A 221,070-nucleotide genomic window follows, 5' to 3' on the forward strand; every position below is an offset into this window, starting at 1 on the left:
AGTACTTTTGTGGCCTCCTACTGCAATATTCATGCAGCTGTCCGCGGCCCGAACATGTTGCATTTCTTCTCTCTCGGAGTTGCTTTCAAGTCAAGCGTGAGAAATTGTGCATAAATTGCCTTCTAATCCGACCGGCGCACGCGTCCACGCTGAAGCCGGAGTGCCTCAGAGCGCCGGGAGGATGGTGTTGATTTCCGTTACGAGACTGTGGCAGCTCCCGGCACATGATCAATAAGAATAAATCAGCGTGCGTCTTTATTTGACAGAAGATTGTTGTACATTTATAAGCCTCTTTATGAGATAAGATCACTCTTGGGTTTGCATCATACACACACTATCACACTAGCATGCACAATCAGCTCTCGACAACAGTGTTGCTTCCCCTCAGGAGGGCTGGTCCCCCCATAAACAGCTTTATCCTTATTGGCAGTCAAATGATTAAAGGGAGGAATAATAATAACCGGCCTGTCAGTCTGCGGTGTATTACTATTGTGTTAAAGTAATGGAGAGCAGAAATATCCAAGTTTATAGGTAAAGGGGCGGTAAGCATGGACGGACTCTTAAATTAGCTAATAGCATATTGCAAAAGTGACACATAGGCCTAATCATCACAGTACCTTCATTTACTACTGAAGTGGTGTTTTGTTTCATTCGCGCATTTTTATACATCTTTAAAGCAGTACTACGTAACTCATGCCCTTGGGGGCCATTAAGCACCACTGCAGGTGTCATAGCATATTGCGTTTTTTTACTCATTAATTGTCCGTGAGAGTAAATACTACGCTGACAGAAAGGACATAATGGAGATCATTGTTTTCACTCAAACCTGGATATGAATACTGCTTAAGTGGTGCTAGCCCACAGTTAGTGTGTATTGGTGTTCTGACCCGGAGGCAGGAAAGTTGCAATTGTGGTTTTCTGGCCAGAGACACCAGGGGGAGATGAGATTCAGACATGATTTACAACCAGTTTAGACCCATTTCAGAATTTTTAAGCCCTGGTTTAGTCTTGATATCATCTTGATCAAGGCCAGGTGGTACTTGGATGGTCAAGTATTCTATAAAGTGCTACTTGAGATGAGTTTGAGAACCACAAACAACATCTTTAAATGGATGGAAGTAAGAGAGAGCTCACTTTAATGCCAAATCTAAACAACCAGTAAGTAATTCATATTATTTATCCAGCTAACAATGGTACATTTTTAAAGTAAATTCATTCCTGATTTCCAAGAGTGATTGATCAACAATATGCATTTATATTTTTTGTTTATGCCAACAACAATTCCCTAAGAAAGAACTATCGATCTCATATTCCCCAGGATCCAAGGCGCTGTAGGACTCAGAAGTGTGGTTCTAATGCAGTTTGAATGCTATATTAGTACCAGTCATTAATACTAGCTCATAATTGCTGCACGATACATTTCCCAGTCTTTATTCAGCCCGGTTAATAATAGCACTCGCTGCTGTAACATAGTTTTTATGATATTGGATGAATAAAATACGCTACGTTATGTTATACAGTGCTATCCATATCCGTCAAACGATAGGCCCATTGATTGGTCGTATCCTTCCTCTTCACACATGCATGAAAGACATCGTGGTGCAGCCTAGCAATTCTGTAATGTTCTGCTAATTACGTTTGACTAATTATCATTCTTTTATGTGGCCGTATAAGCTGGGAGTTTCCCCCTTATTACAATATAGCTCCTCGCCGCGCTTCATTAATCCTGATTGGATACTAAGGCCTCCTATTTCTGTTTATTTTCTAATTAAATATTAGCTTTAACCGTTTTGAGGTTGGGGGGTTGGCGATAATTAAACTATTACACCCCCCACCCATTGACCGCTGCAGAATGTAATCAAGTGCGACTGGGGCTTTAATTAGTCGCTTGGACATTAGGTTTTTTTTTCAGGTTCGGGAAACTCGGCAGGATGCTTTCAACACTAAGCACATTGAGCGGGCTCAAATTACATCCGCCTCTAAGTAGCAGATTGATTGGGGAAGGGGAGGCTGTCTTGAAGAGCAAAGTGTTTTTGAATAGAGCTACCACGCATAGCTCCTCCGCTGTCCCGTTATAGGACGCATAAAGAGAGCTCTGAAGGAATGAAGTGTGGACAATGAGGAAAACAGCGGGGATAAATTAGCAGCACACGTGTAGCGGAGAGGACGGTGGGAAAGATAGGATGTCTCAATGCGTGTGAGTGTGTGCGAGGTGGGTATGGGGAGGTGGAGGTGCGACGCGCTCTTTCTCCACAGATGATGGATAGCAACAGTGGGGAGAACAAAACCAAGCATTCCTCATGCTGTCACCACAATGAAACAGGGACATAACAGGATTTGGTCACAATGCGAGTGGAGCACTTCAGAGAGATGCCAGGCCATCATGCCACTTCTGCTGGAAGTCAAAGACTCCATCCATCACGGAGAACATCCCCTTAGCATTTGACTGGGGCCGACGCTCATGTCTTCCCTGGGACTCCCCAACCCAACGCACTGCTCTGAATGATGAATTCATTGCATTGGCCATTGTTGTGTTGTTATTTCTCTGAGGTGTGGGACACAGAAAGGCTGCACACAATTTGATCTAATGTATTCAATCTGGACAATGTGGCCCAGAGTAGTATATAGAAACATTATTCAATGGACTCCAGAGGAATGACTCAGAACGTGTTATATTCTATAGCACAAATAATATACAGTATACTGCAAAGCACGAAAAGCACATTTTTATACTTGTACAACACAAGCATCTTTACCCATTCATAATTAATTGTATACAATGCATAATCTAATCATATTTCAATTATGTTTTCAGTAATTTAAGCAAAATACACTATTAAAGTATTTGAATAATAAGGCTGTTTAGTGCATGGTGTTTACACAGGCTCTCTCCTACAGTCTTAAGCAGTAGAGAGCAAGGGGAGGGGGTGCAGTGCAGTCTCAGGTAAAAGATCAGCTGTATCGGAGGCGGTGGGCTGTGCTCTTGTCTGTAACATGAAGCCCCCAGACAAACCCCGCGCCAGTGGGAGGACAGCCTTTACAATCAGGCCCGTGAATGGCGGGCTCTCGGTGATAAACATGATTGTGTAATGCCCCTGTTTGTGATAATAGGAATCTCGCGCCGTGAGGAGGGGCGGAGGTATGTGTGAGGGGGCAGACGAAAATTAACGATTGGAGGAGGGGAACGCTGAAGGGGGGAGTCGCATTCTCAAAATTAAAAGTTGTAGCCTATTAGTCTGCGTTTGGTAGCCGAGCGCGCGCCCATGCCTAGCCCCGGCCGCTAATAGGAAAAGATGTGTGGAAGTGTATGATTTATGGTTGCACGCCGGCAGGGGTGGAATAATTTGGTGCAGAACGGGTACTTACTGAACGGCAACAACTCGGCTACTTATCCGTACTTTCTGGTGATAAATTAGCTCTTGTTTAAAGTAGCTGGAGACCCATTTTTCATTTTGATTACTACACTTGATATCTCTTTCTTTCCTACTCTCTCTTTGTCAGCACTGGTTCTTAGCATTTTTTGTGTATGCTTTTGTATGTGCTTTGCAGGTCCTTAACCCCTCGAAGGCTGGACATACAGTAGTTTTAGAAGCTATCTATGTTCCTCTTATTCCTATGTTATAAAGTCTTATACTGAACAGTTCAAATTATGTTTTGATTCTACAAGAAATGTACACTCAGGCTTATATAGTGGAGGATGATTTTGTTTTCTAAACTTTTAAACATACAATTTTTTTAATCATTGTAGGAATTGTTTAGAAGTGTGCACATACAATATTAAGGATTAAGACGAGACACGGCAGGTGAAAACATAGATTTTTTCCCCCCCAATTTTTAGCAACTTGTCTTCCTGAATTTCTTAGTTTTAATGTCAGAGTAATGAAATATTGACATGTTTTGTATCCACGTGTAGCATGAATAGGATGCTGTACTCTAAAAATGGTTCTGGGAGACAAAAAATTACATAAAACTTGCGATATGTTTTTTCTCATATTATGTCAGTAATCAGCAAAAAGTTTCAAATTGATATCTCTAAATGTCATTGTTTCCGCCTATCTTTCTCCTAAACGAAGTCCGTAACGTTTCTGCAGGGAAGTTTCAGTAACTGCGCATCATCACCTACATGATCGAGCTGTTAATTGCATGAAAAGCCTGTACACTAGGAGGGACAGAGCTTGCTCTCGTTGACCGTGAGCTGTCCGGCTGCCAGTTGGGCGCGGGGCTCCTGTCAATCAGCGGGCGACCCCTGACGGGACCTTCCCCTGCGCAGACAAGGTTCCCATTGATCCCACCCATCGCCCCACTGACAGGAAGCAGCCTCGGCGAGGGAAATAAGCAGGTGAAATATTAAGTTATCAGTCCTGCTGCCGATCGATAATGGGCCAGGTCCCGTGTGGTGAGACCCCCATTGCCCGCAGTGGCCGTGGGGTAATGTGATTGAGGTCTGTGGATCACCCAAAAGGCGCGCAGCCACGGCCTACACCCTCCAACACCAGAGGCTGACACCCTGGCCAAGAGTTGAAGTGCTGCCTGGCATGGAGTCCTGATGTCCGCTGTTTGGCACCGGGGCAGTGCCAGGGCTGGACACGCTACAGACAGCATAAATAAAACATATGAGAGCTGTAATGAGAACAGAGCAGCAGGGCCGAGCGCGCCAGGGACATTGTGCATTGATATACACTAATAGTCAGATGGGAGAGGAGTCTGTCAGCGCAAAAACTGAACAGCGTCCACTTTTCCCACACAATGTATTGGCATTTTCAAATATCAGGGTAGTTGTTGTGTATGTTTTGGTAAAGTCATCTTTAGTCAAAATATTTACAAAGCTAGCATCTGCTTTTCTATTGTTTCTACACTACTATTAACTTACACTGACTGCTCACATTATGCAAGCTGGCCGAAAGATGCAATTTGAGCATTAAAACTGAAATAGTAGTAGTTTTGATTGATAAAGGAGAATTGGATTGTTGACTTTTGTACAGACAACCCTATAAGCTGTAAAGATTCAGTATTAAGTATTTGGCTCTCAAACTTCTCCAACTCCAGGGAGCAGTGTAAATGTATTTCACCTTCTCATTTGGTCAGTTGTTAAAATACAGTACAAAGGTAAATCCCAAGTTATTTTATATCAAAACTGTATATTTCCTCGCCCTGCTGTGATAAATGATTATTATCTTTAAAGCCCATTTAAATGAGTTGATCCCAGGGCTCTCCGGTCCATAGTGCTGAGTTGGTGAGTGTCTGGCCTCAGGGTTGTCCAGCTTGGCAGGTGTCAGCAGTTATCTTAAGCTCCACAGACAGAGTGAGGAGGTGGAGCTCCTGTCAGCCTGGTGTTAGACCTGGGGGGGGCCGGGGTATAGGCCAGTGGGGCAGTTCCTCCTTCTCTCCCACACTCCCCCTGCGCTCTCCCTGTGCACCGCTGCAGCTGACTGACAGCTATCTTCCAGCTGCGGGACATGTGCCCCAGCAACCCGCCGCTGATAAAATGTTAATGTAATTAACAGATAATGGCTGTTGTTTTTAGCTGTCAATACTCGGACCGGGAAGGGATAAAGGATTGGAGGCACGCAAAGTCACATTCAGATATCTGCCAGCCATTGTAGAATTTAATTATTTCAACAACACTCCCCCCCCTCCTGTCCTCAGCTGCTAACCAGCGACAAGCCCCACACATCTGATGGCCCTCGTGTGGTATTGACAGTGTGTTCTGGTTGCTTATAGGCCACTGTTAGAGCTACATACGGAACTTTTTCATATTCATCCCAGTCTTCCTGCTCTCTGCTTTGAGATCATAAATCATGTGACTGAGGCGGGCAGCCACGGGGCTCCTCTCACCTCGGACAGCGCGTCGGACACAGACGCACCCAGCCAGCCGACCGGCCAAGACAAATGTATTTATATTTGTAACCAAAAAAACTCAACGCCTATCAGGGCACGGCCAGCTTTGCTCTGGACATCTACTGCCCGACTATTCTGGTATTTTAATAAGTATCAGGTCCAAACAAGATTAGGTGCTTCCAGTTTACAAAATGTCAGTGAAGGCAGCGCTATCACTCATAATAAATGGGCTTATGCAAAGAGTGGGGTTTTGTCATGCATAAGAGCTTGTTTGGTGCGCACCACGGTGATGCTGTATGCTGATATGCAATTATTCTAAAGAGTATCAAAGTTCAGGTGTGATTCCACCATCTTGTTGTAGCGGTGGGGGATGCTGCGGGCAGCTGCAGATTACCACAGGAATATTCCATGAATAAAGAGGGAGAAACTTGGGATGATAAGGAGAGCCTGAGCGTATGATAAAATGCATACCATAATGGATGATTCATATTTTGTTTTTGGTCCGGCTCTATAGCTGATGAGAGAGATTATTCCAGAGTGTGCAGTGCTGTTAGCTGAATTTACTCTAGGAACTTTTCGTTAGTCCATCTTTAGTGGGTGTGCTCCTGTGCCCCAATTAACCCAGTTTGTATCTGCTAATGATACCTAATTATCATTGGTTTAACAAGATTGTTCTCATTGCCATAATGAGAAAAACTCCTTCAAATGTTGTGCCATGTACAAGTGGCTTTGTGCTGTTATTAGCAGAGCGTTTATGCAATCACATCTAATTGAAGTGTTAATTAAATCAGATGTTGCTAAACAAAGATGCTGTGGAGAAGGAGTTGTGCAATAACCTAACACGCCCTTCACTGCCTCCCATTACTGTAACTAGGCGCCCTTCAGACAGCGTAAACACTCACCCCATTCACCACATCCAGCAAACAAGGACAGCCAATCACACGGCTCTGTCGCAACCAGGCCCCGCCTCCAAGGCTCCAGTGTTGATGGCCAGGCACAAGGTGGTCAGAGGCTGCTGACACATGACCTTGGTGACCAGTCAATATCCGCCGTGACCTCAGATGAGAGGTGCAAAAGAGGAAAACAAGGAGATCTGATCAGCTGACACAACAAAGAGAAACTTCATTGGCTCCTTTCAGATATTTAGCAGTTAATATTTCAGTATTCTCTCAAGAGTCAAGACTCCAAATATTGAGCTGATAAAGTTTCACAAACCCGGTTAGCCATTTTGATTAATCTATTCTCGATTAACAGTTATAGCAAACATGTGAAATATAAGCCGAGGTCCAGTTTTTCCTATAAAAAATGAAATTCTTTCTTGGGCTAAAGCTGCTGATAACTCTTGACACACTTATTTTGTGCAGCTTAAATCTTCCCCCAGAGTCTGGTGATGTCTGCTTCCATTGGAATAATTGCTGAAGTCAGAGTGGAAGTCAGCACATTATGGCTTATGAATTTAGATTATATATTATCCTATTGTAGATGTCCTGAGCATCTTAAAGCATTACTAATAGTCACTGATATAGTCGTTTCTATTTTTCTAACTCTGAATGAGAAATGAGGGATGGGCAGAAAAAAGTCTCAACCAAAAGACATTGTTTGGTGGCAGCTCGTTGAAAGAGGAAGTTTCAGATCTCACGTTGCACAAATTCAAAGAAATCAACAATATTAAGTAATGTCTACCATGTTATTTATATAATTAAATCAACACTTCTAATGCTTCATATTTTAAAAGCTTTATCAGAATCTATTATCAGAATATAGGCCTTGCCAGCTGCACAAGTAACAACAGCAGTCTTAAGTGTACCTGTGATTTTGTTACCACATTCAGCAAATGTCAATTGATTCAACGTCATTTCGATGGGACATTGTATATTGAGACATTATGAAAAGCAGAGAGTGATTCTATGTATGAGCGATATCCGTTGCGCAGTTTGCATACTCATTCACCTTCCTCGCGCTCGCTAAAGTGATCTATTCCTCAGCTGTGTCTTTACGCGCTTCTCCTCTCCATCTCATTTCGTACCCCTGCCATTACGTTTCTCCCCCTTCTGTGTCGCCCTGCTCCTGAACGGGACCCACTGGCCCTGATTAATCTGCTGCGTTTGACTTAATGAGGGGTCATTCACATATCTGATCACAATGGCTACAGGAGTCAATGATAGATGGCCACTTGGCAGAAATACTGAGGGGCTAAGAAAAAGGTGCCGGCGCTTTATTAGACATTCCCTCTTAGCAAAGGAGTGTGTTAGCTTTACACCTGGGGTGTCCAAACTTTCCCCATTGACGGCCTCATATTGAAGTGTTTATACACTGCCTGACCAAAAATTGACCAACAGCATTTAACTAACTGATCTGGGGCCGCTGCAGTTGGTCAGCTCTGGGTTCAGCAACACTAAGTGCCCAAACCATCTGACGACCTGAACATCCTGAATAACCAGGTTATTCAATCAATGGATTTCTTCTTCCCTGACAGGACATATTCCAAGATGACAATGCCAGGATTCATCAGGCACACATTGTGAAAGAGTGATTCAGGGAGCATTAGCATCATTTTCACACATGATTGGCCGCCAGAGTCCAGATCTTAATCCCAGTGAGAATATTTGGGATGTGCTGGAGAAGGCTTTACGCAGTGGTCACATTCTCCCATCATCAATACGAGATCTTGGTGAAAAATAAATGATCATTTGACATTGCAAAGGCATTGCACAGCCACAGCGTGCTGCAAAGCTAAAAGTTGTCCAACCAAACATCAGAGCATGTGACTTTTAGAGTTGAATGTTTTGGTCTGGCAGTGTAGCATGAGGGGCTACAGATCAGTGGTCAATGCAGTCAAACATTCAACATCGGTGCATTTAGTTCAGATTTTAACCATGCCCCACAGCAGTGGTTTGAGTCGCTCAGCACCCCCTAACCAAAAGATGTTCTCTGCATAGTAACCCCTACATCAAGGATCTTGCCAATATTATTACAAAGTGACCAACAATACTAGGATTATTCAGTATTTTATAGTGTGTTGTGTTCCAAATTAAGCAAAATTACTCTCAAAATCAAACCATTTACTGAAAAACATTTACATTTACATTTTCTATTCAGTTTCACTTTCTTTTTTAATCTGAAAAATGTGTGCTAATTCAATTCAAGAAGCCTGGGGGACACCAACTTTTGTCCTCAGGGCCACATGTGACCCCCAGGCCACAGTTTGGGCACCACTGTTTTATAGTGAGCGCAATACAAGTAGTTAAGGTAAAAGCGTTTACTCACTACATATATTTCTATAGGTACAAATGGGCGTTATCATATTCTGTCAACCCAAGTAGGACACACATGTAAAAAAAAACAAAGCTGTTCATAAACAATAAGCTTAATGAAATGTATTAACGTTGGTTGGTAATCGATGCCACAACACCCCTCCTAAATTATTCCAGTGTCATTTATGACACCTTAGCATTTTGGGGATTACTTGGATTAAATGTTTTGTCATCAACTTTAGAAAAGCTATTTACTGAAAAAAATGGTGACAGGTTCAATACTTACCATTCTGAACTGCTCTTCTTTTCATTCCTCTGATGTTATAGTCGACTCCTCTAGACAGTAGTTGTGCTATTTGGATTCTTTGCACAACACTGAAAAGTTGGATAAGGTGAAACATTTGTGCGTGTCAAGACCAGGAGCATGATAGGTCATTCAACAATACATGAAATAGTCGGTTACTCACATGCACGCGCGCTGGAATAACCCTTTCAGTTTAAGAGATTATGAATTGATTTCTTCCGCCCTATAAAGTCCATGTCTTCCTCCACTTGACCTTTCGTGGTGAATTGACTCCTAAGTGTTTGGCTCTGGCCTTTTCAGCTCGGCGGGTGTCCTCCGTCTGTGCTGTGGCCTGGATGGCAGAAAGCAGAGGGCTGTCAGGACATCGCGCACCAAACACACAGGGAGCAAGTGGTCTCCAGTCACCAGACAAGGCCCATGATTTTCTCCAAACAGATTAGTTATTAGGAAAACACTGGCCTTGCATGTGTCTTTTCAACTAATTTACATACTGTAGTTTCAAAGAAGTTGGTTATGTTGGTTTGGTTTCTCTACATTTGCAGTTCTATCTAATAAAATCCTGTTTTGTAAAGTTGATTAGATTTTTTTCAAATATTATAAATGTTAATGAGACTAATGTGAGACTTTCGAGTGCAAATGTAGTTATATATCTTTACTTATTACATGTTTGAACACAAAAAACAGTGTCGGATGAGCAGTGACACTGCTTAAAGTAGTTGACCTATGACTACCACACTGTCACAGCTTCCTCCTCTGTGAAAGCCCATTATGCAGAGTGGACATGCTGCCGTTGAGTGTTTTTTGCTCATGCCCGCTCCGGCCGGTCAGTGACACAGGGGTGTGAGGTGTCTGAACCAGCATCTGTTGTGTTGGAGAGCAGCACAGCACTCGTCCTGTCCTCTCCGCCCGGCCTGACTATCCGCTGTCTGTCACGCCGGGCGCCCTGTGAAGTTAATTGTGAACTGGAGTGGCGCGTTGGGGCTCTCACGCTAAGCAGCCCCTAATGACAAGCGGAGAGACAGCTACACATGTTCCGGGCTCTCCCTCCGGAGGTGGCTACAGATAGCGGCCTGTCACAAAGCTGTCAGCGCCGCAGTATCCCAGGTGCTCGGCTGACAATCTCCGCGGGCCGCTCTGTCAGACGCGCTGCCAAGCCTGCAGCCAGCTAACATTCATTTAGGCTTCGTCTGACGCAGCTCCACTTGGCCACTTCATTAGAAGCAGCGCACAAAATAACACACTCAGACTAAATCACTGCTTCAATCAGTGCTGTGAAGATGCATTACTCAGGACTGGTTAACCCTTTGAGCACTGAGCACAGCCAACTGCTTTTCCGACAAGAAGGATGTGTGAAACATGTGGTGATTTTGTTATTCAGATTTTTGATTTCGTAAGTTCAGCTACCCATGTTCATCATTTTAGCTAGCCCCAGGTCCACAAACCAATCCGATTGCAGCAGATTGCAGATTATGAGTTTCATTATAACTTTTGTTTTTAAAGGCAATGTTGTTGCTGGAACTGGCACAGACTCAGGATTATTTGGCCCTAGAAATGAGATACATACCATTGATTGTTGCATTTTGTCATACTTGCAAACAGTTTTACCTGCCTCTTGCTCCTCGTCTCCACTGCAGCCTGGTGTGAGATGTGCGTTTGTGTTCCGGGAGGCTTCTCCTGATGGTGTAATGGAGCTCGGCACAGACGTGGGAAACACATGTGCTAATACCTTCTCATAGGAGCCCAAATGAGCCATTACAAGAGTTAATCTGACAGGCACAGTGCATACAGCTACTCCATCTGCCAGGCCCAGCGCGAAGAACCGGGTTCCTCCTGAGTGCAGAGGGATGGGCCAAATGGAAGAATGGAGCAAAACCCGGATTGGGGTCGAACCGGCAACCAAGGCAACGAGGGGCTGAGATGCTGAGTGAGGGTCACCTGGTGAAACAGGGAGAGAAACTTTGATCCTCAAAACCATGGCTGGTACAAACATCAGCAACACTGCGAAGGGAAAGAATGACGTAATAGTTTGTGAAAAAAAACTGTGGTGAATGAATAGACACACACAAAGAGCTGTCATTACAAAACTGGCAGAAAAGGATTCCTTGTAAATATGAAGGATGCTGTATCTGCTCAAAGTAAGAATTTGTTTTGGCTGAATGTTCACACAAGGTTTTTGATAATAATTTTAACCCTACGGACTTCGCAGATGATAATTTACCTAAAGGAACACTTTGTCAGGTTGGTTTGGTTTGTTTGCTATGTTCTACTTTTTCCCCAATGCTAACCTCCAGTATTGCGGTAGGAACAAAGGACTACAAAACCCACTGTGCAACCTTTATCTAAAGAGCATTGAACCATTCTTTGGTAGATTTTGAAGTACTCTGCTGGACCGGTCCTTCATCTCCTCTCCTTACATACGGTGTTCACACTCCTTGGCCACAGAGAGTAACCTGGAGGGAACAAAGGGGCAATATAGGCTGCCGTGCACCTCTTGGGGAAGAAGACATATAACATTAATGGTATCCGTTAACATCTCCTTAACCCCAATCCCCCTTGCTTGCCGAGCACCTCCCATCCCCGTCTTTTTTCCCCGCAGCCAAGCGCAACCCGTTTGACTCCAGCGCCACAGAGGTTTCCGCAGAGGTTCCTCTGCCCCCGCCCTCCCCCCCAGGCTGTGCTCCCCGGGGGCCTGTTTGTTTCCCTGCCAGGGGCACAGGCGGCGGAACACTGATGAGGTGCTCAGGCCACCGTGAAATGCGCCATAACCTGCCAGCACGAGGGCCTGGTGAGATTGCCGTATTTACTTTTTAATCTGGCCGCCTTAATACATGCGATAAAAACTTTGTCACATTAGATGGTGACAGATGGGCCTAGAGATGTTATTACTGGTCGGGGGAGGCAGAGAGAGCAGGGGGCTGTAGGGAGGAGCGGGTAAAGGATGGGGGAGCACGGGGTGGCGAGGGGAGAGAAGCAATGCCCCCAATCACGATAATTTTTCATCACCCCAATTACATTGTTGAGTGCATCGCGGCAGTGGCATGTGCACAGCCAGAGCTGCTGCTGGGAACACAGCGAGCACACAGACATAAATAAAGATAAAATGAGGTGCCCGAGGTCCTCTCTCCCGCTGACTATTCCTCTGCCATCTTTCCAAACTGATGGAGGCCCTTTAAATGAAGGCTAAATCTTATTTAGATAAGAGAAGTGAAGTGCTGCCCGGGACCACAGCGTCATTGTTTGTTACTGATGGCTGGAGAGGTGGAGGAGGAGAGGAGGGGTGAGGGAGGGGAGCGGCTTTTTGCATGTTTTTATTCTATAGGAGAGATTGAATGAGGCGCACAGACCACATGCCCAGAATATCTGTCACTTCACAGATAGACAGCTATGGTTTTTGTTTTCTAAGCGTGCATTTGTGAAGTGAGTCCCCAGGTAATAAAATTTCATTGTTGTATATCCATCCTAATGTCCTTTCATATCTCCAGGCGCTGTAGTGCGTGGAATACAATATCAAAATATTGCTATTGTTTATTGCCTGTGCTTTATGGCTGAACATCTCAATGCGCGTGTGCTCCACAAACATTTAGTTTGAGCCGCTGAGCACCCAGCTCTGGGCTGCCAGGAGATGAACAAGTTTAGCAAGTGTTTTTGTTTTTAATTGCTGTGGAAATGAAATTAGAGTGTTTGTGACATGAATGCTGCAGGTAACCAGGGGCTGGGAGCAGCTGGGAGCAGCTGGGAGGCTGCGGGCTGCCTGCGCATCATTAGGAGCTCAGAGGCTCCCACACTCCACGCTAGCCTAAGCCACTAATGAAAAGAATGTAGTCACAGATCTCATTTTTCAGGCAATTCTTGTGTAAACTGGAGATTTTCCAGTGTATGCACAGTGGAACAGGGGCCTCACATAAATCACAGGCTGGCTGCCTCAGTGAGGGAGAGGGGGTCTGCACATGCTAACCACACAGACATATGCTGCAGGAAACTGGAAATCTGCAGCGCCACTACACCTGTCCCCGGTCTCACCCTTCTCTACCTCCCCCTTTCCCATTCTCCCATATACTCTTTCATCCTCCTCCTCCTCTCCCATCCTCTCTACCTTTACCCCCTCTCTCCCTCTCTATACCTCTCCCATCCTCTCTACCTCTTCCCCTCTCTCTTCCTCTCCCCCTCTCCCATCCTCTCTACCTCTTCCCCTCTCCCTTCCTCTCCCCCTCTCCCATCCTCTCTACCTCTTCCCCTCTCCCATCCTCTCCCCCACTCTACCTCTCTATCCATCTCTCACTGCTGTCAAATGGCCCAGCCCCCCACACACCCCAACACCCCTTTACCCGCAGGCAAACCAACCAGCTACGCCTGCACGCAGCCACTCAAATGGGTCATTTTTTAATTAAATACAATATTAATTACTGCGAGCATCATTAGCGATATGTGAGATTTGACTAATTAGTGTAATAGTTTTGGAGTCACGCTCATTAAATATGAAAATTACAGCAGTAGAAAGGATAGGTTCCGTGATCAATCTTGTATGGACAGAAAGGAAATGATTTAGAGAATAGCTTTTATTGTACAATTAACTCCATTACAACCTGCCAGACAAGAATAAAGAGAGCAGGGAATTCAGAGGCAGTTAAAGAGTTTCACACAAGTGGCGCCTTTGGCCGCGGCTTCCATCACTTTCAAGAGCAATCTCCTGCGGTAACTAGAACCGACGCGCGCCGAAGAGACAGGTCCACTGCCTCCACTCAATTACAACTGCTGCAGATCAATGTGGACTTGTTGATCTCTTCTAACAGACTCGGGCGGTCAACTTGGTGTCCGTGTGTAGATCTGCGCGACTTCGTAATAATATGGAAATTGCAATTTTGGGGGGGAATTGTGACTATTATTCTTTTCTAAATAATAGCAATGACACTCAAAGCCAAAGAAACCCTACAAGAGACCTTTTGCATTTGTTGTGTAATGAGTCATTCTTAATCTTATGCAGCGACTACGGGCCATTTAGACAAACCAATACACATCTTTGGACTGTGAGAGATTTGTCTCTGCCAATCAATCTGAAGATAAGCCAAAATTCTAGCAAAAACTAAATGTTGTCTGTACAAAGCTGTTCAATGGTTGATTCCAAATTCCTGACATTTTGGAGTAATTCATAAATTCCTCGCCGATGTTTGCTTGGGTCTAAAAATGAGGACATGTACGGGAAAATTAGAACATCTGGTCACCCAAACCAAATGGTTCACATGGAAGAGAAGTTTTAGTAAAGTAAATAGAAACACGCAAATATCTATAGCCTAATGTTGTGGATCTTGTGAGTCAATGGCCTGCCTCCAAGGTGTCCCATGGGCTCCGCTGCTGTTTGCGTGCGCCCATGTCTCTCTCCAGTGCTCTGATAAACACGTTGCACAGGAACCCAGCCAATGCATGAGAGCTGAACACATACCCTCCTGTCCTCCGCCCCATTGTCCCTCTTTTCTGGACTGGACTCTGTGTGTTTAGCATAACCAAGCTGTGAAAATAACTATGTTTGTGTTGCCTCCTCTCTGCCCAGGGTCAGTTATCTGGGCCCCCGAGAGCGGATGGCAGCGACTGTGTGTGCGCAGGGGAGGCTGGGTAAGGGAACACCCCGGGCTGGCACGGCAAAAGCAATGGCTCCACTTCCAATACAAGTGATACGCCAAATACAACACAGGCTAAGGCTCGGTCAAATATAATGTGTCCAAAACTGTAATATTGTGCCCTTGTACTATCGTTCCTAATGCTGTACTTATTACATTAACCTCTAGGCGACGCTTCTGAGGAAGATCACAGGAAGTGATCGAAACTAGCAAAGCAGGTAAACAAACCATCATTAATCTTATTACATTAATCTTATGCTGTTAACGATAAAGAAGATGGCTGTTAATCAGAAGTCTGATACTAAATGAGATACTTAATAAATGCACACTCAGGCTCATATAGTGACTTTTCTGTAATAATTGACTGAAATTTACCACAGGCCAAAACATTTATGGCGTTTAAAAACAGCACAACTATATTGAGAGCAATGGAATGGTTCTGTTATTGTTGTATAGGGTCCAAATACTTCATTAGTGTTTCTTTTCTTTTCCATTTCTAATTTTACAGACCCTGTACCTCATATTTGTCCGAGAAGTGGAATGAAATTTGTTTTGTCCTCCAGTAAATTGCGAAAGTAGACACTGCATCGACTTACTGAGCATTTTTTCCACTCAAGAACTAGAAGGCAAATTGGTGTTAGGATTATTGTGACACTGACCATGAAAGTTGTGCTCATCTCATCCCTGTGGAGAATTGGGTTGCTACAAAATTAAAAATGAATTTGGACAAATCAGGTGTAGGCCTTTTGATGTAATATTGTAAGGTAATCAATGGTAGAATATTTGACCAATAAATAAGTTTAAATAAATAAAAGTGCTACATCATATAATTGTCCCAAATGAAGATAACTAATGATATTAATAATTAGATATAAACATTGCATGCTAAGAGGTAATTGATGTTTTCGATGCTACAATAAGTGCATATCAATATAAACTGAATCTAACATCAAAAGCACAAACAGCAACACACCACCAACACGGGCATATGGTGAATAATATAACTGAAAAAAGTGGCAAAGCATTGAAATGTTGTTATGGTCAGAGAATGGGGACATGGCCTGTATACGGATAATTTAGTCCTGCTACTAAAACATTGTCCACAAAAGCTGGCAAACAGATAGATAATATTCGTTTTGACTAAATGCTTATGCCCAAAAACAGTTATCCGCAGCTGATGACCTTGTATCTTGAAAGCCTTCGCCAACCCCTGCGCTTCGTATGTACCCGAGGCCCACTTTGAATATATGCAATAATGCTATCTCCTGCCACATGAATACCGGCCCTCTGTATTATTGTAATGCTCACCTCCAGACTGTGTGTCTGATAGCCAATACTTTATCACGCCTTTGCCTTTTTTATGGCTCTGGCGTCTCTTTAAAATGATTGCCCCTGTTTTGATCTGATTAATTTTGTGTGAGCGCAAACAATTACTTTTCATCTTTATCTGCTCAAGGAATCACCCCCCTTTATGGCCATCATCTATTACAAGTGGACAGCTACTTGTTTATTAGAATTTCAAGCAGCCTATCGCGGCCGAGATCTCCCACGCTCTATATTTACATTTCAACTTCGGCTAAACAGGCATGACAAACACACGGAGCCAGGGGCCGGCGGTGGCTGCAGGCTGGGCACATCATTTTCATACAGGCAGACCAGACGTAAAGCAAAAAGTTCCTGATACGGGGTGGGCGATACATCAGGATTTTCATAAAGTCGAGATTCCGATTTTGATTTACTGTTATCTGCCTCACGTCTGCTTCTTTTGAGAGTTTACACTTTACTGTGATTGGGATTTTCATTTTAATTTCAACCTTACCCCAGATGAAAACGTGAAAAAGAACTTAAAAATCACACGGAAGACAATAAATTCTTAATTGCAAGTTGAGTTATAAAGTTTGTTCTGAATGATATGAACAGGGATAGGAAAGTTTTTTGGGGGGTTTGAGTGATGTGTAAGTGGGTGAAGGGGTAGAGAAATGGGAGGGATGAGAACAGGGGCGGACTGGGACTGAAAAACGGCCCTGGACTCTGACCCAAGCCTGGCCCAAGTTAGTGTAAATGCAGCACTTCCACAAAGACATATTTTAACCAGTCTTAACTGAGTGCCTTTTCTCGGATTCAGCTTTAACCAAATCTAAAAGCTTCTCAACTGGAAAGCAACGGTGTTACGCTTAATTTGAAAGCTAAGCCTACAAAAGTGATCGCTGCATTTTTGTCACTTTTTTCATTGCTATATCGTCATGTTTTCGTCACTTTTTTGTTGCGTTTCACCCTCATTTTCGTCGCTATTTCAATGCTTCTCTTTTAAGCTTTTAGATTTGGGTAAAGCTCGGTTAAGGTGGGGGGTAAGAGGTTGAGAAAATTGAGAGGCCAGACCGGTGGCCCGAGAGCCAGTGGCCCTTCTGTGCTCTTCCAGAATGGACATATGGCCAGTCCGCCCCTGGATGAGAATAAACAAAGAAACCGTGAGATGTTGGGTAGAATGAGTACCTGCTCGCTCCTTCAGGTGAGTGTCCGTCATCCAGGGAAGGTGGACGGGTTCACGGCCTCTGAAGTCTATCTCTGGCGTGGGGGTCTTCACAGTGAATATAAATATACATATGTGTGTGAGCGTGCCACAAGCCAGGGCCACTCTTGACAAGCCAACAGCTGTTAATTATGAACTGGCCTGCGGAGAGGGGAGACAGCCTGGTGAATATGCAGAGCTACAGCAAGGCAGAACCAGAGGAACACAAGTGTCAGACCCCCTCAGCACCCGGAGTGGCAGGGGTCGACCTGCGTGTCAATCACCAGCACTGGTCCAGCAGCAGCAGCGCGGTGCATGCTTGGAATGGGCCCAAAATATACAGTTTGGCTTCCATAGAAAATAACTTTTGGAAACGAGCAAGAAAGTTGAACATCTTTCTACGGTGAAACGTGCTCAAAGTTTAGAAAGGAGTGCAAGAAGGTATATGATAACTTACCTTTTTTGCTTGTAGGTTGGAGTCGACTCCGCAGAGTTTGCAAGATACTGAAATGGAGCAGATGGCAAACGTAAATACGTAATGTAACACGTTTTTACGTAATTAAATGCGTACGTTTTGGGGGTATTAAAAAAATGCAGTTCAATAATCGGCCACAAGGCGCAGTAAAGAACAGACATGGAACAACCTGCAAAAAACTCTAAGGTATTTAATTACAAGTAAATTTATGTGACATAATATTGTATTTATCTTATTCACGTTTCGTTTTTGTAGTCTGCTTACTGCACATAGGCATCAGCTAACAACATTTTGGTAGAAGAATATCTATTCCTAAAATCATCAATGTTAATGTTTAATATGCACCATACTGTAGTTAATGAAAGGCACTGTATGCTTTGTCCTTCACTGTAAAACGGTGTTATGAGTTGTTTTGAGGCGGTAGAGTGGGGAAATAAACATTATTTTAAAGTAATTGAGATGCAGTGGCCGTCGTGGGTAAGATATACATAAAGTGACCCTTTAAAAACTGCCCTCTCTCACCGTTCTCATTCTCACAATGGACGGCGGGTTAACAGGCCCGTGCCTTTAATGACAGGGATATCTCCAGGAATTCTAATTAATTTCCCACTCTTAGCAGCTGATTCTGCGTTAATTTCCCCCTCAAGGACTTTTATAAATTTCATCATTAATAAAATCAGACATTCAATTAGTCCAAAATCCAGATTGCCAACTGTTTCATAACAGTCCTGCTCTGATTTCCTTTTTTCATTGGCTCCAGAGAAGAAAGTTAAAACTAATTTCATTAATCTAATTGTCATAACTTCGAACCATCTCTTAATTAGTTCAAATTAATATGATTAATCACAATAATGACAAAAACTCATTCAATTACAGGTTTTCAATGGCGAGTGGATGTGTTGGGGGTGATAGGGGCATAAAGGATGAGGGCGGGAAGCAGAGCTGGCTGCGAGACACCCCATTGGTCCAGATTATCCTGATGACTGGCAGGTTATCAATCATGCAGCACTTTTATTACGGCCTGCTGGAACTTCAGTGGAAGGCCTGGCTCAGTTGTCCTCTTTCTTTCTTGCTTTATGCCTTCAAAATCCTTTGGAACTCTCCTTATTCCGCCATGAAATATGATCCTCCTTTGAATGGCTTGAGCTTCACATTTTAATGAAGAGAGTGGTGCGCATGAAAACAAAAATGGACTCATCCATATGTAAATAAAATGACGGCAGTGCATATACTCATCTGCACCATGCCATTATGGCTGGGAATTGCACTCGTTTATGCAGCGGAGTGATATCACTTCCCTTTCATTTGTCGTGGGCTCAAGCAATGCCCCCTTTTCCTATTCCATTCTTCTCTTTGCAGACATATGGATCTGAGGGATGCCCGTCTAACGAAAGCAAGGGAGCAGAAGCATGTCACCATTTGTCACATGCCACTGGGCCACAAGGCGAGCAGCAGGTACACCCTGGGGTGCAGCGCAGCGGGAGACGAGAGCAGCCACCCAAATATTCCCCCGGTTCGTCGTCTGGGAAGATTGGGTGATCATTAGGTCCATCTGGGGTCCCACTGGAGAAGCCCTGATGTTCTCTGCACTTTCCCCTCTCTGCACTGCTTGTTCTCCTCTGATCATCTCACTCATGGGGGACTCACCTGCCAGCACAGGTAAAGTCAGAGCCCAAGCTGCTGAAGCGTAAGGAAAGCGTGCCATATAGCATAGATACAGACGTTACATTCCTGTGACAGTGCTTATCATGCAGCTCAAGGGCTCCTATCCTTTACCCAATGGTAATATCGCACACAGCATTGGATCCATGTCTGATGCATATCTGTGCTGACAGCATAGTTGAGAGCCCAGAGCATGATAGACATGTAAAAGTATACATTATATACCCAAGTGCCCCGAGTGCAAGCCCAAGCTTTTAAGTACCTCTCTGTGTGCTGCTGCTGCTGCTCTGTCAGGGGCCGCTGATTAGAGGCCAGTGCAAGCAAACAGCGGCAGTGCCATATTTGAGCCAAGCTGTGAGCACATGGGGCAACATATGGAGCCATTTTCTTTTCCCTCTCCAGGACTTTTTAGACATGTCAGTTGGGCCTTGATCATGCATTTTTCTGCATGAGAGGACAACTGGAGTGTCTGTGTGCCCACTTGGCATTCGTGCCCTGTGGTTCTTCTGCTGTATTCCAGTCAATCAATGGTGCCGACCAGTGTGGACACAGTGCACCAGCATGCACGTGCACAGTCACCAGCACACAGCTAAACAAAGGCACACACTCAAGGTCTGTTTACTGTCTCTTTGTCTGAACAATTTGCTTCTGCTGTGGAAGTGAATGCTAGTGGGACTTTGTGGACAAGGGCCCATGCCGTGGCTCAGTAGTTCAGCCTCCCTGAGACTCAGGGACAAAAGGGGCATTTTTCAAGGTCTAAACCCACCCTCCGCTCATTGGACCAGTCATCTCCTCAGTCCCCAGCCACCCTTGAGAGAGAAGCACAGCCCTCCATGTGCATAAAGTTGAAATAAACTGCAGTTTGTATTTTCATTGGGGAAAGTGAAGCCAATTTACACGCTGCTCCATTGGAGATGAGCACTCTAGCGTACTCTAGCTTTAGTAATCTTGCCCAGATTCCCTCTTTGTGTCCCGCATTATTGTTGAAATAAATAACCTTTCACTGCAATCAGTGCGGGGATCTTCACTTAAATTATCGCCCCACAGATAGCTCACTCATGATCTGCTTCTATATCCATTAACTATCTGAGAAAGTGATTTATTGTGAAGGCTAGGGAAAAGAGCTGGAGGAAAGGGACCAGAAGGATGTTTGTAAGACAATAGTGCCCTCTACTGTTTGAAGAATACATCTTTTTTCGAGTTCACAATGTGGGGAATATGGTTCTGTAAAAGCAGTAGACCTCAGGTTCCTGTGAAGGATTTTTGTCAGGTGTTGAATGACATTCAACCCAGTAAAGACTTAAATATTTGCTGGAACCAAGAAAAAACGACATACTTGTGTGAGTAAATCTCTTGATGTTTTTCATCACACATGCAGTTCTGATTTAGAGATTTTCTGTCCAGTTTGAGCCGCATCTGAAGCCAAGTCTCTTCACCTTCTCCATCCTCCTCATGCTCTCCATCTCTCCTGGCGATGCTGCCTCCTTCCTCCACTCCTGTGATGTGTCGTTACACGCTCGGCTGACTCCTCTTCCATGACAGACTGTTACTTCCTGGAGCGGAAACGCATTTGATTGTTAACATCTGGGCCATTACAATTGCAAACTAGGACTCTGTACATCAATCAGGAAGTGATTTCAAAACAAAGAGAGCGTCCTCCAATCCATCTATTGGGAAGCGGGGGCATTACATGCTCCTGTAATCCTGGCTAATTAGCGGGATAATGGGAATGAGATTTATGAATGTGCTGAGGAGAGTGGAGGTGCGAGGGCACGCTCAAATTAGCAGGGATGCACGCCAGCGCAGGCTGCAATAAGGAGGATGTGCTGTTGGTTTTATCTGCTTCTGTGGCTTTAGGTGTTCCACCGAGGGGAACATCATCATGTGAGCACTTTACACTACATCAGCTCTGTGTGTGTTAACACCACACACCCAGGCATTAGCCGGCCCTAATGCTGCTGTTGGCCATCTGGCATTTCACACTTCAAACTGTAGCAACAATACACTGACACACCATGAAAGTGCTCCACCACAGTCAACCAGGGCTACTCTGAAGTTCAGTGTGTCCCAGGACTGCTCCTAAAGGCCTCAAAGACTACATCTTTGTAGTCCACGGTATTTTTAGGAGATAAAAACATGCATGCAACTCACTTATATCATTCACTGCAAAGCGTAATCTAGAAATAGGTGAAAGGTTCTTGAATCAAAAGTTCTTTGTTAAATAAGTATATTTACACCTGATTTGAGTTTCAAGAAATCTGTCCATGGAGCAAGTTAAGTTAAGTAATTTACAAGAAATTAAGTTGTTGATGATGTTTTTTCTTAATAAGTGTGGAAAAACTTTCCCTGTGGACATATTTCTTGAAATTAGTTCCTCAAATCACGGACAAATGTACTTATTTCAATAAAGTTGTTCTTATTTCTAGATTACTTGTTGCAGTGTTTTGTGTGGCTGCTATCATATAACATGGCTTGCAGAGGAAATCTTCCTTATGCATAGTGTTGTACGGTTTACACCAGTTACAGACTTTTCACTTTGCAGAACTTGAGAACAGGGTAGATCTTCTCAGTTGCAAAATGTAATAAATGTAATAGATCTAGCCTCCTTGACTTGCTTGGCTTAGCCACACATAATGCCAGTCCTAATCTGCTTCTTCTCCACAGACTGTGGAGCTGTTCTCCCAGAGGTGCCCTGGTGGTACCACCCTGAGCCTGCTCCTCCCCGCGGCCCTGGGGCCTGACCTTGCCCGCTGCTGGGGGGACATCTCCCATTAAAGCCGCACGTTGTGATAAGGCCATTTCTTTTCCTTCAGCATCCTTTTAATGTCATCCCTGAAATATGAAGTCATTAAGCCATATTAAAACAGTGCTGACAAACTAATTAACAGAAGACATTATACGGGATGGGCTCGATTAATCCGCTTTAATTGCTCTTTTAAATGGGGGCTCCAATTAAAATTAATAAAGATTTACTGGTGATCGCACCCAACTACACCAAGAAGTATCTGTCTGAAGGGCAGCCTAAAGTCAGCGTCCTGCGTTCTCAAGTTGCTCCTGCCTGGCCCCTGTGCGCCCTCTCTCTGTGAACGTGCCAAAAGCCTGCGTCTACAGGCGTGAGATTAGGCTGGGGGCCCGTCCCTGCGGCCCCGAGGTCTCAGGGCTTTCTTTGGAGCACTTGATCTCTCTATTGTCTTTACTGTGCCCTGTTTAATACGCATGACCTCATTTTACTCCTCATTGCACCACACACACATCAACATTAAAGCACATTTGGCTTTAGAAAGGTTAAAGCAAAAGGGCCACATTGTTTTTGTTTTTTTTTCATTGTTTTTTTAATACATATTTTGATTACAATAAACTAGAATTGTATCGTTGTTAAGCTATATTGAAGATCGTGGGTATTTACCAATCCACCAATGAATATTCATGCACTTTACGGGACGAGAATTGATCCTTCGTGGACTTTCTCACGTCAAACCAGCTGAGTCAATCTAGAGAAGGGCATGACGATCTCATCCCCATTCACCGTCAAGGGATAGTTTCAGTGCCCCCAAAATATCCCAAAATAAATCAATACGGGAGAAATGCAGAAGTTAGAAGTGATCGGTTCTTTACACAGTTTTCAGCAGTACTAATATTAATCAAGGGAACTATACTCTCACTGTTTTGAACTCTTTTTTTTAGGGCAGTGAGGGCTGTTCAGGATGCTTAAGTCTTTCCCAGATGCCACACACACTATTGATTGGACCCCAGCTGACCCCATCGGTGCCTCTGTCCCAATCAATGGAGCCCTTTTGACCTCTACCCGACCAACTTTCAATCATCTCATTTTGCTGTAAATGATGGAGACTTGTCCCATTAGTTTTATACTGTATCAACTTTATGAAACACTTTGGCTGCGATTGAATCAAAATCACAGTTTTTAGGCAGTAGAGAGTATTTTGAAAATGATTAAATAATACCTCAAGCTCTGTGATGACTTATTTTGTGTTTTACTTTAACTGTGTACATGAAATTACATACTGTTCTATGTTGTGCAGGTGAGTGGAGTCTCAGCATGTCTTGGATCGGTTACATCACACTAAACAACCACCAGAGGACGCTGTTACTCCAACTGTTGGTCCATGAGAAGCTCGGGCACTACTTGTCCTCATGAAACAACATCCAGGTTTGTGTGTGGAAATGTGAAATGAGTGGAGAGCTCAGACGAAGTCATTTTCTGTTCATTTTTACATCTCGTTCCCGTCACCTTTTACTTTCCATTTCATCTTCATTACAAGGCACGATTTGTTCCATAAAATACTCCCCCTTATCTCTGAAAATAATTTCCATCGCTGCGCGGGAGTCAAGGCTCCGAGCGCCCGCGGCTGCGCGCCCACTGAAGGCACTCTCTTTGTTTTCTTTCATTATCATCAGAGGTGACCAAGTCTTGTTCAGAAAATGTCACACAACAAATTAATTTGAGCACAGCACTTTGCTTTTGGACCAGAGGCATTTTAATTGAGTTGAGAATATAAATTAATTTACTGAAGGAGACCGATCTAATTGGAAGGAAATGTGTATGAAAAGATTAGCGAGCGTTATATTGTCTCCGGTCTGACTCAATGTAGCAATTCAGACTATTGTTTTAATTTCCTTAATGTTATCATTTCTGATGTAATTGGTGCTTGGGTACCTGACAGCTTTTCCAATTAAAATGTTTGGTTTTGGGCACTGACTGTTTTATCTCAGTCAGCAACAAGGAGCAGCACTGTGTTCTTTTATACTATTCAGTCACCTTGGCCTTCTGTATTAAAGTGGGAGAAATCCATCCAGAGCAGTCGTGTAAAAGTGTAAAAGCAGACATTTGTCTACAATGTGTGTGCCCTGCATGTATGATCATCATCACTTGAGCCCAGGGGCGTAGCACCAAATTCTGGGTCCTGGGTACAAACTATCTTGGTGGACCCCCGCTTATATTTTGTATTCTTTAACCACATAATACATTAATATATAGCCTAACCAGGTGAAAAAATAGGTCGACCTAAAAAAATGCTTCATAAACAAACACATGGATACTAAGTTCATGGTTTGTTTGTTTGTTTGTTTGCTATTTTTAAAGGGGTGTCAGGGCCCGAAAATTCATCCATCATTATTGTTTGTGCAAAATTCTGTCTAGCAACCATTGTATTTCAGCCCTGTTGTGTTTGATTCTTATAGTATCAATTATGAAGAAACTTAGAAAGTACAATACAGAACGCTTTTTGAAGCACTTATGAGGGCCCCCACCCTGCACTGGGCCCTGGGTACTCAGCACCCTTTACCCCTCCAGTCCGACGCCCATGCTTGAGCCTACTGTTGTTATCGCTTCCTTGACAGTGTTGCTCCCTGAAAGTTGGTAAAGGTGCTTAAAGTGCATGACAGGTTTTAATGCTTTTGAAAATATGACTTATTTAGATGAATAACATCTGTTGTAAGTCATAATTAGCATTTTATTTCAGTAAAGCAGCAATTTACTTAAGAAATGTTGGGTAGAAAAGTTATTTTTATCTGATTTTTAAGCTGCTGACAGGAAGTGACATAGATAGAGGTAAGGTTCCAGAGCTGTTTGACTCACTTGCCATTGACATGACATGGTTGGCACGGCAACAGTTTAAAATGGTTTGCCTCTATCTATGTCACTTCCTGTCAGTGTCCAATAAGGAAGTGAAACTATAAACATCACAAAAATGGTCAAACTAAACAAAACTGGGTAAATTTTTTAGTAAAAGCTTAAATACAGTCGTGTTAACTATGTTTTAGCAAAGATTGTGTCAATGTGTCATATGCACTTTAATGTGAACTCATCCCTGAGATGAACTGGGATGATTGAAATGCGCAGAGGTGGGTAGTGAGGCTAAAATATTTACTCAAGTAAGAGTAACTTTACTTTTAAATAATTTTACACAAAAGAACATAATTACTCCAGTACAAGGAAAAAAAAAAGTACCTGAAGTTGCACTGTGTGACTGTATGAGTGTAAAGGTACGATTCTGAGATTTTTATTTATGAGAAACAAAACATGAAATCATATACTAGAAGAATAAAGTACATGAAACACACTCTACATCTATTTCATGTGTCAACATGAAGATTTACTCACTGTGAATGAGATTTTTTTTTTTTACTGAAGTTTAGAGTGCAGATACTTCAGTATAATTTACTCAGGTAGAAGTAAAAAGTACCACATGGTAAAACTATTTTAAGACTTAATATTACTTCAAAAAGTTACTTAAAAGTTCTAGTGTTAGGAAAGTTGGGAGTGAGATTAAACCACAACTAACAATTCCAAATTTCACGCGTTCCCTCTGTTTGTAAACAGAAATTAAGGTATAGGGCCTTTTGTGTTTTAATTTATAGACGGTGGCTGAGAGTTTAGAGCTTTTGCCTTATAGAAGTCCCAAAGAGTCTCCAAAATGTGCTTTCCAATAAAGTCAAACCATATAAAATGAATAAAAACCATAATGAAAACAATAAAAATATATGGAAATAGTGAAGCAATAAAACAACAACAATAAGTGTTGAAGCCAGTCTGAATAAATCGATTTATGACCCCGAATTTAACCATAAACTACACACAAAAGCTCATACATAATGGACAATAACTCCAATTCTTTGTCACGTTTTCTAGTCTGGCATTTATTGTTGTGTTATTTTCTATAGATTTTTACACCAGATGCCCCGCAGTCCCACACATTTCCCATTTAGTTTATCAATCGCTCCGTGTTTTGCATGTGATCGGGCTCGGAGCTGCGTGGCCTGGAAGAAAGTGTGAATGGGACCGGTGGAATTTGCTTGTGTGGCACTGGCGCTCACATGAGGTCACTCTGAGCGTTAGTCATGAGGAGGGAATGCATTGTGGCTGTTTTTAAGACACGGGCCGCTGTCCGCATCCGTGTGGACAGTCCGCACAATGACAGAGGGCCTGAGAGGGTTCGCTGGAATCGGCTGGGGGGCAACAATGTGGAAATGTGGATGGCATTGTTTAACAGCTGTGAATAAGAGGGAGCTTATTGGGAGAACAAAATCAATACTTTGGAACACAAGACACACACTTTTTCTTTTGTCTTACAGAGGTTTAATTGCGATGTCTGTAAACAAAACTGTATGTCTCATCAGCACATTATCAAACTGTATTGTCAAACGGGTCCAGTCATGTAGACACCGATGTGTAATTACAACACCAGCTTATAAAACAAATCGGGCTCTAAAGCAGCACTATATTTTCTTTTATTTAAAAAAAATTGAAATCATTAAAAATTAAACACAGAATTGTTCGTTAAGACATGAAAAATAAGCTAAACAAAGCACCACGCTAATCTTTGAACTAAAAATGAAATGGAAAGATAAGCACTAATCAATGAAAAACATGGGCGCTAGGTTAGGCTAGTTTCTCAGTGAATTAGTTGCCTTAAATATCTCAAAATGTTCATTCTCAACTCTCAGGACCTATTTTGTCTTAAATACATAGTTACATTTACAGTGTTACAACATTTCCTAAGTCTTATCCTAACTTTTACCACAGTACCCACCACTGTCCACATTCTGCTCAGGCTTAAGAAAGTAAAAATCAAACTTATGGGGTGCTCAATGCCAGAAAGTAAAGACGACTTCACAGGTTAAATCTTGTAAACGTTCCCTATTTACATTTTAGTCACAATATTATCAACCAGGGAAATGCCAAAAAATTCAAATGAACAAAACACAACAGCATTCACTGACAGATTTACAGGCGTATACAGCTATGGTTTAATTATCTTACATCACACTTTGCCAGAAAGCACCATCAGCGCGGATGACGTGCCTCGTTTATAGATAGGAAGACGTCTTGAACTCATCGGGCACCTCGCTGTCCAGTTTGCAGATCACCTTATAGATGGCCTTCTTCCAGGACGGGTCAGAGTCTTTGGATGCGGAGACAGCGCTGTAGAACTCGTGGAGGGTGATCTCGGCTACCTCCAGGAATCTGTCCGGCACCTGCGGGAACAAAAGGAAAAAAAGGTGAGGCCTCGTTAGCAATTCCATATGAATCCTTAAAATGATGCTACAGGCCACACGGAGTCAGTTTCTCCAAAAGCAGACAAAGGAGTGTACAGCCGATCTTCAAACGCTGATAAAAGGGAGCGCGTCTCTTTGTTCTCCGCACTATAAATGCATCGATGCAAGCATTAACTTTCAATTAAAGGCTCGCTTTGATTAGCTGCTTCTGTTTTCTCCAACCTGGACTTGAGCATGCTTTCATTTGTAGGGGATTTAGGCTACTCACAAATCCTTCGATACACACAAACAAGTGAGCGTTGCGCCTTGTCCCGCTGGGTATAGGTCAATGTAGTTGTCTAGGTATATACAATGCAATCCAATGTGGCTTATTTACATGCATGTGGTCATTAACATTAACCAAATCAGTCAGACATAACAACGCTATCTTGGTATGTATCAAATCGTCTATTTTAAGTCAGAGCACATCGTATAATATTTTCAGACTTTTTACTTTTATCATTGGTTAGGTGTCATCCCTACACACGGATCATTGCATAAGGACTCGGTGCAAGGAATGCTGGGAGAAACCCGCCCCGCCGCACTTGTTTCCCATCCACTGGTGAGTGAGCACAACAGAGTTGGTACAAGTTATTTTTCTTTCCCCTCATCTCCCGGCACAAAGGTCCCTGGGAAAGGAATGTCTTGGTCCCAAGGTAAAGAAAACGCTCTGGACCTTTCCCACCGAGCGCGCTTCTCCCTCGCAATCCGCCGCGTCTTTCTCAGCATTCCGCATCAGTAGCAATCTCGGCCCCGCTCAGGCGTGCCGGTCCTCTAATCCGCAGTTGTTTTAGCCGGATTTTGCGGCTTCCTCTTCCCACAGTTTGATAAAGCGTCACTCGGGGATTTAGATAAGGGTGGTGGTGGTAAGGACTGGTCTACTACAGGTGCAGCTAGCTTAAAAGGGATGCGTGGCACTATTTGGACACAGAAGCACCGCTTACTGGGCTGAATTAGTACAAAAGTGTGAGGGGTGACTAATGGGTTGTGGTAACGTGACTTCATAACTTTCTATAAAGACCACAGATAACTACTGAGGTGGAAGACAGCACCGAATTCTGTGGTGGAGTTAGCATTTGTGCTGCTAAAATGCAGATGTTTTGACTGAGTTTATAGTTAATATGGCAATGCTATTGGTTCAAAAACAGTACATTACCCACAGAATCATAAATGCCTCTGTCTTCTGCCTTCATGATATCAAAGGAGAAAAAACAAAACAAAAGAATATTGTGAACACAACCTTTAGTGAGACTTACATGGAAGTCGTTGGCTTTGTTGTAGTGCATGTTGAGTGCCCGAAACAGCTCGGAGTCTCTGCTGACGGTGATGTCCTTGATGTCACTGACTCCCTCCACGATGGACTGGCGGGCAAATTTCTCCATCTGGATGTAGTAGAACTCCCTGAAGTTGCTGAACCACTTGATCAGCTGAGACGTGATGCAGCGGTTAAACTGAGAGAGAGAGAGAGACAAAGAGAGAGAGAGAGAAATGGTTTTGTTGAATTAATAGTGAGAAAAACGATTTCACGTACCCAAACAGAAGATTTGCGGAGACAGTATTAACCTTTGGCCTCAACAAGCGTATTAAAAGACTGTTTGTTCTGGAGAGTAATTGAAAAAGGTGGTTCAAATTTCAATTTGACATGACTTGAAAATATGAAGAAGAGTTTTCAATTAAATCCAAATGCATGTCTGCTGTTGTCGGCCTCGTACCTGCAGGGCACAGTCACCTGATGCTCCGTCACTCACTTTGACGTTAATTACTCTGATCTCTTCCCACCAATGTCCCGGGTGAAAAAACATCTGTCGGGGTGCTGTGTGTCTTGACATTAGTCTTGTTATTCTATCTCGTCATCCAGAAAGAAAGGAGAAAAACGCCTAAGGGCTGGGCAGGCATCAAAGACGCTTCTTGTCTGTGGTGTGGCGGGTGAGAGCTGGCGTAAGGACAGAAGGAAGCCTCCCTCTGGTTGACTGGGGCTGATAGAATGGAATCAGACACTGGGATTAGGTCCCTTTTGTGCCCTGCCACTTCCCACCACCGGAGTTTAAGCAAGGAGGAGACGTTACACAGGCAGCCGCCCCAGCATCCTCCCCCCTGACCTCAGGGTCACAGCCGACCGGGACGGGGCCCGAATCAGGACAGAATAGGCGCCATGCGAATGTTTTAAACGAACAGACAGAAGTTAGAATGTCAGGAGAATAAGGGAAAAAGTCAGCAAATGTAATGAACAATTTACAGTTGTCTTCTTGACCTCTTCTTGTGCAAGGCAGCTAGAATAATGCTGAATATTAGACCAACTATAACACATTCATTCAATTCAATTCAAGTGAAAGCAACTAGTATGGCGTCTCACTTGTTCTGAACAAGTTGGCAAAACAACTAAACAGGGCAGGAGCCGACGTATTGTTGGAAGAGGTCACAAGCGCACAGAAGCAAACAGGACAACCTCACAAAGGGGCATAACAGAGTGGCACAGGGAAGCTAAAGGAGGCCTGCCGCGAGGCCAAAGCCACAGGATGTTGTGTTTAGTCCCCCCCGCCTGCTCACTCACTGCTGCAGCGTCTCTAATACCGACCCTGTGTTGACACTCAATAGCAATGCCGCTCCTACAGAGTCCTTTGTCAGTCCATTTGCTGACTGGAGTGGCCTTTTTACAGAGAGAATGCCCGTGTATCTCCCTCTGCCCCCAGGACATACTAGCAGCTCAGCGCCTTTGTTATTTAAGCCCTCTGCCTCTTTGTCTCTCCTCCGACACACCGCTGAATATCTCTGTCCCAAACACATTCGGACAAGTCGCCACGCCGGTTAGAAATGATGTTGATGAGTGAGAATTACCTTGACGTCGGGGAAGTACGTTTTGAGCACGTTGGAGCTGGGGTAGCGGGTGTAGAAGAACATGAGCTTGGCCTTCTTCAGATGGCTGGGCGTGAGACCCTCCTGGATGTTCACTTTAAGGTTAAGGCCAAATACAAATTACACACAGGCGACACACACAGCGCCAAATGATAGCGGTGCGGAGTATTCGGTTCCCTAATCTGCGGCTAAATTCAATTTGTCTAAAGAACAGCTCGGCATTAAGCGCAGAGTCAATAATGGCCTTAACATGTGTTTATTGGCAAAACAGAATTACTAAACGCGATTAGGGATTTTTAATTAGACAGCAGAGCACTTCATGTCTGGCAGTTACGACAGTTTGTTTGGAAACGTTTCTAAAAGGAAGAGCTGATTTGAGACATAATTAGGTTGATTTAAAGACCGCATATGCTGCTTTGTGTGGGCTTCCCGAAAGGCTTAGGGAAATGATTAAGAACTTTACTGTTGGCTCTATAGGATATATATGATGGTGAACATTATTGTCAATACCTTGTCCTTCCTGTCAATTAAAAAATAATTTTATTCTGCCTCGAGTCTTTGCCTTTGGTCCTGAAGATGGACAGGAGCAGAGCCTCTGTAGTCAGTGCCTTAGGTCATAATATTTTCTTATTGGGTCACTCCACCATACATTTATTGGGAAATCTACACTACCTTTGAAATAAGAAAGCTGGGATTAAAGATTGATGCGCTGTTGTTCAAAGAGAAGCGCTGTGAAGATAAAGCTAAGACAGGTCACTTTAAATGAATAGGAAAAAATCCATCTGAAAAACATCTATTCATGTTAAGGGAAGCATTTGTAAATGTTGTTTGTTTGAAAATATGAATTCAGAGATATATTTTATACAATTTAAAAGTTAGACCTGAGTATTTCCATATGAATTGCAGCATATCCAGTATTTTGTCTTTGAGTTTCCTTTAGGAAATAGCAGTTGTCTTATCCCCACCTGTATCCATTGTGACAGAGGGACACTAATGCTGAAGACAAGAGCTCAAGTGTTGTGTTGGGGAGGCACTTGTGGTTTGCAGCAGCACTCAGATGTGACCTTTTAGATGCACCACTATCACTCTGATGATAGAGAAAAAGATCCTGCACCTTTTCAAGTCCGAAAAAACACGCTTCCTGAAACACAAACCCATGCTTTCTCTGCCTTTGAAAAATTGGCTTTTGTTCCTGGCAATTCTTATCAAAGCCTTGTATTCCTTTTTATTTGTCTTTTTCTAGACTTAAAGTCATTACTCGGCTCAGATTAAAGAAGATGCTATAATTTTCTATGGGGTTAGGCAGATCAAAGAAAAAATTCTCCTTGAAGTTTGTTACTGGAACTGCCCGTGCTGCGCTGAACCTCAACTAGCCATTGTTCAAATGGATGTAGAGAGCTGCTGTAAAAAATCAAAAGGTAAATGTTTTATGTTGTCAAGAGCTATAACATAACTAAGCAGTAAGATTGCTTTTAGGAAAAATGCACTATCCCATAACTATTTTCAGCAAAAAGGGGTAATAATGTTTGTTTTTATTGTGGACTTGTGCTTCTTGGAGAGAAATGTAGATATCACCCCGAGAAAACTAGTTTAAATATCCCTTAATTATTATTATTATATAGCAATATCTAGTTTAATTTTGAACCTTTTTTCCTATTAAATAATGGATTGCTTTGTCATATAGACCTGTCCTGTCAGCCTACAGCTCTACATTTCTAACTTATTACGTATATGAATGTTCATATGATTTGTGACAGAAAAAAGTCTCTCTGCTTACTAAATTGTAAAATAATTATACAAATGATAGAGGTAAAAGGATATATTGAGCGACATGTACGGGTTGCGTTCAGCCATGCCCTGCAGCTCTCCACACTCCATCTTGACGTGAGGCAGACACAGATTGTCCACAACGACGGGGCCAAGGGCGGAGGGGCGCGGGTGATGCCCCAGGTGGCCCGACGTCACCTTGGACCTCATAGCGATGGCGTCCCAGGGCAGGTCCACCGTGTCCGGCGAGCTCCTGTCCATCGCCGCGGCGGCCGGCATGCAAGGCAGGAAGTTGGAATGTGGCCCGTACTTGAGGAGGTGCTCTAGGATCTGGCTGTCGTGCAACGGGGCGCTGTAGTTGAACTGGAAAGGCGTCTGGTGCAGAGGGAAGGGCCTTTTCACCGACGGGGTGCTGATGGGGGTCAGAACGGGCTTACGCACCACCAGCGACAGCGCCTCGGTTTGATCTTGCGGGCTGTGGGACTCCTCGTAGTACTCTAAGGAGCGCGTTTTGATCGGCGTCTCATCATCTTGCGGTTGCTCCTGACTGGCCTTTCTCTCCGCGTTGATCTCTGGAGAGGGGCACATGCGCTGAGCTGGGGAAGTGTCCAGCCCTGTTGATGGCAGCTTCCTAAAAACGCGATCCACACACTCGCTCACGGCCCGGGTCAGCTCGTGCTTCAGTGTGTCTTCCAGACTTTCCCTTTGGTGCACCATGTACCCTACTTTAGCCCTGTCTTTGCACTCTGCGGCCACTCTGGTGTTCTTCCTGTCAAAATCTTCCTCCGAGCTGACGTACCTCGACTCTGTGCTCACATCTAACGCGTCATCTCCGTCGTCATTCTCTGGATCTTCTTGGTGATAGACCTGTAGAAACTTCTCCTGCAGTTGCCGTAGGAGTCGCTGCATGCTGTGGAGTTGCTCTTTCAGCCGGTGGCACTCCTCATCTTTGCTGCTGCTGTCACTTCCTGGTTTTCGACTTTCCCCCGCGTTATGCTCCTGATGCTGTGGCAGTCGCTGTTTGCGCTTGTTCTCCCTAAAGGTGTCCCTAGCCTCCCTCGCCTCTCTCATCTCCATCTCTGACTTTTCACTGTCACCGTGCGCCCGGCTGGTTGGAGATCCAGCCATCACGCGGATGATGTTCTCCACCCGTGCTCTCTTTGCCTGCAAATAAAGACGTTTTGAAATGAACCATGTCTCTGCATAGCTGTAAGAATATTTGAAGGATAAGCCTTTCAGAAGGAACAATGTATTTTTGCCTCACACAGGGGGTATTATGGTTTCCTGGGAATGATATTGTAGATGTGGTCCGCTCATCAGTGATTGAACAAATAATATTTTATACTGCTTTTTAATTAGTAAGAACAAACTTGCACACCTACTGTTATCTATATCAGTGGTTCTCAACCTTTTGGAGCCACGACCCCCATTATAACAGGTAAAGGGGTTCGTGACCCCCCGCCCGGGTCACACCGTGAGAAATCGGAACATTAGCCTACATAATTCTTAAAAAACAAAGAAAAAAAAACAAATGGCTGAAATAAAATTCATCAAACTACGAACAAATAATGGCACTCTGGTAAAATAGCACACACATGCTACAATAAAACATTAGATTATATGCTAATGAAAATATGTATATTTTATCTAAATTATCTGGCGACCCCCCAAATTTATCTCGCGACCCCCTTGGGGGTCCTGACCCCCAGGTTGAGAAGAACTGATCTATATAAATCCAAGCTGTCAGTTTATTTTAAATGAACAGCATTGAAATGTTTAATAATATTAGGAATAGGGAAGAACAAGCACTGGGCTAAAGATACACAATACTCTCAAAAGATGTGTCCAAAGTGAGGGAGTCAATTTCATAAAAATAAAATGCTCTGTAAAAGGTTTTACAAAATAAACGAAAAAAGAAAAAAATATTAGTTGTATTTAAGTGGGAAAAGAGTTTTAAACAAATCTTATTTTATTATTGTAAATATTTGTTTTCTGGGCCCCTGTTGGTCAAGAGCCTTGTCAGTCATCCTAAACTTTCTCATCCCACCTGGATTTAAATAATTTACTTATGTGTGATTAACATGCTTTAGAAGATTTGATTCAATAAACTTGGCAATATCTTTTAAACAGTCTAGATAAACAATTTCACACTTTTTTTCCCTCTTCATTTATGTAAAAATTGTAACACAGATTAAAAAGAAAAAAAGATGTAGTTTTATGTAAATGTCCTCACAATAACAGTGACATCGTGACATCCCTACCTGCAGGTGGTCACTGACTGGGTGCTCCCCGTCGAAGCCAGCCCCAGTGGACACGTTGGGGGAAGCTGCCTCCATCACGCTGTCCTTAGAAGAGACACTGCTGCGGTCCTCCTGTCCGGAGTCAGCGCTGCATAGGTAGAAGTGTCCCTCGTCCACGGGCCTCTTGCCGGGGAGGGACTTGCGTAGGAGCTGGGAGATGATGGAGCTGCTGGAGTACGGCGAGGAGGAGAGGGGCTCATCATAGGCGTTTCTCCTGAAGCAGGGCAACATTACTTCGGGCTTGTCCTCGTCCAGACAGCCCTCACCGGAGCCGTGCATGGTCTGATCAGGAAGACTGAGGTTCATGCTCTCTCGATACGCAGCAGTAAGTTCGCACGGCAGAACAGAAAACAATCTGGAATACATATGAAACAGGGTTTAGGTGATTTATAACAGCACATTAAGAATAATACAATTCCTAGTAACAATAAAATAACTTACTTCGAAATTACAGATTTGTTTTATTCAGAATAACAAGCCTACAGATGCTACTTTGTGGTTGTAATAAATAATTTCTAAACCTATCTACAGTTGCAAAGATAAATAAATCAATTGGGTACTTTTCTATCTTTAAATTCAGTTTCAAATCATGTTTCAATTAAAAACTGAAATCCTTGTTACAGAATTAATTTATGATGAAGCAATACATAGCAGTCACACAACACATTCCAATCTTTCAACAAAAGTGAAAATCTGCCCAAACTGTCTATTGATTTTACATGTTACAAATTAAACAAGCAATTTAGACAATACAGAAAAAACATAACATGGTAGTATTACTTTTTACACAATATAAATGTATGTAACAGATATTTATTTATGTATCTCTTAAATTTAAACAGCATCTAATTTCTGAGTCTGAATTTAATGTTGTTGTTATTTTATGGTCATGTAACAGAATAGTAATGATTATTATTATCAATTGGTAATATTTTATGCATCATATTTTTTATTCTGTGCTCTCCTTTATTAAAAAAAATAATCAAACTTTACTTCACATTTAATCTATTCAACATATTGGATGAACTTAGCAAATTAACATGGAAGCTTTTTATGACACTTAAATTATAAAGTAGCTTTACTAAATTAAATATATGCTAAATCAAACTAAGAACTGAGGAAGAGTGAACGCAGACAAACACCCATGCTGGTGAAATGAAATGATCTGAGAGTAAGAAGGTAAAATAGTCATGCACTTGTCACACTAGTCCGGGGCACAGATGTATATCGCTCGGAGTGGGACTTACCTGTTGCGCTGGGATGAGCAGTGAGGGACTGGCCTGCACTTTGAGCTGGACAGTGAGTGAAGAGCAGCGGTGCACCATCAAACGGAGTGGAGGCGTGGTCATGCAAAACAAACGTGCACTGTGCTTCAAAAGTCAAACCAACGTGTTTGACTCACATTGTGAACACTCGTCTAAATTGTGTGTAATTATTGTCAAATTCTCAAGGAACACGTGGGCTCATTACCTTAAATGTAATCATAATTATGGTATTAACAAATAGAGTTAAAAAGGCTTTTCTGGGGGTGGATATTCAAACTGTGAAAATCTTTAGCTTGCATGTATTTCGTTAAGTTTTTGTTGTTATTTATGATGTCAGCGCGAGCCCCGTGGGGGAGACGCTCCTGACAGCTCCCCCCCTCCAGTCCCAGCACTTGGTTTATCCCGGGACACGCGCTTCCTCGCCTCTAGCTCGTTGCTGTGACCGGAGTTCCCTTCCGCTCACCGGCTGCTGTCAACAGCCACCATGCTATCTCATTCCCGGTGTCTTACCAGGAATTTGGGACGATCCCTCTCCGTTATCCGCCAGGTAGGCAACCACAGACGTGATACGTTGCTGCTGCCTGTTACGCCAAGCCTTTGGGCCGCACGCTTGTCCCGGGAAGTGTCTTTGGGAGCTAGCATTAGCATTAGCACTCGCTGCTGTACTGTAGGCCACAGACAGGCCGTAACATTGGGAGCCAAGGACAGTATGACACTTCCCTCCTTTAGGTCTGTGTGAAGTCTGTTTTCAAATATAATAGCACACTAAAAGGCTATCTTAAAGTGGATTGAACAAATATTATATTCCGTAACATACGATCGGCTCGGTTGTTACGAACTGTCCTTATTATATATATTATGAAGTTAGCTAGCATCAACATGCTAACTAAATAATGACATGTTACAAACTAAGAGTTTAAAAAGAACAGATGCACATGTGCTAGTAATGTCATATGCATACAAAGAAAACAACACTTATTTTCATCCTTTTTTAGTAAACGCTGATTACAATTTAAATGCTTGAAATGTTTTTGCAAGAGTCTTATTACATGGGACATTTTTTTCTGGTTATTGATGATGTCAAAGGTTAGAGGTTGAGGCTGTTGACTGATTCTGTAATCTGTTTGAGCCATTCAACAAAACACTTGATCTATTCTGTGTTTGATGTCATAATAACTTTAATGTAAACCTAATATGATGCTTTTGTTGTTACAGGGAAATAGTGTGTTAGCCCGTCAAGCTACTGCAGGTATGTGGTTTGTCTGCCTGTCTGTCATTGAACATCTGATAGAATACATGCTATGTATCATCGTCTCCTCTTTGTTTTTACTTACAGCCCTATCGACTTGTAATGGCGCCATTTACAACAAAAGTCTGTAAGTTCACAAAATCACACTAGACATAATTATTGCCATGCAATTTGTCATGTTATTTATACTGTTAAGTAATGTATCTGGATTATGTAAATAATCCTTCTGTTATGTTAATAATGCCGTCACTGATTAATGTGCTGATGGTGCACTCAATTGATCCTTTTTTATCAGAAATGCACAGCCTAGGTCCAGTGTCTTCCATATCCAGTACTTTAGGACATCTGCAGCCTACAGTATGTTTAAAGCATAATTTTAAGTATCATTATTGTAAATTGCTATGGCACAGAAAACACGAGTTTCGTCCTGTCTTTCCTTAGGAGATGAAGTTGTCACAGTTAAGACCCCTGCATTTGCAGAATCTGTCACAGAGGGGGATGTAAGGTGGGAGAAGGGTAAGTGCCACTTTTGCCAAACACACTTCATAATGAACATAGAATGGTTTTATTGACTGAAATGCTGAAGCAGATGTTTCTCTTCATAGCTGTTGGCGACACTGTGTCAGAGGATGAAGTGGTGTGTGAAATTGAGACAGATAAGGTGAATAACTTACAGCTTTTACAGCTGCCTGTTTTTTCAACATAGTTTAAGGCGTAATAAACTCTCCACTGTGATTCGAGTGCCTCTGTCCCACTTTCTTTCATTTTATAGTTTAAGGTACATTTTTTATTCTTATCTGCAGACATCTGTCCAAGTCCCCTCCCCTGCATCTGGAGTGATCGAGGAGCTTTTGGTTCCTGATGGAGGCAAAGTTGAAGGGGGCACCCCACTCTTCAAGCTTAGAAAAGGAGGTGAGTATTCATAATAGTTTTAAGTAAAAGCCTGTCATTCTTGGCATTGCCCTTTTTAAAATAAAACGTATATTATTTCATTTTATATCCATAGCTGGTGCTCCTAAAGCTGCTGAGGCTCCTATAGCTGAAGCCCCTGCTGCAGCTGCCCCTCCACCTCCTGCCCCTGCCCCGCCCCCACCCCAGCCCTCCGCGGTGGGCCCCATTCCCACCACAATGCCCCCTGTGCCACCTGTGCCCGCACATGCTATGGACACCAAACCAGGTTAGTCGACTTGAGACAGACGGTCAGTGTCATGTGAGAAGTCTTCAGCGTGACAGCTGTACTCTTACTTTACATTACTTGATTTAATCTTTGGAGTTTCTCAGGAGTCTCAGCAGAGCTTCTAGATCTTACTTGTAAATCTTCATTACAGTTTCGGCCATCAAACCAACTCCGGCTGCGGCTGCACCTGTGGCTCAAACAGAAGGAGTGCCAAAGGGGGCCAGGACAGAGAGCAGGGTGGGTGCTGTGCTGATTGGTTATTAATATTTATTGCATCAAAACTAAATCTGTATTTTGGTATTTTGTAAATTAGGTCAAGATGAACCGCATGAGACTGAGAATTGCCCAGAGACTGAAAGAAGCCCAAAACACCTGTGCGATGTTAACTACTTTTAATGAGGTTGACATGAGGTAGGAAATTCAGAATTGGTTCACCCACATTATTATGTTTTCTATGTGCTACATTATTGACGCTGCTAGTAAAAGTTTTGCATGTGACAAAGTGTTTGTTCATTTACAGTAAAGATTTAGTTTATGATGTGTTAAAAGCCTTAACAAGACTGCTCAAATGGTTGCAGAAGATGATTGTTATAGATCGAACCTGCCAAATAGGAAAAGCTTTTTGAAAACTGATACCCTTTTAAACACAGGAATGTAAATATTTAGTCATAATTCCATCTAAAACCAAGATAAGAATGGTTAAAACAGGTTTTATTAATTTACAAGGAAATGTTGTTGTCTGCACTTGCCCTCAGCACTAAAGAGGACACTTTGAGGATTTCTTTTCCCCGCAAATGTACGGTGTCAGCTTTCCGCTATTCAGGGTTTTCTATGTGTCCTAATTGGATTGACATTGACAGTCTGGAGGAAGACTTCCCAGGCCAGGGCTCATCTGGAGCCGAAGGAGCTAGTCAGAGCAGAGGGCCCGCAGAGACCTGTGTGCTGAGTGCTGGAGCTGCCTCTACCGATATGGGCTTTTATGACAGCCCAATAAGATTTACAGGCTCTAGAAAGTGAAGATTTTTATCGCTTCTTCTCTCCTTTCTCGGAGAGTCTGTGTCTTGGGAGGGGCTAATTGTGTTAGCGAAGAAACCCTAGAGCTTCAACAGTGTTACAGACAGGAAAACAAACAATTAAAAAGTGAGATACAACAGAAATATGGGTAATGATAAAATGATTAGCGGCCCAATTGCAATGGTCTAATTTGCGATTATATGCTGCTGCAGTGTAATAGCTATGAAAACAATAACAGCTAGCCATGACAAATGAAAAATGTTTTCTCTCTCCACAGTAACATCTCAGAAATGAGGAAGAATTATAAAGACGCTTTTCTCAAAAAGCACAACATCAAACTGGGCTTCATGTCTGCGTTTGTGAAGGCTGCAGCCTATGCCCTTTCTGACCAGCCTGCTGTCAATGCCGGTACATATCTACACTTAGAAGGCAGTGAAAGCTCACTTTCTGTGGGAGCCATGTCTGTGCCTTTGCACGAGATGGTATCAAGTAGCTATATAAGGATATGTGGTAAAGAAAGACATGTTTCATTTACAAACCTCAAACCCATGCCACCCTGTGTATAGCTTCCCATCAACCTGCCCTATTTATTTCCAACCACGAAAGGAGGTTTTCTGTATTTAAGAGTCTAAAACTGCCTGTGGCTTTCACACCTTTTTATTTGCATGAGACTCCAGAAGTTGAGGCGTGCTTCGATCTATTTACTGTAATTCAATTATAATCAGTGCGTATCAGTTTGTTGGTTTGTTTTTTTCCAGTTATTGATGACACAACCAAAGAGATTGTGTACAGGGACTATGTGGACATCAGTGTGGCAGTGGCAACACCAAAGGTAAAACATTGGATTAGTAAAATTGTATCTAATATGATTTGTTACAAATACCTTTCTATCATAGGGTCTGGTGGTTCCTGTTATTCGAAGTGTTGAAGGAATGAACTTTGCTGATATAGAAAAGGCCATCAATTTATTGGGAGAAAAGGTAACAGTTTAAATTTGGTTTGAAAATTATAAGATGCTACAAAAATAATTGCATTTATTATACAAAATACATTGTTTTTCTATATTTTAGGCTCGTAAAAATGAGCTTGCTGTTGAAGATATGGATGGGGGAACTTTCACCATTAGCAATGGTGGTGTGTTTGGATCAATGTTTGGCACACCTATTATCAACCCACCGCAGTCTGCCATTTTGGGCATGCATGGCATCTTTGACAGGCCGGTTGCTGTTGGCGGCAAGGTGACTTTGTTTAACACTAACTGTAAGAAAGGCCGAATTATCTTGCTTGAGAAAATAACCTTGTTGTCCTGTGGTTTAGGTGGAGATCCGTCCCATGATGTACGTCGCCCTGACATATGACCATCGCCTCGTTGATGGACGAGAGGCTGTCACCTTCCTACGCAAGATCAAGTCTGTGGTGGAGGACCCGAGGGTGCTGCTTCTTGATATGTAAAACTGAAACCAAACGACACCACGACCATAAACAACGGCCAAACTCTCCCAGTGAACTTTATTGAGACTGCAGCTGTAACAAGCCACTAGAAAGGGATACTAGGAAACTGTTGGGATGTGATGTGCAATGGCTTTTCATTTTTGACTTCATTAAGACTTGCAGGGATAGCAGTGCTCTGTTAGGGTCTGGTGGTTAATTGGTGCTGGTCTTAAGATCAAAGTTATTAGTTATACACCTATGTTTTCTATGTAATTTTCAGGCTGTCAGTTTATATTAAAGTGACTGGCAAACGTAGCCACATTGTAATGTTTAATTACATTTGGAATGAAAAGAACAAGCACTGGGCTAGAAATGCACTATGTTTTCAAAGGCTGTGTCTAAAGTTAAGGAGAGATATGTATGCCATCCATTTCATGACAATGAAATGCTGTGTAAAAGATTATTTAAAAGAAACTTTTAAAAAATAAAATTTGCATTATAGAACTGGACTATTGGTTGTGATTGATTCGACAATACCTCGTTGCTGTAATGTGTATGAATATTGGTCTCTTTATAATTTACACCATAAAAGTAAGAAGTCAAAGGACGTCTTTCGTATCTCGCTTTAATCTCTTATTTCCATTTTGGAAGCACATAAGTCTTCTGTATGCTCTCCATATGTATTGTGTCTGTTTCATAAACATAGCTGCCCTTCCTTCTAGCAGCTCAAAGCCTTCCAGGAGATGGCGCTGAAGAACGGATGACACTTGATGTCACTTACACCTCCACCTCCCGATCCGAGACGATACCCGGCATCATACTGGAGCAGCTTCAAAAACAAAACATGGTTACGGTATATTAAAATGTTTTTGGCCAATGCGCAATAACATTTATGATACTGTAGGTAGTATCTGATTGAATGCTGACCTCAGTGAGCAGAGACGCTGCCGCGGCGCTCAGGTGGTCTGGGATCAGCAGCTGAGTGTGAGCGTGGATTCCCGCAGGATGCAGCTGCCACAGAGGCTGCACGATAGTGAGTAGCAGTGTGTTACGTGCATGTAAAACTCAACAATAACTCTGGCTTTAAGGTTGAAATGACAGCTTGAGCTCACCATTCCTGTTAGGAGCTCAAACAGCAAAGCCCCAAGACTCCACCAATCACAGGCCTCTGTGACCCTTGATACGCCTCCGATTTCTGTAAACAATGTACATGTACAAGGCCAAAATTGACCATTACTTGGATTTATGGTTAAATCAATGTCAACCACTAGGGGGCATCAAAAAACAAATATCTTTACCCGGTGCACAGTACATCTGCTCCATGGCTGTGGAGCAAATTTCTGTCTGGACTTCACTCCACTGGCCAAAAAATGTCAAACATACTTTGCCTGTGAAAACATTGCCAGATAGTTTGCAGATTTAAAAATGACCATATCAAACATAGCTACCGCTTCCACTCTATGGGTCTACATTAAAAAGAAGAAGGAAAATGGCCTTGATCTTTGACATTTTCCTTCATAATTAATTTTTTTTTTTCTTTTCTGATGACCAAAATTCATTGGACTACACATGTCAACTGTATATGATTTTCATATTCCTCAGTTTTCTTTCACATGTTGCTTTTGGCCTTACCATTCCCAGTGAGCAGAAGGTTTCTGGGATTGAGGTCTTTACAGATGATACCCTGCTCGTGCAAACTCTCCAGGGCCAGCAGGATCTGTGCCCCCCACACACGCACCTCCGCCTCTGGAAGCCCCCAACACTGCGCTGCTTTCTCCTGCTTGGACGTCTTGTCCTTAATCCTTGGCAAATGACACCATCCATCCACCTCAATGATCTGGTCCCCTGCCTGTCCATCTGAGCTGTCTGACTTCAGAGCCTCTCTTTTCTTCTGCTGTGTGTTCCCAAACCAAGACCAGCCTGAGACGGGTGCTCCCTTGGCCTCCTCAGAACTTGATTTCTTTACATCCCCCTTTTCAGTCACATGCAAAACGGGACCCTGTTTACCGCTCAAGCTATTGCAGAAAGAGGCAGAAGTCCAGGAGGTGTCCAGGGAGATTTTGGAATCTGTGTATTCCGAAAACACAGCACGGTCCGTACTCCTGACCACCACCATCCCATTCCTTTCCTCAGAGGTGGGACTATTCCTTTCATTGCTGTGCTGTTCTGCTGTGTTGTCACCTAAAAAGGACCCTTGTTGGGAACTGCTGGTATCCCACGCCGCTTTGCCGTGTATTTGTGTTTGGCAATGCAGTGGGAGGTACAAAATTGCCGGGGTATTCTCACTGTTTCCTGATTTGGGAGAAGAATTCTGATTCAGCCCTAAAGCACTGTCAGCCATTGCGTAGAGATTAGTCCTCTCGCAATTCTTTTCTGTTGCTTTCCACGCCGTTTCGAAATCCGAACTGCACTCTACGAGACCTGTCCCAGTCTTTTTCTTATTGAGTCCTGACATGACATCGAGAGCCTGGCTGACCCGTGCGCAGGACAGAGGAAGAGTAAGCTTTTCCTGAGTTTCTGCCGAGTGCAAACACAGACTGGGGGCTGGTGGATGGATGTGGGCGCCGAGCTGCGTCTTGGGGGGCCCGGAATGTAAGGACAAGTGTTCGAGGTTCGTGAAAAATGAGGAGCGCGTGTTCTGCAAGCAGCCCGTCTCCTCGATGTAAGAGTGGGTCCGGCAGCTGTCCACCCTGCGCAAGAAATCCGCCTCTGTGCCATCGTAGTTGGGGGCATGCGATGCCCTCTCCTGCCCCCCGCTGTGGTTGTGCTGGTAGTCGGTGGCGATTGCTGGGGAGGTGTGGCTGGCTTTCATCTTGCTGTGGTGTTGCTCTGGCAAGGTGCAGTCGGGATGCTCCTTGGCCTTCTCGTTCCGAAGCTTGTGGAGCTTTGAGAAGAGCCTCCCACCTGAAATAACATCCAATTTGCAGTATTATTTAAAATATACTGGAGGATGTGTGTGTTTGCAGAGCTCATAATGGCAAACAGAATATGGGGAACTTTTATGGCAGCCAGTCATGTATTTGTGAATGAAGTCCGCAATGTGGGCAAAGTGTCTTGCTCAAGTTTCGTCCCAAAGCTCTCATTATTACCATATTTCTTATTGTAACATATTGAGCGTTTCTTGGGAACACTTCTCACCTTTGACATGCTCCAGGTGCAGGTACACAGCATCCTCACTCACATAGTATCTCAGCAGCTTCACCATGTACGGGACGCCCTGAGGAATGATGGTCGACTGGTCTCTGCTCTCCCAGCTCGACTTCACTAAACTCTGCAAATATGCGCAAATGCAACTCAGTGTCACAGTGTGTCTTATCCCATCACTTTCTCATGTCTACAGCCTTGATGTTTTCAGCCTAATTTGGAAAAAAGCGATTCATTAAACTGATTCTTAACTCTGCTCTAAAGAAACAAAAAGATCTTTGCTCTATTTTACAATATTACAGTATCAGCATTTCAAATCATTTGACTGACCTTTACAACAAATGTCTCCTTATTCACCATACTTTGCACAACCAGGACCTTTGGATAAGAAAGATAACATTATTCAATAGAAGTAGAGCTACTAATGAGCATGTTGTTTGGGTACAATCCACACCTTATCCGACACTCCAACCACCTTACACATTTCCAGATCCTCCACCGGCGAGCTCAAGTGTCTGATTGGGCGGAATCTCAGGCTGCTGTAACCCTGTAAAAAAAAAAAAAAAAAGCGAAAGAAAATTCTATAGCGATTGATTCCTCTTTTAATTTTAATTCATACTTTTTTATTCATAGACTTCTCTTACCCCCAAATGTGCGCTTCCCTTCCCGAGGTTGTCTTGCAGATGCGTTATGAAGATTTCCTCAGCTCTTTTCAAGTATTGCGTGGTCTTTCGCTTCACGGCCTCCCGGCGCTCTTTGTTTGGGTCCACTGTGAGACAGAGCAGTCCGGTAGTTACAAAGAAACTGCACCCCTTCTCCTTTGTGCGTCTTGTTCAAACAGTTCAGTCTAGACTAACTTGATTGGACTGACCGACAGTGAGAAACGTCGAGTCATCAGAAAAAATGATGTGTGAACTTTGGTTTGTGACTTCCCCATTTAGTTTTTTATTTTGGTGCACACGTCAGAGTCACATGGTGAGTTGTGCACTGCTTGTAATCTCCCATTGCTTTTTCACTCATCTAAATGCAATGAAAAATATTCCATAGGATAGGAATGTACAAAACATCGCACACTCATTGTAAAAGCAGATCAGTAGTCAAAATAAATAACACATCAGGGATTTTAATCACACTAAAGGAGCCTATATATATATTTAGCCATAGCTTAGAAATTATTGGCTCTTTTTTACTATATTTTTAGATTAATGTATTTTGCCTGCGAGTGAGCAAAAAAACACATTTAAACCTATAATTATTCATATTCTATGCCCTGTATATTTTTCCCCCATTCTACTTTTTTGAACACTCAGTACAGCTGTGTAACACTCAGTAAAGCGACCACCATGCACATTCTGTTCACTTACACTGAACTCCATTAAGCAGCAGATCCACTCCGTTCTTATAGTAGCTGAAAGCTGCCTCGTAGTCCTCGCTGACCTCGCTGTCCAGGGCCATGCGGATCTGCTTGGCCGCCTCCACCAGGTAATCCCTCTTTGCCATCGCTGCCTTGAATTGGACCAGACCAGGCCCTGCTAGTAGGGAATAGTGGAGGTTTGACATCCAGTTGGGGAATAAAAGGATTTTGTAGAATGAGTAAATGTTTCCTTACCTTTGTATGTTAGTATCAACAACACGGCTCATGTCTTATTGTTGATTCCAGGGTCAGTGGATGTCTGCACTTGACCGGAAGACTCCCATGATAGAGGCAAGGCATCTTTACCTGAGAAGCAGAGAAGCAAAGAGGTAACAAACTGACCTGAGCGGTGGAAGTGTTGTCTCTGTTTGGATGGCACACTGGTGAATAGGGAGGCTCAGCTTTGGTAACACATTAACACATAGGGCTATTTACTGTAACTAACGAAATATGTGCTATATACTCAACATCACAAAGTAGACTGAGACATGAACTCCAAAATGTTAAGCAATGCTGCAGTGTGTTACAGCCATCCAGGCTAATTTCATATCCAGCCTCTGTCTGCTTGTTAATCTGCCTTTACTTCCAGATGTATAGTATATACTTATACACACACAGTACCTGTGCAGTTTGCAGTGCATCTTTCTCAGCTGTTGAAACCTGCTTTTTTAATAGCCTAGCATGTCCCCGCCTCCCTTTAGCGTATGCAAGACACAAACATCACACACACTGGAGTGGGACCAGCCATGGTGGCGACATCCTTAAGGAGTGTTATGAAACACAGAGCCACCACAGTGTCCCCCTTCATGGAGGATCTCCCCAGTGCACAGTAAGAGGTGGCTGAGCATTTAGAAAACACAGCTTAGCTAACAGATATAAAGAGTTATATACAGATAAAGTACCTGATGTGGGGCCAGCATGTCCTCCACCACCCAGCATCAGCAACACACTCACTCCGCATCCCAGAGACAGGAAGGGGCGGGGGTCAGCTCAGTCCAGAGCTCCCATTGGCTGAGCGTGATGTCACTCCAGGGTAGCACTTAACACAAGGCAGCCACTTCCCCCTCTCATCCCTGATCCTCACAGATGCTGCCCCACTTAAAGAGACAGTGCTGTTTTTCTGCACGTCCTGGAGATTCATTGACTGAACAGAACCGCGTTCACCCCATTGACATTAGGATTTTGCTTGTTATTGATGATGATGTGAATAGGTGAATAGAACAGAGTAAACTGTATAAACATAGCGGTGTTGCAGCTCAGTCCCAGACAGAGACAGCTCGTACATCAGCACAAAGGGGCCTGCCAACCCTGAGGGAAAGCCAGCTGACGGGGGAGCGCAGCAGGAAGTGAGGAGGGGCTGAGGAGGGGGGAGAGTAACATTATCCAAAAAGCACTTGGAGTTGACAGCTATATTGCTGCTTGTTTTTATACACTACAGAAAATGTATATAAAAATCTATGTAAAACATAGTTATAATAATACACAGTATTTCTGAATTTTGATAAATGGAATATGCAATTGACTAAAGTAACATTATTTGTGTACTCTAATACTGTATATATGTTAATATATTTGCACCATTGTGAGTTTATTATTATTTTCATATCATTATTTTTCATCCCAGGCACTGTCTTCTATGTTTATCAATTGATCTTTTCAGTTGGATTCCTCTTATCTTAAAACAAAGGAAGTCATTGAGTCACTGAGTTAATGCTTCAGTTAAATTTTATTTAGGAAAAATGTGCTGTATAATATAGCACAACACATAGCTTTAACAACAGAATAGATCAGCTGCATCAATCACTATACAACAAATCTTAGAGTCGGAGACTTGTCATTCAGTTGAACTTGACATTGTAGGACACGTAGTAGCCGTGGTTGTACATGTAGAGCTTCTGGTCAGTGGGATTGTAGTCCAGGTAGCTGTACTTCTCCTGAAACTTCGGGAAGTGGATGCTGAGGTTCTTCTCCTCCCCGGTTCTTGTGTCCAGAGCGTAGAAGATCTCTTCTGTGGTCAGGTCCACTGACCTTGTTGCATACATCACTCCACAGGCCATGAAGGCATTACCAGACAACTGCTTATACACACCTGTGTTCCACTTATCCTCAATACCGAATGACTTCTCATCTATCTTTGCCACAATTATCTTTCCCTTGCTGGCCTCTGACGCGTACATTACCCACAATCCATTTTCATCTCCTGCAAAGTCCAGAATTTGATTTGTGGAATAGGAGTAAGAAAAGCTCCCACTAGCTTCAGAGATAGCTCTGTAGTCATAACTGTTACTGGTCACATTGATTTTACACATATCATATGTGCTTCTCTGATAATATATGCTGTGACCACGAACTGCAAAATTACTACCAGTGCCTACCCATCCATTCGGCAAGTCATAGTGTTTAAAATTTGACCTGAGTATCAGACTGTCATAGTCGCGGTACAGGTAGAAGTCATAGATATGTGAGCTGGTGTATGCACCATACACATACATGGATTCATAGCCTCGTAGGGGCTTGGAGTCTTTGGCCCACCCTCCCTGCAGATAACCACTAGACAAGTGAGCATTCAGTTGGATGACGTTGGGTTTGCTCAAGCCCACAATTCCGGTACCATTGCAATTTCCTGAAGGAGAACCACAATATATACACAAATCATTGTATTGTTTGCAATTGACTGAACGTTTGTGTGTATCTTCTTTTACCAATATCTGGCTTGAAGTCCTGATCCTGTTGACAATCCTCCAGCTTCTTCTGCAGCTTGGCAAACTCGATACGGATCACCTCCAGGTTGCTCTTGTCATAGGTCTCCAGTTGGTTCACAATCATAGTCATGTTTTGGATCTGGAAGCAAAGACAGTAACATTAGCACATCACTTTACCTTGACTGTCTGCGATCATCTGCAGGTATTTGGTGTCACCTCTGTGTACAAACTGTCAAAGAGCGGAGACGAGACGTTCAGGGACTCCTTAAGCTGGGACACGAGAGCCTCGAACTCTCTGAGCTCAATGCGGAGCAGCTCAAAGTCCAGTTTGATGTATTTGTCTGGACTGCTCTCCAACACGGCTACTCTGACGGTCAGCTCTGACAGGTCCTTCAAGTACACATGCAGCTTGGCTTCATAGGACACCAACTAAAGACACACACACCAGTTAGTAATCAAAAACAAAATACTTTTAAATGTGGCGAAGGTAATCTTACCTTGTTCACTTGTATTTCCACTTCTATGATCATGTCTTTGCTGACTTGTTGCATGTGCTCCACTCGATCTGCTGGGAAGGTGGTATCAGGTGCATAGACATGGCAGAGGCACTGACCAGAGTCACCCACAGACGCAGTCACATTTCCCGATTCCCAGTCCTCCACTGGCTGCAACAATAAAAGAACTCAAATTCTGTCTATAAAGCTCATTGTATTATAGAGATTGAAGTGACTTACAATCCAGGCTAAAACCGGACTGATCAGTAGCAGTAGCTGAACAGACAGCATCTTGACCAACTTTTCAACTCCAAAACTGTCCTTGGGGAGTCGACTTATAAAGACATCTCTTATCAGACCGTCCTGTCCAGGTTTTGTATTCCCACAGTTATTATTTCGAACAGTTATCTCCATGTTTGTATTTGCTCGCAGTGTCCTGGTTGGATCCTGGTCGACTTCAGAAATTGGGGTTAAGATAAGATTTTTTGGCTAGACAAGCTGCACGTCTAATTAGATCATAAAATGAAGCTATTCTTCTTAAATAAGATATTGTACAGAATGATTCACCGGTTTGTAAATGACAGCATCAAACATCTCCACAATAAACTGTTATGTTGGTTTTCTTGTGAAAGGGTTCGTCAGGAGTGAAAACCTAACAGAAACTCTAAAACCAATGGATCATGGTGCATCATAGAGGCCACTATGATGTTAAGTAAAGGCACCATACAGCATGCTATCTTTCATTGTGACAAGTATAATCAGAACAGAGGGAAGTTGAAACGAGGACTGAGAAGGCAGGGAGTCAAGAAGTGCTTTGAATAATGTACAGGGTGAATTTAAGGATCTCCTAGTGTTTTTAAAATAGATGGGATTGTTTGGTAGAAATTACATGAATTAAATCATATATATAGTTGGTGGCGGTAATGCACCCTAACGTTTAGTGCCATTCGGCATTTAGCAACAAGAAGAACCAACCATACAGCCGCTGGGTCACTTTAGATCAAATATGCACTCATGAACTTTTTTTCCCACATGGAAAGTTCTATAATGCACCTTAAACACATTGCGAGATGTCTTGAATAAAAAGTGTCCAGCTGAGAGCACCAGCCCTCCAAGAGACAGCAACTTCTTTAGAGTTTGAGTTAATAATGTGTAAAGCTGAGGCAGTTCAAAATCCAATAAGGGACATACACCTTTAAACTAACTAAAGTAGTGGGTGATGGTCGTGTAATAATCTTTTACTTTATTATAAATGGCTGTTTGACATGTAGCCTCATATTTTGTTAAAGTAAATAAGCCCTCCTATTTCAAACAATCCTGGTCATTGGGTGAATCTGTTTGGGATTTCTACTGTAGTCAAAAACAAAATGGAGACATACAATGCTCAAGTTGATTTATTAGTTATTGGTTTCAACATGAAGAAATTATGTTAAAATTACAATAACATCTTATGAATTTCACATGTTATTCTCTATGATACTCTGGGAGCCCTCCTCCAGAGCCAGGGGCGGCTCAGTGGCCGGAGCTGTGTGGTTGAACCACAGGTGGTAGCTCACATAGTAGCCATCGTTGTACATGTAGAGCTTCTGGTCAGTGGGATTGTAATCCAGGTTCGAATACTTATCCTGGAACCTCTCAAAGGGAACATTCACATAGGTCTCTGTCTTGGTTTTGGTGTCGTACGTGTAGAAAATCTCTTCAGTGTGAATATCTACAGTTTTAACTGCGTACAGCACCCCACAGACCATGAAGGCATTGCTCACTCCTGGTTTGTAGACACTGGTGTGCCATTCCTCCTCTAACCCAAAAGACGCCTCGTTGATTTTAGCTATGACCAATTTCCCACGCGTCTCGTCTTTGGCGTAAGTCACGTACAGACCCGTTTCATCGGCCGAGAAGTCAAAATTCTGATTGGGGGAGTTGGTGTAAGAGAAACTGGAGCTTGCACCAGCGATCACTCTCGACTCGTATTTGACTGAGGTGAAGTTCAGCTTCGCCAGACCAAATGGAGAGTTGATTTGATAGTACAGGCAGTTCTCTCTTATGATGAAGTTGTTCCCTGTGCCTGTCCAACCGCTGGCTAAGTTCTGATGCAGGAAAGGGGTCCTGAGAATAAGGTTTTTGTAGTCGGTGTAGAATCGGATGTCTACAATGGACGCACTAGAGTAGCCAGAGTACCAATACATGGACTTCCGATCTGGAATGGGTTTGGAGTCTTTCCCCCAACCTCCGTATTTATATCCAGAACTTAGATGAGCGTTTAGCTGACTAACAATGGGCTTACTGACTTTGATGATGCCAGTGTGAGCACAAGAACCTGCAAGTGGAATAAGTCAGTTCAACAAGTTGTTAAAATCCACTTGACGATTGTTTGATGGACAAAGGAGCTTACCAATATTGGGGTTAAAGATCTCCTGGTGACGTTTCTCGCACTCTTCAAGCTCTATCTGGATCTTGATGTATTCACGTCTGGTGGCCAACACCAAGTTCTTGTCATAGATCTTCTCCAGTGTGTCCAGTTTGTTCACCATGGCTGTAATCTGCAAATTACAGTAACATCATTGAGGGCAAATATACTACAAAAAAAGACAAGGCTAAATCTCTACCTCTACTCGCAGGGACTCAAAGACGGTGGTAGAACTTTTGATGGAAAGCTGAAGCTCCTCGATCAATGCCTCCACCTGTTTAATCTCCACCTTGATCTCCTCCAGGTCTGCATCATTGTAGTCATCCGGGTTCTCCTCGACCACTTCCACTTTACCTGTCAGCTTCACGATCTTCTCCGCATACACCGTCATTTTGATGTCGTACTCCTCCAGCTGAAACGCACAACATCATCGCACAATTCTGTCAAAAAAAAATCTCTTCCCATACACGCTTTTGTATGATATGCATGTACCTTTCCTATCTCCAGCTCGAGTCTATAGGAGATCTCCCCCGCTGTTTCTTCCACCGCGATCAGGTCTTTGATGGGGAAGGTAGAACTGGGCAGGAAGGCATCACAGGTGCACCTTTCGCCGCCTCCTCCTCCTCCAGTACCATTCCGGGCAGCCACTTCCCTCCACACGTCCATGCGCTTGAGGAAGAAGCACATGAAAAGGGGTCAGCCTCAAAGAAAACAGAGATGAATCAGTGGATCTAGGCGATGCCATATACGTACCCCCCAGGCCAGAGCGGAGCCGAGCAGGGCCAGGAAATACAGAGTGCCAATCATTTTTGAAGCAGTCTCTCGGGTGAATGAAGAAATCATGTGGCTATAGCATTTATATACAGGAGTGTGGTCAGGCAATGACTACACACACCTGCTATTGTTCACAGGCTATGCAACAGGGCTCATAAAAATGCATTGATATTATCAGCAAACACTAAATACCGGGGAGTAGATGAGGAGGTCTAGCATCTGACAGAATTCACAGGAGCCATTGTTACTCAGTGGTAGCGAGATTATGGAGTGTATCAGGACTAATCATGAATTATGGCAGCCTCTACCGGATTGTCTAATTGGTATTACGAATGATCAGCTGTTCCCCAAGAAAGTTCCCACATATGGAATTCGCTTATCAGTGACGTCAAACAGTTGTTGGCTAGTTTCATCTACAATCTAAGCACAGGAGGCAAACAGAGAAATGACCAGGCCTGGGAGGAAAAAATGCAATTTCCAAGGCAAACTGACTGTATCAAAGTCCTTTATTGAACGACACAAATGGCATGTTTAATGTTAACTGGTAACTGTGTGGCGCTTTTTAAAACATTTCTCACTTTAGGAACAATATGCCAAACTTAAACGTTTACCCAGGTCAGATAAGAATACGAAGTATAAGATAAGAACGTTCAAGTGCCTAAACCTATGGTGAAAGTAAGTCATCCATCACCACCTCAGGGCTTCTGCGATTAGACTATAAGGCCTGCCTTAAATGTATGGCTGTTCATGACCAGAACTGTTTATGTGTTAAAACACCTTCTCTTAGGATCCGTCTGCAAAACAATTTAATCACTAGCCAGCGATTTCATTGTGGTATAAGCTTAATGTGGTCTTTTCACAATTCTCAATACAAGTGGTCAATATCCAAGTACTTCAGATTGTGCTGTGCATTGATCGGAAGAAACCACAATAGCAAGAAAATGTGGACTAGAGAAGGCAGATATTAAGACTGAAGACAGAAACGTTTTTTCTTTTCTTTTCATTTTTATCCTCTACATTGAAAAAATGGTCTCAATGAATTGATCACTGAATACTTCTACACATTTCCAAGCTATTACTTCATGAATATACAGTATGGTACGAATTCTTCATAAATGGACAAGACTTTCTGGTCTGAGATGCTTTATTATTTCGATACAGCAAGTTCAAAGTCCACAAATGTATTGTCTTAGAACAGGGTTTCCCAAACTTTTCAGGCCGCAACCCCCAAAATCACTTAACCAACTACTCGGGACCCTCTTATGTAAAATATTAGCCATTATTTCACTAAAAATATTCTAACTTCAATTCAATGTCAGAAATGTAAAAAAATATTGCAACCCCACTCCAGTGTCCCGAGAACCCCCAGGGGGTCCTGACCCCCACTTTGGGAACCACCGTCTTAGAAAAACTGACACAATACAAATTTGTCAAACATAATGTATCGAAAACATCTCCCTTGCTATAGGAAAATTATTTTAAAAAATGAAAACGATACAATTCAGTTGTCTGGGAGTGGCTGGTGTCAAGTGCAGTGATGTGTCTCTCCGGCTACATCTTTCACTGTTGCTGACATTTCTTTTAGAACATTTATTTAGTCACTTCCGCAGACTTCTTAACCACACGCTTCTTTGCTTTTTTCTTCTTTGCTTTTTTACTCTTGGGTTTACCCTCTGGTGGTCTGGGGTTCAAAGCCGGTCTGGACCTGATCAGAGTGGAGTGCCTGCTCATCTCTGGATCGGAGCGAGTTCCCTGAGCGGAGATGGACTTCCCCCTGGAGAGTGGGAGATCATCCAGGAGGTTGGGCTGAGAGTAGGACCTCAAAGCGGGGGAGCTGGTCGGCCTGTAATGGCTGCTGCTCCCCAGGATGGGCAAGTGAACGTGATCGAGGTATCGGCTGCTGTGGGACATAGCGATGTGGTGCCAGGAGCTCAGTGGGGTGGCGGAGAAGGGCTGGGGACCTCCGGAGTCGTCTTTGCCGGGCCCTGGAGATATGACCACAGAGCCGTGCGGGGTGACCGCCTCCACCGCAGTCTTGAAGGTTTTCAGGATGCGATCGCTCTTCTGTTTCTCCTTCTTCTGCCTTGATTCAACCTTCTTCAGATGCTTCCGGTGGTCCCTCATCATTTGTTTTCTTGTGTCGGCTAGACCCCTGCAGAATAGTAGGATATAGGGTTGGTTGGTTTAGAAACAAGCAGACTGTTGACGTTTTTAGAATGAAGGTCGATAACTGATGGATTCTAAACCAAATTACAGTTTCACACCTGTAATCTACAATCCCTGTCTTGTCACGGTCAAGCCTCTGAATCAGCTCCTCTATCTGGTACCGATCCAAAGGAATAGTTGATTGCTATTAAAAAAAAAGTTGTGAATTAAATTTTGGAGAATTGAATTGTCAATCTAATTTGTGAATTCTTTAACGATGTATTATCAGAAACCTGCACAGCCTTCCTGAACTCTGTGACAGGGACCCTCATGGTGCCATCTTTGTCAATGTTCCGGAAGAAATCCCATAGTCGCAGCTTGCGCTCATCCAAATAATCCTGAAAAAACATCAAACAGAGAGTGTAGAATAAGACACCACACAAGTGAACAAAGATAAACATATGTTAAACACACACCTGGATGACTTTCATTGGATCCACACGTTTAGGGGGTTTCTTGGCAATAAAGCCTCCAACGCCACCATACTGAACGTCCAGACTGGGGTGCTCCTGGCAGGTCAGCTCCAGCAGATGCACAAAGTTCTCATTCACAAGGACATTCTGCATTCAAGGAAGACAAGCGACAAACTCTTTAATTCAAATCCTTTCAGCACAATTACATTCATACAGCATTGGCCTACACTTATGTTGATCTCCTCCAGGGCACTTCTCAGAGAGTTCTTCACTACATTGACCAATGCAAGAGCTCCCTCTACTGTTATAGAGTTGTAGGCCAGCTGTGGGAGCATAAACACATGATAATATTTCACTTCACCTACATCCTTGGCTGTAATAATGATGCGTGTCCATTGTGTCCGACCCACCAGTAGAACCCTCAGTGTGTCATTGAACTCCAGCCCTTTGCAGAGGCTGCCCACTCCCTCGTTGGTCAGGCGGTTGTTGCTGAGGTTGAGGTGGACCAAGGTGTTGTTGAATTTAAGAGCCTCCCCCATGGCCAGGGCTCCTTCGTTTCCAAAGCCGTTCCATGATAAGTCGAGGCGTTTCAGCATTGTGTTCACCTAAACATGCCAGGAAGAATCCTAATATCAGTTGTTGAATACTATGTGCAAAACCAACATGCCCACCATTGGCAGCATTATTTGTGTGATGCCTCACCTTGAGCCCTGCGGAAAGGGCCACAGCTCCTTTCATGCGGAGGTGGTTCCAACTAAGATCCAGTACCTCCAATCCCTCATTGTTTGCTAAAACGAATAAGTGGTTAACTTTAAAATTGCATTAATAAAGTCACACCAAACTCGGAATAGAGTAGCTATAGTTTTTACCCAAAAGTTGTCCCAAATGCTCCCCTCCTTTTCCACGGAACTCATTGTGGCTCAAGTCAAGCTCCTTCATTCTGGAGTTTGTCTAAGTGTTCAAAACTGATCAACTGAGTCATTGATTCCAAACATCATTGTATTGTATATAATAGACTATATTACATGTGTATAAAAAAAAATGGCAACCAATAACTTACTGACAAAGCATCTGCAAAGTATTTACCATCCTCGTCGATAAAACCATTCCCTGATAAAAGATTGTTTAGAATATGTTAATGTTTTCTTGCAATAATTCATATTTATCTGTGTTATATATGTGTTGCAAATGTCGCAAATATGGAACCTGCTCCACTTGATCTGTTGTATCACTTACCAGATAGTTTCATAGATCTTAGTGAAATACTGTCCAGCAACATGTTTGCAACACACTGAGCACCTGAACTCAGCAGGCGGTTTTGAGATAAATCCTGTAACAGAGAAACACATGTACTAAAAATGTGAAATGCTCTAGTGACCTCTAGTGGAGGTTGCTTTGGTGCACTACTTACCACATGCTGAATGGTTAAATTTGCCCTCAGCATCTCCACCACATATTTGGCTCCTTCAGCTAATATGCCATTATCAGACAATTCTAGCTTGTTTATCTGCATATCAGTCTGAAACGGTTCAGAAACTATGGATTTATTTGATATAGTTTTTTGTTTTGTTTTGTAAAGACACTTACTTTAACGGATGTGTTTTAACTTACCACAAGGGCAATAGCAATTGCCTTGCAGCCCATGGGTCCCAGTCCATGGTGGCAAAGGTTAACTGTTGTGGAGCCAAGATTTCTTAAGAAGTATGAAACTGGCACCACATGCAGAAGCCTGCAAGCCTCCAAGTACACCTCAGCTGTGGACATTTCCTTATGATCATCTTCACCTTCTGTTAGAGAATGAGTAACAAAAACGACCCCTTGAACACAGTAAAAAACAAGGATAATTCACAGTAAAATGGTCCCCACTTACCATCGGACTCCAAGTCTGTCTCCCACTCATTCTGGACAAAGGGTTGCTCCGCTGTTGATGTACAGTCTTCATCTTTCAGGGATAGAGACTCAAAAGACAACATGGACAAATTTGTCAGTTAATTACTTTAAAAAAAACTTTCATGGCTATTTTATCCCTCATGTGTGATATCTGTGAACAGGTACAGAGAAGGGGGAAGAGATGTTCAACAAGAAATTCTATACCTAAGGGAGCATGAGGAGCCTCATAAATTATAAAGATGGTGTGGCTTGTGATTAGCAACAGAATGCAAATTTTAGATACACAAGATGATAACGACCATTAGCTTTCCTAATGTTTATGTTTGCAATATATAGGCTATTTTACAACATCATATACTGTATTAAGGACAAATGTTTGCATGACTAAATGAAACAATTTCTGTGAACAAACTAATATTAAAAAAAACGTTGCTGTGTTACTGTCTCGTTTTCAGAGCTATATATTCGCTTTGCCCTTTGAACTGACCCATGTTGGGATCAGGTTTGGGTTGGGCCCCGAGGCAAGGCCCTGAAATATTTAGCGCATGCGCAATTAAACATTACAAAATGATAGGCAGTATGCTTTTCTATGGACTTTACCCGTTGTCCCGGTACCTAACGGGTCGACGCTCAGGTAATTTATTAACACCACGGTTTCCTCCATGTCTCTGTCTGTGTCCTCTGGGCTGTCACTTGTAAACATTTACACAAAACGAACTCCGAAAGGCAGCTGCCCATGTGAGGCGCCTGAAGCTAACTGCTGCTAGCGTGAACTTGGTGTTATTTCTGACGAACACGCTCTTTCCGACTCCTCCGCTGGACGTGGGTGTCAGCTGGAAATATTCAGTCAAGAAGTACTTGGACAATAATATGTAAATAGCCCGAACATTAGCACGTTGTTACATTTTATCTTTAAAAACAACACAAATGCACAGTCTTTAGTTTAGTGACTTTATAAAGTTGCGTCATGTTGTCTCCCATCAGGGTTATAAGAGGAAGTGCGTATTTCATGATAAACTGTTACCAGTGATTAACTCGGATCCTAATCTTATCTTGCAGAGGTTTCTATAAAGGATCTCCCGACTGCACTTGTAAATGGCACAGCAATGTGTGATGGTGGAGCTGTCACAGCCAGTCAGCTTACACTCTCTGAACCAGCTCCAGTGGAAGAGCTGCTCGCCCCATGCACTGGCTCCTGTGGACTGCCGGAGGAAAGGATGAGTGCACACGGGGGAGGAGATGCTACATTGGGGGCAGACAGAGAACAGTGTTTGACAGTTCTGCTTGACCAAAAGGCAAATCAGGACCGAACAGAACCGACAGCAGCACTTGAAGATTTTCCCAAACAACAAAATGAAGTGAACTTTCCTGACAAAGAAGTTTCAATCAAAGATGAAGATCCAATACCTCTGCAAATCAACAATGAAGACCTTTCCTCTAAAGTCATTCGCACTGATGAGACGCTTTGTGAGCAGTTTGAGAAACTACAGGCTGAGAACACCAGAGAAACTACCTGCCGTGTTCAGCCTGAGATTCCCAATTTAAAAGAACTACTTGCCTCCCCTAAGAGCCGCACAGATGAGGTTGCCTGTAGTGGGGGGACCCATGTCCAGTCTGTTCAGGAGAGTGTAATGACGCCATCAGAGTGCTGGGATGAGTACGTGGCAGTAACTGACGATACAAGTAAAGACAGCGGTGAAGCTCGTCCCATACGTTTACTCTATAGCTCTCAGACACCAGACATGTCCCTCACTGGACCTCATCTCACACAGCCCGGATATCACTTTGCAGTGGGTCCTGGCCTGGCAAATGAGGTGCAATGCCCTATGTGGCAGTTTCCAACTCCCAGCTATTATCCTACAATGGAGAACACTCTGCCCTTTGAAGGTAGTCACTAACCTTAAACATTTCAGTCACTTGCCCTTGTTTGCTGGCTTACTTCTATATAGTGTTCTTTGTATGCATTTAGTTATGTGGAGAGTGTGGGAGGACGTCGAAAGCGGCTCTTCTGCCTCCACCCCTGCACTGATACCCTTCCCCTTCACAAAGACAGTGATGAACTTCACTGTTATGTCCTACAACATCCTCAGTCAGGACCTGCTGGAGGCAAACCAAGACCTGTACACACACTGCCCCCTGGAGGTGCTGGAGTGGAGTCACCGCTGCAGGCTGCTTCTGGAGGAGATTCAGAGATGGGCGCCAGACGTAAGTTCAGCTGTTGAAGCCAGAAAGGATTATTCTAAATTGAAAAGAGCAGGGGATTGTTTTATTAGCTACAGAGAGGGCAGATCAATCCATACTGTCTAGTGTCCAATGCTTGTAATATTGATGTTGTGTTTTGTTTATAGATTCTATGTCTTCAAGAAGTGCAGGAAAATCACTTCAATCAACAGCTGCATCCAGTGTTAACTCAAATGGGTAGGCCTGGGCCATATCATATTAGTAGTATTGTTGCAAAATAAGATCGATTTTTCCACCTTTTTTTCCATTATTTTTTTTTTTTTAAGTAATCCTTTTTAACGTGACTTTTTGCTTTTGTAGGCTACACCTGTGTGTATAAAAGGCGCACAGGAACTAAGACGGATGGTTGTGCAACGTGTTACCGCAGCAGTTCTTTTGCCGAGTTATCCATCATTGAGGTGGAGTATTTCAGGCCTGAGATAGAGCTACTGGACCGTCACAATGTGGCAATTATTGTGGTGCTTCAGCCAATGGTGGCCGTAGGATCTGAGGTGAAGGCACGGGGACCTTCTCTGTGTGTGGCAAACACTCACCTGCTCTTTAACCCCAGGAGGGGGGACATTAAACTGGCACAGCTCGCCATTCTGCTGGCAGAAATGGACAAAGTGGTCAAGTCTTGTAAAAGCAAGGGTGAACACTGTAACATAGTGCTATGTGGAGACTTTAACTCTGTCCCACAAACTCCTCTGTACGAGCTGATCACAAAAGGGGAGCTCTATTATCAGGGCCTCCCAGCATGGATGGTAAGTGGTGGCACCGTTCAAGTTATTTAAAAAAATAAATAATAATAATTGTTTCTGTAACTGTTTCTTTGCAACTAGATTTCGGGGCAGGAGGATTTGTCATTTAAGCCACAATTTTACAAACTCTATGCTCCTCTGTGGCCGAGCACTCTTGGAATCACAGACTGCTGCCAGTTCACTTCAGTAAACCAGGTCTTGGAGAACCACAATCAGAAATCAGGTCTGTGTTTGAAGTTCTTCCAAGAACATAACACTCCTAAAATAGAGCTGTAATGTCTGTGTTCTTTTTATAGGAAGTCGTCAATACCATCACGAGTTTCTTTTGCAGCTGCGTTTCTGTCCAGCTGCCTGTGTGCGGCCTGAAGATTTGGAGATGATCCCAGGAGTGACTGACGCCACACCAGGTACAGTCATATCGCATTTATTCAGAGTAGGGTTTGGTTAATAAGAGTCTGTTACTTTTGTACAGATTGTTCAAAGGAGCGTTCCCGCCCTCCCAGGTCAGCACGGGACATACAACAGTATTTCTTCATTAAGTAATGCTTGTGCTCACAATTACATTGTGTCTAGGTTCAGACAGAGTCTGAGTCACCGGTTAGACCTTCAGTCGGTTTATAAGCATGTGCTCCCAGGCTCTGGAAATGCTGAAGTGACTACGGTGCACTCTCAAGTAGGAGCAACTGTTGACTACATCTTCTACTCGCCCAAACAACATTCAGACACAGAGATTCAGGGTAAGAGCAAATACTATCAACAGGTTTAAAGATACATTTAGTTTTGTATTTTGATTATTTGGCCTTTTGCTTTCCCCAAGAAGAGGGCAGCTTTGCGCAGAGTGGTCTGAAGCTGATTGGTTGTCTCTCGCTCTTGTCAGAAGATATGCTGTGGTCAATGAATGGTCTTCCTAGTGACACGTTTCCTTCTGATCACCTTAGTCTTTTGGCTAAATTCCAACTTGACATGAATGGATCACCATAATAATGAAAAGACAGTGCCTTAAAGAAACATTGTTTAAATTATGTAAGTCATACCCTGTTACCCTTTTATTTGAATTAGGTTTAGGTTTAAAGCCACATTAGAGTTTTCTATTATTGTTAGTTTTGAAGAGTGCTAAAACAAATGCCAGTATTTTTGAAATGACTGTAGCAACAATTTTGCTGACAATGTTTGAGTCATTTTAATTATGTTTAGAGCACAACTGAGGTCTTATTCAGATTCATCTGATTTAAACAGTTGGGACTTGCAATAAAGATGTTTGTGTTTTTATTTACTCCGTGATCCTTTTGCTTGTTCCTATGTATGTCTTTATTTATTTATTTAGTTTTAAGTGGCACAATGTACATTAATGAACATTAAGACAAAGTGAATGTACCCAAATTAGCCAAAAGGCTAGTTTTCACCGGTAGTCCCCCTGCCAGATCTCATAAGGCAACCTAAAAAGAGTAATTAAAAAATCACATACTACAGTAAAATAACATATAAAATGGAACAGTGTAAGCGGACATAACAGATAAGACACCGCACTCTGATAACTCAGTGGAGAAGTAACTAGAAGAACTGTAAACCCAGTGCTTAATTTGATCCCCCATTGGGGGAATGCATTCCCCCTGTTCTCTTTTTTTTTTTTTTAGGGTAAAGGATCTGGGAAATATTTAGGAGTATCCGGCAAAAGATTTATCTGATATAATGGTGATTAATGAGAGTGTTCGGGCAAATGTTTTGGGCTGTTCCCTGAATCCATCACTTCAGACCAAAAGTGTTTCTGAAAATACAAATTTACAAATTAAGCACTGTGTAAACCTCGTCAGTGAGGACACTGAAGAGGTTTACAGTTTGTCTGTATTTGTCAGTTAAGTTTGTGCCATTGTGGTGACTGGTAAAGAAAATAGGCCAGCAAGCTTCCCTCTGTCCTGCTGTGCCTCAAGCGCTTTTGCTTTAGATTAAAGATAAACACAGGCAGGCATGTTCACATCTGTACCATCTGAAAATTATTCCAGATATTTCACAAATCCATTCATGCAGAATTACAGGCTAATTTCGCTTTCCTGTAAATGCATGTTAGGTTAAATATAATAGCTTGTGTGCTCCACACGACATTGTGTGTTCTGCCCAAACAATTGCACTTTGGGTTCATCAGTCCTCAGATTATGCCAGCTGTGCTGCATGTTTAGACAGGAGTGGCTTCCTCCACGGCGTTCTCCCATGAACCCCATTCGTTTGCAATTGTTTACATATTGTAGACGTGTCAACAGAGATGTGGGCATGTGCCAGTGATTTCTGTTTGTCTTTAGCTGACACTCTAGGGTTCTTTTTTACCTCCTTGAGCATTCTGCTCTGTGCCCTTGGAGTCATCTTTACAGCCATACCTTGGAAGTGAAGCAACAGTCCCAAACTGTTCCTAGACAATTGTCTAACCATGGATTTTTCAATCAAGACTTTTAGAGATGGTTTTGTAACCCTTTCCAGCATTATACAAATCAACAATTCTTGATCGTGAGTCTTCAGAGAGCTCTTTTGGGCGTGGCATGTTGCACATCAGACAATCCTTCTCAACAAGAGACAGTTTTTAACTAGTGTGTGTTTTTCAGTGCCCGGTACAGCTAGCCACACCTCAGTGATTGGACTTCAGGTTGGCTCACACCTGACTCTAAATGTCTGCATAAATGTGTCTAATTAGCTCTTGGAGCAGTTAATTCACTTATTCCACCCTGTCCTGTGAATGTTTACATGTTATGGCCATTAACAATATGATAACATATAATTGGGTGGTATTCGTTTAAGCAGACAGTTCTTATGATTTTAATCACCATCAGGCCACATTTTATGACCAGTTCAGGCAGAAATGTGAGAAATTTCAAAGTGTTCACATACATTTTCCTCCCACTGTATAGTGGGTTCTGCATAAGTGGTCTGCTGGCAGTTATTCAATCTACTTTTTGGTTGAGATGAAAACAGTTTTCACACCATGTCAGGTGCGTGTATGAAAGACTCCAATCTTTGTGATCATTTATTGAAATAAATTAATCCTTTATCAATACAAAAACACCAGTAAAACAGTTGAAAGAAGAAAATGACAAGAGTCATTTTTACAAAAACAAAATAAAAACTGGAGCTTAGCTCCACTAAACTGATAGGACTTAAGGCAAGTAACAAATTGTATTTAAAAACAAAACATTTAAAACAATACTGTAAAAGCTAGTACAGAATGTACCTGGACAACATTAAACAAATAACAAGCTGCATTGTCTTTTCACATTGTTCATCTTCCTACTTCTACATTGTCATTAGCAACTACAGAAGGTCCGTTTATCTCCTCTTTGAAGGTTCAAGGCACCGGGGTTTGCTAACTACTAATTGCGCAGTTAATCATAAGAAAAATTTAATATTTTTTGCATACTAACTGTAAACCAAAGAGACTGCAGAAGAGCTACTCAAGCGTTTACTGAAACACAACAAACTGAGTGAAGCATCTAGCTTTTAATACTGAGTGGCAGGTGCACTGGAGTGTCCCATTATCTTAGGACACACACTTGGTACTGTATTTAAAAATCCTCCAAACTAAATGAGGTCAAAACGTGGATTCCAAAGTGGTGATTAGGATGGAAGTGTTGCTGGTGACCTATTCAAAACAGTGTCTTGTGAATAAGCCAATGTGCACGATACAATGTGTCTACTAGTCGACCCAAAATGAGCAACTTCGTAAAAACAAGTGCAGGTTCATAAAACTGGAGACCGTTAAATAGTCTTTAGACACGAATCTGATATGCGTTCATGTCACCCGAAGACGTCTGATCCAAAACCTTCTTCTCAGCGGAGGGACTGCAAGAAATCAGACATTTACAAAGGTTTGGAATATATAAACATCAAGGCTACAGTTCCCAAAAGTATTTAACAGCATGAATAATCAGAATAAAGGACCTTTTACTCCACAATCTGACCACTGACATAAAAAGAAAAACTATATTGGAACAGATTAGAACTATATACATACCGTCTCTCCACACGGCTGATCCTGCGCATGGGACTGCCCGGGCCTTTGAGGGGGGAGCCCATGCTGTTTCTCCTGTCTTTGGTGGGAGACGGAGGAGGCTTTCCGATCTAAAACGTGACATAGACACATAAGGATTTCATATTACAAAGCACTGCACAAACCGCTGAAGAGAGAAGAGTCCGTCAGCACATCCGCGCCTGATGCAGCACATGTTGTTAATGTGATTGTGTCGGGCACTCAGTACAAACGATCTGCTGTTGATGGAGAGGGGCGGTCATGTGTGACTCAGAGCGCAGCCGGATGGAGCCATCACATTAAGGTTTATGATATGGAAACTCTCAGCACCCAAGGCATCATGTCAGAGTGAGTAGTGATGAGCGGGTGGTTAATGGGAGGCTACTCCACAAATGGCAGTCTGTCAGGTTTAGTGTTAGCATCCACAGAGTAAGAAATATGAGTAGATTATAGCTAATAAGACAGTTTCATGATTATATTGACTTAAGACCACTCGGCTAAAAGTAACTTAACCAAAAGTGGACACAAAAGATTGTGGTTGGATTGTGTTGAAAGTCAGTTATGATCATTGCTTGAATCAGCAACATTCTGTGAGGAAATGATATTTGCCAATGATATTAGGCATTAAACTGCAAAATGTTTTGATTCAAAACACTAATATTTTATATGGGTTGCAGCTTGTTATGATGACAGGTTGAAGGCGGGTCTGGAAACTCCACACCAGTGATGAACCACCGAGCTAAGCAGTCCATCAATGAAATATGTTACTGTTGAGGCTTCAATTTACACCATTTATTGTCTCGTACCTTGAGCCTCATGTCCCGTGTGTGTCTCTCCAGCTCTCTCCTCAGCTCCTCCTTGCTCAGCTTGTCCAGGTCCAGGATGGAGTGTTTCCATTCAATCTGCTCCACGCTGTGAGGGTCATGTGACACGTACTGGCCTATCCTGACCTTGCGCAGAGTGTGCCAGTAGCCCCTGTAGGCCGTCTCGTACTCCTGCACCAGGTCCGTGAGCGTCCGGAACTCCAGCGGCTTGAACATTAGCTCCTCCCGGCGGCTCATGCCCAGAGCCCCGAAGCGCCCCCCGCTGTGCACCCCCAGTACGATGTGGTGGAAGTGGTTTCCTGAGAACTGGGACATAAAACTGAGAGGGAAGCGCTCCACACCGGGCATACTGTTGGTGAGATAACTGCCGAAACGATGGTCAAGGAAAAAGTAGCACTGTAATAAATAATATCTTTTTGTTATGTAGGCATTATTTACCAATCAGACTGGCATTAAAGTATTTGCTAATTAAAGATTATTCAGGCATCTGCAGCTATAAGGATACATTCCCAGGATTACGGCCTCCAGACACTTGATTGGCAGGGCCTCACGTGTCATCTCCTTAGCAATGTCCATTAACCTGTAAGAAAAAGAATTGAAATATGCTATGAATTGAGCAAATATTGCCCCACAAGTCCAGTTATAGCTTGTGTCTGTTTTGTGCAGTGGATAGGTTTTCCATGAGCCAGTGGTAATTAAATCTGGCATTAATAAATCTAATATACTGAGACCAGAAACAGTCATTTCACCTCATCTGCTTTAGTTACACTGTTTTCCAACTTACACATCCCTAGGGTAGGCCAAGAACAGCTGAGTATCATGCATCAGACTTCAGAATACAAGAGGGTGCTTACGCAGTTAAAGGGCGGCTCTTCTTGATTTCAAAAAACTGTGTTCCAGTGTGATTGTACCTGGAGGATAAAGTTAAGGGCAACTCATGAGTACGCACATAAACAGAGGTCTGTTCAATACTAAACACAAACAGCCACTCAAAAAGACACATGATGTTTGGTTTGGTTAGATATACAGTATATATGTATATACAGTAGAATGTATACACTGAAATATTTTGAGAACTTGGTTGGAGGAATAATAATGTACAGTGTATTCTACAGTGGTTGCAGGAGACTTATGCCTAGTATGTACATAGCAGCTGTAAAGATGACAGCCTGATGTTACTTGCTGAGCTAAATTGTTCAGCCTTAAATAAACTACTTCTGCAATTCCAGAAGCAGAAAATAGTCCATGATGGTGTGAGGACCTGGCGGCAGAGTGAGAGGAACTCTCTTGCACATACGGCACCATGTGATTTCTGGGTGTACAGTCATGGGAGTAAAGTGCTTGTGGGGGCAAAATAGATCATATGAGAGGATAGATTAGTGCACTGAAATACTAGAGGAGTACTTAACTATATTTATACTTGATTAATAATTGATGAACATCTGCCATGACTGAAAACACAATAATTGCAGTCTGCATGGCCTACTTTTTTGTTGCAGTAACTTTCAGCCTGTACTGTAAATACAATCTTAAATCAATGAAGAGCAGTACAATGAGAAGTAAAAGGATACTGCAAGTCCCTGATGTATTTCTGTATGGCTTCCAGGCGCTGTGAGATGGTGGTGGTAGGCTGGTATGTAGGCACACTCGGTATTGGAATCTGGAAGACAGAGGATCCATACAATGCCATTATGGGCAGACAATCCCAATATTCACAGAAGGAGAATGCAGTGCTGTCTGGCTTGAAGCTTCTTCATAGTGACTTTGGTAGTAAAAGCAAGACCATTGTAAGTTGCTACTACAACCAGCACATGGGTGTCAGTGGGTTCAGGGAGAATGTCTCAACTCTCTAAATGGCTAACAGCTGAAATAACCAGGGTGTATTTATCATTCATGGCTGATTAGTTTTAGTTTGTGATCTGATTTAATAATAATATACTTGTAATTACAGTGCCAATTACCCTTTTCTGTTATGAACGCTTTTCACCATTCAAAAGATAGTATTGTTTTGAATTTCTAACAAAACACCCTTGCCCATCATCTGATATTTTGCCATTTCAAAAAGCTAAATAGTAGACCCATGCCTATTTGTAGACCAAGTGGAGAGCAGCTGATCTCTAATCAGATAGTGCAGGCTTGATCCACTTTACCTTAGGCAGGTCAGTGGCACCTCGGATGCTCTTTCCCAAATCCTCTCCAGTGGGGTGAATTCTGGCCACATGGCGCCACATCCTCTCCCAAGTCTCCTCGTCCAAGGGGAAGCCTCCTCGATTGACATAAAAGGGCACTCCTCCGTCCCGCATGTCTTCTTCTCCTTCATCTTCCGGCTCCTCTTCTCTCTCGTCCAAACACCCCACGGCTGTCCTCAGCATCTCCCCCCCGAATACTGTCCTCCTCCTCCCGGCTGATGGCTTTCACTGATGATCCGCAGCTTCCAGGTTTAAGACGCCAGCTACAGCAGATGGCCAACGCATGATACACAACAGCATGTGCCAGACAGAACCAGCTCCAGAGAAATCAAAGTCATCTTTAAAGTTGGATCAGCTGATGATGGGGGCACCGTTTATCAGTAGCAGATTTGCAGTAACCTTTAGTCAAAACGCATCTAAGGCATGCTATATCAACAATCTTTGGATGAATCGAGAAATAAGGTCAAAGATGATGATCCTACGACTCCAACGTGTCCGTCAGCCCAGAAGTCCGCCATCCAAACGCCTTCATTCTTCTAACAAGATAAGGCTAATTAGACAAGACGGCAAAGAAGGCTTTTATAATTTACTAATGCCCTGGGTGGTTAGAGGTCGTTCAAACCTTATACAAATATACAGTTCTTCACATCACCAGAAGTCCATCCTCTCTTTATTGTCCGTCCAGTCCGCTGCTCCACCAGAGTGTGAACCTTTCCTTCAGAGCCAGTTCATTGTTCATGCAGATGCTCCAACCTTCAGCGATTGCAGCCTGCGCTCAGCTCAGACACTCCCTGACACCGCGCATGCGCAGTGGTTAACGTTACCCCGAAGTACCAAATGATGCATTCGAGTGCTCTTCGTTCAGCAAAGCTTTCAAGCTATGAGTGAAACGTACTCATTCAACGTTTTCATTTGTTTACATTGTATATTTCAACCCCCTATTCTTGGTTGTATGTTTTAAGGAGTGCCTTTGGGTAACCTGGTCTGTGCATTAAAGGAGCAAGAGTATTTGGTTACTTGGTACCAGGATGCATGATGTTCCAGCTCGAGCATCGATCACCTCTCGTTACAGCAAGAGTAATACAATTTAAATTTCGTTGTGAATTGACCAAAAAAATTATCTTACAACACAATCAGAAATACAGCTGGAAAAGCATTTTTATTCAATTCAATCACAACACAGCAGCAAAATTTACAAGTACAAAGCGCATTATGAATTATTTGTTTATAGAGACTATGTATTTTCATTCTAAATGGAGCCGTAATCATTTCCATTTCATTTCACTGAGTGGCAAAATCAAATAATACTAAAAGTGTCAATTAAACAAATTTTGCCACTCACTGCAGAATGGTATGACATCCAGTACTCTATACATACTTTCAAACTATCAAAATCGTGGAGCACCGTAATCATCTGGCATCCGTTCAATGTTGAACCTAAAATGAAATGGAACACAAATTAAAGATGATATTCAGTGGACTGTCTCTGTAGGTGAGGATATAAAAGATGTACCTATGGTTGGAGATGTACATGATCGGCACTCCTGGGATTTTTCGCACTCGCCTCTTTAGATCTCTGTCAACAGTTGCTAAGATGTAGCACTTGTGCTGAAAAAAAATATAGGTACATCAGTTATGGACAAGAATTACAGATTTGAACAGCCTGGTGGCAACGCTTGTGTATACCTGTTACAACAGGACAGTTGTGAATGGTCTCAGCTTATATAGCGCTTTTCTACCTTCATTAGGCCAAACTGGGGTTTTACAGGAAATTAACCACTCACCCATTCACACTCTTCATTTATACACCAATGTGTGCAGACACTACAGCCATGGTGGGTGAAGTGTCCTGCCCAAGGACAACAAGTGTACACCTGCTGGAGCTGGGATTCAAACCCCCGAGTGCCACTGTCACCTCTTGTGCTACAGAAGTAGTTACTACCACCAAGTATTTGGAGTGAATGAATAATTTATGAAAAAGTAAAGCGACTTGGGGGTCTAGCCTCAAAACAAAGTACTGTACAAATCTAAAAACAATGATTATTTACCTGTGTTACCCTTTGAACTAAACAGTCGTCTGCATATGTTCCTTTGTGAGTACATGGTAGACGCTCAAACCTAGGATCTTTCGCTATCCTGTAATATGAGGCACAGAAACGGTTAAATTGATGGTAAAAAATAAAATAATAATTTTAATAATTACACATTCAAACTTACCTTAGTGCTACTCTGTACTTCATCCCAAGCTTTTCAATCTCTGCCATCACACAGTCTGTGATATATGGTATGCCTGGATTTAAACAAATTAAAATGATACAATAACAATGCCTTGTGGACACATCCACTTCATTGGGCACAATTTTGTACAGTGCAAGCACTTACATTTTGCATAAAGACAATCCATCATTGACTGGACAATGTCTAATTTGGCCTTGATGGAGAAGTTAATAAAATTTGTATCCACTAAAACGTGATAAGGTGGTCCAAGTTGAGTGTTATACTGGAAGAACAAACATGAGGGGTGCTTTGCCCTGCAAAAGAGTGAAATATAATTTAGAATAAAAAATGAACAGCAGCATAGTCCTGCCTGACTTTATAAAATTTTAAGAGCCATCTTACACTTCTCTCTCTTTGATTTCGGATGGATCCTTTTTCTTTTTCTCCTTGGCTTTAACACGATCCTTATCCTTTCTACCAAACAGGGAAGGGAGAGCCAAGGTAACATAATATTTGCCACAATATAATAATCATAAAAATCATAATAATCACCATAATAATAATAATAATATATATTTTTTAAACTCACAGTCTCTGATCTTTCAAACTGATCATTCTTTTCATTGCAGCAAACTTCTTCGTTTTCTGTTTCCCCTGAAATAAAATGAAGATAACGTTGTAAAAAAAATATATATTGCAGCCAGGTGTACAGCAAACACTGAAAGTCTCACGCACACAGGAAGCTCACAGTTGGACAAGCTACTCCTGAACAACAGCAAACTAGACTAACTTTAGTAGTATTTATCTATCGATGTAGCAAACATGCTAAGCTAGGTCGCGCCTCGACGTTTGAGCTCAACTACAGATGAAAACAAAGAGACCGAGGTCTGCCTAGAAGTAAAATACGTCAAGAAAAAAAATTCGGCGAAGAAAGATTTCGTACATACCATTTTAACACTCAAACAAGGGAAACTTTAGAGAAGAATTGAGACGCTCCTCTCCTCGTGTGTACACACGCTGACGTCATCAATTGTCGACGGAGATTGTTGGAAATTCCGGTCGCTTTGCTAACTGCAGACGAAGGTAGTGCAACGTTTCATTTCTTTTAAAATCTCACATTTTACCTGATTTGAGCTGCTTTGTTTGTCAGAAACAATTGCCAGGTTATTAGATTGTAGGAAAGTAGTGACTTCCTTCAACTGCGTTGGTTTATTTGTATTGTGCAGAGAACGCATTGACATTTGTGCTAACTTGGCTAAATATTAGCAGATATGCCCATATGTCCTGCAGCTAGTGTGATGTTTTTGTTTACACAGCACACCCTAAAGACTTTTACCCCAACACCGTCTGTGCGCTTCTCGATGAACAACTGGCCGATCTGAGCTAATTTTGTTTAGGAGATGAATTTTATTTGACACAACGTTAGAATTGTTATCACGGTAATCGCAATTAACAAACCGGTTTATTTATGTAAGGGTGTGTATGTTCGGAGCATTGACATCGAAGTCTGCGCTGCTGCAACGAAACTGGCATTTTTCCGTGCTTATAGGCGCTAATAATAGTTTGCAATTATGCTCAGCTGCGAAAGGTTGCTCATGCATATTTTATTGTTATGGAGCACATGTAAGTCTATTCTTCCACATCTAGAGAGGGACTGACTTTTAAATGTGCATGTTCCCTTAGCTGATAAGTTAGTAGCTCAAGTGACAGCTATAAGTATAACAGGTTTTACACATGAATGGAGTGAACCTCCGCGATTGGGTTGCCTCATTTTAGTTAAATACCAAGCATTGCGATTAGATTTGCGATTAGATATTTGTAATGAGCTTTACATCTGAAAAACAGATCCCAAAGTGCTACAGTTAAAAGCAGAATTTATTTTATTGTTATTTATTGGCTGATTTGGTCGGGACAGTGCATGTTAATAAACATGCATGGGTCTCATGCATGTTTACTGCATGTAAAATAATATACAACAATAAACATGTGGAAATACAGTTCCATGTTCAGAAACAACATGTTCAATGAACTGCTAAATTGACACAGGGGTCAAATGCATTTGATAACATGTTTGTGGAGGTGTAAACTATAGGGTTAACTCTTTTAATACATGATAAACCTCAATAAAGACAGGAGAATTGTGAATGTTAAAGTTGTATTAATTTGTGATTAATCTATGGTCCTATTTTGCAGGTAGTCAGAATATGTTATTAGTTACATGCGAGAAAAAAAATATATTTTATTCCTTATGGTGCAGGGAACCAACTATCCTCCTAAGGAATGGAAGTGTTTTGCGAGCAAAGCAGTCCCTGTGAAGGCTGAAAGATGGTCTGATGGACCGCCGCTTCTTCCTGACATTCCTCCTCTGCTCAGTGTTGTGGATTTTCTTCTGGGAAGTTCACTGGAAGAAGGACAGAGATAGTCAGATTAAGGAATGGCTCCAGGGACATCACCTCTTTCAGTACAAACACTTATTTGAAGGTCAGTGATAGATTGATTTACTATGACTTTTGCAGCATGCTGAGTTATGCGATTTTATGATTAATTATCACCTATTGCGTAATAAGAAGTAATATGAATCATTAATCCAATCCAATCCAACTTTATTTCTATAGCACATTTCATAAACAAGAGTTTCCAAAGTGCTGCACAAGAAAATAAAAACAATAGGAATAAAACATTAAAACAATAAAACAATAAAAACAATCAAACATTTTTTTATTTTTTTTTATTTAAAAACAAAAATAAAAAATAAATAAATAAAACACAGAGGACCACACAACTCACATGGTGTTAAAAGCCAGAGAATAAAAGTGGGTTTTAAGACGGGATTTAAAACACTCCAGGGTGGGGGCCGTTCGGACGTGGGGGGGCAGAGCGTTCCACAGCTTAGGGCCGACAACGAAGAACGCTCTGTCCCCTCTAGTCTTACGGCTCGTCCTGGGCACCACAAGCTGGAGCTGGCCCTCGGACCTCAGAGCGCGCAACGGTGTGTAAATGTGGATGAGGTCCTTGATGTACTGAGGGGCCAGACCATTCAAAGCTTTAAAAACAAGCAATAAAATCTTAAAATCAATTCTAAAATTAACAGGAAGCCAGTGCAACGACGCAAGAATGGGGGAGATGTGCTCATACTTTTTGGTTCCTGTTAAAAGCCGTGCCGCAGAATTCTGGACTAACTGCAAGCGGTAAAGAGCATTCTGATTTATGCCTGTGTAAAGTGCATTGCAGTAGTCCAGGCGAGTTGAAATAAAAGCGTGCACGACTTGCTCAAAGTTCTTAAAAGATAAAAAAGGTTTAACTTTTGTTAAAAGACGAAGGTGAAAAAAGCTGGCTTTAACAACAGCATTTATTTGCTTGTGAAGTTTAAAATCAGAGTCAACAATGACACCAAGGCTGGTGGCTGAAGAGCGAACATGGTCTTTAAGATGGCCCAGGTCATTTGAAGGGTCCATGGAACCAAACACAACAATTTCAGTCTTGTTTTCATTGAGACTTAAAAAGTTTTGAGCCAACCAGACCTTGACGTCACTCAAACACTGGAGTCAGGCGGGACCTACCATTTTTCTTCAACTGCATATAGATTTGGCAGTCAGTTTAAATAACTATGTACTGTCTGTACATGTGGCAAAGTTGTTGTTTTTTATGCCATTATGCAGATGTACAGACCCTGGAGGAGCTGAGTCTTAATGTGTTAAGTCGACTGGAGGAGGTGGTAAAGGAGCAGAGTCACTGGAGGGAAATCGCAGGGGCAAACATCCAGCTGCTCAGAGATTTTGCTTTCCAGGAGTGGCTTTGTTCACAAAATCTGGAACACTACTACAATACGTAAGTGTCACATTTTGGTTAGACAAATTGTTTACATTCATTTATTGATATTATTTATGTTTTTCATTTAAAAAACGTGCAATATAAACCTGTGTGGAAAGTGGAACATTTAAGAGATGGCAGTGTATTTGTCCACAGGAGGGCAGTCTCTTCATTGGTTTTCTGTAGGCTGCAGTGTTTCAAGAGGTCATCACAGTTACAGAATAGACTGTAGTGTGTTACCCTGCAGCAATGCAGAGCTTTGAGTCTTTGGTGTCATTGTAGCTGTTTAAAATATGTTATGGTTTACATTGGTTGGTGATTTTAATCTTTTAGTTTCGAATTGTCTTGTGCCTTTCAAGGTCATATATTTTATAACACCAGTGATTTCTTCATTTATTGCGTTGCAGACTCTTAAGTTATATTCGTTAGTTGGTATGCCAAAAAAGAGGTTAATGTAAGTGTTAATGCAAATAGCTTTAGCTTTTAAGATTCATTTAACTACAGGAACATACCAATGACATTTGATTCCAAACAAAACTTGTATACTTTTCTGGCCCACAGTGTACTCTGTGAGCCATTGTTATTGAATGTGAAGTTGAGCCAATTTCTTTATGGCCACCTCTCAGTTAATACATAACAGGGTTTTGTTAAACCATTTCATAAAGTTTCATTTCCTCCGAAGGCTGAAGACCTTGGGTTGCATGAACCTAGATGATCTATCCCAGTTTGACAATACACAGCAGCTTTCTCTAGCTGCTTGGGGTTACTACTACGAAGATTATATCAAGTTGTCTGCTGGCATCAAGATCCTCCAGAAATCTCGAGGAAGCCGTGACCAGGACTACGAGATTGGGCTGGTACACAGCCTTGCAGAGAGGCGTCTGAATGAAAAGTGGTCAGTTGGTAAGAACTATTGACTTTTTATAGTGAAAGCATACAAGCATGGTGTATGTTCATTGTGAATGGTAACACTGGCATTGTTTCACTGGCGTCTTTTCAGCTGGAGCTCTCATATTTGGCTGTACTGTGGCACTGTGCTTCTTGATAAGGGACCTCATGTTTTACGTGATTGGTGAGTTAATTGCAGCTTCTTCTTTTTTTTAACTTGAAGACATTTGTATCTTTTGATTTGCTGAACTGAATAAAATACTCTTTATATGAAAGAGTATTAACGTTTAAAGGACTGAAACTTATTTACATATGGTCTCCCTTTTACAGGTGGAATAACCGTTTCCATCATAGCTTTTGTCTTTACCATCAAGTTCCTTTGCGAGCTTGCAGCCAGAGTGGTCAGCTTTCTTCAGAATGAGGATCCAGGACGTCGCGGTGACCGCAGCATCTATGACTATGTCCGGGGGAATTACCTGGACCCACGTTCCTGCAAAGTGTCATGGGACTGGAAGGAACCACAGGAGGTGGGGCAGACGATGAGCTTCAGGGTGCAGGTATGGACAGTAACGTTCTCATCAGAGAGACTCTTGTGAAACAATGTTGTAGTGTATAATTTGATCATGTTTGTGGGGTTTTCAGCTCTTTTACAAAAATGGCCAGCCTTTTCCTGCTCACCGGCCTGTAGGACTGAGGGTCAATATAACACACATTGAACTGGCTTTGGATATCCCAGTTACTCAGGAGGTCCTACAAGAACCAGAGTCCAATGTTGTTAAAGTGGCCTTCACCGTGCGCAAGGCTGGTCGCTATGAAGTTGCTGTGAAATTGGGAGGACTCAATGTAGCCTATAGTCCATATTATAAAATATTCCAGCCAGGTAAGACTGAATTGTCAAATTCCCAAAGTTCTTGCTCTAATATATATATAACACTGTGTGCTTTCTTCAATTATAGGAACTGTGGTCCCTTCAAAAACTAAAATTGCCTACCATTTTTCAACCTTGGTGCTAACTAATGGCCAGCAGCACACTTTGCAGATTGAACCCAGGGATGAATATGGAAACCCCACTAGTAACTCTACAAGTCTGACAGATGAGGCTAACTACAGCGTCCACGTGCATTCAGTGAGGAAACAACCACCATCATAAGACTTATGAGCTCAGAGCAAACAGAACCATAATGCTGTCTTTGTTTTTTTTTTTATAGTTGGGAACTGCAGATGATGAAAAGTTGGACGACTGCTACAGTAAATCGGTTTCACTCAACAAGCCACAGTGCCAGGTCCTGCTCAGACTAACCCTGAAGAAGACAGGCTGTTTCAGGGCCCGAATCTCCTACAAAGACCAGCCACTCAGCAATGGAGAGTTTGACATTATTGTTCTCAGTGGTAAGCAACCTTCTAGACACTGTATGTCCACTTGTCCTTTCAAATGGGAGTACTTATTTGTGCTTTAATGTGCTCGAACAGAGAATGAGAAGATCTGTGTGGAGAAGAACGTGTCCACGCCGGGAATCAGCATCTACTTTGAGGCCTACCTCTACAGCAGCGGAAACTACAGCAGCTCCTCGTGGCAGTTGCCAGCCTCCTCTCTGCTGGCTCCTCAGAGAAGGCCCTCCATGGGGGAAGAAGAGGATGAGCATGACTCCCCTGTGGAGGGACAACCGGAAAAAGTGAAGAAACCAAAAAAGGTCTATTGTTACATATCGCCAAAGGTAAGCCCCCATCTTAAGTTTACAAAAATATATACAGTATAGTTACCACAAACTAAGTTCTTGTCCACTTCCATTGGTGATTAGCAACTTTCAGTGAAGGAGTTCTACCTAAAGATTATTCCATGGCGCCTTTATACCTTTCGAGTGTGTCCTGGAACAAAGGTAGGCCTGTTAAAAAAGAAAGCACTTGTATTAAAGGTGTGTGGAAAGTAAGTAAGTGTGTTTTTTACAGTTCACCTACCATGGGCCCGACCCAGTTCACAAGTACCTAACTTTAGTGGTGGATGACGGGATGCAACCGCCTGTTGAGCTTAGCTGCAAAGATAGAAACATCATGGCTGCTACTTTCATTCGCTTCTTGCACAAGAACATGGGTGGGTGTCTTTATCAACATTGACGGTGAAAAGCTATGAACTCCTAACAGTCTATTGATTTTATTGCCGTCAGGTGGCTCGGAAACGTTCCAAGACAAAGTGAACTTCTTTCAGCGGGAACTCAGGCACATCCACTCCAAGAAACCTCGCACCAAGACCTGCCTAAAAATCTCCAGGCATGCAATTCTGGATTCTGTGAGTATTTGATGTTCTCTTGCCTTCAAAATGGAATAAAGCAAAAAAATAAGAATAAATAAATAACAACAACCCATCAATGTCTGTTTGTTAACAGTCTCTGAAGGCCACAAGGAACTTCTCAGTGTCAGACTGGAGTAAGAACTTTGAGGTTGTGTTCCAAGATGAGGAAGGTAATAAACAAGCTTGCTTTTAAAGAGGCGGTTTTATGCTATTTTTACTGCGTACATTAGTCAAAAACACAAAACTATGGTCTAAAACAAATTCAGCTGCAGTTCTCACCGAAATGTTACACAATCTTTTGCTAAAAAGTCCTGTTGTGTCCAATTCAGTTTTGAAAATCAAAATCCCCCCTCATTCATCTGTTTGATTAAATTTTTACAATAAAAATATATATTTTTTGGTATTAATATGGCATTAAAAGGCATACAATTTGACAACTGTAGAAACTCTGTCTAGGTATGTTTTTGATGAAAGAACATTGTAACATGGTACAAACGCTCTAAAAAGTTGATTTTGCAATGCATACCGCACACACACTTATCTATAATAGCACAATACAATATAGTCTTACATAAACTGACTTCTCTGCAGCTCTGGACTGGGGAGGCCCGAGGAGAGAATGGTTTGAGCTCATTTGTAAAACCCTTTTTGATACATCAAATCAGCTCTTCACACGCTTCAGTGACAACAATCAGGGCCTGGTAAGTGTCCTATTGACGGCCTATTCATCATTTATCTGCTACTATACGTCACATCCTGAAGAAAAAATGTCCATCTGTTTTACAGGTGCACCCAAACCCTGACAGACCTCCCCACCTCCGCCTGAAGATGTATGAGTTTGCGGGACGTGTTGTCGGGAAGTGTCTGTATGAGTCTGCTTTGGGCGGCGCCTACAAGCAGTTGGTTCGAGCCCGCTTTACCAGGTCCTTCTTGGCTCAGATCATTGGTCTCAGGATGAACTACAAGGTATTTTGCAACACCTCATGCTTATAAACCCGCCAATTAGCTATTTCTAAACAACTGTGCGTTGGTCTTTGCAGTACTTTGAGACTGATGACCAGGAGTTCTACAAAACTAAAGTGTGCTTCATCCTGAACAATGACGTGAGTGAAATGGACTTGGTGTTTGCTGAGGAGAAGTACAGCAAATCAGGACAGCTGGAGAAGGTGAGGCAACTGTTGGGATGGGACCCCCCTTTCTGCGCCTGATGTCATTGCACAGAAGATAGGAGCAATAAACCAAACAAAAGAAACCATATTGTCTGTTTGGCAGAGTTTGTGGAGTGCTTGAAGAAAGGGAGTGAGAAGTTTACATAAAGGTGGATGAGCTAAATAGGAAGAAATGGCTCTCTTTAAACTTTTTTGCTTGGCCTTAAAGACCACAATAACTCTTGGGGTATTTCCCCTTTTAGAGAGACATAATCCAGACTTTTACATCTTTATAAGTAGCATATGTCAGTGTCCAAACCTATTTTTTTCCTCATTTTGCCTGCATTGATATCTGACTTTCTCAACATAATTATATTCTTTCACTGAATAATTGACACTGACACCTGCATTATTTTCTTGTGTCTGTAGGTGGTGGAGTTAATATCAGGTGGAGCTCAGATTGCAGTTACCAACGAAAACAAGATGCATTATCTGAACCTGCTGGCCCAGTACAGACTGGCCAGCCAGGTGAGAGACGAGGTGGAACACTTCCTCAAAGGTATGAGCCCCATTAGCCAAACTCCCAGATCTGTTCAAGTAATTTCTTTGGACTTTCTTAATCATTTGCAGGTCTGAATGAGTTGGTTCCAGAAAATCTGCTGGCCATATTTGATGAGAATGAGTTGGAGGTGTGTGTTGACTTGGAGGCCGAGGAGCATTGATGTGTATAAACATAGCAAAACATAATGATTTTTTTCTCTTCAGCTGTTGATGTGTGGAACAGGAGACATAAACGTACAGGACTTTAAAGCCCATGCTGTAATCGTTGGAGGATCATGGCATTTCAGAGAAAAGGTAAAACATTTGCAATACCCTCCGTCATTCTGCGAAGGTCTAAATGCCTCACTCCTTGTGCCTCTCAGGTGATGAAGTGGTTTTGGGCAGTCGTGTCGAGTTTCACTCAGGAGGAGCTGGCCCGTCTGCTGCAGTTCACCACTGGCTCCTCTCAACTTCCTCCTGGAGGGTTCAACACTCTGTGCCCCTCCTTTCAGATCATCGCTGCCCCCACACACAGCACTTTGCCCACTGCACACACCTGGTGAGAGCACCACTCACAACTGCACGAGACTTTGAGAGCCATACAAGTTTCATTTTATTTGTGTATAATGACAAACAAAGTATTCTATTCTATTCTATTCATAATGCATAATGTTGTGCGTGTCCTTGCATGCTCAAAAAGCTCACGGTGTTTGAGCGCAAACCATGATCCACCTGTGTTTATCTCATTTTTATGGAGTCATTTCATTCTTCAGTTTGTAGAGCCAGTCCTTTGAGCTCCCAAAATCCTGTGGCATTCAAGTTTTTGCCAGCAATGACTCCATTTTAATAGAAATCATTTTTGTGTGTATCACATTGATTTGGAATAAGAAACTTTGGGGCCTCTCCTAAAACAGGTTTATTAATTTATTTCACTTGGGTTCTTCTCACAGGAAACCAGCTGCAAAGTTATTAATATCATAATCACTTTTAACAGCATACACACTGTTCCCCACAACTGTATTACATGCAGATTCAAATGTACATGTTGTAAATAGGGTTCTGTTAACAGTGTTTTCCCTTGTGTGTGTGCAGTTTTAACCAGCTGTGCCTCCCAACGTATGACTCCTATGAGGAACTGCACAAGATGCTGAAGCTGGCCATCAGTGAAGGCAGTGAAGGCTTTGGGATGCTCTGACTCTCGTCTGAGACTTTGTTGAGTGAGAGGAAGTCCCCAAAGTCTGCGCTGGAGAAGGATTCACTCTAGTACTACTGTATGTAAATAAATGCTCTGCTTTAGGGAAAACCGACATTTAAATTATTTAAGGGTAATGTTTGGGGCTAATTTTATTTTCTACGGTTTAATCTTTTTCTTATTTTTATATGTTTGACAGATTTAAGTTGTAAGAGTAAAGGTCTTGCCGCTGTAACTTATTATTATTATTTTTTTGCAAACTGAGGAACACTTAAGTGTAACAGCTGCCCACCGGGACGTGGGCGACTTGTGCACCTGCAGCACTTTGGCCTTAACCGATCAGGGACTGGTGTGTGTGTCTGTGTAAATATATGATATCACTCTTTACTGTACATACTAGGGAGTGTAAATACGTTCCTGTGTTTTTTTGTCTTTTTTTTGGAGAAGGGATTTCTTCACCGCTGCACGTTTATGAGTTGACTTGATATCATTTCTATTTACGTTAAAGATGAAGAGTTTTAAAAGAAAAAAATACGCCAAGCTATTTCTTATTGTGTTATTATTATAATTATTATTATTATTATTATTATTACTTGTAAGTTTGTAATTTATTGCAGTTTTTTATGTTGCTCCTTATGTACGTCTGGAACCGTCTTTATGTTGTTGTTGTTCATGTTTTTATAACCTGCCTTATTCATGACCTCTGCCTCTGATTGTATGCAGGGAGGTGTGGGGGCGACACAAGCCTGGTAGATTTTGCTTACATTTGGGTACATATGTGCACCTAAACAGGACAACACATTGAAATGGGAAAACAAAATAGGTGGGTAACAGTTTTCAAATAACATTAGTGTTCTATAATATCCTTAGTTTTATGCCTTTTGAGTTTGACCTTGACCGCTTAGTAGGAGTTAACCTCCGATTCTCCAAAGCCGTCTATCCACAGATACACATGTTCGTATGAAGCTGACTTCACATCCCTTGCCTAGTATTGTTCCTTGATGTTAATACACTAAACACTCATGAAGAAATGACTTTACAATGTTCTTTTTCGTACTATTGAGCCAACCAAGCTTTTTATTTTGAGTGGAGATGTTGACATTTCTGTTCATTTTCATTTTTCATAAGGGAAGTTGCTGTCCCCCTATTTAAAACGTTTCCTTGTTTAAATGCAGTTTTCCATCAAGAGAAAATTTAAATTTCTATTTTAGTTGGCCTTTTCAGTGTTGAAAAGTACATAAGGACGGTGTGGGTTGTGCAATGCTGTCATGGTGTCCTTAGAGAAAAAGATGGGGAAATTTTCAAGGCAGCACCGATGAGGGGTTCGGCCTGATTAAGAATTTGAGAATGTCTAGACTAGAGTTTTTTGTTGAGCTTTCATCCAACTTTTACTTCTGATTCCTTATTTCTGTTTGGGGTGTTTCTGGATTAGTCTGCCCTTTTAGCTGTGTAGATATTGTGGAAAATGTACCCGTGACTTTTAAAGCAGGGGCACTTTCCTTTTTTATGGCAAGTCTCTGCTGATGAATGTTTTAGACTCTGCAGGCGCTGCGGGTTCTTTGCTATGGGAATTAAACTGATGGACAAAATTCTTGTCTTGTCATTATTGCATTTCACCAATTGGGTTGACGTTTTAGAGTGTTTAGGGTTGCACAATATTTCACAATCATAGTTGTAGCTTGTAGACCTAAAAAGCTGTGAGTAATAAGTTGTTATGTATAAAACCTGCTTACTCTGTAGTTTAGACAGCAAGGACCGTGTTCTGAAGTGCATCAGTTTAACTTTCTCAAGTTCCTGGGTGTGTTTAAAACGTGCACTGTGAAGTGTGAACTGAATCTTGAATTTAAAACACAAATTGGAAATCTAATCACAATCACAAAACCTTTTAGAAAAATCACAAATTCCTAAATAGACATAGACAAAACATAATTGTGCAGCCCTACAAAATGTGTTAAAACAAATGTATAATCCATCAAACGCACGTTCAGGTTGAGTTCTTTTTTTAGTCACTAGGTGGCAGTAGTTGAACATTACATTAAAAATATATCCGGGCAGCCTTCATCCGCAACAGATGATTTTATCAGTGGATTCGTTATAAGGGGCTTCAGATTTCAGCTTTCATATTTACACTGCTTTAACACACACATTGTTTATTCAACACTCTTATGTCATTTTCATTTAAATCAAAATAAATCTATGCTTTTATATTGCCCATACTAATCTATTAAGACAAGGCAGTTCCTTCATTTGTTGTGTTTCCCAAATGCAGATTCTACTTATTTACTTGTTATTGTGGAATGCACCTGTGGATTTGCATAATGGTTTCTCAGATTCCCCTGAGGAATGTTTGGTAAAGAGGGACCACAAATCTGAGCCCTCATCTGGCCCTTGCTGAGACCAATGCACCCATTGCCTTAAGAACCTGTGGGGATCAATCTGCAACAAGGCTGTTTATTGCACATAGTTGATGATGCTAATTCCCAAGGAAAACATGCTTCCTTGACAAATCCCACTTGTGTTATTCCATAAATCCAGTCAGTGCGACGTGCCAAGTTCCTGGGGAGTCAGTTTACTTGTGGCTCTTCTCGAGCACTTATTTTACAAGATCGAAAGTGCAGCGCCTCATTTCCCATCCTTGAGACAGACAGCCTGCCTCAGAGATGTCCATCAGAGCTGTTTCTCTGATCAGATCTAATTGTACACAGACTGACTCTTCCTGGGCAGCACAGCCATGGCATGTGTGAGCTACCTTTACAATGTGATTGGACGGACTTTCCTGTCTACTCAGCAGCCGTGGGGTTGTCTGCTTTTCATTCCAACATGCGGGTCCTCATTACCTGATTGGACACTGCTGATTAACTGCCAACTGGATTGGCTGCAGGTATTCATCATCTGTGATGATTGGGTCGATTTAGAGGCCAATGGTAATCAGAGTTGTTGAAGGACAGGAGAGATTTGCTCAGGCAGCACAGGCCTGGACAATGGACAGGAAGTAGTCCCCCTAACTGTTTAATGTACTGATTTGACTTACATGCAAAAGGTCTTTGTTTAAACTTCTCCACACGTAAGGTCACAGTCTGCTTGCAGGCATGTCCACCTTTCATTGGGAGAACATAGCTGCCACATGCTTCAGACACAACTGTGGGCCCCTGACTTTAACTACTTCAAACGTTTTATTTGCTCTTTCTGTCTGTGCTGCTTTCTGAAGTTGTCCCATAAAGGTTCACTGACTTCCTTTTATTGACGCTGACAAGATGACTCTGCAGTGGATGTTACTGAGGCTTATGTAGCAAAGGCACAGCTCTGTGCTGACAATGAGCTGGCCCTCAAACACATAGGAAAATACAGCTGGGATATTGCTGCTGATTAAAGTCATTTTCCTCAGCATTTCACACATTTTCTAATACCCTGACCAGACCAGTCCTGTGTGGTTTAAGTGCTGAGAACGGGCTCTCTGCACTAGGATACTATGAATCCACTGTGGACATGCAGCCCTATGTAGAATATAAGGTCCTCATCAAAGCCTGCGGCACATGTTTTGAAATATTAGATCAATGTCCCCACTCTGAGGCCAGAACAGGCTCCCAGCTTCATGCACTGGTGGAAAAGTGTTTGTGAGCAGATTAAGTGTCCCTGTGCTCACGCCTGTCCCTGTTATATATGAGGCTGTAGTCAGGCATTTGATTCATGGTCTTAGTTGTCCTGTTGGGATATGCAGCTGGATTATATCCTGTGTGTCGTGAAACATTTTTACTCTTATATTTCTCCTATAACGACAGAGCCTCTAATGTACACTATCCTAGTGTCTGACACCTCAGTGCTGTTCCACGCCTCGTGTCAGCATGCTGTCACTCAGAGAAACAATTGGAAGATTTGTCTCCTCCTTCTCAACCCCAAACTTCACATACTACATAGCACATGCATGTCCATGTTCCTCATGGCCCCCCTGATCCGTGAAGAAGTTAAGTGGCTTTACATTGTCTTTTCCTGTATGTATTCATCATGTGAGTAGTCCATGCTAGAAACAGAGCGGGCCAGTTTTTGAGTACACCTCATTTATTTTGATAGAGGAATAACATTTACATGGGATTCATACCACCCTGGAGTTGGGCAAAATGTGCCAAACTGTGGTTGGCTCTTGCCTTTCTTTCCAACCACAGCCGTAAAGAGCTTCAGATCATGAGGTGAACATGACTAACACCAGAGCAGGATCTAACTAGTAAATCATCACCAACTAAACAGTGCAACATAGTCTACAAGAGTCAGTTACAAAAACATGACAGCTTTGAGCAATTTCTATAACTTCTTAGATGGTTTGTCAACTCCGTGGGGAATGCTTTCATTCATAATGTCTTGTTAGTGGATGAGGTATTAAAAGGCTTTCATTGACCACAGCCGTGCAAACAACTTCAATACAATGGTAGCCACATCTGGCCTACATCTGTGTCACCCTATTGTGTGCGGATTAGCTGTGGCGCGAAGTGGCATGTGTTTACTACGCAGAGCCGCTCATCATCACCTTTTACGTCTCTGTGATGTGATGCTAAATCTGTCAAAGCTGGATTTGGGGTGAAGGAGCAAATTTATGTGAGCATTCAAGAAAAACGCACTGGCTATTTAATCAGACCTATTTAGCTTGGCGTGGAGGGCATTGTGTAGGAAAGGCAGGCATTCCACATAAGACCCACCTGATGGAAAGTGCTGATGTTGTTGTCCTTGCAGCCAGATCAACTTTGGCCTGAGATGGCTGGCGCTGACTCCAGAGACCACCCCAGTGAGAGGGGAACAGGGCGAGGCAGAGCTGAAATGACAGTAAGGCTGCGTCCCATCATCCGCCGCTTCCAAACGTGCCCCAGTCGCTGTTTATATCATGTCCGTGTGTCTCCCCTGAACCCTTTGGAAGACGAGACTTGTTTTTAGCTTGGTTTGATTAGTGTAACATAATGATAACCGACTGCCTTCCTTTGATGGTGTAATGGAGACAGCAGGATTATGACAATCTACTAATGCAGCATTACACATTCAACACAAAGCCGTATCGCTCTACGCCAAGTCAACATCAATTTCCATTTTATTCTCATTTAACTTTTATTTTATATATATGAAAAGGGACGCACTAAAACATATTAGTATCATCATTAAAGTACCAAAGGTTAAGCCTAACGTCCTGCCTCTCCCATTAGGTCAGAATCCAGGTGCCGCTAAAGAGGATATGATGAAACCCATCCATGTTGACTGTGCCACATGGAGCCCTTCCTGTGTACAGGATAGTGTCAGCCCCCCAGTGTGATGATGAGGATACCATCCAGGACACTCTTTAGAGGTCAGGTAGAGGGGAGGACATGAGAGAGGCCATGGACATGGCAGCCAGTGTTTGCTCTGTACCGTGTATGAGCCATGTGAGAATCAGCCTGTATATTTGTCTTTACAGCGGGCTGCTTAACAGCACTGGGACCCCATCAAGGGTCATCACACTGGTTATATCCCTAACCATTTACTGTTTTGACTCTACCTTCAGGGCACACAAGTTAAAAGACTTCTCCTCTTGACACGCCAGCCATTCACAGATCTGTTTACATGAGTAATAATATGACTCATTCTTTTGGAGTAATTTGTTTTTACGCTATAGGAAAGACATTCTTGTTTGCTTAATGAGCAATTACTCAAAGATAAAAAGTCATGTGAGACGAGAAAACAAAGATACATTTGTGTTCATCGGGCATATCCAATTTTAAAGTGACAGGCTAAAGCAAAACAGGCTTTAAGATCCAAAAGACCTTGGTGAGGTCAGTTATATCAGTCCCCATTTACGCTCAGGGCTAAAAGACAGGAGAGACCTGCTATTGGGGCTCACTCTGTTTGCTTGGTTTGGACCAAGATGAGGAATAGGCCCTTCAGGACACTGTCCAGCCAGTGGACGACCTCTTCCTCCTGTATGGACATTGTTCCACCACATTTCTAAACCATTTTGGCCATTTAACCTGTCATCATAATCAGTCAAACTGGATAGTCTACTAAGAAGACACATCCACACTATTGTTCCCTGTCTCACTCCTGCCAACTGGAAAACAGATTTCAGGAAAAGCGATGAGGTCCCAAGTTTAAAATCCTATCAATCCAACTACTCCACATGGACACTGACACTGGACAACCTGTGCACAATGGGACACACAATAGAAATTCTGTCAAGAAACAAAGGTCCACTGGAAGTAAGGCATTCTCCTCATGCTTAATACTTGACTCAATTTTACAGTCTTTGTCTTTCACCACACACAATACAGTACTTGCCAACTTTGGTCTTTGAGTCCCAATACATGAATAAGCTCATTCTTTTATTCTCTTCTGTCTTTAATTTAACAGGAGGTCCTCAATAATGTTAACAGTTTAAAAAGTGAAAAACTATTCTCATCACGAACTGGATTCTTTTGTAACTCGGAATACATCTGCATAATTCAGAAATATTTTGTGGCTTTGCAGACGTTTCATCGCAAAAGAATTCACCCAAGAACCTATCTCTGGAGAGTTTCGCATAGGAATAAACCTCCAAGTAAATACAATATGTAACACTTAAGGTTTCAGTCCACACTCATGGACACCTTGTCTTTATTAGCGTATAAATAATAATAAAAAAAGGTTCCATTTCGCTGTCTATTGCTGAAATGACATAATAGCCACAGTTATGCAACCAAAGGAGTTCCTGGGTGTTTGTGACAGGGAGATGGAGCTATTTTCTGTTTAGTTTTTAGAATTAACAGCTACCAGATGGCTCACAGATGTGGTCAAACTCGCAAGTACATTTTTTTTTTTTTATCAGGACTTCAAAAGTGACTGTATCGGACCCGATTCATCTTCACAATGACCTAATACAGTAAGTGTAAGAACTCGGCAAACATGGATTTATTCCTCTTGCTGAATGTGGACAGATGCTTGCCTTCTGTGACCCGTGGCAGCCAATGATTTCAAACTTATTGTCACTTCACATTATAAGACGCCATGAAATAAAATGGTGGAAAACCATTATTAGGATCACTGGTTTCCTTCTTGCCCATTTGTTTTACAGGAAGATGTGGTATTAATATAGTGAACTGAACAATGGACAATTCACTATATTAATACCAGTGGACCACAGTGGAGTCTAAGCTGCCAGAGGGGGAAAACAAAAGGGGAAAATAACTACTTCCTCACCTGCTACTCCAGCACTACTTAAACAAATACTGACTAATGGATGCGTTTTCTCCCAGCTATTTACCAACTACAGATCATCGCGTGGATATTTTACAAGAAAGAACACACAAAATGCTTGAAAATATGGCTAAATCCTTAAAGCTGCATTATGGAACTTTTTATTTGAAAAACAAAACTTTTCATTTGTGTGTATTAGTGGTATAGTGGTTGGTATTGCACCTTTGCTTTCCATCACATGGGCCTCTATGATGCTCCAGGATCAATTGTTTTGAGAGTTTCTGGTAGGTTGTCACTCTAACCGCAAAAACCCACAAAACAATTGGTCCTGGAGCATCATAGAGACCACTGTGATGGAAAGTGAAAGTGCCATGCTAACCACCCAGCCACTGGGTCACAAAAAAGTCAATTATGCACGAATATGAAGTTTGTTTTTCCACATAAAAAGTTCCACAATGCGACTTTAAATAACTTTGCAGTTCTTCATTTTTAGATACAAGTTAAGAGTGTGTGTTTTATGTCCATGAGTCAGCATGTAGCTGTTTAACCTGTGTCATGCTTTTAAAATGAATGAATGGGATTTCTACTTCCAGAACCCGGCAAAGGACCGGAAGTGGGCGGGACTGTTGAGATCGATGTCCTACCTTGAGTTTTTGGTTATACCCCTAAACACAATTTTGATCACATAACTTTTTTTCTTTTAAGTAATGGTTTGACTTATGAGGAAGTTATTTACTAAATAAATAACTTATGCCATTTTCATTATTAAAAACTAAAATACACCAGTCAGATATTGCAATACAGCTTTTTATTTCACTTTTCCCCCCACAGACAAGCCAATATTTGAAGAATCAGCAACGTGGTACAGAGCGGGCCAGTTTTTAATCCACATGTCTCTGTATGTAAACATCCCGCACACGCTGCACTCACACATCCTTAAATGCGAGCTTCATGATTGATTCCTCTGGGTTATCTTATCTCCAGGCCTGCACCGCTAAGTAGCAACAATGTCATGAGCTGATCGCTTGGTTAACAGTCTGGGTAATTGCGTATTTTTCTACTCTGAGGTCACCTTGTTTTTAATTCATTTTCAGAGGAAGTTATTTCAGTATATTGGTCTTGACGCTGCCAAGAGGATGTTCAATTTTTAGAGAAAGAGAAGCCATAATTCAGTTAATGAAAAGTCACCGGTGTATTATTCATTCCTCTCTTTGGGTGCGTCTATGGCTTCTATCATCATAAGGTTAGAGTGGCCGGTGCTTTTCTGTCAGGCGTTGTTTGACATCTCTCTGCCCAGATGTACTCCGCTGCCTTGTCATGTGGGTCAGTTGGAGCAGGAAACTCACCTCTTCTGGCACCTGCAGACTGTTTAGCAGCATGTCTGTCTGCGGGCTTATTAAAACTTGGCTCCCTAACGAACGGCGGGCCTTGATGCCTGCTGGGTGCTTAGTGCTGCTCAGGAGACAGGGCAGTGGGCACTCGGGGCCTCTCTTCCTGCTCCCCGCTGAGCCACTCACAAACTCAGCTGTACTCTAGCATCGACAGTGGATTCGTGCCCATAAATTATCACTATATTGAAGGCCTGAAAAGCAGCTGTCACATTCACACTCCTAACTCCTGGGCCAGGCCGCTGCATATCCATTTCATTGACATTGCGTTGTTGTCATTTAGGCCCGCGGTGATTTAAACCCCAGAGCAGCCGTTTAGGGAGACGTGGGAGGATGAGGCAGTTCCACGTGGAGGGACTGAGCGCTTGCAAACCATGCCATGACTTCACACTCCAATGAGAACATGCCAATTCCAGTGCATGTGTGTTTGTGTACTAGGAGGATGGATGGAGCTCGGCGCGGCGAGGACTTGTAGACAGTGTTGCGCAATGTTGCGTCCAGCCCAACGGCTCCCTCAGGGGTGTGATTTACGAGTTCGACCAGTGACCAGAGACGTCCAGGAACCAGGGCCTACTTAGCGCACCGCTGCAAGCCGCTGTGCTGTTAAGTCTTCGATAATATTTTAAACTTTGACTTCTTGTTTGGCTTGCACAAATTATGCCCCTAATTGTGTTTTTATGTGTAGGAAGTTGCCAGGACACTAGGAAGGAAAGGAAGGGAATTTAATGTCACAGGCAGGGTCACAAAGTGGTTCACACAAGGGACCATTATTCATTCGCCTTTCCACACTTGTCGCCACAGCTGCCCTGAGGTAGACTGACAGGAGCAGGCTGCAGGTCGGTGCCATAAAAGTTTCTGTTTTTACCCACTGTCATCTAAATCAAGCCGCTCAAATGCACAAAATGGGGCAGCGAGATTAATTGCAATTGAAACGAAGCTGTAAAACAAATGTTAGATGTTGTTGGAGATATCAGATCAAACTTTCATTTACAGCCCCGTGTTGTTCCTTTTTTCTTTTTTTTGGTTTAATCTTTTTTCCGCTGCTTACTTCCTGCCTCCAGCTGATGTCACTGATGATGTAGGCAGGGAAAGGGTCTAATGAAAACCTGCCGAAAAATCCTGAATATTTCTGAAATCACTCAGCTTTAGTACAAAACAACATCGTTCAAAGAGATTCTTTCAAGTGTCCTGATGAATAGGGCAGTCCTTTTGGCAGAGACCTTCGAACAGACAGGTCACCCGCGCTCCCATCAACTCCACGCTCATTACAAAGTTCGTCCTGTACGCCGGACCCAAATTGACTCTTTGTTGCACGGAGTTGCACACGTTAACCCAATTGCCCTTTCACACCGACTGAGGGGATCCCCGTTTGACACCGGCGTCCGATAATTAGCAGAAGGCCGCGCCGGCGAGCACTTTGAAGTCGTCCCCGCTCGTTGTCGTGTCACCCCAAATTTTCCTTGAAATTTTCCCACTCCAAACATCACCCGGAGCACTCGCAGGCCGCCGCGTTTCCTGGACTAAATGGGCTATGGAGAAAAGGTTTAATGACGTGAAAAATAACACATTCATCATGCTGAATGGAAAGCTATTCAGGTCAAATTGACATCATGCGGGGGGTTAAATCGCATCATAACTTTCTGCCGCTCGACCTTCACAGCTAATTGAGGGCAGTGAAGAAGATGTTAAGTCACATGATTGTGGGCTCACGGCTGGCGGGGAACATAGGCCTGTACAAATTGCCTCCACTATAAAAAAGTGTCTCGCTAATAGTAACGGCTGCTTACTTTTGAATCATTTTAAATGTATAAAATGTGAAATACCATTGCCAACGTGTTTAAAGCACTTTAAAAAACACTGAACATTGCACAATACAGGATCTCTAAATCCAGGAGCAAAACAGTGAGCCCGGTACAAACAGCAGCGCCATTCCATAGTGGTGCGTGGCTCCTTCAGACTGGAAGGCACATGTGAGAGAGGTGACTCAGCAACACAACTGGACCAATGCCTCACTCATTCCCAGCAGTGAAAGTGCTTAACCTGCATTACTCAGACCACTATCGGATCTGCTGCACATTTGGTAAAGTTACTCACACATACAAACTAAATCGGACAGACTAAACAAGCTCTGACGAACACGGCTGTAATGAAGTTTACTTTAGTCATCGTGTTATGTGTGTGATGACCGCCTGATTAGTTTGGCTCCAAAAGGTCAAATCCAGTTTATTTGTGAAGCACAGAACACAAACACGGCTTTACAATCATGTGTTGTCCATCCTCTGGGATAGGGCTGAACGATATGCAATAATGCGATACCGATATGATTGCGATATTTTCTACATCAGGACCAAAACAGGACTACAATGGAACTAAGTCAGTAAATCTTTAACTAAAACGGAGCTTTTACACATTTATAAGTTCGTTGCATTGTTTTTGGCTGAGTTTGTAAAAACATTTGTCGATCTGAGTCAGAGGAAGACTTTAGTGATGTTGCGATATATTGTGGCTTCTTGCGATACGGATATTGCATCACCTAATATCGTGATACGGTATTTTTTTTGCGATATATTGTGCAGCCCTACTCTAGGAACTACCAGGAGACCAGAGCCAGCTGATTTCAGGGGCCAACGGGGCTCACACTGGCGTAGGAGTTCACAAAGATACTACAGTTGCCACAATCAGCAGTGTTGTTGTTTTTGAATCATAGGCTGTTAACTGTTATTGGACTGATGTGTCGTATATAACACACACTTCAGAGGCCCATAAAGGTGCTTTGTGGGGAATAATATTTCTTATACATAGATGGATAACAGCCCACAGCCCAATGAAAGCCCAAGTTATCAATAAAACGTATTAAATATAATTCATGCTGATCTCACAGTTAACCTTACATTTTGTTTTGATATCTCAAATATAAGACTCTAAGACTTTTTATGTGGAATTATCCATGTCATTCTTCACAGTGAGAATGACATAATGCCTGCCAGAGAACTTAATACACCCCGATTACCCGCGCTGCTCTGTCATATGAGAGCAGGAGTGACAAGCTCGGGGTCTGGGGTCTTGTTTTGATTTTTGACATGGAACTCTAGACATTTATGATTCATACAGTGGCATCTAAACCAAACTGTAATTTCTGGCACAGGTTTGGCTGCAAACCACATTTCACATAATTCCTCAAACTGATACTTGCACATAAGGAGCCGTGACAACTGAGGCTTGGTCCAAACATTCATGAGCAAATACCAACTTCATCTATCTGCATTTGTCAAAACAATTTGGTGTTTTTATTCTGATCTCAGCATCTTGAACCGTAAACATGCAAATGTGGTCACATATTCCTGGATTCTTAGCCTTATACTTAATTGGAGTACTTGCTATCACAACACATGGTTGGACTTACTGAACAATGTCAGTCATTCCCAATTTGTGTCAAATTAAGTTCTTTTTGGGACACGCTCTTGATATTTTGTGTTAGCTCTAGTAAAATTCACTTCCTGATCAAAGGGAACCTCTCCATTTCAAGCCAACATGGCACAAAGATGAACTTTTATAAACGTTTATCTGCTTTGCTTTTAATTCAGGATTGCATGTCGTCACTGTCTTGTGTCTGGTATATTTGAGTGAAATGTTTTGTTTAGCTAGCTGGCCAAGTTAGTACAGCACGAGGGCTGTAGTGGAGGCCAACAAACAGATGTAAAAACGAATGGCAGTGCTGACACTGACACCATAAAAAACAGTGGGGGATAATGTCATTAGGTACGGACTGTATTAAGTAGAAAACTGTACACCAACAGCGGTCATTCATCAGTGCAGGAGGACAGGCTGGCAGCAGAGGGCGCTGGTCCAGCTTGCCTCCTGACCTGGTCACTGTGGTTGGGGAGGCACACAAGCAGCCTGAGGTGTGCAGCCAGGAAAATTAAAGACACGAGCGAGAAAATAGAAGAGAAGAAACCCATGATCTATTACCCCTATTAAAGCTACACTCTAATGGAGCCAAGGCAAGGTGATGACTAACAGTCCAGACTTTACAAGAATGCAAAGGGCACCGCTCCCTCCCACTCGTATTCAGACATAAATAGGACTATTTATTCACACTGTGATTGATTATAGATAAATGGGAATGGCTAACTCTCCCTTTGGCTGTACCTTTTGTAAATCCACAATGCTGTTTAGTTATGGCACGCTGTGATTGGAGCTCACTGGTCGACTCCATCCACACCATGAACCAACTCCACAGACATTTATCATGCTCGGGGTGACGTCATTGTTCACGGGAGACACTTCTAAATCACCCGCATGAGGACAATAGCTCTGTGCAACACAATTAAGGTTCAAATGGAGGCTTTAGAACAGTCTGAGACAACTGCACTTTCTGACTGGCCTGGGTTAAAGCATTGGCCACTGTTGTCTGTGCTGTCATATGGATAACATCTTTTTATTTGCCAACTAGAATACTGAACCTGAATTCCTTGAGTAATGTTGTACATATAAAAAGGCCCAGTACTTGTTAAGACATACTTTCACTTAAATCAAATTTAGGCAGTTTAATTTCTTACCCTTTAATCAAACTGTGATTACATCTATGGCCAATCTCAACTACCGGACTGGTGGTTTTTAAACAAGTCTACGGCCTCCTGTGGTGGTAATAGCTCATTGTTTAGAGTTTGGTCTTTGAGAAAAAAAAAGAAACCGTTCTGTATTGAATGGCACTGGAGCGAACAGCCTTAATTTGTTGTTTAGACTGAAGCACAGTTTGAAACATCTGTCTCATTTTCCATGTAAAAAGGTCTTTTTGTGTTTTTGATATTGAATCCTGAAAAAGTTTTATTTGTTCGCCTAACCCCATAAAAGTGACGTCCATATGATAAAAAGCAGCAGAGCGCGTTTAAAGGGAAAGTCAAACCGCAAAAGCATTACTGCTCACGTTGAAATAAAAGCAAAATAAAGCTAGGTTTAGTATGATACACCTGCGCACATAAACACTGGAGGAAAGGCAGGAGAAATCTCTGGCCCAAGGACACAACTGGTATAGAACCACCAGCTCTCTGCACCAGTGGATGAACGTACCAGCGAGAATTTACAAGACTCAATAGGCCGTGAAGAACGCTCTTAGATATTTAAGACAATAAGAGCTTTGTTTTCAATGTTCCTGAACATCACGCCTAATTTGGTGCATTTGGCATGGAGCTGGTTACTCTTAAAATCAAATCCATCCCACAAAGCAATCCACAACAAAGCTTAATCCAATCTCTGTAATGCTCTCCTTGCTGGATCCTTTTGTTTTCTAGCAGGGGTAATTCATAAATAAATAAGCTGTGCATTCAGCTATGAAGCAAAACACAGTGCATCTGGTCATTTAATATACTTTCTAGCATTGATGATGTTTAAATAATGTATGTGTATGACATTTCAGGTCATATCTGAGCATATACAAAGCCTCAGCCCTTCATCTACGGACAAAGAAACTGAACTTTAAAACACAAAGAAGCATGGTCCACCTCATGACAGAAGTTGCCAGATACAGGCCTTTGAGCATTTTTACTTTTACAAAAATAAACACAAATCTTTCAGATACTTCCAGAACGAGGAGATGGCTGGTCTAAGTAACACCCATGTGACCTACTTCTCTTGCCCTTTCGACAGCACCTCATTTGTACAAGCTGGGAAAGGCCCCGCAGTCCTTGGCCTATGAGCACTTAACTTCTATCCTCCTCTATCTCCCACTGCTTCCTCTTGTTGGCCCGAACGTCTGTTTAATGCACTGCCCGACCCGTCGCCGAAAACACGATGGCGATCTGCTCTAATGTACGTTCCAAGAAAATGCTGTCATGTCCAATCCCTGCAAAACAGATCAATTACGAAGCGACTAATTTGGAGATTTGACGTTTCCAAATAACCCTCCGCCTTATTCCGCCAAATTTTGCGCTCACACTGCCCGGGTCGGACAATGCGCCTATTATGCAAGCTACTGGGCGAGAGGAAATAGACTTGGATGCTTTGATGCGGTAAAAGGTAGCTAATGAAGAGATTGACGTTCCTTGTTGGTTTGCTCCATTGAAAGTCATCACAGAGGCCAATTCACATGGATCACTTAAAATTCTAGAGCCGGGGCTTTGAGAATGCACTGTTGATGTGTGCCTATATAGTGAAAGGCCTACATTCTGGGGGTAATGATACTGTTTGGCTTTCTAATGGGTACACTTGAACCTTGACCCCTCCACTCGTTCGACATTGCAAAGCGCTCATTCAGTCCGTTCGCTGCTACGAGGATGCAAATGCCTCTCTCTCCCGGGACGTTCTGGCAGGTAGAGGCGTGAAGTGGCCTCCTTTGATTATTCATTTGGAGCCGTGAGATGTTAGAAAGCATGTTTGAGTGGTTCGGTTGCACAAAGTGTTCTGGAAACAGCGCGGATTCAGCTTGAGAACTCTACATCACGCTTTCGCTTTTTGTGACTTTTCCATAGCACTTGATGTCACAGTGTTGAGTGAAAGGGAGATGGAAGCAGGGAAATTCAATGCTGCGATGTTTTTGAAGAGGTTTTACGACTAGCTTTACCACAGCTTTCTGGTTTAACATTTACTTTTTGTTCGACCCGAGCTTCAGCACCTGCCTCATGTCTTCAACAAGAAGTTGGAAGGCCGCGACACACCGTACTAGCTCCTGCCCTCTACCGGAGTTTCTGACAATTTGAACACACCTAATTAGCAGCCCACGATTTTGTTTGCTTTGCCTCCAATTTTGCAAGAATCTGCGCAATGTAATACACTTATGATCCTGCCCGGTGTTTGAAAGACGATAGGAGTGGTTTGCGTGTCATGCCAGAGCTTTCAAAAGGCTCTTTGTGCCGAAGCGTCGGTCAAAGCCAGGGACATCCTTCTGGTATTTGTTCTAAAGTCCCTCCAGATGCAGCAAACTCTGTCAAACTGGGCCACTCTAACTTCCCTAACTCCTGCTTTCATAACGCAAATGCTTAGGGCCAAGGATTATAACGTGATGCAGAGAAAAGATTAGGGCCGCTAGAACCAGCTGCTCTCATTCGTCTGGTCAATCCAACATTTTGCTGGTGGTGCATGGCCCGCTCACACTAAATGATGCTGGGGTCAATGCTTTTCAAGCAGACCCCCACTGACGCCAAAAGGGCTGGGTGAGAACCAAGTACAGTCATAAGCGGCCTCTTCTAATTGCATTTCCCATGGGACTGCGGCTGGCCCCAACTGTTAACACTGATAGATGACATTAGCCCAAATCCAACTTTTAGCAATCCTCCTCATGCTCCGTCTCACAGGCTGTCGCTGTCCGCTTGTTTGTCTCACCCCTATAACTCGGGCGACATATTGGCTGAGTGGGTAATGCTTCTGCCCCACAGCAAGAAGGTCCCGGGTTCAATCCCCAGTCCATGAGCGGCCTTCCTGTGTGGATTTTCTCTTTCTACTCCAGTTTCTAAAACATTCACAAAAGACCAATGCGAATGGCTGGTGTTGAGAATACCAGACGGTTTTATGAGATTCGCAACGCATTTCTTTCAATTTATCTCTATTCTTTTTTTTTTTTTCACTTTCTGACTGACTTGGTTTTCTGAATGGGCTTGTGAAGACACTGACAGATGAAGCACTCACTTGGTCAGCCTTTAAGGACCCTTTCCCTCGCTCTATCTCGCCTGCCGCCTTCTCGTCTTCCTCCACGCTGCTGCTGCTGTGTACTTTGGATTGCGGACCAGAACGCGGTAATAACACAGCTAGGGGAACCACTCAGGAGAGAGACAAGCGTACATCCCTGTGGCTTGAACGAGGAGCAGGAGCCAGGGGATCTTAGGAGAGAAAAAAAGAAATGTGTTGTTTCCATGCAGACAGTCATAGGGAAACTGATGAGGCAGCATGGGCTACAGAGTCAGACAAATGCACTTGTGTTACATAAGCTGACCAAGTTTTCCAAAGTTTCACATTCAACTTCCTCCTACCTTTTCACTACTGTTTTGCCTCTCTGCATGCATCTGCTCGGAAAGCCCTAAATCATGCAATGCAAACAGCTTTAGCTGCATGTATTACATTTATGATTTTGCTTTATAATGACATGGCTCAAATGTAATGCGTTCCCAAGCTGCTCAAAATCCCATACACAATACACATATGCAACAATTATGACCACAGTGGAGTCCTAAATAACTTGTCAACTTACATTTAGATTGATGGTAATGCTTAGGACAGCTGCTTTAAATCTTGCGTCCTTTTTAGTCCCTGTCAAAAAGACGCACGGTAACATGATGTAACTTGGCAGACGTACAGAAAAAGCGAGGGTGAGCACGCTGGTGGTGGAGGTGGTGGTGGTGGTGGTGGGTGCAACAACACGCAGCCGGAGCCGACAAAGGGGGAGTTGCCTTTGCTTAGAGCGTGCGATCCCTTCAAAAATTCCCGGTTACTTCAGATCCAAGGAGGTGGGTGATCTGCGTGGTGTGGGAGCGCGACATAGCTGCGTCTCTCTCCTCTCCCACTGACTTGGAGCTGTAGTGGAGGCTTGTAAAGTGGAGCCGCAGCAGCGCCGGAGCCCACGCGCGGCACTCAACTCCCCTGCGCGCGCGACTTTTCATGTTCAACTAAAACAGATGGAATAATATTAGCTTGAATTATTTGCTTTCCTGCGCTGGATTGGGGAACGCTTTTGGACTCCCGTGTAAAGTTATTTAGAGGTATTTTTTCTCATTTCTTAAGTGGACATTATGAAGAAATATCCATATTTTAATCCCGGGAGAGGATGACGTTTTATTGAGCTAGTTGTTAACTTTCATTTTTTGTTGCGGTTTTAGCCAGTTTTGGGTTGCACGCGCTCACTTTTTTTTCTGCGGCACTTTTGAAAAGAAACAGAGAAAATGAAGCGCGTGGGAGTTGCACTGTTATTTATGATGGCTGTTGCTTGCGTAAAATGCGGAGATTGCCAGAGTGTGTCAACAGGTGAGAGGAGGGAAGGTGCACGCGCTGAAAGGTCGCTTCGAGAGCAGCAAAGTCAACACAACATCCACTTTAGGAGTCAAGGTCGCTCGGCGAGGGAGCAAAGGGAGGACGCATCCTTGGACGCGCTGGATGAGAAGACTCCGGTTCGGCTGCCAAGGGCCACGCAGCCCCCGGAAGGGCAAGGAGAGGCTGCTGCGGACGGCTCCCCTTCACCTCGGAGTGTCAGACAGACGGCAAGCCAGCTCTCCCCACAGCAGAGAGGCAGAGTCAACCGCAGGCAGAGCACCAAGCAGGGGGCCGCTGGCACCACGAGGAGGCTCATTGGGTAAGGTTCCCATTCCTTGCCAAGACATACTATTACGCGCGCACCCACATCATTTCAGTCAACTTAGAGGGTATTCTGTACGGAATTATAATGCCATTATCAGAGTCAGTTGTCCCTGTTATTGCAGTGGTTTGGGGGAAGCAAAACAGCAATGACTGAAAGTAGCATGTGCATCCCAAACAGTGAAATTGACCCATGCTGCTGGAAATATGATGCATTTGGACAGAGATTCTCAAACAAAAACACATGGATGACAACTGGGACTAACAATCCCATCCAAAATCCTGGTTAAGGCTCTAGAGATGGGTTCCTTGCCCTGTGGCATAAGGTTGAAGGTCAAATGCAAATCTTCCTACATGGACAATAAAGCCTACAGATACAAATGATAGAAGAATGAAGATATTAGCTGTGTGGAAAGGGCTTGCAATAGCACTTTACATAATTAGTTTCTGAGCCAATCACATGTCAAAATAATCTTGTTATTAACCCGAAACACACAGTTGAACCTTTCAGGAGCATAGTCAGTCATTCTAACTGATTTTTAAATGTTTTTTTCAAGTTGTATCATTGCCCTCGACTTCTTCCAAACCACTGCACTCCCATTATCTACCCATGGTATTATGTTAACCACCCCATAACAGCCCCATTAGCACAGCATGTCCTGATCTCTCACTTGAAAAGAATCAGTGTGACCTATTTTACTGTACGGCCCATGTGGCTCACTGTAAAGTGGTAAAGGTACTGGGCCAGTTTAGCCAAGCATTTCCTCCCACAGCCATGATGTAACTTCAGCCGCCACATCAATGACTTCAGAGTTTTGTCTAATAAAAACGAAACACTATTTAGAGCCGTCATACAAAATGAAGTAGTCCAGTTGGACAAGGGGACTCCCGACGTGTGCGTTATAGATACATGCAGGTCATAGTAGGACACCGGGTTAATTGGTGGAACAAAACAAACATATTAGTGTCTACTGGTTTGATCATGTTCTGCCATTTACTGCCACATGATTTCTGTTTAAAGGAGCTGGCGAAGGAGAGGCAGAACACCACTTCAATGTGTGTGTGCCTCATTTTGGTTGCTTTGCCCCTAGCCATGTATTCTAGTGAATGTTCCCTGATCGAAAACACCTGTCGTGGAGATGGCCACTTCTTTTTCTTTGCTGTGCACTATGCTATGTAAAGCTATTTTCATTTTCTATTTCTGCGCAAAACAAAGCCGTCAAAATGCATGATAGCTTGTTTCCATGTTGTGAATCCATTGCATCCACTACAGTTTGTTCCACAGGACAAAGCCTGATAATTGCAGGATGGAGACTGTTTACATAATAATCAGGCAGGATTTGAACGACTCACCTTTGCAGACAAATGTCATGTAAATTTATTGCCCAGTTTGTTAGTCATGCTTTGACAGTTTGGATATAATGATTTATATCAGCAATATAAACAGACAGCACTGTGTGTGCAACATGGGAATTCAGCCATAGATAGACTGATAGGCAAGCAGTACATATTAAATCGTATCCATCACTTTTGTCAGCTCTGTGGCAAGCACTATCCTCACAGCAATAAGGACCCAGGCTGACTGGGGACTTTCTGTGTTGTTTTTGCTGTGTCTGGGTGGGTATCCTCTGGGTGTTTCACCTACTAAAATGAGTAGGTCCTGACCAAAACCTGTGCAATATCTGGGTCCTCAGGCATTATACTGCAGTCCATGTTGAAGGGTGGGTCAAATGTAAGAAACTAAAGAAAAAGTACTCACGTTCTGTTACATCAGAACCAGTGAGATTAAGTGATTAAGTTTCTTTTTAATATTCCTATTGTGTGGAGATCTCCTATGAAATGAATCAGTATAGACTTAGCAAAGTACTTCTGTACTTCTCTTTCAGTTCATGCAGACTTGAGACTGGCAAGATGTTCACTTCTGACTCAAGAAAATCTTAAGAAGTATCTGGAGTAAAAGTACTAAACTGAACCATAAAGTATTGATAAAAGTATTTAGTTCGTATCACTTCCCTAAGTACTAAATCCCTTTAGTGGGGTTCAGTGGGTATCCCTGGCATCCAACACTTGCCTTGGCTGACATGCTCCAACTGTCCCTTCTCCATCAGATTCAGAACAACATTTCCGAACAAATCCGTCACTCTGACATCCTCACTGGTGCGTGACTGAGCTGAGGCCTGTCGTTCCGGGGCATAAGGGAAATAACTGCTGCCCGTGAGTTCAGATCCAACATGCTTTTATTGCTGCGCGGGGCGGACGTCTTGCCTGACAGGGCCAAAAACAACACATCCCGGCGTTCGATGGATAGAAGCAAACCGTTTACCTTGCATACATCAGTGGTTACCTTACGAAATAGTAGTCCGCTTTTAACACTTTGAAACAGAACGCCTCATCTGCTGCTTGTTAGTAAGAGTGTTTTTCATGACACATTTCCTTTTTGGAATTCCCACTTAGGCTCACTCATGTAGAGTGGCCGGAGGCACTGGCAGCACGCACACACTGACTCACGGTGACTCCCGCTGTTTTCACGACACCTGTCAGTACGTTACAAGTGGGCGTACGTTGAAAAAGGCAAGCGCATCGACTTATCTCCTTAAACCCAACGACACGCTGCTAATTACACTCTTCAAAAACCTTTATGACTTACATATGTCCTTGTGAACGAGCGTGTTGAGTGATGTTCTTGGCACGCGCCCGGCACGATGCGTTTGATTCGTATAAAGCCACATCTGCCAAACAAGCGTGACTCTTCTGCAGCTCTCGTACGATGTAATGAGCACAAGGCATCCAGCGGGTCAAAGGCCGCGGCTGGTTATCTCCTCCAATCACAGTGAGCCTGACACCTACTTACTGTAATACGCCGTGAAACGTGATGCGGCTCAGATCTGCGCCAAACTCGCTGCAGACTGTTGCCCCCGGTTGCTCTTGCGGTCCGCTGCTGTCTCATCTATCTCTCGCCCCGCAGGGTTGGCTCACGCGGCAAGTGCAGATTAAGAGCAAAGCAAAGCGTCCAGTTATAACAGTTCAGGACTTGTCATTTTTCATCTGTTCAGTCATTCATAAAAGATACAGCTTTTTAATGGAATGTCTCACTAAATCCTATTACCCCGGGCCCGGAATAACTTGCCCCAGCCCTCCCAAACTGTTGCTCTACGTATCAACGTACTAAGAAATCAAAAATGAATATCTTATTTATTGGCCCCCATGGATTCCCAGGCCTTTTTTGAAAGGTATTGTGTTGAATGTTAGGATGGTACAAAGAATTCCAGGCCTTACCGTGGCAGTGAACTGGTCTGGCCTGGATTTTCTTGTGGGCTCTCAATTAAAGAATGTTACATCAGTGTCTCTGGAATTTAGTTTTACATAAAAGACAATTACAGTGTATTCTCAAGAGAGATCATATCTTTGGGACAGCTAATTCTTAGTGATTTGAAAACAACCACAGCAGTGCTATCCCTGGAAGCATCTGACTTCAATGCCGGAGAAGCCCTTTATATGAATGCACTTGAGGGTGTTCTCTGTGTGTCTAATGCACCATAACATGTTGCATGTCTCCCATCTGTTCAGGCCCAACGTGTGTGGAGGTCAGCAATGCTGCTCCGGCTGGGCTGTGGCTCCAGGAACCAATCGCTGCATCAAACGTGAGTTACATGCTCTGAGCACACGCCGCACTATAATGCTTATTACTGAACGGACTCAGAAACCTTCACAACTCTATCTTGTCCTGTGTGGCAATGGTCAAAACGTGCTTTTCCGATCTGCACTCCAAAACCTGCGAGTTCAAGGGTAAAAAAAATCTTCGCTTTGAGCCATAAAACCTTCTCAATCTAGCGCTTTGACAGACTTTTTCCGTCACTTCCTTAAAAGCTTTGCACAATCCTGGACACATTTGGTGAGACACCAAACCAAAATGACAAGACATACATTTGACTATTTTTATTCCACTGACAGTGTAAATCTACGCAGGCCGACTGAGAAATAACAGCCTTAATGGTCACTAATGGCAGGTCTGACAAGTCAAATTGCTCTATGAAACTGTTCCCAAGGTGTTATTTCCCCCTTCGCTCGTGTTCATCATGCGCTGTTTGCCTTTTCCTTTCAACTCACGTCCAGCTCTTAGCACTTGGCTCTTATTGACTAGAGCCCTTAATTATTTTGGGTGGAACAAGCTGCGTTTTATTTGACCACAACATAATACTGGACGAGCAGGTTGCCAGATAATTAAAAGTACAAGACACCGACTGAGTGAGAGTAATTGACTGCTTTAAACACTGTGTTTCTGTCTGACTTTCTAGACGGCTTGTCATCTGTGACCTACTGTATATTTGACAAGGCCCTCCTCTAAAATAGCCCTATATTCTTCTTCTTTTTCTGCTTGCATGTCATGTTTCAATTTCACTTTTACGACCCTTGTTTTCTGTTAAAGCCTAAAATAACAGGCTGGTCTCTGAGCATTTTTAGCACAAGATATCTTTACTTTTTTACAACTGAAGTAAAACCAACACAGCAATCATCCTTCCTCTGCCAAGAAAGCCCTCTGTAGGTACACTTCAATTTTTATTTTTTAAACTTGTTTACCGTTTCCCCGTGTCTCCTGTGCTAATTATCCGACTCACACGCACATTTGAACCGAACGATTGCACAACAAACTGATTGGCCTCAGCACCCTGCTCCTAATTAGATCTCTGTCTCTGCAACTCAAAGCAAACTCTCCACAGCTTTTTAAGTCCAAGCCTAAGATACATCTTTTGGAGTGCAAACTGCCGAAACATGAAATCACAGCTCCAGCAGGTTTTATACATAATATTACTATTAAAAAAAAGAATTGACTTTGATTTATACATTTAACTAGAAACAGAAGCAAAACAAAAAGAAAGAAATCAAAGGAAAAATGGGAGCAGATTGTGCCCTTTGAAAGCCCAAAAACACATCATAAGTCAAGAGCTCAATTTCACTTAACGTTTACGAGGTCAAACAAGGAAAAAACAAGGCAGCCTGCGGAGTGAACATAACTAGGTAACCTGTGATGGACTGACCAGGAATGTGTCTTTCCTGGTCTAAAATGTATCGACGAAACACCACAGGAGGAGTATAGGAAAGAAATATGTGTTGTCATCAGCACAGACTCTAACAATATAAGAAAATGTATTCTTGACCTGCGTGTAAAGGTGGGGAGTGCAAACAGGAGAGTGCCTGTGAGCAGGCCAGGGGTCGGGCGCCACATCTGGACCCTCTTACGGCTTGGCTCCGGCCCAGGTCTGACTGGAGACTGGACTGTCATCAGCTGAGAGGAACCCCGCGGCCCGGCAGCGTGCCAAAACGCGAGGTTCAGACGGGACAAGGAGACCCCCACGTTAGAGGACCTCCATGGAGAGGGACGAGACTTAAGCTTACCTCTGCCCACGCCTCGGCTCTGACTGCCTTTGTTAGGAGGCAGCAGTATCAGAAAAGGAACCAACCTGTCGACGAGGATGTGAAGAAGAAAATGTTGTGTTTGAGCAGCGTCCAGAACAATTTTCACCAAATATGACTGAATATTAAAGGTGTAAAGTGCTGGTGTCAAATTCGGTGTTTAAAATAATGCTTCCTAACAATACTAAGCTTGTTCTAATGGCTTTAGCTCAGTACAAATATATGACAGGAATTAGAGTTGTCTACATGCCTTTCAAATGTTATTGTAAAATGGTTTCAAATCTGTCTGGATCTCCTTGGGTCTGTAAGAAAAATGCTCCCTGGCTTTCATAGAGATTTGGGCTGTACTTGTGGCAGTGTAGAGCTGGCAATGTCTGCTTTGGGAGAGATTATAATAGCTGACCAGCAAATATACAAGAAGTGAATAACACTACAGAGCTGTTTCCTGTTTATCTGTTTCACAGAGTACAAGTTGTGAGTTGATAAAGTTCATGGCTAAAACAGTTGTTCTTAGAAACTCTTGCCAAAGTATAGGTGTATGCATTGTGGTCAGCTGGTAAACGGAAAGCAGGTGTTGCCTTGGCAGCATGTTCCCTCTGAGGAATGACAGAAATTAGGCCTCATGTTTGTAAGCACTTGTAATCACTTGTGTAGTCATTCAGTATAGGCTTGTCCAGAATACATGCAATAGTAAAAAAGTAAAGGGAGAACCTTTTCTTTCTGCATTTTATGTTTCTTGGTGTGTACAGTAGAGCATGAACTGAAGTGAACAGGATCATAGCGGTAGTGACTAAAGGAATTCAAACCGTCAGTGGCTGGATTTAAGACAATCAAGCATTCTATTATGTGCTTATGCTTTTCACTTATCTTTGGACCACAGCTCATATAAAACACAGAAAGAGTAATCTCTGTGAGGAAGTGATTTCCAAAATGAGAACCTTGCATATTTGTTCAGGGAAGCCAAACCATTAGTTTATGAAACACCAAAGACCAGTTGACAAAACATGACAACGCTCCGCTGTGAAAATTCTGCTTTGTTTAAGGCAAAACAGTCAAACCCTCAATTGAAATCGAGAATGACTGTTTTAAAGATTTAAATCAATTTGAAACAACAATAAATGGAAAACCTACAGCAAAGCCACAAGTCTTGGAGGACACATTGTAATACTCTTCTTATCATTGAATGTGGCTTTTCTATGAAAGAGCCCTTGCTTCTCATATAACTTAACATTCTTGTTGTAGTTACAGTAACTGGGCTGTATATGGATTATAATGATCGTACATTACCAATATAGAACTCTAGATTTATTTCCCCACTGCACCGACAGGAACTGACTGGATGCCTTTCTGAAACCAGCGCTCCCCAAAGTGCCGCCTTTTACATACTGTGGCACAGTGCATTTCACCACATCGTACATCATGATGTTTTGGAAAAGAGACTGGCTTCTACGCCGCATATGGCCGTACTGAGCGTTCTTGATTTAAACCTCACCAAGTCTTAGAGATGAAAGGAGCATCATTCACAAGGACGGATGAAGTTGTTTTTACTCTTTTAGGCACTTGGTGATTGACAGACTGAAGTGCGGCAAAATGAGGTGGGTTTCTTTTTGATTGTCTTCCAGCTTTTCCAGCTCCTAAAATAACTCTTGGAGCACAAAATCATATTGACTCCCTTCTGCCATGGAGGTGAAATTATAGCATCAAGTGTGTTTCCATTTGCTCAGGAATGAGGTGGATGCGGTCAAAACCTACTTGGCCTTCTTTTTTGTTTTTCATCGAATTGTCAATCACTGGTTTTATTTCAGTCAAGTTTTAATCCTTATTGTTTCTTACATGTGTCAGGCAGATGTGGACATTTGAAGGACACGCGAGTTTGCTAACGTCTAGTGCGGCCGGTACCTTTCGTATCTCTAATAGATACAAGCTGTGTCTCTGTGCTGTGGCCGACCCCTGAGGGACCCAAAACTATATCTGCAGATACAGAGTGCTTATTGTAACAAATTTATCATCATGTAATACACTTTATGAAGTCAAAGCCAGACCAATGCTAAAAGTTAAGCTTTGACATATGTTTTATACTTCTCTGTCTTCTATTACATCTATCAGCAATGAAAAAAAAATCCATATTGTCCAACCCACTTATTGCCGAACTCTTACGCTCTTTTAATTCCATGTTATGTTTCTGACAATCTTTGTTGAGCAGTTATCGGCTTGAGCAGCCAGACCCGTTTTGTATTCACTTTGTTGGTGGGCAGATGATGTCATGTGTGGCAGAACAGTAGACCTTGTTTGAAAGGACATCCCAGCAGGGAATCGGGTAGACGATTCCAACTCATCATGATGCAGAGGCAAGCAAGTGTCTCTTTGCTTTGCCTTAACAAGTCTTAAGGATCCGATAAAAAATAAAGAAAAGTCCGATATTGATACATGAAGCATAGAACCAGTTTCCCACTAGTGAATGGCCTTGTAATCCAAAGATAACCAACCCACTAACACTGTGCCCTCACCTTCGTTTTACAAGAACTGGGAGTGCTTCCTGTGACGTCAAGAACACAGTGGTTAAATTTACCGCTCTGCAGACGGTCGCTCGGCCCTGCTCGGCTCCCGGTGTCGTTTGTGGATTTGTGGGGGTCATGCAGTTGAAAGTTCACCCCTCTGTGGCAGCCGCCTTAGAGTTATGGCCATTAGACAGATCCTGTAATCAATACAGACCCAGCCCTCTGAAAAGCCATTATTAACACACTCCTCATTTTTGGAGAGCTGCTTTCTCCTCTCCAGCTGGCCTCGGTGTTTGAAGGCTGCAATTGAGTTCTGTTTTGGTCTTGTGCACACATGTCAAAAATTGCTACCACAAACAATGGTACCAGAAAAAGGCAACACTGCGCCGTGTCCAAACCTGGATATCTTTGCGTTTGTATATACTTTATGTGCACTTTGCAGTTCATGAACTCCAACGAAGACGATTGAGAAGGATTTGTGGAAATATTATATCCTGCTTGTGTTTACAGCATCATAAACAATGGATGTTAAGTTGCCTGAATGAAATTGCGAGTCTAGACTTGATTGACTCCACATTAACAACAAGCATCCCTCTATGGAAGTGGTGCTTGCTTTCCGAGGCCACAGTTGTGTTAGGGCGTCCCTCAGCTAGCCGTATATCACAGCGCTCTTCGGCTTTAAGGCCATATGGAAACTGTTGGGACGCGATCCCCCAGGAGGATTCTGGAGGGTTTGTGGGTTTCTTGGTGCGAGGCAGCTTTACAAGATGTGGTAGAGGCGCACACCACCCCCGGATCCCGAGCACACGCCATGCCGTTCATTAGAGGGATAGTGAGATACGCCGTGGCTAAAAGTAATGTATACAGTGCCATGGGTCAGCTGCAGGTTAACTAAATCCCTGTGCAGAGATCAAGAGGAGTTAGAGAATAAATATGCTACTGTAGTGTAGGCCAATGCAAGGGGAACTGGGATTTGCTATAATATTATCAGCACTGTCGTAACGCTAACCACAAGGAGAAGGGAGGAAATGATCAATCATGCTAAATTAAAGACAATCCATTTGTCCTGATTGATGAAGCATTTTGGAAAATGCAAAATGAAAAGATACTTCACTTTTTCCATTTACTGAAATTACTGATTGATCTGCACTAATACAATAATTGATCTTGATCTGACATGTGCACTCAGAAAAAGGAGGCTGGAAGAGAATTTTACTTTGTATAGCGCTTTTCATAGATACAAGGTGCTTCACAAGAGACAATCAAACATTCTGTCCATACTCGGTGGTGACAAGCAAAGTGCGTCGCCACAGCCATCAGACCTTCCGACCACCACCAGGCCTCACTCACCCGAACTACCAAGTATTCCTCCCACACAGTCTTCCATCGCCCAACCCTGCTGAGACCAGTCGAGATTAGGAATTCCCAAGCTGGTATGCCCAATGTTTAGAGAAAATTAGTAATGCATGTGATGAGTAACTTGTGGTTTATTGGTCCTGTTTCCTTTTACCTAGATGTCAGGCTGGCAGGGAGGGGGAAGAGTTTTAAATTAAAACGGCCATGGCAAGTTGAACATGTTATCATCATCAGCCATGTGGAAATCACATGTGCAACAAGATAAACACCCTGTTGAAATCATTAGGATTAGAGGCAATTGTATTATACGCTCAATAGAAACATTCTTTCTTCCTCAGTGGACTGAGCGTTCATGTCAGAGGAATTCTCATCTCCCACAAAGGAACAGCAGCATTTTTATTTGGTCAATCTCATATTGATGCCCTGAATCATAATTTATCTTTGCTATGAGAAAAGTCATTCAATCAATTTAATTCACTGTAATTCACTAATTCATATTATACTCTATGCAAATTGAAATGGAATGGAAGCGTTTTTGCATAGCTCTTATTACATGACACAAGTCACGCACACAACAGTTTTGGGGAATTTGCAAAATGATAAGTGGTTAGTGATAAGGCATCATGTCTAAGTTTTGAATTATACCTTAAGATACACAACCTACATGTGTGGCACTTGTGTTTAAAATCCATGGATAGCGCTTACACAAGGAAAAAGCAGGATTTGTTTATTATCATGTGTGGGGTCTTATCTTTAACACTTCTAAAATATGTCAGGATTACAAAATGTTACAGATGAGCCAAACTTCACAGGATGTTCACCAGACGCCCAGTAAATCATAGCAGTATTTAAAGCAGCCCAAGCCCGGCCATCCAGACTCACGCTACTACGGTGTCTGTCTGTCTGCCTGTCTGTCTGCCTGTCTGTCTGTCTGTCTGTCTGTTGATATATTATAATGGACCTTTTACACTTTCTTGCATATTTGTTTCCTATTTTATTATCTATTCCAATGATACACAGCTCTCCGATGACCTTGATCCCAGCCTTGACCACTCTCTTTTAATTATTAAGTAATTATTCAGCTGTTTTCCCATTCCCTGAAGCTTGACAAGACGAGTGTGACCTGCAGCGTTACTTCCCCTTCCCATTAAATCTTGTATTCTCGTCTCTGTTACCCGCTTTGACCGGCTCATTTTACTCAAATTCTTTGTCCTATTCTCCTCGACTGCTAATCTTTCCAGCACAGCTTCCAGTCAGTAAATCTAATAATGGCCCGTAATGTTCTCAGTCAATGGAGATTTCTTCCTTGATTATTATCCGCCCATTATCAATATTACCTTCCAAAAATTGCCAGTTCAGCCCCGGAGTGCACTGTTGACCCCTGGGAGGCAAAGAGGTTCCTGAAAGTGGTTTCAGATTGCTCTGTGTTGAATGAGGAGACTGTGAAGATGTGACAGGTTGTGTTACTGTGGGTCAGACCGACGGGAAGTCCAGTGATCTTTCAGATGGATTTGAATGGACCAACGATGATGGTGATGCAGGTTTTAAACTTATGACTTACGGCCACATCCCAATCTAATTTGTACACATGAGTGAAGTGACATAAGAGGGATGGCAAGGAATTTCTCTAAATCCTGTGTACTACAGACTGTAGAGTTAGCTTTTTTTGGTGTTCTGGTGTGTTTGTTTGGGGCTGGAGGAGCGCTGTTTCCCAGTCCCTTCTTTTCAGATGACTGGCTCTGAACACAGTCGACTGCTGAAACGTGGCCAGTGCGTCTCAGCCGTAATTGAAGCTGAAGTGGTAATGCCAGGAATGTTTGCCATTTTTTATTTCAGACAGATTCTTATTTTCTTATAACTCCTGCAAAGTAATAATTGCTGCACATATTTGTGAAATGGGTGGAATGTGAGGCAATTAGTTTTAATGATGTGCAAGACAAATCTGCACGACAGCAATTACTGTGACAATGTGCTCAGCAGCCCAGAGGTAGCAGCAGTCTGTGGGCCGCAGGCGTGAGTGGGCCCTGAGCCACCCAACTGTCCCGGCTATTGTCAGAGCAGACCGCATGTTTGTCTGGGACTACTCTCTGTGTGGCAGTAACATTATTAAATTAGAGTGAGGGCTCCAACAGTTACAATGACTGCACATTGCAAAGATGTATTTAGGAACTACAATACTGTATCATTTGCAAACAACAAAATAAACATGGTCTGAAATGCATGTCATTTTTGTATTAGTTTATTAGCTCATATTTCAGTCCTCTCATACTTGTATTTGTATTTGAGACCCGTGCATGTGGCTCAGCTTGCAACAAAGAAATGACATGTTGACTGTAAAAACACAAAATTGGCCTTTAATGCATTAATAACTTCTATCTAAAATAACATAATTGACAAATTGTTTTATTAACTTTGGTTGTTTATAAATTAGATTAAACAGAAGTGCATTACACATCTCAGCCACTGAATGGCGCCTGAGACAGTTTCCTCTGTATTCTTAACATGGAGAAGTATTTGCTTTTTTACCATCATAAATTCAACTCCATTGTATAGAACAAATACCATCTTGATTTATACTCATTACAAAATGTGTGGAATCATGAGTGAAACATGACTTTTGAAGACATGTTCTGTCCCAGCCGTGATGGCAGACTCCTCTCAGCCGCTGATTAAGAGTGTGCAGTATCTCCTCATATTCATGATACCAACCCTGAATGATCATCTCACACTGTGGACAGTGGTTTAGATCACTTTAATATCAACATCAAACCTCTGTTTGGTGATCTGACCAAATATCCATATCACAATTTTCATAGAGCATATCTATTTCATCTCAGTAGTTGTGTATACGAGCTAAAATGTTGCCTCAAGAGATAACTGTACTTTGTTTGTATACTTTATTGTCCCCGTAGGAAAATTTGTCCTCTGCAATTAACTCATCCTTCGATGCCGCTGGGGCAACCCACAAGGAGCAGTGGTCGACGACAGTGCCGCGCCCGGGGACCCATCTCCATGATGTGGAGCCAGGCTGATGGTCAGAATCATCTGGCTGGAGGATTCACCTATTGCACATGTTTTTAGTGGTAGGGGAAACCGGAGTACCCGGAGGAAACCTACACAGACACGGGGAGAACATGCAAACTCCACACAGAAAGGCCCCGTCCTGGTGGGAATCGAACCCGGGACCTTCTAGCTGTGAAGTGGAGGTGCTAACCGCTGCACTACAGAGCCGCCCTTTATGGCTTATGAGAATTGATGCTTCACTGTGATTGGATGATTCCGCCTGTCATTCACTCAGCATGACTGTTAGGAAGAAGACTTGGTGAAAGGTTGAACGGCTTGTGTCTGTGTTTGCTTTACAAAAATAGGGTCAGATCATAATTGTATTTTAGATCGTCATATCGGCCTTCCCTATATAGAGGCTAACAAAAACAAAAGCCCGTGTTGGTTTGCTGAGCCATCTTTGTGCAGTGCTAGACCCTCACATAGAAAGGCCTGAACACAGCAGTGTAGTAATCGCCTGGCACAGCCAGACTCCTCACTAGCAGCGAGTAGTCTGGAAATTCACATCAATTTCTTTTACCACGAGGTGAAAAGACATGGAATAAAGCAGGGCTGGTGGATATGACAATAAAAATCCCTGACTGATTCTAATGCAGCTCCACAGTATGTTCAAACACAGGCCCTTTGCCCCTCTCACTCCTCCTGTTGGTCAGTGTTGGCTCTTGTCATACTTTGAGTGAGTGACACGCCGATTTAACTAATCACTTAAAGTGTGAACCTTAAGAAAAATGGACTAATAAAAAAGAAACTAATAAATGATTAGAAATGAAGAAACTCTCAAAGCTGAGAATGCCAACATGATGGTTTTGAACAAAGCACGTGTGCTCAAAGCTCAAAGCAGATGAATGATGATTGACTCCGTTCCATTTGGTGCTGAAGCCGAGGGGGAGTGAGGAGGAAGACCAAGTTGCCCTTAAAGAGAGCTTGAGACTCACTGTACAACATTCACACGCTTTATATTAGGAACTAAAGTAAGTGCATTACAAGGCTCAAACCCGGCAGAATCATCATGTCACTGATGCATGATTTACCACAACTTCATCACTGACTTTGAGCAGACCTGGGTCATGGCACTGGCACTGGGCCAACCTGAACATGATGCATTTATATCTGAGTCAGACAGAGCTCATGCCCACTTTAACCAAAAGTGGACAATTCAAATTACAAACCATGTTATAAATTTACAACCACACCCCTCAAAATGTGTATATTTCACAAAAAAGTATTTATATAGAATGAATCACTGTTTCTACTTAAAGCGGTACCAGTAAAAAGGATATTGTCAGGGTTATAAAATCCAGGATTTGTTAGTTATTTCATACCACAGTCTGCTAATGTAATGCTGTGGTTTACAATGAAGACAGCTCAATTTGAAAACGATAAATTGAAAGCCACTGGCCTCACTGCAACATGATGCCATGTTTCCTTCTATTACTGGTATGGGAAGGCCACTTCACTACAGAAACCCACCTGTGGGGTCCACGGTCCACTTATGTCAGAAAGCTACACAGAGTTGCCCGGGGGTCTGACATTTAGCCAATAACAGGAAGTGTGCTACAGGTAGGGGCCTATTTGAGGCCGCTCCGGCCCCTTTACAGTAAATGGCACTGGTGCTCTCGATCTGTCAGTGTCCGCAGCATCTGTGTCAATAGCATTCCTCCGCTGTTGACTGAAGGCCAGTGTTTGCTTTAGCCACCAGAGCACGCCGGTGTGATTTACGGTGGACGGACTATGTCATAAATCCTCCATGCTGTACACCACATACAGGCCTGTCATAAGACTGAAGGCTTGTTTGCTTTAAATGTGTGCCACCGGTCTCTAAGTACTAACCCTATCCCAGCAGTGATGGGAGGATGGAGAGGCTTACAGCAAATCACACCGATTTTTTTTTTATGGCCAAAACCTGACCTCAGCAACGTGTGGTCTAATGATAAGTATTATGCACTCATCTATCTTGCAAATACAGTAAGCTCCCTCAGAGTTTATTTTTTATAAAGTCACAGCGTTTCCATGTCTGACTATAATATACTGTCAGCTATTTACAGTTGGCATTCGTTTTACAGTTTTTCCCATGCGCTCACTTTTATGACTCTTTCCTTTATTACATTTGTGAGCTGCTCATGTTGCTTGTGCATTCTAGAGGAGTGACTAAAGGTGTTTGTAGGTGATTACAAACGGCTTGAGGCTACGCTCATGAGGAACTTAACTGGAAGTAACTGGATAAGGGTTTAATGTGCGTGATCATCTACATTTCAACAAAACGCTTCTGTTTAAGACTCAATAGCAATTCAATCTGACAGCTCCTCCAGGCACTCTACTGCAAGAAATGGACAAAAGGCATAAGACATGAAACAAATGGTCCCTTGGTTGAATCAATTTAAAAAAGTGTTGTGTGCTTGAGTCCAGGAAATCCATCTGTGCTACTGCTGCCTGTGGACAGGGCACATGCTTCACTGTGACCTGTAAACCTGATCTCCATGTGTTCTCTCTACAGCCGACTGCCAGCCCCCCTGCCAGAACCGCGGCTCCTGCAGCCGGCCTCATACCTGCGTGTGTCGCTCGGGCTTCCAGGGGTCTCGCTGTGAGGAGGTGGCCCCGGAGCAGGTGTACATCCGTGACAGAGGGGCTCTGAGGCGAGTGCAGCCCGGGTCCAACCCCTTCAACAGGGACCAACCACAGAGACGGCCCCACGACAGAGCCAATGATAGTCCCAGGGGCCAGACCCCGCGGCCCACCACCACCAGACAGCCTTCCCACTCCACGTAAGTCACCCACTGTAGCTCTAGCATGTGCCATTGTAGATACAACTCCTAGGTCACTCTCCATCAGCCGGTGAAGATTTGTGTTGATGCTCAGCTGAAAAGGTATTAGAACACGGCTAAATGTATGACCAAACATTTCCAATGGAAAGACTAGCGACTGCCTAGACAGCTAAAATGTTTCTAGACAGCCATTTTGTGTCCAAAATGTAATAGCATCAGAAATGGTCTCATTCAATTGCGTTTTGGGTGGAACTAATTTGTTTCATCAACGAACTTAAACTCATACTCACAGAGTTGGTTCTCACAAACTGTCCTTTCTGACGGATGTCTGTGGGTAGCAGCTTCTGTCCACTCCACCGGACACACAGAAGCTCATTGCTCTCCAGTTCAGAACTGCTGTGTTTATCTTAATCGAATAAATCAAACCAGATGATGCTTAAATCTCTAAATCACTTTAGGCAAAACAAATTAAGAGTAACAGCACATTTGGCGTCATGTGTTGCCGCACTCAAAAACCTCATAGGGTAATTCTGTAAAGTATAGGAAAATATAACATGATTTAGCAGACACGTATTAGGCTGTTATGGAAATAGAGCGAGCAGATTATCCACCCCAAAGCCTTGTCCTATTAGTGGCTCTTTTGATCTAGTAGAATGAATGCAACTGTATCCAGTTTGTTTTTGCTCTGACTAAGGCTTCCATCGATGCACTGGGCTAATTCTTCCAAGATCGTTAATCAGACTAGCTTAATTGTTTCTTGCCTGGAGTTCCTATTGTTTCTTTGATTCCAGTCTTGTGGAAAATACCTTATTGTCAAACCATTCACGACATTTTGAAGAAGTAAGGTGTGTGCCCATTGTTTATTATTATTTGCAGAATAACCACATTGTCAAATGTCTTTCCGTTTTGAATTTGGCCTTGCTTTTTTGCTTCAAGTGCCATAATTTGTCGGGCACTGAGGTCATTGTGCAATCCACCGCCAGTTTGTCATCTGGACAATTTCTCTCTACCACAACACTGAAGCACTCATAATTACAGACGACGTTTACGGTGCAGCTCATGCTAATTTGTCACTGCCTTATGTCATTTTTGCACTCTTGGCGATGTTTTCTGGCTGACCTGTCCGGCTGTTTGTGGTAGCCCTGTGATATCCTGCTAAATGTTTTGGCAGATGCTTCATAAAAGGTTTTATACATCCGCCTTCCCAAAACAATTATCTGAGAATCAGAGTGAATCCGCTAATCAATACAAGAGCTCCGAGGCTGCACAGTTGCGTTGCACATGCTTGCTTTGTTCTTCACAGGACATTTTTGTAAGCTGACTCGCTGATGTGGGTCAAGGGAAAATAGATGGCCACAGGTTGAAGACTGTAAAAAGCAGACAGTATTTTGAGTCATCCATGCCTCTATTATGACTCTTTGTGTGTGTTTTTACTAAAGATGACTAAAGTTCAGTTGTATTTCATGCTTCACTATTTCTCGGTCATTTTTGAGAATAACAGCCTTCATTCTTGAGCCAACGGACAAATGAAGAAGTTAAATTTTATCACTGACCTTCTGCCAGTTTGCCAGTTCCCCAGACACAAGGTCTTGTTGCACGATGTGGCTACGCTACCTCTGCCACTACTTCATGTCCTATTCATTTCTTTGGAAAGTAGCCAATATCATTAAGATTAAGCGTTGGACAATGAATTCCTGGTTGGTGATCACATACTGCATGTTAAATACATGATGTGAAGATATGAATTATTCAGCAGAGGAGCGTCTGTTTTTATAAAGGTCGGAGAGTTTGTCTTGGAGCTAAAGACTGACATGCAATAATTGAATTGAATAACAATAAATAACACAATATAATTTAAATAATAGACATGGCAGTGTTTTTTAGGCAGATTTGTTCACCACAGAGTCTGTGGAAAGTATGATTATTCAAACAGGTCTAAGGTAATCGCAATCGAAAATGAGCCATTAACTCTGTCAACTGGGAGGACAACCAAGCAGACCTGCTGCTCCACCACATCAGAGAAGTCAGCAGTTTTACACCCAGGGGAGTGTCTGAGCAGAGGCCATTCAGACATTTCTACAACTTGGTGGCCGTGATTGACAGGTGGATGAACAAATCAAAGGAAGAATTAAAGAAATAAAATGTAATGGATCTAATGAAAACGAACTAAAATCTAATAAAAGACTGAGAAGCACCGGTCCAGTCCTGCTGAAGTAGTGTGGCTGTGAACTTGTAGTTATAAAATATGCATTTTGGGGGATATCTTTTGTCTGGTTTAGACTGATAAATGAATGTAAAAAAGACTTAAATGGAATGGGGTTTAGGTCCCCTTGATTCCGCTTAGAGAGCGATTGGAGCTGGCTGTCCAAGTTGCTATTTCTGAGAATACATGAAATGCTTATTACTCAAAAGGAAGACATTTTGACTTTACTGCCAAAGTAAATATGTCACAACTTACAGTACATAGGAAGCATTAGGTATTCATGTGTGATTACAACTGGAACCCGTGCTGATGTTCTCCACTCTCTCAGGCCAGAATAATCTTTTAGGGGTGGAACGGGGCTCCCTGCGGATCAGTGCGGGACGTGAGTCTTGGTATCATGTGTCAGGCAGAGGTTTCCAAAGCATCCGAAAGCCCATGCAAAGTGAGGTCACTGAGAGGAAGAAGAGGAAATCTGGTGCCAAACTTCAATTAAAGCGCGAGGAGTCCATGCGCCCAGGCTCCGTTACATCATTTTGGTCCTGGCTGTGCTACACCCAGGGAGCAAAGGCCATCCCAAACACACAGCACTCAGTCTCCCACTTCTCCAAGGTGCGAGGAGCTCTATATGTCTACCTTGGAACGGACCGATTGTTGTGTCAGCTGCACCCGGCTACTGACCCAGCCTGTCAAACGGCGCCAAGAACAAGATATACTGCAATAAAGACAGAAGATAGAATGAACGGCAATAAGAAAAGGACATCAGTCAGAGAGAGACCGGCAATGCACTTCATAAATAAGTGGAGGATAGTTTTGTAGATTTTCCAGATCAGGCTTCTTGGATGCTCACTACAGAGCAAACTCAGGACATGTCGGCTGGAGCAGTGTAACAATGTTGAATCCTAGCAAATCTCAAGAACTTTCATTTAGTCTCTCATAGATTTAGGATTTACTGATATTACACGAACAGCTTATGGAGCAGCCTAAGCCAGCCAGAATATTTCAACTTCTACAAAAACCACTGCTTTCGCTAATGACGGGATACAGTCCATTTGAGCTGCCTGTGCGGCTCCATTAAGGGAATACACGTTTTAATATATTTTATAAAGTGAGCATACTTCCTCTGCTGACATTGCGGTAGAGTGTGACCCACTATTTCCTGCTCTGAGGTTCTTCCTTGTCGTTGTGAGATCCTGGAGCTTACAGGAGGTCAGAGAGAGTGTATGAGCCAAAAGTGCCAGTGATAACGCAGTCAGAGGGTTGAGCACACCCACTGGGCTTGGACAGAAATGCAGGAAACAGCAGGAGAGACCAGGATGTGGGAGCACCCTGGACAGGTCACCACTGAAGAGAAAGCTCTGCCACCCAATTGTGGAGAGCCAGACAGGATAATAGTGATACAAATTAAAAAGAGTAACATTGAAAATATCTCAATCATTGTGGCATTCATCACGGTAAGAAAACATTTATCTGTCCTTTGCTTTGTATCCGGCAGCTTGATACTACTTATTTGATGAGGACAACAAGTAAGATGTCTAGTCACACCCAAACCCAAGTTTCTAGGTGCATATGCACCCAAATTGATCTCATTCTGGAGCCCTGAAAATGGGCTAACGTTATTAGGCCCACTCTACTCAAGTGACATCTTCCGCCTCGGAACATATGATCAGTGTTGCATGAAAACAAAAACACCCAGAGAGATGAAGCGATCCGAGGGTGAGACACTTTACTTGTATCGCCTCTCCATTCAGCTGGTGACTAATGCTAGTGGTTCTGTGGCTTGTTGACTCAAGGCTTTACGCACGGCCACACAGCCGTTTTTCAGAGGAAACTGTGGTCATAGGGAGTTCTCCATGTTAATCATGGATCACAAGTTCCTTTCACTCCCAGCTGCACGAGCGGACAGGAGCGGCTGTCACAAACCCTTTGGAGACCTCCGCACCTGTAGGACTGCTGTGTGTTTGGATCTTGTTCCTTGTAATATAACGGTGGCTCAACATCATTCCAATATCATGTTCAGAGCCAGGATAAAATATGATCATAAACACAGAAAGGCAGAATGGATATCCACTCAACAAGTCACTCATAAGTCAGCAGTGAGGGCCATAAATTCAAAGCATCCCACAGAAGCTCTGCATAATACTCTTGATGCAGTGGACTTTGATCGGATATGTGTTCTTAGGGTAAAATTATAAATCCATACAAGCCTGGGAAAGCTGCCCCAGCCCGGTGGTCCACTGCGGGAGGACGACGTGTCTGGATGCTAACAGTGGACGCCTGGAGGAGCCCTGTTAAATTAGAACTGAGAGGTTTTGAACTAGCCACATCACCAAAACAAATACCTTATAAAACTCTGATTGGTTTCCCATTTGTCAATGCAATGACATGAACTGACGAGTGTCAGTGGAGCAAGTATGAATAAGAGCAGTAAGGGTTTACAATCACCTGACAAAGAGCAGATGAAGATATAGTCCACTCTTGTCCTCAGGTGACCCTCGTGTTTCCTGGCCAATTTTTAGCTAGCCCTACATAATAATGCTAATTTGTTTGGAAGTACAACGACAAAAACAAAATGGAACACTTAGCACTTGATATTCAGGAAGAAATGTCTTTTTTTTTTTTTTTCAAATCAAAATTCATCGCCAAATGAGTTCTGAGTGTATCTGGCTTGGTTCTCCAGGCCAAAGGGAACAATGGACCACAGAGAGCTCACTCCTCATCATGGGCTTTCCGACGCTAAAATACAGTATGCCAGTGGGCCAAGTGAAGCCAGCCAAATCCTCCTCATCAGACGTCCCATGGCGAATGCAGCTGTTGGAGGGACGAGCTCTGAACAGCGGTTGTGAGAGGAGCCAATCCCACAATGCACTGGGGTGTCCTGTCTGGAACGCCGGCAGATGGAGACAGCATCAGTCAGCTCCATCTTACAGATATGAGGTAGGGCGCTGAAAGCATGAATTAGCTCTGCGTTGGACCAAAAACCATTCACGTCAGGATCTGTGGCTTCCTCTTTCAAATGTGGAGGCCGACCAAGTTAAATCTCTCCTAATGGCTGCCTTTTGTAGGGCTGGGGTTTTCAACGTATGCTAGTACTTTTTTTTGTCCTTCGAGTGACTCTTTGTATTATCTCATCTCTCATACAATAAAATTCATGAGAAAATTAAATGCATGCTTTCTAACTACTAAATATTCCACCGTCCATCTCAAAATTCTGGTCAGGTTCGCAGCTCCTCAAAGAAAGTGCCAGTTTGTTTAATTCATGATCTTTAGTTGGCATCTCCTGCAATAAAAAAAAAAAAAAAAAAAAGGTTAGTAAGTAAGTGCTTCTGTTTTCTAAAGTCTAAAGCTCCCCTCAAATCTCCTCAGACACTTTGTCAGAACAGTCTGACTCTGACCAGCTCCGGCCACTCACTCAGCACTTCCTAACAGCTCTTGCTGCTGACCCGTCTGAAGGACAGAAAATGCACTTCTCATTTCTCCACGTCTCCAGGCGTTTTGGTCCGGGCTCTTGAACCACAGCAGCCGCGCAGCTTTGTTTCCGTTCAGACGTGAGGTGATCGGTGAAATTGTAAGTCGACTTTTGAGAGAAACAGACAGACAGGTTGGCAGTAGCGAGCGTCCCCCAGCGAGCAAAATGATTGTTTTTTCATTTTCTTCATAACATGATGAAGGTAGTTGGTTGTTATAATTGAGTCTCAAAACCAAAGTTCTTAATTCCACTTAATCTGTTTCCATGCAGGCAACAGAGGAAGTTCTACAAATGAATGTGAGTGGAATTTCATCTCTTCATTTGTCTGAGTAACATTTAGACTGATCCATTAAACAGCCTTTTGCTGAATAAATATATTCAGAACCTTTGCTCCTTGGTTGGTTTTCATGTGCAGTTGTAGCTCTAATATTAGCCTTTCCCTGAAAAGGGATACAAAAGCGTTCTGATTAATTCACTGCTACCAGAGAATTCCTGTAAGGCCATACAGACACACAGATAGAGACTGATTTAATGCAGCCGCCATTGCTACAAAGCCTTCACACACCCAGGTTTTCACAAGGGGAAACGCACTGCCAGGACCCACAATTATCCCGCTCATAATGAGAGATGCTATCAAAGACCTGCCCTTAATTGCTCTCTCATGTTTGGCCCTATGACCATGTACAAAGTGCATTAGCCAAACTTGTCCTTGTTTCAGGGAGAAAAAGTTTTCTGTGCGTCATGTATTTCTTTAAAGAAAGGTATTGCTCATTTCCTTGATTGAAAGCAAGGCCATCGCTGGGTTACCATTTTCTGAATATGAAATGTTGGGTGCTGTAGATTTTGTAGTTACTGTGTTCATGTGTTCTGACTGCTTCTCTCGAGGTTGTGCTGGCTTAATCAATTGTTTGTAGTTAGTAAACGTATTCATTATGAGTTCAATATCCAATCTATAGGTGAAACTTCTCCAGTAAAATGCACATGCATTTCCAGCTCTATATTGGTATTCTTCCATCACAATTGCCGCTTCAGTCCTTAGCTATCCTTAGAGTTGGCTTTGCTTTTGCTCCTGTAAAAAGAAAAGTTCAAAATTAGCTGGCAAAACAAAGCGTGAGAACAGCCAATACTGTGGCGATTGCTACAGTTACTACTGAGATTAAACGCTTGCTAAAAGCTGTAATTTAAGGTCTGCTGTTAAAGGGACAAAGGTTTGTGTCAAGCTATTTTAGTTTTCCAATCAAACTTTGACCACTTTACCACAATTCGGTTCCTGTATTTGTTGCTATGAGGAGCACAACAGCAGCAGAACATTTGATACAGGACTGATTTGTGAAGGATCAAGCCTCCTAGACTGATTGGGAGTAGCACGTGGAGAGCTCGGTGGAGAGTGATAAATGAACAAGTGTGATGCATGTTGTGTGAGACGTCATATATCTGACCACAATGTGGTTTGAGCTGAACAGGCCTGACTTCACTGAGGGGGTGGGGAGGGAGCAGGGGTCTCGACTGTGAGACTTAACACAACTTAAGCTTTTACTTATGTGAAAAAGCAAAAAGATTAGTGGTGGGACTCGATTAAAATTTTTAAATCGAGTCCCACCACTAATCATTTTGTTAATTTAGCCTTTGTAATTAATTAATCGCATTTAAGCATCATTTATTTAGGGATTGTATTTATTTTTTAGAGGTATATTTTAGATGCTTCTTTGTATTATATTCTTTGTACTTTTTGGAGAATGATCTTTTTAAATAGGTTTATGGCACTTAACTGTGTGAATAAACAACTTTGACAGTCAAATTGTTTTTGGCTTTACGTGTTGTTTGTGCCTAGGCAACGTATGCAGGAAAAAAAAGAAACTGAAGTGTTGAAAGTTAAGTGCGATTAATTTCGATTAATATTTTCAATTGCACTAAACCTTGTGTAATTCATTAATCGTAATTCATCAAAAAAGTCCCGGCCCTAAAAAAGATATTTATCTGAAAAGCATAAGAAGCATAAGCAAACTCTGAAGGAAAAATGGACAATTATAAAACTATACATCAATGTATTATGTGAGGCAATTCACATCATTTACAGTTTCTCATAACTAAACAGTTATTACTATATATATATATATAATATAGGGCGATGTCTTACTTTCCTATCCTTATCACCTGTTGCTGTCAATCATCCAGCTTTGGCTCTGAACCATCCCATTTATATTCCAAAATCACATACAGTACAAACAAAAATCAACTTCACTGTGGAAAAGCTGTACACTTTTCATATCAACCCCTTTAAAACAAATCGGACACAAGATACCCAATTAATAATCAATCTCTTATCAATAATCAGTAATAAATCCAGTTTTTGGCCAAAACAAATTTTGAACTGTGGAAATCATACTTGGCAATAGGTATCAGCGCCAATCACCTCGATAGCATCGAGGCTAATCTGAAGTGTTTTCTTAAGCGAGCATCATCAGGCGTAATGTCTGGAAGATTCATAACACTGCTGGGCTTTGACTGGCCAAACAAGAACAAGAGTCAAGTGTGTGTGTCTTTGCTAATGTTCTTGAATATCTCCTCCAGGGACCAGCGTTAACCGTCTGCGCTCCCCTTCATCCGTCTGAAAGTGCGGCCTGGGAAATATTCACCAGCAGCTGTTGGAGCGTTTACAGCCACAAAACATCGTATTAAGCACATGTAAAGTAAAGACATACATAAACAAGAGCCATTTTAGAGGTGACGGGTCAAGATAACTGCTCCCTCGCTCTGTTTAGTTTGTGACTAGTTTGAGAACTGCGCTAAATATTTATGCCATAACACGGAAAGCCCCGTTTGAGTCAATTCCTTTTGACCCTCTTAAGCCAAATCAATGTAAAAGCTATATTAATGTGTGAGCTATAACTTGTATCACACATGGTTTGTTGTAGTGAGCCCAGTGTTACTACTACTACTACAGTAATAGTACCATATGAAGTAGTTTTCCTCAGGCTTCAGCAGAAAGCCTTAGGACCAGCACGAAAATGCTGGAAATGGCCAATAGCATGAATGCCCTTGTTCTAGTATATTGCAATGATCTATAATGATCTATAGGCGCATTGCCTATAGATCATTATAGATCATTATAGAGTTGCCTTGTGTACAAAATGCATGGTATAAATAAAGTTGCCTTGCCTACAATTATTTTAGCGCAAAGCTTATGTTAACTCATGCTGTCAGGTCTTATGAAGCACTGTGTTAAGAGTTATGCAATAGGCTTTAATGGCTTAACAGAACGTATCCAGAGTTGTGTATTGTAGAGGTATGTGGAGTATTTAGTTTGCCAACTAGGTTCTACTGTTACGGTTGCCCTCATCATTAACACATTTCACATGTTTTTGTTATTAAATTGTGCTAGTTGGTTTTGTTACCTTTTAGCAGTATATTTTCTATGGTTTATTCTCATGCGCAGACCCCCTTGGTCAGGATCAAACTCTGCCACATGTTGGGAAAGCTTTAAAGGACTTAAAAGCTGGAGTGTTGGCTCTTGTCCAAGGCGCTTTGCTTTGTTGCCTCCACAAACTGTTTGTACCCCTCACGTCGAGCTCAGTGCTCCATCTTCCAGAGTAAATGTCCCAAATATGGCCATAAATCTTGGCGTCCTTTGTTGCCAGAGCTTGTTTGCGGTGATTGAGAAGTACAAAAGTTTTCATTGTTTCAGCTGCTGTTTGCACATTTTTTTGCATGTTTTGGCTGTTCACATTAGTTAGAGTGATGATGGCTTCAAAATGAACAATAATCCTCCGCTCTCCCTGTGAATTAGATGGATTTGGGCAAACGTTTATTTACACTTGTGCTTTGATAACCATCATTTAGCTTCCTATTTACCAAGTAGCCTTCAAATTGCCCTAATTATGCGCAGCGCTTATGTAACCCGGGTTTTTGGCGAAGGCGCCTTTTTGGAAAGAGGTAAATGGAACCATTAAACATTTTGTTTAAATAAAAAAGAATGTGTCCATTTTCTTCAGAGGGATAAAATAAGCATGTTGTTGATTGGTTGTGAATGTGTGGTTCCAGGTTTGTTTCTTTAAAAAGACGGTGCTCGGTCCAACTTGTATAGAAGCGTAACAGGCAAGTGACAAATCTAGGATTGATGTGGCCCAAACGTGGAGTTTCCTGCCAAATTCTTCCCTTCAGTTGTTTAGACTTTCAGCTCAATGCCATGTGGCTCCATCCAACTTCCAACCCAAGCCTTTCATATCAGTCTATTTTCTGCATTGGCTGCCTCACGCCAACAGCCCCAGTCATTAGATGTAGCCTCTGGTATTCTCTAACAAATCAAAATGAGAAAAAAGGGCTTTGCCAATAAAAAAAAAAAAAGACATTTATGGTGACATTTTCTAAAGTCGTTCCAACTGATTTGGCACACTTTGTCCATAAACGCCGCCTCCATCTGAAATACATTATTGCTTTCTGACAAATATGCTACTTCTTCTCACATGGAAATTTGCAGTGACTGAAGGTGATATTGCACCAGGGGGACCAAACTATTAATAAATGAGTCAGCTATGGCCTATAGATTACAGCGAGGGGCTCTCTGGAGTGGGATGAGGATGTAAACAGTCTCCGCAGATCTGAGTCAGTGCATTGAAACACATTTGAATGTTTAGGGACAGGGTTATCCGATAAATCCGATGGAAGAAGCTCCTGTTTAATAGTGGAGAATAGAGAATCATGGTGTGTAAGCAGTAGGAAGTTCAGTACTTTTACTCTGGGTATAAGCCAAAACTTCAAACCAAATAAAACAACGGCAAGTCTTCTGAGACGTGGCTCAGGCCTCGCTGGTGTCAGTGATATGTGAGTACTCTTAAAGGGGCTAGATGCAAGTTAGACATTTTATACTCACTACTGCCACCTCAGGTCATGCGTGTAACTGCAGCTTCTATATTAAGCTCGTCCATGACGGCACTTTGGACCCGAATTAACACCTTTTTGAGTGACAGTGCAGGATTTTACAGGCAGTTGTGGTGAACAGGTCTGAGCTCATTCTACACATGAGGACATTGTTGGAACATGTAGGGGGAGAAAAATACTTGATTTTAACATTTTTAAACTCCGTATAGTCCCTTTAATAGGTCTGGGCTCATTCTACACATTAGGACATTGCTGGAGCTAGTAGGAGATGGAAAATACATAATTTTAACATAATAATAGTAGTAATAATAATAATAATAATAATACTTTTTTTTAATGCCATCTAGTTCCTTTATTACATCGATGAGACCTATTTACATCGAAGCCTATTCCTCATACCAACTTAAAGTAGCTGCTGCTGTTTATGTTGAAATATTTAGTAATTGGATATAATAGGGATTTACTGGAACTATTTTTTGGTACTTCAAGAACAAATACTCTGCTCTGAGCTGCCCTTTGAGCATTGCTGCTCTTGATGAATTGTTTTGGTTAAAGCATTCATATATACAGTATCTAACACGTGAACATGTGGCGTGAGTTACAAGGACCCAAGAAAACCTCCCTAAATGTGTGTTGCTTAAGAAAGTGTTGATCCCATTGAGGCGCCATATGCAACAAGAAAAGTTATGATACACTTCATTCAGATCATGTGCTTCATGGCTGTTGCATCCAAACAGCCTCATCTTCCACTCCTTGGGTGAGCCCTTCTCTCTGTGTCTGACATTTCAACAATTAATATTTTTATGTTGCAATACAGTGATAATGATACTGTACGCGGCCAGTGCCAAGTCATACTTTTGCAACACATTTGGAAGTGTTGCAGATTCTTGGCTATTTGCGTGATATGTCATTTCCTCACATTTGGTGGAGCTTATCTCTAATTGCTCTCAGTCCATATGAAATGAATGATAAATAGGTTTAGTGGACAGTGCCAGTGGCTTTATGTCGGAGTCGGAGCCCTATTTTGCTATCAGACATAAAGACAGGCTTTGATCAAGTGTTTGGACTGAGATTTGTCGATGCATAAGAGAAGATGGTTCCCCTTTGAATATAATTATCCAGCATATGTTTGGACCATGAAAAAGATGTCTTGTGCTAAACACAGTCCTCCTCCTTATGTAACAGACAGTGCACTGACAAAGCCTGATTTCACTGCCCAGTTTCACTCTGTATACAATGTGTACATGAAGTGACACAGGCATTTTTCATTGTAATCACAAAAAGATGAACACAGTCAGATCTCATCATGGAGTTCAGTCAAGCAGGCTTTAGCATGGAATCAGCTGACCACATGCAAGTGTCCCGTACATGACGTTACAATTCGCTGTTGAAATGGTGCTTTTTAATCATATGCAGCCACATTTATTCTGCTCAAGGGATTTAAGAAATGGCTCTTTTACTTTTGATTTTAGTAGAGTGTGTCTGAGGTAGGCTTGTTTGTGACTTGTTTGTGAGTATAACATATAGGTATTAATAAGTTTACATGGAAATTGAACCAATATGTAAAGTAAACCAAATTCTTTCTTGACACCTCTGCTGTACCTCGAGGCTCTCAAGTGAGTCATAACCCCCATGTTTAGGAACCCTGCTTTAATACCGCCTTTGCTCTGCCCAATCCCGTCAGACCTCGAAAGCTAAGCAGGGAATGGCCTGGCTGGTACTTGGATGGGAGACCGTTTGGGAACACCAGGAAGCCTGGGTGACTGTACTACTGTGTGAGTGAGTGGCTGGTGGTGGTCGGAGGGGCCGACAGCACAAACTGGTTACCTTGCTTCCGTCAGTCTACCCCAGGGCAGCTGTGGCTACAATAGTAGCTTACCACCACTGAGTATGGCATGAATGAATAATGACTACAGCGTAGCGCTTTGAGAAACTTGGTAATACAGGCTTTCAAAGTGCAATACAAGTGTAACGCATATTATTAATATTAATATTAATATTAATATTAATATTAATATTAATATTAATATTAATATTAATATTAATATTAATATTAATATTATGATTATTAATTATTACGTTGAATAAAACAACGAGAAAGAGTTTTTTTCCCCAACTGCAAATTGGTTATTGATTTCAAAAGGATTTTCATACCGAATACAGATAGTTTTTGTTCTGCTGTTCCATTACAGAGACTTATTGTATCAATTTCAGCTCATTCAGCAGCTGCATTATCTGCATCATCAACAGTTTAATTAAAGCTGCATGGCCATTCTTCATCACCACAAAGTTCCCCGTCTGTCTGTCCAAATATGCTCCATGAAAATTGGCAGAGATCTCTAAATTGCTCCCGGGTCATGTCGAACAGAGCGGGGAATCCTTCCTTCGTGCATCAGCGTGGCCTTGAAGTTCCTAATGATGACATCAAACGCACAGAGCGTGGCGTTCTGCCCCTTGATCTGCAGTGGAGAGGGCAGCGTTGAGCTCATGCTGGGAGGAAGTCACTTAAAAACCTGTGCGCGCCACGCAGACCCGTGGATCAACATCTGGCCGCGGTGCAGGAAGCAAGGCAGGATGCTTTCAGGCCAGGTGTCATAGCAACAAACGGAAACACCCAATAGTGGCTGGACAATGTAGCTATGTTCCCACTTGACCTTTTGGAGAGATGTTGACTGACAGGAGCGCGTTCCTAACAGAGATCCGCCCTGTGGATGTGTGGCCGCAGCTGTCAGGTGGAGGTGCAGCCTGTTGTGTTGTGCTGAGATGACGTCTGAGCGCCCAGTGTTGAACATTTGTCTCGCCTTCTCATTTTCTGTCCTGTTCCCGTTGGCAGTAGGATTGTGGCTTTCGCTGAATTAAAGAGACGTGCATAGACCTGCCGGAGTGTAGCGTGTTTATCCGACCGGCTTTATTTTGTGCCGTATGTAAATACATGGTGTGTGGCTCCAAAGCTCTTGTAATACACAGTGAGTAAGGTATGGTTTATATCCCCATTCAGGGTTTGATTACGCTCGCAATTACCTCAGAGGGCCACAGGTGCACTCTCTGAAGGCGATTCCTCTGATGTGTGTGCCGTGCTTCGTCTTGCTCTGCCGGCTGTCTGTCGGGCCAGATCAGTGGGCTCCAGATGTTTTGCGTGGGGCAATATCTCCTCTCCTCTCGAAAGCCTTCCTCGTCTCATCAGTTCTCCGTGCTACGAAGCTGCCCCGGTCACTCACATGAGGTCTGGTCCAGGTGGAGCAACACAGCCGCAGTAACTGACCCAAATCAAATGCTCAACAGGTGCCCCCCCCCCCTTCCCAGCCCCCCAGCATCGTCCTCCCCCTGCTTTGTTCTCCGACCCCGGCATTAATACTTCCTCCAGACGTTCGCAACACTTCCCTCCCTGCTTTGACTACAAGCAGACAGAACAGTCAGTTCCCGGTGCAGCAACGCAGATATAATGAGTGACAGAAAGGTTTGGAAGTAGGCATAGAAGGTGTTGAATGCGTTTAATTAGAGCTCCTGCATATCTTCACCACCGAGACTGCACTAAACTGTACTTAAATATATGAACTCAAATGTGCCAAATTCAGGTTCAGTCACAGTCACATGGTCCATGCAGTGCACCACTTGATTTATAAAAGCGTAATTATTTTTCCCCACAATGAATTAAGGAATGCCATGACCTAATCAAGTGAGGCTGATTCTCTCTGTTGCACACAAAAGCCATGCAAAATGGATTTCACACTATTGCGCTAACGAAGAGTGCACCGTGTCTATATGTAAGCGTTTATTCCCTCTCTGAGATCATATCTGTATCTCCATGTTGTTCCACTGACAGGATCCAGGTGAGAAGAGGGCCTCCTGACTCGTCCCCTCAGCACACGGGGACTTCACGCACAGTGAAGCGCTACCCATCATCGTCAGGGCCCATCACCTCCAACGCCCTTCCCAACACCAACAGCTACTCTAACAACTGGAATGGGCACAGCCGAGTGTACAGGCCTCCCAGCAATGGACAGCACACCAACGCTGTGTTTCCAGCGGGTAAGTACTTAAACCTAAGCCTCTGCTGACGATGACTATTACCGGTATCTTCATTTGGATTCGTCACTCACTTTACACGGATACTTAACATTTCCATTCTCCTTAGCCACGTCAAAACAAACATAACCAGGTCTGGCACAATATTCTGCGGCCAAAGTACATACATAGACATCCTGTGTTGTCATCACTGAATGGAACATTAGCCATGAAGAAGAAAAAGCTGGCAGTGTCCCAATTTGCACTTCTTTCTCACTGTCCCCCCTCCTCGTGTTCAGACTGAGCTGTATGCTCAACATGTGTGGCTTCATAAACAGCGCAAGAGAATGGGCTCGGCATGTGTCTAAAAAAAAAAAGCATCATTACCACCACAACAAAACATAAAATATGATCTTGTCTCATCCCTCTATTTCGTTCTTCTGAAGTACTGTCTAGCGCTCACAGCTGTGTGCTGCTCGTATGTTTGAGCTGTGTACCAGGGCAACGGCTGTTGAACAGCTTCCCACCATTACACAACGTTCATTTGCACTCACTTTTCTTTGTCTGTGGATCAGACGCACTTCCAGAACACCTTTTACCACAGATAAAGTGCTGGAGTCCAGCCGGATGCCGGACAGTATCCTCTCTCTGTGCTGGCCTGTGGCACATGGCTTGTTCCAGTGCGAGCATGCCACTGGCCGGCCGTCAGCACACACCCTCGCACTCTTATAAACCTCCCTTCGCCTCCACCAGGAGTTTGTCACTGTGCGCCGAGGAGGAAGGATGCAGGTCGCTTCAGGCTCATCTGTGCTGCTGCTGCTCTTTACCCAGGTGTGTGTGTGTTTCCCAGGAGCCAACCTCACCTCCAACCTGGACCGCATTAAGATCATCTTCACTCCTATGCTTTGCCGCCGGGTCTGCAGCAGTGGACGCTGCTACAACAGCTGTGAGAGAGGAGACATCACCACTGTTTACAGTGAGAATCCACAACAGCAGCCGCAGCCGCCCAAGAACCAGGGCTTCAGACTCTGTAAGTGCCAAACACACAGGCCTATGCAGTCTGTCCTCTCATCTCTTCGTCTGTCTCCTTACTGTCACCAACCAGCCCATTCCCACATTCTCACACACTTTCACCTCTCTGCGCTGGCTGCTTTCGCCTATCTTTTTATGGAGTGAGTTCTGACTGAACTATTTTCCTTTCCAGCAGCAATATTCTGCCCACTGTAAATAAAGAGTGGAAGCAGGAAAAAATGTTTAACTGCTGTAAAAAAAGTCAATAATGAAGAGTTAGACCAGAGGAAAACAGGGCAGTCACTGCTGGAGCTGCTTAAAGAGGTGCCCTGTAAAACGGGGCTAATCTGCTCTCACACGTGGAGCTGGTGGTCCCACGCTCCCCACATTAGCACAGCTCTTTGTGGCTGCTTGAACTATTGAACACGCTGCTGGGAGAGCGGCAGCCGGCGAACACACAGGCAGAGCACAACAAGAGAAAGAGTAGCAGCATGAACAGGATTTTACAGGGATTACATTAAACCTGCCATTTATCCAGGGGGCTTTGCCACCAATTCACACAGGAGTGTCCATGGGGAGGGCAGGGGCAGCCAGAGCCTCGACCCCTGCCCGGTTCCCACTTTCTCATCAGTCTGAAGGCTCAGGCTGAGGCTAATTACTGTTGAGGTGAAGCCACACATTAACAAGCGAATGCACTGAACTCCAGACTATTTGTTAAGCTTTACATTGTATAAACCTGTTGATTTCCATGGATGTCAGTCTGATGTGGGTATGTACGAGTTCTTTACACAGAGACCCTCCACACAACAACCTTCCTAACACCTCTTCTCACAGCCTGTTTATCGTACGTTTTATTCCCTCTAAATACCCTTTCATTATGTGGTAGCATTAAAACAAGATTGCCTTCCATTTAGCCTTGCGTTCTGCTGTTGCTTGGGGTGCTGCGTGCTCGTCGCGGAATGTCAAGTGGACAGCATAACAAACAGTTATCTCATGCTGTTGTAATGTTCCCGTACACAGCGCAGTAAAATCTGGCCCTGATAATTATAACAAGCTCCCTGGAAAACGCCCCCAGTGAGGAACCTAAAAGCCTGACATGGGGAATGAGACAAGCTTCTTTATGGAGTGAGAAGTGTGCTTGTTTAACAGATAGACAGACCGGCGGACAGTGCGCTATGGCAAGGAGGGCTAAAAATAGTTTGTGTCCCATGCTGATGTGGGACGGGTCTGACCGGCTGGGGGAAATCTGTGGCCCACATTTAGGGGAATTCAGTGAATAGCCGTTAATAAAACTGGAAACGCTAATCAAAAAGAGCTTAATGTCATCTCCCAACCACATCCCATTTCCACACAGTTTACTGACACTTGTCGCCAATATGAATATGATTATTTAGGTTTTGAAAGCGAGTTACATTGTACACATTTTTTGGCATCTCAGTCTCTTCATGCTGAGCTAAGTCGACGTGCATTTCCCTGTTTGCGCCTTGTTAGTGTGTCAAGTGCAATACTTCTCAGTGTCTGGAAGCAGAAAGTTGATGTCCGTGCAATAGGAGAATTTCACTTTAGTCTTATTTAATATTGGCAGAGTTTTTGTCATGGTTGTCTAGTTACCTTTACGTGATGAACCTTTGATGTGTCAGGAGTAGGTCTATAGATAAAGAGCCGGTCCAGGTGCAATGGGGGTCCAGGCTGGCACCCAAACGATCGAGCCAATGAAATGCAATGCACCATCTGGACAACGCTAGCCTTTAGCCCTCTGTCTCTTCACCTTCTCCATGGTAAATTACGAACTATAAATCACCCAGATTGAGCTTGTTTGAGGCTCCAAAACTCTTCTTTCTGAGAAGCTTTTCGCGCTGCAGTCCACAGATGTCTGTTCACTTGTTACGCTACACAAATGATCGCATGTAGAGCGATCACTCATCGGGCCACAGCAGCATGTAATTAGTATGGGTTATAAAAGGAAGGACATAAAAGAAGGAGGTGCCTAGGATTGCCTCAGGGGTAAAAGTGAAGCCTTATGAACAAATAATAGTCTGATAAAAGTTATGTATTTATGATATACTGTATCTTGGGTGTATTATGTGCAATGCACAGATTATTTCATAATCATAGTGAACCAAGCACATTTTTCAATGTCAATAGTTAATCTCTCATCCCATTTTCCTTTGCAGTCTTCTGTCAGCTCCCGTGTCAAAATGGCGGTCGCTGTATCGGCCGAGACCTCTGCTGGTGTCCATCGAATTCAACAGGAAAGTTCTGCCACCTCCCGGCCCCACCTCCTCCCAGGATCAGTCCTACCAGCACCAAGAACGGCAGCCAGCACGTCCCCAGACCTCCCTCACACACTATGTACACGCTGCCGCTGTCAAACCAACAAGGTAATCATGGTGCCACAATTAGGACTCCTCAGAAATTAAGTAGAAATAAGTTCTGTTCTTCTTATTGCTTTTCAAGACAGGAATGAATGCCCCACACAAGTTTCATTATGTACTTGAGCTAACAAATAAATGAGTTTTGTCTTCCTGATGCTCTTCTGATGATCTTTTAGGTTCCTATTAAAAACAGAGCAGATCAACCTCATGAAGACAAATTCTAAACGCTAATGTCCATCTCCCTTTTCATCTGTCTTTTTGTCATTTTTATTTCCTCAACACGCAGCCTCTCGCTTGGTCTGGCAGTAAGTAGAAACAGAAGTTCCTTTTTAGTTTCAAGAAAAATTCCTTCATTGTAGATTCGTAATCAATTTTGAGCCAAGTGTCTGTAGACTATTGCAACATCCTTATTCTACAGCACCACTTTCCGCACATGCTGCGGCTGTTCAACAAGGTTTACGTCTTCCCCTTGGATTCACCCTCCGTCTGTCTCAGAGATCATGATTCACCAATGGGGTCACACTTCTTGGAAAAGGCCTTGGCACTCCCTGAAGATGGATGCTTCCTTTCTGTCAGACAGACAAAAGCCCTCACTCTCCACATTGCAACATCTTCTCAGCCGTTCAGCAAATTCGATTTTGGTCTACAGTAATATTTGATTAAACGCAGACAACCCACCTCTTGTAAGTCTTTGGGAGTTTCTAAAGTTGTTTCTAAGGAGTCAAAAGAAAATATGATGGATTTTAATAATATATTAATAGTTGTTGAGTTACAGTGAGTCAGCCATAAGCTTCCTGGACATCCTGATCACACGTGAAGACAACAAACATCTAACGGCCCTGGATAAACAACAAACCAACAAACACTCCATCCACTCTCAGGGAGCAGAAGATATTTAGGGGCATGAGTGGGACCTGAGGAAGATCCAGTTTGGATCCAAATGTTGTGTTCTTAAAGGCAGTAAAATGGAGTAAGTGAGCAGGCTGTCCTCATTTTCCAGTGGCACGGTTTTTGAAAGAAATTCCCAAACAAAAAAACACACACAAATGCATTGTGAAGTTTATGAACCCAACCCAGTTTTTGTTATGGGCTGGGTTCATAAACTTGATATTGATCTTGCAGCTTAAAGTACTTTCAGCTGACAAAACTTGTGCCCGGGTAATGGAAAAATGGTAAACATTTTATACTTAGTTATAATGACCTTACTGGCTAATGGAAATGGACTCAATTACAAAGAATTAAGTCAGTCACCTAAACTTTAACTGTTAGAACTTTTCCTGACACCCTCTCTCCTCCCCAGCGTCTCTCCACCCGTCCATAGTGAACGTCCACATCCAGCACCCTCCCGAGGCAGAGGTGCATGTGCACCAAGTGGCTCGCGTCCAGCCCGGGCACAGACCTCCCCCTGCAGAAGGAGCTCACTCAGTGCAACAGCGCTCGCAACCGGGCAACGGCCACGAATCCACCAATGAGCACCATCACAGCCACGACCACGCCCCTCACAGGCCACACCCACATCCCAACGGCGGCGGTGTTGGCAGATGCTTCCAGGAAACGGTGGATGGACAGGTGAGTTCAAGACAATACAGACAAGCCTGTTTGGGAAATACGCCCTCCCTCTGGTGGTGGTGAAGAGGAGAAGAGTTAGGCTGAGGAGGCTGATTGTTAAGCTGCTGCTGCTGCTGCTACACAGGAAATAGGACCAAGACTGTTGAGTTCCATATGAATAAGGGTTACAAGGTGAATGTAGCTGGATGTAGGATGTAGGTAGGAAACACTGGTCGATTCAGCCTTGTTTAAAGTGGATTTGTCCTGTCACCGCGTTCTGATCGGAGCCACATGGAGGAGGCTGAGGGGTTAGGGCTATGGCGCTATATCATATAGGTGATGAAAGGGTGAAGTTAGTGCTTGTACAAGGAAACCACAGTACACATATCCTGACACTGACACAGCTGCCTCAAACAGGAATCCCATCTGTGATGAAGAGCGATATACTACAGGGACACACTGACCAGCTCATGTTGCACTGGTTTAGACATGTTTTAGGTTCAGATAAAATTAGACAAATGCGTGTCATGAGAAATAAGCTGGGACCTTTTATTTCTTCAGGAGACTTGGTTGTGGTGATTTAAGCTCACGTTAGGGTCATCCTTCAGTTTAAAGAGTTTTAGTTTTTGTGTAAATGCATAGGGGAACAGCCTGTATTTCTAATGCAACTTTCTCCTTGGCGTTTAAAACATACTTTTGCTGTGGGTTGGGATGGCCAACTTTGATATTCGCAATCTGATATGTCTTCAGAGTCACAACTATTGCCAAATGTATAAATGTATTATTAAGCCAGTGAGTGGTAGGTGTGTGTATTACTCCTGAGAGTCAGCTGTTCGTGCCCTTTCCCAACTGTTTGCTAACACATGCTTGTTTCGGAATAAGCGTGCAAGCCCAAATACATAACAATGGGTTTAAGACTCTAATGTGTGTGCTGTTGTTGTAGTGCGGCAAGCCCCTGCCAGGCCTTACAAAACAGGATGATTGCTGTGGAAGTGTGGGAGCCTCCTGGGGTCTCAACAAGTGCCAGAAGTGTCCGACCAAACCAGGTAAGCCCTTCTGACTGAGGCCATGAGAGTGACTCACTGTGCTCCACTGTGTTCCATTACGCACTTAAATGAAATTAGGGCTAATCTAGGCTGCTGGTTAGCTTCATCTGTGCAGGGCTTAAGGAATGTCCTTTTTATTGTTCTCATTGATTGTGAACATTGGTATATGAAAGCAAGATGTAGTATGTGTCATCCGCCGCCTGTCCAAGTATACTCAGTACCAGGGTCACGGCTGCGTGTGGATGGTGAAACAATAGGTATTCTGTGTTATGTAATATTCACTCTTTTCTAGAAAGGAAAATGTATTAACTAATCAAAGTAATATATTGATGTGGCTGTAGTTGAGGGGTAACATGGCGGTAGTGCCCCTTCATGATCTAGACTTGCTGCCAACAGGATAAGATAAAAGTGCTGCTTTTTACTTTCAGAGTTTTCAAAAACATACCGTCGAACATTAGAAAATCTATCATTCGTTCTCTTGCTGGTATGTAGCTGTTTTTAACAAGTAACTAAAGAGTATTGGATGTAAAGGCGAATCTAGCAGAAATGCCACCCAGTCTCTGGGTATGGTCTGAGAAGCCACAAGCCGATGTGTGGAATAGTTTTGGCAGCTAAAGGTTGTCTTCTTACTAGCGCGCTGGGTGGTGACACCATTTCTAGAGCTGTGACAGATGTGTGTGACCATGTCCTCTCTGTACTGCCACTTTATAGATCTATATAAACTCTTTCAGTGGTCTCAGGGCCGCTACAGCCTTCTCTACAGCCTTCTCCGGTCTAACACTGGCCTTAATCAGAAGCAGGCGTCACCCCTCTGTCTTCTCCATCCATCATGATGCTGCTGCCGCTGCCGCTGCTGCTGCTGTGTCTTTTTTTCTCCCACTCACTATCTCCTCTGGTATGCCAGACTCCTGCTCTTCCAAAGTCTCCAGCACCATCTCCTTTGGCTCCCAGATGTTTCCTCTGTGTCCGGCTTTGATGTTTGTTAAAGAGAGACTCGAGGCACTGTTGTCCATTCTTTGGTTATTTAAGGGGCAACATACTTCAGCCCCAGTTTACACCCGGGAAAAGAAGAAAGCAGACACTGTCTAAATATAAATGATAATTCCGTCACATACTACGCCACAGGTCCCATAATTCTTAGAAAGGGCTTTAATCAGAAATGCCTAGAATTCCTGGGGGTGTTATTGTTCTGAGTTTAGACGCTGGCCTGATGTAAGTGCATACCTCTCCTCTGTTCCAGACGTGCAGCGTGATTCCTTATGTGTTTGACAGGGATGATGTGCGGCCCCTCTAAGACACTGTGCTCTCTTCTCATTCATCTCGCTGCCAGTGGGTCAATGCGCAGCCTTATGTGGAGAAAAGTCACGCACATTTATTATTCTCTTGTGTCTTTGTTGAGTATGTGATAATGATGTCACTAAAGCTCTCGCTTTGTTCTGGCGATCTGCCTCCATGGGTCAGCTCAGTTTGGCAATCGCTGACGAAGAGTGTGCTTTTTGTACATTACTGACAGATGGACGAAGAGACGGTGATTTTTATGCATGTTTTTAAATGTTAATGATCTGCAGAGTATGTAGATGTGACAGGGAAATGCGATATGTTAAAGCTGCTCGTAAAACTTGGCTTGAATGTTGATTCATGAAGATGCAGTTGTATTGATTGATCTGACTTTATAATTTTAATCCACCTGGATGTTTGATTCCTTCTTATGATCATAGACTTTTCTTATAAAAAGTTGTGTAACTACAATCATCCATTATCAACAGATTTTTTTGTTTTGTTGATTAATTAATTTATTCTTTATCATTTGAATTTATTGTTTTGAAATATTCTGTCAATGAAACAATAATATGAACATTAAACCCTTTATACCCCTTAAAAAGTCCGGGGTCAAGTCCAGTCAAATCAAAATGCATAGTACGATTATTTTTTAATCACCTTTCCCTTTATAGAGATACATATTAATGTTATTATGATGTTATTGTCAATCTGGCACTGGAGAGGGTTTTCAGGTGGGCAGTCACTATTGAGCTCCACTGGACATGCACCGAGTCAGTAATAGGGCATAAACACCAAAGTCTTTGCGTGTGTGAGAGCGTGTTGTGGAAGCACTAATACCAGCGTGTCCCTTCACACTGAGCTGAAGCCTCCTCACTGGACCCCATGCCTCACACAATCACATGCTGAGGATTCCTGGAGCGTAATGAGATCCAGATCGAGTCAAAAAGAACTGCCAGTAGGCCGCTCCCTCTTCTGCTTCTAATAAGGAGGTGAAGTGAAAAAATAACTGCCCCTAGTTTTCACAAAACTTGGTTTATTTCTACAAGTGTGATTCCTAATGCAAGGCGACACATACTACACATCTCCTCCCATCCACGGCGTTCTGAGGAACTGGCTGCCTGACGTACACTTGCATAACAGCGAGATTGAATTGCACTTAAAATCATACATATTAGCTCAATATTGTACCATAAGAGACAGAAATGTTACAGTGGTTCATTAATTAGAAACATAAAAATTATTGTTAAAATAGTGTGTGACTGGAGTGTGTTACGTAAATGTAGATAAAGTCATTTTACAAGCTATACATTGTGGAAGAAAATGTCAGCTGCAAGGAATAGATAAGGGAATAATCATTGACATAAATATGAACGTTGGCTTGGCTGGTTCTGATTTGTAGTTGCTGTATATTATATAGCTAAAATTCCCCAATATTCAGTTGACATTCTTTGGGATTTAATGAATTATTAGAACCCAAAGTCATGTTTTTCTCTCCTTCAAGTGTGACCGACACAATTTTCCTGCCATGACTCATGATAATAGCGCAGACAGTCCTGCAGTCACAGTATTGTTGAGGATTAATGGGATTTCTGTCTCTCTCTGACATTGCTGACTGCATCCTTTCACTATGCAACGCACTCTCTCTCTGTTGCCAGGAGGTTTTTAGAGCATCTCCCGGGTGTTGAGTTAGCACCCCACACCCACAGGAGCCTTGGCTTTCACTAACCTGACCTCCCAAAGTCAACGGGGTCATCCTGAGGTCACAGCGAGTATCTCTGAGAGTTGCGCTCACTCCTCCCTCAACCGTTTTCTTGCCTTATAAATTCATCGCTGTTCAGTAAGTAAAAGTGAGGAGGACGTAATGCTTTATGATATCCAGATCTACCCACAACCCTCCTCTCGAATCTACTCTCCTGATATACAATCTGACATAGAAGTCGGTGCTTATTGCTTTTCTTTAACGTTGATCAAACATGAACATCAGTCAATGGCTAAGGAGGCGCAGAATTACGACGATTAGAATGATCAGACAAAGATTTCTCAAAGCTTCGACAGCGTTTGATTCATAAATGTTGACACAGCGTTATCCTTTTCTAACCGGACTGATGGAATCTATTAGAGCTATATGTGCCCAGAGCCGTGCCAGCCCCGAGAAGCTGATCCCTGTTGAAAGGTTTTGCTCCGTCTCTTAATTGGAGAGCATTATACTCAAAAGAGAATTTACTGGGCATGTCTTCATTTGGAATCAACAGAGGTGGTTGATTTTCCACAGGGATCTTTCAGGAATGTGGAGCTGCTGTGACTTTGTTCGATGCCATTAACGTCTTGGAAAAAGGGCCGTTAACCAAAACAATCCGTGTCTAAAACGAGATGTAAAATACCCGCTTTTGAAAATAGAAAATACATTACGTATGTTTTGTGTACAAATTAACTGTTGCAGAAGGATCATCTAATTTTTTTGGGCTGCTCCAGGGATTAACGCCTCAGTGGTTAGCGTATTTGCCCTAGGTTCCAATGGTGAGTGGTGTAAACTGTCAATGTGTCCTTCGGCAAGTCACTTCACCAAACTTATTTATGTGTGCATGTGGAGTCACAACGGCCAGTAGAATAACAATTATTAGTCTTAGCGTCTCATTTACCATTCTGTGATTGTGGGACTGCGGCAAGTGTCTTTGCTGTGACCTCTATGTTCAAGCCACATGAGTGCCAAGAACTGGAGGAAATTATTCATCTCATTCTCTCAATCAAGTTCTGGTGTAAAGGCCAAGCAAATAAAGTTACAGAGGGCTCAGTAATTAGTGGTCTTTCACCACTGGATTTCAGTCCGTGCAGCAGTTTGTCCAGTGGCCGGCTGTCAGCGGGTCGTTTACTGGAAAGGGTCCTGTAGAGGTTCTGGCCCGTTGTTTTCCGAAGACTAGCCCCCAATGACACAGAAGGGAACTCTGTCTCCTGTTGCCTTTTTGTGGCTGGCATCCGTGCAGGCTCCTTGTAGTCTCTCACTTCCCCAGGTCATTTAAGTCCAGGAGCCAAAGACCAGGGCTTCCTCCTCGTCACATCCACAGGGAGGAACGGCTCTCTCCCGAGTGATTGATGGACCAGATCCCTCTCGTCTTAACACAGCTCTGCTCTGGAGGTGGTCCGCATGATTGTACCAAATTAACAATTAATGACTTCTGCAAAGCTGAAAAACCCACTGGAAAAAGTCTCGTCCGTCAGACTTCCGGTCTTTTTGTCTTTGCTTTAATTCTACTTTGCATAAACCCTCTCTTTCTTCCAATTCGCACAAACTCAGAAACAGAAAATCAGCTTAAAGGATTGAATCTGAACAAATAAAGATGAAAGCAACAAACACGAATAAAAACATCTAAGAATCTTGTGTTGGCCGAAGCCTTTAGCTAAATATTATTGACTTGGTGCCAAAGGAATCCCAGACACAGCCAAATGGACAAAGACAATAAATAATTCTGTGACCTGTGTTAAAGAGGACTAAATAGATTGGGAGCCTTCTGTCTGCACTGTCGTGTCGTGGGATACAGACGGATCCACCATTAAAGTTTTCGTAACCAAGGGCAACACTAATGCGTAACTTGAGATCAGTGTTGCAAGCCGTTGCCCCTGTAATGCCATGTTGTCTTCTACGCAAATGACCAGAGCAACAGCCATGGGAACTAGCACATCGTAAAATGTTAACGCAGCCGCATGGGGCTGGTGCCACTGAGAAATGTCATTAGAGACCCATAAAATGAGCCTATATTCACAGCTGTAAATTATAGACTCAATAAATTAATTCAAAATAATGGAATTAAAAAAATGCCCTAAATATCCAAATTAGCAATAGACATATTTTTTCTAACCACAGCTTTCAAAAAATCATATACAACTTCATGTTTTTTATGAAGGTTGGGCGGTAAAATATAATATAATTTAATTGTTAGAAGAATTCTCATTTTAACGTGTGTCATGGAATCAATGGTTTGTTTATTGGTTTTGTAACGTGAGGCAGACGGGACAAATATTACTTCTCAGACAGTGGATTAAACTCTAAACTAGTAACACCCTGTTTTCCATTTTTTGTGAAATTGTCATCATTTGAATCACACATTTAACACCAGCCCATTCCTCTCTTCATGGAAGCTTTAGAAACGCTATATAGGACATTTTTATTGTATTATTGTATTATTGTAATATTATTGTCTGCGAGTCAACTGTAAATTGTAGTAAATTTAAAAGTAGCAGGTAGATTTACTGCTTGTACAGTGTTATAAACAGTGTTAATGCGGTTATGCGGTGTATGTCGTAAAATAGTTGTTTTCCCCAGTTATTCTCAAACTGAGGTACGTGTAACACTTTATCAGGTGGTACTTGGTCAGGTGGTCATCTGCAATTTAGACATGATTACATCCAGTTAAAAAAGTCTGAAAAAGTCCAATTTAGTTCCATTTTAGTTTAGTTTAGCTTTAGTTTAACCCAGATTTGATCTTGATATAGGCCTGGTGGTACTTCGAAGGTCCAATATTTTATGAGGTGGTACTTGGTGGGAAACCATTGGTTTACACCTTTGTATATTTGCAACTCTTTTCCACATTAATATATTCATGGAAAATGCCCTGTTGTGAACCTATCGCCCCTGCTAATAAGCTTCATGGAGGTGTAGGGAGGACCCCCACTGCGCTCACTTTGACATGTACACCCCACTCTCACTCGGGCCAGACTGTTCTTGATCCCGCCTCTACAGGGGTCCTGAGCCCGAATCCTAACCACAACAGCTCATTACCCCACAGCCCTGAGAGGATGAGGAGGTGAGCAGTGCTTTGATACAGTTAGCCCCCGTTAGTGCTGACCTAGTTCTGCCCCGCCGAGCCCCAGGTGAATGGACCGGGCCCGCTCCACTGGGTCCCAGCAGGATCATAACATCAGCCACTCTCCAGACCCCATTCCCACAAGAACCTCTGTGTGGCACGCATTCCAGCCGTTCCTGGGAAAGTGACACAGATGCTATTCAAATTGTGGATTGCTGACATGTCTGCACATGCTGTATTTGATTAGGAATAGGATTGTTGTATTGAACGCTATGGGCAGCGGTAATTCTTTCCACATGTTTTATAAGACTTGTCCCCAGGTCGCTTGCAACAAGATTCTTGAAAATGCCAAAATCTCAGTCTATTTCTCTGGTAGCAAGTTCCAAATAGTGCTGCTGAAGATATGGAAAATCTGCTGTAGTATAAATTAGACTAACTTTAAAACCTCTGATTTGTTAATGGTTCATTTGACATGCAATTTTAGTTCAGGAGGCAAAGGTAAAAGTACCAAGAACATGCAGTTTGTCATAGCTGGTCAAATGTTGGGATTAAGATTGTTGAACCAACAGTAAAGAGCAACAAACTTAAAAATACAGACTATTGCAACATCTACTTTCACACCATTCATGGTTTACATAATGTTTTTGTCAGTTACACGCCATTGAAGTCACAGATTCAGACTTCCCCTGTGCCATGTGAGTGGCACTGACCCTTGTGTACAGTAAATGGAGCATGCTGGGTTCTGCTGGTGCTGAATGAATGATGATAGTCAGTGAGAGTATGGCCGCACAGGGCATTACAGCAGCTCCTCAGATGAACACACTTACAGCTCACATCACCTTTACTGCTGTGGAAGACAGTGTTTCCTGGTGGCCTCTGGTCTACAATGGACACATTAGTTTCTCGTTAAAGTAGATTTATGCTGGAGCTAATGGTTACGGTTAGGCCTGTCATGTAGATTTTCTCCACACATTTGTGATGTAAGCACTCTCTTCATGTGTCTCTGGGGTGAGGGAGAGCTGGAGGTAATATGATTATAGATGACGTCGAGTGTTATCCTTACGTTGTGCTGGATGGCAGTGGTGTCTTATAAATGCTTGTTTGATGGAGATCCATTTCCATACACTCAGCCTGGAGTCCCTCAGGGCCCTGCTGTGGGTCCCCTTATTTTTCATCTTGCCATGATACTCACATCTGTAAGCTATAGTGTAAACTCCTGAAGCGTCTTTGCAGTTGAGAATGCAAATCTTTCAGACAAAAAGGCATTTGTCTTTGAGAACAATGAGTTTTTTTTGTTTTTTTTTCACTGGTCTTTCCTTTTCTGTTTGCAGCATATGCAGTGATTGCCAATGGGCAAGTGGAGTGTTCCAAAGGATATAAAAGGCTCAATCTTACACACTGTCAAGGTAAGTTATACATTCAGTATTTTATAAATATATTTCTGTCAACTTAAAGGATGTCCAGTGCTCTTTGACCGTCACACTTCTATTGATCACTACTCCAAAACCTCTGCCTGTGTCTGGACTGTGGACTGTACATCGGGCCAGAAACTTGTTTGTTGTCCAGCAGCAAGTACCATAGACATTTCTTTTAACGCTGTCTGGAACGTCTTACGTAAAAACTTTAGAAACGGTTTGCTACCGATTGTGTGGCTTGTAAAATTCTAGAGTGTGCTCCATGTCACGGTCTCCAACAGCATTACCATTTAGATAATTACCATGCCTTTATTTATCTATCATGTTTCGTTACACTCGCACTCTGTGGTTTAACCTGAGGTGATATGCAAAATCGTGCACTTCCCTTTTATTACTCGATAAAACAAATCTGAGGGCTGAGGGCGAATAATGGAGGGAAATACTTTCATGTAAAACTGCGAACAAGGACACTTACTTTCCAGCAGAGTAAACTTGCCAGCAGCTTTATCTTTGTATTATTCATGCTTTTATTTGGATTGTTTCAAGATGTTGTCCTTTTACTGCTGTTCCCATAGATCCAAAAGGCACCCCTGCCTCAGCCACAGTGTTTACCAGAGAGCTTTAGAGCTGAGGCCTGGTCCTTAGCCCTTCCATTGAGGCAGAAACGATCCAAAAAGCTGCTTGTGCTGGGATTTGGTCATTACTATTCAAGTGTCTAGCCTGATTGTGGTTCCTACCATTGATTTGCTCACAACAGTACAGAGCCTGTTCTAAATTCAAACAGGCATTATGTTATTTTCACTGATTGCGTTTTGACCTGAATGGCCACAGCTATAAGACAAGACTTTCCTTCAAAGGCTTGCGCTGCTCCCAGCCTCAGAGAAACGGCTTTATCTGCTCAAGACGCTTCTCAGAACTTGAATTGGCCATTTGTAGCAGAACTTCCTGGATCGGAGTCCCAGCTGTGGGTGGTAGACTGGAGAATAGAGCGGGGCACATTACTCATAACCACTTCAAAGAATATATGTTGGATTTCTTACAAAGCGCAGTAACATTTTTGAATCAACTTAGTCAAAGCTTACAACAAAATGAACAATCCAGCCTCTGGCATTTTGCACATTTTAGTATTTGTTCATAAATACCTTTGCAGATGTTGATGTGAATGTTCACAGTGTCTCAGCCGTCGGTGGGGTGAGGCAGGTGGGGTCATTCGAGGTCAACCATCACAAGTTAAAGCCTTCCATGTTCACAGATGTCCATGTGAGCGCCCGAGCACAAATTCAAAATAATTGTTATGATTTGCAGCGGTCGTGACAGCTTGTCATGAAAGTGAGTCCCAATCCCAGTCATCCCACGAGCAGACTCCCCAACAGCACTAATCTGGGACTCAAGCGGACCTGGGATTAACGACCCCATGTGATGTCCACTGAGCCCAAAGTTGACCTTAGCCGTCTGCAAAGTGAAGGGTTAAAAAGTGGAGACAACCATAGGATAATTTCATTTGCCATAAATTGTGTAAACCTAATTACCAGTGCTCTAGTGAAAAATCCAGCCTGAATAACATGATATTGAATGCCCCTTTTCTTCAGATCTATAGCTTGACAAACTTTTATGAAATGGTGAAATACCTCACCCTTCAACTCTTGACATATTGTATATGGTCTGTTGCAAAAACACGAACACATTTTGTTTTCCCTCACAATTAAAAGTGTCATAACTATTTAGGAATCGGGTTTGTCCATGCTCACTTCTAATAAGGCACTGACAGACTCCGTTTGTTTATATTAAAATGGGCGTTATTTGCTTGCCAACATATTGCACCAATGTGTCGACAGCTATTTTGAAATGTTTGATCCCCTTTCACATGTATGCAATGAACTTAGAAACGTGGAAAAAACAAAGAAGAAACAACTGCTTGTTTAAGAAAACACATCACGCCCGTATCTGGGTTCACTTCAGTCTATCAGCCCTGGTGCCCTTGTGGGATCACTTTTTCCAGGCATGAAGCGAAACAACCAAACAAGGGGCGATTAATTAGAATGGGGGGGCCTGTGGTGGCAGGCTGTCGGGTTCCAGTCGTCAGAGCTGTTGGAAAAGACCTAATGGTGTTCGCTTTGTTTAACGCAGAACAACAACAAACATTTGCCTGGTCCCTCGACAGATCGCATGACTAAGCGGCTCAAGAATGTCCCCCCTATGCTCCTGGTTCGGCATGTTAACTGGACAGTGTTTTGGCTTTGTGGCTTAAGAACAAACTCCACTAACCATCAAATCTGGAAATAATTTTTTACAGCTTTCACTCAGGATGTTTTAGTGTCTCTCATTTTGCTCTTTTGTTTCCTATTTTCAAAGAATTTACTGACACTGACTCTCATTGTGCAACTGTAGCTTTTCACATTTCATCGCCTCATAGCAGCTGCTCGTTTGGACGAAAAAATCTATTGATAAGTCCAGTCGTATTTCTAAGTGCAAATGACTTCTGTCTTAAAAATTGCGTCACATCTGCTTGCGTCAACTTTGGATACTCTACCATGTGGACAGCGCAGCAATAGATGATATCGATACTTGCATGTTTAAAGCAGTTCGTAGGGAGTTCAGAGTGTTTTCCAAAATATGACTTCATACTCATTTCTCAATAACGATGCACTGAGTGGCTTTGTGAATGACATGCGGCGTATTTTACAGACATAAACGAGTGCTCGCTGCCCGGGATCTGCAAAAACGCCGAATGCCTGAACACTAAAGGGAGCTACAGGTGCACGTGCAAACCGGGATTCATGCTGGACCCTGCCAGGAGCCACTGCATCTGTAAGTACTGCATCACTGACACTCAATCACTTCTGTGGAGTGTTTTGTGTAACTCATACCGCTGTTGTGTGAATGTTTCTTGCGCAGCTGACAAGGCGGTTTCAGACCAGAGGGGACTGTGCTACAGATCGTTGTCGGCCAGGACGTGCTCGCTACCTCTGACTCAACACATCACAAAGCAGATCTGTTGCTGCAGTCGGGTGGGCAAGGCCTGGGGGCACGCCTGTGAACGCTGTCCTCTACCCGAGTCAGGTATGCCCAACCGGTGCCAGCTTTCAAAACCTGCTTTTCACAGGCTCTCTGTGACTTCAAATGAACATGCCAAGGACCTGCATTGCATTGGCTCCTTTGTCCTGCCTTGGCCAGCTCTCTTATTTTTACAATCCATACAAAGAATCAGTCTGTTCATTTTTTGTAATTAGTTATGATTGTTCAGACTGGGCTGATTTCTTTGGAAGTGGGTTTGGATGTGACGAGTAGCAGACTCATGTCACTTTGCAAAAATGCGTGTTTTTTTCACTTTCTTTCAAACATAAAATACTGTATTCCAGATTTTTGAAGGGCAGTGTGTAGGGACTTTTTTTTTTTTTTTTTAAGAAGATTGTGTGTACAGCTCCTTACAAAATAGACTTGCTAAAGCTTAAGTCTGACTTGCTTCCTGTTCACAAACTTGGAGCATCCAGTAGACAAGATTCTACCACAAGTATCAGGATCATACTTGAACATTTTGTCCAAGTGTGCATTTTTACAAATAAATGTAGCATTATGTGCAAATGACCATGTGACATCTAAGTAGAATTTTGGAAAAAGTTCACAGAGACGCTGGTTTCTCTCGGCATGTAAAACATCTGAACATAACCTAATTTGTTTGGGGTGGAACAGCACCAGAAACATAACGGTTTTCATATTTTGTAAGCTAAATGAGAGTGGGAGTCCGGTTTGTGTTATCACTCCAGCCCTCAGAGAGAGCCCACTAATAGACCTTCACTGCTTTACTTCTGTATTAAATAGCAACATGGGAAGTAGTAAGTCATCTTTTTTTCATTCCAATCTAATCTTCAAAGTCGGCGAGAGAAGCTGGCTGGTTTATGGAGCGTCTGAACTGGCCAGTGAATCGAGACGCTTAATAACACACAGACAGACCTCCATGGCGTTGCTTCGGTTGGGACAGACACTGCGCCTCTGATTACAAGGGAACACTGGCTTTTGTACGGCCTGACAAGCAGTTGGAGCCTCGGACAATGCTGCCAGGACTATTATGGCGGGCTGAGTAACAAGAGCCCACTGACCCTCATTCCAAATTGACTCCATTTCTTTAGATGTGGCTGCTGATCGTATATAGCCCCATTTCCCCCCTTATGTACTTTAAATTCATCATTCAGTAGCCTATCATACGCGTTTCCTGCATTTACACAAGCGTTTACAGGGACCACATATCTGTCATGACCGATATCCTCGCTCCAGACTCCTTTTGGCGTTGAGTTGCGGGTTTCAGGTCAGTGGGAGGACAGGCCGCTTCTCACTTGTAATGGATTCACCATTGCTGAGGTTTGCTGTGCTCACAGACAAAGAGGTGCAGTCCATATCCTTTTATCTTTGCAAGCCAATCCTCCATTAACCCCCACGCTTGCACTCTTCTACACAGAGGAGTTGAAAGGTCAAGGCTGCATTACATGATCCGAAGGTTCCCTTACCGGTGTAGCAGCTTTGCTCATTTGACTGCGAAGATCTTTCTGTAATTTGTCGCTGCTGGGTCTTGGTGACAGCTTTGGTCTGGCAGCTATGTAAGCAGGAGATGTAACTTCATCTTAACATTCATGGGATAATGCCTCAAGTTCACCCTGACGGTTACACAGCGGCTTATGCCATTGCTATGAACTCTTGGCAGCAATATGAGCCACAATGTACTGGCAAAACTTTATTTGAGTTTCAAAGGGGAAAGGGGGGATTGGACTTACCAAAAAATCCTTTTGTCCTAGTTCCACTCTTCACTCTTCTACTCTGTACAATTTGATGATTTAATTCCTCCAGTCATAACCAAATTCTTCAAGGCTTAAATTATAGCAGTGGGTTTTTACTTGGCTTCCATTGTCTCAGAAATGTTTTGTTGATAGTGACAAGTAAGATCTTTTTCTATTTAATAATAATGAAAAATGTAGGGCTCCATTATTGTTCAGTATAGTGTACAATAATGGAGCGTGGAGTTAGCAAGACACTTCACTCATCTTGAATGTGGAGTGTGAGTGACTGATTAGTGGGTGGTGAGGATGTTGGCCCAGACTGGCAGCCACATTCCCGTCAGTGTCTGTAGGCTTGGTCAGATTTTCACTCCCATCAAATGCAGGAGAAATGTGCTTTAACACTGAGTCCTTTGTCTCACTGTTTGTGTGTGATTATGTCTGTGTGTGTGTGTGGACCCCTGCAGACCACTTCAAGGAGATCTGCCCAGTGGGTCACGGCTACACGTACTCGCGCTCAGACGTGCAGATCTCTCTCCGGACGCTGGACGACCAGCTGCAGAACACGGGGCTGTCGTGGGAGGAAGAGAGCCCCACCTACCCCCAGCTCCCTCCGTCTGACCCCCACACCCCCCATCTGCCACAGCATCCCGTGTACCCCCAGACACCACAAGTACCGCAACAACCGGCCACACCACACCTGCCATACCCGCCATACCCGCCCTACGTGGACAACAACACGCCAAGTCAGACAGATGGTGAGGATTTATGTTCAGTGCACAGACTTTATAAGATACAGATTCATGCTCGATAAAAACAACTTTTTAATTAGGCTAACGAAAACAATTTGGCTAAAGAATAAGCGTTATTACACAGGAAGCAAATCATTTATATTTTTATGGCCTTTCAAACAACAACAGGAAGTGCTCTTTCTCTGTAAATTCTTTTGGATACTTCAAGGCCTAATCCTGCTGTGTATTAGCTTTGTGCACACACGCAAATCCATGTTACTCATTCCTCAGTTGGCCCCTAATTTCTCAGATAATTTATCTCTATGATTTAGTGCTTTAGGAAACACTTTCTTGGCCTGGCTATGACTATTTGATTTGTTTAAGGAGTTTCACGCAAATATTTAGGTATTTTTTCTCCTAAATATTCACTGTTTCACTGGTGCTTTTCAGTACTGTGTAACTGTGGGTGTTCCACAAGCTTTGTTTTAGAAATATAAAGACCTCCAGTCGAATGACACACACAGACACAAGTTGCCCTGTATGTCGAATGTGTTTTGTAGCTACCCCATTGTTAATATAAAGAGACTGTCAGTGTTTACTCCTCACCTCTCCTCGTTTCTCTCTTCACAGATGTGGAAATCCTGATCCCGGTGAGTTGCGCTGCTGTCAGGCTGCAGGCACACGCGCCTGATATGTTTATCTTTGTGCGATGTGCTCTCAGCTGGAGGTTCTGTTATGATTGCGTAACTTATTCAGACCACATTTCACGGCGTACACGCACCGCAGCAGTAATGACTTACATGACAGGAGCCAGCTTCATTAATATGTAACATAATAGCTTTCTGTGTGCTGTTTTCTAGCCAGCTGTTGTGACCGACGCACCATTGAAATATCCAGGTATTTATGCTGTTTTTTTCTTTCATTCAAGTAGAAACGCTGCACACAATCCTTAGGAATCTGTATGAAATGGAAATAAACACAGAAGGCACTGATTTGTAAATGTTACACACACCATTATTTAGTCATAGTAGAAAATAAACAACATCCCAGAAGTTGAAATCGAGATACGATTTCTCGTTTCATGAAAAGGTTGGAATTTGATTGCAGCAATACATCCCAAAACAACAAGTTCGGACAAATCCAAAATCAAATTTCATTATTTATTTATTTATGTTACATTCTACAAAGTTTTCCGACATTCTCAAAGCCGTCTATTATTGAGATGATGTTGCTTTTTTCCTTACCCTGAGCTTGTTTAGTTCATCCTGTCATATTTAAACAACGCTTTAACCTCACGATAGTCCAAATATTGACAAACGCTGTCTACACCCCACACATCCAAACCGTTTATTTTGGTTATCTAACTTTTAGCCTGTACCAAAGCACAGATGATGTAAAAATAGCTGTCGGCCCAATGTGGATTTGCTGCCATAACAAGCAGAACATTTAAGCCCCGTGTTGTTTGTTTGTAATTCTTTTGTCTACGCTCACTCTTTCCCCTGTCACAGACTCAACAATCAACAACCAGCGGCCAGATTCAAAGGACACAACTTACACAGGTCTGTCCACAGGTAACCAAACGCTTAAACACCACTGTTTTCTTGGTGTGGTCATCGAAAACAAGCACTTCACTGAAAGGCCACATCAAAGTACATCCCAGAGCCCAGCCTTGTCTATTTTTGGCATATTTCATAATACATATTTGTAGGATTACCCAGAGTTTAGCTAGGAAGGGCTTGTGTTTTGCTTGAATTTGACCTCCTTTCTTCACGCCAAATTGGCTTCACGATGCTTCGCAGGATGTGAGAAACCAAGATCTAGCGTGACTTTTGGAAGAGGGTCTAGTCGACAGTGAAGCCAGTTTGGAAAAGTCACGGAAAAATCAAAAGTGTGAAAGGCTGTCGTGAGAGATTTTCTATTAATGCTATGGACTTTTCTCTGAGCTTGCCAGTCCATGATACATACTGTTAAATTGGCATTATCAGTAAATATTCCAGATTTAATCATTTTCATCATAATTATAGAACATAATCAACATTTAATTGCAATTGTTGCAATTAAAGTTATACTGATGAAAACTGAACAGGGCCTTATTAAAAGAAAGATTGTTTGAACATAATAGCAATGTCTTGCTTATCTACTGAATACTTTCTTCCCTCACGAAAAGGTTAGAGATAATCATTTTTCTGCAGTTTGACACAGAGTGTCAGTGAATGTCTCTTTCTATCACAGTTCATTTGGTTTGAAAAGACTGGAACACCACCAGTGTTAAGCTCCACTGAGCATGACAGCTTTTCTCCATCCCAATGTTAGCTCTATGTTGCACCTGTTCGAACATTACTGTCCCGTAAACCTGCCTTTTCATCCAAAACTATGGTGATAAAACAGCCAGACCCTCTCTCAACATATGCTCGAAGAATGCTGCTTTTTATTTTTTACTCTCCTAAAATGACGTAACTCTTGGTCAAGGGTATTGTCCTCTGCCCTAAATATTTATTTTAGTGGGAATGTTGCGGTTGTTTTGCAGATGTTGACAAGTGTGCCAGCGCCCCTAACATATGCGGTCATGGGAGATGTGTCCCCGTGCAAACTGGCTACACCTGCGACTGTAACCACGGATTTAAGCTCAGCGCTCTGCAGACCAACTGTATTGGTAAGCATCAGGAGAAACGTACACAAAGACACAGACAAGCCGACACCAAAGGGTTCTGTCTTTCATCAACTCAATGGCAAGTTTTCAAAACTGTTACAAAAACGCAGGACCCACAAGTCATCCAGAGTGGAAAGGAGCCTTGTGTTTACGCTGACCTGTGCTGTGACGCCTGACAACATCTTACAGCGTCCAAAGAGCTGATGCCTCATGGTAATGCTCTCCGCTCAGGGTGGAGCTGGGCTCTGGGCCATCTTTGAAAAATGCACGTACACTACAATACAGTCGGGAAAGTGATTTATCTCTGTAATACGCCTTTAGCTCTCTTTCTGCCCAAATTAACTACATATGGGCGGTTAGCACTCTAGCCTTACAGCAAAAGATGGGGCCTTTCTGTTTGGATTGGGATTTTGCCTCTTCATTCCTGCATAGGTTTACCCTTTCATAGAAGTAACATGTACAATAGGGTCCCCTGTGGGATAAAGAATCCTCTGGAATAGAGATTCTGAAGTCCAAATGGAACTCTAGTGGTTAAATAAAGGTCACATTGATAAAGCACCACAAAACTCCAGGGCGCTTTATTTACTGTACATCTGACATAGTTGGACAAACGTACTTGACATACGGTTGTGTACTTTTTAAAGTCAAATGATAGAGATTGAGTCAGGAGAATTAAAATGATTTACCTTTAGCAACATGTAGGCAGAAAGATGTGTGTGTGACATATCAGGCCCTACTCAGTTTTGGTCTGAGTTAGATCAGTAATGAGTGTTCAGAAAATAAACTGAACAATCATTTTAGTGAAGCTGTTTCACAAATGTAGCATAATTCTTTGCTTGTGTGTTGTGCAGATGTAAATGAATGCGATGACGACCCATGTGAGGGGAAAGGCCGCTGCATCAACAGCTACGGCTCCTTCACATGCCACTGCTACAGCGGCTACAGTCAGGTGATCACCCAGAACAGGAAGTTCTGTCAAGGTGAGACGCAGTCCACAGCCGTCGTACAGTATTAGGTTTCCAATGGGCGAAAGCCACCAGAACAAGCAGCTGTTAGCCTTCCTAGTGTCTATTAGGGTATTGTCTGTCAGCACTGTCAATTTTAAAAGTCGCCAGGTGTAATTAATGTTCATGAACACAATAGTCACTTTCTTTTCCTCTTTCCCTGGGTTTCATTCAAACTGGCAGACATTAATGAGTGCAACGTGCCCAATAAGTGCCAGAGCGGCAAATGTGTCAACACCGAGGGCTCGTACACCTGTGAATGCAACACTGGATACGCCAAGTCCTGGAGAGGCCAATGTGAAGGTAACTTCACAAAGACAGCTTTAATTGTTACTAAAAGAAATGAGAAAATGTATACATCATTATCAGCACTGCCCTATTCATATGAGATGTTATTTTCCCTTGCCATCAACTGTTGAGAGAAACAATGTCATGGTCTAATTCAGCTCATTTAGGGTTGACCTTTGTATGAGCAATCCTCATGTGCCTGTGTCTCTGTCTGTTCCCTGGGCAGATGTGGATGAGTGCCGAGACCCCAGCTCCTGTCCGGACGGTTTATGTTTCAACACTTTGGGCTCCTTCCTGTGCCAAGCCTGTGGCCCGGGGTTCAGGCCGCTCCATGACAGATGTGTGGGTAAGACGACACCACTACTCGAACTGCACAGCTCAGTTTGCCCAGTGCATCTGAGGCTAAACCCGTGCACCACAGAATGGAAATATGCCGGGTTTCCCTCTCTTACTCTAAAAGCTTCCGCATTTCGGTAACACTTACGTCGAGCGAGCCTCTTATGTCGGTTGGCACGGGGGGGGAAAAAAAACTCCATAGCAACGATGCAAATACACAAGCTGTTAATGACGTGTGGACATGCCATGATGCAGAGCAGTTCAGCTACTGCCACAAAATAAATTAGCTCACACCTTTTTATTGAAAGGGCCTACTGTCTGGGGAGGTTTATAAAGTGAGTACAAAATAAATTGTTTTGTGCTTCGAAAGGCCTAATGTTTAATGTCTTTTGTGTGGGACAACCAAACCGCGGTGATGATTGGTATATTGTGCGTGGTCAAGCTGAGCTCAGACCTCCGCCCTTTTGGTCTTTCACTGTTTCCATGTGCACTTTTCTTTTTATGTGCACTAGTTTATCTACTCCTCCTGCCGGTCCACTCCTCATTATTGTTAGAAAACATAAACTGTGTTATTCTTGCTTTCCCAGCTTCAGGTTCCGGGGTTTGTTTATAAAACCTTAATATGTTGAATCCAAATATTGTTTCTTGGCCACGGTATATTATTGCTTGAAAGCTGTGGGAAATGATTACCGTAATACTGGGCCCAACTAGAGCGACTCTTACCAGGTAAGTTGGCCCAAACCATTTTAACGGGTGCAAGTTTTAACTCATCTTGACCTTGTTTTAGTTCAATTAATTATTACTTGACATCCAGGAGAGTGAAATACCATGTGCTTTTAAGCGAACACACCTATAGTTACATAACGCACACCGATTCGTGTTACTTGCCACATTCCCTCTCTCTGACCTTCAACTCTGCTAATTTGTTTGGAAACCCAAGCTCCCACGTTGAATTTTCTTGGAGATGTGAATGAGCTACGACTAGGAGCATGTAGGAATGATGGAAAATCTGGTCATCAGCTTCAGCTACCGGTTTTTAGGAGCCATTGCTAAGTGGCCCTGACGCTGATTGAAACACATCATTGCCATTGCCTTCTATTTTCGGTGGTCCCATGAATTTGTAGCTTCCAGAGAAAATACCGCCCTGGCAAGTTTAGTTTGTACAAATCCTCTTTTGTTATTCCTTCCACTGAAAATTTCTTTAAATAGTCAAACAGAGGAACTGAGCTAAATGAGGGAGACCAATGGAAGGTAAATGTTTTCGCTCTCTGCAGCTGAAAGACCTGCCCTATACTATATGTCTGGCCCAGCGGGAGTCACATTAAACAGCAGGAGCTGGCTTCCAGGGTCTGTCTCAGTCAATTGACAGCAGCACAGTAGTTGGTGGCCAATTGAGCAAATCAGGGATAAGCCTAATTGCTGGTGTGATAGAAAAAAACAGCTCTGTAGCCGTGTCAGGGCTTATCGTGGAGGACTTGAGGATGTTGGATGATTGCAGAAAATCAAGCGTCAAGCTGCACTGACATAGCTCTGGCAGCACCTTCACAAAGGCACACACTGTCAGGCTGGGTCACTGTAGCATCATTCTCAGTATAAGAAAGGAACTATATTTACTTCTTGTACAAAACTGCCCTGGATTTGAACCTTTGCTCAAACTCTAAAAGTCTATTTGAGCAACATCATGGTCTACAGAATATACATGACTTTTTCCAGCTTTACTTCTTTTCCCTTTGGCATTTCCACATAATTAATACACACTGGGCCTTCACTTATAATGTGTCTTCATGCTTTTAGTTCGTATTATTAGCATGATTGGACTTTTCTTCCCCCTCCACACCATCACCTGACCTATAAAACTGTTAACACTCCGATAGATTCCACTATAAAACATTGTTTCAGCAGAAAGTTTATGGGTGACATATTTCCACGGTCAATAGTTTGAGTCATGGAGTGGAAAAGACATAATGATCTGCTGATGTAACCTAATGACTGCTGGTCCTCGCTAATTATGCCCAATCATTGGTACTGCAGCGCGACACAATACGTACATGTTTACACTGTTTTGTCTCCTCTTGAGTTTCCTGTAACAATGGATTAATTTCCCTGTTGGGGCTGTAAAGCTAAGAGTCTGTTATTCCAAATGATAAAAAGCCTATTTTAAACAGTGCTATGTGGCCCTGCCGAGAGTTCATGCACCTAAATATGAATGAAGTTTTGATGTTTTTTCCTCACTTCTGTATCCACGCCAGGACAGAAGGCTGTTTTACTTAAATTCCTCTGACCTCTGTTCACAGATGTAAACGAATGCTTGAACCAAACTGTCTGCCGCCAGGGAAGGTGCGTCAACACTGAGGGCTCCTATAGGTGCAGCTGTTTCCAAGGATACAAACTGTCCTCAGACAACACCTGCCAAGGTAACTCTCAATATTATTATTCCTGTTTGCAGTGAAGGTTTATGGCACCACTGAGGACTAACTTTATCCTCTGTGCAGATGTGGATGAGTGTCTGCAGCCTGGAGTGTGTCTACATGGGCGCTGTTCAAATCTGGATGGAACCTACAAGTGCAGCTGTAACCATGGTTTCCAAGTTACATCCGACGGCAAAGCCTGTGAAGGTCTGCAAAGAATCATCTCGGGCTCTGGACCACAGTCTCTGCAGCACTAGTTTGGATGACATAATCATGTGCACAAATGCTTTGTCTTTGTTAGATGTGGACGAGTGTGCAGCTGGAGCTGCGTGCCCTGCGGGGATCTGCCTCAACACAATGGGCTCCTTCACTTGTCAGAGGTGCAGTCCTGGCTTTGGACCATCGCTCGATGGACTGAGATGTGAAGGTATGAAATTCTCTAATGATTTACACAAAGAGCAGATTTAAACAAACTCTGGGTGAAGTCATCCTCAGTGCCGCGTCCAGATAATTGTCAAGTGGTCTTTGTTTCCAGATGTGGATGAATGTGCCCAGGCCGATGTGTGTCAGGGCGGGATTTGTGCGAACACTGTGGGATCTTACACCTGCACCAGGTGTAAGGCCGGCTACAGAGTGTCCTCAGACCAGAGGAGATGTGAAGGTAACACATCCAGCTTCTATTATTATATTTACTGAACGTAGTTCACCCCTACTGTACTTCTGTGTGCATGTGTGGCTCAGATGTCGACGAGTGCCAGACACTGTCTACCTGTGCCAACGGGATCTGCCTTAACACGGAGGGCTCTTACACTTGTGAGAACTGCCCCACAGGCTACAGAGTGTCATATGATGGAGAGCTGTGTGAAGGTGGGATTTTTCATCATATATTCAATTTCACTTTTATTAGAAAGTGTTTACTGATATCTTTGTCTATAAACCACTGTGTTTACCTCCCTTTCTCTTTCAGATATTGATGAGTGCTTACTTCCTAACAAGTGTGCACAGGGAACATGTATAAACACTGACGGCTCCTTCACGTGCCTTGTGTGCCAGCCTGGGTTCAGCGTCTCCGATGATGGACAACAGTGTGATGGTGAGCCACCATATTGCGAAGCAGTCATGCTTTTATTTCTGGCTCAAAACAATGGGTCATTTGTTATAACAACTTGACAGGGAATCATTAAAATTAGATAAAGATACCCCACTGCTCAGACATCACATCATCACTAGATTTTACTATCGTCCAGCCCTGGCATCCCCCTCGTGATCCTCGGCAAACACAGTGAGACACCAATTCTTGAATAGAAAATGACGTTAGCAGCTGTTGACATGCATCTTAATCTTTGTCTTACCAATGCAGCTGATTACATTTGGCTGACTTTGGTTTTCTAGTCCGTCAGCCATATTGTAAAGGATCTACGTATTTTCCTCTCCAGATGTAGACGAATGCTTGAGGGGTAATGTGTGCCCGGGCCAGCAGTGCTTCAACACTCAAGGATCTTACACTTGCATAAGCTGTAGAGCGGGACTACAACTGTCCAGTGACGGCTACACGTGTGAAGGTACGGCATCTAATCACTACAGGCCTTCAACAAAGCAGGTGCTCACTGTCCATCCGAGGCATAAAAAATAAACAAATATGAGAATCACATGTATTTTAGAACAGTGTGGCTGTACTTTGAACAGGGCAGGACCAGGTAATGCTCTTTGTACCATACAAAAGAACACAGTAGGACCCAGAACATGATTCCAAAAGATCTTTATGGTGCCTCTAATTTGTCAAGACATGATTTATGAGTCGTATGCAAGGAAACGGCTGCTTTGACAAATCAGGGAATGTTGTATCTGTCATGACTTCATGGGAAGAGAATAGAAAAGATTATTTAGATAGATTCAGTAAGTCATACGCACAGTGCTGTTGTTTCAAATGTAGCACAAGAGAAGATCCCCCACTGACATGTGTGGGATAACTCTGGGAATGGAGCTCCATAAAACAAGCCAATGCCGGCCGATGATAGGATTTTAATGAAGCTATCCGATGCCATGGAAAATATTAACGCTTTAATTTGAAATGAAGTCAACCACTCCCTCGGTGTCCGTGTTCCTGAACGAGCTTCTCTCGCTCAAAGGCAAAACAGAGCTGTCTCCATGATTTAACAACAGCCCACGCTCCTTTTTTCAGCTTGAAACGCAACTCCGCCGACTGACGTGGAATGTCCAGTGATCCCGTTGCAGGGAGGCAGCGACTGTTTGTAGATTCAGCGATTATACGGCACCTGCTCGCCTTTTTGGACCTGATGGCTGTTCTGCATACTTATCTTTCCACCCTTTTTAATAAAACAGCCAGAGCAATCTAATAAGGGCTTTTCTAATTAACCACGTTAGTCCCAGTGCAGTCCCCTTTTCACAGATAACACATTAGAGCTGAAACTAAAATAATAAACTGGCATTTTTGTACAATTACTTCTTGTTCTTGCAGACATCAATGAGTGCCTGACCCCGGGCGTGTGTCCCATGGGCGTTTGTACCAATACAGAGGGCTCTTTCTCCTGCATGACCTGTGACCCTGGTTACACTGTGGCACCCAACGGATTCTCGTGTGAAGGTACGCAACAAGCTGAGCTTCATCGTCACCACTAGCCTTTATTATAGTATTAAGTGTAATCATTTTGTTAGTCATAGTCCGAGACAGCGGTTTGACTGACAGAGGAGTGAGCTCAAGCCGTTGCTGCTTTACTGCTAATCTCTTCCTTTCACTGTGGTCTGTATTTATCACATGCTTGACAACCGTGTGTGGTAAAGGAACATTACCAAAATTGGGTTATTACCAAAGGATCTTGGTGCCAATACACACATTAATACTATCAATACTAAAGCGCTGTCTATTTGCCCATAGAAAAGACTGTTGGTGAGGTATACCATATACATTTGTCTTTCATTTAGACGTGAACGAATGCGAAGACCCTCAAATGTGCCAAGGCGGCCACTGCACCAACACCATTGGCTCCTACACTTGCTCGTGTCCCGGTGGTTTGGAGCTGGTGTTCGGGACGTCATGCCAAGGTGAAAACACTTACCCTACTGTAGACACCCGCTATGACACACGAAACATTACACCGCTGAACTGTTTCCTGCCTATTACCTCACGTCGGCAGCTGTGTGTTGCTTTGTGTGGCAGATATCGACGAGTGCGCACAGGCCACCGGGCTGTGCGGAGAGGGGCGCTGTCAGAACACACCGGGCTCCTACATGTGCCTCTGTCCTGATGGATATACCACCGTGGAAGGCATTAACGGCTGCCAGGGTACAGTGCCGCGCCACACACCAGCTATAACACAGCATAAACATGACGAAGATGTATACGATTGGAATAATCGAGTGAGGCGGGCCCATGAGTGAATGATGTTTCTAAAAATGTAATGTGTTTGGGTAACAAGAGAGACTGGAATGATGCTGGAAAGTAAGCCTGCACAGTAATTGCCTGAGTAATTGTATCCTCTTTGATTTGTTAATTGTGAACATTCAAATTGCGAGGTTAACACTGCATTTGCCTGGTCAGCCAAACTACATGCTTTTCCAAAGATGCTTTTTCAAAGCTATCAATGTATTAGAGAAACGCCGGAGATGACACTGGAACAAGCTGCAGGAAGCCTTTTCAGTAAACATTAAACAAGGAACGGGTGGCATGTCTGCCAGTACAATGCTGTTTCTTATTTAAGACAGACGCAGAAGAAAACTGTGTATCAGTAGCCACGCACGCCATCTTTGATGTTTTGGAAGAGTGTGGTTACCGCTTCCGTCTCTTGGTGCGATGAACTCCCGCCTCTCAGGCCGTGAGTGGACCAATAGCGGTAAAATCGGGATCAGCTGCCCAGATGGATCTTCTTTTGAACAGAAAGGAGTAACGTCTGGCTGGCCAGGCAAACACTGCGTAGGCCTTTATCATAACACCTATTACTTGTGGTGGAATGGAGAACTTGTTTTACCAAAACCAATTCCCTAAGGACTATTACTTTTCACAACTGCAGCTCTTGTGCTGCGCTAATTCAGATTGCTTGTTTACCAGCAAAGCCATTAAGTAGATATCTTTAGAAATAAAATAGGGTTACACAGTTGGCAATTTTCCTTACTGTGCCTAATTGTGTTTAATGAATGACAGTGGCTCAAGTTAAGTTAAAAGAGTGAGTCATCCTAACAGAATGTTTGAGATGTGATGCAGCTGAATTGTACGTCTTTTTTCACAAAACTTGACATTCAGGATGTACTTATAACAATGATATTTTCACTCACAATATTAGGCAAACTCTAGGAATTTTACATCAAACTGTATCTAGCGTTTTGCCAGTCAGGATAATGTCATCATTGCTCGGTAAAGTAAAAATATGTTGGAATCACACATTTGCTCGCTCACCTTTGACCCCTGACAGGAGTGTCCAGCCTTTGAGTAATGGTCCATGTCCTAATCTTACGTCTCATCTCACCCTCAGTTTGATGTAATTCCAGCCACACCCTGAGACCCAATAACCGTAGCACCATAGAGAAAGAAAAATCTGGAGCTTTTTATCCCAAATGAAACCATGGCATTTTCTGTCAAAATATATGAAATAACTAAGCTAAGATGTCAAAACCTGATCTGTGTGATTTTTTTCCCTGGTATGCCTTGTAAGAGGTGAACATAGTCAGTGACACAATGTTTGGCACCATGGGATGTGAGGCAGGTAATGCTCTCACCAAAGCCTTGTTATACACTGGCACACAGACCAACAGAAGGACGGTGTTTGCTCTGAGGCACAAGGCTTTAAGGCACATCCTCCGCTGTGTGCGCGCTGCCCAGGCTGCATCAGGTACTTTGGCCGTCCGCCAGTACAAATCCAGACCGCTAATTATCCTATAAATCAACAGCTGTCAGGCATTTTCTCGCACTCTGCCATTGTGTCTGCCTCTCTGACACAATGAAAGACAGATCCCTCTCACATGGGTACGAGGGCATATAGGTTTTCTGGGCTGACAGATGTCCTTCGCTCATGGTGAAGGTGCAGTTTTTGGTGATTTCCTTTTAGCCTGTATTTGATATGACTGTTTAGCGCAGCGGGTGAACAGTGAGACATCAAGGATATTGAATGCCGACCCAAAGTATCTATTCTTGCTCTAAATCAAAATTCCGTGCCGTGGAGCTGTTGTACTTTCAAATAAAAGCTTTTTGAAGTTCTCTTCTTGAGTTCCATCCAAAGCTATCCACTGCCGGCATATTTATGTGTTTACTTATTGTCTGAGGACATATTTTTTTCCTCTGCCTTGTCTCTGCTAATGTTTGTCTACCTTGCTGTCTCCCAGAGATTCCAATTATCACGAGCTGGAAAAGGAAGACAGGCTTTTCCTCCGCAATATTTTTCCCTCCACCTTTCACCTCGGGCCCGAGTATCTAACAAGCTTACATGTTGTAATGCCGCAATTACCCGCCAGTAATTCACGGCTAATCAAGCATGTAGCATTCATTATTATATTTTACCATTCAAACGGAATGCTCTAATCCGGGGGAAACTGACGTACATAAATTCCCCCTTTCTTTGCTTCCTGTTTGTCAGCATACCGTTAAGTGCTTCAATTGGCCAATGCATCTTGTGTGCTTGATTGCACATATTCGTTGCTCCCTGTGGGCTTAGCGAGTGCAGTAGATGTATGGAGGTATTTAACGATAATTAATATGTCCGAATCCCCCTTTCCAATTATCTTTCCGCCTTTTATTTTCTCAGATGTGGACGAGTGCAGTAAGGACGTGTGCATGCGAGGCGAGTGCGTCAACACCGATGGCTCGTATTTGTGTTTGTGCAAAGCGGGATTCAAGTTCAACTCCGACACGGCCGACTGCGAAGGTATAAGTAGACACAAAACTCTCAAGTGGCTTCCTTTTGTATATTATCACTTACCGCAAATCCTGCTCAGAGATTCGCACTTGTCAGCTTCAGCGCTTTGATAGTCATGCTACATTTACGTCCGGTTGCTCATGATGGATTGCGCATTGCCTTTTGGGAGACGATGTCCAGATCGGGAGGTCAGCGGTCCGTTCTCCCAAGGGTGCTCCCAGTGACCCCTGTGTGCGCCGTAGGTGTCGGCGCTCATGCCGTGCCTCCCTTTGATTTGCTTCGCAGGTTCTTGGATTGCTGTCATAATATTGTTCTTGGCCATTTGTCTCGCTCACTGCATTTACGGGGAACAGCTATAACACAGGCCTCCGAGGTGGCGTGACAAGTGCCGTGTTCGCCAAGGCTGCGTAAATCGCTGTTTACATAATACACGACTTAACAACTGATCTATCAGATTCAAATTATTGTGTTATGGCATTCCATGGATAAAACGGATAAAAGACACATGCAATGAAGGGAAAGAATGGTGGATGTGAAAAAAATGTCTCCACCCAGGGCCTGGACACGGGCGATAAAGGGAAGGGTGTTGAGGAGACTGGAGGTTCTGCTGCTGTTATGGAGACACCCAACTGTTTGTACAAAGCAGTGCCTACATGTGGGTCACCTTGGCTTCATTTGGCCTGCCATCTTTTGATGAAAATATTGCCCCCCCATCAATCAAGCTTGCATTCCCCTGCTTTACGTGATCAATATTTGGATCAAAACACTGCCTTTACGTGATTAAAAGTTAAAAAAAAATGACTCACACTGTGAGCTGCTGTGCCCTAGAACATAGGAAATGTGATCTGTTACTTCAAAATGTTCGCGGGGAGGTCATCCGCACCCACCGTTTTGTCATTATTTTCGACAAGACATACACTCACACACCAGCTTAAAGTCCATATCTCTTCAGACAATAACATCTCTGGATTTAACCCTAGACTGCATTATTCCATCATGTTCCAAAAGACACACACGTGGGCTGGGGTGGAAGGGTATTTGCACACAATGTATTACTCTTTTTTTTTGCACTAAACAATTACTTGGAAAATCCTGGAAACCACCCTGAAAATGATTTCAAGTGAAGAGTGGGAACCGTGCATTATTATTTACTATAAATTCTGGTGTACCTACATGAGCAAAGCCTGTGCAGCCACTTAAATGACTGTGTTCTTTTCGTCTCCCAGATCAGAATGAGTGCACAGATTTTGGAACTTCCCCTTGTGGTACTTGGCGCTGTGAGAACACCATAGGATCCTATCGCTGCTTCCAGGGCTGCCAGCCTGGTGTGAACAGAGACGACGCCATAGACTGCGGTGAGTGGTCAATGCTGGCTCTTACTACCGTGGTAAAGTCTTTCTGGTTGCATGTACTGTAAAATCTGAATTGTTCATTTTATCCTTTTGGCATAAAAACTTCAGCATTAACCAAATAGAGGACAACTTTTGAAACCACTTGAAACAGCACACAATACACTAGAAGTCCACTGTAAAAGTCCACTGTGCAAACCCAAGCCTTATAAAAAACACTTTGTCTTTAGTGCAAAGCAATGCAAGTAACTACAGATAAAACATGTTCAGATTTTGTAAATGTTATCTTTTTCTTATTTATTTGAAATCATTATCACCGTACCTGATTTAATTATAGATAGAGCATGTCAGTGTAATTTCCTACTTCGCGTTCCTACCTCACAATCAGTTTGGCACGAGTCTGCGTATCAAACGACCACGAGGGAGACGCGCAGAAGTGGCCGTGAAACGAGAGCACTTTGCAGAGTGGATTGCGCCGTCATCTCGAGCCGTGTGAGAGGCCAGCGCTGATAACCAGAGTTACATCCATATTTCTGCCAACACAAAGAGCTTCTGGCAGAGGCTTGGGCCGTAACATGATCGGGCTGCGTCGGGCCAGTGGAGAAGGTCCCTTAACTCCCTGTGTCCTCAGGGAGCTGTCCAGTCACCTGCGTTAGAAAGCCGGGATATCACATCTGGCGCCACAGTTTGCCAAACACAACATCAGCTACATCTCCAAAGTGTTCAGAGCGCAGTCACTGGCCGGATTAAACACCTAGGGTTTCCAATATTTAACAGTTTATTGCTCAATGATGGCTCTTGTTTTGCCTCGCTGATCCATGTTGTCTTTACCATAAAGCTAGAAAAGACGGCTTTATGGTTACTAGGGGAGATAAACAGCTAATCCAAATATTTGACTCACATTAATACTCCGTCTAAACAGTTGTAGACTGACAGGCTACGGCGGGAACTGTGATTGGGGGCACTTGGATGGGATGGCGAACACGGCATGTTGGACAGGACATGGTCACTTTGGGTTGGTGGGTCACTGTGCGTTTTATTAGTCTCCACATGAGGAAGACCTGCAGACCCTTCAGCGCTGACCTCAGCCCAGTGTGGCCCTCTTCTCAGGGCGTTTTATGATGCTGTCTGTCTGGCACCAGGTCTGCAGTCTGATAAGAACCAGCTGCTTCGCTCTTTTTATAGCAACATGTGATATAGGGCTGAACAACTCACACTATGCAATATCTATGTTGAATATTGGGCTACAATGTGACCCGCAATGTTCAATTGTACCTATGGCAACAACATTCCTTTCATATAATAGTGGGTTATAATATATTTCAATACATTTTGGTTTTGGTGAATCCAGTTTTACCTCCCTTCTTGTTGCCGTGCTACGTTGCCAGCCGCCAATGTTTTCAGGCGACTGAGGAGCGAGCGCCGCGCGCCTCACACAATGGTAGCTTGTTTCACCTCTCGATGGGAAGTTGTGGGAGATGTTGCCGTCACCTCAATAAAAGTCCAGAAAGGCAGCTCAATTACTCCGGGGCATTTTTGTCTGCTTGTAAAAATCATCAGATATTTAAGTGGAGGCCAGACGCTGTAATTTGCAGTTTCAGCGCAGGGGCGTTGTTTTATTTTTGCTCGCTGGCTGTCAGAGGGGCAGCGGTTGTCTTTGGCTCGCACCGCAGCTCTCATTAAGATTTAGGGACTATAATACAAACGGGAAAAAACAGGGTGTTTTCCATCTCAGCATCCCGGAGTTCACCGCCGCACCGCGCTCCCAGGGCCGGAGACGTATGTAGTAGCACCAGACGGCAATATTATGTGCTCTGGCAATGTATTGTTTTAAAACCTTATGTTAAATGTTCTTTTGAAAGCTTTTAACCCAGACGCTTGAATGAATCCTGCGTTTTTTCAGTGCTCAAACTTTACCCCTGTACATTTTGGTTTCAGCCATGTCCAGGTGTTTTGTATGGTCAGAAATTAGAGAAGAATTACGACTTTCTGTTTTTCCTACATACACCTTACATTCCTCACATTGTTTTAAGGTTTAAAAACACTAATGCTTGAATATCGCCTATTGCAGGACTTGAGTTCACTTTTCATCAAGCTCATGAATTCCCTCGACTTATTCTTTAAAAAGCAAGGCGGAAATTGTCTTGTGGTCTGGCCACTACCAGCCTCCTGCCCCAGTGAATGTACAGCAATATGACGACTTTACCATGTGCGTGTAGGATGTTTCCGTCTAGCACGTTACTTGACAGCCTGAGTGAAAGCCGATAGGGGAAGTTGTCGATCTAATTGTAGATAAAGTGCTTGCCCTGGAAAGCTACACCTCCTCCAATCGCGGTGTGAAATAACCCCGACATATGGGCCCAATCAGACAAAGGGGCAGCTCGGTCAGAGGTGAGCCAACAGGTAACGCCATCTTGAATAGTCCCTCACATATTGCAGCAGGAAATATAAATAATACTGAAGTGCATCCACAGAAGATCTTTTTCTAGTGTTTGCTGTCGTACCACTTTTGCAAGATCACTTACAAAAGTAAAAGGTGCATAAAATATTTAGCCCAGGGGTTGTTCTGATACTGATATGGGTAAAGGTGCCAATGAAAGCACTTCCGTCAGGTGCAAATGGATGCACAAGCGATGAGATTAGCACAAATGTTGAGGGGCACGGGATAAACTGCACTCCTCATCACCACCGTAGGAGACAGGAAATACAAGCAGCTCCACAGTTACCCACCTGCGCGCTTCAGGGGCCCTGATGTAATGCATAATTACATGGAAGTAAAACTAACTTCATATCCTGCTTTCTAATATTGACCTCACTATTTCCTACAAACTATAATTAGCATGCCTAAGACACACACACACACAAAGGCATTTGCCACTCATAGAAATGATTTAATTAAAAGGTTTTGGCCTGCACGCTTGATTTCCTCCCCGGGATGAGACTACGATTGCCCTGGTCCTGATCTCAGCACATGTTTTTCAGCAGATTGGGTTCCTCGCTGCAAAGGGCCGGCGCACTGATCATTTCTTGAATTAGTGGAGCGCTATCATCGCCTTTCCCTCAGACCTCCCAGCCGGACTTTACTGTCATTCCAAAATTCCACTTAAGCTTTTTCCTCTCGGGCCCCTCGCACACCGATAAAACGGACTCTGATTGAACTTCTATTTCGAAATCATGTCATTTCTCTCATATTTGCACTATCTCCGCGCATTCTTGGCATCGCGAGCCATGAAATCTAAATCTTGTGTGATGGGGCTGTTCATGTTGCCTGCGTCTGTTCTTCCTTTATCCTCATTGGCGTCGTTCAAATCCACATATATTTTCTTTCATTCTCTGTTGTTCATCGGACTGCTGTAATTTGGCCCTGAGCATTTTATTAGCTGGTGGGAGCCACTGTCTGTGACCCCAAAGGCATGACAGAAGAGAAGATGCCAAGTCAGGACAGGAACGCTGACAGCTGCTGAGAAAGACTTAGTTTGTTGCACACAGGAAGTAGCGCTTCTGTCCAAACTCTGGGCTTAGACACCATAAGGTTTCTCTGGCACCCAGCCCTCCAAGTTTCAAGTAGCTTCTTGTCTAAGATTTTTTTTTTAAAGTATACCAGTAAATATCCAAGCTTTCTTTTCGATGATCCTTTATGTATATTAGAATCAGGCTCAGGTCCTGAAGTGTGAGCATAAGTATAAGATACTTTTAAAGCACTTTATAAATATACTTTGAATACCATACCTTGACTTTACATACACTGTAATACAGGTCACCTGCAGTTCATTTCCATTCTCATTCTGAGTACTCATTTAGCACATTTCTCGTTAGGTCTAGAGGGGCGCATTGATTTTCACTTCATAAATCAGTGTGTTATAAATATTTCTGTTGCCTCTAGATGTTAAAGCCTCTGATATTAGCGACACATGTGATTTCTGGAACCCATTCTAAACAGTGAACATGATCTGAACATAACAAGTCATAAATTAAACATAATAAGTGGCTGAGTAAAGTTTGATTTGTTTTTGTAACATTATTTGTCATGACGTCTGAAATAGAGGGTTGTCACTGGACAAAAACTCATTGATGGTAAAACGTTCTGTAATTGAGTCCGAGCCGTCCAAAAATGACAAATGACAAGTCTGTGACAGTGCTGCAGTAATGGCTCACAGCTCGGCTCTCACCACAGCTCACACTCTGGAGCTGAGCCCACTTTCATCTATTGTTTGAACTGTAAGGAAATCTGAATGCGTTTTAAAATAAGGCCAATTTTAACTGTACGCAGCCTCAAAACACAGCAGAGAAACTTGATCGTCTTGAAGAGTGAAATTCCAGCTTCAAACTGGTTTAGACAATGAGCAGATCAACACTGATGGATTGTGATGTGTTATTTTTCAGCCACAAACTTCTTATACAAATGCATAACCTTCTGTATCTGACATGCAAAAGCAAAGCTTTTCTTTATGAAATATTGCCCGTCAGGAAATACACCCATTTTTCTTGCTTTTGCCCCCATAACTTTGTTGAAAGTTTTGTATTGAAATAGAAAAATAGCCCGGCGCCATTTAGCCACAGCAGAGTCTGTGCTATACTGCCTTCTGAATTTCTCATGTTAGTTTTGGCCGTATTTTGATTAGCTGCATCCAAAAACGACAAATAATGCTATACTAATGTAGACCCATTAAATAATTATTGAAATAATATTAATACATCAGCATACTGTATTTCCTAATGGGTTTCTACACATACACGAATTGCCAAGTTCTATGTTGCTTCGAATGCAATCTGTTGATTTAGTACAGTCACAATTGTGGAGATATTTATTTTGGAAATTTGGGCGTGCATCTTTGGTCATCTCCTTTCAAAGTCTAAATGTTATTATGACACTCACCGTTTGGTGCATATTTCATTTGTGCAGACATTGACGAGTGCCTTAACGAAACCGTCTGTGGGAACAACGGCATGTGCGAGAACACGGACGGCTCCTTCCGCTGCCAGTGCGACCAGGGCTACACCAACCCTCCCGGGGACAACACCAAATGTGTGGGTACGTCTCTGCCCACAAAAACCTCGCCCACTCACTTTGGTTGTCATCAGAGTGTGACCCCAGCGTGTGACCTCTCCTTGACCTTTGTGCCTGTGTACGTGCTGGTGTTGGCCTGACCTTCTGCCTGTCCTTCTTTCTCAGACGTGAACGAGTGTGAGATGAGCGAGGCGCTGTGTGGGGAGGCCCTGTGTGAGAACCACGACGGCAGCTTCCTGTGCTTCTGCCCCAGCGCCAATGAGGAATTTGATCCCATAACCAGCCAGTGCCGCCCCGCCGGTAAGAGCCCGGGGGTAACGCCCGCAGCACGTCCCGTCGCTCCGACACCCAGTTTTCCCTGATTTAATGAGCCGTCTGACAGTATCCAAACACACAGGGTGACGAGGTGGACACGACTTAACTCCACCTTTGTCCAGGGGATCTCTTGACCTGGCTGTTTCCATTCCATGCTGACGATATGACTGGGTGGATTGCCTCCAAAAATTGGCCTAATCCTTCAGGATAATAATAAAGTTATTGCTGCAGCTGAGCTAGCCAAATAACCCTGAGGCCGATAAACCTATTTCCCAAAAAGACAGACACGTTGAAGGTGTATCAGTAAGCATCCATTGTCCATCCTTTATGTCACATTAGGCTTTCGTGAGACGTTGTGTGTGTGAGAGATTTTCACTGATGAAAACCCCACAGTGTGTGCTGTGCGATAGGCGTGTGTGTACACAAATTGGGTCTATTTACATTATTAAGCGGCGCTCCCTCACCGGGATGTTTTTCCTTCTGCCTGGCCACTAAACCCCAGCTATGCCTTTGTGTAGCTTTTTGCCACATTCCAGTGTTTGCTTTCGACGTGTGTTAATCAATCATGTGAGAGTGAATGGTGTGTTGACTCACATGCCAGTGTTTCCATTTGGCTAAGCCAGCAGCTTAAGGGTGAGATGCCTGAGCCCATGCCTCTGGATGAATGAGCGAGCTCAGCAGTGGCAGAGTGAAGGCACTACCTGCTTAAGGCCTGCGCCCGCTGTGGTGAAGCGCACCATCGCACCAACATGTTCACAATAGAACCATTGTGGGACAGATGCAAATATAAAACTAAGCTGAAGGTTTTATTCAAATCATACAAATTGAAAGCAAAAATGTAACTACTTTTTGTAAGCTCTTTTCATGAACACTTGAACCATGTACATGTTTTACAGAAGATGCTGGCGTCAAACCTGCAGTCCCCCTCACACCTTCTGTTTCTGCGTCTGAAGAGAGAAAGGAGTGCTACTATAATCTAAATGATGCCAACTTCTGTGACAATGTCTTGTCCCGAAACGTGACCAAACAGGAGTGCTGCTGCACAGTGGGAGCAGGCTGGGGAGACAACTGTGAGATCCACGCCTGTCCGCTGCCAAGGAGAGGTACGGCACAAGTCCTGATGGCATGATAAAGTAGTGCTTAGTAGTAATTGACCGTTTCTTTCTCCTTTGGCTTCATCCAGCTCTAATACTGTATGTCTTGTGTTTCAGATGACTATAACCAGCTGTGCCCTCATGGCAGTGGATTATTGTCAGTGCCAGTATCCAGCGTTCAGGCTCTGGGAGATCGGCGCCTCTACATAGGTACGAGTCATCTCATTTCACACACACTGCACATCACCACCTCTGCTCCTTTTTAACCAAGACCTGCTGTATGTTCAACTCTTGTCAAACAGATGCCAACGAATGTGAAATGTTTGGACCGGACATCTGTAAGAACGGACAGTGCTCCAATCTGTTCGCAAGCTATACCTGCTACTGTCGCTCCGGCTTCTACTACGATAACATCCGGCTGGAGTGCGTGGGTACGAGAGGCTCTGACACTGTATCGCATACACATTCCCCAAACGTAATGGAATATTGATGTTTGTGTTCTAATATTTGTGCAGATTATGACGAGTGCGATCTGGGTAATGTGTGCGCGGACGGAGTATGTGTCAACACCGCCGGCTCTTTCAACTGCTTTTGTAGTCCTCCGTTAGTGCTCGACAACACGCGGCGCCGCTGTGTTAGCCCCAACACCACAGGTTAGCCACACACACAAACACATTTCCAAAATATAGACCAAAATCCAGTTTCTGCCAACATTCAAACGGCAGATAAATAAGCCCAGACTCTTGTTGCAGAAGAAGTTGCGGAGCCCGAACATGACGTGCACATGGACATCTGCTGGCAGCGTTTGGAAGGAGACAACATGTGCTCCGAGCCGCTGCAGGGACAGAGGACCACGTACACCGAGTGCTGCTGTCTGTTCGGTGTGGCGTGGAGCGGGCAGTGCGCCTTCTGCCCCAGGAAAGACTCCGGTGAGAACAAGACCCTGAAATGTCAGATAGTACGACGAGAGCCAGACTCTAAACACGACCCATATCTCTTTGTGTTCAGAGGACTACGCAGTAATGTGCAACCTGGCACGCCGAGGGGGATCGGACAGTCTGCGGGAGCGCCCTGGTTACGAGTACGGCGTCGAGGGGCCGGACGACGGGGCTGAGCCTTTTGTTCCACCATACTGGGACAACTACGGAAACCCAGCAGGACCATATGACATCCCTGAAAGCGTTCCTCTCTTCAATGACAACGACTACAGCGTCAGACAGCCTCCTGCTCGGGTTCCCATTCATCGACCACGAGAGCAACCGCCACAACCGGTGGACTTCGCTGGTGAGGATCCGGTTTATTCTGGTGATGCGTAAATAGCGGGTGTCTAAGTCGTCTTGAACACGCTCATTTATTATCACCTGTACTGGATTTGTAAAAATTGCATGTTGTGAAGTTCTGGCGTCTTTCCACAGAGCGATACGAAGGGTTTGAAGGGCTCCGGGCAGAAGAGTGTGGCGTTTTAAACGGCTGTGAAAATGGCCGCTGCGTCCGGGTGAGGGAGGGCTACACCTGCGACTGCTTCGACGGATACGAGCTCGACTTGAACAAGATGGCCTGCATTGGTAAGTTGTGTCACAAGGTGCGAATCTGAAAACGTTTATAACCTTCAGAAATGGTGGTCGATCTCAGTGACTTCAGGACATTTGATCTTTGAGTTAAACTGCGTTGAACTCCTCGCTGTGATTTCTGCACGGTTGGTCTGTGACGTTCTACTGTATTCAATTATAAAGCCCAATGCACGGCTTCACATCCTCGCATTATAGCATATGTTTTATTGGAAACTAATGAAAGCAGCAAAACGCTTTCAAACCATTGACTCGACTTCTGGTCAGAGTTTGCATCGTGCAGCTCTGCCAAAGGGAGAGAAGGCCTTGAAATAAAGCCATGAGCAAATTGAAGATGTAATATCTTTAAGTGTACTGTTTGTTTTGTAAGATTGTGAGACTCTCTTGTCATGAAACACTATGATTACAGTATTCTGTCGGCACATAACTTCTCAGCTTCAAGGTCAGGTATTTCCCCAAGAAAACCAGGGTCTGGTACTGGAAACATGTGGGAGCTGTAGGGCCCATGCCACAGCGGCTTGTAAAAAATATCACCAGCAGCGTTTTCTCCAGTGGAACATGATGTAAACAAAGAAAAGGTCATTGCAGATAGGCTCTTACAAAATGACAATCAGACCTCCCATGCTAACAGTGAAAAGTAATTCCCTCCAAGGCCAAAACTTTTACTTTAATCTTATGGATAGTTCAGATTGTAGCCAGCTAACACTCAGCAAGATGCCATCTTTGATTAAAGTTGAGGCAAAAAGAAATAGGGCTTTTACAGTAAAAGGGGTTTTATGGAAATGCTACAGACCCACATGACAAGGTCACAAATGAGCAAACTTGTTCTGACTAACCCTTCCTTTGTGTGCAGACATCAACGAGTGTGAGGACATTAGCGACAAGGTGCCCCTGTGCCAGAACGGACAGTGCTCCAACACTGAGGGCTCGTATAAGTGCACCTGTTTGCCGGGCTTTGTGGCCTCAGCCCAGCCACACAAATGCATCCCGGCTCTCCCCGAGAGGCCGACAGAGACAGACCAGAGGAAACACAGTGACTGAAGAGGGGCTTTATCTGCTCCTAAAGACTCATCCCTGCATCCCCTTTGTGTCCAGCATCACAACCACAACTGCAATATGAGACGTCCCGAACTCTTCCTACCACAGTGCTCCCTGATCAAACACGCCTGAGCAGTGAATGTATCCAATAATCATCAGATATCTATACGCCTTAAAGGGATTCTACATGTTTGGACTGACGTTCATTTGAAACAAACTCTGCATCACTCTTTCCACAAAGTGTCCTTTACTTTCCCTGCTTATTTATTTTGTTGTGACGGGCCTCTGCAAACAAAGAAGATTTCAGATGGCATACCTAATTCCTGTTGTCTGACCACATTTCAATCATGGTTTATCCCAGGACCAGAGTTAAGGTAGTTTTATGTTGAAAGATCTTAACCGAAACAGCTCCAATGTTGTTATGAATATAGACACGGTTCTATAGAGTTAATGCTTGGGCCAAAAATGGTGAAACTGTCAGAAACCTGAAAAGATCAGGGTGTGGGACGAACAGAATGAACCCAATCCCTTTATTTATGTTTATCATCAGAATTGAATATTTTGGGGGGGGAAATATGAGCTACATCTACATGCTGATATTTGATATGGCATAATTAGTAAGGTGCAGGTTTGTATTTTATACAAAAACAAAAGTATCCCTGCATCCCCATGTTTCCAAGCACTTGTTTCACTTTTACTGCAGTACAGAACAGATCACACCAGTGCATTTCTAAAGGCAAAAAAATTGGAAAGGTTAGATATTTGTTTTGTACAGATCTAGCACAATGTATTATTTTGTTACATATTCTCTTCATGCATTATCCGGTTTGATATAACATATATGTAGATGTATACATGTCTGTAAAAGTATCTTTGTTGTATGTATGAGGAGAGTGGCTGACACTGTACCAGAAGAACTGTATGTATCCTGCCCTGTGGAGCAGACAATGAAATATATTTTTGAAGTGACAGCAGTTCGATGTAAACCTTTGACTTTGTAAAGACTGAAATGCAAGCACAAGTGTGCAGTGCAACTTATGGACTAATTATATTACTGACTGACCATCATCAACTGCATCATGAATGTAGCCTGTGTCTATTGGGGCTTCCATGTTGTCTTTCATACTCAGGTGTGACGACATGTGGCCCTTGTGGATTGCACCTGCAGATTAACAAATGTACTATTTATATCCACATTCTTTACAAACAGCCCATGCTCTCACATCAGTTTCCTGTTTGTGGAGCCGAAGAACAGAAGTCGGATTTTTACTGTTAAATCTATGGTCATTGAAAGGATATGCTTTTTAACTGTGTTTACCTGCTGACTGTAATATTTTCAGTCATCAAAATGAAATAAAAAATAATACACATAAAAGTTCTGGGATGTGTTTTTTTCTTTTTCTTTTTCACATACCAAACAGATGGTAGATAATAGTAAAATAATTTGAATTGTATCTAATTCATATATGCAATAACTGTACATGTTTATTGATTTATATATTCATAGTTAAACATTCATTGATATATTTATATAATTAGCTAATTTCCCTTTTTTCTTACGTCATTGTTTTCACGACGTTCTACCGCCCTCTAGTGGCCAATACTAAGCGACACACGAGATGTTTTTCCTTGCCGTGTTTCTCCGGTGGGATTCTGGGAACTAGTGTTTCGTTTCCCGTATCGCGCCCACTCTCCCTCCCACTGCATATCCGTGTCGTTGCCTACACTTCCCAGAAACCACCGCGCGTCGTACGTACGTGTATCGTCCACTTCTGTCCACTCTCGTGCGTCCGCCGTGTTGCTATTGAAGGTATTTATTTACTGCATGAAATAAACGAGACAAAGGCAAGTAACGTAATGTGCACGCTCGCAAAGAAAGTGAGATTTTGCAGGTATTTGCGTTGCTGTGGTCGCAGAGTTAACACATTCGCTCAAGTGTTTCTGATTTTTGTTGAATGTATTGACATTTACTTATTCCACATTTGATTCATAAAACACCCATGACCGCTATTCCCTCGTTTTGCTCCACAGTGTGAACGTAAACCTCTTCTTGTCGGCTTGGAGAAGATCTGAACATTTTGCCGGCGGGGTTGTCGTTTTCAGATGGCAGGGGGGGAATGTCTCTCTCAGAGCAAACCCCAAATGGACAGTTCATCCCTGCGACATCGGAAACCCTCTGTCAGTCTGAAAGAGGGGCACAACAGCACCGCACACTCGCCCGAAACTCCAGATGACACCCAGTCCTCCTACGGGACAAGAAGAAGAAAAGCGCCCAGTAAAGTCCTTCTGCCTGTGGTGGCGGGCATCTCCTTCTCCACACGCCTGTACAGGATAACTGAGCCCCCGCATGTGTGGTGAGCGCTGTCACCATCTTATTATTAGTATCATCATTATGGCTTACTTTACAGGAAACTGCCCAAACCTCATGCATCTCTGTGTATTTCCAGCTGGGATGAGACGCACTTTGGGAAAATGGGGAGCTACTACATCAACAGGACGTTCTTCTTTGATGTCCATCCTCCTCTTGGGAAGGTGTGACAAGAGACTTTATTACAGTTTACACGTGTAGAACCAGTAACCAGTGTTTTTTTTATGTCTTGCAGATGCTTATAGGACTCGCTGGGTACATGACAGGGTACGACGGCTCCTTTCCATTCATAAAACCGGGAGACAGATACGAGCACCACAACTACTGGGGGATGAGAGGGGTACGTTTATTATTAGCATTTCATCATTCAACAGTTGTGGTTATATTGTATTGTTTCGGGACATAATGGCGACGATTTCTATGGCGTTTTTTGCAGCCATATTCATTCATTCATTTTGCGTTTTCAGTTCAGTTGCACAATGTTTTTTGAATGACTCTGCACTGAATCTGTGTGTGCATGTTCCCGCAGTTCTGTGCAGTCCTCGGCTCCTTCCTCCCCATCTTTGCCTACCTCATAGTGCTGGAACTGTCCCGCTCCCCAATGGCCGCTCTGATAGCCGCTTCTTTGCTCCTCTTTGGTCAGTAATAGTAGTTGTTTTGACAAAGATGTTCAGCCCCTATCACTCTACATATACATATTATTAACTGTTTTTTTATTTATTTTTTTACATTTGCTCGTGCTCTGACAGACACTGGCTGCATCACAATATCCCAGTACATCTTACTGGATCCGATACTCATGTTCTTCATTATGGGGGCGGTGCTGAGTATGGTCATGTTGAATCAGCAGGCAGACTGGTAAGACTTCACAATTCCTTCCACCCTTTTGGTCATTGACTTTTCGCTTCTTTGTTTTTCCCCCCCAGTCCATTTTCAGCACCTTGGTGGCTTTGGCTGGTACTGACCGGGGTAAACTTAGCCGGAGCTTTAGGGGTTAAATTTGTCGGTCTGTTCGTCATCACACTGGTGGGCCTCCATACAGTGTCTGACCTGTGGAGGCTTTTTGGAGACCTGAGCTTATCATTGGTGATTTGCCTCCTATACCGCTTTTGAAACTGCCCATACAATCGATTTTGGATTCACCGAAGTGACTTTTCTGTGGCAGGTCGACATCGGGAAGCACTTTGTGGCTCGCGTCGCGGGGCTCATCCTGCTGCCCCTCTTTCTTTACGTCACCATATTTGCCGTGCACTTTGTCGTGTTGAATAAAAGGTAAGTTATTATGATCATTTAATCTTGGGTTGGTTTGAAGTAACCAAAAATAGGCTGAATAACTGTTTGGTCTCCCGTACCAGTGGACCAGGGGATGGCTTCTTCAGTTCAGCTTTTCAGTCCCGCCTCATTGGCAACAATCTGCACAACGCCTCCATGCCTGAATGTACGTACGAGCTTTGTATTTTTATTTTGTGAAAGCTGATTCTCACAGTAATATGTTGTTATCCCACGGTCAGACTTGGCGTATGGCTCCACCATCACTATTAAAAACCTTCGCATCGCGGGGGGCTACTTGCATTCTCACTGGCACTTGTTTCCAGAAGGAGTGGGAGCACGGCAGCAACAGGTGAGTGCACAAAACAACATGCTAATAACCCTAATGTACGGATCATTTGATTCTTTTGTCAGAATAACTGTGTTTCATGTTTTCAGGTGACGGCGTACCTTCACAAAGACTACAACAACTTATGGCTGGTTCATAAGCACAAGTACAATAACTGTAAGAGGACTGTGAATCGATATATGACTACAGTATTTAGTTTATAATTCACTCAGTTGAATGTTTTTCTTTTTAAGCTCATACTGAGAGCCCTGATCTGGTTCGTCATGGTGATATCATTCGCCTGGAGCACAAAGAGTAAGTGGAATCGGCGTCGAGGTTAAAATGACATGTTATGTTATTTTATTATCTTCACTTGCAGAACAACTCGCAGTTTGCACAGTCACCTCCACGAGGCGCCGCTAACAAAGAAGCACTTCCAGGTCACAGGCTATGGCATTGTACGTATGTGAATCGTATGTTTGTTTTTACCATAATGCCTGTGATTATTCTCGATGTAGGCGAATCTGACTTCCTGTTCCTGTTTTTAGAATGGCACGGGAGACAGCAACGACCTGTGGCAGATACAGGTGTGCGGGGGTCGGGCTGGTGACCCGGTCAAAGTGCTGCGCAGCAAAGTCCGCCTTCTGCATCGGGCCACGGGCTGCGTCCTGTACTCCTCAGGCAGAACACTTCCAAAATGGTAAATCCTACTTTTGAGTTTAATTTATAATAATAATAATAATAATAACAATAATAATGTGACAGGGGCTGGGAGCAGGTCGAGGTAACATGTAGCCCATACCTGAAGGAGACTCCAAGCTCTCAGTGGAACATTGAAGATCATATCAATCCCAAATGTAAGTGTACATGTTTTATTAGTCAATATCCTCCTTACATCTTTTTATTTTGGTCTGCATTTCCAGTGCCCAACATTAGCCTTTCCGTGCTGAAGCCACACTTCATGGAGATCTTAATTGAGTCCCATATTGTCATGCTAAGAGTAAGATGCCACATAAAAAAAACTGCAGTATATGTTTCAATTGGACCCAATATTTAAGTGCGGTTTGTCATTTTTCAGGGAAACAGTGGTTTGAAGCCAAAGGACAATGAGATGAACTCCAAACCATGGCACTGGCCCATCAACTACCAGGCACGTTGTTAATCTCGTATGTGCACGCCACTTTTTTTTCACAGTATGTAATTACTTGGATACTATTTCTTTAGGGATTAAGGTTTTCTGGAGTGAATAATACGGATTACCGAGTTTACCTGCTGGGAAACCCTGTAAGTGTATCCCTGCTCCACTCGTTTGTTTTTGATGCCAAAGCTCATGTAATGTACTTTTTCACAGGTGGTCTGGTGGATTAACCTGGCCAGTTTGGCACTGTACCTGCTGATGATTGCGGTTGCGTCAGTAACAGTACAAAGAGGTTTTTCATTAGTCCCAAAGAGAATAGGTAGGAGCCTTTTATATGGGCTGCATTATCACAGTATTATGTTTTAATCACATGTTCTGTATTTTAGAGCAGCTACGTGTTCTCAGAAGAGGAGGAGGGCTGCTGCTTATAGGCTGGCTACTACACTATGCACCTTTCTACACCATGGGCCGAGTGCTCTACTATCACCATTACTTTCCTGCCATGCTTTTCAGCAGCATGTTAACAGGTAGGATAAAGCGGGATGAATAATAAACCTCTCAAAACTAGATCAAATGTTTTACTGATATCCACTAAGTCTTAGTGGAATGGGTGGTCCAACCTGTTGAATGCACTTTCAAATTAATTAATAACTTTAGAGATGTTAAAAACTGATAGTATGTGTTTTTTTCTTTTACAGGAATTACTTTAGACATTTTGTTTAAAAGCACAGATCTGCTTTTCCGTACCCCTTATTCAGACTGGCTACAGAGCGGTGGTCAAAAAGTCCTTCTCTTAAGTATTGTTTACAGGTGAGCAAAGACACATTTGACACTATCTAACTAAAAAGTCTTCATGGTTTATCCATCGAATAGTTATGAAACTAAAGTGACAGCATTTCTTTCTGTGATAGTTTTTACCTGTTCCACCCACTTTCCTACGGCATGACTGGACCTCTGGCACACAACCCAAAGAGTCGCATGGCCCGTCTGAAATGGATGGACTCGTGGGAGTTCTAAAGACTTTTTCCATAACACTTGAATAGACATACAGTCTTAGTGATCACAGTTCTCAAAACACGGTGTGTTGTGTCATATAGTACCTTTCCTAGTGTATGGTTTACTTTTAAAGATAGTCAGTGCAATAGAAAACATGATTGGGAGATGTAGAGGTACTGTATTTTATTCATTTTATCCGCTATGAGTGTAAACAAACAATGGTTATCTGAAGTGCCTAAAATGTGAAAGAGGGAACCCTGGCACAATCATGAATACTCGTGCTCAATCTGTGTTTGTGTGTCATATGTGTAATTCTGTTATGAGTGAATTTGGAAGTGTGACTTAAATAAACAATTATATTCTTCTATATTCGTGTAATGTTCTTGTTTTAACTGTAGCGTAGCGGTAAAGGTAGTGATTTCCCCGTGTTCCATGCTATTATTGTAGAAATGCAGAGACTACACACATTATGAAACTACATTGCAGAGGCCGCCCCCTTGTGGCTGGTATTGGAAAATGCAGCGGTAGTGGGATGCTCCGCTCTGATTGGCCATCACATGTCACGTGTTTATTGTGAAGATGGCGTCTCCGAATGGAGGTAAATTCTAATTCCTTACTCTGCTTCGCTTTGGATAAAACGTTGTTTAGAGATTTTCAGTGACAACGACTGCACGGCGACGACCCTATTTCTATGATTTAGCATCTGAGGTCAAATCATAGCGCTTTACTTGAACTAAACGTTGTTTTCCACTGGCTAAAGCCTGCACTCGCCCTTATGTTTTGTCTCCCAGAATACGTCGAAGCACAACAGCCGCCCTGAGCGATCGTTCACCGCCAGCTTTGACTAAAACATACGGCCTGCTCTTTACTTACCTGGTTTATCTCGCGCTTATATCCTGATGTCTGAGAAAGGGTTATTCGCATTCATCATTTGCACTGTGGACAAGTTCCACCTCTAAGCAGGCCTGGTGATCGTTCACCTCTCAGCTGTTGACATTTGCTCCTCATGTGGTAATAACCACGTAACGCTGTCCACGTGAAGCTACAGGGAAGATGTTGCATTACCTTTTTCATGGAGTTTGTGCTGGGTACAAATGCAGTCGTTTCACCTTGAAGTTGAAGAAATGAACCACCCAGAGAGATGTTTGCAGTGACAGTAGTGCTCTGCTGGGGGTCTGCGGGGCCCAACGCTCCAGGGATGCAGGAGTTGACTTGTACTGAATAAAATAACATTTGTTCAACCTTTGATTTTTGTCATTATACAGTGCAGTTTATACATAGCTCATTCTGTAGAGGTGAGGGTTGGGACCATATTGGGACCCCCAGAGGATCTAGGGGTCCCAAGATGATTTAAAGATATGAAAAATTAAAACATTGATAGTCTAAAACAGCATAGATTTTTGAAGTGAAGTCAAATATCAAAGCAAACAATGTATATATAATTACTAAATGTGATGATTATTATTTTCATGTTTTCTTTCTTGATATTATCTGTATTCTTTTTTGTTTTCTACATTGGGGTCTCTTCGCATGGTCATTTGCGGCCTCCTTTTGGAACCACTGAGCTACTGTATCTGATATTAATCTAGTATTATTTGATCAATTTTGTGTATGATGGTAGTATAGAAATGCTGTCTTCATTTCATAAAGTAGCCTAGAGTAACTTGTGTGATTTTGTAGGTGAAGACTTTGAGAGTTCCCTGCTGAGTTTTGAGAATTTGGACAGAGCGTCTCCAGACCTGTGGCCTGAACAATGTATGTTTCACTTTTGATATTCATCGATGACGCATTATTCTTTTTATGTTATGTAATGGCTCTGTTTTTTTGCAGTGCCTGGAGTTGTTGAATTTGCTGCTTCTTGTAAAAATGTGAGTAATATTGACACTCTTTTTGTTTTATATATGTGGCCCCCTGTGTTTTATTTTAATACTTTTCTCATCCACTGGTATTATATTGTTTTTATGAGAAGGAGCTAAACCAATGAATAACTTTTTCACTTTTACATCAGTTTCGTGTAGCACTTCAGGAACTGCTGTTTGTAAAATGTGCTAAATAAATAAAGTCGACTGGATCTTCATGGCACATTAATGAGCAGCTGATAAATGCTTTATTCCATAGTCTATTACCAACTCCCCACCCAAGTGGATGGCAGATCTGGAAAATGAGGACATTGAAATGCTCAAAGGTAATGTCAATGAAATGTCATAAATGTTTAGTTGAAATAGAGCAATGTGTTTTGCCTGAACTAAAACCCGTCTCTTGTGTTTAGAACTGGGAAGTCTAACTACAGCTAATCTGATGGAGAAGGTCAAAGGTCTTCAGAATCTGGCCTACCAACTGGGCTTAGAAGAATGTAAGTGTGCAGTCTGAACATCCGCCATGACAATAACATGACATATGACCGGTTAGAGCCGGGGTCGAAATCCTCAAGTAGATTATTTCAAGATACTAATTTCCAAAACTAATGAAATTGTAGTGAAATATTTCAATTCAAACATTTATATTTTGTTAAATAGCATAAATTAACACAAAGTAAACAACTAAATTAAGTCTCATAAACGAGATTATAAATATTTTCCACCTTGAAATTCTTACAGTGAGGGTGACTTGTTCAAGTCAATATTTTGGGGGTGGCGACATATAAGTTGGGAACCCCTGGTTTATACCCCCAGTACACATGACACACAATTATGCTTAAGATTAAACATGGAAAAACATGGAAACTTGTCAGATTCACTTAAGTAATAGATTAAGTCCGCCGAGTACTGACTAACTAAACATCTGTTTGTTTCCTCTATATGTAGTAATCAAGAGCTACCACTAGATGGAGCTCATGCTTGACAGTTTAATGCTGCGCTAAACATAGACTGCATTTTTATTTTTATTGACGTGCTGAAAGGCAGAAATGACTTTGTACTTGCTCACTTTTCACAAACTTAGATTTCAGTCGTTGAAAATGAACAGTGGTCAAAGCTTTTGAACTGTCAAAGGTAAGAATCGGGGACAGACCCGTCTAAACAGGAGCTCGAGCATTTGATGGAGGCCAAATCTAGTTTTTAATCCACTCTCCGCTGCCTCCATTGTCATAATCCCGGTGGAGTGTGGATTAAAGAGATGCTGCTAAGTGCTTTGATGAGGAGTGAAAACGGTAATGCACTTTCCTAGTAAAACACACACACACACACACACACACACACACACACACACACTGGAGAATAATGGCTCTGACAGTTGATCTTTTTCTTTTTGCAATGTGACCGTGTGTATAAAAAGGCGACAGTCAGATTTGCTTATACTCTTTTGCCGTCCACTGCTCTTAAGTAAAGTTGTATAGGAACAAAAGCTTTAGTCAATTTCCCTGATATGCAAATGACATGAAAGGAGAAATTAGCATGGTCTGTGTATTCTTGTTTTTTTTTACCTGACCTCAGTGAGAAAACGTTCCACGCCTAGTAGCTTGCCATTATATACTGTATAGTGTTAGGCCTGCATGTCTCCTCCTAAAATTTATATTTAAATTAAAATATTGTACTAAAAAAAAACTGTTTTTGTTTAATTTTGCTGTTTTGATCCTGATTTAGTCATTTTTTTTAAAGCCTTTTTTGCCAAAGTTTGATATGCAAACATTGTATTGTTGTATGGTATTGTAATGTGTATATATATGTATGTATATATGTAGCAATTATCACAATATTCAAGACAGTTGTTGAATATTGCAGTTTTTCCACTCACATCGTGCAGCCTTTGAACTACGGCTTCACTTCTCAAACCTTGTCACTCCTGGAGTAGTTGTAGTTTTGCAGTCCCGTCATGTACCCGGCGGTGGGGTGCAATAATGGTTATTATATAGCGCTGCGGCAGGCCTGTAATGGGGGGGCCTGTTTAATGCTCTCTGCTTTAATTTTCCCCCTGTTTGCGGCTGTCAGGGCAGGCCTTGTAAATCTCAGCTACTTTTTCATCACGTTTGTGCGCTCTTCTTCATCCGCCGTAAACGGGCCCTGCAGAGGTGTGGCGCATGGGGTGGGATGGGGTGAGGGGGGGATAGGGATGCTGGATTTACTGCCCCTCCCCCTTCAACATGTGGACCATTAAAGAGGAGAGGGCGCTTAATGGGCACGGCACAATCAAGCCGAGGAAAGTCGCCCCTTCTCTGGCAGCGGTTATAACGGGGCACCTTCCTGCGCTCGTATAAAACGCCAAGGGGAGATTTGATTTTCCGCGCTGGTTGACTTTGATGCATGTTTATATTGCTACATGCATCGGTCATGGGTTGTTTTCAGATTCCAGAAGGTGATGATGATGATGATGATGATGATGATGATGATGATGATGTCGATGTCCTCTCAGATCAGGAGAGATCTCAGATCTCGGAGCAGCAGGCAGTGGATTATTATCTGTAAAGGTTGGGATGGAATAAAAATCTGCTGTTTTTGTGGGGAACTTGCATAGACTAAACATTTGCGAAAAGACACCCTTTTCCCAGTATGCCTAGCAGTTTTGACGGCCTGTCTCGAGCTCACATGGCCTATTCCTGCTATTGGCATCATTGGTAGGACTTAAAGTATTGCTGGGAAAAAAACCTATTTGATTTAAAAATCGAGTTGGTAGATCAAATTGATTCATATTTTCAAAAAAAAAACGATTTTTTTTCTTTAGATTTAAAATATATATATATATATATATATATATATATATATATATATTTTTTTTTTAGATTTTTTTTTGTTTGTTTTGAAAAAAAATATAACATTTTTTAGCTTTAGCTTTAATTTAATCGAATTGTAAAAAAAAAAAAAAAAAAAACGCCCGGCTCTAACTTTAAGCCATTCAGAAGATTTAATATTTTGTCTCATCATTTGCTATTTTATCATCACTCTTGAGAGCTGTGAACAATAAGCTCTGTTCATGGAATGTTTTTGGCTTCCTCTTGGAATGGAAAAGCTTCCAAAACAAAAGAAAATGTCAATAAACGTCTTGCCGAGTGTTTTTTTCAAGAAAATGAGTTTAGCTGGTTTTGCTATTTTAACATTTCTTAGCGTAAAATTAGCGTTAGCCTTTAGTTTCGAGGCTAAAACATCTACTCTTATAAACACAGAGGTCTCAGCCAGGAAATGTTTACTTAAACTGTAAAGTTTTTAACAAGTGATTGTCCAACAGCGGCATGTTTTCTGTCACGTAGCCTAGTGTTGAAATGTTTATTTTAATAAGACACAGCTAACTCCCCATAGGAATAAACTAGGACAGGGTACAGCCGTTACCCTAGAAAGTTAGCATCGTGTTGCTATGTAAAATTCAGTGCTCAGAGCCTATTCCTGTTATCTAGTACCATTTTGTTGGACTTTTGGCCAGTCAAAAGCTTTTTTTAATGTTGTCTGCTATAGTAATTGTCATAAAACGTAGAACATGATATTTTTGGTTTGTTTCCTGATAGTTTGTTATCCAACCGCACCACAAAATCCTCAGATTTCTTTCACCAAACCCTCATGGAAACATTATGGGCCTGTAGATAATTGTCATGTCATCTGAAGCTGTAACAGATATGATCGGAGGGTACCACACAGGTTATTGTCCCCGCCCTCTCTCCCTCTGATGATGGCTGTGTGACGCCGGCCTGTTGTCGTCCCCCAGGGGGGCCCGACGCGTGCCTCTTCCCGGGGCCCCAGCTGTTACCCCGTCCCGTGATGAATGCCCCTGTCGCGGGCCGCTGAGTTGGGGCATCAAGCCTGGAGTCTCAGGGGGAAAGAGCAGAGCGGGCTGATAAGTGTTGTTATTGGAGGTAATTGAAAGCTGAGTGTTCCTCCGGGACGCTCTGCGGGGCCCGGGCCGCTGGTAACATGTTGATTGTGCTCCATCACACATGAGGACTCAAGGCTAGGGGCCGATATTTAACACTTGCACTGCGATGACACGTTAGTAATTAGGAGAGGTGCTGACTCGGCTACTGCTGTACTCTCTCCAATTGTGTCTAGTTAAAACGTCAAAGTCATTGTAGCGCTCGCTTTGTTACTGTCTCTGCAGGATTTTGAGTTTTTCTGTATCTATAATGCTCTTTGTGATTTACATGGTAAAATCAAGAACATTTAACAACATATAGAAGCATTAAAGTTTCTTTACCATATAGTATTTGTTTTAGCATTCTATAAAAGCAGGCATTGATGAAAAAAGACCTCTGTGTGCTGTACACCAGATTATAAAGCCTGTAAAGCTAGTTTTATTTCACCATATTTTCCGGACTATAATCCGCTCCGGAGTATGAGACGCACCTCTTGCAAAATTATGAAAAAAAGTGTGAGTTATAGTCCGGAAAATACGGTACATTACTGTGGCAGAATTACTCCCTGTTGTAGAAACATCTTTCTAAACTCAATCGTGTGTTAGAGCTTCGACCACAACTTACCTTTTAAAATGTAACCACTCCCTCTTTCATTACTTGCCAACCAAAATAATATTTGATAAAAAGACTAGCTATTAAAGTACTATAATAATTACAACCTTTATTATTTGCCATTTGCAACCATTTAAATCATGGACGGCCAAGTTTCTCAATTGTCAAAACACCAAAGCTCCAAATTAAAGCACCATTTCAACAAATACCAGTGTTGTACTTAATATTAAGACCTTATAGGCTGTTATGCAAGGACATTTTAACAGAATGTACAATATTTTTGTTTGTAATGTAGCTTTCCAGGCATTTCATCTCTAACTTGATTATTGGTTTATTTATTTGCTAGGGACAGTGCATGCTATGACACTCTAATACACCTTATGTGTGATTTTGGTAGCTCTGTGATGAACAGAAGTGAAATAAATGATGATCAAATACTTTATTTTCCTTTTTTTTAGTCCGAGGGGGCGTGGTGTTGCGTAGTGAACAGCTGTGAACCCGACACTTTTCTCTCGCTCTCTGGAGCACGTTTGACAAAGCAGAGCGGCTTCCCATGGAAAGATCGAAACAGTTGAGGTTTCTCTGAGTTTTTAAATGGTTAGAATCGGTCCAAGGAAGGCTGAGGAACATCTGGGTTAAGGCTTCAATCTGAGAACCCGGATTTTTAAATGCACATGCAATATATAGCGATCGATAACACGCAATGTTTCAAAACGTGTCAACAATGTGGTCGTTGAAAATGGACTTGAAATGAGATATTTAGACATTTGCCTCTTCCCATAACGTTAGTGTCCGTTCAGAGAGGAGAGAGTTGGAGAGAGGAGTTAATCAGAAAGGAGAGTGTTGCATAAAACCACTGTTATCTCCGAATCTAGATAAAAATCTGTGATTTCAATCAAAACTAGCCTCTGTTTAGCTAAAATTTCTCAGGAACCGAGGCCGAGAGCTCAGAGTCTCATCTTTCAAACGAGCCATAGCTATAACATAGAATATGCTGTGGTGCTAGAAATATCATGAAAAATGGTCTGGATTAGCACTCAACAGCTAAATCCCCAAAACAGTGCGGCCCTCAATGTTTTAATGTACACGCCACGCCGGATTGTAGCCTTCCGTCCCATCCGTCGTCCCCCATGCGCACTCTCAAACACGCGTTCATTCATCCTGGCTTATTGGACATGTTTTCGTGGCAGGGGAAGGCTATGCAGACACAGGGAGAACATGCAAACTCCACACAGAAAAGGCCCCGTCCCTGGTGGGAATCGAACCCAGACCTTGTGTAGTAATATTTCCCCAAATCATCTCCAGGGCCAGAGGTTCTATACTGGAGGGCCGGATTTGGCCCCCGGGCCTAATGTTGCCCACCCCTGATTTAAATGATCAGTCCATTCTAGTTACAGTTACTCTTGCAGCTGTGTTTGGTTAAACTTGGATCTCTTTTTGTTTAGTACAACTAACTTTTGTTTTGGACCTGTATAAAGTATGTTAATCTTTTATGAAGTAGTTAATTATTATTCCTGACAAACTACACTTTGGTCCATTTGACACTTAGACTAATACTAACACTAACACTAGATAACAGGTACTCTTCTACCTTTATACCTTAAGTGTCACTCACTAATGTGTCCATGGAGTACAGAACTCCTCCTGTGGTTTCAACCCACAATCTTGTACTTAGATTTGTTTCAGTTGTTTTGTTCACTTTATTTAAGGACGTTTTAATTATCGTAATGATCTAATCACAAACATGCAACAATTTAGAAGAAACATCCCGTTTCTGTGAATGTCTCACTCAATCTTCATCCTCTTTCATTCTATACTGTCTGGGTCCATAAGACGCTCAGGAATAATACAATATTTTCCTCAAAGCTAGTTCAGTGGAGATGCCTGTTTCCTGCGGCCCCACCTGTTGTGCCCTCCTCACGGTATCCCCGCGCTGACCCTGTTGCATGGGCCCGTGAAGGTGAGCCTGAAGGTCGGCCGGCCCTGACAGCTCCTAATGGCTCTCCCCGCTCACCCCCCCTCCGCCCCGGGATCAATCTCCGGCCTATTAGAACCGTGCCGCTGCTGAATATGATTGCATTCAGCGCGCCCCACTGGTGCTAATGTGCCTCCATCAATCCATCAGGGCGGGCTGACCGGGAGGCGGGCGGTTATGAAGTGCCTGCGCTGACAGCCCCTGAATGAACAACAGGGCAGAGCATCCTCCAATCCCACCCCGACCAGACGCTGCCCCACTCCGCTCCGCACAGGCCTTTCTCCCTTTTCTTTTTAGCTGTCGTTTATATTCATCTCCGTGACATTCCCCCCCCTGCAACCCTTATTCAGATAATACCCAACTTCACCTTTTGGTCTATTACCCACACAGCACCCCGAGATACTTTTTGATTTTGCGTCCGCACTCGCATAGACACTTTTCTCCTATAAGCAAGCTTCAGCTGACAGAACATACCCATAGCTTTAATGGCGGGGATCAGTGTAAAGGCGTTGTAAAAGCCGCCTCGGCCCCCTCACACACACAAGCACCCCATCCTTCAGCGCCGCCCGCCTCCCGCCTTCCCATGAGCAGATCGGAAATGACACCTCATTTCCATAAAGGCATTAGGAATTCATTGGATTTTCTTTCCCGGCTAATCATAGCGCGGGTGTAAAACCTTTTAGGCTTTTTAATGAATGATTTTTGACTGATTGCCTATTAATAAGGACACCTCTTGAACAGGCTTTTCGGCTGGGGGCGGGCGTGGGAGGGGTGCACGTGTTTGTTTTGGTGTGTGTATGCGCGCGTGTCAACCGGGCGGAGGGAGGGGGGGGGGTTCCTCCTCCTCCTCGGCTGGGACATAAAGAGGAAGCAGTGGCTCCCCGGGGAAATCACGGCGCGTGTCTGCATCTTAAATATCCCTGTGAAGTATCAATAAGTGGGTAATTGAATTTTGAACACAAACACGAGCGTCAGGTGGATGCTGCGGCCCGGGCTGGTTTGGGGAGGGAGGGGGGGGCGGGGGGGCTGTCAAGTGGGAGGGGCTCTATCCAAGCATTTGCGCGTGTCATCTTCCGTGAGTGTCTCTTTTGTCCCCCCCCCCCCTCTCCCTCCATGAGATGAGGGCAGCGAAAGTGGATGTTAAACCCATTAAATAAAGCTCACGGGCCGCGGTCGCCGGGGCGACGCGGCGGCGGCAAATTCGGAAAGGGAGCGTCCATGGCGAGGGGTCAGATAAGTCCGCTTAACTCTTAATGAAAGTGAAGTGAGGCGGTCAGGGGCTGGGGCCAGGACTCCACTTAACCCCGCCGGTCATCTGTCTGTGCGGCGGAGAGAAGGGGGCCATCCAGGAATAGCCAGCGGAGTGGAGGGTGCAGGGTAAGAGGAAGGGGGGGGGTGAAACGATGATTACTCTCATTTTATACTCAAGGGAGTTTCTCTGGGGGTGGGGGGGGGGCATTCAGGCCATAAATGAGGGGAGAGTGAGATGTTACAGCGCTGAGTATCGATTTACATGCAACACCTCCTGGGATTCGCTAAATGAAAATGATATGCCGCCGTGGACTGCATTCTGGGAGTCGGAGCTGCGGGGAAGACAGCGATCCAGCGTTGGTTGGTTTAATACTGTTTAAATGGGGCACACCTAGATTAACCCATTTGGTAATCGCCACAGTATAGCCTGAATTGTGTCTGGCCATAATGGGTTTTGATTATAGCAGGTGTTTTGGCTTTTACTTTTACTAAATAAAAAGGGCAGTGAGCTACTTATGATTCGAGGATGCTTGTGGGACTCACGAGGAGTATGCACCCATGAGAGTATGATATTTCAACACAGATAGGGCGGCGCAATTAATCAGGCTAAAATCAAAATTGCAATTCGAATGGTTACAATGATGTTGCGTACAGTATGTAATAGAAACTAATTGGTATTTATTTTGTGTAAGACCAACCAATCCTAGAGTTTAGACCTCGACTAATAAACCAAGTGAACCAAATCTGAATTTAACAAACAAAAAAAACTACAATGACTACAGTTGGAGTTACTAGAACCGTGCCCATACAAGCTGGTTGGTTTTATGTTTGTGTTGGTAATAATGGCAAAAATGTCAGCAAAAAAAGTATTTAAGAAAAAAAAACTTTTTCTAGTTGCAAGGTGTGCACTCCTAAACATAAAAAAAGTAAATAGATTTACTAGGGCCAGACGATATGGATTTTTGGGGTCTGATACCGATATGAAGGGGATTGGCGTAGCCGATAGCCGATATATAGGCCGATATTTTAAGTAATTTAGTTTGTTTTAATCTATTAAGTAGCCTATAGCTTAACATTTATTGATATGGTAAAGGTTTCAATCATAGAAACATAACTAACAGAGGTCAACCGATAATGTTTTTTTTAAAGCCGATGCTGATTATTGGGGATTTTGATTGGCCGACACTGTTTTTTGGAAAATGTCAGGTCTGTAATCCAGTGTATACAGCTTCTGTCAGTGTTGAACTGTGACAGTAGGGTGCGCTGCGCTGCTTATTCATGATTAGTAGGTACTTTTTTTTTAAAGAGAAAAATCAGTAGATTCCAAACAGAAAAGGTAAGTCTCTAGCTCTCACAATAATAACAAGTCTGTAACATAAAATATAGGTACAAACTTTTTTTTCTCTCTGCAATGTTTCTCGGCTCACAGCACACATTCACTGTGTTATTGTTTCCAAAGGCGTCTGCAGCGTTAAAAGATCCAAAGTTATTAAGGTCTTGCATTGATGATGGGAGAGTGTGGCCACTGTGTAAAGTCTTGTCCAGCACATCCTAAAGATTCTCAGTGGGGTTAAGATCAACACTGTGGTGCCAGTCCCTGTGTGAGAATGAGCCACTCTTTCACACTATGAGCCTGGTGAATCCTGACATTGCCATCTTGGAATCTGGGCATCAGAAAGAAGTAGAAGAAATCCATTGATGGAATAACCTGGTCATTCAGGACGTTCAGCTGATCTCACTTCTCACATAATGTTGCTGAACCTAGACCTGACCAACTGCAACAGCCTCAGCTCAGAACAGCTAGTTACATCCAGGATGGTCAGACAGTGCAGTATTAAAACCCTGTAAAGAGCTACTTGCTCCTGGTTATGTTCTATAAAAGATAGTTTTGGCTGCTCCTATTATAGAATCCTTCACATCAGTCGTTTGAAGCAGGTTTCAGGCTGTATTCATTCAGTCCATTTACACACGTTTGGGTTGTTTGCATTTTTTGGCTTAGGGCACATTTTGATTGAAGTTTTCCAAGCAATGCCATTTAAGGAAACGTCTTACTTTACCCAACTCCTGTACGACTGAGAGCCCACACAGACACTTTACCTTTAAGCGTAGTGTATGTGTGCGTCTTTACCCCTGATCCTAAACATGACTGCGTAAAACGGATTCTAATTAGTCCATAAATGATGGCTATATAGTGCACGTCATGGAGGACATTATGCGTGACACCCTGACACGCTGCCGCCCGGCTCAGGCGAAACGATAATTGGAGAGGAACAAATCAACACGGTGCGCGGACGGTCCAGCGAATCCATAAGGTGTCATTTAAAATGGATGACCGTCGTAACAAGGCGCTGATTAACTTAGTGCAAAATTAGTAATTGACCTTTCTAATCAACTAAACAAATCTCTAACTTCCTCTAATCAGTATTGATCCCCGGTGTTGTATGACCGGGCGTGCTCGCGTGTGCGTGCGCGTGTGTCGAGGGAACTATCCGAGTGTGGAGCCTTGCACATTTGAAGCTTCCTGTTCCCATCTGGTAATGAATATCTGATCTAAGCCATTAGCATTCATTTGCAAACCAGCACAGTATTATATCCAGAAATACAAAGTGGCCTATTGTTTGCCGAAAGAGTGTAGCTGCTTTGTTCATAAACGTATTCAAGAGAGGCTGCGTTTATCGGCACAGTGAGTCCCACTAATTCTATGTTTTGATTGGATCCTCCCATTGTAAACAGACTATGTTTTAATATTGTCTTTGCAGCAGCAGGAGGCTAAATGAAGGATTAATTAATAAAAGGCATTTGGACAAAGGCTCTTGGGAGGAGTGGCACCGTCCGCTCTGTTCTCCTGTTAGAAGGGAGAGAAGACGAGAGCGCATTAGAAATCAAGAAATATTAACCGCTCCCACTTCTAATATTCCTCGGACAGCGGCCTTAAAGAAGTGGCATCTCCAGTGTGCCTTTTGTGCCGGTAATTGCTTTTCCCCCGTCTAATTTGCAGGGGTATCGTTTCAATCTACATCCCCACCTCTCGCTGCGTGTCCCGCGGTTTCCTAATGACTTTGTTTGGGGTGATTCGAATAGACAGCAAAGTTCAAAATGAATCCGGGCCAAATCAATTAGCGGCTTCTAAAGCCCCGCTGATGGACGCGCGGAGGTGGCGAGCTCTATCATTCCACTGCGGGCAATACAGCCAGAGCACCGACTCCTGCTTTTCATAAAACTGTGTAGAGCGTTTGGGGGAAATGACACAGACAGGTGAGAACATTATGTGCCTGGAAAGGACGCTGTGCCATGTCTTTCGTTGATAGAACCAGCAAACATTGGTACAGTGTCAAATGCAACGCCCTAAATATCACTTTTAGCTATGACGAGTGATTTTGTTGATATCTTTTTGAAGTATCTCTCGTGACCTCTATATTCTTGAATCAACCTAAAACACTGTTTATAATATTATTGATTATTGTTGTGTAAGCATCAAATGATCAAAGCAACTAAATGCCGGTCATTTTAACAGATAGTGTTGTTCTTCTTTTCAGTATTTAAATATTGAAAGAAAAAAACAGTCCTCTAAGGGAGCCACTGAAAAAGGCTCCATGACCCGTTTGGGTCCCGAACCTCGAGTTGAGAACCACTGCCTAGCACACCCAGGAGCAGATGGCAATAGTAACAGATATATTCTTTTTCAACCATGTTACCTGTACTTTTAAAATGCCCCCCTCTTCCAGTTTGAGCCACATAGTTTCAAAATGAATCTTTTCTCATCTCATTCCGTTGGTCAAAGTACTTCCTTCACCACTGAGGCAGTTATCAGACATTTACTCGACTGTGAGAGCTGCAGTGTAGTTGGAAGTGCAGATGTTTGTATAAATTACTCTCAGTGTGACACTGCAGATATTAAATACATGCTTCGCATTACTAAACCCTACAGCTGGAGTCGCAAATGTGCACAATTTCATTCAATTCATCACCACCTAAGACCAAATGAAAAAAGAGCAGTATCCTCTCTGTCATGTCATGTTCTACAGTGCACTAAAACATCTACTCTTGTGTGTTCCAGCCAGAGAAATGACCAGGGGAAAGTTCCTGAACATCCTGGAGAGGCCGAAGAAGTGACACTGACCCAGAGCTGCACATGAACCTGAACAAAATGACTTCACACCGATTTTAGACCCTTTTCACTCTCTGATGGCTCTCACCTTTTTCCATTTCAAAAAATCCTTTTTTTGTATTTATTTGTATTTCTTTAGTTTGCCTTAAATTCTGTCAAAGTTGTTACATAAAGTTTTATCAATAAAGATGCTCTTTTATGTGTTCGTGATTCTTTTCAAACAACATGATTTTGGGTCCCTCTCCTGCCTCTAGAACTGTCCACTGTGCGTGCGCGTGCACCGGGCTCCAGGCCGTGCGTCCGCTTAATGAGCAGTGGAAAGCTGGGCCCCTACACAAAACATTACGTAAAAATAATATTGTGCATTGTTATCGCCCTTAATATGAAACGACATAATTACTCGGACAATTCTTTTCTAATTAGCACACTTTGTCGTTGTCGGGGTCAGCGGTCAAACAAAAAGAGAAGCAGACAAGCAGGCTGAATGGAAACGTCCTTCGTAATTAGTTGAGACAAAGCACCGGACTATTCTCTGCTGGAGATGTCGCCGTGGCTCTCGCTCACTCCAACAGGCTACACTCCTCGGTAGGCCATAATAAGCCCCTAATAATCCTCCCCATTCACGCGGACCCACACGGGAACAGACCGAGGCCTCTCTGCCTCTGCCTGCAGCCTGAGCGGCGCTCCTCATCCATGAGCGTCACAGCCTCCTGTTCGCTGACCTCCGGTTAACCCTGGGCACCGTGTTGGGTTTGGGTTCTTATTTTTTTATATAGCTATATATCGATGGCTGTAGACGTGTTGACTGTTATTGGTCTACACTACAGCGCAGTTTCAAGTTTCAAGTTTAATGGTTTTGTATAGCCCAATATCACAACAGAAGTCGCCTCAAAGGGCTGCAACAAACATCAAGGCAATAAAACACAGCAATAAATATGACAATTAAAAGTTCAGGTGAATCCAGGCAAATATAATGTCCAAAGGTAGCGATGAGCGGCGTGGGCGTCCCCCGTCCTTAGACTCTCCAGTAGCCTACGGCAAGGAAAAACTCAAAAACCCGGCAGGAGAAAAGAGAAACCTTGGGGAGAACCACAGAAGGAGAGATCCACTCCCATGGACGGACAGGCTATAGAGACCCAGGGCCGAAGGATCCCTCAGCAGACGGGCCAAGATCACAGACTGTCCAGTAGCCCCTATGTGGGGCTATGAGTTTGTCAATCTTGGCGTGCATCGGTCACAGGGCTCAGATGAATTCCTTTAATACAACTTCTCTCTTGTTTATCCACTATATATAGGGCTGGGGTCCACATGGACGAGAGTGTCCACTTGTTGATTGATAGATTGGCTGAGGAATATTGATCGCAGCCTATGAGCAGCTGACTCCTCTTCTCCGCACTGTCCCAGCCTCGCTCCACAGGTCAGGTCCTCGCAGGTTCAAATGACCTCAGGTAGCCTTTGTGTTCCAAAAAATGCCAATCCACTGTACCCCTGGTCCTCAAATTAGCTGTCAATTAGTGCAAATTTATCAACTCCTCGCCTAATTAAGCAATGACGACAGGCAGCTCCCAAACATGCCACAGTGAGGAGCATGAGAACGTGTGAGTGGGCTGGGAGGGACTCACATCTCACCCCTGAGTGAGTGCTCCCACTGTGCTGACTTGTCCTGCCCTGCTCCATGTGTGCTGTCATCAGCTGCTGCTGCCCTCACAGCGCTGGACGATCACAAACAGGCTTCGATTGTGTGTGTGTGCGCCTGTAAAGTTCGTATAACCTGGAGTTTAATTAAGGCTTAAAGCAGTAGCTGCCAAACCATATTATGTGTAATTTGTAATGCATTAAACAGAGGCTTCCTGGATAGAACAGTCCCCTTTGACCCTGACACCCCAAATCATTTGTCAGTATTTTGGTGAAGTCCGGAGCAAGGGGACCCCTAAAGCAGGACGTCCCAAAGTCGATAAAAGCTACTTATGCTTGAATTTATCATCCAAAGCCGAGGAAGTGAAAGAGATGGGGCAGTGAACAGAAATGTCCAGCAGCTGTTTCTGTTTTAATCTGCAATCGTCTGATCCCGCCGTCTTTGATGGTTACCCAATCCACACGAGCAACTGGACTAAATCTTTCCCTAATCTACAGCCTTATTAGGCAGCCTGTGTGGAGCATGCAAATCGGCACTCGGGCATTTTCGATGAGAGGTGGATTAATAAAGCGCAGAGAGGGGAGAAAGAGCAGCAAACAAGCATCTTACAGGAAGCATCGGGCTGAGGAGGAGATGAAGAGAGAGCGACACTCAGCCTGCATAGATCCCAACAGGCCCGTGCGTCATTAGCATATCTTAATAACACTCATTTCTTCATTACTACTACTCCACTAAATAGGCCCTAATTACTTTCTACTGGCCAGCCGCTAATTGCACCGGCAATATTTTTCCCCTCGATCAGGAGCTCATTTGCCCTGTTAGATGTAAACATTTCAGAGGTGGATTGGGCTGAGCCTCCGGAATTCAGTTTGATCTGGTACTTAGCTATAAAGTCAGGAAGTTTCTCAGGTTTCTCTGTCTGCGATATAATAATAATAATAATAATAATAATAATAATAATAATAATAATAATAATAATAATCATCATAATCATAATCATAATCATAATCATAATAATAATAATAATAATAATAATAATAATAATAATAATCATAATCATAATCATAATAATCATAATAATCATAATAATCATAATAATCATAATAATAATAATAATAATGTCCATATTTTGCGCATGGTTTGTGCGTAACAGTGTCTGGTTTGCCTGGTGCAGCGGTGGGATTAGGCGCGCGCACTGGCTCGTGGTCCAGCTGTCGTTTTGGATGGGCCTTTGATTCGCGTGTGATGAGTTTCTCGGAGCATCTGGAGATCAATTATCCACTCGTGTGAGTGTGCGTCTGTGTGCAACGATCACAGCGTGCGTAAAGTGCGACGTGTTCGGCTAAAATATCACATCCACGGTGTGTTGCACTTATTTCAGCAACATCAGGTCATAGGTTATAGGCCACGCTGCGCGTGCATTGCGCGCCTTGATTCATTTGAGGCCATTTAGGATTTTGCAATTGTTTTTGCATGATGTAGCCTACTTTAATTCATGCGATCGAGTGGGGTCTACTTTCAAGTGGAGAATGCTGCAGCCTTTGCTGCTCTGTGGAAGAAGAGATTAGCCGCTTCTTCTTCTTCCCGCCTCAAAGCCGCGTGCCCCCTGCTGCAGAGCGCTGTGAATCCCTGCTAACCACGGGCAGATAGCGCTGTGAGAAATGTTGATACCTCGTGTAGCCAGCAGGCGTATAAAGCATCCGTGATCCACAGGAATCCTGGTGCTCGCTGCTGATTGGCTGCGTGTCCTGCCTCTTGTTGGGATGGACCTGTTGGATAAAAGGAGCCTTTTCTAAAGGACTCTTGTGTTCCGAGGACGATCATGCACTGGGGACGAGCCTGTAAAAGCACATTATAACAAACAGGCCTTTGACGCTTAGCTCTTGACATGACGGGGAAAGCAGGCGCCGTGCTCTCGGAAACTTTGAACATTCCGGACAAGACCTCTGTGGGCGCGAGCCAGGCGCTAAAGAACAGCGGTGTTAACCCCCCCACTAGGTGCACGGGCTTCGGCATCCAGGAGATCCTGGGGCTCAACAAGGAGCCATCCGTCGCCTCGCCTAGCCCACTGCGCACGCTGCCGGCAGGAGCGCACCTGATCACCGCTAGGTCCGTGTTGGGTCCCGGTGTGGGCGTGGGAATGGGACTGCTTGGCCCTGGAGCTATCCCCTCGTTTTACAGCCAGCCGACGTTTATTGAGACGGTTCTGTCGGAAGCGCGGGACGTTCACCTGCAGCCGCGCAACAGGATTCTAGGCCCGCTGGAGCAGAGCCATTCCGCCAGCTCAGGTTGAGAACACTCATTTTGGCTACATAAGGACCGCATAGATCCAGTCTCATCTCATTGTCATCTTTGTAGCCCCATTGGTTTTTCTACCCTCTGTCCAACGTGTGTTTTTGACCATCATTTTGTTAATATATAGATTCAGATGACCTGTCCTCAAATGAGCGGACAGTCTCCAAGTCAACGGTGAATCAGAGCAAAAAGCGCAAGAAGAGGCGACACCGGTGAGTTGGTTTTCAGTCGACTACGTAATACAATTTGGGCTCAGAAAAATCGAAGGTGCCACCATTTTTCTCTCAAAATGTATATTATTTATACCATGTTTTTGATCAAACATATAATGCATATATTTAGAATAATTCCTCCTCCCCATGCCCATTTGTTTTTTCATAAAATAATTGAGTAAATAAATCACACAAACGCTTGAGAATCATGTTATTTTGTGTTTTAGATTAAATGTGGCGCACCTTTGCGCTTCTCCTCTGTTTTTGATGCACAAAAACATAATTGCAGATGATTTCGATAATTAGTCTATATAATTAGCCACTGTTTAATTCACTGTGTAATTCTCCACAGAACAATATTCACCTCCTATCAGCTGGAGGAGCTGGAGAAGGCCTTTAACGAAGCGCACTATCCAGATGTTTACGCACGAGAGATGTTGGCCATGAAGACGGAGCTTCCTGAAGACAGGATACAGGTAAAAGGCAAATCAAGCTCACTATGATTTTATTCCCAATCAAAGCCTTATGTTGGCTTTTTCAAGGATTTATTACTGCAGTTTGTACCCATTGTGGTATGGGTTAAGTCAATAATTAGCGTTGACTGCCTAAAGCTTTACACGCACATTGCTAATAGGCCTTTCTCTGACACAAACAGCATTCAAAATGCTTATTGCAAAAATGTTTTGCCTTTTTCAGCTAATATTATTTTGTAACAGATTTTTATAATTTTTAATTACATTTCTTTGCAAACCTGTGTAAATTGGATATTACAATATTCACTCGTTCATTCATTCACCATGAATCGCGCTTAACATTTCCCAATAATTATGCTAACCCAAGCTAATTATAAGCCATGTTAAAATAAGGCCCATGAGCCTATTTACAAAAAAGGTAATTAGCTATTAGACTAATAAAATAGTTTCATCTTTTAGCTGGCACAAGTAAACACAAATCTGAGACTAATATCGATGCTCTAACAAACCTTATTGTAACATAATGATGACTGACTGGATCTATTTCTGTCCTTTTTTTGGACCAATAACAGTGTGTTTGGTGCAGTTTGCGCAGGGCCATCTCTCCGCGCGTCAATAACGTGGGTGCAATTGGCACAGGCCCGTGGCGCAGCCTTAGTAGCCTTACCTAATGTAAAAAGAAGGACGTCGTCGGTGCTCGTAAATCGACCCGTGCAGACCCAGCCCCCCCGCCCCCCTCTCTCCCCCTCTCTCCCTCTGCTCAAACAGCAGCAGAGACACCGCATCACGTCCCATCAGCAGCAGTTGGATGTGAAACAATTTGTTGTCGGAAAAAGCAGCCGCTAACGACCTAATCAAGCTCTCAAGGCGGAAGGAGATTGCCGCGTGACCCTGGACCATCCATCTGCCGCGCGCCTTTTAATCTCCTTCTCATTACGCGCCGCAACACCACTGCCCCCGAATAAATAATAGCGCCAAATAAATACTAACGAAGCTCTCCCCAAATAAAATGAACACCCAATTTTCTCATTGAGCGTAATTAGTTAAATCAGACGCCGTGGCTGCTGGAGAGGCGCGGGGAGTTCAAATGAAATAACTACATTGAATTTATTAGCACGGGTCAATAGCGCTGCTCCCGCGAGTCCAGCTAGTTTAATTTCCCGTGATATTTGCCCGCCTGGCCGCCATCGATTGGGCCTGAAATTAACTTATTTTTCAATCAGCCTCAGCGTGCCCCAGGGTCGCTCCTCCTCGCAGCTTCCTCACCGGCGCCTTTTGAGGGCCAGAGAAGCAATTTCTCATGAAAAAAAAAAAAAAAAAAAAAAGAGTGTCTCCTATGGAAAAGGGGGGTTATCATCAGAATTGCCTGCAAAAGAGGCCTCTAAATGCTTGGATCGGTTTCAATTGGATATGAGTAGCTCAGCCCCCTCTCCTCCTTAGCCTGTCAGAACTACAGAGGAGGGCCCTAACCCCGCTCCCTTTTAGCGCGCGGAGTAGCCAACTGTCCTGATGACTTTGGACATCCGTAGCTTAGTACAGTGTGTGCAGATGGGCGCTGACAGCAGCCACGCATCTGTCACACCTGTAGCCGCGAGTGCTTATGGGAAATCAATGGAGGGGGAATCAAAGGTGCACACTTGTTTGCTTAACTTACTGTCAATTTCCCCATGACACCTGCATAGGTTAAATAAATAAGGTGCTGAGACACGTGAAAAACATAGAAATAATTGATTCATAATGACTGACTTTACAACACGGGCAGGATCAGATCAACCAAAAATATTTGCAGAAAAGGCCTGCCATTTTACCTTAGCCTATTGCTTGTTTTGTTTATTATATAGACATTGCATAAATCACATCGTACTAATCTTAAAAGCACATTTCCATCTTCTAATGCGATAGCCGTGATGTGGAAACGCTTTGCTGGACTGAAAATGCCAGTCAAAGGATGTTTTATTTCTAAGAGGTCAAAGAGGGCCAGTTATTTCTGAGACATCACATGTGCGTGGACACAAATGACGGCGTGTAGTGACAAGCGTGGACATCCCCCTTGCTGTGCCGCAGGTGTGGTTCCAGAACCGCAGGGCCAAGTGGAGGAAGAGGGAGAAGTGCTGGGGCCGCAGCACTGTCATGGCGGAGTACGGCCTGTACGGAGCAATGGTCCGACACTCCATCCCACTGCCTGAGTCCATCCTCAAGACGGCGAAAGACGGCATCATGGAGTCCTGCGCGCCCTGGCTGCTCGGTAAGGCCCTGCACTATAGTGTGTTCTGTGAAGTGAAGGAGTGATGTTAGCCTGATCGTCCACTACTGTATCCAACAACACTCATTTTTATAAATTACAGGGTAAACCATGTCCTTTAAGGGCTTTCTTTCTGCCAATAGAACTGTCATACATTTCAATCAGACATCCCCCCAAAAAATCAAGTTCCAATCCAAATCCAAGTTGTTCAAAGTCCAACGACATAGCATTTTCCATCTAAAATATTTATGTGTATTATTTGAATCTTTTGCTAAAGAAAAATAATCCGTGGCTCTTCACAATGATCCCTTCCCCTGACTTTGCAGTACAAACATGCATCCAAACACCTTTCTAAACCAGTATTATTTTTGCTTACTGTTTCCAGTCCAAGATGGCTTACCAATCAACAGGCGCTATTCTAAATCTGAATACCCGCAACTTTTTGCAGGGATGCACAAAAAGACTTTGGAGACCGGCGCACCCCAGGCCACGGGACAGTGTGACTCACCCCCACATCCCCCACAACAGCAACAGCAACAGCAGCCGCAGCAGCCACAGCCGCAGCAGCAGGCAGCCCCTCCACGGGACGGGGACTCCGAGGCGGAAGACAAGAGGGCGGAGTGCAAGTCCATCATGTCTAAAGAGGAACTGAGAGAGAACAGCATCGCCGCTCTGAGGGCCAAGGCACAGGAGCACAGTGCCAAAGTGCTTGGGACAGTTTCCCAAAGCAAAAGTGAAAGACTCGTGGATGAAGAGAGACCCAGCAGTGACGGCAAGGACAGTCCCGCACCGGAGCCCAAGAGCCCATGAAGTCCACCACAGACATTCAAGCACTTCTCTGATTGCTGTTGAACTTCATCTGGACAAAGGTCAAAGCACCAAATCCTGTACATAGATTTTAATGTGCCATATAGGGACAGATGAGCGGCATTTAGATACGCCAAGATGATCACTTCTGAATCTTGTTTTGATTGTACTCCATGATGACATCAGAAGTGAGAGACGTCCCACCGACAGAACTCTTGTTTTGAGAGAAAAGAAAGTAATCGCCATCCTACAGCAGTGTATATACCCCATAATAATAATAATAATAATGATAATAATAATAATGATAATAATAATAAGGCACAATTTTAACAGTCATATTCTCTGTCGTCTCAAAAATGGTTGTGTTTTTATTTATGTACAGAACTATAAATCACCTTTTATAAAAGTTTGCCTTTTTTTGTGTCATTTTTGCTAACTACACTGGCTCGTAATTGGATGTTGTCTTGTCTTGAGGAGCCACTTGTCACTTGATGCTCCGTTGCGTTACTTCATTAGGAGACAGTCTTCAGCAGCGCGCTCAACTCAGTCCTCCCAATCTGTCGCACATCACAGCGTTTAATTTCAGACTCAGCCTGGAGTGCGGTGCTTCTGGGATTGACAAAAACATGTCTTGTTCAGTAATCAGTTATATTGTATCTTTTTTTTTTTTTTTTTGGCACAAATAACACTGGACCATTTTTTGTCACCATGGATATTTCTGACAGAAGCACCTTTTTTAACAACATGAATAAAACACTGAATAATTTTGTTATATAAGAATCATCTGTCAACAACTTTCTTTGCAGTTGGCTATTTACTTTCAGCACAGCTACAACATGATACTAGGTTGGAAACAGCATTCGTATAATTCATTTTGCAGACTTTACTTCATTGTATTACCATTTAAATACTTGTCATGTTTCCTGGTAATTGATTGCCTTTATACTACAGTCTGGTTTCCACGTAATTACCACAATTGCCACGTCTTTAGGAATAATTTCCATCCTATTACCATGCTATTACAATGCTGTAATGTAAAGTGCTACCTTCTTGCTTGTGTAATCATTTAGGATGGCTTAATTCAATTATAGCTCTTCGACTGACTGACAAGGCAGTAAATGTAGCCATCAATAAGTCAATATGTTAATTTATTCAAAGATTTTTAGGAAGTGGTTGGGCTTTTTTAAGCATTCATACCGAAATCATATCTAGGCCTGCTAAAAGATTAAATTAAAAAACAACAACACGTGGACCATCGTATTGAAATTCAATGAAAAAAGGAAAGCGAAAGCGATGCATTTGCACCGTCTTGCAGCAGCTGGGTGTTATTGGTGAGATGAAGAGCTGTCGGATCATTTTGACATAGGCTATAAAAGTAGGCAAAAGCAGCAGTTTCAAGAGATGTCTTACAAGTGAAATGAGGTATCTGACTGCCCTCTGGTGGATAAAAGTAAAACTGCATTTCAAACAATTGTTCTCCAAATTTCTTAAATATTCGCCATAAACCTCCCCGACAGCAATATCTTTGATCTTATAAAATGAGACTTGGGCAAACTTCACTCTTTAACAAGAACAAATGTGTTTTCATCGTGGGCCACTTACAACAAATACAAATATATAAATACAATAAAAATGCATGAATTAAAAAACAAAAAAACATAGATGACAGAAATAAGAATAATAAAACACATATCGGACCAGCCTAGGCATTGTTCGAGGATAAAAAACAAACAAACATTGGGACCCGCACTGGTCTGTATTCGGGGATCTGTTCCACGAATAAGAAGAGAAAAAATAAAATAAAATCGGGTGGTCGTGTCGTGTCGGCCCACCCGCCTCCAGCAGGTGGCAGTAAACACACTGGAGCTGCGTGCCCTGCGCTGTTTACCAGGAAGAAGGAGAGGATGCCTTATATCCCGGAAGAAGACAGGTGCGGCGGTCAAGAATTAGAATCATTATGAGGGAAGTACTTTAATATTTGACTTATTTACTGAAGGAATCGGACAAAATGACACACCCGTGTTTAGCTGTGTAGCTGCAACTTGAAGACGGTTCTTGAAAAGCGGAGGAATGGGTTTGAGCACAGCTTTTGGAGAGTCGTACACGGTGAGACAGACTTTGTGTTGCCCTCCTGTGTAGCATATGTTCAGATACTAAATACCGGTGTTTTGCCTTGTTACATTAATGCCCAATTTATTATTTCTGTGTATTGTGTGATGGTTTATTAATGGGTCAACATCAAAATACTGTTAGCCTATCTAGCTGAAGCAGTGCCAATAAAAAACATTGTATAAGAAATAATTAGAATAATAAGTAGATACATAATTACATAAGAAGTTCTTATCTTTTTAGGATAATCTCATTGGAACCTTGCTTGCCATCTTTGGAAACCTGTTGGTGAGCATCTCTCTAACAATTCAGGTACGTTTACTGACTCCTGTATGTGTGCTCTGTTGGATGTTTTTATGGTTCCAAGTGAAAGCAGCGATTACTATCCATGCATCTAATATAAAAAAAAGTACTGAATTTAATTATGCAGTGCCATATGTACCAAATATAATGAACATCCAATAATAAGATGCACTGTCTTTCTATAATTCTTTGTACAGTAATTAGCTGTGCACTGATTACTTTTCATTTTCATCCTCTTGCAGAAGTCGAGCCATGTCACTTTGGCCGGGACTCATGACCCTCGTGCGTTCTACCGCTCTAAAACCTGGTGGTGTGGGTTTGTACTTGCCTGTTTAGGAGAGTCGGCCAACTTCACCTCCTATGCCTTTGCCCCATTGTGTCTTGTGGCGCCTCTCAGTGCTGTGTCTATACTCAGTAAGTCTTCGGACGGATACGATTTAATTATGCAGAAATTTGTTTTTTTAGTTTTTTCCTTTTAATTATACCATTGAATTGATCTTTTTTCCTCTTTTCTAACTTTAGCCAGCTCCATTCTGGGTTTTATTTTTCTGCGAGAGAAGCTGAAGCCAAAAGAATTTGCAAGTACGTCTGCGTGTGTATCTAAGTTTGCTGTATAAATTGATTTATATTAATTATTTTATTTCTAAACATTTCAGAGCGTTATGGATTGTCCTTCCTGGGCTGTATTTTAACCATTGGTGGAACATACCTCTTTGTATCATTTGGACCAAACTCCCATGAAAAACTTAATGCAGAGCATGTGGTGAAGCACATTGTAGCCTGGCCTGTTCTATTATATCTGGTGAGAAGCCAACATAAATGCAGACTTCTAAACTTCTTAATAAAGACTTCTAAAAATCATTTATAGAATCATTTTAGAAACCATGTTTTCTAAAAGTGGATATAATTAACATTTTCTATTTTTTTATCACCAGTTCCTGGAAATGTTCATGTTCTGCCTGCTCCTCTACTTCTACAAAAGGCGTTGTTATAACTACCTTGTTATCATTCTGTTGCTAGTTGCTTTGCTTGGTAAGCAGTTTTGACTGTTGTTTTACACAATTTAAATATTTAGAAAATACCAATTGTAAAATTTGTCATTTGGTCTGCAGGCTCAGTGACTGGGATTACAGTAAAGGCCGTGTCTGCCATGCTAGTGCTGACAATTGAAGGCTCTATACAGCTGGAATACCCCATTTTCTATGCCATGTTTGTGTGCATGTGCTCTTCAGTTGTCTTCCAAGCCAGGTAGGTTAACAAAGTTAATCCTGATGCTGTTGTGAAACATAGAACACAGTTTAATATCCTTGTTTTTCTAGGTTTTTGTCTCAAGCATGTGTCCTCCATGACTCCTCTCTGATTGCAAGTGTCAACTACATAATTTCCACTTCCTTTGCCATCTTGGCTGGTGAATGAGAGCTTTTGTGACAGTTGCACATCTAGTCTTCAGTTGATCCTAGGTTTCCACTTTTACTAATAAGTGTAATTCATTTGCACTTGACTTTTTGAATCAGGTGCAGTGTGTTATGAGGAACTGAACCATGAAGACATCCTACATATCAGCATGTTTTTATTAGGGTGAGTCAGGCCTCCACCCCGCACTGGTATTTGTTTTGTTGTAGACTAATTGTTTGCTTTTGTGTGTGCATAGAACTGCTCTTTGCTTCTTGGGAGCATTCCTGATCACCCGGAATAGGAAACGGACCAAGGCCTTTGAGCCCTATGTGACTATGGACATGGCTAATGGTTTGTATACCTTCCCTTGAGTATTTTTTTTATTTTGTAATTCGGAAAGCTAAAAAAAAAGTGCCTCACTAAAGACACAAAAAATCGCTTGTACACAGGTGTCCCAACCATCCATAACAATCGGTCTGTGGTGCAGCCCGATGGGTCTTTCTCGTATGGAGCGCTAGTGAACAACGACAGTGTGGCTCCCGCTCCTCTTCCTGTCAATTTGCAGCATCCACCGGTCAGCTCTTTACAGGCACCTCCCAAACCAATGGACCTTAAGAAAGACTAATTTCTCCAATTTTCAGAACTGCCTACTTAGGGTTTTATTTATATGATTTAAAGAATGTAAAAGGGAGAAGAAGATTGCTTCAAAACATTTGAATAATGTGTATATTTGGTAATCTGTCATTTTCAAATAATTGTGCCTTGGTGTACTGCAATTATGTGCAACTGACTGCCTATGTGTAAAATTATATGCTACAACTACTTGCACTTCCATTTTATAGGTACACCTCATTCCAGGTTATGGTATTATGTGGGTTGGAGGCAGAGAAATGCTGCATCTGTACCTTTTGTATGCAGGACTACTGTATTTAGTGGTCTCTACACTGTGCGTTTATATTCGTGTTCTCCTATTTCTCGACCAAAAAGTGTCTTTATTTATTAGTGCCTTACTTAATCTGTTTTAAATCACTATGCATTCATTGCCTGTTGTATCAACATGTTTATTCCGGATGATGAGTGTTTGGTGGTGGGTGGTGCAGACAACATGATTACAATGTATTAGTTATTTTTATTGTAACTGAGTAATAATTGTAGTAATAGTAACTAAGGCCTTGTTTAAGAAGCAGGTAGTCTAATGTTGTATCAATGAGAAAAAGACTTTGTTATTTAATATTTATTAAATAAGTCATATGGTTGAAACATGTGTCATTGTTTCCCAGGTTTTAATATAGTTCTCAAAGTGGTTGTATTTACGTAGGGGTGACCATCTCAAAAAGGATGAAACGAGGATATTAAGTAATTCATATCTAACAACAAGCAGTGCCTTCATCTGCATGTGTTTCTGAGAACGTTATTTTCACAGATTCACATCCTGTTTGACGCACAGCATCCTTCCACAGCCTCTGCCTCTGATTGGTTGATCCGTGTTTATACTGATGCCGGATTGGTCTCGCGGACTGAGCTAAGAGGATCCAATAATAAACAACTGTCGCTTATAAAGGAAGAACACCGAGCCAGCATTAAATGAACAGTTTACAAATACTGCTTGATCGTTTACAACTAGGACTTTTGACCACTACCTGCTGACATCAGGGTGGTAAGTGCTCAACTCGTTACTGTGGTGATGACGTGGGAAATCAACGCAAAGACGGTCGTGTCTCCATTATGAATCTTTTTTTAAGCTTTGTTTGCATTCATTGGGGACAAACGTGTTGCAAAAGCGTTTGTGAAATCATTGTCTCGTGGTATAATATGGACATGACATCATTAAACAACAGATGGGCTACTTTAACACGCGGACACAAAGCTTGCGTAGCCTAATGGGTTACTCTAACTCCTGACGATAACTTTTGTTTTCAGTTTATTTATTTTAGTTAAGAACATCCGCCCCATTATACAAACAGCGACTATGATGACATGTCTTTCTATTGACCATGAAGGGGATTAAAATGTGAAATAGTTCACCTGTTCAGTGATGCGCCACTAGATGTCTCCCTGCGCATTTACAAAGCCTCAACAGGGGACTCGCCTCTGGCTACTCTGTAGTTCTTATGCCGTAGTTTTATGATTGCAGGTAGCTAAAAAGTCCTGTATTATGTGTTATTCAGACATTTCTAAATTACTTTTAGGCTCATGGCCATTAGTATTTTTAACCTGTTTTCAATCAAAACCTTTTGGCCATGCAAAACTTTACAAACTTGGATCTTTGCTGAGTCATGTGGAGCTGTCTGGACTATAAAAACACAGAGAAGCAGAAGGAGGGCAAACAGTGTGGAGCTTTTGAGAAGGAGATAGACTAAATGTGGGCTTACTCATGCAGGAATGAAACTAGTATGCTTCATGAGAGAGCAAAGCTGTAAACATAAAAAGTAAACACAAACAAACAAAGAAACATTTATCAGAATATGTGCCAGGTAGTGATCTTAATTTGCTTCTTTTGCATCACATTTATTGTAACAAGTCTACACTTCTGTTTTCTCTTCCACATAGCCCAAAACCACACAGGTGCACCATGTTGCGTGAGAACTTAAAGGGCTGCAGCAGTGGCTCGGAGGTGTACAGCAGTGACCCTGAGGAGGATGAGGAGGATGAAGAGGACATGGTGTGTGGGGAGTCGGACCAGGAGGCTAATGCAGAGGAGATGATGGACCTCAGTGATCTTCCCACTGCTCTGTTCGCGTGCAACATTCATGACACAGTGTTTGATGAAGACATACACAGGGTGAGTCAGCTGCCCATATTAAAACAAGTTTGGCTCTTGGTTTGTCGGTGGTGAGGCCAGCGGACAGGTTATTTAAAAAAAAAGATTTCATCCTTATTGTCTGAAATCTGTACTTCTTCGACTTATGGAACTTTTATTATACTCCATCCCACATCACCACACTTAGTCAGTGGTAGTAAAGTACTTCTGTAGCAACCATTCTGTATAATATGCACTCACTACAGTGTATAGTATAGTATAGCTTTCTTTCAGAAGCCCCAAAGAAGTGGGAACACAGACGAGAAGTTCTTTGTGCTAACGTCATGTTTCCCAACCAGGAGTACGGGACTCCAGGGGGTATTACAAAAAACAGAAATGTAATTCAATATGTCTTAGCTTTATATTGAACACAACACACAGCTAAATACTATTTTTTCTGAGTTTAGTTGATCTCTAAATAATTGGCTGCACCCTCGAGGTAATGGGTACTTTGAGTAGAAATGAAGGAGATCTGGTCATTTTGACCTCCACATGTTTTTATTTACACGTGTAACATCGTCCCATATTTTCCTCTCGCAAACTGCGAGCATGAGGTGTGTGGCAGCAAATTAGCAACAGGTCCACATTTCCAACACTGTTTTTATGAATTCAGAATCAAATTAATCATAAATGGACAATAATTACAAAACATTATAAAATATCAGTAATAAAATAAAAAGGAATAAAACTATCAAACTATCATTTCTTGAGAAAGTCTTCAAATTCTTGTGCTTTTCCCCTTGTTATATATGTTAACTTCTCCAATATGATACACAATGCCCTGTCTCTTAACCAAGCCTGTGTAGAGGATAATTCAGTCTGTCCTCCTGGCCTGCAGGAGGCCAAAAGTAGCCTTGTCCACATCGGGTTTGTAGAAAAACAGTGTCAGTGCTGAGCGCTATCCCTGACACACTTGAAGAGACTTGATGAGTACAAGCATATCATTTTAAAGTGGTACTGCATTGTTTGTATGTCTTAAGACATTCAACAAAGTTTTATTAATAGAGCCTATTCAACAGTCTTGAATATTGCTTTGACAACATTAGTACGATAGTTTACTTATCTTTTTATGTGTCAAAATAAGGCAAGGAAAATATTTAAACATTAAATCAGATCCAAAATGGAACTAACAGTTCAAGTAAACTACAAGTAAGTATCATGTAGTATCGTAAATAAAACAGATATTTTAATGTTTTAGGATGTCCACCCATCCATCTTCTTGTCAGACCTCCGTGGTTTTGACTTCTTGCGATATGGAAATCACCTAATACTGCTATTACAGTAACATGGTGTTACATTGTGCTGCCCTAATTGTGAGTTTTTGGAGTCCTGAACAGTCGTGTGTGTTATTTACCAGGTTCCTGGTTCGATTCCTGTCTGTGTGGTTTGCATGTTCTCCCCGTGTCAGCGTACGTTTCCTCCGGTTCTCCGGTTTCCCGTACCATTATAAACATGAACAACAGGCCAGTAAAGTTGTGAGTAAGTGGTTGGCCGATGGCACAGACGAGTAGCCTTGCTTTCATCAGGACAGCACTACCCCAGGGCAGCTATGGCTATAATAGTAGCCACTGAGTATGCCGTGAATGAGTAATGACTATAATGTAGAACTTTGAGAAACTTGTAAATCGCAATACAAGTGTAAGCAGTGTATTATTTTTTATTATCATTATTATTGTTACATGACACCAGGTGAGAGCTACATTAGTCTTTTGTCCCCTGCTCTGTGTAATGTCTCTAAAGGTGACTCACTGACCCATGTGTTGACTGTGCATGTGGTTTTTGAGCCCCATAAACATATAGCTTGAGACTGTGATGACTGTATGAAAATGTTTGGATTACAGATGACATTTTTGCAGCTTAGTTATTCAATATTGGTTTGTCTAAACTACAGTCAAGTTAAAAAAAAAACTGTCTGGGCAGTGTTTATGTGTATGTAGTTGCACTTGCTTGGGTTGGCCTAAGGTGACCCTTTGTACTCCCCTGTCCAAGGCACCTGACAGGCTCTTTGTGCGCTCACTCTCCCTTCTCCTCTCTGCGTCACTTACTCTCTCCTCTGCACCCTCTCTGAAGATGTGATCCTGTGGCATCTTCTTTTACTGCATTCTGCGCTTCTGTCTCCCCTCTTCACTGCACTCAGTCTATTCTGTGCCTGTTATAAAAATAGCTTGGCCTATATTAGAGCAACAGCAGAGGCGTTGGCACACGGGGGCATGGGGTTTGAGGGGAAAAAAAGTCAGCACCTGAAGCATCCCTGTTTTACTACTGAGTATGAAGGTGCTGAAAATAGACTGTTTATCTAAAAATGCACTCAATGCATTTGTTTCACTAATTCTAAAGATGAGATCGCTCAGTTAAGGAGAAGAAGGATGGTTGTGGCACATAGAAATGAGGTGACAGGATGGGCGATATGATGATATAAAGTGAATTGTGATTTGAGCCCTGTAACGATTTGCTATTTTCCAGAGATGGCCACATTGAGATTCTGTTTTTTCTATATTCAGTGGAAGTCAATGCTTAAATATACAGACCATTTCCTTTTTCTTTCAACTGATGACGAGGGGGATTTAAAGTGGGAACTTTCAGAAGTGGCAGATGGCTTTAATTATCTCCTAAAAGAGACATACTGTATTGTGCTTATTTTCTGGCATTTTTGATCATCTAATATACTCACACAACATTATCTGAAACTTTAAACAATGCAGAGGCAATATCGACCTAAAACGACTTTAAAGTAGGAATGAGTCATGTCCGGTCCAAAGCCTGCAGAATTGATTCAGACCTGCTCTTAATCAAACATCACAATAGTCGTCATTAAAACACAGCGTCATGGGCAGAAATACCTCTCCTTTTGTCACTGGCTTAGCGTGTTTAAATCAGGAGAAGTAGTTACTGGAGCTTCTAGTTTCTCTATGTGCATTACATTACCCAAATTGAACCATTTTGCCGTAGTTACTCATTGTTGTAGGCTCTGGGGAGCATCAGTGTCTTATATCTTGGGACTGCATCAGGTTTGACACATATTGTGTCCAAAAAGTCCTTATTGGCAAAGTGATGAATCAGTGAGATGCTGTGCACAGATAAAAAGCATTTTGGTGCAAAGGATGCTCACTACAGACAAACGCCAACTTATCTCGCCTTGTGCTTTAGCTTGGAAGCTTGAAAATAGGGCTTTTTGACATTCAAAGAAACTGCAATGAAGGTTCTTGAGTCATCTTCTGCACTTGATAGTTGAAGTGTCAAACGTTTCACCTCTCATCCAAAAGGCTTTGTCAGCGCACTAAGGTTTAGTGCACAGCCAGATATAGAGCGCAGGGAGGAGTTCAGCTTGGCTTAGTCCCTCCTTTCTATTAATGTTGCGGGCTGAGCTAAACCTTAGCGCGCTGACGAAGCCTTTTGGATGAGAGGCGAAACGTTCAGAAGATGGCTCAAGAACCTTCATTGAAGATTGACAACACCTGTACGACTGAGAGCCTACCCAGACGTTCAAAGAAACATTTTACTCCTGGAGACATTTTGATAATCCAGAAATGAAGATTTGCAGGTAAACGTTTGCACAAAAGCAGCATGTTTCTTTGCTTGAGTGAACAGCATGAGTGTAGGTCTGAGCTCTTCCTGGGTACTCAGGGTGGAGGCGGGGACGTAAGATAGGTGCAAACAGAAATATACAGAGCACAGAATACAGGGCAGTGCAGGAGTACTCAGACATGTGTGAGTTTTTCATAAAACCACTTCAAGTACCCTATAACTACACAGGATAACCATCATAGCCAGCTTATAAGCTCACAAAAGTAGATTTTTCATAATATATTACCTTGAAAGGGAACATAAAGAGCACATTGTAATAAAATCGAAATCGTGATGTGATTTTTTTTTTTGGCATATCGCCCACCTCTACTGAGAAATGCTCACACTTCACAGCTCCCTCATGCTGCTCCCATCGGGCAGGTGCTATAAAGTCTTCCTGGCCGCAAAAACACGTACAAGAAGTCATTTGTTTCAAATCCAATTACCATCTTGTGCCCCATTTTAAAATGTGCCATGGGCTTTTGTATTGTGTGTTTGCGCCTTTCTGCCATCCTCTGGGACAGACAAACGTTTATCGCCATCTATCATCTTAAAAACAGTGAAATGATCTTCCCAACCAGGAACGTTTAGGAGTTTAATAAAGTGAAAACTGAACACATTTTGAATAAGCATTTTTTTCTTGGTAGTGAATTTGGAATTATTTTTTTAATATATATATATCCATCCATCCATCCATTTTCTTCCACTTGTCCGTTGCCGGGTCATGGGGGCAACCGATCGAGTTGCCCAAATCACTTTGCACCAGCCCCTTATGGCTCCGTCTGCAGGTGGTGGGTCCACAGAAGGACGGCCTCATGGTTCTAACCAGGCCTGTTGGTCTCTCATAAGGGGCTTCTGAACCGCTCTTTGTCTGACCCGTCACCGAGGACCTGTTTGCCATGGGAGACCCTACCAGGGGCACGAAGCCCCCGACAACAGAGCTCCAGGATCATTCGGGCGCTCAAACCCCTCCACCACGTTAAGGTGGCGGTTCCAGGAGGGGAATATATATTTATATATATATATATATATTTCAATATATGGTAATAGTAGGCCACATAGCAATTATAACTATGCTAATGAAAGTGTATGTAGAATGTAGAGTGTTTTAATTGTAGTTTGAATAAAAACCAACACTTGATTCAGGGGTTACGTGGGAGTAGACAAGCTTTCAAGGATGGAACCCTGCAAAGCTTGGACTTTGAAAGACTGAGGTGTGTCTGTCAAATTTACCGCAGTTCAAAAACGCCAAACACGAACACAGGCGGAATGTACCGGTCTGTGAGTTCTGCAGTGGCCCCTGCACGGTTCACCGACCGCTGTAGTGGCGTAAACGACGACGAACGTGAGCATGGAATGACGTCAATGTGAGGGGAGGGTGGAGGGAGAGGGGGGGAGTGAGAGGCAGAGCTGGGAGAAGAGAGCCGCAGCAGACCGAAGAGCAGCGAGCCAGTGCGGACACAAGCTCCATCCCACGGGCCGAACTCCACCGAGACTTTTAACTGCGTCGTTGCGCGCGCGTGTGTGTGGAACAGTGGAGATGCCATCGATAAACATGAAGCTGGAGATGGTGACGATCATAGCGTGCGAGGTGGACATCGAGGTCTTCACGTCGGACAAAATGCAGGTACGAGCGACGATGTCCGGCCGACACTAGCTGCAGCTCGTCCTTTTTCTGATAGCGCTGTGGTCGAGACGCAAGGCACGCTCCGCCGATAGAGCCATGACGTTGGATGCAGACGTTTTTTCTCAATGGGAGTCGTGCGGTCACCTCACTGACAATGAATGGATGGATGGATGGATGGATGGATGGATGGATGGATGGATAGATGCATGGATGGATGGATGGATGGATAGACTGCAGAAATAGATGAATAACTGGGAAGTAGGGCAAAGCCAATACGTAATGCTGCGGGAAGTTGAATGATACACGGTTACAGTAGGCCTACATTTTTAATGCATGACATGGCACACATTTAGAGACGCAGTGGCAACGTGTCCTCAGCAGGTGCAGCATTGTGTTGGATCAATGACACATTCTAGCATCCTCAAAGGTCTAAAAATGACTGGCAATTTTTCATAACCATTTGATTTTTTTTATTAGGATACGTGGCCATATATTGGACTCTGCTGTACTTGAAGCAAGAATTGTCGTAGATGTTTTTGAAATCTATACATTTCCGTGTCCTGATAATCCTGATCAAAAGCTTTGAGACTTTGGACTTTTTGATTTTCCTGTAGATGTTTCATATAGTCATCTTGACTTATGAAGCAGAACCTATACTCAGTATTCTGTGATTAAAGCTATACCTGTCAGCTTACATGCATTATAATCTTCAGCCACAATGTCCTTGCGTTTTGCTCCATCAGAACCATGTCTTAAGCTGGTAGGTCACTGAATGAGCTTACCTAAGTAGAGGTAGATGATGACTAATCACAGCAGCCCACTGTATCGCTTGTGTTATGCTTTGCTCGAGTATTTTCTTTGTGGGTGCACAACTGCAGTCTCAGAGCAGCGCCTCACAATCAGGCATCGGTAAAGATAGAATGTTGGCTTATGGCTGTATTATTTATGTTGATATCCACAGCTGCGCTCGCCTCTTGACGTTACCTCAGATTATGTGTGTCTTCAAATGATTAGCATTTCTTTATTTGGCCCAAGTCGCAGAGATGTTTTTCTTAATGAAAAACATCCATACACACTCATGGCGTTGCACAAGTTCAGATAATAAAGAAGTTTGGAAGGAAAAAGCATATTTGGTATTGTTCCGAGAAGGAGGAGCGTCACGCTGGGACAACGATGAGTGTGAAAATGTGTTTGTCACGAATACAACATCAAATCTCTCATACTGTTCGTGCTTTTCACCTGTTGATTCCACCGAAGTCATGTTGGTTAAGGGACAAAACTAAATGCACTAGCTTTGTTTAGTATTTTTGTTTGGACTTATGATCGGCTGCTAATCAGTCTGGAATCAAATGTATTTTAATACTTAGTTTAAATAGTTTATTATTTGGTGTCCAGGCCTTTCACACAGTGGTAGAACTTCGGTCTCGCCCTTCGGTAAATTGCAATCCTCTACAGGGCACATACGTAAGTCACTTGTTGCACTTGTTAGAGTAATGGTAGTCACTGAAATCAGCAGCAGGGCCATTACGGTGCGATGTCCAAGTGTCATTCGAAGGCAGCCCCTTCCCTGCGCTTGCTTGGTGTGTAGAGCATGTCCTATACGTGCCATGTCTGTGAGCGAAGTGATTACTGAAGATGTCCAGCATCAGCAGATGAGTGCAGGCGACAGGAGACAAGGTCACAGGGGGGCGCAGGGGATGAAGAACGGTGCACGGAAGAAGAAGAAATGTGTACGACAGTGTTGACTTTGCGGTGTCAATCTCATTAACCTTCTACCCTTCTGTTTGTATTCATACAACTACAGGACCAACACGATCAAGGGCCATTTGACTTGTCACAACACAAAAAGTAGACCAGTAGTCACCCATTATTCAGTGCCTGCATTTTAAAGTCCTCAGTCCTCTTGGTTGGGCCTGGACCCATCAGATTTCTCCAACATATGCTCAGTCCATTTCACTTTTCCTTTGTAACAGCTTGTAACTTTAGAATGCTTGAGCCATGACACACCGGCCCACATGATGAATAATTAAATGGTGAAAGTTTCTGCTGTGATATTTCTATACAGGAAAAAAAATGAAATAATACTGCCTTTTTTTTTAAAGAAAGCCCCTGATTTGGGCTGTTGCCAATGACAGGAAACGACCTATAGATTTTGTGCTTTGGTTTTGGGGAGTCAAAGGAATAGAAATCCAATGTACCAGACAAACAACAAAGAAGACTGGACAACCGAGAGCTTACACAAACAAGTATGTCGAATAGACAAACTTGGGAGCTGTGTGGAGAAAACGTTTTGTAAAGGAAACATCTACAGTGAGGCCTTGATGTTGCTAATGTTTAAGAACACGAGGAGATGGTTCTACTGCTGTGAAAGCACATTGATATAATATTACAAGATGACTTGAAAGATGATTGGCTGAGACACAAAAGACAGTCTTACAGCTCCATTTCATCCTCAGCAGAGTTGACCAAGCTGCTGTTCGGACCCTCGGGCAGCAGCAGCAGCAGCAGCCGCGACGGGACTTGGAGGGTGGGTGTAGCTGTTTTGGGATCATGTTCGGAGCTAATAGGAAACCAAATCCAGCAGTTGGCAGGGTTGAGCGCTCCGGGCAGGGCTGTGCTGTGGCTCTCAGGTGTGCCTCCTCCTCTCCGGGCCGGACAGTGGAGGCCAGGTGGATCGCACAGCTCACATCGGCCTGAAACACTACCCGTGCGGCGCAGATCAGGTGGCGGTGAGAGGTTAGCGTTGTGTCCGATGAAGCTGGCGTATAACAAAGCACAGGCTCCTGCGGCGGGTAAGGTTACTGCAGGGGGCTAAGATGAGACAAGAAAAAAAAAGTTACACAACGGGATAGGCTATTTTAGGTAGCAATAATAGCGTTGGAAAATAGCGTCATACAGTAATTACATATTGAGTTTATAAATAGTCCCACTGACAAAGACGCTGCGGAATGGACGAAGGAAGCGGATTAGTCACACTCTCTAAGAATAGACTCTTTTGATGGAATGCTATTATAAATATGCTGCTGTGTATCCAGTGTAGTTGCATGGGCAGCAGGTTAATCAAATGTTCTTCATGCCACATTACATATTATAACAAAAAACAGTATAATTTACCTGATGAGTGCGATCTAAATGCCAGGACTAGTTTGATGACAGCTGTTGTATTACACAGTAGCAGGTGAAGTGCCCACTGTGCATTTACAGATCTGTTGTGGTCAGTATTATGTAACAGTTCACTGTGCACAGAGGACATGACTTTAAAAAGCAATAACGGCAGACGTAATTATACTTTACTTTAACGACATGGATGAAATCAATAGTAACAGAAAGTAAAGGTTTTGCTGACCTTACTATGTTCTGGTAGATTGAGCGCACTGTGAACTGGTTTCAGTGATGGTCGGCAGCTAATATTGATAAAAGTCCCCTCCATTGATTCTAATGTACACAACAGATTCACTATGGGCTGTGACTCTTCCTTTGTGATATAAATAGCATAGATATGTAACATCTTGAAATAGGGCAGTAAAACAGCTTTGGAAAAGATGAACGCGACAGTCTTCTGAAGAACACCTGTGCTTGGTGTTCTATGTTATAGCTGAACTAAAATCAATAGCCTTTTTAATCTAACTCAAATATCCACTTTGGCCTGATAAACGTTGCTATAGAAGCATAAAGTCCAGTCTTTTGTGTAGAACAACAACAAAAATAAAGTAAAAAGAAATATAAAGCAAACAACAATTTATGAAAAATAGATGTTTTCACAAGAAAATGTTTTTAGAGCAAACCCATGTCTTTGCGATTAAAATAAGATGTCAAAATAACTAGATGGCATCTGCCCAAAAAGTCTGTTTAATGAAGTTCAGGCTTTGCATTACATTTGGAGCTTTATTAGACATTATGAATAGTATATCCATCCTTCTTTGTTGTTTCTCCTCCTATACATATTTATAAACTTGAAGAATGGGCTTTTTAAGTCATCGATGTGATCATGCAACAAAAATACACTGTCTTTACAAAATAAAAACCTGATACATTTCGGCATATTAGGGATGGCTTGTATGACGTTTAAAGATGTTAGTGTTAAATAAATGTTAGTGTTAGTGTTAAATGTTAGTGTTATATACCAAAACAAATTGGGACATTATTATGCACTGTTCAGTGCCTCCCCTCCTGCCACCTTAATGTGGAGGAGGGGTTTCAACATCTGAATGATCCTGGGAGCTCTGTTGTTGGAGTCTTTGTGCCCCTGGTAGGGTCTCCCATGGCAAACAGGTCCTAGTTGACGGGTCAGACAAAGAGTGGTTCAGAAGCCCCTTATGAGGCCCGGTTAGAATCGTGAGGCCGTCCTTCTGTGGACCCACCACCTGCAGGAGGAGCCATAAGGGGCTGGTGCAATGTGATTTGGGCAACTCCAACGGCTGCCCCCATGACCTGGTAATGGACAAGTGGAAGAAAATGGATGGATGTTCAGTGCCTGTTTATTAGTGTGCAGGGCACTGTTCAGTGTCTCTACTGTCTCTTTGCATGTATTATGCTACAAATACAACAGAAACCAGGGCCATCGACACTCTTGCTAGGGCCTTGGCAAGAAGATTTCACTACTGCTTTCCACCCACTATAAATAAATAGAAAATTAGTTCCTTTACGGGCCCAGGGCAACATAACACCCCCTCCCTGACAGCCCTGCAAAGATCACAATAGAAAATGTCTCTTTATTTTCCATACGAACGTCACTAGACTTGGAGAAGCTGTCTTAGTTTCCTCTGAGTGGGCCTGCTTTGTTCCGATAGAGAGCTGTTATTTAAAGGGCAAATGTTCAAATCAGTGTTCTTCCATGTTATTCCTCCATGCTACTATTTTTATCCATAGACTATCCCTGACTCACCCCAGGGCTCTGTGGCCTAGTTTGTTTTCACCCAAATCTTATTCCACTAGCGCGGTCTGACTCTGGATTACACTGGATCAAAGGGCTGCACGTGTCCAGTAAGATTGGAAACAACAGTCAAAATAGCGACAAAAGGCAGTTTAATCTTGGCATAGTGATCCCGAATAACACATTCAATGATTGGATAAACAGAGCACGCCTGGGGATTACGACATTAGTTTACTGTGGTTACACAGTGTCAGGATGATACTGACGACAAGCCCAAATCTGTCCATAGAATGAAAAGGATTAGTCCCACCTTTACAGCAGCCAATAAAGTCTGACAAACTATAATGTCCCTATGTTTTCAAAGATCATCAGTGCCACCAGGGCAGTGTCAGGAGTAATGTGTGACCGCATGGATTCATCTCCAGAAAAGAAAGTAAGACCCAACATGGTCTGGGAATAATTTTTGTGTATATATTTTTGTGTTTAGTGGAGGTTAAGTTTAGCGATGTATCAGCATCAACTCTCTTCACATGGCTCTCAACTGTTATTGTCCGTTAGTAATTCAATTGTCATATAGAGTCATCATTTCTGAATTAGCTAAAAAAGCACCATTAAGAGGCTGAGGAAGAGGGTTATGTAAAGGTGACGTGAGGCTGAGCTGGTTGGATATGTGAGAATGCTGAGCTCACTGTAGTGGCTGCTGCGGTCGTAAACATACATCAGCAATGCACACGGCAGAGGTGAGGTGTCAGGTGAGCACTTTCAGACCTGGATCAAGACCGTTTCTAAACACAACAATGAGGGGACTGTACGTTTGTCTGCCAGCTTGACATCTGTAGTAAAGTAAACAACACAATCTATTCATGAGACCGGATCAATTATGCATAAATCAAACAAATCCATAGGGGAACTTGAGGATTATTTGTTTTATTTATAAGACACTGCTACAGTGGAGTAAACACAGTGGACAGTGTTCAGCTTTGATTCTCTGCATGTAAGTTGTTGTGACAGTAAATCAAGATATTGCGCAGTCTTTGAGTAGATAAAATATGATGTAAAGTGGAGATGATGTGGTCAGATAATAAATATCTCATGTTCGGCACTGAGCAGCATTTGTCGCGCTGGTTTAATGTTGTACACATTGATACCGAAACTTACTGATTCATCTACTTACTTCTCATTTATGTGTAATTGTAGTTGCATTGTTCCCCCTCCCCTTTTCTTCACATCCCCATTTCCCTTAGGATGGGCAGGTATACTCAGATTTTTTATATAGATTTTTTGTTTTACATTTAAACATTACACAAAATAACAAAACACAGCAAAAAAGCAAGCACAGTCAATTACAAAAATTTGAAAACAAAATATGACCCTCCCTTGTGAAGTGGCAGGTGTTTCTAAAGTCTCTAAATTACCCACAGGGCACTGAGGTGTCTCTCTGTCCCACTGAGTGACAGAGGGAGGCTGCCCCTGTGTCCGCCTACAGCACAGCTGTGCACATCGTCCTGCCAGATGCAAAAGTTCACAGTGTCATCTGTCCTGCACCAAAGACAGCCCTGACAGCCCAGCCACTGACAGAGCAAAGACAAACAAAACAGGGCCCATGGGAATCATTAGAGGAAAAGTAGAGCTGAGCTACACGGCACATTGGCAGGTACAGAAGTACCCACTTGTTTTATAGCTTACACAATGATACAGGTGAATATTAAGGTAAACTGCGGAGTGTGTTTCTGTATTGGTTCTCCCAGTAAACATTTTCTTATCTTAAAGACTGCAGTGCAGAGAAGGTGCTGATTTCGTGTAGGTGACGTCCACAGGAACAGTAAAACAGAATGTACAGTACAGAGACTGTATTTATAGGATACATATGATTATGTTGATTATTGATTATTACATATGATTATTATTACGTTTCTCAGAGTCACAAAATTTTAGGGGAAAAAGGCAATAATCAGGTGTTTATAAAAGAAGTCATCATGAAGTATAAAAGATATTTTTGGTATTAGAATGTGTTTACGTGTATACAAGGGATGTGTGCTCTGTCTTTATGCCTTGATGGGCAACAAAAGTCAACATAACAATGTTACACACATGTCTCAATATTAGTTGGAGTTTGTCTCTATAGAATAACTGATTCTAAAATTGTATTCATTCTTGTAAAAAAAAACCAAAAACTAACAAATCTAACATTATGACTTTCCATAAACTGACATTTCTTTCTTTGGAAAGAAAAGGTTATAATTCAGTAAGATCGATGAAGTCCATTCTCTTGCGTGTGGCCTTACTGACCTCTACAGACAATGGCACACAATAGAGAAGCTCTCAGCTGGACTCAGTTGTTCCGTTCCTGGAAACTGTTCTGTGGTCCAGTTTCCGTGGGTACAGCAGACAGAGGAGACAGAGAATAGAGCTGTGATTACTCAGAAAGTGCCCCCCAGCGAGGCGTGTGATTGAGTTCAGTGCTGAATGGGCCTGTTTGTGCCCATGGAGAGCATTGACTTATAAAGACTGGGACGTCAGGGTGTGCATCACAGGTGTGCACAAGAAAGTGGTGGGCACTGAATGGTGAGATTATATTCAGAGAGGGACTTTTAGAAATGTAGTCCAACTAATAAGGCTTTTGAGGGAAAATTAATAAGTATCTTTGCAGAACTAGTGTAGTAACAAGGATTCTACAAGTTATATTGTGTCATAAGTTATTGAATGTTTTTATAAATAAAATAAGGCCGAGTGCATTTAGCTTTTTTGGTTCTTTTAGAAAGACATTAGGATATGAAAAAGCTGTTAGCCTTACCTTAAATGTTTTGATGTTGACATGTAAAGTAAAGCTAGTAGCTTTTCAGATTTTTCCTGCATAAAACTGAAACGCAGCCTCACCATGTGTTTAGCCCCGGCTCTCTGACCAGCAGGAGACTCCTCAAAGTTCTTAGAGCCCGAGATGGTTCATAGGGCACATGTCAGACAGAGATGTACTTTGGTGGTCATTTAGAGACTTTATGTGCATGTGATAATTGTGTGATTTGGTTGTGATTTGGTGTAGTTGAAGGGGCCAATGAGTGGCCACCAAGTGGGTCTGAGAAGTGAATGAAAATAACTCAATGTACTATATTTATAGTCTAGTTCAATGCTCTTCTCTTTTGTATTAGCCACTAGCCTGACTGAGCTGATGTATTGTGTCCTGCAGGAGCGCTTTGAGGCCGTGTTCAGACTCTACGACGAGCAGGTCACGTTCCAGCTGTTCAAGAGTTTCCGCAGAGTGAGAATAAACTTCAGCACCCCAGAAGCAGCGGCCCGCGCTCGCATCGAACTGCACGAGTCTGAGTTCAACGGCAACAAACTCAAGCTCTACTTCGCCCAAGTGAGTGTCCTGAGACATAGAGGGACACTGACAATGGCAATTCAGTCTAATTCTGAGGCATAGTTCTTGCACTTTATTGGTGGTACTGTGCATTACACACATTACACATTTTTAGTACAGTGGCACACCAATCATTTTGTGCCTGCGACTCTTCATGAGCCATGTTAATACAGTGGGTGTTTATTTATGGGATCTGCACCAATTATTTATGCTCTTTCAACAACACACTATTTACTGCTGTATGCTCAAATGGAATTTTGTTGTTATTTAAATGACAATGACAATAAAGCTTTTATTGATTGATTGATTGATATACTCTAGAGTTCTGTCATAACTTAATATTCTGATATACCGACATTAGTTCATTAGTAGAATTAGTAGAATTAACACACATCACCTTGTGGTTTTAGGGCTGGATACTGAATTTCTAATGCTTTTTTTCAGAAAGGCTTAAGATTAAAATCTAGATTCATTTCACATTGCACTTTTGCTGAAATATAAGTTGCTAAATGAATACAGTGTGTGCAGTGTCGTGAGGGGGTGGGACGTGGGTGATTGTGCTAAACTGATTGCACTGTGAAATGTTGCAGATCCAGAATGGAGAGGAGGACATTGATAAGTCCTACCTGGCCCCCCCTCAGCCTGTGAAGCAGTTCCTGATCTCTCCTCCCGCCTCTCCCCCGGTGGGCTGGAGTCAGAGTGAAGACGCCACCCCGGTCATCAACTACGACCTGCTGTGTGCTGTGGCCAAGCTCGGACCAGGTCTGTAGAGCCACCGTTCAAAACGACTTCTGCCTCTTTATAAATGTGTGTACGCCAACAGTGCTAGCCTAATTTGGCAGCTTTATTTGCCTCGAGTTGCTGCTCTTTTTATTGCCATGTTGTTCTGATTTGCAGATGCTTTTTCAAAAACAGGCGTCTTGGGGGCACATTTAGGAATGAATTCAGTTGATATAATTTACTGCCTCGCCCTAGGAAGAGTGTGTATTTTTGTACATTCACATTCATCACTTCCTACAAATGTTATTTTCTTAATTTTCTCCAGTTTAAATAAGAAAAAGCAGCTGCGTGGTCATTTAGATCTGCTCTGTGCACTTCCAACTCTCTTTGCTACTGCAATAGATAAAAGCCAGTGAGAAGAGTTACTTTATAACCAGAGGCACTGGCTGTCTAAAGGTATTCTCCACCACATGCATTAAGAGCAGCGTTTACATCCCTCATTCCAGTAGTACCTGAGGTGGCTGTTTGTGCGGCTCAAATAGGGCAGAATAATTACCAAACAAAATGATACACAAATACGCAGGCTGCTGCAGGGTACACACAGTTAACCAAGAATTACTTTTTATCATTGACCTATTTATTTTTGCAATCCTGGGTGAGACACCCTGGTAGTTATTGAAAATGGATGCCAGTGCTGCTGGTTGAAGTAATTACTTTCATTAGCTTTGAGGTATGTGCTTCAAATTAGTTTTACATTACATCTAAACAGGGTTTAAACACTCAGAAACAAGTGTACCTTCCACATGACCCACTTTTTGGCATTTATTGTACAGTTTAATCTATAATATATATAAAAAGAAGTCATTTAAATTGTAAAACAAACCACTAGCTTGCAAAACTACCTACTAACTAACTAACAAACTACTACTATTTTGTATCTAAGGCAGAACGTGACTATTCTCTCAAAAAACACACATCTGAAAACAATATTTTCATGCAGTAGCAGCAGCAGCTGTTTTCGTCTAAACCTGGCTCACACACACAGCAGCTCTCCCAATGCAAAGAGCAGACACAGCACAGTGGCGCCCCCTGCCCTCAGTGCATGGCAACGACATGGCACTATTGTTTTGAACTCAACCCTCTATTGTTCAAATCAATTTCCTCTCTGCCAGCTGTGGAAGCGCTTCGCCATGGTAACCGCTAATACAATCTTCACATGGGATCGACAGAGACAGGCACGAGGAGAAAGAGCACAGCTATTCCCAGAAAGATCTCGTTCCTGGAATAGATGCTCCTCACTGAGGGGGGCACAATAGGAGCGGTCTCAAGAGGCTGAAGTTTAATTAATGTCACCCGATCTAAGTGATAAACAGTAGGTTAGAGTGGAAAATTAAATAGCACCCATCGATTTGGACTGATTGATACTGATACTGATATAGAGAGTGAGATTTGTTTTATTTCAGAATAAAGGTATGTGGTACCTTTATGTTTATCACAATATAATCAGCATCAGCGACTTCAGCTACTCTTCCTGGGGACATTTTACATCACAGATATTATTTTTACATTATGTAACAGTTCTTTGCAAATAGTCATATAATCAAAAAGATACTTACAAGATGCTTTACTAAAACAAAGAAGCTGGCTAGTTTCAGTTTAGACCTTTTAAGTGAAACCACTCCTGCTCAGTGTATAGTCGACCTGCTGCCAAATAAAGATCATTTGTCGCTCACAAAGCTTCTAGGATGAGACGACATTTAAACAACCGTGTCCAGGTGACATTGTTGTTTCAAATCAAGCGGTATAGGTTTTGGACAGCACTTTAGCTTTAACAAACTGATCTTATGTCCTTGAGCAAGTGTGTGTGATGTAACTATATCAGTGTGACTCAAAAATGCAGTGTTTAATTCATGTGTGTGTAATCGTTTTTCTTTTGGAGTTTGAATCAGTCGGACCATGTTTGCATTGACCACATTCATTAATGATATCCAACCCTCCTCCCTGCGTCTTTTCTCAGGAGAGAAGTATGAGCTGCACGCGGGCACAGAGTCCACCCCCAGCGTGGTGGTGCATGTGTGTGAGAGCGAGACGGAGGAGGAGGACGGTGCCCGGCCAAAGCAGCAGATCGTCCAGACCAGACGTCCCGATGGGCCCCCCAACGTCTGCAACTAGACCCCCCGAAACCGCCCACCTTCACCCTCACGCACACCGGTCCCTGCCCTGACAGCAGTGTGCCCTGTCTGAGTGCCGCGCCCCTCATTTCAGATCCACTCCAGAACGGACATGGCTGATGTATAAACAGACGGTGTTTTTAGGAGAGGACTGAGGCGGCTTCCACCTGACGATGGATCACTCACATCACATGGTGCGGCCGGCGTGAGCATCGGCCCCTACAGGACCCCCTGTGGAAGTGCGGTCAAGACATCACGCCAGGCTTCATTCAGCTCATCGCGTGTCACTATTTACAGTAGATACCTCTCCGTAACTCTTTGAGTTCTCTTCATAGTTGATTTGAAGTCCATTCGTATCTGCTGGCTTGTTTGCATGTAAATACTGTACACAGTATGCGACGCATACATTCAGAATAATAACAAGTTATAGGGAGATCTATTTAACATCACATCACAGTCCCATATGTGACTAACAATGTCAGATATTATTCTATGATTTTTTTATTATTGTTTTGGAGAGGTGTTTTTTTTTAAGTAGATGCCTAAGTATAAAATGTATTTGATACACTTTTGCATGCTTATGACTTCTGAGCTGAGGTGTTTTTTATCTTTATCTGAAAACAGTGGAGTACAAACGTTGTTTTGATGCAAGTGCATATCCTCACAGTGGTGTCTTATGGGAAAATTCATTTTTGTACCGAGAAAAAAAAAGAAATAAACAATAAAAGAAATGGTAATGCAAAGACAATTCACAGCCCTCTTTTATGAAATCTAGTGCATCGTCCAATAATCGACTGCTAACGTCACCTTTAGTCTCCATTTTGCAGAGCTCCTGTTGCATGTTCGGCAGTCTCCAAATCTCACGCCCACATCACTAATACCAGATTTTGCTGTAAATAACTGAATTTTTGTGCTTTTTTAATTTTGTGTATAATAGATCTCAAAGCATTTTTATATTTGGAGAAAAGGGAAATCATGAAAGCCTTGTGAGATTTTAACCAAAGCATTCACTTTCAGCTTACATTTGAGTCCTCTTGAATAGCATACTATATATTTCTATATGATTTAAAGACTGTGCCCCTTTAAACACCATCAGCATTTGGGGGAAAAAGCCACCCAGAAACAATATTAGCAGGAGAGTGCAATCCATGTTTTGTCTTTCAACTCTCTCATTACACCAACAACAGACAATATGAAAGTAATTCAGCCCCCGATATCCTACATTTGAATTGTCTACTGCAAAGTACAACAATTGACGTTATTTATTTATTTATTTGTACATTCATTTTGTTGTAAATTCTGTAAAATATGTCTTTCTGTTTTGTTCTACTGCAGTGAAGATGTCCGTCGCATCTTACAGGAGGTGGAGAGAGGTTTTTTTTTATGCTCACACATTGTCTCAAACTAAAGATGTACTGTATTCGGTTGTGCTTAGTGTTACCTGTCATGGGTACAGGCCATCGCTGCTTATCCGCAAATGTTGTAACCGTAAAAGAAAAAAGGAAAAAAAAAAAAGAGAAAAATCTTGATGGAGCTAATAAGAACAAAATCACGCTCAAACTAATGTCATGATGTTGAAATTGTCTCTTTCATTTCTATAATTCCAGTTGTGCTGCTGTTTCTCTGTTGTTAGTGTTTCTCGACTTGTTTGTGAATATTGTATCTCGTATGGTAGCAAAAACAAGCAATAACTGACACTTGTCCGACAATGTTGTGCTGATATCTGGGGGATGGTCTGTCTCAGTATCCGCTTCTCTTTGTGTAGCCTATACGATAACTTCTTTGTTTGAACAAGACAAAAACATAAAGAGCTGTTCTTAAGACGACGGTGTGGTGCATTTATTTATGTACTAGATACTCTTTTTGACTACAAGGTAGAGTGGGGTGCTGCACAGTGGCCAGGGACATTGCTTCTCAAACTGTGGCACATACTCTATACCACCAGGGGTTATTTGCAATTTTAGACTTTATTCATTTTCATAATATTCATTTTATACACCCCTTATTTCCAGACGCTCCAAGTTGCATAATTCATTGATTCCATATTTGATGATGGTAAGCAACAGCCACAGCTGCCCTGGGTGACAGAGGTGAGGCTGCCAATCTGCGCCTCTGACCTCTACCAACTCCGCCCTCCAACCTAGTCCCTCACAGTCTCCATCCTCGCACTAACCAGATCTGAGATCAGCACTGACACGGTGGTATGACCACCATTTTTAACTAGATATCATTTAGATTTGGCTTTGGAATGAGAACTTGTTTAGTTCTGAGTCGATGTCGATCTAGGCCTGGTGGTATTTAGAAGGTCAAATATTTTATGTGGTACAGTTCCTCTTGTAAAATGTGGAGAACCATGGCCTTAGGAGTTTAGGTCAGGGTGCTGCCCATATCGGCAATGCAAAAAATAAAGTTAAGATTAGCTTCAGACTACAACCAATTTGAGTGCCCATGCACCCCAAAATGTATTGGGTGGAAATAATGTTTTCCTTGTGACCAGTCAGATCCTTGTCATAAATATAGCCTACATTAAGTGTAGTAGCTTAAATAATATTATGTTTGAATCTATCTTGAATCTTTAAACTAACAATGTAGGCTCATATCCTTATTCTTTCAATCAAGATTATTGTCATATGATCTTAATCATGTATTATGTACGGAAATATCAAACAGCAGAGATAGTGAGGTCAAATGTATTATTGAAGTACTGGCACTGAGCAATGTTTTTAAGAAAGCTTTTGGGGCATTTCCACAGTGGTACATCGAAATCTGGTCATGTCACAAAATACTTAGCCTATAGGTGCAACTAACTCAAGAGGATAACTCTGAGCCATGTGATAGTGATGGTGCAGTGGTTTAAGCAGCTTTGGAACCAAAGGGTTGCTGGTTCAGCTCATGATACTGCGTCTTTGGCCACGCCAATCACAACAATGTGGCGGGATTATAGGTGTTAACCCTTTATAGGGCAAGTGACTATCTTTGGCAATTTCTGCG

The 221,070-nt window shown here is 42.8% G+C and overlaps 16 protein-coding genes and 1 long non-coding RNA gene across 22 annotated transcripts; 9 read left to right on the forward strand and 8 right to left on the reverse strand.

The window, feature by feature from the left end:
• Nucleotides 1–27,231: 27,231 nt before the first annotated feature.
• On the reverse strand, nt 27,232–35,907 carry prox2 (prospero homeobox 2). The gene is made up of 6 exons (XM_079573276.1): nt 35,877–35,907; nt 34,591–34,984; nt 32,378–33,493; nt 30,545–30,646; nt 28,966–29,160; nt 27,232–27,649 (listed from the first exon to the last, which is right to left on the reverse strand). Exons 2-6 carry the CDS (start codon nt 34,933–34,935, stop codon nt 27,482–27,484), a joined length of 1,926 nt encoding a protein of 641 aa, XP_079429402.1. The 5' UTR covers nt 34,936–34,984; nt 35,877–35,907; the 3' UTR covers nt 27,232–27,481.
• Nucleotides 35,908–36,294: 387 nt separating this feature from the next.
• On the forward strand, nt 36,295–41,264 carry dlst (dihydrolipoamide S-succinyltransferase). Its single transcript, XM_079573275.1, has 15 exons — nt 36,295–36,441; nt 37,110–37,143; nt 37,231–37,270; nt 37,439–37,500; nt 37,585–37,659; nt 37,749–37,804; nt 37,947–38,055; nt 38,150–38,320; nt 38,472–38,557; nt 38,634–38,731; nt 39,612–39,742; nt 40,093–40,166; nt 40,231–40,314; nt 40,405–40,572; nt 40,652–41,264. Exons 1-15 carry the CDS (start codon nt 36,379–36,381, stop codon nt 40,784–40,786), a joined length of 1,386 nt encoding a protein of 461 aa, XP_079429401.1. The 5' UTR covers nt 36,295–36,378; the 3' UTR covers nt 40,787–41,264.
• A 112-nt stretch (nt 41,265–41,376) lies between these two features.
• rps6kl1 (ribosomal protein S6 kinase-like 1) lies at nt 41,377–46,300 on the reverse strand. 2 transcript variants are annotated; one of them, XM_079573274.1, is made up of 12 exons: nt 46,226–46,300; nt 45,519–45,629; nt 45,274–45,438; nt 44,554–44,678; nt 44,364–44,456; nt 44,240–44,287; nt 43,904–44,036; nt 42,398–43,669; nt 42,064–42,153; nt 41,878–41,960; nt 41,693–41,788; nt 41,377–41,594 (listed from the first exon to the last, which is right to left on the reverse strand). In XM_079573274.1, the coding sequence occupies exons 3-12, from the start codon at nt 45,407–45,409 to the stop codon at nt 41,484–41,486; spliced, it is 2,187 nt and encodes a 728-aa protein (XP_079429400.1). In that variant the 5' UTR covers nt 45,410–45,438; nt 45,519–45,629; nt 46,226–46,300; the 3' UTR covers nt 41,377–41,483. The 2 variants fall into 2 exon arrangements, with proteins under 2 accessions (XP_079429400.1, XP_079429399.1); XM_079573273.1 differs by having other exon boundaries at nt 45,274–45,441.
• An 861-nt stretch (nt 46,301–47,161) lies between these two features.
• Nucleotides 47,162–48,810, reverse strand: olfm4.2 (olfactomedin 4, tandem duplicate 2; the record flags this gene model as incomplete). Its single annotated transcript, XM_079574149.1, has 5 exons — nt 47,162–47,946; nt 48,026–48,164; nt 48,242–48,454; nt 48,523–48,690; nt 48,760–48,810. 5 exons carry the CDS (start codon nt 48,808–48,810, stop codon nt 47,162–47,164), a joined length of 1,356 nt encoding a protein of 451 aa, XP_079430275.1.
• A 1,166-nt stretch (nt 48,811–49,976) lies between these two features.
• olfm4.1 (olfactomedin 4, tandem duplicate 1) lies at nt 49,977–51,733 on the reverse strand (the record flags this gene model as incomplete). The annotated part of the gene is made up of 5 exons (XM_079574256.1): nt 49,977–50,836; nt 50,912–51,059; nt 51,126–51,338; nt 51,419–51,595; nt 51,680–51,733. The coding sequence occupies 5 exons, from the start codon at nt 51,731–51,733 to the stop codon at nt 49,977–49,979; spliced, it is 1,452 nt and encodes a 483-aa protein (XP_079430382.1).
• A 1,557-nt stretch (nt 51,734–53,290) lies between these two features.
• On the reverse strand, nt 53,291–56,082 carry lrrc74a (leucine rich repeat containing 74A; the record flags this gene model as incomplete). The annotated part of the gene is made up of 12 exons (XM_079574257.1): nt 53,291–53,852; nt 53,965–54,050; nt 54,139–54,243; nt 54,322–54,465; nt 54,546–54,641; nt 54,729–54,923; nt 55,021–55,106; nt 55,188–55,269; nt 55,379–55,428; nt 55,555–55,648; nt 55,730–55,837; nt 55,930–56,082. The coding sequence occupies 12 exons, from the start codon at nt 56,080–56,082 to the stop codon at nt 53,291–53,293; spliced, it is 1,761 nt and encodes a 586-aa protein (XP_079430383.1).
• A 684-nt stretch (nt 56,083–56,766) lies between these two features.
• On the forward strand, nt 56,767–60,312 carry angel1 (angel homolog 1). 2 transcript variants are annotated; one of them, XM_079572960.1, is made up of 10 exons: nt 56,767–56,842; nt 57,268–58,095; nt 58,178–58,413; nt 58,557–58,626; nt 58,750–59,192; nt 59,271–59,412; nt 59,486–59,596; nt 59,662–59,692; nt 59,763–59,926; nt 60,007–60,312. In XM_079572960.1, exons 1-10 carry the CDS (start codon nt 56,776–56,778, stop codon nt 60,168–60,170), a joined length of 2,256 nt encoding a protein of 751 aa, XP_079429086.1. In that variant the 5' UTR covers nt 56,767–56,775; the 3' UTR covers nt 60,171–60,312. The 2 variants fall into 2 exon arrangements, with proteins under 2 accessions (XP_079429086.1, XP_079429087.1); XM_079572961.1 differs by having other exon boundaries at nt 60,010–60,312.
• Nucleotides 60,313–60,394: 82 nt separating this feature from the next.
• LOC306976092 lies at nt 60,395–61,214 on the reverse strand. The gene is made up of 3 exons (XR_013793747.1): nt 60,984–61,214; nt 60,712–60,749; nt 60,395–60,495 (listed from the first exon to the last, which is right to left on the reverse strand). It is a non-coding gene; the product is annotated as an uncharacterized lncRNA (long non-coding RNA).
• Nucleotides 61,215–62,356: 1,142 nt separating this feature from the next.
• On the reverse strand, nt 62,357–66,998 carry vash1 (vasohibin 1). Its single transcript, XM_079573795.1, has 8 exons — nt 66,834–66,998; nt 66,173–66,747; nt 65,594–65,682; nt 64,877–64,933; nt 64,528–64,602; nt 64,005–64,386; nt 63,184–63,290; nt 62,357–63,011 (listed from the first exon to the last, which is right to left on the reverse strand). Exons 2-8 carry the CDS (start codon nt 66,392–66,394, stop codon nt 62,939–62,941), a joined length of 1,005 nt encoding a protein of 334 aa, XP_079429921.1. The 5' UTR covers nt 66,395–66,747; nt 66,834–66,998; the 3' UTR covers nt 62,357–62,938.
• Nucleotides 66,999–67,373: 375 nt separating this feature from the next.
• fcf1 (FCF1 rRNA-processing protein) lies at nt 67,374–69,092 on the reverse strand. The gene is made up of 7 exons (XM_079573815.1): nt 69,018–69,092; nt 68,831–68,902; nt 68,594–68,742; nt 68,429–68,501; nt 68,260–68,347; nt 67,725–67,819; nt 67,374–67,648 (listed from the first exon to the last, which is right to left on the reverse strand). The coding sequence occupies exons 1-7, from the start codon at nt 69,050–69,052 to the stop codon at nt 67,600–67,602; spliced, it is 561 nt and encodes a 186-aa protein (XP_079429941.1). The 5' UTR covers nt 69,053–69,092; the 3' UTR covers nt 67,374–67,599.
• A 358-nt stretch (nt 69,093–69,450) lies between these two features.
• On the forward strand, nt 69,451–79,872 carry arel1 (apoptosis resistant E3 ubiquitin protein ligase 1). Its single transcript, XM_079573080.1, has 22 exons — nt 69,451–69,511; nt 70,686–70,909; nt 72,088–72,256; nt 72,921–73,141; nt 73,239–73,310; nt 73,457–73,683; nt 73,769–74,006; nt 74,083–74,252; nt 74,335–74,515; nt 74,597–74,841; nt 74,926–75,003; nt 75,074–75,215; nt 75,289–75,410; nt 75,508–75,583; nt 76,005–76,114; nt 76,200–76,379; nt 76,454–76,579; nt 76,991–77,120; nt 77,192–77,250; nt 77,327–77,416; nt 77,485–77,660; nt 78,194–79,872. The coding sequence occupies exons 2-22, from the start codon at nt 70,762–70,764 to the stop codon at nt 78,294–78,296; spliced, it is 3,063 nt and encodes a 1,020-aa protein (XP_079429206.1). The 5' UTR covers nt 69,451–69,511; nt 70,686–70,761; the 3' UTR covers nt 78,297–79,872.
• A 15,827-nt stretch (nt 79,873–95,699) lies between these two features.
• LOC306975654 (latent-transforming growth factor beta-binding protein 2-like) lies at nt 95,700–168,158 on the forward strand. Of its 2 annotated transcripts, none has more exons than XM_079573277.1 (41): nt 95,700–96,137; nt 99,707–99,780; nt 110,963–111,230; nt 125,601–125,806; nt 126,633–126,812; nt 128,968–129,174; nt 130,469–130,737; nt 131,660–131,762; nt 139,174–139,248; nt 141,943–142,065; nt 142,153–142,317; nt 144,491–144,781; nt 145,385–145,404; nt 145,615–145,651; nt 146,263–146,325; nt 147,282–147,407; nt 148,256–148,384; nt 148,592–148,711; nt 148,923–149,042; nt 151,327–151,446; nt 151,525–151,647; nt 151,742–151,867; nt 151,976–152,101; nt 152,182–152,307; nt 152,408–152,533; nt 152,877–153,002; nt 153,920–154,045; nt 154,384–154,503; nt 154,619–154,744; nt 157,194–157,313; nt 158,531–158,659; nt 163,557–163,685; nt 163,827–163,961; nt 164,873–165,079; nt 165,188–165,280; nt 165,373–165,501; nt 165,586–165,723; nt 165,823–165,999; nt 166,079–166,354; nt 166,486–166,635; nt 167,492–168,158. In XM_079573277.1, the coding sequence occupies exons 1-41, from the start codon at nt 95,731–95,733 to the stop codon at nt 167,677–167,679; spliced, it is 6,099 nt and encodes a 2,032-aa protein (XP_079429403.1). In that variant the 5' UTR covers nt 95,700–95,730; the 3' UTR covers nt 167,680–168,158. The 2 variants fall into 2 exon arrangements, with proteins under 2 accessions (XP_079429403.1, XP_079429404.1); XM_079573278.1 differs by having other exon boundaries at nt 146,263–146,313.
• A 1,255-nt stretch (nt 168,159–169,413) lies between these two features.
• On the forward strand, nt 169,414–174,104 carry pomt2 (protein-O-mannosyltransferase 2). The gene is made up of 22 exons (XM_079573282.1): nt 169,414–169,486; nt 169,708–170,030; nt 170,124–170,208; nt 170,280–170,384; nt 170,574–170,682; nt 170,794–170,902; nt 170,971–171,130; nt 171,210–171,316; nt 171,400–171,482; nt 171,556–171,665; nt 171,752–171,818; nt 171,896–171,956; nt 172,021–172,099; nt 172,190–172,341; nt 172,407–172,498; nt 172,565–172,641; nt 172,720–172,791; nt 172,866–172,925; nt 172,993–173,098; nt 173,166–173,306; nt 173,478–173,589; nt 173,691–174,104. Exons 2-22 carry the CDS (start codon nt 169,780–169,782, stop codon nt 173,794–173,796), a joined length of 2,244 nt encoding a protein of 747 aa, XP_079429408.1. The 5' UTR covers nt 169,414–169,486; nt 169,708–169,779; the 3' UTR covers nt 173,797–174,104.
• Nucleotides 174,105–174,342: 238 nt separating this feature from the next.
• On the forward strand, nt 174,343–187,681 carry lin52 (lin-52 DREAM MuvB core complex component). Its single transcript, XM_079573839.1, has 6 exons — nt 174,343–174,373; nt 175,456–175,530; nt 175,606–175,643; nt 175,894–175,960; nt 176,045–176,128; nt 187,444–187,681. Exons 1-6 carry the CDS (start codon nt 174,355–174,357, stop codon nt 187,497–187,499), a joined length of 339 nt encoding a protein of 112 aa, XP_079429965.1. The 5' UTR covers nt 174,343–174,354; the 3' UTR covers nt 187,500–187,681.
• Nucleotides 187,682–190,901: 3,220 nt separating this feature from the next.
• Nucleotides 190,902–195,437, forward strand: vsx2 (visual system homeobox 2). 2 transcript variants are annotated; one of them, XM_079574019.1, is made up of 5 exons: nt 190,902–191,418; nt 191,553–191,637; nt 191,990–192,113; nt 194,175–194,355; nt 194,738–195,437. In XM_079574019.1, the coding sequence occupies exons 1-5, from the start codon at nt 191,019–191,021 to the stop codon at nt 195,160–195,162; spliced, it is 1,215 nt and encodes a 404-aa protein (XP_079430145.1). In that variant the 5' UTR covers nt 190,902–191,018; the 3' UTR covers nt 195,163–195,437. The 2 variants fall into 2 exon arrangements, with proteins under 2 accessions (XP_079430145.1, XP_079430146.1); XM_079574020.1 differs by having other exon boundaries at nt 194,801–195,437.
• A 1,625-nt stretch (nt 195,438–197,062) lies between these two features.
• nipal3 (NIPA like domain containing 3) lies at nt 197,063–200,215 on the forward strand. Its single transcript, XM_079574078.1, has 11 exons — nt 197,063–197,265; nt 197,512–197,580; nt 197,814–197,985; nt 198,094–198,153; nt 198,228–198,373; nt 198,507–198,603; nt 198,684–198,819; nt 198,891–198,979; nt 199,086–199,149; nt 199,223–199,317; nt 199,416–200,215. The coding sequence occupies exons 1-11, from the start codon at nt 197,230–197,232 to the stop codon at nt 199,589–199,591; spliced, it is 1,140 nt and encodes a 379-aa protein (XP_079430204.1). The 5' UTR covers nt 197,063–197,229; the 3' UTR covers nt 199,592–200,215.
• Nucleotides 200,216–200,472: 257 nt separating this feature from the next.
• rcan3 (regulator of calcineurin 3) lies at nt 200,473–219,899 on the forward strand. 2 transcript variants are annotated; one of them, XM_079574104.1, is made up of 6 exons: nt 200,473–200,623; nt 201,532–201,752; nt 206,866–206,957; nt 215,015–215,188; nt 215,779–215,950; nt 217,926–219,899. In XM_079574104.1, exons 2-6 carry the CDS (start codon nt 201,539–201,541, stop codon nt 218,078–218,080), a joined length of 807 nt encoding a protein of 268 aa, XP_079430230.1. In that variant the 5' UTR covers nt 200,473–200,623; nt 201,532–201,538; the 3' UTR covers nt 218,081–219,899. The 2 variants fall into 2 exon arrangements, with proteins under 2 accessions (XP_079430230.1, XP_079430229.1); XM_079574103.1 differs by lacking the exon at nt 206,866–206,957 and having other exon boundaries at nt 200,474–200,623; nt 201,532–201,748.
• The last annotated feature ends 1,171 nt before the right edge of the window (nt 219,900–221,070 follow it).

This window comes from Gobius niger (genome assembly GCF_951799975.1).
Source record: "Gobius niger genome assembly, chromosome: 16".
In the NCBI taxonomy this organism is placed as follows: domain Eukaryota; kingdom Metazoa; phylum Chordata; class Actinopteri; order Gobiiformes; family Gobiidae; genus Gobius; species Gobius niger.

Excerpts from the sequence above, each read along its gene's own strand:
- prox2 (XM_079573276.1), bottom strand. The coding sequence starts at position 34,935 with ATGAACCTCAGTCTTCCTGATCAGACCATGCACGGCTCCGGTGAGGGC. Across the intron at positions 33,494-34,590 it reads CAGTCAGTGACCACCTGCAG|GCAAAGAGAGCACGGGTGGA; the intron begins GTAGGGATGTCA and ends CTTTATTTGCAG. Across the intron at positions 30,647-32,377 it reads ACATGTCGCTCAATATATCC|GAGGGTCTCACGCCCAGCCA; the intron begins TTTTACCTCTAT and ends GTGAACATCCAG.
- dlst (XM_079573275.1), top strand. The coding sequence starts at position 36,379 with ATGCTATCTCATTCCCGGTGTCTTACCAGGAATTTGGGACGATCCCTC. Across the intron at positions 38,056-38,149 it reads CTTCAAGCTTAGAAAAGGAG|CTGGTGCTCCTAAAGCTGCT; the intron begins GTGAGTATTCAT and ends TTATATCCATAG. Across the intron at positions 39,743-40,092 it reads CCAGCCTGCTGTCAATGCCG|TTATTGATGACACAACCAAA; the intron begins GTACATATCTAC and ends GTTTTTTTCCAG.
- rps6kl1 (XM_079573274.1), bottom strand. The coding sequence starts at position 45,409 with ATGGCAAAGAGGGATTACCTGGTGGAGGCGGCCAAGCAGATCCGCATG. Across the intron at positions 43,670-43,903 it reads GCACCTGGAGCATGTCAAAG|GTGGGAGGCTCTTCTCAAAG; the intron begins GTGAGAAGTGTT and ends ATGTTATTTCAG. Across the intron at positions 41,789-41,877 it reads TTGAGCTCCTAACAGGAATG|CCTCTGTGGCAGCTGCATCC; the intron begins GTGAGCTCAAGC and ends ACTATCGTGCAG.
- angel1 (XM_079572960.1), top strand. The coding sequence starts at position 56,776 with ATGATAGGCAGTATGCTTTTCTATGGACTTTACCCGTTGTCCCGGTAC. Across the intron at positions 58,627-58,749 it reads TCCAGTGTTAACTCAAATGG|GCTACACCTGTGTGTATAAA; the intron begins GTAGGCCTGGGC and ends TTGCTTTTGTAG. Across the intron at positions 59,597-59,661 it reads AGTGACTGACGCCACACCAG|ATTGTTCAAAGGAGCGTTCC; the intron begins GTACAGTCATAT and ends ACTTTTGTACAG.
- vash1 (XM_079573795.1), bottom strand. The coding sequence starts at position 66,394 with ATGCTGAGGACAGCCGTGGGGTGTTTGGACGAGAGAGAAGAGGAGCCG. Across the intron at positions 64,603-64,876 it reads AAGAGCCGCCCTTTAACTGC|GTTAATGGACATTGCTAAGG; the intron begins GTAAGCACCCTC and ends TTTTTCTTACAG. Across the intron at positions 63,012-63,183 it reads ATCAGCCGTGTGGAGAGACG|TCCCTCCGCTGAGAAGAAGG; the intron begins GTATGTATATAG and ends GATTTCTTGCAG.
- fcf1 (XM_079573815.1), bottom strand. The coding sequence starts at position 69,052 with ATGAAAAGAATGATCAGTTTGAAAGATCAGAGACT. Across the intron at positions 68,502-68,593 it reads GGATTGTCTTTATGCAAAAT|GCATACCATATATCACAGAC; the intron begins GTAAGTGCTTGC and ends GTTTAAATCCAG. Across the intron at positions 67,649-67,724 it reads ATGTACATCTCCAACCATAG|GTTCAACATTGAACGGATGC; the intron begins GTACATCTTTTA and ends ATTTCATTTTAG.
- arel1 (XM_079573080.1), top strand. The coding sequence starts at position 70,762 with ATGGACCGCCGCTTCTTCCTGACATTCCTCCTCTGCTCAGTGTTGTGG. Across the intron at positions 74,842-74,925 it reads ATTGTTACATATCGCCAAAG|CAACTTTCAGTGAAGGAGTT; the intron begins GTAAGCCCCCAT and ends ATTGGTGATTAG. Across the intron at positions 77,417-77,484 it reads CATGGCATTTCAGAGAAAAG|GTGATGAAGTGGTTTTGGGC; the intron begins GTAAAACATTTG and ends TGTGCCTCTCAG.
- LOC306975654 (XM_079573277.1), top strand. The coding sequence starts at position 95,731 with ATGAAGCGCGTGGGAGTTGCACTGTTATTTATGATGGCTGTTGCTTGC. Across the intron at positions 147,408-148,255 it reads TCTGCAGACCAACTGTATTG|ATGTAAATGAATGCGATGAC; the intron begins GTAAGCATCAGG and ends TGTGTTGTGCAG. Across the intron at positions 163,962-164,872 it reads CAGCCAGTGCCGCCCCGCCG|AAGATGCTGGCGTCAAACCT; the intron begins GTAAGAGCCCGG and ends CATGTTTTACAG.
- pomt2 (XM_079573282.1), top strand. The coding sequence starts at position 169,780 with ATGGCAGGGGGGGAATGTCTCTCTCAGAGCAAACCCCAAATGGACAGT. Across the intron at positions 171,666-171,751 it reads TGGGAGCACGGCAGCAACAG|GTGACGGCGTACCTTCACAA; the intron begins GTGAGTGCACAA and ends TCATGTTTTCAG. Across the intron at positions 172,926-172,992 it reads TTTACCTGCTGGGAAACCCT|GTGGTCTGGTGGATTAACCT; the intron begins GTAAGTGTATCC and ends ACTTTTTCACAG.
- lin52 (XM_079573839.1), top strand. Across the intron at positions 175,644-175,893 it reads TTGCTGCTTCTTGTAAAAAT|TCTATTACCAACTCCCCACC; the intron begins GTGAGTAATATT and ends TTTATTCCATAG. Across the intron at positions 175,961-176,044 it reads GGACATTGAAATGCTCAAAG|AACTGGGAAGTCTAACTACA; the intron begins GTAATGTCAATG and ends TCTTGTGTTTAG.
- vsx2 (XM_079574019.1), top strand. The coding sequence starts at position 191,019 with ATGACGGGGAAAGCAGGCGCCGTGCTCTCGGAAACTTTGAACATTCCG. Across the intron at positions 191,419-191,552 it reads GAGCCATTCCGCCAGCTCAG|ATTCAGATGACCTGTCCTCA; the intron begins GTTGAGAACACT and ends GTTAATATATAG. Across the intron at positions 194,356-194,737 it reads CTGCGCGCCCTGGCTGCTCG|TCCAAGATGGCTTACCAATC; the intron begins GTAAGGCCCTGC and ends TACTGTTTCCAG.
- nipal3 (XM_079574078.1), top strand. The coding sequence starts at position 197,230 with ATGGGTTTGAGCACAGCTTTTGGAGAGTCGTACACG. Across the intron at positions 197,581-197,813 it reads GCATCTCTCTAACAATTCAG|AAGTCGAGCCATGTCACTTT; the intron begins GTACGTTTACTG and ends ATCCTCTTGCAG. Across the intron at positions 198,604-198,683 it reads GTTGCTAGTTGCTTTGCTTG|GCTCAGTGACTGGGATTACA; the intron begins GTAAGCAGTTTT and ends TTTGGTCTGCAG.
- rcan3 (XM_079574104.1), top strand. The coding sequence starts at position 201,539 with ATGTTGCGTGAGAACTTAAAGGGCTGCAGCAGTGGCTCGGAGGTGTAC. Across the intron at positions 201,753-206,865 it reads TGAAGACATACACAGGGTGA|TGGAGATGCCATCGATAAAC; the intron begins GTCAGCTGCCCA and ends TGTGTGGAACAG. Across the intron at positions 215,951-217,925 it reads TGTGGCCAAGCTCGGACCAG|GAGAGAAGTATGAGCTGCAC; the intron begins GTCTGTAGAGCC and ends GTCTTTTCTCAG.